The sequence below is a fragment of the Opisthocomus hoazin genome, chromosome W (assembly GCF_030867145.1).
Source record: "Opisthocomus hoazin isolate bOpiHoa1 chromosome W, bOpiHoa1.hap1, whole genome shotgun sequence".
Classification (NCBI taxonomy): Eukaryota; Metazoa; Chordata; class Aves; order Opisthocomiformes; family Opisthocomidae; genus Opisthocomus; species Opisthocomus hoazin.
In genome coordinates, this window is record NC_134453.1 from 20,249,619 (window position 1) to 20,494,866 (window position 245,248).

A 245,248-nucleotide genomic window follows, 5' to 3' on the forward strand; every position below is an offset into this window, starting at 1 on the left:
GCCTTCTCTTCTCCAGGCTGAACAAACCCAGCTCCCTCAGCCTTTCCTCATAGGAGAGATGCTCCAGTCTGCTCATCCTCGTAGCCCTCCGCTGGACTCTCTCCAGTAGCTCCTCATCTTTCTTGAACTGTGGAGCCCAAGTTCCCAGGGATGAAAAAACCCCAGAATATACATCCCTACTGAAATGAGACATGATACCAGAAAAACTTCCAGAAAGCTCATTTTTTCACTCAAATTTCACCCTTCAAAACACAGCTCATCCTGCATTCCCACCCCTGCGAAGGAGAGAGGAGGAGTGGAAGGTATTTAGCAGATTTTAGCATCTATATTCTGCAAGTGGCAGATGCAAAGGAAGGGATTCATTTCCCCTGACATTCACTGCCTAAGAATCAATTGGTTGATAGTCATCTTGGCTTCTTTTTTAACACAGATTAAAATAGCTGCTATTTGCAAGTCTCCCTTTCTCTCTCCCCAGAGGTTGTAGAAAGCACTCGAGTAGCGAATTTAAAGAGGGGGCTGAAATTAAATCAGGGGTATCCCATCGTCGGCACAACTCCTGAATGCGTGGCCCAAATCCAAAGCATGCCGGAGTCCCCGGAAAAATCCCAGCACTCCGACAAGCACCTCCAAAGTTCAAATGCATTATGGTTAAATCCAGAATAAGGTCCTCCTGACAGCAGCACCCTGCGTGACCCCGCGCTTTCACCTGGGTGCCCGAAGCCAAGTGCGTCCCACCAGCATCACCCCAAAGGGATGCTGCGGTAGCGTAGGAGCGCGCAGGGTGCTCCAGGGAGCAGGCGACCAGCAGCACAAGCCCCCAAAAGAGCTTTCCCAGATGAGCCAGCATGACAAGGAGACATTCAGAGATCTATGGGGGGCTGCAGGGGTAATGCCCGGGAAGGAGAAGCCCTGGAAAGGAGGAGCCCCATTTTTATTGCTGAAGCCTTGCACTTCAAAACCCAATAAGCAAGGGTTTTGCCCTTTATCACTCACATGTTTAGCATCCAGCTGTCAAGGGAAGGTGTGTGGGGAGCAGAGCGCAAGCAGGGAGGAGAAGCAGCTCATCTGTTTTTGGGTTTTTTTTTTGGGGGGTTTTTTTTTTTTTTTAAATAAACCCACAGCAGATGCTGGTTTTCCATGCACACTGCCAGCTCCACGCAAGCTTTTTTTATTTTCTTTTTCCTCTCCATGTTCCATTGAAAAACAAAGCTTAGAGGCAAAACGCTGGAGCTGATAAAACATGGCGAGAGGCCGGGCTGGCTGCTGGTGAGTGCTGCTATTTATCCGACTAAGCAGCATCCGACATTCAGGCTTGGTGGGTCCCAAGTTTCCCTGGAGTGAGATATGGGCTGACCACATTGCAGCCAATCTCGCTCGGAGAGCTGCGGACCGTGCCGGAGGGAGGCGAGGTGGGCGCACATCCCGCATGGCAGAGCACGCTGCCGGAGTGCCTGACCTGAGCTGCACCAGACATGCGGCACCACTGCCCGCTCCTCCTGCGCCTTCTGGGGACGGCAGCCAGCTGCAAATCCCTCTCTATTTTTACACTTCTCAGTGGCTTGTACTTGGTTTTGCTTTTCTTCACCCACTTACAAGAGTTTTTGTGTTTCCTGTTGCCACGTGGTTGATCTTCTGCTGTAATCGGAGGGAAGCGGAAGCCATTTTACAAGACCGACGTTGAATTTCCCAACCCCAGGTTGAGCTTGGTGCAATACAACCAGCAGCGCAAAGGGAAATCCTTCCTGCAAGCCAGTGTCCCAGCAGAAAACTGGTTAAGCTGAAGTCACACCAGAAGCAATGCACTCTCAGCAAGCCTGCTGCAAGGAGCCTGAGCTGAACCCACGACTCAGGCACGCCTTCCCTGGCTAGAGCAAATCCCAGCTAGACCCCAATACCGTGGTTGAGTCTTCTGAGCGGTATAACCCACAAAAAGTTCCGCTCTGGGTTGGGTGTGTCACTGCCCAAGCACGGCGAGCCAGCAGGAAGGAGCTGGCTGCAGCGTGTTTTCCTTTGATGCCTAAAGCATTAAGCACGATTTAGTAGAGAAACTTCGTGGCACTAGGAAGATCTATAAAATGCTTTAAGTTTTATATTTCTCTGTCTTTGGTACAGCCACATGTTGCCTCCTCCTCCCCGTGCCAAGACTGTGCCTTAGCTACAAGCAAGGACTAGCATAAATAACAAGAATATTAAACTAAATGCCATCATAAGATTTGTTAGAAGCACTACCTGTTCCCAATTTGAGTCCTAAAATTCTTGAAAAAATTCAAAACGGATTTGCACAATACAGTTTTTCAAGGAGTAAAAATCCTTTATCACCGTATTTCGCACCAAACCCCTCGTGACCATTACTTGCAACATTGCCACGCGGTCTCCCAGCTCCTAACAGCTCCAAACCCGCCTGTCACCCTCGCTTCCACTTTGTGAGACCGCTGATGAGCAGAAAGGAAATTTGCAGAACTGGTTGTGTAACCAACTCATGCAAACTAAGCTGAGCACAAACACATCTCCTGAATGACAACAAACTTCTAAGAACCCTGAAGTCCCCACAGGCATCCACTCCTCCAAAAAGCTGACCCCAATCCCATCGAAACGAGGGGGGAAAAAAACCCCCATTAGCTCCAGATGGCAAGCGCTGCTGAACACTGCAAAGCAACAGCTCATAAACTGTATTTTCCAGGTATCCCCATCCCCTGCCTTGAGGTGGTGGATGGCCTCATCCCAGGCTGATTCTCTGCGTGGAACCCGGCTGTCCCCAAGCAGAGCCCTGCTGCTCGCTGCTGGCTGACACCAGCGAGACCTCGGGCAAAGCTCAGCCCGACACCGAGCCACCTTGCTGGAGGAAGAGATGCTGGAGCCCTCCGAAGCGGGGTCTCAGGCAATCGTATCTGCCTGTGATCAGCCATGTGATGTGACTGCAGGGACACACAGGTTTCAAGGGTGCTGCACATTATCACAGCCCAGTCGTGCAAGATTAGGACACGTTCCTGGGCACAAAGGACACCTGAGATACTCACCTCCCCTGTAAATACCAGTTAGGCCATTTCAGAGTGCTAATGAGGACAAATGATGGCTACGAGCAGTCTAGACCACATGAAGAGCCCTGTCAGAGCAGCTACAGAGGTAATTCAGGGCACCTTGAGGGATAAACCTGAGATCTCACCTCTTCCAGCTCATCCCAAAGAGCCTCTGCTGCCTGTGGAAACACTACAGCACATCCTGACCTCCCCTTGCTGCTCCGCTTGGCCGAAGGCGACAGCCCCAGAGCAGTCCGTCCACTGAGCATCCCACCACCATCCACCCTGCAGAAGATCTCACGTCAGCTGACAGGTAAAGGAGCTGTAGGTGGTGACGGAGCAGGTACAACCAGCGACCACTGCCTGCCAAGAGCTTGCTGCTGACCGAGGCCAAAGACCAAGCCCAAATACGGTCCAAGACAAACAACGGGAGAAGCCACTTCTCCAAGGAAGAGTTTGTCCAGGTCATGCTGTTGAAACCTCAAACACCGTCTCAACAGGCACCTCTGCCTTCTGCAGGGTGCGTACTCACGGGTTCCAAGCACATCTAGAAAATGGAATAAAGAGGTCAAACCCAGGAAAGCAGTGGTGCCTCACACCACAGACCAATCCTGACTCCTGTTTGCTCTGACTGTCTTTAGCATTCACACACGGCTGAGAGGGGACTCCCACAGACCCAGCTCTGGGGACAAACAGCCGCGTAATTCTGCATCTCACAAGAGAGAAGTAAGCCTTTCTCTCCCTGTTCCTCAGGAAAGGTACAAGCTTTAGTACTCGTGGTTTTTTGGCTGTCCCACAGCAAGACGAGCAGGTTTACCCCTAGCCCAGGGAGACAGTGGGCTGGCAGGGCTTGCATCCCCAGGCACACCACAAGCTGTGCAGCCATCACCTCCGGCATCTCCCTAGAGGGCAGGGAAGAAGACAGGCTGCTGTTTGAAATGTCCTTTAAAATAATATGTAGTTTTCCTTATTCCAGCCACAATTTAGTGGTTACTCCTACTGTGTAACCTTAGGGTCGAGACTGGATGAGTCCCACCATGGTTAGCAAGTACATTCCTACACATGCATAATTGTGCTGCCATCATCCAGCTAGACCCAAAACGGGAGGAGAGCCCTCTCCTTCACTCCTTGGCACAAGGAGAGCTTGGAGAACGCTACCAAGAAGCCTGCAAAAGCCAGCAATGCCTCAGCTGACGGACTGCACAGCCATCAAACCATCAATCAGCAGCATACACACACATGCAACAAGCAGCTCTGTAAAACACACTATAAAACTTATTAAAAACGGAGTCGCCATCAGTAGAACATTGTTTTCCCTGGGAGGATCCTCCCTTTACTTTTCAATCACAAACACTCATGACTAGAAAGGGGCAGGGGAAGCTCCAGTTGCAAGTTCTCTAGCAGTTTAACAAACACCTCAATAAACTTCAGCATATTTATGGTGGTTGCTGACCTAAAGGATTTTATTTATACCAAATACATGCTGACAGCTACTTCAAAACATGCCAGACCGACCCCTGCACTGGCCTCAACAGGGCTCACAAACCATGAATTTACACAAGAAATAAAACTTCTCCTAGGACAAACCAACTGTACAAATGCATTTGTTCAGCAGCTGCTGAGAAGGCTCATTTCTTAATCAGATTTTCTGAGCGTGGCACACACAGGTACAACCTTACCTTACCTCACCTGGGATTCAGGCTGCATGCTCACCACGCTATGCAAAGAAGCACAGTAAGGCTCCAGCGCCAGGTCAGGATGAATCACCCAGTTGCACAAACCAGTTAAGAACCTACACATGCTCTTAAATCCACATTGCAACAGCCACATCCCCCATTTTTGGGAGCTGAGGATCCTGAGGATTAAATACCTACTGCAGTGGCCGGGAACCCTTTATCAGAGCAGATCAGGAGCTGCTTCAGCTGGCCATGCTGTGTGAGACTGATGTGAGCACCAGGTGTTGGATCAGGAGCTCCTCACCTGCAACCTGTTATTGGCCAACGCCAACAGCAGACCTCAGGTGCTCGGGCCCATGCTGGGAAACAGCCATCTGGCAACGCTGGTGCCAGGATAAGCCTAAGGGTTGGAACGGAAAACAAGATCAGAGCCGTGAATTTGAAAGTCGGGTTTTGACTGATTATTTAAAATATGCTGGATTCTGACATCCATTTTAGGCAGTGTGCTACAGCGTCTATCCTGGCACTATCAGTGGGATAAAACAGTTTAACGAGCCACCTCGCACAGGGAGCCATTTCAGAACTTAAACGGACTTTACTTCACAGAAAAATAATTTTCTACCATTCAACTTTTGGACAAGAGTTGACCTCCTGAATTCCATCCAAGGCTTGACCCAAGGCCCAAAGGCTGCAACCTACCGACTTCAGCTCAACCTTTGCACGAGGGAATACGTGGAGGAAAACAGTGGGTAGAAGAGGGAGCGAGGATGGTGGGAGCTTGGGAACGCAGCCTTCGGGAGCCTGTGCTGCGCTCGGCAGTTCCACATCTTGCTTCCAAACATCCCTTGTACATATTTCTTATCCAGTATGTTCTTGAGATCCATGGATGGGAGACAGGAAAGAATTATAGGAGCCCGCCTGCAACACCAAACTGAACTGGAGAATCTCCCAACACACAAAAATCCCTTGCTTCTACTGGCAGCCCTTGAGCAGCAGGCTGAGAGGGGAGAGTAATTTCACCACGCTTGTAGCGATCTCCTGGAGAGGCCCACGCCAGCAGCGGCACAGCTAGCTATCGCTCTAGCTGCCTCCCAGAAGGTGTACCACCTAATTGCACCAGCGTCTAAGCAACAAGGGCAGAGCAGGGAAGTCAAAGAGGAAAGAAAGGAAAAAGAGAACATCCTTACATGGCAAGAGCTCCAAGCTACTTCTCTGTCACATGGGCACTGACGGCAGTCACGGACACCCCCCCCCTTCCTTCCCAGGAGAGTCACAGAGAAATCCTTCCTGCCTCAGAAGCCAGTGATTGAGGCTGGAATGACATGGGTGGTAGGGACATACTGCAAATTCTTTGGGTTTGACTGGCTCTAAAACGATTCTCAGGGCATCTATTTTTAGGCCCTCAACTGCATTTTTCCATGGCGCTCAATCACCCTGCCTCCCACCCCAGTACTGGGCAGAGCAAAAAAAGGCAGCCACTGTTGGCGAAAGACAGAGACCAACCCTCCAGCACGGGAAACACAAACATACTTAAGCAAGGAGCAGACCTGCTTTGAAGTAAAAGAGTCATAGGTCCTCCACCGAGATATCCGGAAGCCTTTTCAAGAGAGCATCAGCTCACGCAACACAAAGCAACGTGAAGTTCTTGAGAACCTGACTCCTGACGGCTTTAGTGCATGGTTACCACGTTACTGTGACCTTAGGAAAAGGTTCCTAGAGGAACTCGCGCCCTGTGTGCTGGTAAGGGAGAAGGTACCAGATAGGGCTGTGAAGCACAAGGACGGCTGTTCATTCTGCAGTCACATCAACCTGCGTTCACTGATCTTCTAAAGTCACGCCGAGCTATAAGTAGGCAAGCAATCATACTGGATTCAACGGGACTAACGGCACACTGAGACTAGGCTTACGCTTGGGTACATGGCTGATGACAGCTCTCCCTTGGAGCAAAAAGCCTAACGCACACAACTCTGCACAGAGCAGCAGGGCTTGGGAGTCCCAATCTCCAGGACGTAACGCAATAGGTACACTAGAGAGAAGACATCCCCGGCCCCTGCAGCACCTGCACCTCACCTTTTTCTTATAAATAGGAGTAAAGAGTAAATACTGGTGTTTGTGTAGGGTAGTTTTGTTCTGTGTTCAACACCTGCCACTGAGTTCTTGGTTCATAGCCATGCTTGCCCTCTCCTCCAACTTCAATCTGCTCCACACTCTACTTCATACTCAGCCTGCTCCACGCTCTGCTTCCTCATTACCTTCCCCTGAATCTCCAGTATTTGAAGACTGACACTTGCACTGTTGCAGTAACAGTCAAATCCTGAGTTCTGCTTTTTGTTCGCCACAGCCTTACATGCTTTTCTCCAAATTAGTCAAGTTGCTACCATTTCACCAACTGCAGATTCGCTGAACCTCGCAGTTTTATTCTTAGTCTTAAAATACGACTTAGATGTTTCTGGAGTCTGGCGAGTACAGTTTTTCTTAAAAAGAGCAAAACTTTAGTTTTGTGTAGGTGAGAAACTACAGCCTTGTGAGCATGAGAAAAAAACTCCTGAAAATGAGTTAACAGACAATTCGATGCTCAGACGTCGACTAACTACAATTTCTCAGCACTCTGCCATCTCTTAAGTCCTCCTTCCTGTGTTTAAATTAGGTTGTCTTCTGCTTCACACTCTTCCTAGATTTTGCAAATCCCTTTTCAAGACCTGAACAATCTCTATTTATAACTAACCACAGCAGAGGGGAAAAACATTGTAGTGCAAAATATTCTTACAAGCAAAACAAAAAGCCCAATGATTTTATCATGTGTCTCTTCTACTAGAGCTAAATGTTTATAAAGAGGGATTAAGATACTTTTTTTTCCTCCCTGGCAACAGCTGTAATACATACACTGCTACAGAAAATATGCGAAATAAAAGACTTTCAGTCAACACTGAAGAAACATGTTTGGATACAGTGCTGCGAGGAACTTGCTGAAGAATCTAACCGCGTAAAAATTCTGAGCTCCAGCTCGCTGCCAATGTTCAGATCTCTCAAAGTAAAACTGAGAGTTTTCCTGAGGTGAGTTTTCCTTTGGGATGTAGTCAGATCAGGTACCACGACCTCTCCCTGGACTGGCACGTTAGCTGTCCTGAGCTTGTTGCCTTAAGCTTCTGTGCAGCAGCTCGCTGTCTCGCTGATTTTTCAAAGAGATTCAAGCTGCGGTTTCACAATCATTAACGCCACATTTGGGCAGTTCCTGATGTCTCAGAAAACAGATTCAGCCCAGGCAGGGTGTGAACATACAGCCCTGCTTCTGCTGAATCAGAGTAAGGGCATGACCACCAGTGGGAAAACAATAGCGGCTCTGGCTTAATACCTGCCAGGATGGATTTACCATGCTGACAGTTTCAAATAGCTGTGGATTAGCAGCCTGAGTTCACACCTGACCTGCCCTGCAATTCCTATGGCTACAGAATTTTCACTTGGCATCAGTAGCCCTACAGCTGGATTTGTTATCAAACAGCAGCTTTAAATCAGTTAAAAAAATGTTCCCTTTTTATCTTAACTCACCTTCCATGAGAAATACTTCTCCATTGCAAAACTAAAACCAACAATACCACGTGTGTAATTCAGACTTAACTCGTGATCCGATCTACCTCTTCATTTCAATTTAATTGTCCATATCAATGTACCTAAGCCAGCAAAGACATCACTAGCAGCAGTTCCTCGTAGCTGTTTTCAAAAGAGGGAACCTGCACCCCGTCACTAACCCCTTAGCCTGTGAACTCTCCGGAGGATTAATTTCCCCTCTGATCCCCCTGCACATCCCTGCGCAGCTGATCCAGCCCGACAACACAGACTCTGCTAGGTGGAGGCGAGACAGAGCCCTGCCCAGCTTAACGGCATCGCACCAGATGGAAAACGTCCGGATTTACAAATTGAGGAAAAGCTTATTGGAAATACTCTCACAAGAGGTGAGGCTTGCCTGAAATCATGCACTTCCGCAGCTTCAAGATTTAATTTTTTTTTTTTTATAGAATGCTACACAACGTCCCACCTTAACTACTGGAGCTCCCCCAGAAGTGTAACAGAACTGCTTCTAGATAATGCAGAAAGGAGTGCAACGGGTCAGTCCATCTCCACCAGGTCTCTGCACCTTCTTGCTCTCTCTCACATACACTTGCTCAGGGTTAAAGCTTAACAGCTTTTTTTCTGCACAAATGAGCCATATAATCTATTCTATGCTTCATCTTCTGCCAGATACAGTACTCCAGCCATCACCTTGTCGAACAAGTTGTCTCAAATTGCAGTTGGAACCCGCTCTGTAGAACAACAAATGCTTTCTAACTCACTTCAATGAAGCGGTGCCACAGACTCCGGGCCGTACAGCAACAAAGATGCGTTGGTATCACGGCACCTGCCTGTTTAAAGCCCACAAAAGGAGAAAGAGGACCTGAAATTTCGGGTGATTCAGTTTCAAGGTTAACCTGCGCTACTATGCGGAGGGCAAACGCCTCTGTAACGCAGCGAGATCTGCAGGGCGTTTAAAACGCACCACCCCGTGGTAGGAAGCCAAATCTGCTCTGATGAGTAAATACCACACAGCCTTCCATCAGCAGTGAATACTTTCCACTAGTGCTTTCTTTCCTCGCACATTACAAGAAGGACAAAATCAACGTTTTCATTATACTGTATAGTAAGACTACTCACACAAACCCAAAGAATGCACCTGAGCCTAAAAAGAAAAAACACATATGCACTTGGTACAATCAATGCATGTAATTATCTCTCTAAAATCTAACACATTTCTTCCGTATCTTCTGCTCCTTCCAGGACACCGTTAAATTGCCCTAATCCCGACTGCTCTCAGCAGAGATGCCTTCATTTCCCAAAGGCAGAAACACAGTTCTACCATTGTTCTATCTGGGAAACTGGAGAACGTACTTCAGAACGAGGTATAAAGATCAGATATTACTGCTGTTATTCTGTAATAAATGACTGGACTTGCTCGTAAAGACAGGCTCAGACCAAATCCTCAAGGCTAGGCACCCCTATATGTTGTGGGAGATTGGCTCAGGAATTAAACGCCAGTGCTGTGCTCACCTTCAATAATAACACGGTAAGAAAAATATTCTGCCAATATTCTGCCAATATTCTGATGCACAGCAAGCTGTGTTTGTGCATGACTTGGCACAGGACCTGGTTTTGTACTTCGGGGAATACCCCACTCGAGGCTTAAAAGTTAATCAGGAACTACAGAAGAGGAATGCAAAATATTCCCCCCAAACCCAAAGCATCTTTCAGAAGAAGGATTTCTCACTGGATACAAAGCCGCTGACAACTCGCTGGAGGACTCGCAGTCTACACAGAGCAATTGCCAATGGTCTCAACCCTTCAACGGTTTAGTTGACACCACAGACCCCTTTTGGCAGCAATCTAACAAAGCAGCCACATTCCAAACAGGCAGCAGAGAGCAGAAGCACATGCTTAGACAATCCACACAGAACTCCCCCTAACTGGAACACCTAGGTTGGTTTTAAACCTCAGGAAGGAATCGCATTCTCCCTAACCAAACTCAACTTGTCAACCTTTAGAGGGAGTGTTTACACCACCAGGCACCGCAAACCTGAGCCTGCAAACAGGCAAAAAAAAAAAAAATTCAATTTCCTCCCAAAAGCAGGGCATTTTCCCTCACTGCGCTTGAAAGCAGATGCTGAACCTTCAGACCTGGAAGTTGTGGAAGAAGTTGCCTCTGTTAGAAGTGCAATACATTATGTCCCAGTAACTTCATGGGAAAGGATTTCATTGTTTCACTTTAGCATGATGAAGCCCCTCATCAGAGGCTCCTGGAGGAAATGAACAGGATAAAAACGGAATGATACGGGAATAAACAGCTGGCTTACAGAGCAAAGAAAGGTTACTAGCAGGATGTACAATCACCTGTGCTGATAGCACATTCGTAAGTCATCTGGAAAATGAAGTGGACATCATGATGCATTTTGCAGAAAACACACAATTATTCAGGATGACCAAATTCAACTCTCACAGCTAGAATTACACGTGGATCTCAAAAAACTGAGCGATAAAAGGGGGAAATTAAACATTATGCACAAAATAAAGTGCATGAAGGGGATTATTCGTTACTGTACCTACACAGCAATGAGCTCCGAGAGAACTGTTACTACACAGGGACGAGATCTTGGAAAAACTGCGGCCAGTTCTCTGAAAATAAGAGTTCAATGATTATTCACAGTCAGGAAGAGGAAATTAGTTATTGGTTATTAGGGAAGGAACTAAGGATAGAAAATATCCTGCTTTATAAAATCCACGTGGCAACTGTTATCTTGAACAGTGAAACCCCAGTAACCCCACCTTGCTAAGATACAGTAGAAAGAGGAAAACAGGTACTGTGTTAGAGGAACCTCTGGTTTGCTGCCTTACGGCAGCTGGGTTTTTTTAAATCCATATAAACGGCACTAAATATTTCTACAGTCATTACAGACACTGCATCCATAAAAACTCCAGGAGCGGTGATCAGCATACTTCAACTGTTATCTACCAGTTGTAACAACACTTGCCTTGACCTGAATTTCTTGCTAGGCTAGGCAGTCAGGCTCTGAAGACCCTCCCATCTTTCACAACCATCACAGCTCATGCAAGTGGAGTAGCAAGAAGAAGTTGTAGATAAGCAGTATTTTGACAGTGGACAGAGGATGAGAAAGCATTAAGGCAGAAGTAGAGGATGAGAAAGCGTAAAGGCAGAAGTCTCTGCTACTATTTTACTCTGTGTAGCACCGTACAGGCTATGGAGAAGCACGCGCTGTCTCTGACATGGGATCTGTCCAACTAACTGCGAGTATCTAACGTAGACATCTACATCAGAGCAAGCTGCAAGCTGCTGTTGACGGTACAGCGAGCCTAGAGGACTTCAATGAGCACAGTCAACGGAGATCTCGTTTCATCCAAACACAACCTACGTTATGTCAAATGATTCATAACTTGAACTCCGCTGCCTGTGAGAGGCAAGACAACCTGCTCAGATGGGCACTTCTCAAATTAGCTAAGAGCAGCCCCGTGTTAAGTGACCCAAGTTGACGATACTATCAAGAGGAACTTCAGAAATGGGTTGCTGTGTGCACACAGTTACCATGTGGCAACGCAGTTAAATCCAACGACCCCCCTTCTTGGCAGGCCGGCAGATTTGCTAGAGTTCTCTGGAAACTACCTAGTAAACACCAGTTAGTTCTCGGCCAGGAAAAACAGCCTCTCCAAAAACAAACACTGACTTACCAAAAGTAACAGTTCTCACAGGGATTGACTTTTAAAATAAACAAACAAACAGAGGACCACCAAGCCCTTCTTTTTCCCCTTTTATTTATTGTTCTTTTGGGAGGCACAATGGAAATTTCAGCTTTCGCTCATTTTCTTTTCCCTTGCAAAACAGCAGGGTACAGGTTATAGCCATCAATCTACAATCAGTGCATACTTCAGCAGGCCTCCAATTAAATTTTCACATTTCCTGATGATAAAAGATGCCAGACAGCAGCAGTAGCTGAAATCACAGTAGTTTAAGCAATACTTGCTTAAAAAGCTGCACTGACTGCTATTTTAAGGCAGGTTTGGTGAATGTTTGACAGGCAATTTCCTCAGGAAATTAAAAGAATTTTGCCTTCAGAAATACATTAACTTTTATTAAAAAGAGGCTTTTACTTCATCAGTGTGAAATTATAATGATGTTACATTTCCTTTAGTTAGAAAAGACACTAGTGAATCTCCTTGTTCAGAATTCAGACTTCTCAGCTATTCCTTTACCTTGGAGGAATGGCACAACATGAAGGCAGGCAGTGACGCATTACTGTCAGAAAAGGCAGAGGTTTCTCAGGAAATCAGCAATTCGGGCAACGCTGCAGTCTCCAGAATCTCTCAGGCTGTGTTCTCAATGATAAGAGCAATACCTTGGCCGCCGCCAATGCAAGCTGAGCCAACCGCATATTTCCCACCACGACGCCTGTACAGAAAAAGTAACAGTGAAAATTATTTACATTTATAAAACCGTAGTAGCTGTTGTCCTGATTTTACAAAAGGAAACTAGCTATCAGCAAGGTACTACTAAAGATGACATTTTAGTATGTCTATGTTCTTCTTTTTCTAGAAAAATACAATGAAGCCCAAACTGATGGTGAAATATTTCTGTAGAAAAACAAGGAGTTGCAGGTCTGAGTCTTTTACCACCAAAAAGATGGTACGTTATATTGTTCTTTGGAATACAAAACGGCAAGGAATGACATTACGGGATACTTGTGGTTTCAATACATAATAAAAATGTCATAAGTAAAATATAATTTTACTGCCAAGGCAGTTTTTAAAAGCTAAGTTTTCTACAGCACACTCCAAGAAACAGTCTTGTGCAAGGTGCAAATTAATTGAGGCTTTATGGTTGACCACTAATACAGTGTTGCAAGTACAAGCAAAAAGATACAGTGATCTTTGCCCTGAAGGGAAAAAAAAAAAAGGAAAATTCAGATTACAATGGTGCTAAGCATATTAAGCAAGCCAAACGAGTCAAAATTTGTGACAATGCACTAAAGGTGAAAGAAGGTGATGAGCAAGCCTTTTAAAATGCACCCTGTTAAGCACAGACTTTGCTCAAAGGCCATTTCAATAAAGGAAGCCTTCCCACTGACTGCTCAGGGCTTGGATCAGATCCACCAGCAACTACCAGCTACGTACATACCTTAATTCATGAACCAGATGAGCTGTGATTCGTGCTCCTGAAGCACCCAAAGGATGACCTACAGCAATGGCACCTCCGTTGACATTGGATTTTTCTGGGTCAAGGCCCAGAACTTTTTCGACAGCCAGATACTGAGGTGCAAACGCCTCGTTCACCTAAAACATCCGAGAAACAACACAACTGTTCGTGTCTGACTCGCCACGCAAGCTTCCCGCAGCGTGCGTGCACGCAAGATTAAATGAGGCGCGTTTTTCTCCAGGTCATTTTGATTGAGAAAAATAGTAAACATTGTATTCATAAAAGCGTACTCAGACAACACACAAACTGTCAGGCCAACCCAAAGTAAACTCAAATCTTTTTGGCAGATGTGATACAAAACAAGTATGTAGTATATTTTATTAAAAAAAAAAAAGTTGTGGTATATTCTGACACGATGTGTTCATGAAAAGCGTATTGCTCTGACAAAAACCAGCCTTGTTCACAAACGGAGAAGTGTGACTAACTTAAAACAGTCCAGCAACAGAGTAAAACCCCACACCACACGAAGGTATTTTTTTCCATGGAATGCTATCATGCCATTTTCAGTTTCCACGTGCCTGAGATTTTTGTAATGACTGTGCACCTGTGTGGCAGAAACTAGATGGACAGAGGTAAGGCAGGACAAGTGAGCTCCAGACATGCAGAAACACCCACCTTGTGATGACGGGCTACATGTACAAGTGGAATGTTTCTACTAAAAAGAACAGGAGTGACCTCACTGTTCATGTTAAGACTCATTACCTCTACCAAATCCATGTCCTTCAGGGTCAGTCCTGCTTTCTTCAGAACCTCGGTGATTGCAGGTACAGGACCTATTTGGAAATTGTATGCACAGTTAGTTAAATAAAACATAAATAAATAAATGCTTATAAACATATTATACATAGGATGGCTTCATAAAGCCTCATCAGATTCCCTCCCATGAGCCTCTGTGCAGCCAGTGAATTCTGGTGATATGAGAACTCCTAAATCTCAAAACTATTTGGCAGCCCTCTCAACACACTGCCAGGGAAAAGTTAGGAGCGTCACAAATGCTGCACAGCTATGCTGGTAAACACACGCATAGCTTTCAAGTCAGGAGAACTCCCAGTCCCCAGCCAAATAAAACAACTTCACAACAGTTTTGAGGCATTCTCTTCCTGGTACTCTTGGTTCAGCTTATTCTTTCCTCAAGACTTGCAGACTCCAGGTATACAAAAAAGAAAAAGGCAGGCTGTACTAGAATTTGCTGGTTATGTGTTTAGCTACGGTCTTGTTGTTTTGATGTTCTTAACATAATGTTTTGGTTTCGGCTGCCGCCGGCAACAAAAGCGCCACGCGGCTGCCCCTCCCCCCACCGGGGTGCAGAGGAGAATGGAAAGAAACAGACAGAAACTGGTGGGTCGGGATAAGGGCAGTTTAACAGAACAGCAAACAGAGGGAACAGCAACAACAACGATACAGATAAGGAGAAAACACAACACAAACTCGCACAACAGACCCGCTCTCCCAGACAGGACCGGCGCCGCGCGCTCCTGAGCCATGAGTGAGTCCCCGCCGTGCCGCCCCCCCCCCCCCACCGGAACCCAGCATGATGGCACATGGTACGGAATACCCTGCTCTGTTTGGCCAGGTGGGGTCAGCCAACCCGGCTGTGCCCCTTCCTGGAGTCCGGTGAAAATTAACCCTGTCCTGCCCAAACCCAGGACATGATCCACCCCTTATTCCATATCATCTACGTCATGTCCAGGTCCCCCATTGTCCAGTTGATCACCACCACTTCTCCTGTCTCCAGATATCATTCCCTTAGTCTATGGATCATCACTCTAGAGTGTCTGTTGAGTTCATTTAATCCATGACTTCAGGCTCCATCTGTTGTAATGGTCTTCCGTGGCAGGAGAGGTGATGTGTGGTGGTGGGCGGTCACTTGCTGCATCTGGAGCTCACAGTCTGCAGGAGATGTTGATCTCGATGAAGTTGCTGGATGCCAGTTGTTGAAAACCAGGTCCAGTTCCATCATCACTGTGCTCTGCTAGGGTTCATCAAAAAAGTCCATCCTTCTTTAATCTGGACGATTCTTACTATGCTAATACTGGTACAAAATATAACAATTATAACAGTGATAACAGACAGTGACAGGGTGATTTAACAATTAACTTTATACAAATTATTTATGGACTATTCTCCCCCAAAATCAAATCCCCATGAGGTACACATCGGACTTCCCCATCCTTCCACATTACCCACCAGGTACACCCAGGTCCTTGAGCAAAAGCAATCCCGTGGACGGGCTTGCCTTTGCCCGAGGCAGGACTAACCCAGACTGTCTTCCCTAACATGTTCCGCATGTGCACTACGGGGACTTTATCCCCTTCTACGGGGCGCTGAGGTTTTGACTGGGCAGGACCAGCCCGGTTGGTGGATCCTCTGGTGTTCACCAACCAGGTGGCCTTTGCTAAATGAGTATCCCAGTTTTTGAAAGTCCCACCCCCCCATTGCTCTCAAAGTGGTTTTTAGCAGCCCATTGTACCGCTCGATCTTTCCCGAGGCTGGTGCATGGTAGGGGATGTGATACACCCACTCCATACCGTGTTCTTTGGCCCAGGTGTCTATGAGGCTGTTACGAAAGTGAGTCCCGTTGTCCGACTCAATTCTTTCGGGGGTGCCATGTCGCCACAGGACTTGTTTTTCAAGGCCCAGGATGGTATTCCAGGCGGTGGCATGGGGCACAGGGTAGGTTTCCAGCCATCCGGTGGTGGCCTCCACCATTGCGAGCACATAGCGCTTGCCTTGGCGAGTTTGTGGCAGTGTGATGTAGTCAATCTGCCAAGCCTCCCCATATTTATATTTTAGCCATCGTCCTCCACACCACTGAGGCTTTACCCGCTTGGCTTGCTTGATTGCAGTGCATGTTTCACATTCATGGATAACCTGTGCGATGGTGTCCATGGTGAAGTCCACCCCTCGGTCACGAGCCCATCTGTACGTTGTGTCTCTTCCTTGGTGGCCTGAGGTGTCATGGGCCCACCGAGCTATAAAGAGTTCACCCTTATGTTGCCAGTCCAGATCCACCTGAGCCACTTCAATCTCAGCAGCCTGATCCACCTGCTGGTTGTTTTGATGTTCCTCAGTGGCCCGACTCTTAGGGACGTGGGCGTTCATGTGATGCACTTTTACAACCAACTGCTCCAGACGGGCAGCAATATCTTGCCACAATGGGGCAGCCCAGATAGGTTTCCCTCTGCGCTGCCAGTTGTTCTTCTTCCATTGCTGCAGCCACCCCCACAAGGCATTGGCCACCATCCAGGAGTCGGTGTAAAGATAGAGCACTGGCCACTTCTCTCGACTGGCAACATCTAAAGCCAGCTGGATGGCTTTCACCTCTGCAAACTGGCTCGACTCACCTTCTCCCTCGGCAGTTTCCGCGACTTGTTGTGTAGGGCTCCATACAGCAGCCTTCCACCTCCGCTGCTTCCCCACAATGCGACAGGACCCATCCGTGACCAGGGCATACTGCTTCTTATCTTCTGGCAGCTGGTTATACAGTGGGGCCTCTTCAGCATGTGTCACCTCCTCCTCTGGCGATGCTCCAAAGTCTTTCCCTTCTGGCCAGTCCATGATTACCTCCAGAATTCCTGGGCGACAGGGGTTTCCCATTCGGGCGCACTGGGTGATCAGTGTGACCCACTTACTCCACATAGCATTGGTGGCATGATGCGTAGAGGGGACCCTCTCTTTGAACATCCAGCCCAGGACCGGCAATCCTGGTGCTAGGAGGAGCTGTGCTTCAGTGCCGACCACTTCTGAAGCAGCTCAAACGCCTTCATATGCTGCCAGAATCTCTTTTTCAGTGGGAGTATAGCGGGCCTCGGATCCTTTGTATCCCCGGCTCCAGAACCCCAGGGGTCGACCTCGAGTCTCCCCTGGTGCTTTCTGCCACAGACTCCAGGTTGGGCCATTCTCCCCGGCTGCGGTGTAGAGCACGTTTTTAACATCTTGCCCTGACCGGACTGGACCAAGGGCTACGGCATGAACTATCTCCCGTTTAATCTGTTCAAATGCCTGTCGTTGCTCAGGGCCCCATTCAAAATCATTCTTCTTCTGGGTCACGTGGTACAGAGGACTTACAATCTGGCTGTAATTTGGGATGTGCATCCTCCAAAAACCCACAACACCCAGGAAGGCCTGTGCTTCCTTTTTGCTGGTTGGTGGAGACATAGCTGCTATTTTGTTGATGACATCCATTGGGATTTGACGGCGCCCATCCTGCCATTTTATCCCCAAAAACTGGATCTCTTGCGCAGGTCCCTTGACTTTACTTCGCTTAATGGCAAAACCGGCTTTCAGGAGGATCTGAACTATTTTCTCCCCTTTCTCAAAAACTTCCTCCGCGGTGTCACCCCATACAATGATGTCATCAATGTACTGCAGGTGTTCTGGAGCTTCACCCTTTTCCAGTGCAGTCTGGATTAGTCCATGGCAAATGGTGGGACTGTGTTTCCACCCCTGGGGCAGTCGATTCCAGGTGTACTGGGTGCCCCTCCAGGTGAAAGCAAACTGTGGCCTGCACTCTGCTGCCAAAGGGATGGAGAAGAATGCATTAGCGATGTCAATTGTAGCGTACCACTTGGCTGCCTTTGACTCCAGCTGATAGTGAAGTTCTAACATGTCTGGCACGGCAGCACTCAGCGGTGGTGTGACTTCATTCAGGCCACGGTAGTCTATTGTCAGTCTCCACTCTCCAGTAGATTTTCTCACTGGCCATATGGGACTATTAAAGGGTGAGCGAGTTTTGCTGATCACTCCTTGACCCTCCAGCTGGCGGATCAGCTGATGAATGGGGAGAAGTGAGTCTCGGTTGGTACGATACTGTCGCCGGTGCACCGTTGTGGTCGCGATTGGCACCTGTTGTTCTTCAACCCTTAGCAACCCCACAACGGAAGGATCCTCCGAGAGACCAGGCAAAATGGACATCTGTTTAATTTCTTCCCTCTCCACAGCAGCTATGCCAAAAGCCCACCGATACCCCCTTGGGTCCTTGAAATACCCTCTCCTAAGACAGTCTATCCCAAGGATGCACGGAGCCTCAGGGCCAGTTACAATGGGGTGCTTCTGCCACTCCTGCCCAGTGAGGCTCACTTCAGCCTCCAATACACTCAGCTCTTGGGACCCCCCTGTCACTCCCGAAATGCAAATGGACTCTGACCCTTGGAAATCTGATGGCATTAAGGTACACTGTGCACCAGTGTCCACTAGAGCTTTATACTCTTGTGGATCTGACGTGCCAGGCCACCGAATCCACACCGTCCAATAGACACGGTTGTCCCTTTCCTCCACCTGGCTGGACGCAGGGCCCCTCTAATCCTGGTCAGAGAATTTGCTGCTCACTTGCTGTAAGAATGACTTGGAGGTCCCCTCCAGAGGATTGGAATCAAGATCAAACTGCCTACCTGGTCTGGAGAGCTGACTGCTGGAAACTGGAGTGGCATTTTTCCTAACAGAATCCCCTTTGGTGATTGTTTTACCTCGCAACTCACGCACTCGTGCCTCTAGACTTGAGGTGGGTTTTCCATCCCACTTCCTCATGTCCTCTCCGTGGTCACGCAGGTAGAACCACAGGGTGTCCCGTGGTGTGTAGCCTCTGTATTCTCTCTCCTGAGCAGAGAAACGCTTGCCCCTAATAGCTGAGACACTGGCCCATACAGGTGGGGAGTAGGATATATTCTCTTTCATTTGCTGCACCTCCCGGGCCAGTTTCTCCACAGCTGAGACACGGGAGGAAGAGAGACTTTCCTCATATTGGCGGAGTCTGACAGCCACCTCATCCTCTGTTGGTGCCTCCTTACCTTTCCAGTCTACTATTGCCAGTGAGTTGGCATATGAGGATGGTGCGCTGCACACAAACTTCCTCCACATGGATTGTGAGCACTGGAGTTCATCTGGATCTGTGGGTACCTGCTCATCGTCTGTGTCACAGTAAACCAGCTCCCGCACAGCTAATTCCCTCAAGTACTGAATACCCCTTTCCATATTGGTCCACTTGCCAGGGTAGCATACAAAATCGTCACTGAAGGGGTACCTCTCCCTCACGCCTGACAGAAGTCTCCTCCAGAGGCTGAGGACTTGTTCCTTTTTCTCAATGGCCTTGTCAATGCCCCCATCCCTGGCCAGGGATCCCAGCTGCTTGGCTTCCTTGCCCTCTAATTCCAAGCTGCTGGCCCCATTATCCCAGCACCGCAGCAGCCAGGTGACAATGTGCTTGCCTGGGTGGTGATAACTGTAAATGTAACAAATGTAACATGTAGGGGATGTTATCACTTCAGGTGGTCAGAAACAAGTCTTGGTTCTTTGTGAATATTGGGACGGTTGCAAGACAAGGGACTCCTGAATAATCCCTTTAGGCGCCTGGGCCTTGGGAGAACAGGTATGCAAACTACAGAGATAAGGAGGCTGCAGGATCATCTGAAGACCCCTGCGGAGAGACGCCAAACAAACATGTGCGACGGACATTACCATATATTAATGAATTCTCGGAAGAGCCATTACTATGATAAACATTTCTTGGAAATGTAATTAATATGTATGTTAACATAGCATAAATACCTAGTAACTGTGTCTCTTCGGTGCACACGTTTGGAGGAGAGATCCCCCGTGTGCCCGGCGCCGCAATAAAGAATACCTGCTTAATAGTCTGCCGACTATTGAGTCTTCAATTCTGGCTTTTCACGGCATCATTTCTGGCACCCCAGATGGGACCCGCTCTGCTTGGCTGCAGGACCCGCTGAGAACAGGACTCCCTAGGGTACCCCCGGGATTTCCCGGAGGGACTCCTCGCCTCACTCGGATCACTGCGGGAGCAGACAAGGACCATCTAAACAAGTAAAGGTATTCTTTTTTTTTCCCTTTCTTTCTCTGTTTTGATATGTGAGACCGGTCATTTGGAGAGTTCTCATAAGTCGTAGGAGACGTCCTACGCTGAGCGCTGTACACCAGGCTACTAGTGCCTGAGGGTGTATGTCTTGGTATGTTGGTGCAAACACGGGTTGTGCTTTGCACTTCTGTAATAACGTGCTTTTGGTATTGGTACGTTGGTGCAAGCACGGGTTGTGCTTTGCACTTCTGTAATAACGTGCTTTTGGTATTGGTGTATTGGTGCGTTGGTGCAGGCACGGGTTGTGCTTTGCACTTCTGTAATAACGTGCTTTTGGTATTGGTGCGTTGGTGCAGGCACGGGTTGTGCTTTGCACTTCTGTAATAACGTGCTTTTGGTATTGGTACACTTAAGAAACCCGCTTAAGTTGTACTTCTGGTGATACGGATTTGTTGGTATTGAACTCGGATATCGGATATCTCGGATACTGGCTTGTTAACATACCCATCAGGCATCGTAAAACCAAAAAAAAACCAAAAAAACCCACAAACCGAAAAAAAAAAACCACCTTGCACGGTGAACCTCTTTTCTTGTGACCAGAATATTAATTGTGACATTTTTGGAACGTGGTCAGAGCGGGACAGAAGGGGACGACAGATTAAAATTGTTAAGATAAAGACTAACAGAAGTACAGAATCAACAAAGTAAAATGGGGGACAGCAAAGCAGTGGTATTTTAAAGAAAAGCCCCTTAGGATGTATTCTAGCACATTGGAAAGCTTGTGTGACTGTGTATGAAGCCTCTGTGTGAAAGACAAATAAGTCAAAAAAAAAAAAAAAGGAAAAAAAAAAAAGAAAAACCACCACGTATGTTTGGTATGTTCTGCTGATTTCCGGTTTTTGACTTGGGACTGTTGTATTTGAACTCTGATTCATCGGGGCCGTGGTTTATGATTTCTTAAGTATCAGTGCAGGGTCTTCCCGTGGGGGGGGGATTTTGAGAGTCTCTCCCAGGATCTAGACGGCAACATTGGGAAAAGTAGGGGGAGACTCCTCACTTGACAACATCTTAATAATGTATGGGGTTTGGTTTGCTTAAAGAAAATCGGCATGATTTAGGAATTGAGTTGGGAATTTGGGGATTGGTTTTAAAATACAAGTTGGTATATATTGTGGGGTTACAAGTTCTCTAGTTATTTGGCATTGATCAATCATTTAGGGACTCTGGTTTTGGGGTATGTATTAAATATACTGTATATATTGTTTTGAAAGAGCTCTATGTATATAAACATGTTAACTGAAGTGGTTTGCCTGTATATATTGTTGTACTTAGGTGATACAGTTTGTAAACAGAAGGATTTTAAAAGATCGCTTCTAGGTTGTGTGTGTGTGTGTGTGTGTGTGTGTGTGTGTGTGTGTTTTGTGTTAACCGATTGGTGGACAAGTTGAGAAGTTATTTTATTGTAACATGAGCTTCGGAGGGAGGTGATGCCCTCACAAACAATTAATTGAATTATGATATGTTGTTAGAATTGATGCGGTTTTGTGGACAATTAAAAGTATTGGAGACGAAAAGTTTAATGCGGTATTGAAAAGAAAAAAGAAAAAGAAAAAAAAAGGAAACACCCTCTGGATTTTACAAAGGCTTGTGTAAAATGATTAGAACAGAAAGGTATCAAGTTACAAGCTGCTTTGCTAGCTGCTGCTCTAAATGAATTAAAAAAAAGCAAAGTTCTTAGAAGTTAAGCAACAGAAAAACGAAATGAAAAAGAGGGGAAACAAGGTAACTTTTTACATTATGGACTACTAGTGGAGTGTGAATCAGAATACAATACTCCTGTGTTACCAGTAAAAAAAAACCAAAAACAGGTGGAACTTACTGGGTAGTACAGGATTTAAGAGAAGTGAATAAGATTGTTAGGGGCATACACCCTGTGGTAGCAAGTATGGTTTACAGTATTGGATTTAAATGATGCATTCTTCTGTCTGCCTTTAGCCAAATAAAGTCTGAATTTATTTGCATTTGAGTGGGAAAATCCTACCACGGGTAAAAAAAAAAACCCCAGCTTGCCTGGACAGTGTTACCCCAAGGTTTTAAGCATAGCCCAACGATCTTTGGAAATCAACTAGCACGAGAACTTGAAGCATGGAACCCGCCCTCCAGAGATGGAACCCTTTTACAGCATGTAGATGACATTAATAGCAACTGAAACAAAACCTGACTGTATACAGTGGACTATCAGTTTGTTAAACTTTTTGGGACTAAATGGGTATCAAGTCTCTCAACAGAAAACTCAGATGGTGCGGCAACGGGTAACCTACCTTGGATGCGAGCTGTCTGGACAAAGAGAACTAGGAACAGAACAGAATGAAGCCATCTTCAGGACTCCTCTCCGTCAGACGGTAAAAGGGCTCAGGACCTTTCTGGGACTGACAGGTTGGTGCCGGTTATGGATTTATAATTACGGAATAATAGTGAGACCCTTATGTGAACTTTTGAAAAACAACCCCACCCGATTGATCTGGTCCAAAGAAGCTCAAAACGCATTTCAGACACTTAAGAAAAATCTAATGAAGGCCCCGGCTCTGGGCCTGCCTGATGTTACCAAACCCTTCTGGCTGTTTTCTTATGAGAGACAAGGCATAGCTATGGGGATTCTAGCTCAACAGCTGGGACCCTAGAAAAGAGCTGTGGCCTATTTTGCTAAACAGCTGGATGGAGTAAGCAAAGGATGGCCAGGATGTCTGCAAGCTGTGGCGGCGGTGGTCTTGACTATTCAGGAAGCCTGAAAATTCACCTTGGACCAAAAGATCACAGTACTGATCTCACACAGAATATCAGCTGTACTGCAACAAAAAGGGAACTACTGGCTTTCCCCATCCCAATTTCCACAATACCAGGCCATTCTAATTGAATCAGAGAATATTAATATTGTAGAAACTAATATTACGAACCCAGCTTCTTTTCTCAGTGGATCAATCTCTGAACCATTGGTACATGTTTGCTTAGAAACCATAGAGACTGTGTACTCCAGCAGACCAGATCTGAAAGAGGAACCCCTGGAAGATGCCCAGGACTCCTGGTTCACGGATGGAAGCAGCATTGTCGGACAAGGTATTCGAAAGGCCAGGTATGCGGTGACAACAACAGATGAAGTAGTTGAGTCTCAATCACTACCTGCTGGAACATCAGCTCAAAAGGCTGAAACTATTGCCCTAACTAGGGCTCTGGAGTTAACAAAAGGAAAAAGATAAATATATGGACAGATTCCAAATATGCCTTTGGAGTTGTCCACGCTCGTGGGACAATTTGGAAGGAGCGAGGACTACTAACTGCGCAAGGGAAGCACATTATATATGCTGAGGAAATCCTTCGACTATTAGAAGCTGTTCAACTACCAGCAAAAGTTGCCATCATGCACTGCCGAGGACACCTGAAGGGTAACACTGACCAGGAAAGAGGTAACAGGTTGGCTGACTATGAAGCTAAACAGGCAGCAGAGAGAATGCAAGAGATTTTAGCCTTAATTCCAGATAATAGAAATAGAAACCTGAGTGACCAAGAAAATGTTGAGTATTCTAAAGCTGATGAAGAATTAATAGAGGAATTAGGGGGCCAAGTTCCATCCCAGGGTGGGCCTACTTAAGTGATGGCAGAATTATAATCCCTGCTAAACAGATATGGGGGGTGGTTAAAGAAGAACACAATAGGACACATTGGGGAGCGGACTCCCTGTATAAATTTTTAAATCAGAAATTAATAGGGAACAATTTGTATACTACAGTCTGACAAGTAACCCAACAATGTGAAACATGTTTAAAAATAACCCCAATACAGGTAACCGGGTACAGTTAGGAAGTATTGGGAAGGGAAGTGTACCGGGAGAACACTGGCAAATTAATTTCTCTGAACTTCCAAGAAAAGGAGGGTACAGGTACTTATTAGTACTTATGGATACCTTTTCAGGTTGGCCAGAAGCATTCCCTTGTAGAACAAATAAAGCAAGGGAAGTAACTAAGGTATTATTAAATGAAATAATACCTCGATTTGGGGTACCGACAATTATCTCCTCAGATAGGGGGACGCATTTTTGTGCAGAAGTAGTGCAACAGGTCAGCAAACTATTAGGAATCAATTGGCAGTTACATACGCCCTCAGACCACAAGCCAGTGGGCAAGCAGAAAAGATGAACCACATGATAAAACAACAGATAGCAAAAATATGCCAAGAAGCGAATCTATATTGGTACCAAGCATTGCCTATTGCGCTACTTCGGATACATGTAAAGCCTAGGGCCACAGAAAATTTGAGCCCTTTTGAGCTAGTATATGGGAGACCATATCAGGCTAAATATCAGGGGGAAGATTTGAACCAGTTGGGAAATCAGTATCTACAGAATTATGTTATATCCTTAGGAAAACAATTAGAAAGGATTAGTAAAAATGTTTTGGGTACCAGGGCTAAAGGGTTAGATCACTCGATCCATCCATTTAGCCCTGGAGATTGGGTTTATGTTAAGAATTTTTCAGGTGATCCACTGAGAGAGAAGTGGAATGGACCTTACCAGGTATTGCTGACTACCTTCACTGCAATCAAGATTAGAGAACAACCGGCCTGGATCCATTATTCCCGAGTGAAGAAGGCTCCTAAACCAGGATGGATGGTCGAAAAGGCTGGCAGTTTGAAACTATGATTGCGGCGGTAACTTTGTTAAACCTAGGCTTTTTAGGATACTGCGATCATGACAACTCGAACTACATGACTGGACCAAGATGTGACCTACAGATATTAGATAACAACACCCAGATATTGGTCAGCAGTAATAGCTGCCTATGGAAAGCAAGATCCAACACTTGTTCGTGCTGACCCCCTTCCATACACACAAAAATTGTACTTGCAGAGATGGGTGGAATGATTATTTGATCAACAAAACTACAGTAGAAGTAGGAACTTGGGATTTGAAAGGGACAGGCGTGATATATATGGATTTTTGTAGCAGAACCCAATTAGAAACCTATAGCCCCTTGAACAGGGATTATTTTAGGAATGTACCAATTGGCTGGGTAAACTGCAAAACATTTTACGGAGCTAATCTCACAGCCACTGACGGGTCCTGTAAATATACCCGACGGGTATTGGTGGCTATGTGGTGATGGCATTAGCTGAAAGCAGCTCCCTGCAGGTTGGAAGGGAATGTGTACCATAGGTCATCTAGTCAGCCAGGACCGAATATATAATCAGTCCCAAATACCTAAAGGCATATTAAGAACATCATGGAGACGAGCCAAACGGGAAGACAACCCACTTGTAAGTAGGGGAACAAAATTTAACCTCTTGGCTCCCCAATTTAGAGTGGTTGAAACAATTGTTCATGGGAATGATCACACTGGTCGTTTTAGGAATACTTGTTTGCATGTCTCTCAAATGTCTCCTTTGGTGTTGTCAGGATTCAGTTGAGACACACAGTGATTGGAAAAAGGAATAAGATTAGGCACCAAATAGAATTATTTGAAAATAATACCTACAAAACAGAATAGTGAGGATTCATAGCTTTCTAGCTACAAATCCTCAAAAGAAAAGGAGGGATTGATAACTGTAAATGTAACAAATGTAACATGTAGGGGATGTTATCACTTCAGGTGGTCAGAAACAAGTCTTGGTTCTTTGTGAATATTGGGACGGTTGCAAGACAAGGGACTCCTGAATAATCCCTTTAGGCGCCTGGGCCTTGGGAGAACAGGTATGCAAACTACAGAGATAAGGAGGCTGCAGGATAATCTGAAGACCCCTGCGGAGAGACGCCAAACAAACATGTGCGACGGACATTACCATATATTAATGAATACTCGGAAAAGCCATTACTATGATAAACATTTCTTGGAAATGTAATTAATATGTATGTTAACATAGCATAAATACCTAGTAACTGTGTCTCTTCGGTGCACACGTTTGGAGGAGAGATCCCCCGTGTGCCCGGCGCCGCAATAAAGAATACCTGCTTAATAGTCTGCCGACTATTGAGTCTTCAATTCGGGCTTTTCACGGCATCAGTGGCGGCTGAAATCTTTCCGCATGTCTCGCAGCTCGCCCAGGGACAGGGACCGGGGGATGATCTCTGTCTCTATCTCCCGCGATGACCCTGGCTCATCGTCATCCCTCCCGGAGCGATCTGCTCTCTTTGCGTCTTTCTTGAGTTTTACGGGGGCGACTGCTACTGGCACAGGTTGGTCATTGGGCTCAGCCGCGATGCCTGCAGCTGGAGCTGGGGCTGGAGCAGCTGCCGTGCCCACCGGGGAAACCGAGGCAGACCCTGCCGCTGTGGCAGCGGCGGTGCCGGTCGGGGGGGCTGTGACTGCCTGCTGGGCTGGAGGGGCTGCAGGGCCGGCTGGGGGGGCAGCGCCAGTTGCAGTGCCTGCCGCTTCGCTTCCCCCCCCTTCCCCTTTAGGGCTCTGAACATTGTTGAACAAGGCAGCTCGGTAGGCGTGGGCCAGACCCCAGCACGTTGCAGTGATTTGTGTCTCTCTGGAGTTCCCAGGGTGGCAGCACACTTTTTGCAGATATTTTACTAGTTTTTCCGGATTCTGTACTTGCTCAGGGGTCAGTTTAAAACACACCGGGGTGCCCACTGCCCTAGGTACTTGCCCATGCTGTCCCACACACCCAGCCACTCACAGCTATCCGGCCCCGGGGCAGGTCTCTGCACGATGTTCTTAACTGCTTGCTTAACCCTAAACAAAACCTGAAACCCATTCAGGAGGCAGAACAATAGGAGAGTGCTGGTCTGAGCATCCCAAGGGTACTTGAAATTCTCAAAAGCCGTTAGGACCAGCCTGAAGGAAGGAGGGGGGGCGAAAGAGTGGGGGAAGGTATCCCCTTCGGTTTTCCCCACAGATTGGGTTTGATTATTAATAAATTCTAAGACATAGGATCCGAGGTATGGAAATGACTGCAGTGCCGCATACAAATACAAGCCTAATTTCATGCACAGTGATGTTACCATGTCATAAGTCGATATCGTACAGTAGAGCAGAATCATCATCCTGATCCTTTTCCCCGTGATGATGAACAGCACCCCAGGGAACAAGTACAGCAAGTACAGATTCAAAAACCACAACCATCTGATCAAAGTAAGAAACATTTTTACCGGCGACTGTTTAACACAGAAAAAAATGCGTGTAACAAAATTTAACAAAATGTAAGAAAGCAGTTTTAACGCCCGCTGCTCAGCCCTGCCGTTATCCCCGCCCCATGCCTGGGCGCCAATTTAATGTTTTGGTTTCGGCTGCCGCCGGCAACAAAAGCGCCACGCGGTCGCCCCTCCCCCCACCAGGGTGCGGAGGAGAATGGAAAGAAAACAGGCAGAAACCGGTGGGTCGGGATAAGGGCAGTTTAACAGAACAGCAAACAGAGGGAAACAGGAACAACAACGATACAGAGAAGGAGAAAATACGACCCAAACTCGCAGAACAGACCCTCTCTCCCGGACAGGACTGGCGCTGTGCGCTCCCGAGCCACGAGTAAGTTCCCGCCGTGCCGCCCCCCCCCACCCAGAACCCCGCGTGACGTCACATGGTATGGAATACCGGGCTCTGTTTGGCCAGGTGGGGTCAGCCCCCACCCCCCAGCTGTGCCCCTTCCTGGAGTCCGGTGAAAATTAACCCTGTCCTGGCCAAACCCAGGACACATAATTTATCTGAAAATCTTCTAGTCAAAAAAAATAACCATAAAATGTTCCCTTGGACCCAGGTCCCAGCCAACTTCAGGCAGTAAGATTTTTTTCTGAGAATATTACAGAGTTTTGCAATAAAACTGTTCTCTGGAAGAAAGATGACCTCTACGACGTAGTATAACCCAATAGTGGAGATTAATCTCAAAGCACAGGTACCTAAGGAAAGAGACACTCAAAGAGAATTGGAAAGGGCTAATTAGATATATGCTTGTAGGACAAAGACAGTGAGATGTTAGATGGCAGCTGATCATTAGACAAAAAAAACCCCATCAAACCAATCCTAGAATGTTAACAATCCTAAATGCTGTCTCACTACCAAAAAACGGTGTTGAAAAGTCCTAGCTCAAAGAATAAAACCCAAAAATAAGTAAGTGACCGAAAAGACTGAAAAACTAAAAGAAGAAAGGGCCCAGTTCAAAGCTCAGTGGACTATTAGAAAGCCTCAGGTGGCTTAATACGAGAGTCTAAATGCATCTGATTACGGATGATTTTAGTATGCCCATTACGCCTGAGAGTCATGAGAGGGTCTCCTGTGGACAACACAAAGACCATCAATGACAGCCAAGTAGACTATTTTTTCCTCTTTCTGTTGTTTTGTGTTTTTTTTTTAAATAATGAATTCTCTTACTAGACATTGTGAGGCAGGACTCCCTGTCACCATCAGTATGTGAAAGGGCAGTTGCTCAGTCTGAGCTCCTGTTCTCTGATCTATTGCCGTCCTGTCGATGAATCTCATCTGGTCTTTTGGAGTTGCTGGGGACAAGCTGTGGTGTTAAGGAGTGAGGATACTAACTGTTTCTCCATATGATTTATGAAGTTTTTAAACAAGCTAAAAGAGTTGCCTGACCTAGACAGAATGGGCTAGTTTCGAAAGCACAATGACAGCATGAAGTCTAGCGAAAGAAACCCTCCCTCTACATTTGGTTCGAAGGCCGTGTTAGTCAGATAGCCTGATCAAGAAAACAAATCTGACAATGCTTCATTTGCATTTCTACTGACACATGGAACCAGTCAACAATGACTTCTCTGAACAGAGCAGCGGAAAGGAAAAGTGTTGTTGGGATACAATGCTGTCTCCAAACTGAACAAAAGGGAAAAATCCTGGGGTGTCTGGATCGGCTTCGAGGGTTGTTTGCGTTAACAGCTACTTGATCTGGAAGCATAAAACACAGACCAACAAAAAAAAGAGAAGCAGTTGGTTTGCCAAAAATAATACCTGGACAGGTGTGTATCCTGGAATCCAACCTCAGCTTGAGCAACTGAGTAACTGCTGAAAGGGCTACACACAGCCCACACTCCTTCAGCAAGACGTGAGGAAGACAACTCATAGTTACACATTTAACATTAGGATTCAAAGCTTACAGGAAACTAAAGTGAATTTCAGGAGGAAATTGGTTTTAAAAAAATGGAGAGAGTGCCTATTTTCTTGACTTACTAATAGAGAGAGTAAAAAAGGAGAAAAAAAAAAAGGTGGTTGGGGGACCAGAGTTCAGTGCTAACACCATAGGTCAGGCACCGCACATACCCTTTCGGACCAGCTGAGGAGTAACTCAGTCCCTCCACGTCAGAGGGATGGACCAGTGGAATGGACAAATCTCTCTGCAGTAAGCCACACAAACAACTTCAGAGCTTCCACACTCCTGCAGCCTCCCTTTCTTTCCTTCAGAATGCTCAACACGAGTATTTTAATGCTGCTTGATGCTGTAAAATAAGGTGCTTCATTGCAACTTACCTATGCCCATTATGGAAGGGTCACAGCCGGCTGAGTGATAGGCTACTATTCTTGCCAGAGGAGTAAGACCGTATTTTTTCAGTGCTGATTCACTGGCAATAACGACTGCACCACCTCCATCGCACACCCCCTTGCAATAAGAGAGAAAAGCCTTCTTAGCGGAGAAAATACAAACAGACAAAAAACCCCCACACATACCATGTTAAACCCCCCATATTCAACTAAATAAGCCCCTCAAAAAAAGCTTGCGTCCATAACACTATTCTTAACATCTAACAGGTAATTGTATTAGTGTTTATTCAAAACAACAAACCACAATCTTTCACTGTTCTGTGGACTGTGAAAGAAAGTTAAATATAGAGGTTTAACTAATTTCAATGTTTTAGAAAAGTAAAATACATTTTTGCCACTTTAAGTCTCCCTTACACTGGAAATATCATTCTGTAGACTTGCAAGGACACTATTAATATTGGATAACGTATGTACTATTAATTATAAAAGATACTTTACAGACACCTCTACTTACTGTGGCTATGATCTATTTTAGGCAGGAATTCAGATTACATGATCACACTGGTCCTTCCGGCCCAAAGAACATTAATTAATTGATTAAGATAATGACTACAAGAGGAACAGTCTGTAATGACATGCTGCTAAGCGCCCAGCCTGCTCTGGGTAAGAGCAAAATGTCGTTTGCACTACAGAGGATACTAATCGTGGCACAAAGATGAGCAGCAGCAGCACACCCACTGATACAACGCACGATTTGTAAAGCAAATGTTCAGTAATCATTGCCCCCCAAAGAAAGTAGAATGGCTGATTATACATCGCCAGTGCAGGTACCAACTGCTTAATTCAAGGCTGATGAGGAAGTGTCAATGCCTCACTAAAAGGACAGTGACAATCCACAGAACCAGGTTTTAAGAGAGAGGAGCAGACTGAAGGACCCGCTGCCATCTTGGGGCTGGAACAGTCAGCCACGGGTATTCAATTGCAGAATTAGAAATCATTTTCATCAGGAGACACCGCTGACAGCCAAAGGCGGCTCAGTGAGACATAAATACAGCCACAATAAATTTGGAGAACCTTAAGAGGCGACCCTTTCACAACCTGATGCTGTGACATACTCACTGAAGCATTCCCAGCAGTCACCGTTCCATCCTTTTTAAAGACAGGCGGGAGTTTTGCCAGTTGTTCCAGAGTGGTCTGGGGTTTTGGGTGCTCGTCCTTTTGCATGCTTTCCTTCCCCTTTTTCGTCTTCACTTCAATTGGTGCCATCTCAGCACTGAAGTAACCAGCCTCATGAGCTGCAACCACAAAACGGAAAATAAAAGGACTCCGATAAAAAGATCCAGATGATTGCGCAGCACGACCAGCAATCCTTTTTTCATGCGCACACAACCTTTGCTCTATTTTAACCAAGAGTTCAGGGACATTACTGTTTATGCTTTATTTTGCTTAAATAGGCTGGTTGGTGTTTTATTGTTTGTTTGGTTTTTCAGAAACTGGGCAAAAACTCTACAAATACATTCTTAAACTTCTCCAAGGAAAGTCTCAAATATTAAAGTGCTATTTCAGCCTTAAATAACTGATTTTTTTTTTTTTTTTAAACCACTAGGTTTATTTTTTGGTACACATCCCCCTGTATTGTTGCTTTATTCTACAGCTCGGTCACTTATCAGAGGGCCAAGAAGCTGTAAATCTCACACGGAGAGGAATGTGGAAAAAAATCCGGAGCAACATTTTCTCTGTTGATAACCAGCATCAGCTACTGTACATCAATTAAAATCCTGTCCAAGCTGCTCCTCCACAGGATCTCACAGTCAAGTCATGATCTTAGAACAGGATTCAGCTGCCTAAACAACCTGAGACCATTCAAGGCATTGTAGGTATCTAAAATACCCATAAGAGCATCCAGCCACATCACCTAAGACAACATTAGACACCAATATACAGGCAACTAAACGCTACCTTTTGGGCGCCCAATGTTGATGTGAACACACAGATTTAAAACCAAAACAACTGCTACCTCCCAAAACTGAACCAAGACTCCCACCCATTTCAAATCATTCCCCAAACGCAGCTCTAAGGGATTAAAAACTAAGGCACTGAAATTGCCGCATCTGATGCTGCTTAGCTAGCTCTGAATTTTCTCAGCAAATTCTACACAATCTTTTTCTTTCCTGATTCACCACAGGACCCTCTCTTTAGTGTGGAATCAGATGAACTGGTCATAACAAGCAGCGATAAAAACAGCAAGGCCAAATCCTAGAAAACAAGAAAGAAGCAAAAGCCTCCTCAAGGGCACAGTTTCTAGCAGAGGCTCCAGGAATGGCAGGAGTTAGCTAACAAGATCAGCAGGGAAGTTAACGCACGACTGAGAAAAGTTACAAAAAGCACTGCTACACCCATTGAAAAAAATACAAAATCTTCCTTCAAGCGCAGCAGCTGTTAAAAAGCACCGGAATCTAAAAGCAGATCTTTGCTTCTTATGTTCACCGTTGGGTTGCAATGGATGTTGAAGTCCCAGGGCAACCACTAGCCATTCTATTGGTTTTTGGGCTACGTTCCTGTTTACGCTATCGATCAGTTCCACAGTAACCCCATGCCTCCGACTTCTGGCTTTGGCCACACAAACCACCCAGAAAACAGTCTAAACACAGGTCCTGAACAAAAATCCCCTCTTCAGATTCCATCTGCTCTAACTGTTCAAGGGTTGTAGCAGAGCATATGATTTACAAAAGAAAGAAAAAAAGGGTTTAGATCAATTATAGCACATGCTGGCATGCAAGAAGGACGTGGATCGCTGTGGGAGAGGACTGTTCCGCAGGGAAGCGGAAAGCAAGGAGTCAGGCACGCCCGGGACAATGCTGCTCTGCTGCAGGGAAGCCAAGGGCAAGGCATCGCACCAAAGGCGCACCGACAAGCTACGTTCACGCACACAAATCCTACTCAGGCAGGAGGTGACACGTGACAGGCCAACGGCATTTGCTGCCTGAACAGCCACCGAATGTCTGCCAGGAAGAGACGCAGCAAGCCGGTGGAAAGGGGCTCGGGACTCAACCTGCTGACAGGCACACCACTTGGCTCAGTGCATCCAAAGCCAAACCCCCTAGAGCGGGCTACTTCTATCACAGGGCAAAACAAAAAGCACGAATTACAGTATCTGCAAATAGATAAATTATACCAAGATGCACAAGCTACACAAAACTTAAAAACTTGTATCGATGCTAAAAACTAACTAGATTTGTAACTAGTATCACATAAACACTTCCATTCCTAAATTCACTAACCAGCTTTGCATCTCTGTTGTGTTTTGAAGGCGTATCGGTCACAGTCTTCTCGCGTGATGTTGTATTTTGCAGCCAGATTCTCCGCCGTAATTGCCATAGGTATTTTAACATGCGTATCCATTAGACCTTCCCACAATGTATCTTCCAACTGCACGGAACATGATGAAAAGAAAATCACAAAGCACAGCAATATTAACATTTCTTATTGACAGCTTCTACTTATTCAGCAGCCTCTTGGAAAGTAATGTCTCCATAAAATTAACTCAGGTTACTTACAGATACTTTCTTTAATTTAAAATAGAACAAACACACTGTAAAACAGTACGCAAGTTCTTGTGTGTTATTTTAGATAACTGCATAGTGTTCCAGTGTGGTTCTTTCCACTCACGTGTGGCCCTGAGACGTTTGGAAAAGCCTGTGATTCTTCGCATTTCAACGTATTTCACTGCTGCATGAATCATTTATTCGAGATATATGAGAAAACGCACAGAATCACAGAATCACAGAATGTTAGGGGTTGGAAGGCACCTCTGTGGGTCATCTAGTCCAACCCTCCTGCCGAAGCAGGGTCACCTACAGCAGGCTGCACAGGACCTTGTCCAGGCGGGTCTTGAATATCTCCAGAGAAGGAGACTCCATAACCTCCCTGGGCAGCCTGTTCCAGTGCTCCGTCACCCTCAGAGGGAAGAAGTTCTTCCTCATGTTCAGCTGGAACTTCCTCTGCTTCGGTTTGTGCCCGTTGCCCCTTGTCCTGTCACTGGGCACCACTGAGAAGAGCTTGGCCCCATCCTCCTGACACCCACCCTTCAGATATTTGTAAGTATATATGAGGTCCCCTCGCAGCCTTCTCTTCTTCAGGCTGAACAAGCCCAGCTCCCTCAGCCTTTCCTCGTAGGAGAGATGCTCCAGTCCCCTCACCATCCTCGTAGCCCTCCGCTGGACTCTCTCCAGTAGCTCCTCATCTTTCTTGAACTGGGGAGCCCAGAACTGGACAGAGTACTCCAGATGAGGCCTCACCAGGGCAGTGTAGAGGGGAAGGAGAACCTCCCTCGTCCTGCTGGCCACACTCTTCTTAATGCACCCCAGGATCCCATTGGCTTTCTTGGCAGCCAGGGCACACTGCTGGCTCATGGTTAACCTGTCGTCCACCAGGACACCCAGGTCCCTCTCCACAGAGCTGCTCTCCAGCAGGTCCACCCCAAGCCTGTACTGATGCATGGGGTTGTTCCTCCCCAGGTGCAGGACCATGCATTTGCCTTTGTTGAACCTCATCAGGTTCCTCTCTGCCCAACTTTCCAGCCTGTCCAGGTCACGCTGAATGGCAGCACAGCCTTCCGGTGTGTCTACCACACCTCCCAGTAAGGTGTCATCAGCAAACTTGCTGAGGGTACATTCTAACTCTTCATCCAGGTCATTGATGAAGAAGTTAAACAAGACTGGGCCCAGTACTGACCCCTGGGGGACACCACTAGTTACAGGCCTCCAACTAGACTCAGCGCCGCTGATGACAGCCCTCTGAGTTCTGCCATTCAGCCAGTTCTCTATCCACTTCACCGACCACTCATCCAGCCCACACTTCCTGAGCTTCCCTAGGAGGATATCATGGGAGACTGTGTCGAAAGCCTTGCTGAAGTCGAGGTAGACAACATCCACGGCTCTCCCCTCATCTACCCAGCCAGTCATGTCATCGTAGAAAGCTATTAGATTGGTTAGGCATGATTTCCCCTTGGTGAATCCATGCTGACTACTCCCGATAACCTTCTTTTCTTCCACTTGCTTGATGATTCCTCCCAGTAGCTCCTTGAAGAGGGCAAAGTCAGCCCTCCTGAGGTCCAGGGTTTTGATCCTGCTTATCGCCCTGCTTCCTCCACGCAGGATCCTGAACTCAACCATTTCATGGTCACTGCAGCCGAGTCTACCTCCGACCTTCACATCCTCCACCAGTCCCTCCTTGTTTGTTAATACAAGGTCCAGCAACGCGCCTTTCCTTGTTGGGTCCTCCACCACTTGCATCAGGAAGTTATCATCGATGCTCTGTAGGAACCTCCTGGATTGCGCCTGCCTAGCTGTATGGTCTTCCCAGCTGATGTCAGGGTGGTTGAAGTCCCCCATGAGAACCAGGGCCTGTGATTGTGAGGCTGCTTGCAGCTGCCAGTAGAAGGCCTCATCAACCTCCTCCTCCTGGTCAGGTGGCCTGTAGTACACACCCACCGTAATGTCACCCTTGTGAGCCTGTCCCTTAATTCTAACCCACAAGCTTTCAACTTGTTCCTCATTTGCCCCCAGGCCAAGCTCAATGCATTCCAGTTGCTCCCTCACATACAGAGCAACTCCCCCACCTCTCCTTGTTGGCCTGTCTTTCCTAAAGAGTCTGTAGCCATCCATGACAGCATGCCAGTCATGCGAGCTGTACCACCATGTTTCTGTGATGGCGACCAAGTCATAGCCGTCCTGCTGTATAATGGCTTCCAGCTCCTCCTGTTTATTGCCCATGCTACGTGCATTGGTGTAGACACACTTGAGCTGGGCTGTCAATCTCACCCCTGACCCTGGCACGCCAAGCCTGGGCTCATCCCTAGTGAGCTGGGCAATGCCCCCTTCCCCCTTCGAACCTAGTTTAAAGCCCTCTCAATGAGCCCTGCCAGCTCGTGGCCAAGAATCCTTTTTCCCCTTTGAGATAGCTGAGTTCCACCTGTCGCCAGCAGGCCCGGTGCTGTGTACACCTCCCCATGATCAAAGAAGCCAAAATTTAACCGATGGCACCAGTCCCTGAGCCACCTGTTAACCAGGTGAGTTTTCCTGCCCCTTTCAGTGCTGTTCCCTGCCACTGATGGGATGGAGGAAAACACCACCTGCACCCCGATCCCTCAACCAGTCGCCCCAGTGCCCTGAAGTCCCTTTTGATGGCCTTGGGACTTCTCTCTGCTATCTCATCCCCGCCAACCTGCATTACCAAGAGGGGGTAGTAATCAGAAGGCTGCACCAGACCAGGGAGTTTCTTAGCAGCATCCCTAACCTGGGCCCCAGGGAGGCAGCAGACTTCCCTGTGGGATGGGTCCGGTTGGCAGATCGGGCCCTCTGTTCCCCTCAGAAGGGAATCACCTATGACAATGACCCTCCTTTTTTTCTTAGCTGAGGCAGTCGTAATTCTTGGGGCTGTCTGACTTGTCCTGGGCAACCCCCTGGATGGAGCTTCACCTACACCCACATCCTCTGTGGCCGGGCCGTCACATTCCAGAACCCCGTATCTGTTGGTTAAGGGCAACTGGGCAGGTGAGGGAGGCCGGGGGGAGATTCGCTTGCCGCCCCGAGCAGGGACCCGTTTCCATTCCCCCCCATCTCTTAGGCCCCCTCTTTCTGCTCGGTGGCAAGAGGGTAGGGGGTTCTCTGCTTTCTGTGGAGCCGCCTCCTGCTGCCTCTGCCTCAGGGAGGGCAGGGTGCTGCTCCACCAGTCGATCTCCCTCTCACACCCCCGGATTCTCCTCAACCTCTCCACTTCCTCCTTCAGCTCTGCCACCAGGCTGAGCAGATCATTCACCTGCTCGCACCGAACACAGCCGTTGTCTCTGCTGTCCGCCGGTACGAGCGCCAGGCTCAGGCACTCCCTGCAGCCAGAGACCTGGACACTTGTGTTCTTGCGTGGGGCCTCCGTCTGGGTCCCCACACTCCTTCGAGCAACAGCTTTACCACGGGTGGTAACCATGGCTAGAATATCTCCTGGAAGAGCAATGCCCACTACTTGAGTTGCCAGGAGGGGCGGCTGTACCCTGCCAGTCGCCTTCCCCGCTCGCCCTGCCTGCGCCAACTGCCGCGCAAACTGCTGCGCCGCTCCCGGGCTGCTGCGCCGCCTCTGTTTGCCGGCTCTGGTCGCTCGCGCTCCCTGGGGGCTGCTCTTATCCGTGAGGGGGTTTGGCTGCTGTCACACTCGACTCCGCCCCCGCTGAGTCAGAGCTGCCGCTCGTTGGCACTTCCCGCTTTCCCACTTGGGGGGGGGGGGCTGGGGTCTCCTCTCTCTCTCTCGGCACTTTTTGCCGCCTCACCGCTGCGGTTTTGCCACTGGAGAAAGGGTCCCTCGGCGCGAGCGTCTGACTTCCTGGTTACCAAGAAGGAAAGGTGAGGAACTGTGAAAAGGCACAGCAGACTACTGACTCCCTGGCTCGCTCTCTACTGTCAGGTAAAATCCCCTTCCTTGAGTCAAAGGTTTCTGTGGCTAAAACATCTCGGGTGAGAAAATACCCAAGTCTAGCTTCACTTAACCTGATAAAGGCAAGCCCAGTCAGTCCAGATGGGTTTTGCCATCTCTCTGTCACCAGTAAAGTTCTGCAAGATAAATCACTTCTTCACCAGCAAGTGTATAATTCAATTCTCTTCACGATAAGAACCCAGCAGCACCTATGGAGACTCAGCGTTATCAGCAACGTCGGGAAGGTGTTCTCTGCAGGAACTGAGGCTGAGTCACACTGCCACGTGAGACTCACAGAACAGAGTCGAGCATACTTCATACTCACCATCGTCATCGTGGAAAAACAGCGTAGAAAAAAACCCAAAGCGCTGAAACACTGAAATATCCTAATTTAGCATTTTGATGGCGATTATGACCCACTGAATAAATGGCAATTATCAGAGCAGAACTGGGTCCTGCTGCAAATTTCCCACAATATTCCCTAAGGATATGTCTTCAGAAGATAATGTAAAAATAATTTCTCTGTCAATGGATTTAAGTTCAATTTATTATTTTTAAAATTGAGAGATGCTTACAGCTTGGAGGTACACATGTTCTTTACCAGTCTCTCCACCCACTGCTAGCCTTACTAGCTTTGCCTAAACTGCGTATGCCTTCATTTCACAGCCTCTGACATCAGAAAATTTTTTATTTTATATACCGTACTTTGATGGGATGTAGCAAGTGAACTAAGTTTTGTGTCTAAGAGTTTTCTGAGATGTTTAACATGGAATAGAAGTTCAAAGAAGGTTTTGGAAAAGTTAGAAAACTGGCATGCTTAACAAAACTGCCTGAACCTACTGTTTTGGTAATGTCTGAATACTGGATAAATGCTTTGAACAACTAAATCTGGATCTAATCTCTAATTATTTCATTTGCAAGGGTATAGTGTCAACAGGCCCAATACTTCACGTTGTTCTGTAAACATGACTTTATTTGCAGAAAATTAAAAAAAAAAAGGTAAAAAAAGTACTAGACCTTGAGTTCTGCTCCTAATCTGGTTCCAAATCGAATGTTTCGAACTGCATAAGGAGCCTGGCTCATACTTTCACCTCCACCACACAGAACAACTTCTGAGTCATTCAGGCAAATTTCCTGTGGACAGAAAAACAAAACAGATCTGGGATTTAGCTTGCTGCTTTTGTAAGACAATAACAACCGGTTTAGAAAAAGACCTCGTCACCTACAAAGCCACACAGAGAGAATGAATTCAAGCTCAGCCACGTGTGTTGCTGAGTTTCAGCATCCATGCAGGGACAGGAATGACTCTCACACATTGATGCAGTGCACAGTCGATTCGCTTTATTGCTCCGCTTGCGTGGTTATATACATTTTTCATATCTGTACATGCGATCACGCTTATTCGGATAGGCTACAGACATAAATCACGCGCTGTTCACGCACCCCATATTCCCTTATGATTGGTAACTATGCACTAACGCCAATAGCAACAGACCGCCTCTACGTCCTTGAACACATCTTGTTTTTGCTGACCAACACCATGTGCACTATCAGAGCTTTCTCAATGGCTATTCTTAGCTGCCCTTTCCAGCAGCCTGTCCAGCTATGCTAACTGTTTTGCTTAAGCGGCCTAGTCATGCTAACTCTCAAGCTACATCGACCCCAACAGTGTGTATCTATGAAGGGTCTACCGTTCTATTAAGATTGGAGTCTGTCTCTTTCATTACGTGTTCCTTCTTCCCCCTTTTAGCAAGGAATGATTGTATCAATGAGGGAGGAAGAGAACAGGGGTGCACACATACGACAGGACTGACGAACAAAGCCAGTAAGCATCTCCATGCTCATGTGGTTAGGTTCAAAGACGGTTTTCTTTTTTTTGAGCTCCTACTCTTCTCACAAGGAACACAAATTAAACCTCACAGCCTGAAACTGGACCTTACAATTCATAAAAAAATGGGACATCATTTTAGAAAACCTTATCCACGTAAGCTGCCAAAAGAGACCCCCAGAATGCACCAATTCATCACTGGCAAAGCGCACAGAACCTGAAAGCCCTAATTCCCAAACACACCATCGGACCACTCAGAAATTCTGCTTCCTCAAAATGATTCACTCAGTTGGACAGTTAAGGTTATTTGTGTAGTGGAATGGAAGCAGATGAAATTACCTTGACATGCATTTAAGATGGCTAGTTAATAATTAGCATGACTAATTTGCAGTGATATATGCTTCCTACAGTTACCAAGAGCTTTGTGCACATTTAAGCAGCTCAGAACAGAATCTGCAGCTTTGTCGTGTGCCAGAGAAATACAGAAGCATCAACTGCATTGATGGAATGACATCTTTGGAAAAGACCTCACAGCTATACTTTTGACATAAGTGGCCAATTCTCCAATAGATTTTTCCAGTGTAGACTAACATATGTGGCCTTTGCAGAAAGCACTAAAAAAAACCCCACCCCAACAGTCAGATGGATATTATTGTAAACGTATAACCTCAACTCTACATTGTCTTCCACATTTCTTCCTCTAGAGGATCAGACTGAAATAATTCTCTAGCCAATGGGAACTTAAAAAAACAAACACAAACAACAAAAAACAACCATGTGGTCGCTCAAATATTTATAAAATACCCTTTAATTTTGTAAAGTCTAGACCACTGTTAGTGGTAGACAGTTGGTCCGTATGAACAAATGAAATAAAAATCACTGTACCACTGCACCATCTTACTCAGCGGTTTTGTCCAACTGCTCAAAGTGAAGTTGATTTTCTTCTATTTTAAAAGAAGTGACGCTATCAATGATCTAACCCCTGAGAGGGTTTTCATCTTTGAACAAAAACACACTTAAAAAGCGCAGGTGGCTGCTTACACAGCTAGCCAGGTGAGAATATAAACACTGATCAAAACAAGACGAAAACCTCCTGTGGTGGTTCTGATGCCCAGTAACTCCGATTCATACAAACAGGATCACAGCATGCAACTACTGCATAGCTGAGCTCTATTTCACTGGCTAACACTTGTTGCCTTCCTTAGATTAAACTCAGAATAGCTACAACGATGATTTTTAAAACCAACCACAAGATATGGCACTGTGCCGGCCGAACTCCTGCACAAAACCATGCGGGACGATAGGAAGTCTCTACCAGCAGTAGCTAAAAATCCATGTTTATAGAATCATAGCATGGTTTGGGTTGGAAGGGACCTTCAAGATCATCTGGTTCTAACCCCCCTGCCATCAGCAGGGACATCTTCCACCAGACCAGGGTGCTCAGAGCTCCATCCAACCTGGCCTTGAACACTGCCAGGGAGGGGGCAGCCACAGCTTCTCTGGGCAACCTGGGCCAGGGCCTCACCACCCTCATGGGGAAGAATTGCTTCCTAATATCTAATCTAAATCTGCCCTCTTTTAGTTTAGAGCCCTTCCCCCTTGTCCTATCACTACACACCCTTGTGAGAAGCCCCTCTCCATCCTTCCTGTAGGCCCCTTCAGGCACTGGCAGCTGCTCTAAGGTCTCCCTGGAGCCTTCTCTTCTCCAGGCTGAACAGCCCCAGCTCCCTCAGCCTGTCCTCGTAGGAGAGGTGCTCCAGCCCTCTGATCATCTTCGTGGCCCTCCTCTGGACCCGCTCCAACACATCCATGTCCTCCTTCTGTTGGGGGCTCCAGAGCTGGACGCAGGACTCCAGGTGGGGTCTCACGAGAGCGGAGTAAAGGGGCAGAATCCCCTCTCTCGACCTGCTGGCCACGCTGCTCTGGATGCAGCCCAGGACATGGTTGGCTTTCTGGGCTGCAAGCGCACATTGCCGGCTCATGTTGAGCTTCTCATCCACCAGTACACCCAAGTCCTTCTCCTCAGGGCTGCTCTCAAGCCACTCTCCGCCCAGCCTGTACTTGTGTTTGGGATTGCCCCGACCCAGGTGCAGGACCTTGCACTTGGCCTTGTTGAACTTCATGTGGTTCACACAGGCCCACCTCTGCAGCCTGTCAAGGTCCCTCTGAATGGCATCCCTTCCCTCCAGCGTGTCAACCACACCATCCCAAAGCCTCACCCCAAACACAAAGCACACGTTTCTACACCCGTCTCTTCTCTCATGTTAACAGTTTGATAAAGGTTACAACTAATACAGAAAAAAAAGAACCTTGTACCTGACATCCAGTGGCAATGGACTGGAAACCAGAGCCACAAAGTCTGTTGACCGTGAGGGCTGGAACCGGGACAGGAACTCCCACGCGTAAACCAACATGTCTCGCAATAAATATCGCATCTGCAGAGGTCTGCAAGCAGAACAAAGAGGAGGCTTTATCACACTCTAATTTCCTTGGAAGGTAAAAGCCTTGATGAAAAGTCTGAATGGTGTAATTGCATCACTTATAGGAGATCGCCTATGTTCAACAGAAATCCTGCTAGTCATGATCTGCACTTTGATTCACTTCAAAAAGACACCATGCCATAGCATCAAAAAGGGCCAATGTCTTAACATGCACTTTAAAGAAACTGTGTCGTAAAAGCTAGACATCAGGCCAAAAATGGGACTACAGATGTTAAGACTGAAGTCAGCAACTTCATAGTCTTCTCTTTTCCCTTATTCCTCATTTTCAAAGCACCATAGACACACCAGACTGGCGTAAGACCAGATCCTGACTGGCAAGCAGCAGTTATTTCAAGGTAAATTAAAACTGCTCAGACTAACAGGGAAAGGCCCCCAAAAAACAGTGCGGAAAATGCGGAGGTGCCATTGCTGCTTTATACCCATTTTGTGAAATCTCAGAACTGTGACGTTCTGACGGGACACTGGCCTGTTCTAACAACGAAACCTCATTCCTCCAAAGCTTTTCAAAGATGGTTCCTATTCAAAAAGCATAGTACTGCACACAGAGCGGTGTGCTTCAGAACCCACTCCTTGAATGAACCAGGCGCCAATATGAGATGAAACAAAAAAGATTAGGCTTCTGCATTTCGACTACTGAGTCAGCAGATGATGGCAAGCACAGGTACGGAACAAAGAATTCTAACAGCACTGCCATACGTTTGTAACGGATCTTTCCCAAATAGAGAGAACACTTCTGCTCTTGGGGACCATGCCCTAAGCTAACGTGTATTATAAAGACATAGTTCTGTGCACAGTGCTGCTTGCCAACGCAAGTTCAGGGGAAAAAAAAAATTTAATCGAGCCACTTCTGCTGAAGAAGGGGAGTTTAAAATGGTCATACATTCATAGTTATTTAAAATTTATCAAATAACACTTACGAGGAATCCAGGACAAAATAAAGAAAAACTATTGGGATGGGGAAGTATGATGCAAGGGAAAATAAATGTAATTTCAATGTGAAAAGCCCTTTTTCTTTTTTATTAAGAGAATGCTATTTTTGATGTGAAAGCATTACAAGAGCTTTGGATGCAGCAATTTTTTTTTTTCCCCTAGGCCACAAACAGTTCTTACAAAACCCAAAAAGCTGAATAAAAGAAACTGTGATCGTAGCTGTAGTAGACAGAATAATCAAATGTTACTCTTTTGGCTGAAAATCCTTAGGGAATACTGCATGTTTGTCCACTTTTCATGAAAATTCTCAGGTATTTGTTTCTTTGGCACCCTTAAAACACTCAGTGCAAGGTAAGAGTGCCTACCTTTAATAACAGTGAAGTCAGAATGCAAACCAAAACCAAACTAGAAATGCTCTTTGCTGTCTTGCCTAAAACAAAGACCCTCATCTAGAAACGTGCATAACTGCAATTTTGCCATGCTGGAATCCTGCATACAGTAGCATCTACATCACAAGCTCTTCAGAAAAAATATGATTGTCCCAATGCCTCTGCCAGTCAAGGTATGGAACCTTCCAGCTCCAAGTAAACCCATATTCACTCAAAAAAATTCTATCGAAAACTCAAGGGAAATGGACTCCATCCAGTTACAGTCCCCAGAAAGGGATTTATCCAATCCAGTGAAAACTCACTGATCATCGAGAGGCAGCTCAAGTCATTAAAATAGGAAAAAAACACCAGGGATTAGCAACTAATCATTTAATGAATCCACATTTTTCAGGAGATCAGCTTGTCCTAGTTTAAACTACCTTTGGTACCAAAAAGAAAAGCTAAGCCTTGCTCCCAGTAACATCACAAATCGTGCAGGGTACGTCCCTTAAACACGAACAGGAAACACTACACTACAAAGGCTACTCACCCCTTTATTTTATATATATTATATATTTACTTATTATATTATATATATTATATATATTGTGTATATTTTATATATATTAATAATTATTATTATTATTATAGATATACCCAAGCATTATTCTTGGCTGCAAAGCAGAGGTAACTAACTATAGGACCAAAGGAGATGACCGAAATCCTCCATGACCAGCAACTTTTCCGTCCCACCAACCTGCATGACATTGCCGACGACGACACTGTCGACGATCTCTGGAGAGACCTTGCCGGCAGCCAACGCAGCTCGAGCAGCGTGTTCTGTCAGATCGATGGCCGAGAAGTCCTTCAGCAAACCTCCGTAGGTCCCGAAAGGGGTTCGCTTCGCTGCAACAATGAATACACCTGCAATGGAAGCAAGAATTATCCGGATGTGCAGAGTCTAAGGGAAAATCACTGAGTCGGCCCCAAGTGGGTGACATCCTAAATTCCCAAGAGACTTTGTAAATAAAGATAGACAACGTGAAGCCACGCAGTGCAAGAGAAACAAAGTACAGCAATGCTTTAGACCGGGAAGATATGCAGAATTAACGGTCAGAAAGAAAAGCTGGGGAGATTGCAGAAATACCTCTTTTCCACAAAGAGGTTTGAAAAAAAACAACCAGGTAGTTTGGACGCCAGGCAGACAACGGAGGCTGCCCACACCACATCAGACACCAGTGCCAGGGTACCAAAAGCATGAAAGCAACACCCATGAAATGAAATTTCATAGCAGACCTCTGGGAAACTGTCAGATGAGGACCAGTTCTTTCAAAAAACAGAGAGAGGGCACTCCCTCATCCTAGCAAAATCAGCAGATTTTTGGCTTCTACTCTGAAATGGTTTTCACAAAGAATTAAAAAAAAAGAAAAAGCAAAACAAAAAACATTTTAGTATGCATTTGAACTCTGATCCTTTTCACTTCAGAGGAAAAACATCCCCTAATCAAAAACTTCTTGGTACTTCCAGAATTCTACAGGTCATCTAAACTGCACTAGCATCAGTCTTCCAGTTTCTGAGAAGAAAATTCAATTTTTCAACAGACAGGAGTGCGTGTGCCAACGTACATGCGTACCAACGCCTTGGCCAGCAGCAGTCTACACACGTTTCGGCTTGGGCGAAGCTGCCTCGGAACCGAACCGACCGTCTGCTGCCGGCTTGGCACAGCGGCTCTCCGCTTCGGCGTGCAGAAGCAAGCAGGAGGCAGCCCGTGAACTTTCCCCCAGTTGAACACCAGAGCTCTCACTCCTTACCTACAGCTGCACGAGGCACCCACAGCTATTTTAAGTAATGCTGGAAGGATATATACACTAGCAGGCTGTGCTGCCATTCAGCAAGACCTGGACAGGCTGGAAAGTTGGGCAGAGAGGAACCTGATGAGGTTCAACAAGGGCAAGTGCAGGGTCCTGCACCTGGGGAGGAACAACCCCATGCAGCAGTACAGGCTTGGGGTGGACCTGCTGGAGAGCAGCTCTGTGGAGAGGGACCTGGGTGTGCTGGTGGACGACAGGTTAACCATGAGCCAGCAGTGTGCCCTGGCTGCCAAGAAGGCCAATGGGATCCTGGGGTGCATCAAGAAGAGTGTGGCCAGCAGGACGAGGGAGGTTCTCCTTCCCCTCTACACTGCCCTGGTGAGGCCCCATCTGGAGTACTCTGTCCAGTTCTGGGCTCCCCAGTTCAAGAAAGATGAAAAGCTGCTGGAGAGAGTCCAGCGGAGGGCTACGAGGATGGTGAGGGGACTGGAGCATCTCTCCTATGAGGAGAGGCTGAGGGAGCTGGGCTTGTTCAGCCTGGAGAAGAGAAGGCTGAGAGGGGACCTAATAAATGCTTATAAATATCTGAAGGGTGGGTGTCAGAAGGACGGGGCCAGACTTTTCAGTGGTGCCCAGCAACAGGACAAGGGGCAATGGGCACAAACCGAAGCAGAGGAAGTTCCAGCTGAACATGAGGAAGAACTTCTTCCCTCTGAGGGTGACGGAGCACTGGAACAGGCTGCCCAGGGAGGTTGTGGATTCTCCTTCCATGGAGATATTCAAGACCCGCCTGGACATGGTCCTGTGCAGCCTGCTGTAGGTGACCCTGCTTCGGCAGGGGGGTTGGACTAGATGACCCACAGAGGTCCCTGCCAATCTCGACCATTCTGTGTGATTCTGTGATACAGATAGAAGAAAGGCTAAAGAAAATGCTTGTTCATTAAGCTGCTCACGAACGCTGTTTTCGGGCCCTCTGTCAGAGGCTGTGCGATCCATCCTGTCTGGCTGGGTTGTCAGAGGGAGGGTGCTCCTCTGTCTCTCACATGTTTGGATCCCAGACTACGCGACATACAGAAAAGGACTTTCCAAACCGGTGAAGGTCGAGCTTCCTCCGCTGAGCAGGACCTGAACCCAATGTTGGGATCTGAAACAGGCAATGAGTATACTCAGATCATCATCTGGGAAATACCCTGAAGCAGATCAAGCAGGAATCGCAGCTGCAAGGACAGAGATGAAAGCTAAAACCAATATGGCTTTCCAAGCCATGAAGATGGCAAAACAGAGTAACACCCTCACAGCCTGATGCTGCCCATGGGCTTCCCTCTGGGGTACCCAGAAGACCGTAAAAAGAAGTCTTTGCCAAGCACACTACTGCCACTCCCTGAAAATGGAGCGTTGACATGGTAACTACTCAAAAACTGCGAGAAGCAGAATTTATTTCCTCAAAAGGAATAAATAGCTGCTAACCATGACACATCCAAACAGCCCTGTCCCCAGGCTCGGAACTGGGCCCTTGCACACACACAGTGTATATGCTACATACATCATCGTTTTTCACTCCTCACTTGATCATCATTCCATCCATAGCAGCAAGTAATTCAATTTAATCCGAAACAACTCTTCATCCATTTTTTACTCTGGCTGTACATATTTTTTACAAAAAAAGTTGAAAATTATTAACAGACACAAGGTGTGAACCCCTGTAAGTATTTTTTAACAAAAGTGAGGATGCTTTCACTGATTTCTGTTCATGGAAAATGGGTGTGTTCAACACAGGCACTGCAGAATCAGTCCCTGGACTCTCTAAATATTCAGGTGACAGATTGAAATTTACACCAGTAGGTTTCATTTAACTATCCAAAATGCACTGTATTAACAATAATTCATTGAATGTCAAGTTTGAGTCTTCATTAAATGGCAACAATGCTTGTACAAAAAAAGACCAAGCTAAAAGAACTTCTTCTCCTCCCTTTTGGCCAGGTTGTTGGTTACCCACATTATTTGCTGAATCACATACACCGGGTTGCCTTCCAAACAAACTGTTCGGGGGCAAGGACAGAACTTTGCCCTGAAACCTTCCTTTCACAACACCACCATCTCCCTCTGTTTCACCGGGGCTGCTCGCTGCTGCCCACTGCTTCCCAGCAGCGCCGCGGGGCCAAAGTGTAAACCAGAGCAGATCATGCAACCGAGGCAGCTGAAGATTAACCCAGCAGAAAACAAGGGGCTGATTCTCATTTGGATCAGTTCCGGGCCCGAGTTCAGCTTCGGGCTGCTCCCTAAAACAGCAATTCCAGACTAAGAGCGAAGGCTGGACTGAACCAGTAAGGGAAGCAGCAGCAGCAGCACAACCCGTGTTGAGTTACACCAAATTAAACTGACCATGGAGCCATTCCCCTAAGGGTGGATTACTCCAGAGCCTGCCTAATTTTGCTTGATTGGAGAGATGCCTACAAACCCTACTCCCTCCACAAAACTTCCAGAGGGGCAACAAGGGGCAGGTGAAGTCCTGAGAGAAAAAGGACTCTGTGGCCTCTGTCAGCTCTTCCCAAGGCCCCATTAATGTTCTGCATTACCATGACAAGACTTCCAGAGTCTCCGCAGTTTTCCAAGGTGTAACCACTGGATGAGAGCAGAACACTATCAAACGCAAACGGATATAGAGAATTCTGGGGCTAGAAAGGCAAGATCATTCTGAATCCTCATCAAACACTCAATTCAAGACATCTTTTAATCCGGTTTTGCCAACTGCCTGCTGTCAGATGGGGATTTGCTACTGTAGATCCGAAATAGATTCTCCAAGCCTCCAACATTTCTCAAATGCGCTTGGTATGAAAACAGTTCTTCGTCAGATCCCATCGTGAAGGCCTAAAAACAATCATTAACCTCAAAATAAAACAATCCAGGAGCAAGAACGGTGTATGAAAAACACTGTGGGGCAAGAGATGAGAGAAGATCCCGACACAGGCACAGAAAACATCCAACAAGCACGGGAAAAACTGCTCTCTGCATTATCCGGTTCAACGGAGCGATATCGAATTACTGCGATGCTGACTGGACCGGCTTCCAGTGCTGAAACCGCCGACCACGACTTACATGCACGTTACTATTTAGGTATACTCTGCCAGGTAGCAGAAGCACTGTCAAAGAGGCAGAAAGCCCCATTTCCATTTCGTTTTTAAAGAAGACTTGGTGCTAAAGGGTGTCTTTATCTTGTTTTTAAGAGGCACAAGCTTCAAACCATGCGGAGGATGAAGCAGTTCCTTACGCCAAAAGACTTTTAGGAACCGTTGGCGCCTGCAAACAGAGGTTACCCTGCACTGTCACTGCCAACACAGGCCGGGGCTGGATGCGGGAAAAGCAGCTTTCGGCCATGGCCGCCTCACGCCTTGTTTCTACTCACCGCACTTAGACCTGGCCCGTTACTGGATGCGCATATGCACCCTCTGCTATGGGTTTGCTCCTACCACAACTGCTGCAGAAAGCCAAAGGCGTAGATACTCTCTAGATACTCTGTGCCCCACACGGAGAGGCCTTCTCAGGGGCCTCCGTGCGGCGCCCGTCAAAAGGTCATGCCCGTTCCCAGCCGTTCCTCGCTCAGACGCGGACACGGCGGGGAGGAAAATGTCCGCGTGTCGTTCCCCCCGCGGGGCCGGCGGCTCTGTTATGGATTTTCCTGAGGGACAAGGCGAGGGTTGCGGGCCCCTCCAACAGGGCCGCCCGCCGCGGTCAGGCCCGCTCCCACCGCCGCTCGCCTGCGCCTCAGACCCGCGGCCCGGCCTCCCCGCCCGCCCTCTCGGCGCCAGCCCGGGGTCCCGCTCCCCCTCAGGGCAAACCGGAAAGCCAGGGCCCCGCCGTCCCCCGCCCCAGGGCTGACAGGAGCCTCACCCCGCAGCAGCGCCATTGCCGCGCCGCTCCGCGCCGCTCCGCCGCACATTCGCCACGCCGGGGGCGGAGTCGGGGAGGAAGGCGCAGGCGGCTCTTTTTAATCTCTTTTAAAATTTAACCTTTTTCTTTCGCTTTGATTTCATTTAAAATTTCCCCCTCCTTACCCCGAGCTTGGCAAGGGTGGCGCCGGGCTTTGGCGAATCGGCGGCAGGGGGGAACGGCGGGCGGGCGTTGCCCCGGCAACAGCGGGCGCGGCGCGGGCGGGCCCCGAGCGGCGGCGGGGAAAGGGCCGCTCCGCCCCAACGGGGCCGCGCTCCGTAAGGAGCCGTCGCCCCGCACGTCGGGTTCCGCGGGACGGCTGAGGGAGCTGGTAACGGGGAAGGCGCCTCAGAGCCCCGGGCGGCGGGCAGGGTCGGGCTCGGGGGCAGCTCCGCTCCCTCCCGGGGCGAAGCCGCCTCCCCTGGGGTGGTAATGGGGGTTCGCGGGCCCAGCCCTGCCCCGATCTCCAAGCTGCAGCCTTTTGGGCTGGGATGGAGCAGAGCAGGACTTGGCCCCTGGTCTTCTCTCCATTCCCTACGGCCTACGGGCTCCGCGTGGGGCGGCCGCAAAAACCCCGCTCGCGAAGGGCTGGTGGGTGAAAAACGCATGCTGAGGTACCACATCCGCGCGTAAACCCTTCCCTGGGGTTGGTGTGGGGAATTGGCATTTAGTTCGATTTTTTTGCTACAGTTTTAGCTTTATTTTGTTACATAGCTTTGCCACCATGTTAAGGCAAGGGTTAAGATGTCCCTGCTGACGGCAAGGGGGTTGGAACCAGATGATCTTTAAGGTCCCTTCCAACCCAAACCATTCTATGATTCTAAGGGTTAACCACTGCCTTAGGGCTTGCTGACAGGGACTTCTGGGAGCTCAAACGTAAATCACAAAGACTGCTGCAAGACAGATGTAGGGAAACAGGGACGGAGCAGAACTGATAACCAGAAATTTATTGTCTATAGGAAGCATCCCTCCAGCTGAAACCGGTTCTGCGGTTTGGGACTCAGCCACAGCACAGAAATTTTGAGCCAAAGGTAAAAAGCACACAGCGAGGAAGACTACGAGCCTTCGCGAGGAGGACAACGAGCCTTCATCCAGAAGACCCTCACAGATGACACTGCATAGGCACTAAAGAGGGGCAGAGTATGATAATGAATCCTTAGAAATAATTGTGATAATCCTGTAATAGACTAGAAGATGATTCGTGTCGAGTGCACATATTGTGCAACTGTGGAAACTAGCATAATGTGAAATAACAAAACTACATAAGGCATGGAACAATAGACAGGATATCTGTGGGTTTGAGATTGGGCTAATATAGAAGTCCAGTGCAGTTTGAGACTGGGCTAACTATATCGCTTATGCAAGATGAGCGGGCAGCGGCAGGGAGGCTGCGGCAGCGCACCAAAAAAGGACATTTAGAGGACACCGAGGAAGAAGAGACTCTTCATCCCGAAGACCACCAGAGGAACTATAAAGACCACCAACATCATAAGACGCATGCGTCAATAAATGATGCCATGTAAGCACAGAGAATCAAAAGAAGGAGGAGACTTTGCGGAAACGAACAGCTTGGAGAGAATATAAAGACTGCCGGTGCCATTAGAAGGTGTGCGTGTTGGTGGAGCAGCGACTCCCCGCGCACCCAGCGGTGTTTGCTTGCTTTTTATTGCCTTAAATATTAATAAAGAAAAAGATAATGAAAATGGCACATTGTCATTTATAACAATTTGGTGACCCCGATGTGATCTCCTTGGATCATCCGGGTGCTGCCTGAATTAGAGGGGCGCCCCACGATTTCGTGGCTCTGGTTGGGGTGGCTCCGGAGACCAATGAGATTAGAAAAAATAAGAAGCAAGCAAAGAATTGAGCTCCCCGAGATCTGCAGAAAAATACACCTGTAATTCTAGTGCACGAAGACCCGGATGAGAACATCGGACTGTAAGTATCGTTCGGTTGGGTGGGAGAAAGACTGTGTGTGTGAGTGAGATGCAACTTAGTTGCGGAGCGAGTGCGGAGTCCTTCTAGCTGCGGTTCCAATCTCCTGCGAGAGACTTGGCCAGCAAAGGGACGAAGTGGCTGTGGGGGGGGAAATTTTTGGGACCCCATCCTCAGGAGCACCAGTCAGGATGGGTCAAGGGAAAAGTAAAAATCCTGGCCCAAAGGACCCACGGAGAGGTCCTAGGACCCACGGAGAGATCATGGAAATGAAAGGAAGGGGAGCGACTTAACCCCAGGACATTCCCCTAGGGTTAATGATTAGTAGTTAATGATTAAATATTGGGATATATGGGAGTCTAGAAAAGGGAAAAGTAAGGAGAAAATGATTCAATACTGTATGGACAGGCTCCTCTAAGCCTGCGTTATTATTTCCAATAAAAGCGAAGGGGAAGGAGAAAAACTGGGAACCTTTAGATCATTTGCCACTGCCCTACGGACAGGACCAGAATCCTGCTCCCCTACCTCCCCTGCAGAACCCTTCAACTCCTACCTCACCCCCACCCCCATCACCCCCGTCGAGAGTACCTGCTTTCTAGGGCTCCGGAGTTAAGTTTTGGAGAGCGAATTGTTTTGCTGCTTCCTGGTGAGGGAGTTTGGGTGCCCAGGTAGGACCCTGCTCTTGAACATCAATAGTCCGAGGGATCGCAGGACCTCCAGCCAGCACCGAGGGATTCTCGGGGAAAACCTCTGATCCCTGAACCAAGAGGTTCTGAGCAAAGACCATCAATAAGGAAAAGGCATTCTTCTAGTTTTATTTCTTGTTGCTTGCCTGTTAGTTCTAGTGAAGCTTCACAGCATTGGGCTATATCCCTGGGGAGAAGGGACTGATAGAGGGGATTGTAAGAAATGTGAAACTATAACAAAAAGCCTTAATATTTTCTAGTTTTTAGTAGTCTTTAGTACTGTAACTTGTATTTCTGCATGCATAGTGATCTAACGATGTAACTGTTACACTAATCCCTGTTTTCTCATTAAGGAATGTAGTGGAAGGACATGGGCGCAAGCTATCACTTAGTCGTTAGACAAAATAATTAAGTGAAACAAAAGTGGTCTTGGTTCTCAGCAAATAATTGGGATAATTGTGGGATAAAAGAGACTCCTAAATAATTCTACTCCAGACAGCTCGGCCTTGGGAGGGCAAACGCGCCAAGCTACAGAGATAAGGAGGCACCAAGAGAGCAACAAGACCAGAGCAAAACACCCTGAAGGACATGATATACATGATCCTGGAACTGAGTTTGCGCAGAAACAAATGTCAATCAGTGAACAGCGTGATGAAGAGGATGGGCCTTCATCTTGGGACCCCCGAAGACCACCCAAAGATGCTAACAGACATGCGTGAAAGATATTTACATATGCTAATTAGTTCCTAGAAATATAATGAATATTTACATGTGTGATTGTATTTAACCTGAAGCAACAGGGTGTCTGGTGTGCACGTTTGGAGGAGAAATCCTCCGTGTGCCCGGCGTCGCAATAAAGAATACCTGCTTAACAGTATACATTGTACTGTTAGGTTTTTCCTACCGGATCTTCGAATCAGGACAGTACCCTTCCTAAAACAGAATTGAAAAGAGAGTACTCTTCCTGAAACCGAGGCTCGGGAATTTGTCTGTTAATTGTTGAATATTATTGTAAGCCCTTGTCTGTTCATAAGTCTTTGTAATAGTTGGATTTATGTTGAAAACTTGGTGTGCCTGTGTGTGTGGCTGAAAAATCTCCAGACATATTCAGGAGTGGATCAATTTGTAGTCAGATCTTGGGGAGACATCAGAAAGAAATCAGAGAAAATAGAAGATTGGTAAGATCAAAGATTACAGGAACTGTTACGGGAGGCTCAAAAGGTTTATGTCAGGAGAGATGAGGAGAAACGAAAAGCTAAAGCCAAAATATTTGTGGCAACTGTTCGGGAAACCCAGAAAAGGGAAACAGAGCCCTTGATAAAACTATTAATAGGTCCCCGGAAAGAAGTAGTAATATTTTTAGTTGAAACAGGCACTGAAAAATCAACCATTAGGAGTATACCAAAAGGAATCAAGAAGGGGAACAAAACTGCGTTGGTCGTTGGGGCCAAGGGAGAACCCTTTAGAGTTCCTATCTGTTATGGTTTGGCTGCGGCCGGCAACAAAAGCGCCACCCGACCGCCCCTCCCCCCGCCGGGGTGCAGAGGAGAATGGAAAGAAACAGGCAGAAACTGGTGGGTCGGGATAAGGGCAGTTTAACAGAACAGCAAACAGAGGGAAACAGGAACAACAACGATACAGACAAGGAGAAAACACAACACAAACTGCACAACCCACAAAGCCTCTCTCCCGGACCGCCGCCGCTGAGCCCTCCCGAGCCACGAGTGAGTTCCCCCCGCCCAGCTCCCTCCCAACCGGAACCCCGCATGACGGCACATGGTATGGAATACCGGGCTCTGTTTGGCCAGGTGGGGTCAGCCTGCCCGGCTGTGCCCCTTCCTGGATTCCGGTGAAAATTAACCCTGTCCTGGCCGAACCCAGGACAGTGACTATTACAAGCATTTTCCTATAAACAAAGGCGTAGTTTACAGATTTGTTCAAAAAGGAAAAATATTTCATAAGCAGTAGTATTTCATCTATAGCGTTCACTCCTTTATATCATCCAGCTTCTTTGAGAGCAGTTATACCTTCTGCTTGGCAAGGTAAGGAGACTTCACAATCCCCCAAAGACCCCCAAACAAACAAACAAAAAATAGACATCACACTGGAGCAGCACGGGTTTTTTTTAGAATTTTTCTTCTAATTTCAACTTAATTTGAAAGTTTCTGTCCACTAGCATTTACATTTTTAAATAAATGGTATATTCATTGGGGAATATGTTCTCTGGATTCTTTTACTTTCATCTACATTGCTAGAACTTCATTTTGGGGGGGGAAAAGAAATCAATTTATGACTGTAATATATGTGGATCAATCAAGTTGGAAGAAAGGCTTGCGCAGCTTGGTTCATTTAATGTTGTAAAATCGAGAGAAACGACTTGTTTCTTGTGCATCTTTGTCACACGTATCTCGCAAGACTTCAGGGAGCGCTGTGATTTTGGGGTTTCAAAGTTGCAGTATCAGGAACGGCGGCCACTATGGATGCGCAAACATCGCGAGACGCCCACATTTTGTTAGCATTTCACTCAATGAAGTCCTTGAAGCTACAGCGGAAGAAGCTGCACAAGCAAAAAAAATGTTTACGGTGCATAAATTCAGCCTTGAGGTCTACAGTTTTTTCTCCAGGCAACTACAACAGCTTTAGCAGCTGAAAGATAAGCAACCTCACCTATAAAGTGCCAATAAAAGAAGAAAACCAATAAAGTGAAGCGAGGTGTTGCTGGAAATGAAGCGTGTGCATCGCTCAGGATGCTTTTCGTAGGTCAGACTGGCTTTTGAAGCGGTGGTTGCGTGGTGGCGGTGGTTTGTGTGATTTGGTTTTGGGGGGGGGGTGTTCTTTTTTCTTATTATTTTTTATTATTTTTCTTATTTGTTTTGTTTCAATTCCCAATAGTGCTTTTCTGAGATACTATACATGCAAAACTCAGTATGGGTCAATATTGTTTCTATCCTAGGAACTTCAAAGTGGTTTTGCAGAGCTGCTCAGAGTCAGAATTTAAAAGCAGACTTAAAAATCCACAGACAACTTTTTTTTTAATGACAGAACAATAAAAGTATTTCCACATTTTAACACTTGTTTCGGAGAAACGGCGGTTGAGAAGTCAGTTACCTTAGTAACAGCTACAGGCACACAGTGGGAAAATGCTCAACTTAATAATCAATATTTAAAAATAAAGACAGAACTGGACAACAGCCAGCTTTCTCAAAGCCGTGCTTTGTGTTAGATTTGCTCTTTAAATAAAGAAGCGCCAATCTGAGGAAAGGCAGGCATGCTTGAACATAGCAATTGAACAAAATTAACATTTAAAAACAAAATTTTAAAACTGCTAACAGAAAAAATAACATATATTAAAGATATTTCATACAGAGTCCTCTTCCAGATGGATGTTAATGGATAAATCACATTATCACGGCTCAAGACATCAAATCCCAGGTCCCATCTATACGTACCAGGAGTTTTTAAGGAAGCCTCTTTGTTGTACATATAAATTATGATCCTGAAAATGCCAGCGAAAGACCATTATCCCCATTTTGTAATTTTGATCAGCAACAAAATCGTTGCAGAAGAGGGTTCTGCAGCAACCTGTCATTTAGTCTAAACGCTAAGCATTAGTTCAACCAATTTGTTGGGAGTTGTACTCTGAATAATTTACATCAGAGAGAGGTAGAGACCCAAAGAGCCCGAGAGGAAACCACTGGCCTAAGATCAGTTCTGAGAAACAGCTCTATGTTGAAACCGCCTTACAGAAAGACCAAATTCTGCTTTCAGTTATTTTTTCATTTTTAAACCGCGATGACTACTGTAGCGTGGGAAAAAGGAATAAAGATACAATTAAAAAAAATTAAATTCAGAGCACTGCAAAAACTTCATTTGCAAAACGTGAGAAGAGGCAGGTACAAATAAATAAAAATATTGTAGATGTGACAGAAGAGTGTGGGCTTGCTGGGCACGGGCAGCAAAACGGTGGTGTTCTCCTTGTGGTACATGAAGGGGAGATGAAGGCACTACTGACTAAAAGCAGTAGATGCAAGTGCTCAAGGACTGTCGTTTGGAGGTAGTGCTGGTACCATACAAGCAACCAATTTTCTTCTGGAATTAGCTGGGTGATGGATAGGGGAAAAGCTAAACTCCCTAGGGAAGGGCCATAAGCCTGTCCTTCCCTGGCACCAGCTGCACTAAACCACCGCCCATCTGAGACCAGGTATTCACCCACCAGCACAGACCAATGTAATTCTTCACAGCACTCCACTTTTTCTTTAAAAATGTGCTTTTTGGATAGTAATATACATATACAGTACATACAGGCCTATTACAGTTTGTATATACATAGATTATATACACGATGTTCAAATCAAAACACACTCCTTATCTGAAAAGGTGACTCCAGCATGGTGGGATGTAGTGTTTCTTTGAGAGATCTCACGTTCTATTTTAATCCTCTGAGCAGACAGTTTACCTGGGCATAATGTTGCTGTTCGCATCGGATTTACACCAACTCAAAGCAGTCGGCTGCAGCGAGGTTTTTTTCCCCCGAAAGCTCTAAATCATCGTGGAACTGCTGAGACTTCAGGAACCGCAAACGCAGGTGAGTGAAGGTCTGCTCAGACAAGACCGTTATGGAAGCTGAGAGGGCAAAAGGCTCACGGTGCCGGGGTAAGCGGGGCTTTCACCGCTGCCAACCGCCCTCGCTGCGTTTTGGCATGCAGAGCTGCAGCAGAAGCATCGCCCCTCGGAACAGTCTGCGGACCGATCACTGTCAGGATCATTACGCAGCATCGGGACCCCACCTTTTCCCTCTTCTCAGCAAGGAGAAACGTGTCATGGTAAGCACTGAGAAAAATCAGCGACTGCTTTTGTGCGCAGCTGGCCCCTTTCCACGCCTGCCTGCTGAGGTCAGAGGGTTGGTTTGTTTTAATTTATGAGTTCAGTAAGAAAAAAAAATAGCAGAATTTGAATTGATTGCAATTATTCATTTCAGGTTGTTGTAGACAAAGAGTTTGTGTTCACTCTTCAAAGAAATGGCTTATGTTACTAACACACTATCTGACATTTTTGTGTGTTTTCATTGCTTATCCATTCCCTTCTGTTTTAAAACTTTTTTTTTTTTTAAAGTATTCTTCATTTATCAAAGCCCTGTATTTGCACAACTGGTAAAATTGCGGAGGGCTATTGAACTGGGTAGAATTCTTCCACGGACTGCTATGGCTAGGACTACCCCACCAAACATAAGTAGGACTGGGGACCCAAATATTAAACTGGGCTGCCTAAGCGTGTCCTACCTATGCATGAGATCCCAACACAGGCCACGTAAGAGGTCCAAGAATCTCAATAGCCACTGGATACAAGTTTTTGACTTCTAAAAGCGTAGGGAAAGCCAACAGCAGGGATCAGGATGACGCTCGCCGACACTAGAAGCAGGAGGCCTAAGGCAATCCCTTGTCTCGAGATTATTTCCCTAGGACAAAACCTTTGCAAGTCACTAATGTAAATTCAATAATGGAAGAAAACCTGAACTGCCAATTAATCTGAATTCCCATACAGCAGATGCACTGGATGTAGTCAGGAGGAGCAACAGCATTTCTCATAGACTCTGTGACAAATTCCACGCCAGCCGAAACGAGCAGCGTCCAAGCCCTTTACCTCACCCGTCGTGATAAATACCTACCCGCACCTTCTGCAGTTCCCTTTCTCAACTCACCGTCGTGACGCAAGAGGCAGAATTGCATGTCCTGTTATTAATACATACAAACCCACCTGGCTATTACACAAATCACATGTCTTCAAGGCAGCATAAGTGTCTCAGATTTTGGTTTTAACTGTCCTTTCTTCATAGACACCTATGAAGATCAAAGTAAGCTGTCATCCAGTCACAATTCTGTTTTCGTTAGTGGCTTTTGGAGATGATTATGGGCTTTGAGCTCTGTCAACATAAAATCAAGCAGTAAAAAGTGAATCTACGTTTCAAGTATCCTTATTCTGAGCTGCAAATTACCAAAACATCACATTCAGATCAGTTGCTTTTTTACTGTACAGTTTGGCATCCATCTATTACGCTGCATTGGCTCTTCCATAAACCTGTTTGGTCCGTGTTTAAAGAGCTCCTTAAATTGCTTTCATGATTTTTCTTTCTTCACTAGAGGTCTCTGGGTAGGAGAGGTGGGCTTAATCATACTTTCTTCAGACTTTATTGAGAAATTCCAAGTTGAGAGAAGCAGGGATGTGAATCGAGTCCATGGTTATGGAGGATGGGTTGAACGGAAACAAAACTGGGAACATGTGCTTGAAGTCTAACAGCAGCTGCGGAGGGTCATTTCGCTCTTGCAAGTGCGTCTGTGAGGTGTGGGAGAACAAATTTAGTATCAGTTAAGGCCTTTTCTTTGCATTTGTCACGCTTAACATCAAAGATTTGAGAACGTACACAATTTTAGAGATATTGCAAAACCCAGAACTATTTCGTTCTCTATCGCACCAGCCTTCCTCTGAGCAAATATTTACAGGAGCTTCTACACAGACTATAGGAAGCAGCGCTCCGGAAGAACCTGGCTACGTTTTCTACATGACCACAAGGCAAGACAAGACTTGGAAACAACATGACCCCCTTGCACAGCAAAAGCAGCACTGCGTGATACCAGCAGAGCGCTTTTCATTCAGCCGCTCAGTGACAGAGACATACTCTAAGAGTAGTTAAGCACATTTCCATTTCCTGCCTCCTTGCGAGCATTAAAAGATGTTTGGCTTTCATTTATTTATGTTTCCTTTAGCTGCCAATTTCTGCCTTGTATCTCAGAAGTAACTCCATTTCATCGATCCTTCGCTGACTCCTACAGCCTCTGAGTCGCGGTGCTACTAAAGAGCGCTGCATTAGCCGAGCTGGGAACCGAGGTGCTTATTACTCTGTGTAATTAACAGCCTGGTTATCCCTGCAGCTGTATGTTGCAAGGAAGCGTGTGCACATACAGAGCACTAAATTCAGGGCAACGTGCAGCAGCACGCCTATTACAAAATGCCCGAGTTAGTGCTGACGACATCTGTATTAAATCGTTACTATCCCCTCCACTTCACAGCCCTTTCCTTTACCTGTATGTCTCTGATGAAAGAAACTGTCACACGTTCTTCAAACTCATTCACAGGAGTGTACAGATTAAGTATCTTTACAATCTGTTGAAAACAAAATAGGATGACAGACAGTCATGAGAAGCCAAACTCTGCCAGAATGCAAAGCACCACTAACGTTCTGTCCTGATGTGGCCATAACAAGTCTCCCATGACACCACTGAGCAGCTGAAGTACCTCAAGTATCATCCCGGTGTTCCTTTGCCTGGTAAGCATCTATGGACCTCTCCAAGTCACTTCTTACGGCAATGTTTGTAAATTGGGAGTAGAACTGAACAGTTATACAGGGACTTCAGCCGCTTAGCACATGGTGACATGGGAAGATTCAGAATAGGTGGCCATCTCCCAGTACTTCTGATGTCACCTCCACAACGCTTCTCCTGATGCTCCCTCACTCCTGCTTCTCCCCTGGCACCCCTCAGCTTCTCTCAAGAACCCATGTTCAAGATGGGGAGATGAAGACACAGGAGACAGGATCTCCAAGAACCACCGGAGATCAGCTCATACCTCTCCCTTCTCCCTTCCTACTACATTATCAAATAAAGGCCAGGCAATCCAGCAGCAAGGAACGTGAGTTTGTATCCTTCTGGAGGTGAGTCACAAAGTTTAAGGTTGGATCTAGCCAGTCTAAGTGGGCAATTCTCAACCTCCTGCCCCAAACATAAGTCGTTACCGGGCATCCTGCAGACCTAGCCAGGTTAGACCCTGACAAAAGACAACAGGTGGGTTTAAAATCCCCAAGTGTCTGATTTATTCCATGAACTCCTCAGGGCTGGGTTTCATCTTTGAACATTTCTGCTGGAGCTCGAGCCCTGTCAGCAGCACTGTAAGAGAGGAGCTGCCGCGACGACCACTTCTGACAAGGGTCAACACCAAACATCAGTCCTGAAAAGGACAAGTTGTCCCCACGGTTGGAATGGCACGCCAAGCCTGGGCAGTAATAATATATAAATGTATATATATTACCCTCTGGTGTAAATCTGTGCCCTGCTGCCTACCTGCTGGGTCGTGAGCGACGTGCACAAGGAGCAGATGGCCTCGGCATCTTCCGAGGTTTTCTTTTTCAGCTGCAGAAGCTGTGCTGCCTGAATCAAGGGCTCCAAAATTTGGGCCGCTCCGCTCTGCTGCAGATTCTTCCCATGCAGCCACTCCTCCAGCTGGCTTATGTTAAACCTGGGTAAGAGATCAAGACAAGATGTGAGCCAAAAGCCAAGATATGATGTAGCATCTCTGAAATCCTCTGTGAGACTCAAGGTATGTTGCAGTGCTGGTATACGTGGCTTTTTTGATGCATATTTCTGATACACATGGCAAGAAACAACCAGAGCAAAGCTTAATACTCCATGACTCAAAGCAAAATGTATACTCTGTATACCTCAGAAATAGATGAGCCATTTGATAGCTGAACAGCACTAGGGATGTGCTTTTCTACAGCATTCAGCTATGTTCAGGTTTCAAAAGTCAATTACAATTAAGCTTTTGACAAGCTTTTAAATGCTAACAAAATCCCGTAAGGTACCCAAGCACCTTTGAAAAGATCCACACAAAAAAATGCCTTTGCCTGGGCCCACTCCCAGGCTCAAGGGGAACGTGCAAAGGATCCAGCACGGGAAGAGGAGAGGGTAGCCAAAGGAAGGTTTAAATCATCCACACCAAGAAGTAAGTTGATAGAATTACACCAGGGCTGACAAATATTTGTGACCCCTTTCTGGCAGGTTTGCAGTAGCTGTCCTTTCATACTTCAATCCTTATTACAACAAGGATCTCCACGACAGCGATGGGGCACCCAGGCCCCTGCTCCCAGCCTGGCAGACGCCCGTGCTGCCGCTTGCCTGCAGCCCACGAGAGGCCAGAGGCACCGCACACAGCAACAGGGGTTTGCTTTGGAGATCCGTTCGCAGAATCGGAGCCCTCGACACCGCAACACTTGTTGTGTTAAAACCAGCGGACGCAGCAGCGGGAGGGAACCACGGAGACTTCTCCATCCCAACAGGCGATCCATTCTCCATCACCTTGTATAGTCTTTGGGCTGTGCAGCCTTCCCACTCAGGTGTGGTGAGGCAAGGCTGGGAGAAGCCCATCTCAGAGACAATTACTGTAACATGCACTTAATTCACAAGCGGCACAGCAAACTGCATTGCACAGGCATTACACAATGGGGGCTAGCTTTAACTGACGCCGCACCAGTCTCCTGCTGAATCCAGTTGCTCCCCTTAATTACACCATTGCATTTTATTTTCCTATTTTCCACCACCTTATAAAATTAAGAAAACTTCCTTAAAGCAGGTGGAACCCTGTCCCAAGCCCGAGTCCCACCTTAGCTGCATGCCCGTGCTCCAGGAGCAGACATCCTTCCTCAGCAGGAGGTTGTTGAGGGCAACCGCGTTGATCATGTAGAAGAGCTGCTTGAAGACCTGCTGGACGATCTCTGGGTCCAGGCCCTGGTCACACATGATGCTGTGGAACGTGTTCAGCTGGCGAATGATCGCGTCCAAGCCGTAGGAGCTGTCACCGTCTGCCATGCTGGAGGAGCGATTCCTGTAGCCCATAGGTTTGACACCAGAAAGCCCCTGGATACTTTCATTTTCCAACACCGCAGACACTGAAAAGGGGGGGGGAGGGGAGAGCTAAAAAAGCCTGCATCCACCTATTAGTCACTGGAGGTAAGAAACATTCCTTCATGGGCAGTCATAAACATGCAACAATGTCAAAGTAGAGGCAACACGATGGATGACGGGCAGTCTGGAAGGAGGACAGATCCATGAATTTTTAGTTTACTGCGATAATATTAAGTAGCTGACGCATACAGAATATCTGTCAGATAACACTTTTTCCACTTGGAGAAATCACTCAACGTGCTGCAGAACTGGGAACATCTCTCTTTGTGCTGTAATCAATTCTCCCTCTACACCCACCTGTCCTGGTTTAGCCAGGACAGGGTTAATTTTCACTGGAATCCAGGAAGGGGCACGGGGGGGGGGCGGGGGGGGGGGGGGGGGGGGCTGACCCCACCTGGCCAAACAGAGGAGGGTATTCCATACCATGTGCCGTCATGCTGGGTTGCGGTGGGGGGGAGCGGAGCGGGGGGAACTCACTCACGGCTTGGGAGCGCACGCGGCAGTCCGGTCCGGGAGAGCGGCACTCTGGGTCGTGCGGTTTGTGTTGTGCTTTTCTCCTCACCTGTACTGTTGTTGCTGCTGTTCCCTTTGTTTGCTGTTCTGTTAAACTGCCCTTATCCCGACCCACCAGTTTCTGCCTGTTTCTTTCCATTCTCCTCCGCACCCCGGCGGGGGGAGGGGTGGCTGCGTGGTGCTTTTGTTGCTGGCAACAGCCAAACCATAACATTAAATGTGGCACCCAAGCGTGGGGTGGGGATAACGGCAAGGCTGAGCAGCGTGTGTTAAAACAATTTCCCTAGATTTTGTTAAATTTTGTTATACGCATTTATTGTGTTAGTTAAATAGTCGCTAGTAAAAAATGTTTCTGACTTTGATCAGATGGCTGTGGTTTTTGAATCCTTATTTGCTGTATGTGTTCACTGCTGTGCTGTTCATTATCACGGGGAAAAGGATCAGGATGATGATTTTGCTCTACTGTACGATATCGACTTATGACATGATAACATCACTGTGCATGAAATTAGGCTTGTATTTGCATGCGGCACTGCAGTCATTTCCATACCTCGGATCCTATCTCTTAGAGTTTGTTAATAATTGAACCCAATCTGTGGGGAAAACCAGAGGGGATACCTTCCCCCACTCTTTCGCTCCCCCTCCTTCCTTCAGGCTGGTCCTAACTGCTTTTGAGAATTTCAAGTACCCGTGGGATGCTTAGGCCAACGGGTTTCTATTGTTCTGCCTCCTGAATGGGTTTTGGGTCTTGTTTAGGGTTAAGCAAGCAGTTAAGAACATCGTGCAGAGACCTGTCCCGGGGCCGGATAGCTGTGAGTGGCTGGGTGTGTGGGACAGCATGGGCAAGTACCTAGGGCAGTGGGCACCCCCGATGTTTTATAAACTGACCCCTAAACAAGTGCAGAATCCGGAAAAACTAGTAAAATATCTGCAAAAAGTGTGCTGCCACCCTGGGAACTCCAGAGAGACACAAATCACTGCAACGTGCTGGGGTCTGGCCCACGCCTACCGAGCTGCCCTGTTCAACCTGATTCAGTGCCCTAAAGGGGAAAGGGGGGGAAACGAAGTGGCAGGCACTGCGACTGGCGCTGCCCCCCCACCCGGCCCTGCAGCCCCTCCAGCCCAGCAGGCAGTCACAGCCCCCCCAACCGGCACCACCGCTGCCGCTGCCGCTGGCGTTGTCCCAGCTCCCCCGGTGGGCACGGCAGTTGCTGCAGCTCCAGCTCCAGCCCCAACTCCAGCTGCAGGCATCGCGGCTGAGCCCAATAACCAACCTGTGCCAGTAGCAGTTGCCCCTGTAAAACTAAAGAAAGACGCAAAGAGAGCAGATTGCTCTGGGAGGGATGACGATGAGCCAGGGTCATCGCGGGAGATAGAGACAGAGATCATCCCCCGGTCCCTGTCCCTGGGCGAGCTGCGAGACATGCGGAAAGATTTCAGCCGCCACCTAGGCGAACACATTGTCACCTGGCTGCTGCGGTGCTGGGATAACGGGGCCAGCAGCTTGGAATTAGAGGGCAAGGAAGCCAAGCAGCTGGGATCCCTGGCCAGGGATGGGGGCATTGACAAGGCCATTGGGAAAAAGGAACAAGTCCTCAGCCTCTGGAGGAGACTTCTGTCAGGCATGAGGGAGAGGTACCCCTTCAGTGAGGATTTTGTATGCTACCCTGGCAAGTGGACCAATATGGAAAGGGGTATTCAGTACTTGAGGGAATTAGCTGTGCGGGAGCTGGTTTACTGTGACACAGACGATGAGCAGTTACCCATAGATCCAGATGAACTCCAGTGCACACCATCTATGTGGAGGAAGTTAGTGCAGAGCGCACCATCCTCATACGCCAACTCACTGGCAGTTGTAAACTGGAGAGGTGAAGAGGCACCAACAGTGGATGAGGTGGCTGTCAGACTCTGGCAATATGAGGAAAGCCTCTCTTCCTCCCTTGTCTCAGCCATGGAGAAATTGTCCAAGAAGGTCCAGCGACTCGAAGAGAGCATGTCCTACTCCCCACCTGTACGGGCCATCATCTCAGCTATTAGGGGCAGGCGTTCCTCTGGTCAGGAGAGAGAATACAGAGGCTACACACCACGGGGCACCCTGTGGTTCTACCTGCGTGACCACGGAGAGGACATGAGGAAGTGGGATGGAAAACCCACCTCAAGTCTAGAGGCACGAGTGCGTGAGTTGCGAGGTAAAACAATCACCACAGGGGATTCTGTTAGGAAAAATGCCGCTCCAGTTTCCAGCAGTCAGCTCTCCAGACCAGGTAGGCAGTTTGATCTTGATTCCGATCCTCTGGAGGGGACCTCCAAGTCATTTTTACAGCAGGTGAGCAGCAAATTCTCTGACCAGGATTAGAGGGGCCCTGCCTCCAGCCAGGTGGAGGAAAGGGACAACCATGTTTATTGGACGGTGTGGATTCGGTGGCCTGGCACGTCAGATCCACAAGAGTAGAAAGCTCTAGTGCACACTGGTGCACAGTGTACCTTAATGCCATCAGATTTCAAAGGGTCAGAGTCCATTTGCATTTCTGGAGTGACAGGGGGGTCCCAAGAGCTCAGTGTACTGGAGGCTGAAGTGAGCCTCACTGGGCAGGAGTGGCAGAAGCACCCCATTGTAACTGGCCCCGAGGCTCCGTGCATCCTTGGGATAGACTATCTTAGGAGAGGGTATTTCAAGGACCCAAAGGGGTATCGGTGGGCTTTTGGCATAGCTGCTGTGGAAAGGGAAGAAATTAAACAGATGTCCATTTTGCCTGGTCTCTCGGAGGATCCTTCTGTTGTGGGGTTGCTGAGGGTTGAAGAACAACAGGTGCCAATCGCGACCACAACGGTGCACCGGCGACTGTATCATACCAACCGAGACTCCCTTCTCCCCATTCATCAGCTGATCCGCCAGCTGGAGGGTCAAGGAGTGATCAGCAAAACTCGCTCACCCTTTAATAGTCCCATATGGCCAGTGAGAAAATCTACTGGAGAGTGGAGACTGACAACAGACTACCGTGGCCTGAATGAAGTCACACCACCACTGAGTGCTGCCGTGCCAGACATGTTAGAACTTCACCATCAGCTGGAGTCAAAGGCAGCCAAGTGGTACGCTACAATTGACATCGCTAATGCATTCTTCTCCATCCCTTTGGCAGCAGAGTGCAGGCCACAGTTTGCTTTCACCTGGAGGGGCACCCAGTACACCTGGAATCGACTGCCCCAGGGGTGGAAACACAGTCCCACCATTTGCCATGGACTAATCCAGACTGCACTGGAAAAGGGTGAAGCTCCAGAACATCTGCAGTACATCGACGACATCATTGTATGGGGTGACACAGTGGAGGAAGCTTTTGAGAAAGGGGAGAAAATAGTTCAGACCCTCCTGAAAGCCGGTTTTGCCATTAAGCGAAGTAAAGTCAAGGGACCTGCGCAAGAGATCCAGTTTTTGGGGATAAAATGGCAGGATGGGCGCCGTCAAATCCCAATGGATGTCATCAACAAAATAGCAGCTATGTCTCCACCAACCAGCAAAAAGGAAGCACAGGCCTTCCTGGGTGTTGTGGGTTTTTGGAGGATGCACATCCCAAATTACAGCCAGATTGTAAGTCCTCTGTACCACGTGACCCGGAAGAAGAATGATTTTGAATGGGGCCCTGAGCAACGACAGGCATTTGAACAGATTAAACGGGAGACAGTTCATGCCGTAGCCCTTGGTCCAGTCCGGTCAGGGCAAGATGTTAAAAACGTGCTCTACACCGCAGCCGGGGAGAATGGCCCAACCTGGAGTCTCTGGCAGAAGGCACCAGGGGAGACTCGAGGTCGACCCCTGGGGTTCTGGAGCCGGGGATACAAAGGATCCGAGGCCCGCTATACTCCCACTGAAAAAGAGATTCTGGCAGCATATGAAGGCGTTGGAGCTGCTTCGGAAGTGTTTGGCACTGAAGCACAGCTCCTCCTGGCACCACGATTGCCGGACCTGGGCTGGATGTTCAAAGAGAGGGTCCCCTCTATGCATCATGCCACCGATGCTACGTGGAGTAACTGGGTCACACTGATCACCCAGCGGGCCCGAATGGGAAACCCCAGTCGCCTAGGAATTCTGGAGGTAATCATGGACTGGCCAGAAGGCAAAGATTTTGGAGCATCGCCAGAGGAGGAGGTGACACATGCTGAAGAGGCCCCACTGTATAACCAGCTGCCAGAAGATAAGAAGCAGTATGCCCTGGTCACGGATGGGTCCTGTCGCATTGTGGGGAAGCAGCGGAGGTGGAAGGCTGCTGTATGGAGCCCTACACGACAAGTCGCGGAAACTGCCGAGGGAGAAGGTGAGTCCAGCCAGTTTGCAGAGGTGAAAGCCATCCAGCTGGCTTTAGACATTGCCAGTCGAGAGAAGTGGCCAGTGTTCTATCTTTACACCGAATCCTGGATGGTGGCCAATGCCTTGTGGGGGTGGCTGCAGCAATGGAAGAAGAACAACTGGCAGCGCAGAGGCAAACCTATCTGGGCTGCCCCATTGTGGCAAGATATTGCTGCCCGTATGGAGCAGTTGGTTGTAAAAGTCCATCACATGGACGCCCACGTCCCTAAGAGTCGGGCCACTGAGGAACATCAAAACAACCAGCAGGTGGATCAGGCTGCCAAGATTGAAGTGGCTCAGGTGGATCTGGACTGGCAACATAAGGGTGAACTCTTTATAGCTGGGTGGGCCCATGACACCTCGGGCCACCAAGGAAGACACGCGACATACAGATGGGCTCGTGACCGAGGGGTGGACTTGACCATGGACACCATCGCACAGGTTATCCATGAATGTGAAACATGCACTGCAATCAAGCAAACCAAGCGGGTAAAGCCTCAGTGGTATGGAGGACGATGGCTAAAATATAAATATGGGGAGGCTTGGCAGATTGACTACATCACACTGCCACAAACCCGCCAAGGCAAGCGCTATGTGCTCACAATGGTGGAGGCCACCACCGGATGGCTGGAAACCTACCCTGTGCCCCATGCCACCGCCCGGAATACCATCCTGGGCCTGGATAAACAAGTCCTGTGGCGACATGGCACTCCCGAAAAAATTGAGTCGGACAACGGGACTCACTTTCGTAACAGCCTCATAGACACCTGGGCCAAAGAACACGGTATGGAGTGGGTGTATCACATCCCCTACCATGCACCAGCCTCGGGAAAGATCGAGCGGTACAATGGGCTGCTAAAAACCACTTTGAGAGCAATGGGGGGTGGGACTTTCAAAAACTGGGATACTCATTTAGCAAAGGCCACCTGGTTGGTGAACACCAGAGGATCCACCAACCGGGCTGGTCCTGCCCAGTCAAAACCTCAGCGCCCCGTAGAAGGGGATAAAGTCCCCATAGTGCACATGCGGAACATGTTAGGGAAGACAGTCTGGGTTAGTCCTGCCTCGGGCAAAGGCAAGCCCGTCCGCGGGATTGCTTTTGCTCAAGGACCTGGGTGTACCTGGTGGGTAATGTGGAAGGATGGGGAAGTCCAATGTGTACCTCATGGGGATTTGTTTTTGGGTGAGAATAGTCCATAAATAAATTGTATAAAGTTAATTGTTAAATAACCCTGTCACTGTCTGTTATCACTGTTATAATTGTTATATTTTGTACCAGTAGTAGCATAGTAAGAATCGTCCAGATTAAAGAAGGATGGACTTTTTGATGAAAACCTAGCAGAGCACAGCGATGATGGAACTGGACCTGGTTTTCAACAACTGGCATCGAGCAACTTCATCGAGATCAACATCTCCTGCAGACTGTGAGCTCCGGATGCAGCAAGTGACCGCCCATCACCACACATCACCTCTCCTGCCACAGAAGACCATTACGACAGATGGAGCCCGAAGTCATGGATTAAATGAACTCAACGGACCCTTTAGAGTGATGATCCATAGACTAAGGGAATGATATCTGGAGACAGGAGAAGTGGTGGTGATCAACTGGACAATGGGGATCCTGGACATGACGTAGATGGTATGGAATAAGGGGTGGATCATGTCCTGGGTTTGGCCAGGACAGGGTTAATTTTCACCGGACTCCAGGAAGGGGAACAGCCGGGTTGGCTGACCCCACCTGGCCAAACAGAGCAGGGTATTCCATACCATGTGCCGTCATGCTGGGTTCCGGTGGCGGGGGGGAGCGGCACGGCGGGGACTCACTCGCGGTTCGGGAGCGCGGGTGCCGGTCCGGTCCAGGAGAGCGGCTCTGTGGGTTGTGCGGTTTGTGTTGTGTTTTCTCCTTATCTGTATCGTTGTTGTTACTGTTCCCTCTGTTTGCTGTTCTGTTAAACTGCCCTTATCCCGACCCACCAGTTTCTGCGTGTTTCTTTCCATTCTCCTCTGCACCCCGGCGGGGGGAGGGGCGACCGCGTGGCGCTTTTGTTGCCGTCTGCAGCCAAACCATAACACCACCACAGTGCCTTAAATTCTGCAGTTGAAGTGATTAATTGGCACAAAGGATTGGGAGAAATGAAGACAGATTGAAAGTAATGAAATTCTTACAGCCTGACTAATGGCTAGAGGAACGGGACAACTTTCTGCGAGGAGCAGGAGGTACATGCAGCGATAGTAGGAGGTGATGCCGGTCGGATACAGCCAGAATTTGTGCAACAACATTTGGAGGGCAAAGGGAAAGAGTCCTGGATACAGAAAAGTCCAGGCTGTGAGCTCAAGGAAAATACCAGCAGCTAGAAAATATAAAGCACTGAGAAGAGCCCCTTAATTAGCTGAGCAAGGAGGAGGACAGATTTAGCTGAGGAGGTAACTCTTCTTATACCAACTCACCCTTGCAAAACAAGGTCTGTATTCGTCTCTTCTTTCTCTTCCCAATTCCCTCCTTTCTCATAATGCGCATTTCCACCCATAAAAAGCTTAATCATGAACCTGAGCTGGAGGGGAATGTTGTTCCTATGGACCCACCGGCACCACCTCTGTCACTACCTCCCCAGCGGAAAGGAAGGAGGTACCTTCTATCATGGCGGGGGGGAACCTGATCCCTATTAGTTTCTGTCATGAGGGAAACGAAAAACTCCTCCAGGTCTGCCTCCCTAACTCCAGGTCACTGCTAACATAAGGACCTGCTCCAAAGCAAGGCTTTTTTTGTAACCTATGCCTCTCTGCCGACCGCAGGCTTTTCCTTGGGGGAGAAGTCACGCTAGTACTGTACAAAGGTCTGGAAAACACTCAAGAGTAGATAGTTACAGAATAAAGAAAAAAAACTTTCCTAAAAGCTAACGTTCTGTGACCGTACCGATCATGGGTTGGAGTTCGCCCTCTGCTGTCTTAATAAGCTGCTGGTAGATCTGGATGGAGAGGTGGCTCAGCACCTGGCGGTACTCGGTCAGGTCAAAGTTCTTCAGGCAGTGCTCGTTCTGCTTGGGCGTGTTTTGTGTCATGAAACCCTGAACAGGAGGAGATTAAAACACCTGGTTTCATTATTCCACCTATTTTCAGTCCATTAAACCCACTGTTTTTAAAAAAACAACACTTTAGAGTACAATATAGATATATATGTTAAAGTACATTTTAACTCTATTATAGAAAAGATCAAGGCTCGTAAGTCTTTGATTTACTCAGCCCTTTGTTCATAAATTCTTACTAGAGGGCTGCTTTTTGAAGAAAAGCATCATTAATAAGTTTTTCATTTTAGCTTTTGAAAGGAGCAACATTTATATTAATTGCAATATTTATATATATGAGCACTAGAAAATGACATTTCAGTCCCTAAGAAACTTATTTCAGTTATTTGTTTATCCCTGCGAGTCGCAATTATTTACAGGAAATCAAACATTTTGACATTAAAAGATTAGAAAATGAAAAAAAAAATACAATAACCACACGCTACATTTTTTACAACATTTTAAACTGCTCTGAAGTTGAGAAATTTCTCCAAGTAACTGAATTTATCCCCTGCCTTTTGCTGAAGCAGCAGCAGATCTCTGATCCTTCGAATGGATGCTGTAGCCCTGAATTCTGGGCTCAGACATTAACGCCAGTTTTGCTGGCAGAAACATCTGTGATCTAACTTAATTTTGTAATTAACACAGACGCTTTAATCGCCTGTTCATATGGTCTTCTCAATTTGGTGGCAAAATGAGAACCATGTGACTTTTCTTACTGTTTGCTGACTAGCAAAATGCAAAAATACAACGTACAATTTGAGGTGGCTTCAGAATTTCTCATTTTTCCTAATGAAAAAGCATCGGGCTTTATGCACTGCAAGCTTGCATGGAGTTCAGGATTCTCTTTTAAACCTGTTTTCTTAAAAACAGGTTAGATGACAAACTAAAGATAACAGGATTTCAGAAACTGCTCAGAATGATTTTTTCCCCCTCTGTTTTTACGCACGCTTCTCAGCTGAATTTGCAAACAGCTGGTTCAATTAACACAGTAAATCAAGGCAAAGAAGGTGAAATTTCAGTTTTGGTTTGTTTGTTTGTTTTTTTGTTTTTTTTTTTAATCCTGGTGGTTTTCTGGGGAGGATTTTCTTTAAATGTAATGTTGTTATCCAGACAGAAGAGGGCAAACAGGAGCGTAACTACAAGTATTATCTAAATTATTTTCCTTTTTAATATAAACCCTGTAAGTCTAGCACTGAGGTTTTACACACCAGTCATTACCTTCTGAATGCCCTGAACAGTTAATTTGCTTCCACGAAAACTTTTTTATTTATTCTTAAAGCTTGAGTGCTCAATATGTCTCACACAAATCAAGACTAAATGAGAAAGGGCATAATTCTGAAAGTTTTAATACCTAGCACATATGGCCATAAGGATGGCAGCGTGTAATCTACTGAGAGGACTGATGATCTGATTTCATTGGAAGGGACCAGCTATAGTAAAACTTATTTCAACTTCTGAAATATAACTCAGGTGGCAAGAAATGAGAGGATTTCCTTCCCAAATCTTACGTTATGATTATGCATTTTTGCTCTCTCAAAGTATGGTTATTTTGAACTAGTGGAACAGAACAGGAAAAAAAAAATCACTAGAAATATTCAGAAAAAAATTGCAAGATTTGGAACAGCTCTCCCTTGCCTAAAAACCTTGGTTAAGGCAAAACTGTGGGACCTACTAAAACCAGGGGAAGAGGAACAGCCTCCAAAACTGGAAACCCCCTGCTCAGGAAAATCAGAGTGCATGGTTGCCTACGAAATTCAAAATATTCTGTTGCATGTTGTGTTGTAAGGGTCCTGGTTTCAGCTCTCAAATGTCTTGTCTGGGTGCAGCGCCCCATGAAACTCTGGTCTAGTTCAGACTGGATATAAGGAAGAAATTGTCTATGCTGAGGGTGGTGAAACCCTGGCCCAGGTTGCCCAGAGAGGTGGTCGATGCCCCATCCCTGGGAACATTCCAGGCCAGGTTGGACGGGGCTCTGAGCAACCTGCTCTGGTTGAAGATGTCCCTACTCACGGCAGGGGGGTTGGACTAGATGGCCTTCAAAGGTCCCTTCCAACCCAAACCATTCCACGATTCTATGATTCTAGGAGCTGCCTCGTGTTATATCCAAATAAACAAAGGAGGAGAGTCCGAGATGACCCCACATCGTAGCCAGAGGGAAGCCACCAGACCCAGGAGACCTGAAGACCCTTCCCGGAGGAATGCCAGGATACTCGAGATCAACGACGAGTTTCTTACCGCGTCTCCGCTGTACTGCTTCAAACAGTGCAGGAGGCGACACGTATTCGCCAGCCAGAATGACGTCATCTGAAAATCATCATTGTGTTTCTGGAGGAGCAGAATTAGAACATGTGAGACCCCCCTGCTTCGGTGAGGGATGCTGGCATAGCAAGACAAAGTGATTTTGAGTTTCCCCACGTAGATCAGGAAGCTCTCTCTCTGCACATGGACAGTATTAGCCATTTGTTCCCTGCAAACATTCTTTTTTTAATCTGTAAATGCAAACAATTGTATTGTTAAGACCATAATTCTCCTTGTTCTTCTGAAAAAAGGAAGCTGTAAGAGTGAGTGGGTTTGAAAATCACTATGAGAGCTGAGTATCACGCACTTTGACATGGTTATAGCCATCTAACCCCATCTCAACACCAAGACAAGAAAACGGACACCTACCTTCAGCACTTTCTTAATGCCGTTGATGGTGGAGGTGAGCAAGGAGTGCACTTTCTGGTCATCGTTGATGTAATCCGCGTGTCTGATGCACATGTAGAGGATGTAGGCGGGAAGGCAGGGAACAGTAGCAGACACTGCCTGGGGCTTGAGATCTATATGGATTGTTTTGGTGTTCTTTATTAAAAATCCTCTTAAAATTCACCAACTGCCAGGTGAAGCAGGGAACACCACAGCTGGAAATGTACCCAGGAAAACCCCTCTCTCCCCCCAGCCTTGAGGAAGATGAGATTTTAGCTCCCCAACTTGCATTCCTCTTGGCAGTGCAGACACAGAACCAGAGGTCCGGCTGCCAGACAGACGGACCTGCTGGAGCCGGCCAAAGCAGAACAGTCATGGCCCCAGGGCTCAGGAGGGCAGCACAGTCTGCACTGAACTTTGTGACACTGCGACATTACTCTTTAGGGATGCACAGGTGGCACTAGATCTTCATTACCACACAAAAACCTACCCAAGCAACACACAAATAACCTTAGAAAAGCTCCCTGAAGCTTTCAGGAATACTTCCCACAGTCTATAAAACCCCCCTCTGAACTCAGGAGTCAGTTAAATCACTCTGTCCCTCAAGACACCGAATCCTAATGGTAGCTGGGGGAATTTGCAGCCTCTAAAGGAAGAGCCTGTCTGATTAGGGGAACTTCAAAGACCACAGCAATGGGCTAGCACCCGCTCTTTGAACACTTGTTAGATCCTCACTGGACTCTGCTGGGGTTAGAGAGTGATGGTAAATACTAACGCTTAGCCAGGGAAGCAGGACTTGCTCTAACAGCGTTGAACGAGGGGATGCTGGAAGCAATTCTGATCAGACCTTCCAGTGTAAAAGAGCTCACATGTTTACTACCCGTTATCTGTTCTTATCTCATAAACCAAACTACCTTTGTTCTATCGCCGCACAAAACCCCCGGGGTTTATCCCTTGCTATTCCCCCTCCCCATCTATTACCACAGTGTATCAAGCTCTTCAGGTTACTGCCTGCTCTAAAACCAGCAGCCTCCTTTTTGCATTTTCCATTTTCCTCCATCCCTAAGGATTATATCCACACTGGTGTATCTGCTTAGTGCTGTGCTGCTTTACCTATGAGAACTGATGTCACCATAAACGTACTGCCCCAGGAGGGATCAATTTGAGAAGATCTATTTGCCTATCTCAAGATCTCCCAGGCAAGAGGAGGAGCCAGGCAGAAACAGCGTAAATTCCTCACCTGTAATGAGGTTTCGGATGAGGAGGGGCTCATCTTCTTTATAATATTCCAACATGCCCTGAAAATCTTTCTCCTTCCTCTGGACAGCAACCTGCAAGTTACGCTTGTGCCACCTCCTCTCCGCTGGTACCACGGTTTGGGATGCTGGGAAGAGAAAAGAGCATGAAGGGTGGTACCTGGAGATCGAGAACTAGTCGTGTCCTCCACTGGCCTTAGAGCAGATATCAGGTCCAAAAGTTATATATCAAGCTTCCAATAATGTCATCACCTGTGACAGACTTATAAAAATATAAAGAACCAGGTGCTGAATTACCACTCAGCAGTAGTTCTGACCCTGAATGAAAGAAAGAGTGCAAAATTTGAACCTACAGAGGAAAAGATGAAGTCATTTTTTATTTTCCAATGTACCACAGGCTAGAAGGCAGTAACCCTACGGGAATCTTTTTACCGTATTATTTTCACAAAGGGGGGGGGGGGGGGGGGGGGGAGAAAGACAGGCAATGAAAAAATAACTAAGTATCACATCTTCTGGCTGGCTGTAAAGCTGAAGAACCGCGCTGGCACACCATTGAGAGCTGTGCTTCCATACAAGTTTAATAAAAAAGGAGAGACCAGCCTGCAAGTGCTGCAGGAAAGAGCAGCCTGCTACATGCAGATGACATCGACAGAGACCAGCTGCGCTAGCCATGGAAACCCTCCAGTTATTCAGCTTAATTTCACTTCATGCCTAGTTTTCAAAAATAAGCTCATGAGAAGAAGGTTATGTGATTAATCACGGCATCTCCAGAGAATGGGAAGCTGCTTCTATACAACACAGATGTCCCACTTGAGGTGTTTTCTGATCAAGCAGAATATGCACAAATAAAAATTTTAAGCCTAAAGTGCTTTTAATCCCCCCCCCAAAATTTCCAGATCAGAGCACCTGCCTGCTAGCCACTGGTGTCCTCTCCGTATCTCTGCTTGGGTCAGAGAATTGACAGCAAGGAAAGCAAAAAGGTTTCTAAAACACCCTCCGGACCCTGGTACACCACACATCAGACCGACACCTCCAGAAAGCACTCGCCCTCCAGCCCTTCGTGGACACTCTTCCAAGTTTACCAAGTTTAACCATATTAACAATCTAAAGCTACAGCAGAGCAGTTGCACTTGCTCAAAGGCTCCTAAGCACGACCCTGGAACTTCATGTGGACTTTTGTCTCCCTGCGGTCACGCCAACGATGAGCTCAGCACTAGTTCAGCGTGCCAGAACGAGCAAAGTCTTACTTTAATAGAAAGAAACAGAGAAAAACCTGCAGCTCTCCAAGGCTGGCCAAAGAAGCAAAACCAGCGTGCTGCTCCCCCACCCCGACTGTCTACCAACAGCCAAGTCACCTTCAAAATCTTGGACCTTCTTCATGTAAATCTTCAGCTGCTTCTTCAACTTCTTTTCATTCTTTTCCAACTTCTCTAGTAATTCTTTGAAATCCTGAAAAACAGACGATGCATTGGGTTGAAAATAAAAATAAACCCAAGAACTACTCATTTGGGATGAGTCTGAGGCTGGAGTTGCTGAGCAGCCTGGTCTATGCACCACTACTGCACGGTGTGAGCATCTTGGTAGAAGAGGAGCTGTGTTACTTCCACCCAAAGCATTTTTACTCCTGGCTGCTAATCATATTTAAATAGTTCCAACACTATTTAGATACTAGAGTTGATGGGCAAGGCAAGCAGCCCTCACCTGAACTGCAGAGGAGCCAATGCTCACTCCAGACCTTGCACTTAGATAGAGGAGGCGAGAAAAGGAAAATTTATGATCAGTCAGGATAACTTTTCAGAGTGATAACTGCCCCCCCCCGATAAATGCAAGTAAAAAGAAAGGACTGTGTTGTCATTGTGCATAATCAAAGAGGATGGGGGTCCTCAGCAACTTCAGAAATTTCGTTTGGCAGGCATTGCCACAAAGCAGGCAGGCTTAAAAAAAAAAAAGAAATAAAAAAATAAAGTACTTAATGAAGTCAACAAGGTCCATACAGCCACTGAACAACAGCTCAAGGCCAAGCACCAACGCTCCCAAAGGCGCCAGTGGGAGATGCTGAAGAATGCTGCAGAGAGTTTATGAGGGGTGGAAGAGACCCCAGTGCCTTCCCCTCCCCTTCGCCTTTCCCATCTCCTTTCTCTCAATTTCTTTTTTTCCCCCTCTTCCTTAGGCTGTGCTTTCACTACAGCCTCTTACCAGATTTTCATTGGTGAGACGTGTAATTTCTTGCTGAAGTCCAAACTCCACCTGGGCCTCCGGAGACAGCTGCAGGGTCTGCAGGAAAGCCTGCTGCTGTTCCTCCATCTCCTCTTTCATCACATCCACCTGGTTCTTCAGAGCTTCTACCTCTTCCTCATGCTCTCTTCTCTGATCCTGGAGCTGTGTTTCCAGCAACCTGAGAAAAGAACCACGTCGATCAACCTGTGATTTCGGCATCGCGGCAGTAACCTGCAGAAAACTATGCACAAGGCAATTTTCTGTCCTCTCGAGCAGTTCCTGCTTTCACCGTTGCTGCCAACTTCACCAGGAGTCTTCAGCAGGGGAAAAAAAGACTTGTTTCCTTGTACTCCATCCCATACAAATACTAATGCCATGACACACAGCTGACAGAAGTCACCAACACCAGCCCTTCTCCCAGTTTTAGGTGGATACTCAACTTTTTCTCTAATAATGTGTCCTGCCACCCTCTCCTATCCGCCTTTCCCTACACCAGGTCTCCCTCCAGCCCTGCCCTGAGCACAAGGACAACCCCAGGAGGGGAAATGCCGAACTAAAGGGCAAGACATCTATTTAGTGCATTATCCAGCCATTTGCTAAACCAGACCGCCTTCTGAATCCAGTGGAAGAATGATTTATCACCGAGATGATAACTGTCTGCACCCATGCTGATGGGGATGCTGGCAAACCTGGAAGTGACACAGTAATTGATTTTTTTAAGGGTATCCCCTACACTGCTAAACGCAAATCTCCTCAGTAGTCCACCAGCTCTTTTAAGACGACCAAAATAAATGACTTGTCAAGGGAGGGGATTCTGCCCCTTTACTCCGCTCTCATGAGACCCCACCTGGAGTCCTGCGTCCAGCTCTGGAGCCCCCAGCACAAGAAGGACATGGATGTGTTGGAGCGGGTCCAGAGGAGGGCCACGAAGATGATCCTAGGGCTGGAGTACCTCTCCTACGAGGACAGGCTGAGGGAGCTGGGGCTGTTCAGCCTGGAGAAGAGAAGGCTCCGGGGTGACCTTAGAGCAGCCTGCCAGTGCCTGAAGGGGACCTACAGGAAGGTTGGAGAGGGACTTTTCACAAGGGTGTGTAGTGATAGGACAAGGGGGAACGGCTCTAAACTAAAAGAGGGCAGATTTAGATTAGAGATTAGGAAGCAATTCTTCCCCATGAGGGTGGTGAGGCACTGGCCCAGGTTGCCCAGAGAAGCTGTGGCTGCCCCCTCCCTGGCAGTGTTCAAGGCCAGGTTGGATGGAGCTCTGAGCACCCTGGTCTGGTGGAAGATGTCCCTGGTCATGGCAGGGGGGTTGGAACCAGATGATCTTGAAGGTCCCTTCCAACCCAAACCATGCTATGATTCTATGACTCCAGAAGGGATGAGGACTCTGAGCAAGGGGCATCGAGACAGAAACTGCAAAGTATTAGTCCCAGACTACACAGGGCGATGGTGGCAAAGAGGAGGAAGGACCCAGGGGGACAGCCAAACCCGTGTCCTCGCTGTAGCTCCTGGACATGGTCTCCTGGGCAGAGCTACGGACAGCCACACACACGGCTCAGGGGCTTCGGCTCCTCTGGTATCGGATTCAAATGGCAATCCTCAAAGGTGAGGAAGGCTCCAGTGTCAGTAGCTCAGCATTTACCCAGGACACGCACAGACACAGAGCTGTGCCGGTGGGGAAAAGCTACAACTCGTTTGGGTCCACTGGGAAATTCATGGAGTTTCACGCCTGTGAACTGTTTCTCTGCAGGAACAATTAAGCATGGGGTGGGTTTTTTGGTTGTTTCATTATTTTTTTTTTTAAAGGATTGTATAAAAGAACACATGCTTTCTATGGAAGATTTCTGGATGAAAAGTATTAATCTTTCTCCAGTTTGGTTTTTTTTGTTGTTGTTTTTAGAAGATCTAAACAACCCAATCTCTGCTCCCATTTTCCAGCAAAAGATAGAAGAGGATATTTTCCAGCTACAGAGACATGGGCAATAATGCACCCAGCCTCATAATCATGTTGTCAGGAGTTATGTTCTTAATAGGCTTGGAAAATACAGGCCCACCATGAAATAAGCATTAAGTACTTAACTTTCATTTTTATTTCTTTGTGTGGGTTCGGATTAACCGTGAGCCACCCTCAGAAAAAGACACTCCTCCTACAAACTTGGGTTCCTACATTGCTTTGAAAACCAAAGCAATCCTCCCTGGTGTTTCTCCTGTTATTGTCTGGTTTTACTCTGATCCCTCTAGATGTGACCGCTTCAGACTACTTTATACAAAAGTTTATTCTAACTTTTCCTCTGTACAGTGTCCTTAATTGGCTCATTTCAGATCTTCTATAAAAATTATATATATTGGAGCCTCATAACCACCCTGCAGGAGAGCACAGACTGATTAACACTTCATTATCAGCTCTTCCAAGTACCAGGTTGAATGAGGAGAAGAATCCTGGAGTCCTTCTGCCTTGCTTTAATTTCCATCTGTGTTTCTAAACAATCATTAGCTTGGAGATGAGAGATCACTACAGAATCACCGGCATCCCCAGGAGATATGGAAGTGGCAGGCAGTGTCCCGTGTGTCCCTGCTGGGATATCTGCCCACCAGAGCAGGACATGAGGAGAGCTGCAGAAGGATGGCACTGGGTCCACCACGTACCTTCCTCCTTATATAGGCAACGCATGGATGGGAGCGCACAACTCCCGGGGAGCATGCAAAGCAGACAGCATGGCAATACAAGCAACAGGGACTCCACTTCTGACGTGCCAAGGAGGGGAGAAAACACTCTGGGGAGGTTCTGTATCTCAGCACCTTTTGGGAAAAAACATCTAAAACGCTTTTTTACGGCTTCCTGGAGATTGCAGCTTCCCAACGCCTTTATCGCATAATTTCTCATTAACGTAACATAATTCTCACTGAATCACAGCTCAGGCATTAGTGACAACAGCCAACATCAGCAATGCCCAATTACAATCACAACTACTCCTCTGAAAATTAGAGGAGGGCCTCAGTTCCTCCAGTTGGATATCCCACCTCCAGCTGCTCCCATGGAGGACAACAGGTCCTACAGAGGACAGCAGGACAACAGCAGAGGAAGAGAAAGAAATAAAAGGGCAAGCGAAAAAGGGAGAGAGGAGAGGAAGGGTGGGGAAGAAAGAAAGTGTTTGACCTGGCAACTTGCTTTAAGCCTTGATAAGCCAAGCCGAGCTCTCCATCTTCATTGAGATACCCCCAGTTCTCAGTCTTGCTAGAAATAAAGGACAGAAAAAGGAAACAGGAGGACAGAGAAAGACAAAAGGTCAATTGCAATAGAAGGGGAAAAGGTGAAGACCTCTTATTAATTTTTCTTCTTTTTAAAGCACACTTTCATGACATTGTATTTCCTTTTCCACCATGGTAAATGAGAACCATGCCCTGGTCATGCCCTGTACGACACCCTTGGCTGGTGGAGTTTCTCCTCCCTCCCCAGCCGTGAAACATGTCGCCGTTCCTCCCCGACCCACCACAGCCGACATGGCAACCTAAAATTGTCCAGGTCAGGAGGGACCACCGGAGATCACCCAGCCCAACCTCCCGGCAGGTTATCATCATTCCTGAGATGTAAAGCCCAGCTCCTAGAGGTCAGAGCCTGAGTTGTTGTTTCTGTTTTCTATCTGATTGCAAGGAAAAGCTGGCAAGCCCACATCACGCCAGCTAGCTGAAATCCTCCTCAAAACCCTATGCTTAAAAACCAGGGAAGAGAAACAAGGACCAAGAGGGATAAATGAGGGACCCTAAGTCAGCACGAGGGATAAGGAAGAGGTGCCTGAACACAGATAGGGTAAAATGAAAAGCAGAGTGATTCTTAGCAGCTCCCAACAGGCTTCCTCGCTTCCCACCTCAAAAAATAAACTATTTTTGAGCTGGAACAGCCCACACGCCCTTCCAACCCACAGTGCAAACATAACCCAACCCCATATTTTATTGCATACTGAAAGCTTGGAACAGCTCACTCCTCTTCCAGACCTTCCGCCCTCCGGCACATCTCACTAATAAGACATTTTAAAGACAAGTTTCTTCATTTCCTCCCTTCTGCAACAACTTCTACTGGTCTAAAATAAATTCTCCTCCTTCTACTTCAGTCGAGGGTCTCCTCAATCATCGATTCAAACACATCAGCCTTTCCTCAGAGCAATCTTGGGTCCAAACACCCCTTGGATTCCAATCTCCTCCGTACCCATCCAGGCAGAAAAATGCCCAGAAAAGTCTCATCTCATTTTAATACTAAGAGTTGCCTTTTAACAGGTAGGGTTTGGGGTTATTTTTTAAGTTATAAAAGGCAGGAAACTAATTTATCTTCTTTAATGAGGTGTTGAACACATTACAAATGAGTGATGGGAGCTGGTCAACTTGACCAGAAACACTTGCTGCAGTGAGATTTTACTTTGCTTCGACATGAGTTTGAAAACAACTTTTCTTTTTGGAATTAACAATAAAAAATAAACAAACAAAAAAAATCACTTAATATATCATTAAGCTTTTGGACAAAAAAAACCCAGAGCCAATATATGCCTTCTATTTTGAGAAGAGGTGTAGCAGATGCCATTCCCTGGCAAGGAAAGCTCTGCATATTTAAGTGGAAAAGTACATTTTTTTAATAACAAATTTTCACAGGAGGAAAGCAGTGAGAGCTGTGGCGGTGCAGCACTACCACGCAAGGACTCGAGGGGTGGCTCACCGCTGCAGACAGCTGGTACGTCCCTTCCATCCTGGGTCGTATGAGCATGGCAGTTCTCCAAACTGGCAAACATTTCAGGCATTAACACTTGGAAAATTCATCCGTTAAAGCCAGATGTACGAATTCAGATTAAAATCTTATTTTTACCCGTACATAGCAGGTTTCCAAAAGGGTCTGTAGGCTGGCAGATACAGGGAGCAGGTTTGTTGGTCTGATTTGGGTCAATTTGTTAGTAAGGTATTCTTTTGGTTCAGATAATCTTAACAGGATGTGCATTTAGGCACTGAAAACAAAACACAAAACACAGCCCAGGAAGGATCCTCGCTATTTACTACACGTCAGTAACCTGGGAAATCTCACAGGATGAACAGCAGTTTGGAGAGATACACCTTCCTGTATAATCTCCTTTAAAAAATAGCTTTCCTTCCTTTTTTAATCATATACATTGTGGTAAATGAGGAAAGCAGCTCAAGGGCGTGCCATTACACTAAGATAAAACTGTCCTGGGAAACAAGTGTTCAGTCCGCGGTCACCAGCACAGCACTGACTCGGAAATCATTGAGACCCCCTTCCCCCAGAAGTTCATCTTGATCAATACATTAAAAGTCATCAGGGGTCCTTTTTCACTAATTAGATTAATTTCCTAAAATGCTGGGTAAATCCTTCTCTTGCGTAAGGCTGAAAGGAGATGATTCACAGCACCTGACTTCTCCTTTATCCTTTTCCTGGAGGTACGGGTCTGGGGCAGCAGCTGGCGACCTGCGTTTGGCAAACTGCCTTCGGGAAAGGGAGAGAAATCCCTACCCAAATGCCTCCCTTCCCCTCCTCCGAGCATCTTAAAGGAGATGCACGTATACCAAACCCCAGAGATGTTAATTTTAGCATCTTTAGATAATTATCACATCTTAATATGGAAGGGGCATTTCAAACACAGATATGACTTATTTTTTAATTAAATGGCAGACTAATGCACACCACAGATTAGATATACAACAGAGTGGTAAACATCGATAAGAAGAGATGCACTGGAGAGTAGCAAGGAGAGATATGAACCATTCCCTTGTGATGAACCCTTCTCCTTCCCCTCTACTCTGCCCTGGTGAGGCCCCATCTGGAGTACTGTGTCCAGTTCTGGGCTCCCCACTTCAAGAAAGATGAGGAGCTACTGGAGAGAGTCCAGCGGAGGGCTACGAGGATGGTGAGGGGACTGGAACATCTCTCCTACGAGGAGAGGCTGAGGGAGCTGGGCTTGTTCAGCCTGGAGAAGAGAAGGCTGAGAGGGGACCTTAGAAATGCCTACAAATATCTGAAGGGTGGGTGTCAGGAGGATGGGGCCAAGCTCTTTTCAGTGGTGCCCAGCGACAGGACAAGGGGCAACGGGCACAAACTGAAGCAGAGGAAGTTCCATCTGAACACGAGGAAGAACTTCTTCCCTCTGAGGGTGACGGAGCCCTGGAACAGGCTGCCCAGGGAGGTTGTGGAGTCTCCTTCTCTGGAGATATTCCAGACTCGCCTGGACAAGGTCCTGTGCAGCCTGCTCTGGGTGACCCTGCTTCAGCAGGAGGGTTGGACTGGGTGACCCACAGAGGTCCCTTCCAACCCCGAACATTCTGTGATGGCCTCTTCCACTCGCAAAAGCATCCTCCACGGGAAGCCAGCATCAGCCCTTCACTTCTCACTTGCAGCTGGCAGGTGGGATTTACCCAGCAGAAATAAAAAAGCGCCATGTACTCTACAGAAATTACTTGGAAGCTATCACAGCAGTTAATTTTGAAGGCTAAGCCTGACCTGCTTTGAGCTGCCAGGTTACTATCTCTAACATCACCACCTGGTCTTTTGTTAGCTCTGCATTTCCATCAAGATCAAACAAGCTTGAAAGAAAGATCCCAAGAACTGAATCAGGGAACAAAGAGCCTGCTTAACTTTACAGTTGGCTATTGAAGCAGAAAATTAGCTGGAAACTAACTTGAAGCTTTTCCCTTTAACAGTTGAAAGTCAGGAGGGGGAAAAAATAAAAGGAAAAAGGCTGAATTGGCTGCATTTATAAGGGGCTGCTCCTAATTTAAACTTCCCCTTGACATGGCATCAAAGGGCTTTCCCTTGAGAATGGCGTGGAGAAAGAGAACCACTACGTAGGTAGGGTTAGCGGCACCTGGCAGTTTTTCCTGTTTTAATTCTGCTGTATTCAAAAATCCTGGATTATACAGACATAGAATGAATAAAAGGTCTATCTCCCGCCAAAATAAAGCCATGCTCCATCCCCAGTATAAACAGCTAAGACATGACGACTTCAAGCTAGGAGTGACCCATGGGTGGACCATGACTTTACCGCATCGGTCAGACTGGACCGATGGAAAAGCATCCGCCTCGGTTATTTCAGCCAACAGTAGGCTATTTACAGCCAACAGAATGAGAGGTGTCAGGGGAAAGGGAAACAGGAGTGCTCCCTGCAGCGCAGGTGGGAAAAAAAAGTGGCTCTTGCTTCTTAATCCCCCTTCAGAATTACAATCCCAGCAGAAAAACTTTCCATTAAAATATTTCTTGATGAAGATTAGAAAGAGAAAGCAGTTTTCTTTCTCATGCTGACACACTTGGGTATGGAGCTGAGTAAGTACGAATGCAAATTTGTGGTGGGGGGAGGGACTGTTAATTTATATCCACAAATATAATAATCCATGCTCCTTGAGCATTTGTTCTCATCTGTTTTATTACCAGACTCCAGCCTACCATCTCTAAACCAACCCAATATACAAACAAATGCACAGGCAACGATATAACAGGGAAGCTGGTGGCGATTAATGAGCCACTGGCTAAATCACCGCAGAAATTGAGGGTGACAGTACACATTGCTACTGCTACTGTATTACAAGAGCCAAGCTCCAGCCCAGCTTCATACGAGGGGCAGACAGGAGAGGTAATAGGAAGCTGAGCCTGGAGACTGCACATTTCCCCTCCCAAATCTCAAGAGGCCAAAAAACCACCAAGGCCCCATCACACAAACTTCTTCAATTGCAGCTCACCTGGGCAACTGCAAGGAAAGCGATTTGCACTCGTGGAAAATGAGATCATTGCAGCATTTCGGATGATTTCTGTGTTCGATTCAAACCTCCCTGTGGAAGTTGTTAAGTCTGGAAACCAGAACAGCTGCAGAAGGACCAGAGTCTCCCAGCAGGTTGGGAGAAAGCAGACAACACGCGCTCCAGGATGGCTAAATATTGATTACTACTCTCCTTATTTTGACTCCAACTCCTTCACCAACAGCTGGACGAAAACTAACCATCCCTACACATGCACACCGGAAAATGCAGGTTAGGGAGCAATCCCATACTAGTGCCCAGGAGAAAGTTGGAAGGAACTAAGAGAAAATCCACAGAATTCATTAAGTGACAAAACCCCACACCTTGCAGTAGGAAGCACACGCAGCTCCACTGATTTATTGACAAAAAGGTGATGTTTAAATCAATCTCATCACCTCTACACTGCAGGAGGGGCAGAAATTTCAGCAGCAAGTTCACTTCAGGAAAGCAAATATTCAATGGCAACAAACTGAAACAAAAAAAACCCCAAACAACAAACACTGGTCCTGATCCAGCCAGACATGATGCTGAGGTGAGAAACCAGCATCACCAGAGTCCCAGACCCCAAAAATCCCCACTCCTCCAGGTCCCCGGGCTGAAGTGAAAGCTGGCAGCACTAGTGTGGGCAGAGTCTTAGCCCAGTCCTCGGGGTTTTAAGCTAAGTTTAAACACAATGCACGTGGAACCCAGTCCTTCCAGCAAGCCCTTCTCTGTGCTTACACACTAGGAGATCTCCGCAGGTTCTCCTAGGGCTTTCCCAAGAAATAAAATAGATGCAAAGTCAGAAAACCCAGCCCGTACTATGGCAGGAATTTGGGGGACGTGCAGCACAGTCATGATGAACAAAGTTGACAGCTCAGCGATATATACATTGAATTTTTGCACATCAGTTCGCGCATATGGATTTCCCATTGCACCTTCTTGGCCACCTGGTTCCAAAAGCATTAAGCCACTCTTCACAATTTTTCATATTGCATTCAAAGACAGCGTGTCTTTGCTCATATTCATACTGGTACAAATAAAATACTTAACTAAGCCTTTCCCAGCTCCGACTGCTAACAACCTTCTGCAACCACTTTACAAAGTGGCAATGTATACTGTGTTACTAAAAGCCATTAATCCACAATGGTTGGGTCTTCTGACTACCTTGCTGAAGGCAAATTATTTAGGAAAAAAAGCCTCAAATGTCTCTATTTGTCAAGAGAAAAGGAGTTGAGCATTCAATTTCCCCGCAATAAAATAAATATTTATTTTACAGACCATCTTGCTGTTCAATCCATGCAATTTTGTCTTCTTGCAAGATACTACTTTTTATTTGATGTCCTCCTGGATAGCTGCAAGGACTGATTTAATGCCTCACAATATAAGCCCATTGTTACTATAAGGACAGACACATGTCCACAATATTAACCCTTGCTAACCTGTAACCAAACTAATGTTCCCGACTCTGTTCAGATGCAAGCAAAGCAATAATGTGGGTGTTGCCAGAGAATGCAGCATGTGTTCGTTAGCTCAGTTCACCATCACGGGCTTTTGCCTCTGGGAAAACGAGAGGAGAATCTTCCCAGCATAGCATGAGGACTTACTTGAAATAACTAACTCAAATGTATCCCAAATCCTGGTCTTGCTACTGTTTATGTACTGCAAGCAAAGTCAAACCCCAGATTTGCTCACTTACATGTTGGCTCTTCTACATGCCCAGTACTCCACTCCCTTAGGGACACACTACTCCAATGATGAGGGCTCCTCAACCGTTACAAGACCTGCATCTTTGGTCCCATCTTTATAGCCCATCCTTGACCCAAGGTCCAAAACACAATCCAGAAGCTGGTAACTCTCCAAAATGTTTCATTAATTTTGGTCTGGATCTATCCCTCATGCTTTGGTCAGCCCTTCCCGCTGCTGGAAAATTTTGGGTCACACTTACCGGTTCGTCTCGCACATCCCCTGGTAGGCTTCAACCGCGTCCTCCTGATCAATGTGCTTGTCACTGTTCGGCCAGGTGGCACTGGTGGTGATGCTTTCCTAAATTCAACATGGAAAACACAGCAGCATGACATCCCACACATCTCCTCCTGTCTTTCAAAGTTCCTGATACCGAACAACTCCCAACCAACCCTAAGAGAGCTTCCTCGGGCATCCATCAGACAAGAGAGTTTCTATGAATTCATACACATGCAAACAAAGAGCACGAGAGATTCGGAGATGGAAGGAGGATGCAGTGAACCTGGGGGTTTGTGTGGTCTAAACTAAAAAACATACCAAAATCTCGAGGAATAATAAGGTAGTGAATTAAAAAGCCCAAGTGAGAGTGTACAGAAAATGTAGTCTTCCATCAGAACAGGCTCTAAACAAAAAGCCCTCAAACCACTGTGATGGGACAGGCTCACTTCTTGACTGCACAAACACACTACAGCTGCACCAGCATCATGAGCAGAATCTGGTCCAGAAGCACATTTTTTCCATCCCATTTCCTTACAGAATAAGCCAGTTGCCACAAAACACCACCTGGAACGTCTCAGACCACCACGCCTCAGCGTAGGGCTGGAGAAGTTGTTCCTTGGTGTGGTCAAGCAGTACAGACCACCACGGGACATACAGTCATGGGCTGTCTGAAATAACGTCATGGACTGTTTCTTATCCATACGCAGAACATCCTACAACCCTCCCCTCCCCGAGTCATCTCGACACCCACAGCCTACCAAAACCAAAATGGTAGGCAGTGAATTTTCAGCAACAGAACGGGAAAAGGAAAAGAAAGTCCATCACCCTTTCAATTACCATTTTTTTGCCCGTCTCTTTTTGCTGGGCTGCCTTCATAATCTGCATCCTCAAGATGAGCACCTCTTCCTTCCACACTTCCAACTCTTCATTGGCCGACTTCAGCTGATTCAGTAAGAGGTTGTAACTGTCCTGAATATCGTTGGACGAGTTGCTCTGGGTTGCTCGGTCTGCGATAGCCTTCCTCAGCTCATTAAGTTCATTTTTCAGCTTCTTGTTCTCCAACTCCAGCTCTTGCCTCTGAAAAATACCAAGCCATTAACCAGTTAGATAAACTGTCCTGCAGTGCCTCGTCCTTTTCTGAGACGCCGCTAAGGTAACATGATCACCAACAATCACAGCCGACTGAACGATCAATTCATGCCAGGATCAGGGTTTTGCTGCCAGTCCAGCCATGTGTGGTTCAGAAAAGATTTTCGCTGTCATCCGCAGCCTGCTGCTATTTAATAACAACACTACAGGGTGACACAGGGGAGATTTTTTTTTTATTTGTTGACACTATTTTTAAAAAAAGCACAAAAGCAATCTGTTAGAGAAGCCAAACACATTTGTTTCTTCTCCACCCCTTTTCCTTCTCAATTGAGAAATTGCCACAAACCCCACAATGTTTAACTCATCTTTAATATTCACTAAATAAGGTGGAAGACACCAACTTACACGACTGTTCATCATAGCAGGCATCCTGTTAGGTGAGCTATGGCTATGGGTCACAGCTGGGGATTCGAACCTGACCCCCCGGGTCCTGCTCATGGCCCAATCCCAACAATCGACCTTCTCTTTGCACCAGATCTGTGTGGTGGCACCCAGCACCGCTCCCTCTTGTCCCCAGGCCTCTTGGACAATGCCAAAACCCAATAGAATTCATATCCAACATGGCAAAAACCGAGACACCTGCCAGCGAGCTGCAAAGTCTGGTGTCCAACTGATCTAGGGTCAGCACTTTCCCAGGGACTGACCCCCAGCCATGTGGATTCTCTAATGTCTACAATAGCACAAGCTCTTTCCTCGCTGAGATCCAGATGTTTCCTTCTCCTCACTGCCTTTTCACCCTTTCCACAGGTTTCTTGCATGATCCCTCTTAGCTGTGGGATATCCACTTCCTTATCAGCTTTGGCTAGGTGAGCTAATACATCCAAAAATGGCTGGGGAGGATGGGGGCAATTTATACAATTTATACAGTGTGTAGCTAACACAGCTGTGTGTCCTGGGTCTGGCCAGGACAGGGTTAATTTTCACCGGACTCCAGGAAGGGGCACAGCCGGGGAGTGGGGGCTGACCCCACCTGGCCAAACAGAGCCCGGTATTCCATACCATGTGCCGTCACGTGGGGTTCCGGTGGGGGGGAGCTGGGCAGGGGGAACTCTCTCGTGGCTCGGGAGCACGCGTGCGCTGGTCCGGTTTGGGAGAGCGGCTCTCTGGGTTGTGCAGTTTGTGTTGTGTTGTCTCCTTCTCTGTATCGTTGTTGTTCCTGTTCCCTTTGTTTGCTGTTCTGTTAAACTGCCCTTATCCCGACCCACCGGTTTCTGCCTGTTTCTTTCCATTCTCCTCCGCACCAGCTGATCTGGCATCTGGACACACTCCTAGCTCAACACACACCATCAGTAATGGAGCATATTCAGGTACTTTATACCATCTTACATTAAAAAAAAAAGATAATAAAAAAGATAAATGCATTTGATCCTGCAATTCCTCCGCATCCACATTAACCACAGCTCAGCAGAGGGAGCGTATGAGACGCTGGCTTTTCTATAACTGTTTTTTAAAATAAGAGTTTGAAAAAGCGTGTGCACCATGGAAAATGGATACCAAACTCTTTTCTTGGTGGCTTTCATGAAGTGATGTTAAAATCTCTATAGACACAGGCGAGATGCCTGTTGTCCCCTGCCTGTACACACTTTTTCCACCAGCATCAGCGATGGCAGAACAGAAGCTAAAATAAAATGCTTTGAATGTGGAAAGGGAAATTTCTACTTGTGCTGTGAGAAATGCTCGTTCTTCTGCATAGTCCGATAGCCCTGATTTATCTGACAAGTTACACAGCCAGAACATCCTGAACTTGAACTCGCACTTGTCCCAGCAGGTATGGGATTATGGAGATGTGAAAGGGGTACCCAAGCCCCAACAGCGATGGAAACAGCCTCACTCTTCAAGGGAGGGGTTCACAGAACACTGCCGGGTCAAGTACGAGGCGGTGTAAATCAGAGGTTAGCACTGCCATGCCAGGAATTTGTCCTCTCTTCTATTTCTGGTATTCGATAGGAAAAGAAAATAAAATCCTCTAGAAGGTCATTTGGTGATGAGTTTCCAAGTCTCAGGGATGAAACAAACATCCCAGCTATGCGAAGAGTGAGAAACTGAATTATGCATTTTGCTCCTGCTATGAACACAGAGTCGGGGCAAGGACTTCTCGGTGCTTTCACTCCCACTTTCCCAGCCTGAACGAACAAGCCAGAAAATACATTTTTCACTAGGGAACTTTTTGTTCTACAGGTGTAACTCAAGGACACATCTCCCACCAGGAGAATAAGTGAGGAGTTTCACATCCCTCCAGCCCTGCATCGTGGCTAACCAAACACCCGGCTGGGCATATTTTGGGACAGCATCTACTGAAAACTCTATTTATCTGTTAAAAAGGACACATAATTTATGTCTGCTGTAAACATACCAGTGTTAGCCCAAGTTTCTCACATTCCTTGGCGGCACTACAAAATGAAACAACCAACACTTACCCAAATGAGCTTCTCTAAGCAAGGACTGTGCCTTCCCTCCATCAAAATCTGCACCAAGCACAAGCTCCCCTGTGCTGTGACAGTACAGGACAAAAATATCTTGAATAGGACCCAAAAGTGAACAGAAGGCAGGGAAGACTCAGGTCACGAAGTACTGAGCGAGACCCAGAAACGTCCTTAACTCCCAATAAAACCTGCTCTTCAGCAATAACCATATTTACCCAAACTGATATCTGTAAGTATCATTTTAAAATGCATATAGTAATAAATACATTTACATTCGCACTGTTTATTGTATTTAAACATATACACCCAAACCAAACACTTGGTTGTCCATGACCTTATCCAAGCACTTCCTCCCCCATCCAGCGCAAGACTCCTGCACCACGATGAGCTGCTCAGCCACATCAGTAACAGCCTTCACACCTCACCTAGGTCAAAACTCAGGCCAGGGAAACAGACTGGTTTCTGAAAAGACACTGCAGCCACCTTTCTAAAACCTTTCCTAACTAAGGAGTCTCAGTTTCCAAAAGATAGTCCATCAGTCGCGCATCAAAGCCAAGATCCCTTCCTCCTCTGTCAGGTGGTATCTCAAGAGCATCCATAGGAAGAGTTTGCTACGTGTAAGCTTTTAGACACCTCAGCCTAGTTCTCCAAGATAAAGACTATTTAAGGTGGCAAAAAGGAAAAATAAATCTAATTATGCAAGACTCTTGAAGGAGCCAGCGAGAGTATAAATATTGGAGATACAAATATTCAAGAGAAATAGAGAGAAGACAGGAAGAGCTTTGTTATAGTCACAGCAGCAGCTGTCATGGGGAAAGGAGGGAAAAGCAGCACTCCAAGTCAGCAGCAAGTCACTCATTGCAGACGGAGACTTCAGGCAGCGTCCCACATTGAGAAGTGCCAGTATCCAAAATATCACGTGCTACAGCTGGTCTGTGAAGGTCTGCACCTCGTTAAAGCAAGCTCTTAGACCTGGTTTTGCCTTGTTGCAACCCTCCACTCATTTTCCTGCAACTCCAGTGAGAACCTTGTGCTGGAGGATCCTTAAAGAGAAACTCTTGCAGTGCAACACCACTAAAAACTAACCCTGAGATTTGTTTCCTTGCAAGTTCCTCTTCTACCTGCTTTAGGCTAAAGAACCCTGTTTTGTTGTAACACGTGCTACCTATGCCTATGAATTGGTATTAATGGAGAGTTATTAAGGTTTGTTAGACACGTAGGACCACGTATGTTAGCATGTTAAGAATGCAGAAAGTAGGAAAACTCATAATTAGTATTTCCCTTCTGAACTTCCTGGGTTAAAACCTGAAGAAAACACAATTTGTGAACTCACACAAAAGTCAGAACTTGAGGAGCCATTTAAGCAGGCGGCGGTTCTCATCTGCTGGGTTTTCCCCTTCCAAACTGCAACTTCACTTTGCTTTACAAGGCCAAGAAACTTAGTTTCCATAGCCATGTTTAATCAATTGAAGACACTTGGGCAATGATTTTAAAGCTCTACCACTCCTCTTCTCCAACGGGCTGCACAGAGATAGCAATAAAACTCTGCAGGGCTTCCCTCAGTCACAAACAGCTTGTCTAGCATGCGCAACAACAATATCAGGCTTAGAGACTAAAAATTGGCTGGACCTAGTGCCAGAAAAAGCTACTGCTAGAGGTATGCTCTTGGTGAGGGTTGAACATACATCCTTTCCATCTCTAATTTCTGCTTTTTTGCATCCTTCTGAGGAGATGATGCAGACAGCAAAAATAGGCATTACTACTGTCAGATGGTTTAGAATGAAGTTACCCTGGGTAATACCCGTTCCTCTGGATTTCTCAGTTGTACTGCAATATTTGTTAAGGTGACAGAGAGAGAAGGAGCATCTGTAACGTAGGTCAGCACTACCAAAAAAATAAAACAAACCAACAAACTCTCCTCCTTACAAAGCCTATCCCAGAAACTGGCTTTCCAAGGATGAGCAGGACATAAGAATTGGCCTAACAGTCAAGACTAGAAGTATTTGGGTACAGTTAAAGCAGGAGGATGCAACCCACACAAGCTGCCACAGGAAACTAGCAGGTTTTGGTCACTCTGTATGTTGTAGGGAGAAAACGATGGAGGCAGAACCGAAAGGATTTAGAGCCTAGGAATGAGATGAATTGCAGAGTAGGGCAATAACTGGGAAAACGCAGGATAACTATGGTCAGCCAGCACTGCTGCTGGGAGATGAAGGCTATTACTGCAATCCGCGCAGCAGATTTATTCAGTTTTCACCTGAGTAGTACCTCAGGAAGGCAAGGAAAGCAGACAGGTAGCAGAGTTGGAGCCTGGAACAAGCAACATGGTGGGCTTCAGCCACAAGACTTCACACCTACCGCAGAACAAATGCCGAAACGTGCGGCATCACGTCAAAGGAAACCCAAGAAAGTCCCAGTGGCAATATGTGGGAAAAAGCACCCTTCACCGTAAGTGGGCTTGTCACTGCCGTGTGTGACTTAAACAGGTAGACCAGAGCAGAACAGATGTTGCCTGGGAGAGAAACACCTGTGAGCCCACCCCAGGCCAAGCAGCTGATGGAGAGCTATGGCTTCCAAACTGCTATTTCTAACTTCCAGAACTGATTACAGGAGATTTGGGGTTATCACCACGTTCAGAGAATGTGTTTGGGCTGTTGTAGCCATGCAATATGTTACAGCACTAAGTAGGAGCTTCTCACTCACCTTCAGACTGTTGTATGCAAAATCTTCATGGTCCGAAGTCACTTCAGTCTTCGTTTCAATCACCTGCGTGGATTAGAGAGATAAATTAATGTTTAAAAGCAGCCAGAGGAACTGGCACATGACAGCTAGGCATGCCTCCATCAACAGCCAGCCCTGCTGCATCGCTGCCAGCCAACTCAACCATAATAATATTATTAATTGTCATTAAACAGAGTTCCAGCAACATGTAGTGGGGCAGAGGCCGCTTCAGGAGAAAATAGTTTAATCTCTCATTAATATCTTGACTACTGTGGCTCACTGCAGCTTTCAAACAATGGCATTACAGGCACAATCTTCAACATAGCGGTTAGGAAGCAGGTTTTTAATCTGCCTCTGGCATAAGGATGAACAGTTAGGGAAGTTTCCTATTTCATGTGTTTCCTGCAAACTGCTAGAGGTGATCGGTAAGAACATCTGGTGAGGCAAGTAAGTAATTAGGGTTGATGATTTTGTTGAGTCTCTTCTTGCATTTCTCAACAGACACATAGATCACACACCGGAGAGAAATAAACCAAATAATTCCCAAAGCAACAACAGCCCCAGAAATTTCAATTATGAAACCAAGAGTGATGGCAATTGCTCAGCATTTTCTATAAGAGCATCTTTACTGCTTCACACCACCGCAGACAGCACTGCTGGTTCGTGGCATGCATCGTCTCCCCCACTCCGGCCCCTCAACAAGCACCACAACCCCGGTTACGGATGGCAGGGTAAAATGTATCCAGGAGATCTGCTATGAAAAGCCTCCCCATGCCAAACATCAGCTCACGGGAGCCTAAAGAGAGTTGTATTTTCAGATTACAGTGCAAGTCAGGACCGACTCCTGTCTCTTAAGTTACCCCTGGGCTATCAGTAATCTCGCTCTTACTATTTAAAATAACTTCCAACTGCAGGCAGATATTTTTTCACAAGAAGGAAAAGAACACATCAAAGGAATATCCCCAGCCTGCAATACAGAGAAAAGGAAGAATGCCTTCTGCTAGCAGCTATCTTGCTATTTCTGATTTATTATACCATTTTTAATGCTATATTCATATAACAAAAAAATAAAAAAACCCCACACACAGATTATAACGATGCCAAACTGAGGACACAAGCCTGGTATGTCTGCGAAGTACGCCACGCGCTGCTGGATGGGGGGAAGCCAGGCCTGCAAAGAAACACTTGGATAACCCAAATTGATTGAAAGCTTTGTTGGAGACATGGGGTACCAGGGCCTTTCTCCTCACGGCTCCCGAGCACAGACACGCCTCTAGGCTGGACCCAGCCAAAAAGTGGTACCCGTGTCCGTAAGGCTGCGGCATCACGTCCATCTGCAACCTTCCAAATACTCACGCTCCCCTTCCTCGTTCTGACCTCAGCTGACAAAACTCAGGCCGCGCTTCAAATTTCTCAAAAGAGAAGGAAATGGGATCAGCGCAGGCAGAATAAAACGTGCCAAAATTGACTCTACATTTCACTTTCAAGATACTCAAGATGCTGTCCTAAATCCGTTATAACCACTTTATATATATATAAAAAAAAAAAATCAGTTCTGTCCAATTGTCTTTAGCTGCCAAAAAAGTTTCTCTCCGTTTCCCAGCTGGCTTTGCTGCCTCTTAACTTGAACTTGCCACTTTCAAACCTCAGTTCCGACATCACGTGTCCTTGGGCAATCAAGGAAAGCCAGTTACCAGCATGAAATACTGGTATCAATGGAAAGCCATCACTTACCTGGGATTTCTTGCTCTCTTGCTCCTTTTTCTCCAGCTGGGTTTGCAGCTTCTTTCTCTCCTGCTCGAGCTCCCTCACTCGCTTCTGTAGCTTTAGGAAGAGGGTCATGTCCATGGCAGCTTTCTCCATCCCGACCTCCTGGAGAAGAACAGGGGAGTGGAAAAAACCAGAAGACCTCAGTCAAGTTTAATAACGGTGCACAGTGCCAGGTAAGCCCTGAGGGTACATCAGCTCTGACCCCAGCTGGTAACAGGAGCATCCCAGGAAAGACACATGCTTTCAAAGACCAACCCCCCATTTTAAGCACCTTTTTTTAATGTCAACAAACAGTTGACTCGCTTCAATAAATCATGGAATGTTTAACAGCCCAACAGATAGGCGGGCTGCCTGGGGCCACAGCTAAGAATATTAAAATGCCCTCCACAGTCCCTTCTAGCTGAGTATTTATTAGCTGCTTTTTAATTGGCTTTACCCGGAATGTTTTATATTAGAGAATTGCCAACAGTGATAATTTTGGCTTCAGCAAATGCTCTCAGAGCAGTTTAGAAATATTAAAACAACATAACACAGCATCCAGCAAAGGGAAGCAAGGGCTTCTGCAGGCTTCGTACACGGGACACAAAATATGGTCCTGCCAGTGGGGTGGCAGATCCTAGGAATATCTGTCCTCCATGCAGGCTCTCGAGTCATGAAAGGGGAGTTTAAAAAGCAGCCTATTCTAGCAAACCTAAGCAAAACACATTTGCCTTTTCCATGCAATTCTTGATCGCCAGGGAATAATTGATGCTGCTCTTCTCTGCATTAGGAGACAGCTGATTGCAGGGGCTGTGCTCGCCAGCGAAGCAATCGTGAAGATGCACTGGAATGAAAATTCTCAGGGCAAGGGGGTAAAGAACTCTGGTATGTTTGGGGCATCCTCCTCCCCTCGAGCCTGCCCACTTGACTGTACCTCCACTTGCTGTACAACATCCTCGGTGTCTCCTGTCTCGGAGGTTGATATGGATGGGTAATTGGAATCAGACTCCAAACTGCTCTGGTTGGACGGGTTTCTTCTGTGCCCCGGTGCTTGCTGCCGAGGAGAGGTGTAGATCCATAAAGCATTCAGTGCTTAAGGAAGGATTCCTTGCAAAGCATTGTTTCTTAGAGCAAATATTTGTCTCTATATCAAGGTTACCTTTACAAAAGGACTGTCACCTTATAGTGAGTTCTATTTTCTAGTTCTTATGCCCTACCATAACATTCACATTAACACAAAGGAATAGTTTAAAATGTGAAGCGATACCAAAGCTGAGCTGAAAAATTCTGCATGAATTAAAGGCTCTTCATGATACCAGACCTAGTAAGTGCAAACATGCAAGTTTGAGCTCAAGATTGTGCTGTCCACATCACCCTTCGGGGCTCCCTTTAAACACTCAACCTTCCACCTAATCCAGCAGCACTCTCTTATCTAATTTTCAACAGTTCTTCTAACACTTTCACAAAGCTGAACCCAAAAACTTTTGAAATTCTGAAGTCATGTTGTTGAGTTGGGTTTTTTTTGTGTTATTTGTTTGAACCCAGCACCTACACACGAACATCACCAAAACAAAAAGCAAAACAAGAAGCATGAACCAGCTTTTTCCGAGATTGACAGATATCTCTATGCAGTTACCAGAGCAGCGTGAAAGATCAGGCTCCGTTCAAGGCACACATATGGTTCGGCTCCAGTGTGGAAGTTCAGTCATAGAAACACCACACTAACGTCAGTTCTATTAAGTGTTTCAAGAATGAGCGAGCCATGTTATCCAGGTACCTCCATCAGGTCCAGGACACAACAGAACAGGGCTAATTTCAGTTTCATTACCTTTATAATAGTAATTTCATCCCGCAAGTTGTCGTATCTCTGCTCCAGCCTCGAATACTCTTTTACCAGGTTCTGATAACGAGACCTCTCTTCTTCCAGTTCTTTCTTCATCTGGGTATTTTCCTCAACTGTGTTTCGTGCAAATTCATCTTTAAAATAAGACAAAAAAAGAGAAAAGAATATATGATCATCCTCTCTGAAATGAACTCCTTGTAAATATGTCCAATAACGATGACTCCCTAACAAAATGCTCTCTGCCAAGAACCTTTAGAACACACATAAGCGTTCTCTAACATTTAGAGACTATTATAGCCTAGGTCTGTCTCCTCGCCATTTGGAACACCTTGACTTTTTCTGCTCGGAGAGCACAGTCCTCTGCCATTTGAGTTGAAGAAAAATCCCCAGCACCTCCAAACCATCAGATCTATTCCGCTTAACTCAGCTGTGCCAGCACCAGCTCCCATGGGCCAGCCATAAACCCACTTAAGAAAAGAGCAGCGCAGTATGGAAATTCATTTTTTAAGAAGTGGTACTCACTGCATTTAAAGACTTCTCTGCCTGCTTCCCACCACCAGATTTGGCACAAGAGCAAATCAACAGCAGCATCCCTTTCTCATGTCATCATCAACCATTTACGGTGGTAAGACTGTAGGGGTTGAAAGTATTTTATATCCAAATAAATTCATTTATTTGTTAAAAACTCCCTTTTGAAAGCAAATCTGGTCCCTCCCCTTTTTGAGAAACTGGGCAAATAGAGTCCATGTGTTCTTTTAAATGGGTGAGCACCAAACAAACCCCCTCCACTTGTTTTTCCCGAGCATCCATGCTCCGAAAGCATCCCGTAAAAGACGAAGAAATATTTACAGCAAGTTGCTTTTTAACGTGTTATTTTCATTCCTTTATTTTGCATCAGGCTGAGAGCAAGGGGTACTTCACGAGTACCACGGAACAGTGATAGCTACATCAACAGAACAATGCATGATGCTCTTTGTAAACCCTGCAACAAAATCAAAGCTGAAAAGGATGCTAAAAAATAAAAAAGCTCAATACATGCATGAGAGTTTCCTTTGTGGTTTGGGATTTTCCCAGACTGCTTTCCTCTAAGTCTCTGCTTTAAAAAACACTCACAGACTCCTGTCACATTGGAGAAATTCTTGGTCACAGCTCAGTATCCTTAACGGTGCTGTTGCTTGGATCCTTTACTCATCGATCGTGGGACGTTGTTATTCTCCACCCTCCACCCCCAGCAGCATCGCTGCCTCCCACATCACCCGGAATAAACGCTGCAATGCAACTGAACCGAAAAGCCCTTTTGGGTACTTTATTCCATATTTCACCAATTAAACCAGCCTCTGCCTTGCCATCCACCAGCAGGACAGCACAAACAGAACTACCCGCACAACAAAACCATGACAAAACCCGCCGGGAAAGGGGGCCGGGAAGATTAGCTCTTTTTCAAGGTAGGGGCTAATAGCAAAATACATCAGAAAAACAAATTTCAGGGGAGAACAGCTCCTCATTTAGTGGAGGCAATGCTATAAGCATTTTTTCTTACCTTCAGATTGACACAGGATCCTGCTGTTGAGCTCCTCTTTTTCCTGCTTCAGGAGAGCATTTTCTTCTTCCAAGTCAGATATGCGCTAGGAAACAAGGGAAAGAATTACTGCTTGCTGCAGGTCGGAGCCTCGGCAGAGAGATTACATTTCACCTGGCCTGAGACAGAGAGCTTTGTTCGGGCTTCCTTTGCTGTTTAAAAGATCTGTCCCCTTGTGCTTTGCCAGTTACCCTTTGTATGTCACGGCTTGAAGCGTAGGAGAACTGCACTGCAACAAGAGATGAACTTTTCTCTTCCCGAGCGCATTTCTCCCTTAATTAACGTTTGCAGCAGAATCTTACAAAATACTGAGCAGCCGGACTTGGTGACCGTGATCTGCAGGAGTAAAACTCCTACAAGCCATCAGGTCATCAAATCAGAGGTTTATTTCCACATCTCAGTGGGCTTCATTGCTACCTTCAAGTCAAAGCACTGACTGATGCTGGGGGGGGAAATAAATCTGTTTCAAGCAACGTAGTACTTAAGTAGTTAAGAGGTGATACCCGTAAATGTAAAATTTCCACTTACTAGAGTGTGTCTAATTAAACTCAAGTAGATCCTTGCTGTTTTGAGAAGACAGGAAAGCTCTAAAATAAAGAGGCTCCTCAATAACACTACTTAGACAAACTTGACTTGCTGTTTTGGGGGGGACAGGAAAGCTCTAAGATAGAAAGACTCCTAAGTAATGTTATTTAGACAGCTCGGCCTTGGGAGGGCAGATGCACCAAGCTACAGAGATAAAGAGGCACCAAGAGGGCAACGAGACCAGAGCAAAACAACCTGGAAGGACATGGTATACATGATCCTAGAACTGAGTTTGCACAGAAACAAAGGTCAACCAGCAGACACTGTGACGAGGAGTATAAGCCTTCATCTTGAGACCCCCAAAGACCACCCAAGGACGCTAACAGACATGCGTGAAAGACATTAACATATGCTAATTAGTTTTTGGAAAAGTCATGAATATGCTAAGCATTTATCTGAAATACAATAAATATTTATATTGTGATTGTATTTACCCTGAAATGACAGGGTGTTTGGTGCTCAACGTTTGGAGGAGAGATCCCCTGTGCGCCCGGCGCCGCAATAAAGAATCCCTGCTTCATAGTCTGCCGACTACTGAGTCTTCAATTCCAGCTTTTCACGGCACCAGAGGGACACAGTGAGCCTGAGTGCTAACACTAAATAGCTCAGGCTTTTTTAACTTCATGTGTATTGTACCCATTTGTGTAATATGATTAGTCACTTAAATGCTTCACACACTACTGCAGAACCTCTAGTACAGAGATGCATAGTGTGTACCGGGGCCTTTGGTAATGGCATATCTAGCAGTTAATGAAAACAGAAACTAAATCCTGCAAAACAGGTTTGTTTTTATTTAAACTACTACTTTATTAAAATGGAGGCACAGCCACTTGGCACAACAATAAGGCTGGACTGACGCCAACAGCAACCTATCCTGCAATTTTCTTCATCCTCAGGAATTCTGATGCGTTCAACAGCATTATCTCAAAACACACACACACAAAAAAAATCACATTATCAAGTGAAATATGCCGCTACGGTTAAGCAGGATGACTCTGCTGCTGTCAGGTAGGAGAACAAACTGACACATCATACCAGTGTAATGTCATTCCCCATGCCTGCTCCATCGCATCCTCTAGCCACACTTCGAAACCAGCCACACACAGCAGAAGGATCTCAAGATGCCAACGATAAACAGCACTGTAAACACCATAATAGACATTTTCAGTGCCAGAGAATAACAACTTTGCTGTCACCATGAGATTAAATTTATAGGCAGCCCAGCTGGCATGCATTCCTAGCACAGACTTCAGCCTTCCACACAAGCACCTTCAACTCAAGGTATTTTATCCAACGCTGCATATGCCGATACATACTAATGGCGAGGGTAAAAGCACAACAAATATTTTACTGTAAGTCACAACTGAAGCAGTCACAGCCCATGCACAGAAACTGAAAGATCCCACCACCCCATCCATTTCCTCCATCTGTCTGCATGAGACTACAACCTCCTGCTTCTCTGTATATATAGTGGGAAAGTTGGACACTGAGAATACAACTAGAAAGAAAACACAATTTAAGGTATGCAGAGCTACTGGGCTTTTAAATGCCCTGAACTGAGCCATGATTTTAATATTCTGTACCAAAATCAACTCCATTCCTTCATTTGCACATCAAATAAACATTATAACAGACGTGCAGCCATTAGGCCAGCACTAGTGTCTTCAAGTTAGGAAAAACTCTTAAAAAACTGGAGAAGAGCTACAAGAGTGATAGAAGGGAAGGAGAACCTGCGCTGCAATCCAACAGCGAGGAACTCGACTCGTTTATCCCATCAGGGAAAAGACTCAAGGCAATGGGATTATTTTACTAGTGCTCTTTAACGGGTGCTGATAATGAACTCCTCTGCCCAGAGGATAAAGTTCTGATGGTTGGAAAAAAAAACTAGAATAAAAATTGGAGTATTTTCAACTGTGCTGGGGGGATATTTTAGAACGGAAAGACTCAGTAGAATCCGCAACAGTTATTCCCAGGTTTAAAAATCTCTAATCCAGATAGGATATAGATATTTTTCAGATGTGATTTTAAGTGACTGAGCTTGTTTGTTACATTCCTGTTTCCATACGAAATAGAAACAAACTGGAATTCAACATCTGTGTTTACAGAAACCCAGCGGGAATGAAAACAGCCCATGAAACACAGGTAGAGGCAAGCGGAGCAGGTTATGCAACGGCCAAGCAGCACAACCTCCATCTCTGGTACCTACACTGGTACTTCTTGCATCCCTTGCTCATCTCTCTTCAGGAAACACCTTTGAAGGTGCTTCAACTATAACAGCATCTGCTTTGAAGGATCTCTGGGGAAGACGTTCAGTAGGAAGCACTCACGATGGCTTCAGCCCTTATTTAAGTGTCACGCTGGAACCAACTGCTTATGATCTCTTGCTCCAATCCTCCCCTAATCTTACAAGGAGAAGATGATGGCATTTAGGATTTGCCAAGCTTTGAAGGAGTTGGCCAAGCTTTGAATCATCATAGCTCATCAATTGAGATTAGGTGCTACCGAAAGCCCTGGGAAGAGCTGTTGGTACTCACCCAGATCTGATGTTTTAAATTATCGCAAAATGGAATAAGAAAGGCTATTCTAAAATTAAGAAGTCAGATAGAAAAGCTATAAGGAGGAGATTAAAAGATGTTTTTTCAGTAACAAAATCATAACTAAGATGGATTTGCAGAAGCTGCAGCACCAGCTCAAGTTGATAAAGTTAAAGCTGTCACCTCATTCTCGCTCTGAAGCATCTGATGACTTTGGGTATCATTTCCAGAGCGAGCGCATCCCACCACAACCACAGTGCGGTCTTGCTAGTGAAGGTGGAAAGTGTTTCTTGCGCCTGAGTTCAGTCTCACAACACTCCCCATGCTGTTGGTTGTTATCAGAACTACTCAAATATCTCTATTAGATTTTTTTCTTGTAAAGTGATTTTTGGTTAACTGAGCATTTCCAGGAAGGAAACTGGTCTTCTCCATCTTCCCTCTGACAAGGAACCACAGGGAGCAACTGAAAGCTAATGTCAGAAAAGGGAGCCTGCACTGCTTAGTAGAAAATATTTATAATTAACCCATTTATTGTCATAGTAAAGTACATGGCATTTGCTCTGCTGCAGGCACTTCTATGACAAGGGAAAGCTTTTGCTTTGTTTTCATGCTTTTTGAAAGCATTTCTTTGGTCATTAAATCACCCTTTCTTCCAAGCGCTCGAAGGGGATTTGCAATCAAGAACAAAGAAAAGCAAGTTTTCCCCAGCTGCATCACCTTCGAAATAAAGCATCTTTTCAGCCTCTAAAAGCTTGTGCTGCAGCCAGCTACTGAACTGAGCCCTGTGCCAAAAAAACATCTTCTAATTTGGTGCTGGAGAAAATTGCTGACTCCATACGTCCCTGTGCAGGTGCAATACATGTGCAACGAGTAACTGCTTTTCCGACTCTTGGTGCCGCTGAGAGCCAACACGCATACGGACTGAGCACCCTTTTGAGAAGCACACCCCAAAACCACATTGCAGCTGTGCTAGGTGCTCAGATTAAGCTATCTTGACCATACAGTCCCCACAGCTTCTTGCCTGAACCCACCATCCCAGGGCTTACCCACAAGGGGCTGTTGGCAGGGGCAGGTGCTGCTGGGTGAAGCACCCTAGAAAAGCCTCGTCTGGGCACTATTCCACCATAAAATGCCCAGCTAACCCCAGACTTTTTTTTTTTTTAAATCTTCAAAAGAAACCCTTCTTCAGGTTGTCACACAAAAAGCACTATTCTAGAGTAACAGCTGCAAACCAGCTTTTTCTATGCAAGTATTGAGTAGAAAAGCCCTAAGTTTTTTTTCCAATCTCAGGATCAAAGAAACCGCCTTCAGTTGTTGGAACAGAAGAAGAAAGATCACAGATTTAACCTGAGCAGCCACAAGCATTTGCAGCAGGAAGCTGAACCCATACCTTAGTGCCTTAGCTTATGAGAAGGGGTGTGAAGGTTATTCAGAATGAACCTGACCAGTAAAGAAATTCAGGGTAAAAGGTTAATTTTCACTATTTGCAAAAACCCTCTACACTCTGAAGTCTCTTTTTGCCACTAGAAAGCTTTCTTGAACGATGGCGGCAGCGTTGGGCCACCTTCACCTCAAGAGATCCAGCAAGCTTAGGAGTACGTATGAAGTGGGGGGGGGGGGGGGGGGGAGTTAAGTCCACATCACAGCTCCAAACCCTAAAAAAGGGTTGTTACAATCAGCCTAGCTGGTGTTGGGGCAGTGCCTCTGCTTGGAAGGGATGAGCTGGTCCCCACGCAGGTCGTACTCTGCACGTAGCTACACCACCAGCCACTATGACCAGCTGCAATGGCCACGGACCACGTGGCAGATGGGCTGAGGAAGGACGTCTTCCTAATATTTACAGCATCTAAGACAGTCTTCTCCAGTATTCTTGCATTAGACACCACAAGGAATCATTGTATATACATGAAGCTCTGGCATAACCACGGTTATTCAGTGCCTTTATTTCAGATGGGTCTGGGTTTGGGGAGTTTCTTCGTGGTTGGCAGCACAAAAGGCACCAAGACTGGGCATCCCCACAACATCCTTCTCTCTAAATTGAAGAGCCATGGATTTGATGGGTGGACTGTTTGGTGGATAAGGAATTGGTTGGATGGTCGCAGCCACAGGGTAGTGGCCAACGGCTCAATGTCCGGATGGAGACCAGTGACGAGTGGAGTCCCTCAGGGGTCCATACTGGGACCAGTGCTGTTCAATATATTTATCAATGACATGGACAGCGACATCGAGTGTACCCTCAACAAGTTTGCAGATGACACCAAGCCGAGTGGTATGGTTGAGACACCAGAAGGACGGGATGCCATCCAGAGGGACCTGGACAAGCTGGAGAGGTGGGCCTGTGTGAACCTCATGAGGTTCAACAAGGCCAAGTGCAAGGTCCTACACCTGGGTCGGGGTAATCCCCGCTATCAATACAGGCTGGGGGATGAAAGGATCGAGAGCAGCCCTGCTGGGAGGGACTTGGGGGTACTGATAGACGAAAGGCTGGACATGAGCCGGCAATGTGCGCTGGCAGCCCAGAGGGCCAACCGTATCCTGGGCTGCATCAAGAGAAGCGTGGCCAGCAGGTCGAGAGAGGTGATTCTGCCCCTCTACTCTGCTCTGGTGAGACCTCACCTGGAGTACTGCGTTCAGCTCTGGAGCCCTCAGCACAAGAAGGACATGGAACTGTTGGAGCAGGTCCAAAGGAGGGCTACAAAAATGATCCGAGGGCTGGAGCACCTCTCCTATGAGGACAGGCTGAGAGAGTTGGGCTTGTTCAGCCTGGAGAAGAGAAGGCTGCGGGGAGACCTGATTGCAGCCTTTCAGTACTTAAAGGGAGCCTATAGGAAAGATGGGGACAATCTTTTTAGTAGAGACAGCAGTGACAGGACGAGGGGTAATGGTTTTAAACTAAAACAGGGTAGGTTTAGGCTGGATATAAGGAAGAAATTCTTTACAATGAGGGTGGTGAAACACTGGAACGGGTTGCCCAGAGAGGTAGTGGAGGCCCCATCCCTGGAAACATTCAAGACCAGGTTGGACAGGGCTCTGAGCAACCTGATCTAGTTAGCGGTGTCCCTGCTCGCTGCGGGGGGGTTGGACTAGATGACCTCTAGGGGTCCCTTCCAACCCAAAACTTTCTATGATTCTATGATCCTCCTGACATGAGGCAGTCTGTGCTCCTGCAGGGATGTCTGCCTGCCCTTGCTGCCCCATGACATGGTTAAAAAGCAAATTCTAGGGGCATTCAGTGACAAAAAGACAAAAAAAAAAAACACTAAAGAATAGAAATTAAGTCTTTCCCCTTCAGATTTGTGAAGGGCAAGCTTTAACCAGCATGACCACCTACGCAACACGAGACGTGACAAATACATGTACCTTTCTCAGTAGGTCTTTCTCCTTAACGTAGCTGTCTTCCACCACCTTCCTCTCACCATGAGCTTTTTCAAGCTCCAGCCGGAGGCGCTCTGTCTCTTCTTGCAAGCTGACAAGCTGGTTGCCGTCACCCTGGTGGCTCTGCTGATATTGCACCAGCTCCTTCTTCAGTTTTTCCACCTCGGAGGAGTGGGCAGATGTGAACCTAGAGAGCTGCTCGTTCAGAAGTTTGTACTCCTTGTTCTGCAGCCAACATCCCAAAAAGAAGAAAACAAGACCATAAGCAAGATCAATGCATGCACTGATGCCCTACAAAAGCGACCGTCAAAAATCCTTGAGCATGGTGGGTAACAAACTTCCGATAACGAACATTTCTGTAAGTATGCTAATAAAGCTCACAAAGCTAAAAATTCCAGAACTGTGACAAAAGCTCAAGAATATTTTGGTAACCATTATAAAAGCATTTGTTAAATTGATATTACACTTGAAGCAAGGGCAAATAACGCTTGACAGCACCGGCAACCAGACCGAAAACCCGACACTTATTACAGCTTCCAAACAATGTCGTTTAATGCAACTGGTTTGCAATTTTTTTTTGGTCTGTATTATGGGGTTTGCAGCTTATCCTTTTATTCCTGACTCCTATGCTCGCAGGAACCTGGGGCGACAATGCACTGTAGTGTAATTGCAGCCTTGAGCACAAAGAGCTCCCTAAACCCCAGCCTTAAGGCACAGTCTCTTTATTTGCTCAGATTTTCTCTTTTAAAGCACTTAGCAATGATTTTCTCCCAAGCCTTGAGACCTGAAAAATCAGCAGCTTTGATTTTTGTGGTTCAAATCAAAGTCAATGGCAACTACATGGTGACTAATAAAACATCATCATTATTAGCCAGCCCCAGAAACAACGAGTTTACAACAGACCAAGAAATTCAGTGAAGAGCCAACTAAGTAGCTTTGCTAACGGCAGGTAGATAACCACGAGAGCAAAGGAACCATTTTGAAATTTAAAATGTAGTCTGCTTTTTAAAGTTTCCTTTTTGAAAGCTTTCAATACAGCTTTAAAGATCTCGGCTCATATCACTCACTGGACAACAAATCCAAAAGGCTTTCCTTTCCCAAATGGGACTTTGGTGGATATTTCACTTGAGCATCAGAAATACCAGTTTTGGTCTTTCCTGTGCTTGCTGGAAAATATTTGGCAAGAGACTGTTGTCCAGACCAGATGAGCGTCCTGGTAATCTGCAACTTAGTCCTTTGCTGTTTCTCAGAGCTTTAGTCACCAAACAGAATCACACCAGCTTGTGAGAAACTGCTCCTTCCATCCAGAAGCTTTTAGTTCATATGGAAGCTAAGAAAAACTTGATGTGAAGAAGCCAGAAGACAAAAGTCTTAAGAGACACAAACGCATCATTTAAAAAAGTCAATGGACTAGGGAAGTCCTGATATACAATTTTTGACTGGTCAAGATAAGCAGCAAAGGTGCAAAGTCACAGATCCCGAGATGCAACTTCTTCCTCCAAGATGTTCACCAGAGTCAAGTAAGCGAGAAAAAAAAAAAAAAAAATCAACATAAAAAAGGTATGGTCTATCTCTGCAAGAGTTACAGTCTCCTGCTAGCTCCCATATAACGGAGTTTTCAAAGAACTTTACAGCCTGGAAAAGAAAAGAACCACCCAGGAAAGTAGAGAATTTTACCTTCTAGGTCTAACACAGGTTTTTCCAGACCAGGCAGACCCCTGTGCAGATGCATGGTGAGTTGGCAGATACTGAAATTCCCACCCACCCTTAGGATCAGTCTCTATTAGATCTCCAAAACGGCTCGTAGGATCGTTTCTTCTACCATCGTTATGATCACAAGTAAATGAGGGTCATGAACATCTTTTCCTTTGCTCCCTTGTAATGAATTACCAATGAACACCAAAATCCAGCGTTCATGTGGTATTAAGGAATTAACACTTCTGCAATGACCAAAGCAATTTACACAAGAGATCCATTTGGAGAGAAAAGCTTTGCAGAGAACGGCAATAATCACTCCGGTTCAGCAATCCCTGCTGCTTCCCCCAGTCTCTGATTGCTCTCCGACACACAACGTTTCACGGCTTTGTCTCCCAAGGTTTATGCATATCATTTTACACACCAGCCAACTGAGATTTCAGTCCAGACCTAAGATAAATGCACAGGAATGCTTTTTCTTGTTGTTAGCTACCAGAGACATGAGAGAGCATTTACTGTCTCATACCAAAATTTCTCCTTCCCCTCTACTCTGCCTTCTCCTTCCCCTCCACTCTGCCCTGGTGAGGCCCCATCTGCAGTACTGCGTCCAGTTCTGGGCTCCACACTTCAAGAAAGATAAGGAGCTGCTGGAGAGAGTCCAGCGGAGGGCTACGAGGATGATGAGGGGCCTGGAGCATCTCTCCTGCGAAGAAAGGCTGAGGGAGCTGGGCTTGTTCAGCCTGGAGAAGAGAAGGCTGCGAGGGGACCTTATAAATGCTTATAAATATCTGCAGGGTGGGTGTCAAGAGGATGGGGCCAGACTCTTTTCAGTGGTGCCCAGCAACAGGACAAGGGGCAACGGGCACAAACTGAAGCAGAGGAAGTTCCGTCTGAACATGAGGAAGAACTTCTTCCCTCTGAGGGTGACGGAGCCCTGGCACAGGCTGCCCAGGGAGGTTGTGGAGTCTCCTTCTCTGGAGATATTCCAGACCCGCCTGGACAAGGTCCTGTGCAGCCTGCTCTGGGTGACCCTGCTTCGGCAGGGGGGTTGGGCTGGGTGACCCACAGAGGTCCCTTCCAACCCCGAACATTCTGTGATTCTGTGAAATGGCCGGTCCCTACTACAATTGGAGATGGCTCAACAGACCTCGTTAAACTTGAACTTGTTTTATTTTAAATCATTATCCAGCCCAGCAGAGCTGGGACACTCCTGGTTTCAACCGAAGCTCCAGAAACCAACTCAGAATTTATTTTGCTACCGATGGCAGATTTAACAACTTCATCACTACCATTACTGAAAGTCGTTTTCTTCACAATAAATGCTCACAGAGACCCTGCCGCTTGCAGAGGGAGTGCAGGGAGCTCAGAGTCGAAATATTGGCTGCATGAACACATAACACTAAATCAAGTAACAGCTTTAAAAGTGTCTCAGGCAGCTATAGCATACACATTTTAAAAAACTTCACTGAAAAGAACCAAAAAAAAAAAGGAAGTGGTCCAATGTGGATAAAAAAAGTGGTCCAGTGCTGATACTTCGCAGCAAAACAGATTTAAGCCTTTCTTGTGTGTGCAAAAAATCCCTCACCTGATTTAGAAACAGAGTTAAAAAGACCCAGTTACAGATGCTGGAGCGTGCAAGCCAAGGCTGCCATACAATAATAGGTTTCAGTGTTTATAAAGAAAGATCTTCTCTTCCTCAGGGGCACATGGAGTATTGCATCTCTATTCATGCATGAGCTAAAGTACCAGAAACAGGAATATTTTCTTCCACGGGTAGTCAGAAAAACCACACAACTGCAGCTCTCCAGGTTATCTGCAAATCTGTTTTTCTTAAAAAGTTACTTGGCATTTTAAAAGGTCATGTTTATTGATTCTCAAAGGCTGAAACCAAGATACCTCAGGGAAAATATGATGCAACAAACTCACTGCTGACAGGAAAAAAATCCAATGCACTGAAAAGAAAGTCCACTGGAACAGTGCTCATTAGCACATCCAAAGCATCCCAGGGAAACCTGTCAGTCCTGAAGTGATGGCTAAAATTAGCTCACCGGACAGACTACCACGAGTAATACAGAGCAGCAACTCTTCCCTGCCAAAGTTACACAGAAAGCATCAAAGCAACTCCTTCAAAACGGGCTGCGCAGAGACCGAGGGAGATCAAGACGAAGCTCCAGCCCATTATTTCTGCCTGCTTAGAAGCTCTCCGTGTCTCCTTCCCTAAAGCAGACCTTTCTGCCGCTTTCATAAGCTGCGACAGGAAAGCCAACATTAACCAAAGATTTTTTTGTTTATCATTCCACCCTCACACTTTTCCCAGCAGTAAATGGCAAGGGATTAAAAACAAAAAAAAATTAATACAGCTGCTCCATCGCCAAGTCCAGCGGCTCAGCAGACCTAATGCAGATATTCACAATCATTGCACAAGTCCAGCCCAAATATGTGGGCCTGAAACAACTTGTCCTAATTAATTCCACCAAATACCCTCCAGATGAAGGGTCGCAGCAAACAGGTTTCTGATATACTGATTATATATAACCTTCTGCCTACGGTTTTCTGTTCCTAAGCTACAGTTTGCATGCAAAATCAAAGTATGCAAGCTGGCTTTTTAAAATTAAACACACCGGTATAAAAGTCAGAGTCCACTGCGGTGCACACTTTGCAGCCAATTCATACAGCAACGAAAGCGGCTGGCAGTAATGCAAATCTCCGGGAGTCTTGACTCTGCAGTATCTGAGCCAACGCAGAGTCATAGAATCATAGCATGGTTTGGGTTGGTAGGGACCTGAAAGATCATCTGGTTCCAACCCCCCTGCCATCAGCAGGGACATCTTCCACCAGACCAGGGTGCTCAGAGCTCCATCCAACCTGGCCTTGAACACTGCCAGGGAGGGGGCAGCCACAGCTTCTCTGGGCAACCTGGGCCAGTGCCTCACCACCCTCATGGGGAAGAATTGCTTCCTAATATCTAATCTAAATCTGCCCTCTTTTAGTTTAGAGCCGTTCCCCCTTGCCCTATCACTACACACCCTTGAGAAAAGCCCCTCTCCATCCTTCCTGTCGGTCCCTCCAGGCACTGGCAGCTGCTCTAAGGCCACCCCGGAGCCTTCTCTTCTCCAGGATGATCAGCCCCAGCTCCCTCAGCCTGTCCTTGTAGGAGAGGTGCTCCAGCCCTAGGATCATCTTCGTGGCCCTCCTCTGGACCTGCTCCAACACATCCATGTCCTTCTTCTGTTGGGGGCTCCAGAGCTGGACGCAGGACTCCAGGTGGGGTCTCATGAGAGCGGAGTAAAGGGGCAGAATCCCCTCCCTTGACCTGCTGGCCACGCTGCTCTGGATGCAGCCCAGGATACGGAGTCATTTCCCATCACTTTCATCACAAGACCTCTCATGTCATAGAGTGATGGGAGAGACTTAAGGCTGCGAGGAGACGGTGTGTGATGTATCACAGAATGGTACGGGTTGGAAGGGACCTCTGTGGGTCATCTAGTCCAACCCCCCTGCCGAAGCAGAGTCACCCAGAGCAGGCTGCACAGGACCTTGTCCAGGCGGGTCTTGAATATCTCCAGAGAAGGAGAATCCACAACCTCCCTGGGCAGCCTGTTCCAGGGCTCCGTCACCCTCAGAGGGAAGAAGTTCTTCCTCATGTTCAGCTGGAACTTCCTCTGCTTCAGTTTGTGCCCGTTGCCCCTTGTCCTGTTGCTGGGCACCACTGAAAAGAGCTTGGCCCCATCCTCCTGACACCCACCCTTCAGATATTTATAAGCATTTATAAGGTCCCCTCGCAGCCTTCTCTTCTCCAGGCTGAACAAGCCCAGCTCCCTCAGCCTCTCCTCGTAGGAGAGATGTTCCAGTCCCCTCACCATCCTTGTAGCCCTTCGCTGGACTCTCTCCAGCAGCTCCTCATCTTTCTTGAAGTGGGGAGCCCAGAACTGGACACAGTACTCCAGATGGGGCCTCACCAGGGCAGTGTAGAGGGGAAGGAGAACCTCCCTCGACCTGCTGGCCACACTCCTCCTAATGCACCCCAGGATCCCATTGGCTTTCTTGGCAACCAGGGCACACTGCTGGCTCATGGTCAACCTGTCGTCCACCAGGACACCCAAGTCCCTCTCCACAGAGCTGCTCTCCAGCAGGTCCGCCCCAAGCCTGTACTGCTGCATGGGGTTGTTCCTCCCCAGGTGCAGGACCCTGCATTTGCCCTTGTTGAACCTCATCAGGTTCCTCTCTGCCCAACTCTCCAGCCTGTCCAGGTCACGCTGAATGGCAGCACAGCCTTCTGGTGTGTCTACCACACCTCCCAGTTTGGTGTCATCAGCAAACTTGCTGAGGGTACATTCTAACTCTTCATCCAGGTCGTTGATGAAGAAGTTAAACAAGACTGGGCCCAGTACTGACCCCTGGGGGACACCACTAGTTACCGGCCTCCAACTAGACTCAGCGCCGCTGATGACAACCCTCTGAGTTCTGCCATTCAGCCAGTTCTCAATCCACCTCACCGACCACTCATCCAGCCCACACTTCCTGAGCTGACACATCCCAAACATAATGATAAACTGCAATTACTGATAACTGGTACTAGGAAAAAGTAGGTATCCTGACTCACAGAGAACATTTCCCCTGCCTGTAAAAGGGCATTTTAAGGATATGGGTGGATGTGAATTTCTCCACTAATATTAGCGGGCACACTGGGCTCTACTCTAGTACTCTATCAAGAGTAACTTACTCATGTTAGTGTAGGTGAGAACACCCTCCTCCTAAGCGTGTAATCCAACTATTATTCTGTAGCTCATTAACGATATGTGGCATTTGATGAAGACCTCTCTGTGATCAAGCAGTCACAGTAAGACCATCTAGACATCTCCACAGGCTTCCATCACTTCCATCGTGCCATCTGACACCTCATCATGGCTCTTACTTCTGAACAGTTGTTACATCCAGTAACACAACTGTGCTCAAACTACTCTGCAAAGTGAGTATTTACCCAATTACCTTTTACCTTCCAGGTAACATGACTCACAAGATACATGGTTCAGTACAACACACCGTGGCAGACGCTCCGTATCCTCAGTCGTTGCAAAGCAGAAAGCATAATGGAACAACCCAGCCCAAAGCCTGTTCGACACATAGATCTCACGCGGATCTGGCTTGGGTTTTCAAGCAACAGCTTTCAAAATTGCCATCTTATCTTCCTCTCCGCATCCTTCTGGGCAGTTCTCACAACAATTACAATACAGCTTTTGCAGCTTACTGAGCAAGCTCTTCAGACAGCAAGGTGGAGACCCAAGATCCAAGTACATCTGCACTTCGATGGTGGTGTCCCACCCTTACAACTGTCTGGCCAGCAGCAGCAGAAGGCTGACACCACCATGACATCCTTCCCAGACATCACAGTAAGATAAAATCCTTCCCAGGAAGGACAACAGAGGAGAGGTAGAGCAGAAGCAGGACCACACTTGTCCCAGCACAGCTCGGGACGTACCTGCTCATCGATTTTCCTTTGAAGTTGGACCACCTTGTTCTCCATGCCAATGTTGAGCTTCTTCAGGTGCTGTGCTGAGCGGGCCTCAATCTTCAGCGCCTTCAGCTCCTGCCTGGCTTTCATGCATCGGTAGTAGCACTGCAGGGTGATGGTGGCACCCCTGACCTGGCGGAACCGAGTGCGGGCCAGCCAGCCGCGGGCGTACTTCTGGAGGATGGTGGCTTTGTGCTCCGCAAGGACCTACAAAACACGGGCAGAAATGGGACAATGAAGGGAGAAGTGACCTGTAGCAGTGGCCCTGGTTTGGCTGCAACACAGCACTCGACACTTCCCAATCTGCCTTGAAAAGGGCCTCTCCTCCAAGCAGGAGTGTCCTGATGGAGGCTGTTATTCTGCATCCTCTTTCATAGATGGGAAGGGGTACTTCAATCCACCCTCCTGGGTGGTTTCTCCAGTCACTGCGCTCAACTGATGCAGGCAGGACACATCCTGTCCTCTGTTAGCAACCACGCTGCTCTCTAAAAAGAGTCAAGACCTGCTTGGTCAGTGAAATGACAGCATTATAGAATCATTAAGGTTGGAAAAGACCTCTAAGATCATGAAGTCCAACCATCAACCCAACACTACCATGCCTGCTAAACCATGTCCCCAAGTGCCACATCTACATGGTTTTTGAACACCTCCAGGGATGGGGACTCCATCACTTCCCCGGGCAGCCTGGTCCAATGCCTGACCGCTCTTTCAGTAGAGAAATTTTTCCTGAGAGGATATGATCCTGGCTGGTGAGCAGGGGACTCAATGGGGACAGCAGACATCTCGGCTTAAGTGAGACTTCATGGACCACCTCGGAATAGTACTCAGATCCACAGCTAGCAGAATAAATAGCCATTAACAGACACACCAGCACTTAGTGTCCTGGTTTCAGCTGGGAAACTCACTGTCCCTTCAGCATCAGATATTTTTTTTTTTCCTGATAATTTATACTGCAGATAAATACTGCCCTGGTGGAATTTCTTATCATACAGATAACCTTCAAACAAAACCCTGGAGTCCTTTCACTACAGTCTGCAGCCAGTTCTCTTGCACGATTCAATTTCTAGAAACTTGTATCTGGTTCTGTGAAACTTCTGGCACTTCTGCATTGGATTTTTCCCCCCAAACTTTCAGCAATCTTTTCAGTAGGTGGCAATTCATTTCCTTTCTCTAAAACTGAAGGCTGACGCATTAGAGATACAACCAGCACGTTGTTAATAACTTACTTTTGTTGATCTATGCTGCAGTATTACGAGGAAAGAAATACCAGGAGAATTTGAAGATTACAAGACACTTTGCTGTTATTAATCTGGGATAAGTTTTATCAGAAACGGTACTACATCAGCTTCTCTTACAAATCTTTTGTTGCACCCTAAGGCTTTCTCAGCATTTGCAAATTCTAATTCAGAATAAAGTGGTTGTGTGAACTTAGGATGCAGTAGGAGTTACTCTGAAATGAGCTTTGTATGTCTCCAGACTTTGAATTCTCACAGACAGAGATGGCTGGGGTGCCCAAAGAGCAAGAAGAAACCCCACTGCATTGCCTTGGGGACCTATTCCAGCCTTACAGCGAAGTCTTGGTGGGCACTGGGCATGCCCTGACCCCATGGAGCATCACCTGCAGCTCTGCATCTGTTGCTGAGCATGAACTCACACCTATATCCAACACCTATATCCAGGTGCTCCAGAGATTAAGGATGTTCAGATTTCAGAGGCCTGACCTTCAGCCACTTCTACACCCTCTTAAGATTTTTGGGTTGTCTCGAATCACAGAGAATTTAAATGCTGGACCAGCTGCCTCCCCTGCAGAGGCTTTCGATTGAAAAAACAGATGCTGAAAAAGCAGCAGCAGCACAACACCAGCATCCAGCTGCTCTGTTTCAGAGGACATCCCTCATCTCGCTGGTCCAGGTAACCTCCATCATCTCCAGGAGCAGGCTCTACCCTCCTGGCTCATTATGTCTCTGACTTGTTTGAGTACTCCCGTGACCACAATCAGGCATAAATGTAGGCATGACTACCAAAGTAGGGCTGGATCTGAGGAGCGGACAGAAGATTCCCCAAAGCTGTTCTCAGTTTCCTGACAAACGATTTCTCACTGTATCACTTGCTGTCCTCAAACCTTTACTTCCTTGCTTTCAGTTCCTGGTTTGACACAAAGCTAATGGAGAGAACTAATTAAAGAGGGATCTATACCAATAAACGACCTGATGCCTTCCACGACAGATCCAACTGATCTTCCTCCCATGCTGGAAACAGCATCTGCAGCACGGCTCAGACACAAATTCGGTTTGCCAGGGAGGTTTCTGCAGAGCATGGGTTAGATCAAGTGACATTTCCAGATTTCCACAATACCTTCCGGCATCCGAATGACTAAATTCATTTAGCTGCTCTGCTGAGGTGCTGCTGCCAAAATCATTTTTGCTTGCACAGCTTTAAATGGCAACACTTGCCATCACCGTGTGCTCTCCAGAAACACTAGAGGCAGTCAGCCACAAGAAATACATTGTCATGCTATGCCAGCGGAGATCAATATAAAGGCTCTTCCTACTCTTTTCTAATGCAAAGACACTCTGTGGAATCATACCTTGCGATAAATCCTCCTGACAAACATGCCCCGAGCAAAAGCCTGAATGGTGACGGTTGTGTTGCGGACCCTCTGGAAAGCTCGGAGGATCCGCAGCATTCGGTACTGCTTCTGCAAGATGATTGCAGCTTTCGTCCTCCTCAGGTGCTCCGCAAGTCTGCAAAGTACAGGGGAAAGGTTAGCAGTAAAACTAAACCCCACTTCGTTCTGTCCTAATAAGTTTTAAACTTGACAGAGAGAAAAACCTTTTGTCCAAAAGCAGCCTGATGGTATTCAAGAAAGACCATGCCAGCAGTAGGGCTAAGAAAAGAGCAGCTGGTGGCATGTGTCCATTAGAACAATGGGAACACCTATGCAATCAGACAGCGTCCATGGCACCCAGGAGCACTGGAACCAGAAATCAACACACCTCATTATTCCTAAACAGCATTAAAACCAAGTATTTTCCAGATTTTCCCTTGATTTGAACTCTGCCTTGCGTACTTGAGCCAACCATCATCCAGGTTGGCTCCATCACTTCCCTAACTATAAAAAGCAAACGTCGCACAGGTTATCTACCAACTCCATGAAAACAGCAGCAAATTGATTTGACATTTAAACCCATGTGCGCTGATTTGGCAACATTCATGAGCAGAGCTCCAAGCAATTCACAGAGAGCAAATAATGAGGGATGTGGTCAACCCCATGCCATGTTACTCCCATTCTCCAACTGAATTCACATTCAATTTGCTGGTACACAGGTTAATAAATGCCCATAAAACCTCCATTTAATTTGATAATTAGCTTGTTTTGCTGAATTTATGATTCATTTATTGCTCTCAGCCTGAAGTATTATATAGTTGATCCATTTCTTTATTTTGTGAAAAGCATATCAAAACTAAAAAAGCCACATCAGATTGGCTTATATATTCTCTTTGTCAAGGCCAACAGTTTCTCATTAGGACCCACTGAACCAGAGTTTATTGAAGAGGACAAGGGATGGTCCGTTTCTAAAAAGAGGAGAAAGCAGTCATTCAGATGACATCCATCCCTATGAAACCAGCGTAAAGAGGCGAACCGAAAAATCACGGTGAAGCAACACTGCAGCTGGTGGTTTTTCTGCTGCTTCCAGCCTCTCTTTTAGCTCATACCCCGTCACTTCGACATCACCAGGGATTCCTCCTCCCCTCCGTAGAGGGATGGTTGGCTGATACCAAGTCAAATATAGAGTCCAAGTCTGTAAATGTGCATGAAGGACCCACCAGAGAGGCTCAAGTTAATCACCAACTCCCTCTTTTTCTTAACTTTCCTCTGTTTGCTTGAGACTTGTTTGCCTTGTCTTCAAGTGAGCTGTAAGACTGCCCAGAGGGACCTGCAGCCATGAGCCTAGAGGAGGACACAGACCTCTGAGGACAAGAAAAATTTGCGCTCAGGTTTAAATAAAAGTCACCAAACTGCCCAGCTTTGCTTATGTGAGACCGTCTCATCCCTGGATTCTCCATGATGCCAATCCCTTTCACAAGTGCAAATACCACCACAAATTCAGTTAGCATCTCTGATGTTCTTCCAAAATACAGTATAATTCAGAGGAAATCCTTGGAAGGAACATGGAGGTTCTTCACCTTCTGCTGCTCCAATAATTGATAGAAATCAACACTCCACTAGCAATCAGTAGAGAAGTGACTGTGCAGGAGCCTTGTAGAAGACAGGCAGCATCTCACGTTGCCCAACTGCAAGCAGAGTTAATCAGGCTGCAGATTAGCTAGCAGCACTTCTGATGGGCAGATGCTAACACAGAGCCAGGGAGAACATTGCTGCTCAAAACCAAGCGACACAGCTTCTCTAAGCAGAAAACAAGAAGGGAACCAAAGTTAAAAGGACCCAAACCTACTCCTTGTTCCTACCTGCGAAGTGCCTGAAGCCAGTTTGGCTAGATGCAGGAGAACGGCAGTGTTTGACATGAATAAGGGGCACAAAATGCAAGGTGACCTGTGGGTTGGGATGTTATAACATCGCTTTACTGCTCCCTCACACCCACCCCACCTCTGCTGCCAGCAGCCTGCTCTTCAGTGAAGCACTATCTGCAGAAGCCCCAGCAAGCCACAGACACGAGGAAGCTTGAGGTTCCTGCACACAGAGAGTTAAACATTGAGCTCTGTTACTCTGTACTGTAAATAGCCCCATTGTTAGCAATTTGGAGAGACTCTTCTCATTACAAAGGATACAGTAATTTAATTCTGAGTACTCCCCTTGGAGTCCAAGGAGGCACAAACTTGGTCTCTGCAGAAGAAGAGTACATCTCAACTAGCAAAGCGCTCACCAGCTGATCCAAACGCCCTTTGCCAGAGGTAGTCCCAGAAGAACATCAGCTCTGTGAAACACTTCCACCTAAATATCTCAGAGTACTTCAGTCATCTGATTATAACCTACCTGCCTATGCTATAACCCTGCCCAGCACCTCGAAATTAAATTAATATAGATACAAAATCAGTTTGAGGCAAAGATTTTTCATCTCTTGCCCCCAAATAAAGCTGGAGAGAGGGGTCAGGAATAAGTTCTGACTTCAGCGCAGAAACATTCACCACAGTGGTACCTATGTGCCCAACGTAGGTCTTGTGTTCCCAGGGCTGAAAGGCAACACCCCATGCAGAGCATTTTTGATGTTTCCCCTATGAAACCCCCAAGTTTAAGGTCTCCAAGATGGAACAGATTGAAAATACAAGTGCCCCAAAGTGGTTTTCCGCTCGACCTCCCAGCTAACCCTTCCTCAGAGTGCTTCCTAGGACCCACCTCCGCGCCAGGTGTCCACGCGTGTAGCGCTGGATGACAATGGCAGCTTGTCTCAGCCTTTGGTACTCGACCCTCCGCAGCCAGCCCCGCACAGTCTTCTGAATCATGATTGTGGCAGCTCTGAACTTATCTGCTCGCAGTTTCTCCAGATATGCCACCTGGCCTGCACGGAAAAAGATCTTGGTACGTCCAAACTGGAACTTGTCTGGATCCTTTTCAAAAGCATAAAGGAAACTAAATTTAATTAAGGCAAACATTTTTTTTTTCAGTCTATGTTGCTCAGTAGATACAATTTTTAAAAAAACCCACTCTGAATCAAATTTATTAGCTCAGCTCACATCTCTAACTGGGTGATAAAGGTATTATTAGACTCCAAACTACTTGAGCTTCTACATACCCACTGAGGAATACAGCACTAGGATTCAGTCTTAAGTTCCATATATTTATATAAATTCTGAATATTTTTTGGTTGGTTGGGGTTTTTTGGTTGTTTTTGGTTTTTAGTTGGTTTTTGGTGGTTTTATTGTGGGTTTTTTTCCTTTTTTTTTTTTTTTCTTCAAGTAAAATAGAGCAATGCAATCCTAGAGGACTTCAGGAAAAGAATTCTGTCTCAAAAAGATTAAGGCTTACACCTGCCAAGTCATACATGTGTTGCAAATGGCTCTGAAGCGACGACAAACACTTGGTGCATAAGGAAAATGGCTTTTGCGCAGAGGAACCCAACTGAGTAAATCCCTCAAAATCCCACGAGGAAAACAAAGATCAAAAATTAAAACCTGGCTAAGATGCTGTGCGCTTTCCGGGCTGCTCAACAGCAAGACGACGGGAAGAAACTTTTGCATATAAGAGGGGAAAGTCGCAATCTATAGGGACTTGCTACAATTTTGTGGCCATTGAAATGTCTCCCACACATCAAGATAGGGCAAATCATTGCATTTTTCTCTGATTCATTTCTGCAAAGAGACATTTAACAATGGGGTGACAGAACCGACTGACTAAGGTTCACGATGTTGTACACAGTATCCAAAGCTGGACCTCTAAAATGTGCTCCAGCTACGGCTAGCCAAAATATGCAGGAGGGGTCGGAGGGGTGAGTTTTCTGGAGATGGCCAGCTGTTCATGTAAAATCAGTGATAAGAAACTCTGGACTTCACCAGCACCGAAATGGTATGTTCAGCTTGACTGCAATCAAGAAATCCCAGGTCACATTTGCCCTTGCTACCTCCCTGCAAGGCTATCTCACTTTGGAAAGCCCCAGGCTGCCTAGGCTGAATAAGCACCTGCACGAGCAGCAGTTGAAGTAGAAGCAAGGAGCATAACTCTGATCAAACCAAAGTCACGAGCTCTCGTGCTGTAAAAATCACTGCCAAAAACTCAGTCCCAGCTCACCTTAATGAGGTCTTCCAATAGGGTCTGACAAATCTGCTTCTTGTCGTTCTTAGAGAGGTCTCTCTTTTTCATAAGAACACGGTATCTATTGAAAAAGTCATGGTAGGACCATCTGAAAGCAAAGCATACACAGGATTAGGCGGCACGCTGGGCATTATTTCCTTAAAGTAAAGCATCTGGAGTCATAGACGAGTCAAAATATGAAACTCATACCTTGGCATCTCTCACCACTACCCTCCGCATGAATCAAAGCCCCCTGGAAGGAGATAGGCCACCCCAAATCTGCTCCCCAGCCTCAGCCCTCCCCTGCCACCGAATGACCTCATCAGGACACTTCGAGCCTGGAACAGAAAGACCAGGGATCACCTTGTTTTCACTCCTCCTGCTGTGCTTCCCAAGCGGCTGCATTTTACCAGCCAAATGCAACAATGCTGTTCCCTTCAGAAATTACATGCTAATTTTGAAGAGATCGTGGATCTCCTGATGCAGTCAAAAATTTTGATAAGATGGTAGAGCATGAATCACATAGAAACTCCTCCTTATTTTGCTTTTCAAGCTCTGTTGAATATGAATTTGAATTAATTAATTAATCCCTCCATGTTGAGGTCTGTAGCCGAGACCCTTAAAAAACCCACAAAATCTGTGGGCTCTGAAAAGAGAAAGCAGCCACTTGGAAGATGCTTCCTTGTCACCAGCAGTGAAGTTTCCAAACGCACAACCCCCATTGAAGGAATTGGAGTACTGTGTCTTACTGCTAGGAAAGACCACCTCTTGCCACCGCTGTTGGATGCAGAGCCTGCAGACTGGATCCTGAAATTGGTTCAACATCTGCCAAGTTTCAGCCTTCTCCAAATGAACACAGTGAGTTATTAGACCTCTTAAAACCTGAGTTTTTAATTAAAACACTAGGCGTTTCCAGCAATGTTGAGTACAGCCATCGTTATTTCAAAAAATACACATAATGGATGTCAAAGGAAGATGGGAGAGAGCTGCAGAGGTTTTGATTTCTGCCCTCACTCAACAAAACCATCTGCGAGTCTGATCCTCATGCACATGGATGCTCTGGCAGCCAAGATGAGAATATGAAGAGCAGCCATACAGAAACATCTCCTCCTCTGCCCGGCAGCCCCACGCATGCCTTTATTTTTGTGTTATTGCACCCAATTCTTCCTATTTTTCCACTTCCAAAGATTCAGAGAAGGGGCTGGAAAGGCCAACTAAATCGCAAAGGGCCAGAGCGATGCTTGTGATGGGTCTTTATACTTGGCTGGTTGGGGCTTGGGCGAGACATCACACCACTCGGGCACCTCCCATGTTCAAGGACTGCAGTCTCTGTGAAATACTTCGGCTCTAATGAAACTTCTTGAAGGCTGGAAGCTGTGATATTTGTTAAGATAAGCATGCCAGAAACATAGTATATATTTCAAAACACATGACCAACAGTTTCGCATCAGTCCAGACAAATGCAGCAGGGGAGGAATGCCAGTTTGATTAAAAGCAATACTCTAATTAAAAAAGCACAGTAGAAGAAAATGTTTACAATGAGAATGAAAGGAGAAAAATGAAAAAAAGAAAAGAGACTGCTAAGGACTGGAAAGTGCCACACAACTCCTTCATGGCCACACTGCACCCAGGACACCAAAGAATATGGGAATGGCACAAACTAGAGAGAATCCTCAGCACTGCACCCGAAGCAAAATGTAGGATGGAGGGCTCCTGGAGACAGAAGCAAGAAGGAAACTGTGATCAGAGGATTTCCTGTGCTCCGATTGCTCAGAGTAGCTCCGGAGTATCCAGGTTTAGTGAATATTTCATCCTTATCTACCTTGGCCTAGTAGGGCCAAGGCTGCCCTCCTCAAATGACTAAAAGTACTGGATTATCTCTAAAAAAAATAAAATAAAATACCTGCTACAGGGAGCTCTCTCTGGGGTGAGGTACAGCAAAACTGAACAGCAGGATTATGCAAGACTACGGGCTTGTGTCATGTAGGGTTTAAGCTTAAACTTGCTTTCTCTTTGCTTTCCAGAAGCCTTCATTTCATAATTCCATTCCCTGTTTTGTACCTGCACCTTAATCCTTCTGCTTTGTGCAAATAAAACCTGTTCTCATTTTAAGCACATCGGAGGCTTTACGTGGCTCCAAATCAAACGCGATAGAAGAGGCCGAGCAGGCAGTGCCCCAGGCACGCAACCAAGTGTGCGATGCTGGGGACCTCCTCCCTGGCTCAGGCATTGCTCAGGCCAGGGAGAGCTTGGTGGAGGGAAAAGAGAAGGAGGGAATATTCCCATTAACCTGCCAGAGTCCCTTTAGGGGCTGATATTATTAACTGCTAGTATTTGGAGGAAAAAATCATCATCTGCAGGTGCCACCCGGGCTCCGTCAGCAAAGAGCAGATGACGAAGAGGTGACACGCGTAACCATGGGCACAGGTCCAAGTTGTGCAGAAAGCAGCAAAATCCATCATCTTCTCGCACTGAGACAGAGATCCCGCAGATCAAGAGTCAGATACCCGCAGAAATTACTTAAAAATAGTCCATAAATCACCGCAGAAAGGAGCTTTCTTCAGAGCCTGTTGCTCTCATTTTATGTGGTTGTAAAAACCAAGTTTTCTACTTGTTTCCACCTCCAGTCCAGCTTTACCATAAATAGCTTAATTCACTTCTTGGGATTAAGTCTCATATGAGGCATTAGAAGTGGCAGGGAATACGCTCGCTGATTGCTGCTGGGGTGTTTCGCTGGGCTGATGGCATCTGTAGCCCTCTACCCACATCTCCTGGAGGTTCACAGCCAAACGCAGCACCCCCACAGCACACGACCAGCTCACCCTCACTGCAGTGAGGTCGCTCCCGCCACCCTCGCTGGTTTAACAGGAGGTGACTGCCCTGGGATCACAATTCCTTGTACTGTTGCCCACAGAATACGAAAACAAAAGCTCTGCCGCACTGGGGCTCAGCTGGTCCATCAGGAGCTCCATCAGAATATTTGCAGTCCCAGTTTAGGAGCAAAAGCAAGCTGCAGGGGTTCATAGGTGCTGCAACAGGATTCCCCCAAGAGAAAGGAACAATTCAAGCACTCGGATTTAATGTAACATGCCCGGTTAAACCACTTCAGGTCCAAAGCAGTATGAAATTACCTTACAACTACATGCTTTGAGAGAAACAACATGATCCCTTGTGAGAAGTCCCTCTCCATCCTTCCTGTCGGCCCCTCCAGGCACTGGCAGCTGCTCTAAGGCCACCCCGGAGCCTTCTCTTCTCCAGGCTGAACAGCCCCAGCTCCCTCAGCCTGTCCTCGTAGGAGAGGTGCTCCAGCCCTCTGATCATCTTCGTGGCCCTCCTCTGGACCCGCTCCAACACATCCATGTCCTCCTTCTGTTGGGGGCTCCAGAGCTGGACGCAGGACTCCAGGTGGGGTCTCACGAGAGCGGAGTAAAGGGGCAGAATCCCCTCTCTCGCCCTGCTGGCCACGCTGCTCTGGATGCAGCCCAGGACACGGTTGGCTTTCTGGGCTGCCAGTGCACATTGCTGGCTCATGTTGAGCTTCTCGCCCACCAGTACCCCCAAGTCCTTCTCCTCAGGGCTGCTCTCAAGCCACTCTCTGCCCAGCCTGTACTTGTGTTTGGGATTGCCTTGACCCACGTGCAGGACCTTGCACTTGGCCTTGTTGAACAGCTCTAAATTAAAAGAGGGCAGATTTAGATTAGATATGAGGAAGAAATTCTTCCCCATGAGGGTGGTGAGGCCCTGGCCCAGGTTGCCCAGAGAAGCTGTGGCTGCCCCCTCCCTGGCAGTGTTCAAGGCCAGGTTGGGTAGAGCTCTGAGCACCCTGGTCTGGTGGAAGATGTCCCTGCTGATGGCAGGGGGGTTGGAACCAGATGATCTTTAAGGTCCTTTCCAACCCAAACCATTCTATGATTCTATTCTATGACTATGATACCCCAATCCTACAAGGGAGAAATGCTGAAGCTCAGTGCTTTGGTGCACACGCTTTTTTTTTTTTTTCTTCTTTCTTCTCATTCTTCTGCACACGTGTCTTTCTTTTTTAGGTTTAACATCTGCATCTTCAGCAGAAAAGAGAAGACTTACTTCCCTCCTGCCAGACCGCAAAGCGATTCCCAGCATGAGATGGAAGATGTGCCACCTTACCCCACAGCTTAGAAGGTCAGGAGAGATTATGGGAAGGTTCAACTTGTTTACAAGGTATGAAATTAAAAGCGGACCTTGGGGTTTTGGGGATGCTGCCACACAATGCACAGCACGGGCACGCCTCATTGATAGGAGCTGGAAACCACCAAGGACTGCTAAATAAATACAATTCCTTATTGTAAGATCCAGATAGGTGGTGTAGGCAAAGAGCTGAAACCAGGAGGATTTTTGTACCAGCACAACTAAGAAGGATGAATGTTGGGGTTGATGTAGCTTGAGAGTTAGCATGACTAGGCCGCTTAAGCAAAACAGTTAGCATAACCGAAGAGGCTGCTGGAAAGGGCAGTTAAGAATAACAATTCAGAAAGTTCTGATAGCGCACATGGTGTGGGTTCGCAAAAACAAGATGTGTTCAAGGACGTGGAGGCAGTCTGTTGCTATTGGCGTTAGTGCATAGTTACCAATCATAAGGGAATGTGGGGCGTGTGAACAGCGTGTGATTTATGTCTGTAGCCTATCCGATGTAAGCGTAATCGTGTGTACAGATATGGTAAATGCATATAACTGCACAAGCGGGAGAATAAAGTATTCCAGCTGTGTATCTTAGCAATGCGTGTGAGAGTCGTTCCCGTCCTTTCACGGATGCTGAGACCCGGCAGATGAAGAAGGAGGCAGAAGTATTTAACAGATATTACTCAAACTTTCCCAAGGAAAAAAACCCCCAAACTATTATCTCAGGGCTGAGATCAAGCCCCACCAACCTCGAACATCAAAATTTCACTTTGAAGTCAGTACAGGTCACTAAAGGGAAAAGGCAATAAAAGGAATCGAAGGGCACAGGAAAATAACTTATGCTGATCAAAAAAACCTCCTCGGGCTTGAGCAGCAAGGAGGATGCTCGAGGACTTGGCCAGTAGCAGGAGACTTGGTCAACCCAGCAATTTCTTGGTCACCTACAGGAATTAGACAGAGGGAATAAGCCATAACACATGCCACAGCTTAAGCTTTGTATCTGTGGTTTAAAAAACAAGATTTGGATGCTTTACACAAAACTACAACCAACCGCAAAGCAAAGGGGCTGTTCCTACCCAAAATCACGAGGCGATGAATCCAAGAGCCAGCTGGATTTATCACAACCTCGCAATTAAAGGGAGGGCTCATGTGAGAAACCGGGGGTGAAATTCTGACTCTTGAGCAAGCCTCTGAAAAGCATCTCTCCAAGCAGTCAGCAACCGCCCAAAATATCTCCAACCTATTGTTTCAGAGCGATTACAGCAATATTATTTCAGCGGCAGTGAATGAAGAGCTGAAAAGGAGGAGTATAAGAAGAGCTTGGATCTTTTATGACTTAACCGTAAAACGGTTTATTTCGGTGGCCTAAAATTACTGAATACAAAATCTTTCCATTAATGGTAAATAAATTCACCCCCCCCATCACCCAACACCACCACAGTGACCGTGCGCTGAGTACACCCGGCTTCGTGTGAGAAATCCTGCCAGCCCCATGCGGTACCGGCCCCTGAGGGGATCAAATATCTTAAGATGTAAGGAGCTGGACTGTATCGATCTTTCTATAGGAGCCAAAGTCTGTTTGGGGGCACGCAGGTTGTATATTTGAGCCAAGATTGGACATGAAATTAATTGAGAAACTGCAGTTCAGGGAAAAAATTTCTTTTGCCCTGTTTACTGCAGCAGAAGAGATTTGCCTTTCAATTAGCTCCAAAACATGCAGGCTAGCATGGCTTGAAATTACCTGGAATATCCTCAAAAAGCAGAATGAGGGGAAAAAACCCTCTGTTTACGTAGTACACCTTTGTTGGGAGTAGGGGGAGTGGGCAAACAGAACTGCTGGTAGCCAAAGTCATTTATAGATTTGGTTTCCCTGAAATGACAGCAAGACAGCTAAAGGCACATTATAAAAAAAAAAAAAAGATATTTTCCATCCAAGTATGCCCACGATACATTTCAATTATGAATGTTTAATGTTTATAGAGTTTAGCAGCTGTGATTTTATACTGAATTGATACAAAGACGCTGCATCTGACAGTCAGCTCCAGCGACCAGAGGCAGCAGCCAAATGCCAAAAATACTTAAAATTTCATACATAACTACCATAAGAGTATTTTAGAGAGACTGCAATGACAACGTTATTCAGAGCGATGGCACAGTAAGAGACCACGGTTGTTGTACCTCTGACTGGAATCCATGAAAACCAGCAAGAAGAAAATTGTAGAGTTTTGACAAAATACAATTTAAAAACTTGTTTCAAAGAGTATTTTGTTATTGAGATCTGCACCAATTAATTCTCTACAGACTAATCTTTATGTAGCCAGTTTCTATAAAGACGACGAATGGTTTTATGTGGAGTCCTGGCTGGACGAGAGGGGACATAGTTTGGTGCGTTGAGCAACCCAGGTTCCGATCCGGAGGTGAGCCTTGGGAGCGGCGAACACGGAACCCTGTTGGGAAGGTAGAGCGACAAGCTTGGGACACTGGAGCAGGGGGAACGTCGCCGTTTCCTGCCGCGCTGTCACTTCCTGCCACGCTGTCGTTTCCTGCCACAGCGCTGCTTCCGCATCGAGCTGCAGCTCTGCACCAATCACAGCGAGTTGCAGTAGTTTTGCCTATATATGGTTAGGGGTCTAACCAATCAGATGCTGTAATTGCTTTGCTATATAAACCTTGTTTTGCTGACTAATAAAGGTTGAACGATCAATACTCATATTGGGGTGACATCGTTACAACGGATCCGTAACCCACGACAACATTTTTATAGTACAGAGATATCTTCCACGCTTCACCCATGGAAGCTGATGACAGATTTACTATCTACCCATCTAAGACAGTCCATTCATCACAGTCATTTATCTACATACTAACAAACGCATTTCTTAACTGCTGCGCAACGTTTCAAACCAAATGATACATTTTCAATTTACTTGAAATAGCTGCAGAGTGCAGCGTGCCATGGAAATGATAAAATAAAACCAAGCACACCCAAAGCAGGGAGCACAAGGCTTGGAATATATCATGTCTTGCATAGGCTTAAGAACACTAAAAACTATATTAAAACTTCTTTTTTTTTCTTAAAGGAACCAGGTATAGAAATTATCGAAGCCTTAAAGCATTCAGTTCCTCAACCTACAAAGTAACCGTGATGGAGCAGCATGAAATAACAGCAGAAGGTGGATTCACCCACAAACCTCTGACCCAAAGCCACATCACTCACAGAAGTTACTCTTGCAACAGTATGCTGGAAAATACTCAGATTTAAATACTATAGGATGAAAAAAAACCAACATTCTCCTGTTTCTGTATAAAACAGACAAAGAGAGAAAAAACATTTTGAAAATCCCCTCTTGCTCCAAAGGTAAATTGCTTACACCCAAGTGAAACAAAACTCAAAGATTAAGTACTCTATTATTCTTTTAAGTGGTTTAAATTTATAGCCTTCAGACAGGGTTTAACCCTACAGTGTCAACTCTCCTTTTTACATGATCCTTAATCAACCATTACAAACCAAATTCTCTCAAAATATAAAGAAATACAATGATGCTGTGATGAAAACTGAGACTGACCTCATGCACGTAAGAACTCAGAAGGAATTAAAACTTCTATCACATTTCCCACAAAATAAGATCACGTGGAAGCAGCTTTTGCCAAGCTGGCTTCTAAAGCCAATTCAAATACACAGATTATTCACAATCTTTCAGCGATGTTGCCCAATTCCTGGGTCTGGCTTTTCAAGATTAGAATTTTCTAACCAAGGAGGGTGAAGAATTACCAAAAACCCAAAGCGAGTCTCCTATTTCATGCAGACTTGTTGCTGTATACAAATATCTTCTAGAAACACTAAAATAAACAAAAACCTGTCCTCGAAGCAAGCATCCCAAATGCTGAACTAGAGAAGGTCATTCTGAAAGGCTGAAATAGCTATTTGGACCCGTTTTCCCCCCCCGGAGGAAGAACAAGAGCTGATAAGCTGCAGTGATGGAAGAGCTTTGTATTCTTAGTGTCCTGGGAAAAAAGACCTCATAGCCAGAAGCACGCAAGCAGAGCTGAAAGCATCGCTTTTGAGGTTTTTCAGGATGGAAGGGTCTTCGTACCAGTCTATTATTTGCCATAAATAGATCTTGGCTGGTCTCCAGGTGCTGCCATAGTATCTGCCCTCTGTTCCCCCTCCCCATTTACTAGTTATACATCGATTTTAGTGCTGTAGGGTCTCAATTGCAGAATTAAGTGAGCAGAGATGGAAAAATGGTACAAGTTTTTAGGAAGATTATGAATGGCGAGGAACAGGGTATCCCTGCAGCTATGCTAAGACCAGTAGCAAAACCCATGGACAACCTACAAGTCAGAGCTCCCGAAACCTCCCCCAAGACCCAGCCGCAGAGTCAGGAACACAACTACTTGCTTAGTGAGCATAAAACTGCCTTTTTGTGGCCTTTTCCATATGAAACCATGGCTGTTTCACTGCTGCAGGTCTTTCACTGCAAGAGGACAGACAGGGGGATTTGGCCCTGGAGCTACTTTAACCAAAAAGATAATGAAAGACCCAGCCCGTGGGCTAGTTTTTAATTTTCCCCTGTGGTTTAGCAATCCTGTAATTTAGGATCAACTTTTTATTAGTTACTTCCACAAAGGCCTTGAAGGCTTCAGAGATGGGAGCCAAAGGTGGTGCTGGGTCTTCTAACAGGCCCAGACCCCCAGCAGGAGGACCTCAATCTCCACCCACCTCTCTGCCACCCTCCCACGTTGGCAGAGGAGAGAAAGAAATTGCTTTCCATGCACCTTTGTTTTCTTTTTTTCCCTTTTTTCCTACTTAAGGAGTTGAGCTCAGCCAGCCAGGGAGACCCCCATCACCAGTTTTTCCCTGTCCATGGAGGTTAAACATGGGTGAGGTGCAGCAAAGCCACCTCATGCCAACGCCCAGAACTCACCATCAGTTGTCAGAGGCTCTTTGCAGCTTTGCAGAAGATTAGAGTAACTGGTGAGGCAGCATGCTCCTCCCCAAAAACCGAGACAGGGAGTTTCGCATGGCGTTCAGCATCACGCTTAGCCGACTCTTCAATGAGTGTATTTATAACCCCTTTGTTCCATACAAAAAGGCTGATGGCTATGCTGACATTAACACAAAGCTGCTCAGCACTAAAACACAATTGACGCATTTTTAGAATTATTTGCCCTTATCCTCTTCAGGGCTTATTTATAGTTTATGTTTTCTGATTTATTAGGGCCTAAAAACATCTTCTGAATTTTTTTTAGTGCAATCAGCAAGAGCCACACCACTCATAACCTTTCCTTTTTAAGATGCACGAGTTCAAAGCCCAGTATGCTTTGCATGGGCAGCGTGAAAGTCCGCAGCAATAATTTACAACCCTTATTTTCCTTCTCTGCAAGTCTAATAAAAAATCTTTTGGCTGAAATTACTATTGCAGCAGGTGTCTGAAGCCAGGAGAAAAAAAAAAAAAAAAAAAAGGAGAGCAAAGTGTACAGTGCAAGGAGCTTTGGTATGGGGAGCTTCAGGCAAGAAGTCCTCTAGAGCAACGCTTGCTTCCAGGCAAGCCGGATGCAGAGGACAGAGCCGTTATTTTGTCCACCTCCGTATGGGATCAAAGCTGGATTCATTGATCTGCCATGCACCAGCACTTTCAGAGACTTCATGACATCAAATTATTTCTCAAGACCAAACTGAAAGGACCAGCTGAAATGCTTGGACACAACACAAGGCACTCTCCGATAGCCTCGCTTTGCAGCTCATCGCTTGATAACGAATCTCAGATTTAAGGAAAGCAGGAGCCAATGGGAATTTTCAAAAATTAAAAAAAAAATCATAATAAAAAGGGTAAAATCTATCCTGGATGTAAACCAACCTAAATAAATCCTGTTTGTCCTGAAAACACTGGTGTTTTCTTCTCCCTCCCTCGCCCCAGCTAATGAACACGCTCAGTAACACACACCAGCAGCACAACGCCATGGCCAATTCCCAGCACAGTACCTGGACGGGAAGCCAGCTGCACTGATGCGGATGGTCTCCAGCACTCCGCAAGCTCTCAGCTGCTGCACCGCTCTCTTCGGATCAAATCTGCAATTATATTTAGGATAAATATTAACATGGCGAGAAGGAACCCACATCATCAGTTTAAAGCATCCAGGAGAAGATTTATGGTGGCATCCTTTGCAATCTCTCTAATTTTCCTTTGCAGTATCTCTAATTTTGAACCTGCTGATACACACAGCGCATGTTAGGGAACTCAGTCCTTTACACCCATCAGTACACAATGCTGCAAGAAAAATGTAGTATTGCCTGGAACAGCTTGATAGGGCCTTTTGGGGACAGGAATTAGCTTCTGATTTGTGGGAAAAAGCTCTGCTCCCACCATTAGTATAGGGGCTGAAGAAACCCATACATCCAGATAGCTTTTCTCCATAGCCATTCCCTTGCAAACCTCAGGATAACCACAAATAAGCACAAATCCCACGCCTTGCTTCGGGGAACAGGCTGCACAGAAGTCACAGATCTTCTCTCCCTGTCACAAGACATTGTGCTTTTCAAGGGCAACAGACCTCGCCAGGGCCCTGCTACCAATGCCAAGCGCTACTCTGGGGACAAGACGACCATCTGTTGCAATTAGTACCCACAGCCATAACCTACGCAGCTATGTAAAGCAACACAATTACAATGAAGGGAGGAACAGGCTACCTCATCACAAGCTGCCAGTATTATTCGTGCTGCTAGAAGGGCAACAACCTATTTCCAGAAAGAAATCCAACTCAACAGTAAAATAAATCTGATCTATTAAATTCCATAGCAAAACTGAGTAATTAATAGGTCCTATGGGTTTACAGGCCGCTAAGTTTACCAAGAACAGTGGTGCTCATGTTCCAAACAGAGTTTTGGTAGGTGTCACACGGAAATTCAAGGTATTTCTGCTCTCGGCTGTCTGCCCTCCTCTTTTTAGCTGGCATTACCCCTTACCACTGGCATCTCACTTCCATCAGCAATTTGTGCCAAAAAACTTCATATCAACTTTCAGATGAATACTCAGGCTTTGCTCTCTCCGGTTCCTGGCATGAACCCACTTTCACCTCTGCACAGAGTGAGTCCAGGCACCAGCATCCCCCATGGCTTCTCCCTCCTTCCACCTCGACACCGAATGCACAAAGACTTCCCAGATCTCCAGCTCAAGACACTGGGCCCTGGAAGAGGTCGCTGGATCAAGCTCGGACTCAGCAGATGCAGATGTCCATAGATGTAGATGTCCATAGCTGTGTTCGGTTTCCAGAACAAGGGTGAAGAACAAAAGCTTCTTGGGTACCTGCTCGTCCCTTCCTGAAAGCCCCAAGTATTTATGATCAAGAGTGCATGAATAATTCTGCTTGGCCTCAGCTGCGCAAAAACAGCATAAGAAATATTCCCCTGCTACTCCGTGCATTTTTAAATTCCCTGGACCTGTCAAGTCTACGGCACGTTATTCACTACAACACCACAAACACGATACAGGGTGGAAAATCAGTCTTGGCTGTCACTCGCTTCAAGGAAGAATCCACAAGGGTACAATTTCCATAACAATAAATAATAAACAGGACCGGTAGATGGACGGGGAAGCTTCAACCCTGGAAGATCCCAAGGCAATCTACATTGTACACGAGGGGAACTTTCTGCCACATGTCCGAGTCCTGCTCGGTGGGGGTGAAATACAGTAACCAGAAATGCAGCCATTTATCTGCATGGAAAGCCAGGACCCTCTCTAGCAACAACTCCAGCTATAGGCTGAGGCTGAAATAAAGAGCTTAAAAGTGGAACAATACATATTATTACAAACTCCTTTTTCTTGCTGTGGCAAGCAGAACCACCCAACAGGTTTGCCTTTGGACTGGAAACCCAAGTAAGAGATCACAAACCCTGCCTGAAACAGAATCCAGAAGTAAAACTGTCAAAGGTACAAGATGAAGACAGGCTTTCCCCTCACACCTCTCTCTTTGAAGTCTTCTCCACGAGGGATCAACCTCAGACGCAGTCATATGGAGCAAATATCACTGCATGGTGCCAACGCTTCCTCTAGGCTAGAAGTCCAATACCCCTCACCTTCCTAAGAAAAAACCTTACATTTGCACTGAGGTGTAAAGTAGGAATGGGAGTAACATGGGGTGCAAGAGACAGAATCACACAGAATCACAGAATGGTCGGGGTTGGAAGGGACCTCTGTGGGTCATCTAGTCCAACCCCCCCGCCGAAGCAGGGTCACCTACAGCAGGCTGCACAGGACCTTGTCCAGGCGGGTCTTGAATATCTCCAGAGAAGGAGACTCCACCACCTCCCTGGGCAGCCTGTTCCAGGGCTCCGTCACCCTCAGAGGGAAGAAGTTCTTCCTCATGTTCAGACGGAACTTCCTCTGCTTCAGTTTGTGCCCGTTACCCCTTGTCCTGTCGCTGGGCACCACTGAAAAGAGTCTGGCCCCATCCTCCTGACACCCACCCTGCAGATATTCATAAGCATTTATAAGGTCCCCTCTCAGCCTTCTCTTCTCCATGCTAAACAAGCCCAGCTCCCTCAGCCTCTCCTCGTAGGAGAGATGTTCCAGTCCCCTCACCATCCTTGTAGCCCTCCGCTGGACTCTCTCCAGTAGCTCTTCATCTTTCTTGAACTGGGGAGCCCAGAACTGGACACAGTACTCCAGATGAGGCCTCACTAGGGCAGTGCAAAGAGGAAGGAGAACCTCCCTCGTCCTGCTGGCCACACTCTTCTTGATGCACCCCAGGATCCCATTGGCTTTCTTGGCAGCCAGGGCACACTGCTGGCTCATGGTTAACCTGTCGTCCACCAGGACACCCAGGTCCCTCTCCACAGAGCTGCTCTCCAGCAGGTCTGCCCCAAGCCTGTACTGGTGCATGGGGTTGTTCCTCCCCAGGTGCAGGACCCTGCATTTGCCCTTGTTGAACCTCATCAGGTTCCTCTCTGCCCAACTCTCCAGCCTGTCCAGGTCACGCTGAATGGCAGCACAGCCTTCTGGTGTATCTACCACACCTCCCAGTTTGGTGTCATCAGCAAACTTGCTGAGGGTACATTCTAACTCTTCATCCAGGTCGTTGATGAAGAAGTTAAAGAAGACTGGGCCCAGTACTGACCCCTGGGGGACACCACTAGTCACCAGCCTCCAACTAGACTCAGCGCCGCTGATGACAACCCTCTGAGTTCTGCCATTCAGCCAGTTCTCAATCCACTTCACCGACCACTCATCCAGCCCACACTTCCTGAGCTTCCCTAGGAGGATATCATGGGAGACTGTGTCGAAAGCCTTGCTGAAGTCGAGGTAGACAACATCCATGGCTCTCCTCTCATCTACCCAGCCAGTCATGTCATCGTAGAAAGCTATCAGATTGGTCAGGCATGATTTCCCCTTGGTGGATCCATGCTGACTACTCCTGATAACCTTTTTTTCCTTCACTTGCTTGTTGATGACCTGAGTCCAACCTCCTATGCTCTCTAGTCCAACCTCCTATGTTCAAAAGCCGAGGCAGACCCATAGAGGGCTGAAAACTTCCAAAGATGGAGGCTGCACAGCCTCTCTGGGCAGCCAGCTCCACTGACAGACTGTCCTTATGGAGAAAAAAAAAAAAGTTTCTTTTTCTCCAGTCTGAACCTGTTTCTTCGATTTGTGGCCCCTGACTCCTGTCCACCTTTGCAAGATGTTGTCAGAGCCGACTCTGCTCTCCGAAGCAGCACCATGCTCACCAGGAGCACTCAGACAGCATTGGATCTGCTGGAGGGCAATGCCTCCCTGCTTACGGGTCACTGTTCTAACCCTGCTTTCTTAAATGTCACCACCCGCAGTTCAATACCAGGGCCTCTAGAAGACATCACAAGAAGGTCTATGAGGTCCCTGCACGCTAACGACCAAGCTTTTTTGGAGTTACAGGGATCCAAATCAGGTACAAACACATTATCTAAGAGGTCAAACAAGGCTAACAGCTCTTCGCTTGCAACATTCACAGCCTGCGTACCCCTCTGAACCACAGAGGAAGATCAAGACTGGCTTTTTCCTTCAGCTGTTCACTCATCTGGAAACCCGCCTGAAGTTGATACAAGTCATGTCTTTACTTTTTCCATGTTTATTTTGGAAGTGCCAAGACATTTTTATTCATTTTACAAGCGCACTAATCTCCACTTTCTCATTTCTTTCCCTGCTACTTTTCACTGTTTAGTACTATAACTATTTAAATCAAAGCATTTATAAGATGAAATCGCACAAAGACCCTATTATTGCAAAGCAAGGATGCCAAGTGTTAGCAGAGCATGTCTATGAATTACTAGGACCTGCATTAGTCTTCATTTCAGGGGCACAAAAACCACATAAAGAAACCAAAGAGAATCGACTACAGGGAGCCTTCCAGTTACAGCAACAGCATCGCAAGAGGGGCGATGTCTTTAGCACGAGGAAAAGTCCAAAGCACACTCTTTGGCTGTAATGCTGAACACATATGTTTATCCAAAAGCCCACTTACTTAAAGGGGAGCTTCTCGTCATTCGGCTTGATGCAACGCACGTAGTGCGGGGTGGTGGTGTTCAGAGTCTCCATGAGCAAATGCAGCGAGTTGCGGAACTGAAAGACACAATCACTCATTTTGAGGAGGGGTGAAGGTGCTGTACCGTGTTACCCAAGCTGACAGGCGCTGCAAGAAGCCACCTGCAGTGCCAGCCTCTGGATGTCACACAGCATGAACCTCCCCATCAGCCCAGCACACACAGGGGCAATTCAGAGAAGACACCAGTGGGTTGAGGTACAAGAGCAAAAAGCGTTTGCTCAGGACTTAACTCAGTTGGGTGTTGAAAAATCTCCAAGGGTTGAGACAGCGCAAGCTCTCTGGGCCCCTGTTGCACTGCTTGACTGCCCACACACGGAAGAAACCTGCTCTTTTTCTCAAGTTATATCAATTTATGAACACCATAGTACAATGGCATACATTTCAGTGAATCCCAGAGTGGTCTCCACCCTCCCTAGACCACATCTCAGCTCCTTCCACTCAAGACCACTCGAGTCTGCTCTTCCAGAGACACTGCTAGAAGGTGTCCAAAATGCAACAGCCAAACACTTCCCATCGTCACCACAGGCAAGGGGAAGGTCTCCTCACTTACCCCATCCCAACAGCCCTTTATTTATCTCTGCTTCAAACTGCAGAAATGAGATGTTAACTAAAAAAGTATTAGGATTTACCTGCCCTGTTCCTCTGCTGTTGACCGACACGCTCATATCATATGTTACCTGTCGCCCCACTGTTTTCTTGTGCTCCTTATTGGCAGCTTTGATTGCTAGTCTGGCAGAACGGACGCTGATTTTGGATGTTCCCTTTCCCACAGAAGTGGTGGGCGCAGCATCCTTCTCATCTCGGAATAAGTCTGCTACCATTTGATACTGAAACGAAAGACAATGCCTGAGCACCTCTGGCCTCTTTGCTGAATGAACCCACGCAAGTCGCATTACTCTGGTCATTTTTTACCCATCTGTCCTGGGTTTGGCCAGGACAGGGTTAATTTTCACCAGAATCCAGGAAGGGACACAGCCAGGCGGGCTGACCCCACCTGGCCAAACAGAGCAGGGTATTCCATACCATGTGCCGCCATGCTGGGTTCTGGTGGGGAGGGAGCGGGGCGGTAGGAACTCACTTGCGGCTCGGGAGTGGGGGCGCCGGTCCGGTTTGGGAGAGCGGCTCTGTGGGTTGTGCGGTTTGTGTTGTGTTTTCTCCTTCTCTGTATCGTTGTTGTTACTGTTCCTTTTGTTTGCTGTTCTGTTAAACTGCCCTTATCCCGACCCACCAGTTTCTGCCTGTTTCTTTCCATTCTCCTCCGCACCCTGGCAGGGGGAGGGGCGGCTGCATGACGCTTTTGTAGCCGGCTGCAGCCAAACCATACAATAAATTGGCGCCCAAGCATGGGGCGGGGATAAGGGCAGGGCTGAGCAGTGTGTATTGAAACAGATTTCTTAGATTTTATTAAATTTTGTTATACTCATTTACTGTGTTAGTTAAACAGTCGCCGGTAAAAAAGGTTTCTGTCTTTGATCAGGTGGCTGTGGTTTTTGAATCCTTATTTGCTGTATGTGTTCACTGCTGTGCTGTTCATCATCGCTGGGAAAAGGATCAGGATCATGATTTTACTCTACTGTACGATATCGACTTATGACATGATAACATCACTGTGCATGAAATTAGGCTTGTATTTGCATGCGGCACTGCGGTCATTTCCGTATCTCGGATCCTATGTCTTAGAATTTGTTAATAATCAAACCCAGTCTGTGGGGAAAACCAGAGGGGCTACCTTCCCCCACTCTTTCACCCCCCCTCCTTCCTTCAGGCTGGTCCTAACTGCTTTTGAGAATTTCGAGTACCCGTGGGATGCTCAGGCCAGCACTCTCCTTTTGTTCTGCCTCCTGAATGGGTTCTGGGTCTTGTTTAGGGTTAAACAAGTAGTTAAGAACATCCTGCAGAGACCTGCCCCAGGGCTGGATAGCTGTGAGTGGGTGGGTGTGTGGGACAGCATGGGCAGATGTCTAGAGCAGTGGGCACCTGCGGTGTGTTTTAAACTCACCCCGAACAAGTGCAGAATCCAGACAAACTAGTAAAATATCTGCAAAAAGTGTGCTGCCACCCTGGGAACTCCAGAGAGACACAAATCACAGCAATGTGCTGGGGTCTGGCCCACGCCTACCGAGCCCTGTTCAACCTGATTCAGTGCCCTAAAGGGGAAGGGGGGGGAAACAAAGCAGCAGGCACTGGGACTGGCGCTGCCCCCCCACCCAGCCCTGCAGCCCCTCCAGCCCAGCAGGCAGTCACAGCCCCCCCAACCGGCACCACAGCTGCAGGGTCTGCCTCGGTTTCCCCAGTGGGCACAGCAGCTGCTCCAGCCCCAGCTCCAGCTGCAGGCATCGCGGCTGAGCCCAATGACCAACCTGTGCCGGTAGCAGTCGCCCCTGTAAAACTAAAGACAGACGCAAAGAGAGCAGATTGCTCTGGGAGGGATGACAACGAGCCAGGGTCATCGCGGGAGATAGAGACAGAGATCATTCCCCGGTCCCTGTCCCTGGGCGAGCTGCGAGACATGCAGAAAGATTTCAGCCGCCACCCAGGCGAGCACATTGTCACCTGGCTGCTGCGGTGCTGGGATAACGGGGCCAGCAGCTTGGAGTTAGAGGGCAAGGAAGCCAAGCACCTGGGATCCCTGGCCAGGGATGGGGGCATTGACAAGGCCATTGAGAAAAAGGAACAAGTCCTCAGCCTCTGGAGGAGACTTCTGTCAGGCATGAGGGAGAGGTACCCCTTCAGTGAGAATTTTGTGTGCTATCCTTGGCAAGTGGACCAATATGGAAAGGGGTATTCAGTACTTGAGGGAATTAGCTGTGCGGGAGCTGGTTTACTATGACACAGACGATGAGCAGGTACCCACAGACCCAGACGAAGTCCCATGCACAGCATCTATGTGGAGGAAGTTAGTGCAGAGCGCACCATCCTCATATGCCAACTCACTGGCAGTTGTAAACTGGAAAGGTAAAGAGGCACCAACAGAGGATGAGGTGGCTGTCAGACTCCGGCAATATGAGGAAACCCTCTCTTCCTCCCTTGTCTCAGTCATGGAGATACTGGTCAAGCAACTCAAAGAGAGCATGTCCTACTCCCCACCTGTACGGGCCAGTGTCTCAGCTATTAGGGGCAAGCGTTTCTCTGCTCAGGAGAGAGAATACAGAGGCTACACACCACGGGGCACCCTGTGGTTCTACCTGCGTGACCACGGAGAGGACATGAGGAAGGGGGATGGAAAACCTACCTCAAGTCTAGAGGCACGAGTGCGTGAGTTGCGAGGTAAAACAATCACAAAAGGGGATTCTGTTAGGAAAAATGCCGCTCCAGTTTCCAGCAGCCAGCTCTCCAGATCAGGTAGACAGTTTGATCTTGATTCCGATCCTCTGGAGGGGACCTCCAAGTCATTCTTACAGCAAGTGAGCAGCAAATTCTCTGACGAGGATTAGAGGGGCCCTGCCTCCTGCCAGGTGGAGGAAAGGGACAACCATGTTTATTGGACCGTGTGGATTCAGTGGCCTGGCATGTCAGACCCACAAGAGTAGAAAGCTCTAGTGGACACTGGTGCACAGTGTACTTTAATGCCATCAGATTTCAAAGGGTCAGAGTCCATTTGCATTTCTGGAGTGACAGGGGGGTCCCAAGAGCTGAGTGTACTGGAGGCTGAAGTGAGCCTCACTGGGCAGGAGTGGCAGAAGCACCCCATTGTAACTGGCCCCGAGGCTCCGTGCATCCTTGGGATAGACTATCTTAGGAGAGGGTATTTCAAGCACCCAAGGGAGTATCGGTGGGCTTTTGGCATAGCTGCTGTGGAGACGGAAGAAATTAAACAGCTGTCCATTTTGCCTGGTCTCTCGGAGGATCCTTCTGTTGTGGGGTTGCTGAGGGTTGAAGAACAACAGGTGCCAATCGCAACCACAACGGTGCACCGGCGACAGTATCGTACCAACCGAGACTCCCTTCTCCCCATTCATCAGCTGATCCACCAGCTGGAGGGTCAAGGAGTGATCAGCAAAACTCACTCACCCTTTAATAGTCCCATATGGCCAGTGAGAAAATCTACTGGAGACTGGAGACTGACAACAGACTACCGTGGCCTGAATGAAGTCACACCACCGAGTGCTGCTGTGCCAGACATGCTAGAACTTCACTATCAGCTGGAGTCAAAGGCAGCCAAGTGGTACGCTACAATTGACATCGCTAATGCATTCTTCTCCATCCCTTTGGCAGCAGAGTGCAGGCCACAGTTTGCTTTCACCTGGAGGGGCACCCAGTACACCTGGAATCGACTGCCCCAGGGGTGGAAACACAGTCCCACCATTTGCCATGGACTAATCCAGACTGCACTGGAAAAGGGTGAAGCTCCAGAACATCTGCAGTACATCGACGACATCATTGTATGGGGTGACACAGTGGAGGAAGTTTTTGAGAAAGGGGAGAAAATAGTTCAGATCCTCCTGAAAGCCGGTTTCCCCATTAAGCGAAGTAAAGTCAAGGGACCTGCGCAAGAGATCCAGTTTTTGGGGATAAAATGGCAGGATGGGCGCCGTCAAATCCCAATGGATGTCATCAACAAAATAGCAGCTATGTCTCCACCAACCAGCAAAAAGGAAGCACAGGCCTTCCTGGGTGTTGTGGGTTTTTGGAGGATGCACATCCCAAATTACAGCCAGATTGTAAGTCCTCTGTACCACGTGACCCGGAAGAAGAATGATTTTGAATGGGGCCCTGAGCAACGACAGGCATTTGAACAGATTAAACGGGAGATAGTTCATGCCGTAGCCCTTGGTCCAGTCCGGTCAGGGCAAGATGTTAAAAACGTGCTCTACACCGCAGCCGGGGAGAATGGCCCAACCTGGAGTCTCTGGCAGAAGGCACCAGGGGAGACTCGAGGTTGACCCCTGGGGTTCTGGAGCCGGGGATACAAAGGATCCGAGGCCCGCTATACTCCCACTGAAAAAGAGATTCTGGCAGCATATGAAGGCGTTCGAGCTGCTTCAGAAGTGGTCGGCACTGAAGCACAGCTCCTCCTGGCACCACGATTGCCGGTCCTGGGCTGGATGTTCAAAGAGAGGGTCCCCTCTACGCATCATGCCACCGATGCTACGTGGAGTAAGTGGGTCGCGCTGATCACCCAGTGGGCCCGAATGGGAAACCCCAGTCGCCCAGGAATTCTGGAGGTAATCATGGACTGGCCAGAAGGCAAAGATTTTGAAGCATCGCCAGAGGAGGAGGTGACACATGCTGAAGAGGCCCCACTGTATAACCAGCTGCCAGAAGATAAGAAGCAGTATGCCCTGGTCACGGATGGGTCCTGTCGCATTGTGGGGAAGCAGCGGAGGTGGAAGGCTGCTGTATGGAGCCCTACACGACAAGTCGCGGAAACTGCCGAGGGAGAAGGTGAGTCCAGCCAGTTTGCAGAGGTGAAAGCCATCCAGCTGGCTTTAGACATTGCCAGTCGAGAGAAGTGGCCAGTGCTCTATCTTTACACCGACTCCTGGATGGTGGCCAATGCCTTGTGGGGGTGGCTGCAGCAATGGAAGAAGAACAACTGGCAGCGCAGAGGCAAACCCATCTGGGCTGCCCCATTGTGGCAAGATATTGCTGCCCGGCTAGAGCAGTTGGTTGTAAAAGTCCATCACATGGACGCCTACGTTGCTATGAGTCAGGCCACTGAAGAACATCAAAACAACCAGCAGGTGGATCAGGCTGCCAAGATTGAAGTGGCTCAGGTGGATCTGGACTGGCAACATAAGGGTGAACTCTTTATAGCTGGGTGGGCCCATGACACCTTGGGCCACCAAGGAAGAGACACAACATACAGATGGGCTCGTGACCGAGGGGTGGACTTGACCATGGACACCATCGCACAGGTTATCCATGAATGTGAAACATGCGCTGCAATGAAGCAAGCCAAGCGGGTAAAGCCTCAGTGGTGTGGAGGACGATGGCTAAAATATAAATATGGGGAGGCTTGGCAGATTGACTACATCACATTGCCACAAACCCGCCAAGGCAAGCGCTATGTGCTCACAATGGTGGAGGCCACCACCGGATGGCTGGAAACCTACCCTGTGCCCCATGCCACCGCCCGGAATACCATCCTGGGCCTGGATAAACAAGTCCTGTGGCGACATGGCACTCCCAAAAGAATTGAGTCAGACAACGGGACTCACTTTTGTAACAGCCACATAGTCACCTAGGCCAAAGAACACGGTATGGAGTGGGTGTATCACATCCCCTACCATGCACCAGCCTCGGGAAAGATCGAGCGGTACAATGGGCTGCTAAAAACCACTTTGAGAGCAATGGGGGGTGGGACTTTCAAAAACTGGGATACTCATTTAGCAAAGGCCACCTGGTTGGTGAACACCAGAGGATCCACCAACCGGGCTGGTCCTGCCCAGTCAAAACCTCAGCGCCCTGTAGAAGGGGATAAAGTCCCTGTAGTGCACATGCGGAACATGTTAGGGAAGACAGTCTGGGTTAGTCCTGCCTCGGGCAAAGGCAAGCCCGTCCGCGGGATTGCTTTTGCTCAAGGACCTGGGTGTACCTGGTGGGTAATGCGGAAGGATGGGGAAGTCCGATGTGTACCTCATGGGGATTTGATTTTGGGGGAGAATAGTCCATAAATAATTTGTATAAAGTTAATTGTTAAATCACCCTGTCACTGTCTGTTATCACTGTTATAATAGTTATATATTGTACCAGTAGTATCATAGTAAGAATCGTCCAGATTAAAGAAGGATGGACTTTGATTAAAACCTAGCAGAGCACAGCGATGATGGAACTGGACCTGGTTTTCAACAACTGGCACCCAGCAACTTCGAGATCGACATTTCTAACCTGCAGATTGTGGGCACGGGCCACACCAGATACATCAGCCATGAGCTCCAGATGCAGCAAGGGACCGCCCATCACCACACATCACCTCTCCTGCCACGGAAGACCATTACGACAGATGGAGCCCAAAGTCATGGATTAAATGAACTCAATGGACCCTTTAGAGTGATGATCCATAGACTAAGGGAATGATATCTGGAGACAGGAGAAGTGGTGGTGATCAACTGGACAATGGGGGACCTGGGCATGACGTAGATGGTATGGAATAAGGGGTGGATCATGTCCTGGGTTCGGCCAGGACAGGGTTAATTTTCACCAGACTCCAGGAAGGGGCACAGCCGGGGGGGTGGGGGCTGACCCCACCTGGCCAAACAGAGCAGGGTATTCCATACCATGTGCTGTCATGCTGGGTTCTGGTTGGGAGGGAGCTGGGCAGGGGGAACTCTCTCGCGGCTCAGGAGCGCACACACATTGGTCCAGTCCGGGAGAGCGGCTGTCTGGGTTGTGTGGTTTATGTTGGGTTTTCTCCTTCTCTGTATCATTGTTGCTCCTGTTCCCTTTGTTTGCTGTTCTGTTAAACTGCCCTTATCCCGACCCACCAGTTTCTGCCTGTTTCTTTCTATTCTCCTCCGCACCCCGGCGGGGGGAGTGGCGGCCGCGTGGCGCTTTTGTTGCCGGCTGCAGCCAAACCATAATACCATCTTAAACCAGGAAGGGAAAAAACAGGCAATAAAAAGAAACCGATGTGTGTTGCCTACATCAACCACGTCAGCAGGACCATTGGCCGTTCTGTTTTGTAGTTCATCAAACCTTGAAATGTGCACATTAAATCACACAAGCAAAAAAAAAAGAGGATGGCTAGCTGCAAGGCTGCAGCACTGATGTGTCGTCCAAGGTATAAAACCTCCCAAACGTGAAGTGACTTGTGTTCCCAGGCTTTGTTTCAAGGTACTCTTCTAGTCCTGACAGCAGCAAAGATGCTACTGGCACAGCGCATGCCCCAGGAACGAGGTCTCCACCCAAGGACAGGCAGCAGCTCACTCCCACCATGGCCCCAGAGGCACCCCTGCTTTTCCGAACAATTAAGAGACACCAGCATTTCCTCACTAATTACCTGCACTTCAGCATGAATGAGCGAGGAGACAGCAGAGCTGCCATTCTGCAGCCCTGAAAGCACCACATTTAGCTCCTCAAATCCCTGAAATGTGGAGTTACTGGTAAGCCAGCAATAACATCTCTGCTTCATAAATGGGAGAACAGGTGAGCTAGCAAATGCAGCTAATGCCTTTTTTTTTTTTTTTTAAGGGGCAGGATCTTCAAATCTGCTTTAGGCTGGGGAACTTGAATGCTAAGGAAGTCACAATAAGTCTGGTCTGTTTAGCAGGGCTGTTAAATTTTCATGTCTCTACTCTAGCTGTGCACCCACACAGCTTCCCACTACAGCGGCACTTCCATTCAAACAGTAAATTCAACTGAAGAAAAACCACTGTCACCAGATGGCATTTCACTTACCACCAAGCTGAGCCAGGCTCCAGCCCGGTGACACTGCCGAAACCCAGGAGATGCTGCCCCACCAGCACACCTCCAGCAACGCCTGCCCTCAAGCATCCGTGGGAGAGGGCACCAGCATCACGCTCCCCTTGTCCGCGGCACACCGAGCCCCACACCTCCATGCGATAACACCAACACAAGGCAGCCGTGCTCTGCACAGGGCTCTTCCCTCCATCCCAGGCTCCTCCGAAAGCTGAGCTTTGTTGCATTCCCATTAACATCCTGAGAAGAGCGCAGGGATTTACGGGTTGATAGACGTTAACGGATAGCCCCGTGGCGTAACGGGCTGCCTGGCACTCTGCCACCCCCCTGGGCTGAGACAGATATTTCCAGTCCCGGTCCTGCAGGCTGTTCGCTCAGCTTGCTAGCACAGAAGCCTAAATAACACCATGGAAAGGAAACTGTTTGCATTACGCTAGCAAATGGCTCACGGGCTCCAGGACAGTGCCTGCTAAGGATCTGCTTCATACTCACACAGCTTTTCTTTTTATCTCACTCAACTCCTACCAGAATAAAGGCTCACACCTTCTTTGCCTGACCCTCTACCCTAAAAAAAGGGCATCCTGACAGCTGTTGTGCTCTGCTGACATGAGGCTTGGGTGCTTTGACTCCTGCAAATGCAGGATGTTTGGGTGGCATGTGCTCGACGCTGGAAGACATCCAGCACAGGCTCTGCTTCACCACCTCGTGCTTGACAATGCAGTGAAACCCCCAGCTGCAATTTCAGGTTTCAAAATATCTTCTCAACGCATAGCTGAGAATGCCATCGACCCCTCTGTCCGCTTGCTATTCATTACAGGAGTGCTTGCTCCTGCACAAATGCTGAACAAGAACCTCAGAGGTGAACTTTCAGCTTGCTTAAAGCAAAACTGGGTGTAACTGGGACCATCTGTAGCAGCCCATGGATGCTGGGGGCTGAGCGAGAAGGACAGATCCCTCCTTCCCAACTGGCAGAGTCAAAACCACTGGTGTATAATTCATAATTAGGGGACTGGAATATAATATCCTAACAGCATGCCCATGTGCTTTTAATTAGTATTCAGATCTGTTCCCTTAACTCAAAGAACATCAACTCACAACTGTTTTAGCTGACCAGTGCTAACAAAACTAATTGGCTGCTTTAAAAAAAGTCTCTTTCACCATCTTGTTGACAGCAATAACTGCATTCTAATTAGCAGATGGCAATTCTGCCTTGGTGGGAGCACTTCATCAGCAATGCACTTGCTGACAGAGAGGTGTTTAAGTCCTTGCTGTGCTAAACTGACAGCGTTCCCCCTCGCCCTGTGTATCGCCTTAGTGGGAATACAAAGAGGAATGCAGTGAATACTGTAACACAGTGCTGATCCCGAGTACAGGACAAAGTCCTCACAGCACAGCCTTCTGCAGCAAAAATTTAAGTTTTAGTCAGATTAGCACAATTGAGCAACAGACTTGGCACCGCCACTGCTGCTGCTCTTGGTCCAGAGAAACCAGGTTGCTTTTTACAGCAAAAGAAAAAAATTTTCATTTGTTCATACCCATAGAGGGCACATGGCAGGTGAGAGGCAAAAAAAAGAAAAAAAATAATCAGGATAACTCAATCTGCCAGCCAACGGGATTAGCGAACGCATGAGAAGATCAGCACTTGGAGGCTTTGCAGGAGGAGGATGAGAATGGTCCCGCTGAGGGAAGCGCTGCTCTTCCTCCCGGGTCAGCACGACATCGTCACAGCCTGACAACAGCCACCGCTCCCATGGCACTACAGAAACAGCTCAAAGGCAGAAGTTGATCAAACTATCACCCAAAGATTCTCAGAGCCAACCGCACCTGCAAGTGTTTTAAGCTGGATCACAAACACAGATGTTGGGGTCACCTGGAGAGCCACCACTGTGAATTCACAAGGTCCTGATGCCTGATCCCAAGGAGCATTAGCTTAGTTTGCAGGCCAGGTAAGCCCAGATCTTTGGTCCTGAGGCATACACATTAATGGCTTCAGAAACTCCATGGTTTAGGCCAGGCAAACCAGTTGCAACGACCAGGGTTTGTTTCTTTGCTATTAAACCGAAGCCCAGCCTGTTCTGATATTCTATTACGATCCCTATATAGGAAAGGGAGAAGAGAACGCAATGCTGTTAATAAACCTATTTCAGCACTTTTTAATTTCTTTTTTTAAGGAATGAGTTGCAGGTGGCACCATCCCCACCGCTCTCCAACACACCAGCCCAGTGAGTTACAGCTCTCCTCTGCACCTACGGGAAGAAGTCAGTCAGAGCTCCCCATCAGACACCACCAGTTCTGCAGCACTACCTCCAACAGCAGCTTCAGCACGGGCTAAATAATTCATCACACTGCATCAATTATTCCTGCAGGTTACCTGGCATTTCTAATAAGCTCTAAACATGCCCTGGTTTTACCCTGGGAAAGCTGTGAGCTTCCTAAACACAGAGATCTTGATTTAGGCATTATTAAAGCCCAGCTTCACAGTTATTAGACTCGCAACTACCTCCATAAATGAGAATATCACACATCTCACCATCTTCGTATGGATGCCTTGCTGAGACGCAGGGCAAGCCACTGACAACGCTCAATTAATTTCCCATTCTAATTTCTTACTTTGCCAGGAACCAAGTCCTGCTTAAAATACTCCTAAAAATAATACTACTTCCTCCCTCTCTCCTCATCATGTTCCTTATTTAGGGTGGCATTTGGAAGGTCACATCCAGCCATAAACCCAATGGAGGGTAGCACAAAGAGGAGAAATCTGGATACGCAACACATCTCCTTGCAACATGCAGTGGGTAATCAAAATTTGCAATGCAAAAAAAAAAATAATGCATGTTAACAAGCTGGCCTGTTCTGGGGGAGGCTTTGAAATGGTTTGAAGAACAGCAGATATACTCCTTTGCTACACCACACACGAGGTCTGCTGGAAACAAAGGTGTCCCAGAGTCATACAGTCTGGATTTTGGCTGCTGGATGGCCTGTTGGACTTTGCAAGGCTGGATTTTCCTGCTACCTGCTTAATAAGAGAGCTGCCCCTGGAAGGGTTAAGGAAAAGTCTCAACTCATTAATTGACAATGAAAGACTCGGGGTTGCAGGGGCCATTTTTGCTTTGGTTTTAAACAACAAGAACTTGAAATGACCTAAAAGTCTGCATCATTGACACTTTTAACCCATTGCACCGGAGTGCAGATGGATGCTCATGGAGAAGAGCCAGTATAAAATCAGCTCAGTTCACACACACAAGTGTGAAGTCTCCACCTTGAAGCCCACTCACCAAGCACTCGTTTACTGCAGGCACGACCCATGCCGAAGCCTGCAGAGCCCCACAGCTACTGCTTTTCTGCTTCCAACAGCCCTACGAGTTCACAGCCCTCGGGACTAACAGAGACTTTAAACCCCAGGTGCCAAAAAGCTCTTTACCAGGAGACTTGGTATTCAAAATGAGTTGACACATCTCTGTTGGCACTGATGCAATAAGGTGCTGACAAATTGGTTTTGCAATACTCAGGAGAGGAAAGGTACATGGCACATATCCTGTAATACAGGAGCAAAAGGAAGCTTGATCATCAACATGGGTTAATTTTTCAATGTTACATATTGGCAGCAGTGTAAAATAGCTCTACAGCAGCTGAAATAGCTCAGAGTTCGTGTTAGATCTCCAGCATTGTATACTAACCCTATTTTTTGCATACTAGTTATTAAAGTCATTATAAGTCGCAGGGCCAAGTACGATGGCTACAGCTAAGGGGAACAGCCATTTTCATACAGAAGGGTGGTAGGGTCAGCAACACTACCCACAGCACTTGAACCACAGCACTTTTAATCCCAGGATCACCTATAGCTCCACGTGCTTTTGAGAACACCTGCGGTGCCAGGTGATGGGTGGGGAGCTCCAAGCAAGAGTTAGGCAGGATTCACACTGCCCCATAACTGGCTGTTCCCGATTTTGGCACTCGATGACAAAAAAAAAAAAAAAAAAAAAGGATCAACAGGTCCAAGAAGGATTTTTCTGATGCACCTCAACAGGACACCGACACCAGGGTGGAGGAGAACACAAGACCATGCACATCCACACCTGGGTGCAACCATAGCCCCCAGCAGCCTTGTCCCTCCTCTCCCTACTTATTCCCTCCTCCACACCCCATTTATTTCCTTTTTTTGCTGCTGTTCATGTAGCTGCCTCCAACCCCTTTCACATACATGACCTGCTGCAGCATGGCACAGCACAGTAACACAAGCACGAAGCTCACACTCCCCAACTCGCTGCTTTTACCTTGCTGGCTTTCAGGATGTTGATCTGTTCCTCGTACACGGTGTCCCTGTTCTTCTCCAGAAATCCCTCGCTCTGGTATTCCACCTAGCAAGAGACAAAGGAAGAAGCCCAGAAGGTAAAGCCTAACCACACAGGGACAAGGTGCTGTGTCCCACCACACTCCAACTGTTGGAGCTCACCTGAAAAACCTGAGAGGGAGAAAGAGGGGGACCAACTGGAATTTGAAGGCCACTTTTTTATCAAAGAAAGCTAATCTGAATGAAAGCAATATCCTTAACACAAACACAAATTGTTTTGTAATCATTAAGCTGCTCTGCGTGGGACCCAGCCGCACTTCCATGGAAACCAGGGGTAAAAATGCAAGGATCATCAGTCCCTCTACACACTCTTTTGTTCACTCCTGAAATCCTTGTAAGCTAATCAATAAACCTCGAAAGATCTCCTGACCATGTCTTCTGTAGGTCTCTTGTGTTGTAGGTCTCTTGCTGCAGAGGGTTGAGGCACAAAGGAAGACTTTTGAGAGGAGAGATGAAAATCTCATTTTATCTTTTGCATCTGAAGATGGCTGAAAAAAATGACCACAAAAGGGAAAGCTTGCAAAAGAATATAATTTGTGAGGGATACACGTGCATGGTGGTGTGGGGGTGATGGTTGGACTTGATCTTAGAGGTCTTTTCCAACCTTAATGATTCTGTGATAATCACAAGCCTAAGGAAAGGCAAGTATCAACCTTTGCCATGAAAAAGGCCCCTTGCATCCAGGGCAAAGCCGGTCAGGAGAAGCGCCTGTGCAGGATCGCAGCACCCGTGTGTCATCCGGCTCCTTGGAGACGTCCCCAGGTCAGCCCTACATTTTCCTTTCTAACAAGGGTTTCAACGAAGCTTGAGCCTGTGGAGGAGACCCTACAGCACATCAGACACTAGGACTTAAGAGGCCCACAGTTGGCATCTTCTCCCTCAGAATAAGACCAGCCCAGGGTCACCTCCCACACGCTCCTCCCCACCGTGACTCACTGACACTCGCAGCTCCTGCCTCCTCAAAAATAAGTTCCTTTTCCAATATAGTTTCAGTCAAGCTGCCTTTATAGAAATTCATTTTGCCACAGCTTTGAGAAAGAGGATTTTTCTCTACTCTAGGAAGCACGGCTATTTAAAGCTTAGCGTGACAGTTCAGAGGCTGAAGTCCTCCAAGCTGATCTAGATCGGAGTGCCCAGCCGAGATTACTGCCAACCAGGGATCCCTATCACCAAAAAGTGGCTCCCTGGTGCTATAAACTAATTTTCCTTCCAGCGGCTCTTCTTTCCCTCCATTAATTTCCCATTTCTGCATTCAAGTCCCAGCGCACGCAACGGGCGCCCGGTTACCTTATCGGCAAAGTGCAGGACGACGAAGGAGGTGTTGGACATGCGGGGCTTCTGAAAGTGCTGGCTGCCGGTGTGGCGGTCGTACAGCTTCTGCGCCCAGTTCTGGTCGGTGCCTTTGGGAACCTAGATGGCGAGAAAACAGACCAAAAAGTCATGGTCAGGCATGCAAGGAGGTGCAGGGAACCTTCAGAGGAACCCTCCTTGTGGGCTTCTTGTAGTCGACGTGGGCTACAGGAATATTTGAGAAAAAAGTCCACCCGTCAGTTCTAGAAGCACGTGTTATTTTATTTGCATGCATATTTTTGATAAACACACTAAAATTTTCCTTCCAGTGAAAAACACCTGAATTCTGGTTCTACTCCAACAGCCAGAACAGGTCTTGCAGGAAAAAAAATTAATTCAAGAATTATTTTTGCACTTAAATTACATTAATTGCTCAGGCACCAACATTACTTTTTTAATGCAGGTTTTGGTGACCAAATAGTTTCACAAATTGCCACCTCAGACAACAAGCAAGAGGTTCTGGGTTTTTTTAAATTTTAAAAAATCATGATAATAAAATAATAATTTTAAAATATTAAAATAATAATAAAATGATAATTCTTAAGAAACATCTGCCTCTCAGCAGGCTTGGAGTGGTGTCACTTGGATCCCAAACACAGGACGGATTAACCCCAACTGCACGCAGGGTTGGCACTTCAGACCCACACACCCATCCTACTGCAGCCAAATGATACCCGTGTCCCTCTCCCACACATCCAACCCCCCGTGCCATCAATCTCCTGGACGCAAACCCCTCCTTCTGCATCCTATTTACACTGAAATCAGGGCGCAAGCCTTACGTGGGCCTGCCCTTGAAAGGATTCAGCCTTGGCACACCAAGATATCAGGGGCTGCCCAAGATACTGCTTTGGTAGGCTGGGGCAGAAAACAGAAATCCTTAATAACTGCAATGACTAAAAAAAAAAAAACCACCTCACAGCGCTGCCTGTGCAGCAAGGGAATGGGAGAGTTTTCATAAATCAGCAACTACAAAGAGGGCTTGGGTTTACCTTCCTAACCAGCACCTGTAGTTTTTACTGATATAATGCCAAAATCAGGAGGAAAAAAAAAATTTATTATTTTGTAAGCCCATACAGCTGTATAGCAGCATATGACAAAATATTGTAACTTCTGATAGTCTCATGATTACAATTTCCATAAAGACTCATTTTTTTAGGGTGTTAGGTCTCTCTCTGCTAACCACCTAAAACCCCTCAAAGCTTCCCAAAAGAGGTGTAAATAGCTGTTATTTTGTACTTTTCCAGCAAAACAAAGCAAAATTCTTGAAAACCAAAGGAAAACAAGGGGTGAAATTGTTATACTTCAGGGCTGAGGACCATGGCTGATGGAGTTTGTCCGGCAAGGATGGGAAAGGCATGGGCTGGTGGACCCTCCATCACTGCCAACAGGACAGCAATGGTTGCACATACACACACGTACACACTTTTTAACAAAAAATGGCCGACTGGATTATTTAAGTTCGAAAAAGAAAAGAGAAGAAAAATGTTAGGTGATATTTAAAAATCGATGCCTAGAAATGACAGAACAATTGTGCAGTGTCAAGGAAAGCTCTGGATCATCCACCAGGTCTTTGCATAGACCTTTCTAGGAAAAACGACAGAGCAAACAGCAGCAGCAAACCATAAGAAGGAAAACTTGAGGCAGATGAGGAATGTTTCTTTACGCTGCCCTGATTTCCAAAGCTTTGATTTTGTGACAGCAAGCTAAAAGACAGCAGAAGAGTTCCGGACAGAGGGACGAGCAGCTCCTGCCCACCCCTGTTAGCTGGAAGAAGCAGCTGAATTCAGCGCAGCAGCCACTCATGCAAGCTGTGTTATCCCAGGAATATTTTATATTTTCCAGTTGTAAGCACAGCCATGTATGGATACACACAGAAAAAATATGGTTTATATATAAATATTAAGAGGCATTTGTAGACATATGTAATCTATGCAAGATAGACATGCATGTTTAAACTATGGAGTTACATAAATGCAGATGGGTTTCTTTTCATCAATTATATTTCATATTTATATGTAAAAAACACCCTCTCTGGAGCAATCATTAGGGGTCTCCTGCTCAGGACCGAGCTGCAGGTGCAGAGCAGAAGCATCACAGCCACCTGAGCCACCCGATGCTGCAGGGAGCAGACGTCTCCTGCACCAGCTCTCTTTTAGACCATCCACTTTGCTGAAAACACCTGCTTATCTCAGAGCTGAACCTCAAAGGCATTGCTCCAGCCTCCCAGAAAGAGGGTTTCGCCATACCCGCGCCGCTCCCTGCTCACCGTTGTGCAGCCCAGGTATTTTTAGTTGCCTAAGAAGCACCTGAAAGGGACCAAGTCCCAGAGATAAAAAACTAACAGGGCCATTATCTGTACTGTTATAACAGCTTTTGGTATTGGCTTGAAAGTTTGGAGCCACTGAGAAAGTTATTTAGAGTCTATCTCATCAGTGCAAGACTTTTTTAGGGGATGGGGAAGAGGGAAACCGACTGGCTTGCAAGTATTCTATGGAAATCTCTAAACAGGAGAAACCTCAGACCAGTAATTTCACAAGGTCACTGCTTCTGCTCATCTGTCCTCATCATCCCTCTGCCTACTCTCCATAAAATCAGTCAGGCAGCATAATCCTGGCCAGCATCACTTCCCATCTCCTCCATACCCTGTCCTCTGAGCTGCCAGGAGCTACTGCAGCTGAAACCAAACCCGACCCAGGGTCAGCACCCAGGCTCGAGTCCAGAGGTTTTTTATCTGAAGCGTCCCAGGGTCAAGAACCCACCATGACCACCAGACAGTTGAGTAGATGTTTAGGACTAAAGAGTGAGATTCCCTCCACTATCACCTCCAACAGAACGACAATTAACTGGACAAAAGCAACAAAGGTCCATTCAAATCTAGTGATCTAAAAGTCAACCTTCTGAAAACAAACTCAACCTTCCGAAAACACAGCAGCACCTATTTAAATTTTTATTTCTTTTCTCCTCATCACTCCTGAAAAGAGCCTGGGCTTCCTCCGTGCCCCAGAGACACGTTCCACTGCAAGCTATCTGCCTGACTTTAAAGTCATAGAAGCTGACAGGATGACGTAGGTGAGGTTATTCTGCCATCAGCTTAGGTGGCCCGTCCAAAGGCAAACCCAAAGGTTCAACCTCCATTTATCTGCTCATGGAGCAGAAATCCCCCCGGACAGGACCATGCGGCACAGGAAGGCGACGTGCTGATTTCTGATGTTCAAAAAACTAACAAGTCCAGACAAGGAAAACGCATTTGTGCAGACACCCAAGTTCACAGAAATGCACAGAGACAAGTGGGATTGAAAACGGGTCTGCTAGAAGCAGACTTCAGTGTTTCTAGCACTTGATAGGAGGAATCAGGAAAGGTTAAATTTAAGAGCATCTTTTGAACAGTGTTAGAAAATGCATTCGGCACACTGACAGCGTAACACGATGGCAACGTGCCATAAAACACAAAACAGAGCCACAACAGAGTTTGAGACCATGAGGGAGCTCGTGGGTTTGGTTGGACACGTTCCCCTTCGGCAGCCTCAGGGTCACGATGCTCCTCAGCGGAAAGAATTTCACTAAGATCCATAATAAATCTTGGACAACACCACCGTGATCGACACATCAACCCTTCCAACCAGCCCGTTCTCGATCAAATCCTTTTAGATGCATTTCATGTTAATGGAAATTTTTTTGTTCATTAATTTTTCCATTCCCACTCCCACAGAACAGGCAAAAGCAAGAAAGCAGCCAGGCAGCAGGACACCTCACAGAGAAACCTGGACATCCACAGCAACTTCTGACTATACTCACAAGCGGCACTTGGGAAGCGTATGGAAGACACATGGCACTCCCACAGAGCAAGCAGTTTCAGCCTGAAAAGTAGGAGATCTCATCCAGCTTTGACAGAGACTTGACTGCATTTCTTTGAGAGTTTTCAATTTTCTCTGAGGATAATTTAAGTCTCTTGAAAAATCAGCCCCAACCGGCGGCTCCTCTCTAGAACACTGAAGTTGCACTTCACACGTCCCCTCCAACGCCTTCCTAGGAAGCCTGCTGTCCACTCCACCAAAGTCATTCCTTCCACAGTAAGGCCAACCATACCCTAAAGCCATCCCAGACATCCAAGCAATCTTCCATGCGCCCTCCCAACTTCCCATGACCAAATTTTCTGAAGACAGCCTCCCTCCGCAATGCCAATCTCTTCCGATGGGCGCTACATTGGTCTCCTTGCTCTCCTCAAGGGCTTTGCTCTTATCCCAAACTATTTCCCACCACAACCCTTGGTCCCATGGTGACTCCATCCACACTTCACAGCTCATGGACAGAGACGTTCTCCTGGATGCCCTTCTCCCCTTTCCCTCCTCTTCAGGCTCATCAGTTTGTCCTACAGCGCTTCCATGTTGTGCCTCTCATGGTGGCCTTGGTTTCTGGCCAAGGCCATTTCTGCACATGGCACATGAACTCTTGCTGTTCCCTCTGGCATCTTTTTAAGCCACAGCAAAACCAAGATGTCCTAAAAGCTCCAGATCTGGGCAGGTGACACTGCAGTGCAGGGAACAGGGAAGAGGCACTTTCAGGACTCCAAGGTCACTTAGCAGAAGGCATAAAGTCACAGTCCCAAGGAGCTTACAAGGCTTCCTGGGCAGACCAGGTATGTAACTGGAGGTTGCACAAAATGACCTCCAGAAGCCCCCTCCAACCTTACAAATTCTACAACAGCTTCCAACTCTTAAGACCTCAAAGCTGTTTAAAAATCCCCAAACCTAGGGGGTTTAATCACTTGCCTTCATGAGACAGGTTTAGTCCTTAAAACCCCAGTCTCAATCTGAGAGCCCTCTCTTTCATTACGGATTCTCAAATCAACCCTATCTGGTCCTGTTCTTCTCTAAACGATGACAAGACTCTCATTACATATCAAAGGTCTATGACCTTTGTTAGCTGAACTGCTGCAGCATGTACCAACCACCTCCTCCTCAACCTCACACTAAATTTTTTTTAAAAAAATCCATACTGTGAAGCGAGAACGCTAGCGACAAACCCTCCGCATTTGCAGTAAAGTTTCATTGTGTTGCCAGGACCCCCTCGATGCCATTTCAAGTCCCAGAGTATATTTATCTGCCATTGTACGTGCTAACGAGATGACTTGCAATTACCCTATTGTGGTCTTGCGCCCGGCTCTCCCCAAGAGGTGAAACGCTGCTGCTGGTGATGCAGGGGTGAAGGTTTCCATATGTAAACCGGTGCTTTCAGTTGACAGGCTTCGCTAACATTTTCATAAAGCTGGAAAACGCTTGCAGGTTATTATCCCTTGGCAAGGGATGCAAAAAATAACAAGAAGGGCTTCTACAGGCATGTCAGCCGGAAAAAGATGGTCAAAGAAAGCGTACCCCTGCTCATGAGCGAGACCGGCAAACTGGTAACAGCAGATGAGGAGAAAGCTGATGTACTCCACAACTTTTTTGCCTCAGTCTTCACTGGCAACCTCTCTCCTCACCCCTCCCGAGTCGATGGATGGCATGAAGGAGACCAGGAGGGTAAAATCCCTCCAGCTGTAAGTGAAGACCAGGTTCGGGACCTCCTGAGGAACCTAAATGCACAGAAGTCCATGGGACCTGATGAGATGCATCCCAGAGTCCTGAGGGAACTGGCTGATGTAGTTGCCAAGCCACTCTCCATGATATTTGAAAAGTCATGGCAGTCAGGGGAAGTCCCCAGTGACTGGAAAAAGGGAAACATTGTGCCCCTTTTCAAGAAGGGTAGAAAGGAAGAGCCTGGGAACTACCGACCTGTCAGCCTCACCTCTGTGCCTGGGAAGATCAAGGAACAGATCCTCCTAGAAGATATGCCAAGGCACATGGAGGCCAGGGAGGTGATTTGAGACAGTCAGCATGGCTTCACCAAGGGCAAGTCCTGCCTCACCAACCTAGTGGCTTTCTATGATGGTGTAACAACAAGAGTGGACAAGGGAAAACCAATGGACGTCATCTATCTGGATTTTTGTAAAGCCTCTGACACGGTCCCCCTCAACATCCTTCTCTCTAAATTGGAGAGCCATGGATTTGATGGGTGGACTGTTTGGTGGATAAGGAATTGGTTGGATGGTCGCAGCCACAGGGTAGTGGCCAACGGCTCAATGTCCGGATGGAGACCAGTGACGAGTGGAGTCCCTCAGGGGTCCATACTGGGACCGGTGCTGTTCAATATATTTATCAATGACATGGACAGCGACATCGAGTGTACCCTCAACAAGTTTGCAGATGACACCAAGCTGAGTGGTATGGTTGAGACACCAGAAGGATGGGATGCCATCCAGAGGGACCTGGAGAGGTGGGCCTGTGTGAACCTCATGAGGTTCAACAAGGCCAAGTGCAAGGTCCTACACCTGGGTCGGGGTAATCCCCGCTATCAATACAGGCTGGGGGATGAAAGGATCGAGAGCAGCCCTGCTGAGAGGGACTTGGGGGTACTGATAGACGAAAGGCTGGACATGAGCCGACAATGTGCGCTGGCAGCCCAGAGGGCCAACCATGTCCTGGGCTGCATCAAGAGAAGCGTGGCCAGCAGGTCGAGAGAGGTGATTCTGCCCCTCTACTCTGCTCTGGTGAGACCTCACCTGGAGTACTGCGTTCAGCTCTGGAGCCCTCAGCACAAGAAGGACATGGAACTGTTGGAGCAGGTCCAAAGGAGGGCTACAAAAATGATCCGAGGGCTGGAGCACCTCTCCTATGAGGACAGGCTGAGAGAGCTGGGCTTGTTCAGCCTGGAGAAGAGAAGGCTGCGGGGAGACCTGATTGCAGCCTTTCAGTACTTAAAGGGAGCCTATAGGAAAGATGGAGACAATCTTTTTAGTAGAGACAGCAGTGACAGGACGAGGGGTAATGGTTTTAAACTAAAACAGGGTAGGTTTAGGCTGGATATAAGGAAGAAATTCTTTACAATGAGGGTGGTGAAACACTGGAACGGGTTGCCCAGAGAGGTAGTGGAGGCCCCATCCCTGGAAACATTCAAGACCAGGTTGGACAGGGCTCTGAGCAACCTGATCTAGTTGGCGGTATCCCTGCTTGCTGCGGGGGGGGTGGACTAGATGACCTCTAGGGGTCCCTTCCGACACAAAACTTTCTATGATTCTATGATGATTATAAAAGAGCCGATTACAGGGCCCATAATAAGGGCCTGTGACTAATGACAGCATTCCCCACTGACAGGTAAATACCCAGACAAGTGGCATTTGATGTGGAAGGGAACCGATCTTGTGTTTCAGTTTTTCAGTCAAAAAAAGCACGGATAGATATAGTAGTACCACGCAGATCTACCACAAAATTGCCAGTATAACTGCTGCTGCACAGGAGTCGCTCGGTCTAATGCAATGCCACCAGCAGCAACCAGTACCAGGTGCTTCAGCGAGGAGCAAAGGGTGTTATCAGCCAATATGGGATGAGGGAAACTTCCCTCGTGGTCCTCCCAACACCCAGGAGCTGGTTCCAGCCTCAAGAATTTAACAGGCTTAACACAGCGCAGAGACTAAATGAAATGGTGCTGAATATCAAGCAAATAATCTGACCTCCTGCTGAGCCAGCACTGGCTAAGATGCTATTTTAAGGGCATCAAATTAAGTTTAATTTGTTCTCATTTTTAAGGAGTCTTCCTGAGACTGAATATGAAAAGGGCAAAGCCCCAAGTCCAGCTCACCGCAAAGAGATAGCTGGAGGGTCTGTACCCCCAACAAGGGCTGAGCTTGTGGGACGTGCAGGTTGGGACAGCCCCCTCGCACGGAGGAGAGCAGCCACTTGACAGGTCACCTCCCTCCCGGACAAGGACAGGTCTTACATCTCCTGAAATCCCAGCAGGGACACTAGCCTAAATAACCGATCCAAAACCTTTTCTCTCTGATGCAACGTGACACTCCCGCCCTTGGCTGCTGCATCTGTCCCATACCGATGGATCCCACAGAGCCAACAAGCATTCATCATGTCCTTCTCATCACCTTGGCCCCTTCCTTCCACCTTCCCTGCTTCAGCTCTCCCACCGCCCCTTGCCTCACCCTTCCCTGCCCTCATTCAAAAACCCTCAAAGTCCTTCCACAATCAGCAAGACACTTCCTGGCACAGAACAGATCCAAGTCTCAACAGAAACTCCTCCCAAAGACAACTTGTTGACCACACCACAGCGGAACCAGTCTGAGGCTCCACAAGGCAGGAAGGTAGCCACCATCCCCTTCCAATAGGCTGTTCTCAGCTTTAAAAAGCCTTATTTCATGGTTGAATCTGTTAAACTCTTAGCCATGGCATGCTAGGGTGGTTTTCTGTCAAAGGGTCCAAAAAACCCTCCCGCTGACTATCACTTACAACCACTCACGTGCAGCACTCGAGTTTCTTTATCCTCAGTATCACGGTGTTTTACAGCCCTGATCTGGTAACACTCTCTCCAGTATTTCCTCCTCATGACTGCTGTACGGACACCAGAACTGGAAGAGATACCAGCTGCTCTGCCCAGTGTAGGAGCCCTTCTCATCACAGCATCACACTGAGCTCTCCTACTGAGATGACCACACCTAAAGACTCTGGACTTTCCACCTATTCTTCACACCAAAGACCACCAAAACAGGCATCATGGCTTCACAGAAAAATCTCCCATCTTACATTTCTTATTCCTAGATGTATTTGATAACTCATGACTGAACAAGGATTCCAGACTTTCTTACGGATTCTTATGAAGGGTTGCTGTTCTGGCATTTCTACTCAACTTCTGAGGAAGATTTAATTTAGGCTGTTATGAGAGACAGATGATAAAAGATAGCAGACTACTCTCCCAACATTACAAGCTTGGTTTAAAAAACCAAACCAGACCGACCAACCAACCACAAACCCAAAGCTCAGAAAAGCTGAAAGAAAACACAATTCCAAACACCAACAGAAGAATGCTGGAGGAATGGCTAAACAAGAAGCCTGCACAAATGAAGATGCTTCTACAGGTCATCCCTGGCTCTATCTCAAAGGCGAAGGGCCAGGCAATTTCAGTCTTCCGCAAAAGTTGTGTGAAATACAGGCCTGCCTGAAGTCAGCCAGAGGTTGGCACCAACTTCAGCAAACCCTCTTTATGTGGCTGATATCCCTTGACACTGCAAGGTTAACCAAACAGGAAACCCTCCCAGACATTTTTTTTTTTTTTTTTATAAACCATGTGCCACTGAAGCACAAATTCCAGCATCTGAAGTCTGTACACTAAATGCAACTGACTTCACCCCAAATAGCTATCGCAAGAGGACTCAGGATTCCCTCAGGACAAAATAAAGCTTGAGACAGGGGGGAACTCCAGCTCCTGGATGACACTGAAGGAAAAGTCACAAGCAATGACTATCCCTTCGTGCAGCCAGGTCAGAAACATGAGCTCTGGCAATACACAGTGAGAGCAGGCACCCAAGTTGGTTGCAAACATCTGCCAAGGAGGTTCTGAATGGTCCTAAAGCAAAGCAAATGCCAACAGCCCACCCTAGCCACGAGCACCCCAGCAATCCATGTGAAAACAGATGTTTACCCTCTTGCAAGCTACCACGGGTTAAAGCCCATTCTTTAACCTTTTATAAACATAAAAATGCCAGCAAAAAGTCAGAAGGTCCTCTACCTTGCACTCTTCATCCAGTAGGTCCAAGATACCAAGTTTCGCCTCTATGAGGTCTATGCAGGGCTGGTTATCATAGAAGTCTATGAGAGTCCAAGGGATTCCCTCCTTTATGTACTCTTCTTGTTCCAGCTTAAACACGTGCTGAGAGTAGAAAAGCAAGAGAGTTACCGACCATGACCCCAGCCAGTACAGCACCAGCCCCTTCCTCGTTCACCCACTCCTCCCCACTGGAGTATTCCCTCGGCACATACAGAAGCCATAGCAGCTTCAGGTGCCCTCACATATAGCTTTGTACAGGCTGTGCCATTTACACAATCCAGCTCCTGGCAAGGGAAATACGAGCATTATGTTAGGAAACCACGGAGCAGGAGGGGAAAAAAAGGCCTTAAATCACTTTCACTAGAACATGACTGAAGCTGTCACTACATCTAGGTGGGAGCCATATGTTGAAATGTCAATGACATGCGTATCTCTTGGGCTGAGGGAAAAATCCCTCTTCTCCTCTAGTGCTCTGCTGATTGAACTAGTGACCCGCAGCAGGTTCACGAGCTAGAAGCCCAGCCAGGGCTGAGCGCGTGTGCCCCCAGCTGTCAGCAGAGCTTCACCCATCGTCCTAGAAAGGATAGCAGCAGCCACATCTAACCCATGTTGGAACATTTCCATTGTAAATTCTTACTTTTTTTTTAAAAAAAAAAAAAAAAAATAAAAAATCTTTGCATGGCTGAGATCTCAGACCTCTGCCCAAGCCCAAGCCGATAAATTGTCTCTGGCTATTTCTGAGATACTCTAAGCACATTAAAAAATGGTTTTTCAAATGCCCTTTTTTCTTCAAAGATAGCTTTTTAAAACCTCTTCAAACATGTCATCTCAGAGTTTGAATTTATAAGCTTCAGAAGTGATAGTTGGACATACTAGGAAAGATATGAATACAATCCATAATTTATTTTTCATTTTTAGCAGCAGTGATCTGATGCACTAGATACACCACAAATGCCCATGTCCATGCATATGATACTGTTTCAAAGCACCAAGCTACTCTGCAGTACGTAGCTGCTCTAATTTAACAAAGTTTTTTCCTCATATTCTGAAACTAATAGCAAATTTTTCCCTGCTTACAACAAAAGCAGAAGACGACCCCTTTGTGTTTTCATTTCCAGTGCAGGTAAGCACCTGTCTCTCAAAACAGAAGAATCCCAGGTTTTTGAGAGGCATGTTCAAGTGAAAAATGAGGTGTGTGTCCAATCTTGCTATTTAATACAGAGGTTTAAGCCACACTTCACGGGCAGATCTCCACCCATGCTCTGTCGCACATCAGAAAACAGGACTTGGCACTAGACCATCCAGGCTGAGCTCAGTTTAAGACTGAAACTACGCAAAAGAAAACTGGTAAACTATCTACATGAACAGACCTTTGCATAAACCATTTGCAAGCCTGCTTCCAGCACCAAGCTTATCAAGCAATATTTTCAACTTGATATGAATATTTAGTGCAATTGCAATGCACAACCACTGCCTGGGAGAGATGGCATCCCACAGACTACATCCACACTGGCCACACCATCCAGCCAGGCTGCAGGTAGGTGCCATTAAGCAGAAGCCAGACATACAATAATCCAGCCTTGATACATTCTCTGCTAAGTTCTATGGAACATTTCCAAGCTGACCTTACCGAGTTGAACTGCTGCTGGAGCTTTTCATTGGCATAGTTGATACAAAACTGTTCAAAGCTATTCACTTCAAAAGTTTCAAACCTGCAAAGCAATGAATAAATCATCATAATAGCAATGAATAAATCAGTGCGTCGTCTCAAAATCTACTTTTCTCTGCAACGGTGTCATCTGCGTGATGGGGAACACCAGTTATTGAACCGTCTCTTTGCATTCCTCTTATCCCAGATCTACACTTTATTCCTCATTCCCTGAAATGTCTATCTTTCCTTGCCACAACTCCAGGGATTCAAGACGTCTCTTCTGCTACGCACGAATGAGATACTCGGTACGACTGTAGCTTCCTGCCCATCAGCCAGTAGTGCTGTCTGAGACCAGAAATGTAACAGCCTCTCGGGGAAAAATATTATGAAATATTAAGCTCAAATATATTCATTGCAAAGGTGATAAACCGTAGGTGCTGTCTTAAAAGACCCAACATGCTATTTTTAATGTCATTCAATAGAGCAGAAAAAGGCGGCATTAAATTCATAATTATAGCCTCTATATCGTATCCCTGATAGCAACAAATTAGACACACGTGAGCAAGTGACTTCTGGAAAGCAGAGGGAGAAATGGTGCTTTCAGCTCCAATTCCAACACTTTCCTCAGAGGGAGTTTGGTGTTGGTCTCAGTGATCCCCCTTGCTCACCAGGGCTTCAAAAGCTCTCCTGGTCAAAACACTGTCCCATCCCTCCACAGGCCACCAGCCAACTCCAAACCAAGCTCAAAACTAGCTTCCTAGTCACAATTAGAAGAGAAAAAAAAAAAAATGCTGTTTTAATAATCCAAAGCTCAGGCAAGGAGCAGAGAGCCAGCAAACCCCCCAGGGCGGTCGAGGTTGAAGCATGCGATACCCAGGGACAAGCACAGGGAGCCAGGCTTGCTCTTAAAAAAAAAAAAAAAAAAAAAAAAAAAAGGACATTTTTCAGCTACCACAGGGAATTATTTACACTTCTATTTTTAAGGCATAGTTGGAATGGGGAGGCAAAGAAGTCTTTGACACATGACTACGGATTAAACTAAGGAAAGAAGTGGTAAGGCTCCCTGTGCTTAACAAATAAGCTGTAATGATAAATGCGCAGCAAAATAATTGCTTGGGTAATAGGTGCTGTAGGAGCTGGCAGAACAGTCTTAAAGCACTACATAAATGAAGCCATTTTTGCCCCAAAAATCAGCAATTCTAGTACTTTCTGAGAACTACCTGGCTGTTATCCATGTGATGCAGTTACTCCCCAGGTATTGCCAGGGGGTAATGCCCTCACCATACAAAATGCCTGAGCCCTCAGGGAAAGGCAATGCAAAAATGCAAAAGAAAGAGGGAATGGGAGAAAAGAGCTGCTTTTGTGCTTTTATCAGCCCCACAGCCCTCAAGGAAACCCGTGACCACTCGCTCTCCGTCTGCCCCGGGGCCGGAATTGACCCTGGAGCCGATCAGCCCATGCTGAGCAGAAGATGCTCAATCCCTCCCTGTCCCAGAAACTGAGCTTTGCAATCTTTAATGCACCAAAATCTGGTGCCTGGGACCAAAAAATGTTTTTATTAAACATGTGGCCAGAGCCTCAGTAATGAACAGGTCCTTGAAGAGCTCCTGATGGGCTTGATCTCGGTTGCATAGCTGTCGCACCAAGCAGATCAGCACCGCCAGCTCTTGCAACTAAAGGGACATGACTTCCCCAGGACTCCTTGGAAATGCCAACTCCTGCAGGTTCATGATCAGAGCAATGAGGCAAGAAAGGATTTAATTAATACAGAGATGGAGAGGCACCAGAAACACAGCAAGAACAGGGGTACAAGAGGAAAAGATAGTGGAATGGAAACTTCTTCCGCTTCAGAGACAGGAGAGGTGATTCCCGAATCCTCCCAGTGAGCACCGTCTGGGGGCAGAGCAGCTGGACATCATCAACTCCAAGGGAGATTTCATGAAGTTGCTAATTAAGGGGACCCTGCCAGCATGATTTATTAATTGATAGAGCAGTTTGGTCACCAGTTCCACGCATGCCCTCGCCAGGAGGTCCTACCTGCACAAAGTGACTGCGCCAAGACAACATCCTTTGGAATGTTTTTTCCAAAACATCGGAAAAACCAAACCAATGGTCATGCGGTTTCTGTTCATTTTAGTGCAAAAAGTAAACATATTCACCACTCCAACCCATCGCTGTTGCTCCTGGGAAGGCACATCCCAGCTTGGGGACAGCTCTCGTGAGCAGATGTCGGGGGGCCAAGTGCTGCATTTTGGCTTTTCTCCTGTTCCCTACTCTGCTGTGCGACTGGTATCTCCTAAATACGCTGCAGCACTGGGGTTTATACTAAAATATTTAAAGTTCATAAATAAGTCCATCATACAGCTGGCCGCCTGGGTGCTCACACTTCCCTTCACATGGCAAACAGAGGAAAAACAAGCTGTCCCCACCAAGTCCCTGAACATCCGCATAAATCCAGTCTCTGGATGGATTGCGGTACTGCTACTAAAGCAAATTATGCACTTTCAATAAATACATAAAGGCTTTTAATGCACCCTCTCACCCCAATACTAACAGAGAGTTCAGGACGCAGGGTCGAGCATTAGATGAGTAGGAGACAAACCCCACAGCCCCTGCACCCTCGGTGTGGACTGTGTCCCTAGAAAACCCACCCACGGGGACAGTCCTCGTCCAGGAGTGTCGGGACAGAGGTGTTCTCAAGATGTCAGGGATGTGGAGTGGAGGCTACTTGCAGGCTCCCCGCCTTTCCATCTTAATCCCTCTCCCCAAGGAAAAACAACAGATATCTGGGAGAAAAAAAAAAAAATCCAATATTTGGCAGAACACATTAAAGCTTCCAAACAACCAGAGTTTGGGGAACCAAACCACTTTCAAGGACTGCACAGTCAGGCTGTCAGCACCCGAAGTCCCTGCATTACTCAGCACTTAGGCATCAAACCCTTCCAAAAGGGTTTGATGGTCTCTTTAGAAGACCAGACTCACACACAAGTGTTACGACCCGGAGCACGGACTCCCTCCCCCTGCAAAGCTGCCTCTTTTGATAGGACCTGCAGCTCCTCGTGGAAAAAAAAAAAAACCAACCTTGCTGTGCTCTGCGGTGACACCAGTGCTGTGAAAACATCAGCTGGCCCACACGCCGCACAGCAGACCTGCAGCTCAGGGAGTTGCTTCTTCCACACTAACAGGTTTTCAAGCCCAGCTTAATCTTTCATGAGAGTTATCCTCAAGTCTCCTTTTATTCAAATTTCTGAAAGACAGCGTCAGGTTTTCTAACTCGGACATACAATTTTCTGCATTGACCCACTATCGGCCACACAGCTTCATCTCAAAGTTTTATTTATCCCATCCCAGCTTGCAGCAATCCCTATTTGTAGGGACACTGATGGGAAACAGCTTTTCCATCTCTCACAGCCTTCAAACCAAACTGTGCCCATCCCATCTGCTTATTTAAAAGCTTCCAGGTCCTGCACTACCGAGGAGAGCCCAGACACTCGCAAACCTCTGAGAGCAACCTCACCATCTCCAACCACCCCACTAAAATCCCAGACCAAGGAAGACTGTATTCTTCTCAGACCTGATACAAGTGCTCCTGTAAACCTTGCCGTATGGCATCAGTCGCTGGAGATGAGCAGGCAGTGGGCTACGCCAACGCTCCAGCACTGACTTCTGGCATCCTTTCTGCTGCTGTGGTGGTTACGCGGATGTTCAAATCAACATCCCAAACACCAGAAGCTGTAGAAACCCCATGGGAGGTTTTATACACAAGATCCAATTCCAGTCACTGTGTAGGTATTACAGCCATAAAAGCTTTCTGCAGCTGACCCAAGACAGCTTTGGCAGGGTTTCATTCTGAACTTCAGAGGTTGACCTAGACCTGACAGACCTTATGAGGAGTCTGCCATTACACGAGGTTTGGGATTCAGCAGGCACAACGACTGCACTGGGTCAGCGACCAGTTCCTGGAGCGACTACAACTCTTAGCCTGAAGTTGCAGTCTGCAAGCCCTGCCCTCGGTTACACCAGGGCTTTTTGCACCTTATCCCCTCACCGCAGGTTCCCAAAGTCCTCCAAAAGCTCTCGCTGCACAAGGGCCCTACAGCAGCGGTTTCACAGCTGAAGAAGCTCTGGGGTTTCCTCAAACCCCACAGCTACCCCAAGCAGAGCCAAGCACAGGCTTTGGTCTCCACATCTGCGCCTTTACTCCTAGCTCATCTTTAAGCTTGATGCTTTAAATAGCATGGGCAACAGAAATCACAAATGGGAACAGCATGTGAGGTAAATCCCAAAAGCCAGCGCTCAAGCGGATCTCCATCCGCTGTTTTGGAGTCAGGGCTGCAAAACCTAAGGGATGACCGAGACTGCAAACCACTTAACACGACTGCGCTTTTTGCAACCCTTTCTTTTATTCCCATCACCTGCCACAAAGCCAAGGTCAAGCATGCATTGCCAGAAGGGCAAGACAAATAAGAAAGGACTAATTAAACAGCCTTAAAAGCAGAAAGCATGCCTACCCATAGATATCGAGCACACCGATGAAGGAGCACTGCTTGACCGTGGTGTGCAGGGCCTTGTTGATGTGCTGCACGATCCAGTTGAAGAGCTGGGCGTAGATGTGCTTGGCCAGGGCGTTCCTGGCATTCACTACTTGCTGCACGGACATGTTCTTCACATAGGTCTCAGCTGTGGTGACGAGCTTGTGATGGCAAAGCCAGTGCTGCATCTGGCTGTGCTCCACGCCCAGCAAGCTGCAGAAGTTGTTCAAGTGCTTGTCCTCCCTCTGGAGGTAATGAGAGGCAAAGTCAGCAGATTGGCGACGCTCCGAAACTGAAATTTTAACACTGGGTTCCCAGATCAGTGCAAGAAACTAGCAGCATTTCATGCCTATATGGGGAAATACTACTTTTCTCTGTGGTCGATAGGAAACAGAAAAGGGATGAGCACTCATCCAGTTGCACTAGTCATCATGAAGGTGGATGGAACGGCTCACACGGAGCTCAATGGCAGAACAACTCATGGCTTTCCTCTGCTCTGGCTATCCTTAAGGCCTTGAGCTTCATAAAGTGCAGGTTTCCACGGTAAACTTTCCGCTTCACTCCTTGAGCCGCAACTACATGCTCCCTCAGAGCTACCTTGATTAAGCCTCAAGTTAAAGCTTCGGGTAGGCCGTTACACCATGCCTTTTGCGAACTAACACCATTTTGAACAACAAAGTTGCAAAATGCACATCAACAGAAGGGGCTGTGTTTTGCGTAATCAATAAAATGAAACGTGAGCTTTATCTGCTCTAGTACATTGTGTTTCTTCCCCCGCAAACTAAGACAAGGCAGTTCTAAGTCTCTACTATGCTCAGACAGCATTTGCTTTTTGGACAATGAGAAATCAATTTCCCTTTCCTCAGTGTAATAACACATATCTAAAAGTAGTAAATTGTTTCTAGATAGATATATGCTTGTATAGAAGCTGGATGGGTTTGGGGACGGAGAGAAAAATGCATTTTGAGAAACCTCGAGGACGCTTTTTTGCTCCAATACCTTTTTAACCATAGATTCAGAATCATAACAGGATTGATTTAAAACCATGTAATTCCATCTCAAGGTAATTAAACAACATGAATTCCATTACAGAACTCAACGCTGTTGGAGCGGACCACTTTTACATATCCGTGTTGCCAAATATCAAGCAAATTACCCCCAGCATCCAACTAATTGCACACCACATTATCTCAAGGGTACCACTAAAGTGTGTGCAGAACCCATCTTAATATTTTAATGAGGACCAAACAACCCAGTCTGGGATGCAATGATAACTGACAGGACAGCATTTTCTATATAATCACTGTTTTCCCCCACCCCCCGAACAAACTCAGAAACATGAAAGCCACCACTAAGGCATCTTTAGTCTTTTTTTATTCTTGCTAATTAACTGTGCAGTGCTGCTTTGAATACTGGATGGCCACTTTATAAGCAGCAGGCTCATGGCTTTGCCTGCAGTGTCACACCTTCTGCTGGTGGAAGTCACCATGCCCCCAATACTCATCCCATCAAGTCTTTCAAGAAAGAAGAGTTAAAGATGGGTTGGGACTTAGGGTGGTAAGTGACCTTTGGATCATCTCGCTTGTGGGCTGGCTAGAGAGGAGAAATAATGCACTACCTTCCAGGAAAAAGAAAGCAACCAGGAAATTATGATATGTTTTCAAAGAAAGCAAAGCAAACCAGGAGGAAAAAGGCCTTCTACCAAAGGAGACTGCTGTGAAGCTTAACAGATCCAACGTGGCCCGATTTATGAGCATACAAACCTCCCCACGCACCCCGCTCTTGCTAGTGACCTACCGATATGCTACAGGCATCGCCGTCTCGTTCCGCTTGGATTTCCAAGTTCCCTAGGTGCAGAATGGCAGCAATTATCCTAAAAATGGTCATCTGATGAAACTCCTTCACTCCTGCGGGAACAACTGATAGCTGATTAGTCACAACAGAAAATAAACTGCAATTTTCAGTTTATCTGAAAAGGCTTGCAGTGTTTGATTTCCTTCCGAGGCTGCTGGTTTTTGGAATTATCAGGCCTCTCCCAATAAACTCATCATCAACTCTCAGTAAAGTCATTGCTCAAAAATGACAGCGGAGACCACGAGAGGAGCTCCTCCTGGTATTTCTTAACCCCTAACGACTGCATCAAAGCAAATTTATCACAGATGGGTTTAATACTACTGTGAGTGCACAGGAAATCAAGGATGCTACTCCATAATGATCAAACAGGTTCAGAGCTATGGGGACTCTGCGGCTGTTACAGAACAAGGAGTTCCTTCTCTGCGATCGTAGTCCAACAGTGAGATCTCACTGACAAATGAAGCACAGAAATTACAACTTCTTGCCGGCATCCCACAAACAGAAGAGAAAATTAAAGCCGTGCACACAATGCACGATGCCTCCAGACTACAGCAAGTCACCAGGGAGGTGATGTGAAGCTCTTCCTTACAGTCCCCAGTGTCTCAACAGGAGCTACGTGTTGTGGGGTTTCACCGGGAGTGTAAGATGTCCTTGCTTTACGCATTTTTCTGGCAGGCTTTAGCAGGCATTCTCAGCAGGAGCTTTGCCCAGCAGCAGCCTGTGCACAGCTTTCTTGCCAGTTCTTGCATTTTTACATCCCAACTGGGTTTTCTGTGACCCTTTTGTGTTCAGTGCTGGTGTCCTAACTATTAACCCAAGGTCTGAGACATCACCTGCTGGTTTTTGAATTATCAAGGGCTTCCCTTTCTCTCTCGGGATTTTTCTGTTATCAGCACAGTGAGAAATGTTTCAAGGTTACTAAAAGGAGCAATGCTCTGCTGGTACTTGGCACTCTTAATTGGCTTTAAGCCTGGCTGGGGTGGGGATTTGCAGGTAAATCTGACTTCTTGTTACACATAAAAAGGCAAGACTAGAAAGTGTAGTAGCAATTTCACCAGGCCCTAAACAGAAGCAGAGCGAGCTGGGAAATACTGAAGGAAAAAGAGGAAAAGCAGAGCCAGCATGTGCAGAGCCAAAAAACATCACAAAATTGGCAGCGGAGGAAGATGCTCACACAGTGCTTCATAGGGAGCAGCAAGGAGACACGGGGTCTGCTTGGAGAGGCAGAGAAGTGGACCAGAGAGGACTACACATGGCAAGGGGATGGGGAGAGAGTTGCCTGGGGGTTACAGACCCGTGGGCAAGTCTGGAGCAACGAGCAGAGGCATTTTTTTGAGTAATTAACAGTTAAAAGCCACAAGCCAGAAAAGAGAAGGGTAAAGACAAGACCCCCCTGTCACCTCAAAGGAACAGAGAATAAGCCCGCCTAAAATACAAAGAGGACAAACTCGGGGGGAAGGTTTGCAGATATAACACTTGAAATGAGTGCCCATGCTCGCTGCCGGCACAGCGCAGTGGCTGCGATACAGCTGCTCGGGGGGATTTCACAGCTGGCTGCAAACATCATGAGCTCCTCTCCCAACAGATGAAACGCAATGGAGAGGCACTGAAACCCACTGCGATTTAAAGATTTGGCTTCAGGTAAATATTAATAAACTCTGGGAAAGTTTTTCCCTGAAAAAATTGTTTTTCCTTTCAAACACATAAACACACAGAATGGTTGGGATTGGCAGGGACCTCTGTGGGTCACCCAGTCCAACCCCCCTGCCAAAGCAGGGTCACTCAGAGCAGGCTGCACAGGACTGCATCCAGGTGGGTCTTGAATATCTCCAGAGAAGGAGACTCCACAACCTCCCTGGGCAGCCTGTGCCAGGGCTCCGTCACCCTCAGAGGGAAGAAGTTCTTCCTCATGTTCAGCCGGAACTTCCTGTGCCTCAGTTTGTGCCCATTGCCCCTTGTCCTGTCACTGGGCACCACTGACAAGAGTCTGGCCCCGTCCTCCTGACACCCACCCTGCAGATATTTAGAGGCATTTCTAAGGTCCCCTCGCAGCCTTCTCTTCTCCAGGCTGAACAAGCCCAGCTCCCTCAGCCTCTCCTCATAGGGGAGATGTTCCAGTACCCTCCTCATCCTCGTAGCCCTCCGCTGGACTCTCTCCAGTAGCTCCTCATCTTTCTTGAACTGGGGAGCCCAGAACTGGACAGAGTACTCCAGATGGGGCCTCACTAGGGCAGAGTACAGGGAGAGGAGAACCTCCCTTGACCTACTGGCCACACTCTTCTTGATGCACCCCAGGATCCCATTGGCCTTCTTGGCAACCAGGGCACACTGCTGGCTCATGGTCAACTTGTCGTCTGCCACGACACCCAGATCCCTCTCCACAGAGCTGCTCTGCAGCAGGTCCGCCCCAAGCCTGCACTGGTGCAAGTCGCTGCTGCAGGCAGGCTACGGCAGTGCAGCATGCACGGGTGGTTGTTGCAGCAGCAGATTTTGCAGTTGGCCATGTGGACGTGGACTCTGCACAGCAAGGATGTACTCAGCTCATTATTCCCAGCAATCAGCTACTCGGTAGAATACTGTGATGGTCCAAGAAGTGACATCACCCTCAACCCAAATACAGATTGAACCGCAGAGTAATAGCTCTTTTCCTGCTTGTAAACAGGCTTAAAAAATAGTGAGACAAAGCTGCAGCACAGCTTTGACTCCAGAATGGATTTATTTAGGTTTCTCTTAAATTCAGTGTCTTCCCCCCCTTTCACTGCCGCTTCGCAGTTAGCTGCAAGAAACACTGCTACAACTCATACTTAAGAACAAGATAAAGCCAACTAGGTCAATAGGAACATGAATTTATACCTCTCACTGTTACAGGAGAGCCATATAATTCAGGCAAAAAACTGAAAACCTTGGCAAGAGACTTTTGCTGGGAAGGCTCCAAGCCGAGCAACCCCTTACCGAGCAGGCTAAAGGCATGTCTGGTTTTCTCAAAGTCAACAGCATCATCCACGCCATCGATGGACGTATCACCTCCCCAAGAAGCGTAAAAAAAGTCTTCGGCACACGCTAGGAGAAAAGAAAGAGCAGAAATACATCAGCAAGCAGCGCTCGCCCGCCGCAGCCGCTCCCCAGAGCGTGCGCTGGGATGGTCCCTGTCCCTGACCCATCCCCGAAGGGCACCTGTCTCCTTTGAGCCACAGTTTACTTCGAAAGCGATGAAGTATAATCTTGGTTAGTGACTGCAACGACTTCTTGCAGTGATGAAACCCCTTCCCCATGCAAAGGGCAGAGCTGTGGTGTATATTTGGGATTCAAATAACTGCTCTATTGCGTATAACTTTAAATACTGAGGTTACTCCTTTCCATTTTTTTTATTCTGTTTTACATACCCAATTCAGACATTTTAACATCTTTCCCACATAAAGCCTTAAACCCAGGGAGCAAAGGGACTGGAGAAACACTCACAGTGCCTGCATTCCACCATTTAAGCATCCATGCGTTAGCAAAGTTATATCGGAACGACACAAAGCTAAATCCGATGGGGACCGAGAGGCATTTCAAATGCTGATAGAAGAAGAGATCACAACATTTATATTCACTTTAAGAAGCTTCCCATGCAACTGCCCTTCCTTAAAACAAGGGCTTATTTGAGGCTGAAACCATAAAAAGACACATGCCCAAGGCTGCCAGGTTTGGCCCGGTGGAGACTGGGAGAGTGCAGGAGGTGGACAGCCTCCACTTCCCACCCAGAACTGGCTCACAGCACCAGCTCCAACCTATTTCAAACCAGGTAGGAGGGACTCGCCAAGAAATGCTCAGAAAGATTGTTAACACTCACAAGCATATTTCCCAATTATCATGAAAAAATAAGGAGGAAAACAGCCTACTGTGCGTTCTGCATCTGCCTGCTGGTAATCTTTAAAATCACTGCAATCTGCACTTTTTTTGACTCACATTGCCACCAGAAGGTCCCCAGCCCTCCCACAGGCTTTTGCATTAGCTATACTTTCAGGCTGTAAGAAAAACATTTAATTCTTTTTGGCATACAAAGCCCTGGGACCCGGAGGTTTCAATAACTCTGCTCGTTGCCGGAGCATCAGGAACAAGGGGCAGAAAATGTTGACTGGGGTCAGGGAGTCGATGGCTGTCCCAGCCCCCACAGCACAGCAGGAGCTCACCCAGCCCCGTGATAGAGTACATTGCGTTAGCAGCTTGATGTTACTGCATGTCACCCTGCAAGACGCATCCAGAGCTGACAAGCGGTCGATGGAGGCTGATATCCCAGTCACAATTTTAACCATCCACATCGGAATCTGTTTCTGCCTGAAGTCATCTCTGCTATAACTGACTCCAATATTTGTATTTCAATACATGTGCAATAACCACAGAAACCATTTGATTCACTGCAAACAAATAAAACTTCTTCCTGCTTCACACCACTGCCCAAGTATCATAAAGTCAGATACCACACTGAAAGGCAGTGTGCTGCACACTAACTCCTGCATTTTAAGTCATATATTTACTTTCTAGTTTAAAATCAAGCCTTTAGGATCGCTCTTACTGAAGAGCCAACACTTTACTGGTCTGCTTTGCTGGGCTCAAGTAAGTTTAGAGACTCTTTGTTTTCCAGTATTTTTCAATATTAAAAAGAGTAACAACAACTCTTTGCATGTGCAAGACCCAGAGTAGAAACAACAGCTCCTACTTTTGATATGGAAAAATATACCTCCTACTCTGTCTAATAAAAGGTGGATTTTTACATTAAGATACTCCTTGTTTTGTATAAGCCTTGGGAACAAGAGGTTGACAGGTAGGTAAGGTACAGCCTACATGAGGAAATAAATTTGGAGGCTGACTAGCCATCTCAAAATACAGGCTAGTAAATCTGATGCAAAGTTGGCAACAAAAAAAATCCCTTGAAAGAAAGAAAAATAAGTGAATTGTGCACACCTGCACTCACAGAAGACTGTCCCCCACCAGTAATTCAACAAGTCGGGGCAGAGCCTGGTTGGACTTGATGATCTTGGAGGTCTTTTCCAACCTTAAGGATTCTATGATTCTATGGTTCACCGCAACAAAAGCAACTCGCTGTGCCCACATCCCCATCTTGGGATGAGAGGCAATGGCCTCAAGTTGCATCAGGGGAGGTTTAGGCTAGATATTAGGAAAAATTTTTTACTGCAAGAGGGGTCAGACATTAGAACAGGCTACCCAGGGCAGTGGTGGAGTCCCCATCCCTGGAGGCATTCAACAACCATGTAGATATGGCACTTGGGGACATGGTTTAGCAGGCATGGTGATGTTGTGGTGACAGTTGGACTTGATGCTCTTAGAGGTCTTTTCCAACCTTAATGATTCTGTGATCCCCCAGAAGCCATCCCCGTGCATGAGCGGTGCCGCAGCCGCCAGCTAGCAAAACATTTTGGGGAGGTATTTTTAAGCTATTGCAAGGTGACAGGTGCAGGAAACACCAGAGGCACACCTTGAATTTTGGAGAAAATCACTTCTTTTCCTGTTCCATTTCACACGAATGCAGAGGCTGCATGGACACCCGCGCATCCTGGGATACAGCAAATGCCCAAGCACCACGGAAAAGCGCAGCTGGAGACTGACAAGCACCAACAACATAAAATTTTAATTAGAAATCAGCCAAGAAGGCTTCTTTGTGGGCTAACAGCCCTAGCACCCACCGCCTCCTGTGCGACCAGCTGTTGCCACTGCACATTCTCCCTCGAGACACTGAAGTCGAGAGACAGAGTCACAAAAGCGTGAAGATGCCCTGGATGATGCACCAGGAGAGCAGGTGATGTGCGGAATTGACAATTAGTTCGATTTTGCTATAGCTTTAGTTTAATTTTGTTATATAATTTTGCATCTATGTTAGAGTTAAACGCTGTTATTCAGTTTAGTTCTGCTCTTTGTAATCTTGCTAACAAGGACTGTTGTGGCTCAAATGTAGCTAACAAGGGCTGCTTGCGAGACAGACGAAGGGAAACAAGGACTGATAACCAGAACTTTGTTGTCTGTAAGAAGCAAGTCTCTAGCTGAAACTGGTTCTGTGGTGGGGGACTCAGCCAACACAGACAACTCAGGAATTTTTGAGCCAAAGGTGAAAGCACACAGCGAGGAAGACTACGAGCCTCCATCCAGAAGACCCCCACAGACGACCACCAGACGACACTGCGCAAGTGCTAAAGGGGGGTGGAGTATGAGAATGAATTCCTAGAAATAATTACAATAGTCCAGCCTACTTAGATAAGCTTTGTAATAAATAGGTGCATGCTTTGTGACTCAGTGTGCAAGTTAGGAGGAGCGATCCCCCTTGCACAGAATCACAGAATGGTCGGGGTTGCAAGAGACCTCTGTGGGTCATCTAGTCCAACCCCCCTGCCAAAGCAGGGTCACCTACAGCAGGCTGCACAGGACCTTGTCCAGGTGGGTCTTGAATATCTCCAGAGAAGGAGACTCCACAACCTCCCTGGGCAGCCTGTTCCAGGGCTCCGTCACCCTCAGAGGGAAGAAGTTCTTCCTCATGTTCAGCTGGAACTTCCTCTGCTTCAGTTTGTGCCCATTGCCCCTTGTCCCATCACTGGGCACCACTGAAAAGAGCTTGGCCCCACCCTCCTGACACCCACCCTTCAGATATTTGTAAGTATATATTAGGTCCCCTCGCAGCCTTCTCTTCTTCAGGCTGAACAAGCCCAACTCCCTCAGCCTCTCCTCATAGGGGAGATGCTCCACTCCCCTCACCATCCTTGTAGCCCTCCGCTGGACTCTCTCCAGTAGCTCCTCATCATTCTTCAACTGGGGAGCCCAGAACTGGACACAGTACTCTACATGAGGCCTCACCAGGGCAGTGTAGAGTGGAAGGAGAACCTCCCTCGTCCTGCTGGCCACACTCTTCTTAACGCACCCCAGGATCCCATTGGCCTTCTTGGACACCAGGGCACACTGCTGGCTCATGGTTAACCTGTCGTCCAGCAGGACACCCAGGTCCCTCTCCGCAGAGCTGCTCTCCAGCAGGTCCACCCCAAGCCTGTACTGATGCATGGGGTTGTTCCTCCCCAGGTGCAGGACCCTGCATTTGCCTTTGTTGAACCTCATCAGGTTCCTCTCTGACCAACCTTCCAGCCTGTCCAGGTCATGCTGAATGGCAGCACAGCCTTCTGGTGTGTCAGCCACTCCTCCCAGTTTGGTGTCATCAGCAAACTTGCTGAGGGTACATTCTAACTCTTCATCCAGGTCGTTGATGAAGAAGTTAAACAAGGCTGGGCCCAGTACTGACCCCTGAGGGACACCACTAGTTACAGGCCTCCAACTAGACTCAGCGCCACTGATGACAACCCTCCGAGTTCTGCCATTCAGCCAGTTCTCAATCCACCTCACCGACCACTCATCCAGCCCACATTTCCTCAGCTTCCCTAGGAGGATATTATGGGAGACTGTGTCAAAAGCCTTGCTGAAGTCGTGGTAGACAACATCCACGGCTCTCCCTTCATCTACCCAGCCAGTCATGTCATCGTAGAAAGCTATCAGATTGGTCAGGCATGATTTCCCCTTGGTGAATCCATGCTGACTACTCCTGAGAACCTTCTTTTCTTCCACTTGCTTGATGATGGCCTCCAGGATAAGCTGCTCCATCACCTTTCCCGGGATGGAGGTGAGGCTGACCGGCCTGTAGTTCCCTGGGTCCTCCTTCTTGCCCTTTTGGAAGATTGGAGTGACATTGGCCTTTCTCCAGTCCTCGGGCACCTCTCCTGTCCTCCAGGACCTCTCAAAGATGATGGAGAGTGGCTCAGCAATGACATCCGCCAGCTCCCTCAGCACTCGTGGGTGCATTCCATCGGGGCCCATGGATTTGTGGACGTCCAGATCGCTTAAGCGATCCCTCACACAGTCCTCCTCGACCAAGGGAAAGTCATCCTCTCTGTAGGCTTCTTCTCTTACCTCCGGGGCCTGGGATTCCTGAGGGCCAGTCTTAGCACTGAAGACTGAAGCAAAGAAGGCATTCAGTAGCTCTGCCTTCTCTGCATCCTCCGTCACCAGGACACCCGCCTCATTCAGCAGCGGCCCCACGTTGTCCCTAGCCTTCCTTTTGCTGCTCATGTAGTTGAAGAAGCCCTTCTTGTTGTTTTTGACATCCCTTGCCAGCTTCAATTCCAGGTGGGCCTTGGCCTTCCTCGTCGCATCCCTGCACACTCTGACCACATTCCTGTACTCTTCCCAAGTGGCCTGCCCCTCTTTCCACATTCCATGGACCTTTGTCTTCCACCTGGTCTCCGCTAGAAGCTCCTTGTTTAACCATGCAGGTCTCCTGCCTCCTTTGCTCGATTTCTTTCTCAGGGGGATGCATTGCTCCTGAGCATGGAAGAAGTGACGTTTAAAGAGCGACCAGCACTCATGGACCCCCCTGCCTTCGAGAGCCCTGGCCCACGGGATTCCTCCCAGTAGCTCCTTGAAGAGGGCAAAGTCAGCCCTCCTGAGGTCCAGGGTTTTGATCCTGCTTATCGCCCTGCTTCCTCCACGCAGGATCCTGAACTCCACCATTTCATGGTCACTGCAGCCAAGTCTACCTCCAACCTTCACATCCTCCACCAGTCCCTCCTTGTTTGTTAACACAAGGTCCAGCAACGCGCCTTTCCTTGTTGGGTCCTCCACCACTTGCATCAGAAAGTTATCATCGATGCTCTGTAGGAACCTCCTGGATTGCGCCTGCCTAGCTGTATGGTCTTCCCAGCTGATGTCAGGGTGGTTGAAGTCCCCCATGAGAACCAGGGCCTGTGACTGTGAGGCTGCTTGCAGCTGCCTGTAGAAGGCCTCATCAACCTCCTCCTCCTGGTCAGGTGGCCTGTAGTACACACCCACCGTAATGTCACCCTTGTGAGCCTGTCCCTTAATTCTAACCCACAAGCTTTCAACTTGTTCCTCATTTGCCCCCAGGCCAAGCTCAATGCATTCCAGTTGCTCCCTCACATATAGAGCAACTCCACCACCTCTCCTTGTTGGCCTGTCTTTCCTAAAGAGGCTGTAGCCATCCATGACAGCATTCCAGTCATGCAAGCTGTACCACCATGTTTCTGTGATGGCGACCAAGTCATAGCCGTCCTGCTGTATAATGGCTTCCAGCTCCTCCTGTTTATTGCCCATGCTACGTGCATTGGTGTAGACACACTTGAGCTGGGCTGTCAGTCTCACCCCTGACCCTGGCACGCCAAGCCTGGGCTCATCCCTAGTGAGCTGGGCAATGTCCCCTTCCCCCTTCAAACCTAGTTTAAAGCCCTCTCAATGAGCCCTGCCAGCTCGTGGCCAAGAATCCTTTTTCCCCTTTGGATAGCTGAGTTCCACCTGTCGCCAGCAGGCCCGGTGCTGTGTACACCTCCCCATGATCAAAGAAGCCAAAATTTGACTGATGGCACCAGTCCCTGAGCCACCTGTTAACCAGGTGAGTTTTCCTGCCCCTTTCAGTGCTGTTCCCTGCCACTGATGGGATGGAGGAAAACACCACCTGCGCCCCTGATCCCTCAACCAGTCTCCCCAGTGCCCTGAAGTCCCTTTTGATGGCCTTGGGACTTCTCTCTGCTATCTCATCCATGTCAACCTGCATTACCAAGAGGGGGTAGTAATCAGAAGGCCGCACCAGACCAGGGAGTTTCTTTGCAACATCCCTAACCCGGGCCCCAGGGAGGCAGCAGACTTCCCTGTGGGATGGGTCCAGTCGGCAGATCGGGCCCTCTGTTCCCCTCAGAAGGGAATCACCTATGACAATGACCCTCCTTTTTTTCTTAGCTGAGGCAGTTGTAATACGTGGGGCTGTCTGACTTGTCCTGGGCAACCCCCTGGATGGAGCTTCACCTTCACCCACATCCTCTGTGGCTGGCGCTGCAATAAACATACCTGCTTTATAACTCTCTGAGTTGTCAAGTTTGATTCCGCACATCACAGGGAGCTCTCAGCCTTCAGTATTACCAGTCACCACAAGTATAGATGACACTTTTAGAGAGCTGTGTTAACAAAGACTGAGATTTCCTCTGATCCACACGTTCCCAAGAAGAGGAAGTTGGTTTCACGGCCAGAGCTCTCTCGTATCAACTTGTCTCCCAGACTGGATTGAAATAATTTATTTCTGCAATTTAAGATGCCAGTGGACAACATCATTACTCAGGGTATCTTTGCTAAAATGAAGCATCTAACCCAATGGCAGAAACTCTTGAAGGGGTGTGGTCTGAGGTCTTGTGAGCATGCAACAGGACCAAAGACAGGCTCTCTGACGGTAGCTGGGAAGCCGCTGTCAGAAGAACATAATTTTGGGACCCTTAGAGACCAAAAGGAGCCCCAGGGTCCACCAGAAGCACTGACCTACAGAGTCAGGTTTCACACTACAGCTGGTGCAGAGTGAACCATGCAAAGCCTCCACCTCCCACCCAGGTGTCCTGGGACAGACATTAAAGGTTACACCTAGACAGTCTCAGACATGCTCCTATGCCTTAAACTCATGAATGCGGTTGTCTGGTTTGGTGTCACTGGGCAGAGTATGGACTACAGTTTGACAATGCACCGAGGCTTACTGGTGACAACAGGGCAAGAACTGGATGTAGAAGACCGCTACAAACTGGTTTTGTCTTGACATCGCTATTGCCATCTCTTGCTGGCCTCTGGAAGGAAGCCGCCACAACAACCTGCAGGAAAGCGCTTGCGCACAGAGTAGCCCGTGGACAGGCAAAAACGGACTTGTCTAAGCGGGCAGCACGCATGGCAGGAACTGCACGTATGCAGACATGCTCTGCGCATGCGCAAATGCCCCTATAAAAGGGCAGCACATGCTCCTCGCCGCCCTCTTGCTCGCCTCCTGGCTGCTGGGCTCTACTCTCGCTGGGGCTCCACGCCTGCACAGCGCCTGAGCCAACCGGACATCGCTGGACATTGTCGAATCCGTGGTGGTGGTAACTGATCCTCTCCCCCCGCACTTCTTTTCCTCGCCCGCTGGGGTTTTTCTGACTTTACCCTTTTTTTTTTTTTTCTTCCCCTGTCTCGTCTTCCCCCCCCCGCTGCCGTCCCCGCCAGACCTCCGATTCCCGGTTCACCGAAAATAAAGTTTACAAGGTTGCACAGCATATGACTGTGTTTGCGTCTTAATCTCATCTCCTGGGATCGCATCGAAAGCTCCCCAATATCGGATTGGGACACTGGAGTGGTTCTATTTCAGCACCAACACGTGGTAAGCGTAACCAACATGCCTACGGTGACCCAAAAAGTCGTTAACACAAGCCCAAAACTACCCAGAAACCAAAAGCCTCCCTCTCTCAACCTACCACTTCTCCATAGCCACGACAGAAAGCTCTGCAAGACTCTGAAGCGGCACGATGCTCTGTGCTGGGATCACAACCTGCCTTGCTCACCATTTTAAATGCTTACTATGAACCCATACTCACACTTCATTCCAAACGTAGATCTTCATGCAAGTTTCCTACAATATTAACCCACAATCTCCCTGCACCAGCTGGCATCTACCATGGCATGTGGTTCACTGTGGTTCTGCAGGCAGTTTCTACAAAATACACAGGCTTCTTCCACCATGGCTAACTTCCAGCAACAGCTCTTACCCACCAGCCGCGCTTGCAGAAGCCCAACAGCACCAACCAGGGCAACTGGTGCACTGACCATGCACTCCATGCAGCAAGCCGCTGCACAGCAGAGGTGACAAGGGCTGGCGTCTCATCCAAGGTACCACATCCCTGGAGCTGGTGTGAGCAAACCTGTGCACCACTGGGGAGAAGCATCCCTTGGAGATCATCTCCCTTTACCTCCTCCCACTGATCAGGCACACACAACCTCATCGATGACCTGTATTTCTAACCTCAGAATGTTTTCCTGTTGCCATCACACCCAGGCAGCCACCACTGGCAAGCAGGGAGATAGAAGTACGTACTTAATCCAAGGTCTTTGAACTCTGGAAGACTCGCTGAGGCACAAAGCTGATAGAAGATGTGGTAGTTACGCTCATTCTCTGCCTACAGGGGAAAACATTGAGTTAACAGAAGCAAGAAGAGGTTACAGCAGTGCTCCCACTCTCGGCCCGGCACCCACTGGGCCTGGGGCCACCCTGAGCCCACCCCTCCCCTGCTTCCCACCATCAAGACCTCCTCAGTGCCACCAAGAGGACAGGGACCTTGTGCCACCTTGGAAAAAGGAGGTGCCAAGCCCTGCCCAAAGCACATTGCCCATCCTGCAAAGGAAATAAATAACTTCACATTACCTTCCACACCTTATCCCTAAGCAAAGTTAGCTAACAAACACTGCATTGCAAACCAATAGCAATATCAAGAGGTGGCCTACACTTGTGGTTTCCCAAGGTCGTTTGGTTTTAGGATTTTTGTAGTTGCAGGTTTTTTTTGTGTAACGACGAAAGTTTTGCAGGTACTTCTGAGCTAGATCTCCAGCACAAACAAAGCAAGCTTGTCCTGAGCCCCGCATAAGAAACCCACTGGATGTGCCACAGCAGAGACAGCAGCCTCCTCAACCCTTCTCCCACCTCTCCTCCAATGTTCAAAAATACACTACTGTTGCCTGCAGTTTGCTCTTCCTGGCTTTTTACGGGGTGCAGTAAAAATCTCAGCAGGCTTTCCATCCCTGCCCAGCAGCCAGGGCAGGAGTAGCAGTCCCTCTGTGGGGCTCCAGCCTCGGGCAGACAGAGGGAACAACCAGAGGCCAACAAGTCTCCCAGGTACGTACTCCTCCAGAACAAGGTCACCACGTTGGGACCATCAAGAACAACTGCAATAGACTGAGCCCGAAAGACACATCTGGAAGCTGTGTCCACCAGGAAAGCTACTTTTAAAGCCATTTTTTTAAACCCAAAGAGAAGATCCAGACTATTAAATTCCTGGAGTACAGTACTCAAGAGGAAGAAAAGGAGGAGGAAAGCACAGCTCCTCACCTGGAATACAACTCGTGATTTTTCCAACAGATACGTCCTCATGTTGGCACCAATGATATGATATCTTTTATCAAAGCCGATCTGAACGTATTTCCCAAAGCGGCTGCTATTGTCATTCCTTGTTGTTTTAGCATTTCCAATTGCCTGCATAGAACAAAATTAAACACTCATTTTTAAGATTTTTTTTTTTTTAATTTTAAATTTGCAATCAGTGTCACAAACAGTCATGGGAGAATTTGAGGAAAACCCCTTCCCAGATCTAGAAGGCAAGGCAACTATGTGACTTTGGGGACAACTCTTCACTGAAAATGTGGTGTCTCCAGAACTTTTATGGAAGAAAAATGCATTAACAGCAATGAGTATTTGTAGAGTAATTACAGCATCTACATCCCAACAGCCAGAGCACTCCTGTTTTCTCTTACAGGATGTCCCCACCTTTGTTTACAAACAGTCAATGTTGGCAGCTTTCCTGGAGGGGACATGGGCAATGACGCCCCATGAGAGGGAGGGAACCATCTCCAGATGTTTGGACTTCAGTCCATGGATTTGTTGACAAGGCCAGAGCCCCTCCGTGCCTCTCCATCACTCCCAGGCAGATAATATTGCCACATGCAGTGGCAGAAGGGAGAGGAGAGAATCCAGCCCACGCGCAAACATCAGGGGTGCAGCACTGCAAACAGGGGAATGCATCCAGCCGCCAAAGGAGCAACTCGTGGTGATGCAAGAAGGCCAGAGAACGACAATATTCCCCTTCATGGCTACACCAGCCTTACTTTCTGCTACTATTTCCCCATCCCGAGATGAGCACACGTCCCAGACCATACGTAAAAGCAGCAGGGCAGAGGCAGAGCACACAAGCCTGACTGCCTGTGCCTCTCCATTTCTGCAGAGCCCAACATCCATCCCACAGAAAATACGGAGTTCAAATGGCTACAACAAACACTACCACTAGATATTGCGCACACTGAATTGAGCATCCAGAACTACCATCACCACCTTATCTCATGTGCTCCAAATCCTTGTCTATAAAGCAGAAATATCTGCCCCATCTCCCAGCAGGGACATACATCCCATACAAACTCTGTGCACCTCATTGCTAAGGGCTATTTCAGCACACACACATCCCTCTATTCCATCTTCACGCTTTAACTTTTTTTTTTTTGCAAACCAGGGAGTTTTTTTATGGTTTTTGTGTGGGCAACATCCTCAGCTCTTTCCAATCATGACAGACAGGTTCCCTGGCCCCAGCACTTAGAACTTATATCCAGAACTGAACGCAGGCAAGAAAATTGGAGCAATGAAATCATGGCATCATATAGAAGACCAGCATGCACTATGAATTTTAATTCATTTGCTTTCAAGCGTCCCCAGGTACTGCAGCTACATTTCATGGAGGCACAGGAGATGGGTGAGGAAAGGAGTTAAACAGCATGAAGCTTGTGCTTCAACAGGTCGCCACGCATCCTCTGTCCACATTTTGTTACTGCTCATCTGCACCATCCCTTGTTTCACCTATCCAGCTTGCGCTCCACATCAGGCAGCACGATGCTAGACCATGCGTGCTACCTCTTGGGCTGGGGTGGGCTTGGTTTTCACCCTGGATCAGCCACCACCTCCGTGTCTCTTAGACCATTTGGCCATGAGGCACTGCAGCAGGAAGCCTCCCTGCAGGTTAAGCTAAGACTAAGGTTAAGAGAAAGACAGATCAAGCGCAGGACAACGCTACGCTCCACTACGGCAGCACTGCTAGCTCCTGCCTTTAAAAGCAAGCCACACAAGTCTGAAGTGCTTAACCGACTTTGGAAAAGTCCAAATCTTGTCTTCAGGCTGATTAGGATATTTTGCAAACGAAGGCACTCAGACTCCAAAATCTGTTTGGAAAATGGAATTGAGACACTCAGGCAGTTATTTTCTCCACCTGGTCACAGTGCAACAAAATAAAGTCACTTCCACCCTTTCTTTTATAAACATAAAACGAATTTTTTTCCTTCAGAGCAGGGATTTCCCTGTAATGGGACTTTTTATTCCCCTATATGATTGATACCAATGGAAAAATAAAAAATAAAACTGTATTGAAAAATCTCATATAGATTAATCCCTTTCTTTTCTATTTCATGTTTGTACAATTAAATAAGATCAGGAGGTACCATGCGGTGGCAAAAGCAGGAGAAAGATGAAGATGATAAAACACTAATGGTGCCAGCAGCACCACTAGGGCCCTCCGCTCTGGAGCCCTGTCAAAGCCCAGCTCCTGGAGGTGTGCTGGGGACGCACAGGCTCAGCTTCAAGACCACCAAATAGAGGAGCAATAGGGGTGGGCTAAACAGAGACTATCAGTGTGTATTTGCATTTTTTCAGTCCAGCTCGGGGCTGCTGCGAGGCTGCAAATCATGTCTGGCTCACAAGCCCCTACAGCTCTCACTGGTTTTGTGACTTCTGCAGAGACCCAGTGATCACTGCAAGCAGGAAAAAGGAAGTTACGCAGCTTTTACCTCCATAATTGGGCTCGATGCGAGGACTTTGGCTTCGATGTTGGTCTCGCTGGAAGAGCCACCGACAGTTGCGAAGAAGCGCATGGCGTATTTGGCAGAGACCGTCTTCCCAGCACCCGACTCCCCGCTCACAATGATGGACTGGTTCTTCTCATCCCTGTTGCGGCAGAGAAGAAGAGTTTTTGCAAGTTCATCTATTTTCTTGTTAATAGTTTGTTCACGTTGTGTAATGATCTTCCATCTTCACATGCCTCCGTCTCTCTTGCTTTGTTACCACCCACATTACGAACGCTGCATTTATTCTGGACTCTACCAAAGTAATGGTGATGAGTAATATGCATTTGGGATACATTTCAGCTAAAACATAAAGGATGCTCTGAACATCTCCAAGGGCTTGCAGAGACAGTGGGAGATGAACCCCTGCTGCTTTCTTCACCCGTAGAGCACGTAACGCAAGCATTGGGAAGCCTGTTCCTCATAACGCCGCAATACCTAACCTCTGCTGCTTGGCATTTGTCTAGAGAGCTATTAACAGGCATTAGCTGAATATCAGCTTCTAATATTATATATTTAATTTTTCCCCTTTAACGCCTTCACTCCAGCATTTGAGATTTTGCTCAACAAAACACATGCAGTTAGTCGTGAAACTTGCTTAGGTAGCCTATTGCTGAGCTATTAAAACACAGATACCCGGAAAGGTTCCTCTACACTCAAAATACATTAAAAATACTGAAATTGTTAAATCAATCACCCTAAAATTAGGAAATAGCAGAAGTCACTTGATTCCTTAATGCAATTATACAAAGATCAGTATTTTCAAACCTATCCCAACATCCAGTTAAAGCTTTGACAACAGTAACGCAAAGCACGTCTCTGACATCAGACTTGCACCATCTACTTGTCCCCAAACCCTGCCAAATCATATGTCGCCACTCCGAAGTGCAGAGGTACTTCTGTGACCAAGGGGGTCAAAAAAAAAAAAAGAGGATAAACACTTTAAAAGCAATCCCTGGTAGACATTACCAAGTGAAGTTTGTTCAGCTCCTGAAGCTTTACAAAACTAAGTAGTTTTTAAGAAGGACTTGCCCATCACCAGAAGGCTCTGGCAGCCTCACCCTCTCCAAGCACACACCAAATTTGCTTACAAAAGGATACAGGTGTACCAGCACCAGGATAACAAAATTCAAGCAAATAAACACTGGACTTTTTTTATCTGCACGTACGGAAGTGCTTTGCAGGAGTAGGAAGGATGATTCCAGCACTGAGGGGCGGATGCAAACCCCTCTCCAGGCGCGATGGGAGCAGGCCCTGCTGCCCCGTGCCTGGGCTGGTGTTGGGTCACAGGAGCAGCTCTGACGCCAGCAGAACTAGCACAGAGCACTAGATACCCACAGGGCACGGGACTCTGCATGGGGAAGTCAAGGGTGCATCACTTCACCCAGCTTTTGAGCCTTGCACAGAGCACAAGACTCATCTAAATCCCTATTTCTGCTTGCCAAATTAATCATTCACACACACAAAAACTTGCACAAGTCACCGCAGCTATATTAAAACAGCCAGTCCTTCACACCACGGGTGCATAACATGGTAGCCACTAGATACGTCCCAGTAATTAATCTGTTTAATGTGCTTGAGCTGCAAGGCAGAGGAAGGGCCAAGGCAATAAAAGGGGCTTGTCCAGACTCTTTTCAGTAGTGCCCAGTGACAGGACAAGGGGCAATGGGCACAAACTGAAGCAGAGGAAGTTCCGTCTGAACATGAGGAAGAACTTCTTCCCTCTGAGGGTGACGGAGCCCTGGAACAGGCTGCCCAGGGAGGTTGTGGAGTCTCCTTCTCTGGAGATATTCAAGACCCGCCTGGACAAGGTCCTGTGCAGCCTGCTCTGGGTGACCCTGCTTCGGCAGGGGGGTTGGGCTGGATGACCCACAGAGGTCCCTTCCAACCCCGACCATTCTGTGATTCTGTCTTCAGGATAAGATCTGCCAGCACTAGGATCTGCTCCCTGGGGCACTGTCTGCACATGGCAAACCCATCACAACTGCCAGTTGGCCACAGACTTGGGGGAGGAGAGAGTTTTCACTGCAGGATTTGATACAAGCTCCCAAAATATCAGAGCTATTGGGGTAAGCTGTAAGTATGCAATGGAGTGTATTTTTAAATGAGATCAAATTAAGCTTCCCAGAGACTGTCTTTCATGAATCACAGCTGAATGCAGGCACACAAAATCCTATATATGAGCGCAACAATAAATTTACACCTTGCAGTTCTCTTGACATCAGGAAACACCATAAAAATGCATTTCAATTTAAGATACTCAGTTCACATTTATACCAGTAAGAGATAAGAACAGAGGCTAAAACGATTGCCATATAGCACCCTTAAACTCTCAATAAAAACACAAACGTGCTGCAACACCACACCGTTACTTTCCTCCACTGTCAAGCATGGACCTCTTAATCCTTTCCGGACTCAAGATAAATGGTTTGGAAAAAAAACTCAGCCAAGTCAAACACGTAACATTTTGGTGCAAACCACAACATTCTGACACTTCAGCAGCAGAAGACTGGCAAGCTAATTTCCAGCCAGGTTTGTGATTTGATCCCTGAAAAATATAAAGTACATCTTCATCCACCCCCGGCCAGCTCCACCACCCTGCTGGGCACCCACCAGGAAGGCAACAGGAACCTCCAACCACTCCAGTTACCAAGCAGCTAATGCAGAAACAATGGCCATGAACTGAGAACAACCTCAGCCAGGCAGCTGAAAACCCAGAGCTGGTGTTGCTGGTGACTCTTCCCAGGCAGGACAGCCTGGACATCTCACCCAGGACTTGCTAAGTCACAGCTGAGTGCCCTCCGCACGTCTCAGCAAAGCCACCAAGGCACTCCAGCAGGCAGCCAGCTGGCAGGATCCAGGCACAGGGCTGCCAACACACCGGTCTTGCACCATTAGGCTTCCATGAGTGTGCGATAAAGCAATTTCTGTAGCACAAGCCACCAGACACATGAATCCCATGGAGAAAAACCAACGCCAGCTTCCAAGTGAGAAAGAAGACTAAGCACCAAAACCAGAAATATGCTGGATGAACCCATAGCAGCGGTTCCCGGGATAGGCGATTGCAGTGATATATCGTGGTTTATCTCTGGTTAAAAGCAGGTGAGAAGTTTCACTGCTGCATCAGTCATGGACAACTGCTTGTCAAGTTCCAGCAGTGAATGTCCCATGTTGGCCATCAGCAGGATGCAACACATAAAAGTCATGTCAGCTACAAGGGAAGGGGCAAACAGAGGCTTTGGCACAGGCTGCAGGCATGGATGAACAGACTATCCTTCATAGGAGGTGAGGGAGAAGCAGAAGAAAGAGGCAACAGCCAAGATCTCTGCCAGCGAGCTCTGACCCTACAAAAGGAGCTCTGCAAATGCAAAGGTGGCTTGGCTTAGAGCTGCACCAGTATAAAAATTACTTGAGAATCATTGCTTCTTCCCCTTCTCAGTGTGACAGCTACCGCCCAAGCAGCACATTTCAGGAAACATTTCCCCTCCCTGTTTACTTCTATAAGCCAGAAGATGAAAGCTACACGAGACTGGCAGAGACTTTTCAGTTGAATGAAGCCAATGAAGCTCAAAAGAGAGGAATTATGTGTTACTTGGCATAAGCTGCTGGCTTCCAAGCAAGACAGCAAGGCCACTCAAGCTCCTGTGTTTGCAGTAACCCGTCTCTGCTGCTGCTGTTTCTTTTAGGGGAAAATGCACGGTCAGACATTTCTTTTCCGCCTTCAGGAATAAAAGCTCCAGAGACTTTCCCTGCTTTAGCGTACAAGTTAACCAGCTGCTGGTGCCATCAGGGAAAGACAGATGAACTCCACAGAGCAGCTGGCAGCAAACAGGCTGCTCAATGAGCAGAAGTGGTTAAAACTAGGCAGGACTTGTTTGTATTCAGCATGGAATAAAAAAATACTGAAATGTTTGGCCATTGTGCAGGTGCGGTATGCAACACAGATGTGTGAAATAGAGTCAATTTTGGCAGCATCAGCACAGAAGAAAATGATTATGGAAATAAAGCCTGGATATAATCAAGTGTTACAGGTGAATACCAGCTCTGCTACAGCACGGCAGTGCTGTCACATCTCCTCCTGGGGCTTACGTGGCTCCTGCGCACCTCGGGGCTACCACCGTGGCTTGTTACGCTGCTACGAAGTGCATTGGTGCTCTTCTCCCTGCTGCAAACAGCTCACGCGATGCACACACACAGGTGCACAACACGCCCATGCTCGTCCAGCAATGCAAGGCGTGCAATGGGGAATAGGCTTCAACGATGGCCAGAAATGCTGTCCCCAGCACGTGCCACTGCCACAGCTCCAAACTAGGTGTGAGGCACTTAAAAGATGCTACTGCCCAACCTTCTCCCCCAAAGGTCTGCAGCAGTTTTGTTCCTTGGCTTAGCACAGCTTTCCAGGATGACCCACAGCCTGGAAAACTACCACCATGATCTCAGCTACTCCTCCCTCCATCAGAGGCACTTACACAACCACCAAGGTGCAGAAGTCCAAGCAGAACAAAGTCCAGGATTATTCCTTCAATGCGAGGGGCAACCGCACCTCCAAATTCGAGGGCTGCAAGCTTTGGTGGTATCTGACACAGCCCATGGACTGCCATCTGTGCGCAGTCTGAATGTTTTGCTTCACTGCTATTTCAACGCATCCTCTTCAAGCAGTAATACCTGTTCATAAGCTGCTATGCAGGTGAGTAACATCTTTATTACAGACATTTGTCATGCTGTGAGCAACACACATCGAGACTCTCAGTCTTGGCCACACACACAGCAAGAGATGGGCAAGGCATCCAGCCTGGCAAAATGAATACGGCAGTCACTGGAGTCTTCACAACACATGAAAAATATCACAGAATGGTTTGGGTGAGAACAGACAGGACTCTTGAAGGCTGTCTGGTCCAACTCCCCTGCCGTGAGCAGGGACAGCTTCACCCAGATCAGGTTGGTGTGAGCCCCGCCCAACCTGGCCTGGGACATTCCCAGGGATGGGGCATCGATCACCTCTCTGGGCAACCTGGGCCAGGGTTTCACCACCCTCAGCGTAAAATATACTTCTTCCTTAGATCTAGTCTGAAAGTCTAGTAGACATTAATGCTTTTTTTTTTTTTATTAAGGGAACATCTAAAGGTGCTGCCCAAGGCAAAAAAAAGGTCAGTTGTCTATGCAAAGAAAAGGCACTTCAAACAGATACCTGCGCTGATTAGGACTAGCTGCTAATTGCCAGCCTTTGCATCAAGAAAATGGATTTCCCCACATGTTTAAGCGGTCCGTCCTTCACTCGTGGCAATGCAGAGAATACCGCTACCCTCGGAGGTGCCTCCAAGCAGCCCGGGAAAGGTGTGTGAGAACACCAAAGCTTCAGGCCTACCCAGCTGGACACAGGCCCGTACCAAGAGCTGCATCCATTTTGGTTGCATCTGAGCAATCAGAGCCAAGGCACTGGTCAGCATTTCCACATGCAGTCCTCAGCCTAGGAACATCATTAGTCATTGTAACATGTTATTTCCCATCAATTGACCTGGTTAAGTCAGGGCTGAATATCCCTGGCAACTCCTCACTGCAGGAAAAGGGATGGTCAAGCCATGGCAATAGCAAAGGGGTTGAACCCAAGCACAGCGATGGTTCCCATCACCAGTTCCCACCACCTCTCTGTGAAGAAGAGATAGAAGACATCTCGGCACATATGCATATATCCAAGATCCTCAGCCTTCAGCAACACTGCTTGAAAGCAAGAGCATTTGAAGACAAACAGACCTCAAATATTCTCCAGACCTAAATCACAGTAAGAACTCTTCCAACATCAGCTTTATTTAAAGCAGCGAATCTAAAGCCTTGAGAAGAGAACTAGAACTTACAGGACTTGTTTTTATGAGCATCTCTTCAGAAAACTACCACCAGCAGCTCAAGCAAACCGCTGCACTACTTCATCTTGACCTCAGCAGTGAGAGCAAAACCAGTTGCACTAAAAAATACAGATCCTCTGAGAGGGAAAAAATATCCAAAGTGAATGAGGGCAGAGCCAGTCCCCGTGAATAATCATCAGGGGTCACTCCAGCTCTAACCGCGGATCTGCCGTTAATTCTCTGCATCGTGGAACGAGTCAATGAGTCTCTGCGCATTTCCACCATGGAAATTATATTTAACCTACTTCTTTCTTTCAGGATGCTCAGAAGATTAGTGTTCATAAAGCAATTTGAAGATTAAAAATGCTTTAAGTACTGTAGTTTGAATTTACTCTGACCACAATGAGAACACGCATCCATAAATCCCCGATGCACAACAGGCTCTAATACGCTTTCGTATTGACAGTACTGTGCAGGCTAAAAATGAGCTTAGCTATTGCATTGTTAGCAGCATATAAAAATGCAATAATTTAATTAGCATTAGATTGCATCCCCCCTAATGCTAACAGCAGCAATCAAAAACTGAGACAGTTTAACTCTGCCTTCAAGTGAACAGACAGAACTTGCACACCATGAAAATAAAACTGAGTGTTGCAGCGTTCTAATGCTGAGAAAAGCTGCCTCCAAAACAGCCTCTAAAGCCAGGAATCGTTCCCATTTCCATGGGATAACTGGAACTTGGAGCAACGTCGCTGCTGAGAGCGGCAGTAGCTTGTTTTACTCATTGGCTTTAATTTGGGTTCTTAGAATACCACGCCTGGCATCATCAGTCAATACAAACATGAAAACACAACTTGGGGGTAGTCAGACCTCTCCCTCAGAGAAACCCAAGATGACATTATTTAGCATCCTGCTGAACAAGAGTGTTTAAAGACATGCTTTCTGTTCGCATTATCGAATGTCTGCTGCAAATGCACGTTTTACACTGCAGCTGCTGAAGCCAGCAACAACATAAGGATGGCTTTCCAAGTACTATATATTCCTCTGGGTCTTTCTTTTAATTTTACACTGCATATTTCCTAAATAGCATGGATTACCCTATACAATTTTTTTTATTATTTTTTCTGGGGGTAGATAACTCTTTATACAATAGCTTATTACTGATAGGGGAGAAGAATGAATTTTTTCCACCAACAACCTACACCCACACAGGCCACACCACAGCTCCAAAATACACTTTTTGGCCAGAACAGTCCCAGAGCTGCTGTAGCCCTTCCCCACCCCGGTACCATTGCAACTGTAAAGATAACATTACAGAATCACAGAATGGTTGGGGTTGGAAGGGACCTCTGTGGGTCATCTAGTCCAACCCTCCTTCCAAAGCAGGGTCACCTACAGCAGGCTGCACAGGACCTTGTCCAGGCGGGGCTTGAATATCTCCGGAGAAGGAGACTCCACAACCTCCCTGGGCAGCCTGTTCCAGTGCTCCGTCACCCTCAGAGGGAAGAAGTTCTTCCTCATGTTCAGACGGAACTTCCTCTGCTTCACTTTGTGCCCATTGCCCCTTGTCCTGTCGCTGGGCACTACTGAAAAGAGCTTGGCCCCATCCTCCTGACACCCATCCTTCAGATATTTGTAAGCATTTCTAAGGTCCCCTCTCAGCCTTCTCTTCTTCAGGCTGAACAAGCCCAGCTCCCTCAGCCTCTCCTTGTAGGGGAGATGTTCCAGTCCCCTGACCATCCTTGTAGCCCTCTGCTGGACTCTCTCCAGTAGCTCCTCATCTTTCTTGAACTGGGGAGCCCAGAACTGAATGCAACCAACTAGAGAAACAAATCAGCAATATCCCTATTAAGCAATACTGCTGCCTGGCGTAACATCAGTCAGCTGTTGTGGGTGTCCCCAGGGGATGTTAGATCATGCACAGCCCATCCAGGGTCTTATTCAAGACAACACATTGGGGACGATGTAGAATCATGGAATAGTTTGTGTTGGAAGGCACCTTTGAAGGCCAACTAGTCCAACCACCCTGCCATGAGCAGGGACATCTTCACCCAGATCAGGTTGCTCAGAGCCCCATCCAGCCTGGCCTGGAATGTTTCCAGGGACGGGGCATCGACCACCTCTCTGGGCAACCTGGACCAGGGTTTCACCACCCTCAGCATAAACAATTTCTTCCTTATATCCAGTCTGAATCTCCCCTCTTTTAGTGTAAAGCCATCACCCCTTGTCCCATTGCTAGAGGCCCTGCTAAAAAGCCCGTCCCCATCTTTCTTCTAAGCCCCCTTCAGGCACTGGCAGCTGCTCTAAGGTCTCCCCAGAGCCTTCTCTTCCCCAGGCTGAACAGCCCCAGCTCTCCCAGCAGAGGGGTTCCAGCCCTCAAATCATTGCTGGGGCCTCCTCTGGCCCTGCTCCAACAGCTCCAGGTCTGTCCTGTGCTGAGGAATGCATCCCCTGGGCTCCGTCCTGCACAGATTTGGTCATACAGACCTGGGTTTTAGCAAAGAAGCAAGAGAGAAAATATGGACTTGAATCTCAGTTGCTGGGAAAAAGCCTGAAAGTACCAGTTTGGCCCTGAATGAGAACGGATGAGCATACAGCACAATGCTCAAAGCACAGGTAACATGCAAATTAACCTTATCATCTGCAGTGGTCACCAGCAGCACAAAGCGTTACCCTCCCTCCATACGACACTATTTAACACGCATATCAATCAGACATTTCTAACGCTAAGATCAAATAACACGGTGCAATTAAGATGTCTTTGCAGAGGTCAGAGCGCTTTTACGCAATGCTCCAGCAAACCAGTTACTCCTCCCGGGAGAGTGGTGGGAGTCCCACTGATCCCAGCTCATTAAGGTACTTGATTCCCAGACTGCTTTGCACAGCCAGCTGGAAATGCACCTTCAATCGCAACGAAAATCCTGCGTAACCAAAGCTTCTGCAAAATGCTGAGCTGGCTTCAGTCTTTCTCCCAATTCCTGAGGGCAGGAAGAATGGATAACTTTCCCCCAAGATTTATGCTTCGCATACCTCATTGGAGAATACCTCAACTCCTTGGCCACACTAAAACGAGGTCAGCCATCCTTTTGTGCGCTGTTTCTAATGAAAGCAGAACATACACCCAGCCAATTTTGTCAGCTCTATGGAACCCTGATGCTCTTTTCTGCACTGGGACCGCACCACAGAGCATCCCTGGCTCCAACCCAAAGCCACCTGCAAGCAGCAGCTGGCCCCTGCAGAGCACTGCAGCCTTGCAGATGGAGGAGGCTTCCTACAGCATCCTCCCTCATGAACCTCATCAAGTTCAACAAGGCCAAGTGCAAGGTCCTGCACATGGGTCGGGGCAATCCCAAGCACAAATCCAGGCTGGGGGATGAAGGGATGGAGAGCAGCCCTGAGGAGAAGGACTTGGGGGTGCTGGTTGATAAGAAGGTCAACATGACCCGCCAATGTGCGCTGGCAGCCCAGAAGGCCAACCATGCCCTGGGCTGCATCCTCAGCAGCGTGGGCAGCAGGGTGAGGGAGGGGGTTCTGCCCCTCTGCTCCGCTCTGCTGAGACCCCCCGGGGAGTCCTGCGTCCAGCTCTGGAGCCCTCAGCACAGGACAGACCTGGAGCTGTTGGAGCGGGGCCAGAGGAGGCCCCAGCCATGATCCGAGGGCTGGAACCCCTCTGCTGGGAGAGCTGGGGCTGTTCAGCCTGGGGAAGAGAAGGCTCTGGGGAGACCTTAGAGCAGCTGCCAGTGTCTGGAGGGGCCTGCGAGAGAGCTGGAGAGGGACTTTTTACAAGGGTCTGTAGGGACAGGAGAAGGGGTAATGGTGTTAGACTGAAAGAGGGAAGGTTTAGACTGGATATAAGAAAGAAATTCCTCACTTTACCCCAGCAGTTCACCTCTGCAGGTACCAGGTGGACAAGTCAGTTGTTCTTCCACCCCATGGCAGCCCCAGAAAGAAGATCCTTCATCACCTCGACCGTCATCAGCCACCAATGCTTGTAAAACTCCTCCACTACCATCTAATTAATCACAGTTGATATATATTTGGAAAATTCCAGAAAGAGATTTTCAGAAATCAATGAAACCATTGACTTTAGAGTGTGCACTCTGGGTTCTCCATCCCAAGGTCTCTAGAACTTCATGGAGGATGTGCAGCAGCAAACAGTGGCTGGGAGACAGGCAAGGGCAATTGCAAGTCTTTGTGCTCAGATGTAATTATGATGCTCGTAAACACTGTTTTGAATGTTTAATGATATTTGGTATTACAGCTTTCACACCTTAGAGCTCAAACAGTTCTCCTGCATCACAGCAGCGATTACGTGCCTGATGTAGCCTATTACAACTCCTTCCAAGTCCGTGATATTTCACACACACAATTATCACTCTTCATCAGGCACTGACCTTTCCATACCTTGTGCTGTCCCATTATGAGTATTTATGATTTTTCTCTAAGGAATGTCTCATTCATGTTTAAAGCTGCTAGCAAATAGCATCCCAAATTGCCAAAAAGAAGAAAAAGAAACTAAAAAAAGGATCATTTAGCTGGCCACTTACCTTCTCTGTCTTCTGCCATAGCAGGGCAAGTAAGACTGGAAAGCGTCTCCTCCAGTCCTTGGGAAACATTAGCTGGAGTCTCTCCCGTTCTTTTTTCCTTTATAGCACCTCTAGAGAGGTTGCTTCCAGCCGCTTTTGCAAACCCTGAGGTTTAACACCAGCAGGAAACCTCTTCCAAACCTCCTCCCCATCCCATCGTTAACTCTAAACAGAAGAGATCCCCCTTGGTTTCTCCCCTTCCTAAATTGAAAGCTATTGAGTGTTGTTCCCTTCTGACCCCTTATTTTAGACCACAGCTTTAGTTTTGAGATGGTACCTGCTGCAAAGCCCTGCTGAGCAGCAGCACAGATTGGCCCCACAGCTCGCTGCAACCCCCCCTGACCCAGCCTTGTGCACCAGGGGACATAAACCCTTCCCTGCCTTTAATATAACACAGCCTTCAGCCTTATTTATCATGCCAGTCTGATTCCTTTTGCATCTCTGTCAGGGGTTAATCTCTCTTCACTCCTACCCACTCTCTCATTGTATGGTTTTAAATCCTCTTGTAAAGCTTGAAACTTGAAGTGTTATCAAAGGACATCCCCCACCGTGCCCATACCCATCCCAGCCTCTATTAGGTTATGGGCAGGGTCGATGCCGCAATTTCTGTTCTTTTCCAGCTCCAGCATTGCACCCAACAACAGAAAAGAGAGCGCCCATGGCCACACACAGCCCCAGCAGCACCTGTATCTCTGCAAGACACACATCATCCATGTTGCCTGTTGGTGTAGGCAAACAGTGGTTTTTACACTTTGACCTATGCTTTTGACAGTGCAACACAAGAATTCGGTGCGCCAACTTGCAACAAAAGTGGAAAGCTGCTACTGAATAGATTTCCCCGTCCGCAGTCCAGGTGTTTGGGTATTTAGTGCCAGAAACAGCATCACCAGCAGCAGGGCTGAAGAGGGAAGACACACTATTGCCACATAACTTATAATTTAGGAATCACACAGTAGATGCCGACCCTGGTTTGAATCGCAGACACTAGGGGTTATCTGGCATCGACCAAGCCACACGAGACCGTGCAGATACACAGAAGCTGAACTCATCCACGAAATCACTCCTGCATTTCTTATTTCTCCTGCAAGAACTGCCAACACCACTGCTAGGAGGCCCTCACACTGGGGAAGATGAAACTCCAGTCTAACCAACAACTTACCAGAACACTCGTTTTCCCACCGATGTTGCAAGGGTCAGTTAAGGTCTGCAGAGCCCTCTCGTGCTCTTGCCAGGAGAACATTAAAACATTCTGCCTTTCCAATTTAGCAGAACTATACATGGATCCAATCAATATATTTCTGTCTGACCACATGCAATAGCTTTGCACACATTGTGCATCTCAAAATATCAGCCCGATGGACACACAACTAAATAAAAAGCACAGCACACACTATCACCCAGTCTACAGGCTTAGGAGGCTTTTGCACGTCCTGTGTTACCCGAGATTTTTTCACTGTACAATTTGAACATTGCACTTCTGTGTTTATTAGCTGACATGGACTGCTACCTCATCATGCTAACGAAGAGGTCCCCATATGCGACAATGCTGCTATCGTGGCAAGATCCAGATGCGCTAACTGGAAAGCACACAGAATATACAGCAATATACAGGGGTTTATGATGCTTTCGCCATTTATGATTTCAGCAAAGATCACCTTCACTACCCGCTCCCCGTTTTTGAAAGACATTTGGCAACCTTTGTAGGGCCTGTTCTCCTGCCCCATCGCCCACAGCAATGCTATTCACACCACATACCTCTATCACCTAGTACTGTTCAATTTTGCATTTTATTAAGTATAATACATGGTGGTTTTTTTTTTTTTTAAAAAGAGGCATTAAGGAAACCTTACTTGGACTAGCAAGTCCTGGCCTGTGCCCAGAGCGAACCCAATCCAGTACAAACAGAAGAGATAGGGACCAAAGACAGAAAAGCCACATATATTCACAACTTTAGCACACTGCAGTGATTTTCCTAACAGACTCAGCTCAGCACCTGAACATAACACGGTGACCAAACTGTCAAGCCGAGGTGGCGAAGGATAGCCAGGGAGAAGACAAGTGGGACTGCAGACATGAAGGGGAACATCTGACCTTTAACTAAAGCCCCCGAATGCTGGGAATGGGAATCTGGCATTGCACTGTCACCGTGCAAACTTTGGTCACCTCCATGGAGCTGGCAACAACTGATGGGACATGTTCATCGAGAGGAACACAGGTCAGGACGAGAAGTAAGAAACAGTCCCTGCCCACGCGTAGAAAGCTGCTGGTCAGGCTGACCTCAGCAGAAATAAAGTTTCAAGGGGAATTTTTGCCAGACTCCTGTCCAGAATGATGACGCACAAGGAAATCAGAGCCACCGCCAGGATTCGGGCACACAAGGGATCTTTTGTTGCTCTACAAGCAAAGCAAGAAACGATCAGCCAGGGCACTGGTGGCTGGGCTGCCTCTCTGGGCAATCCTGGATGTTCCTCCAAAGCTTTTAGCCTGCTTTCAGGAGTGCAAACACCTTCTGCAGCACTCAAGGGTGTAAAAGGCACCAATACCCAACACACCTCACCAGGTAGCATCAGGAGGATGGAGACCAAGACCAGAAGAGGACAGGGTCACGTCACCCTGCAGACCATATGTGTCCCAAAGCACAAATTGTTTCAAACCCCACAGCCATTAGCAATCACTAAATGATCCATCCTTCCACCACCTCGACACTTGTCTCCACTGCCTCTGGTAGCAGCACTTGGAGCAAATTAACTCCATGCTGTGTATTTTGCCTAAAACAATATTGTTTCAATGAACTGAGCACACTTAGTCTCACGCTGGGTATGTGGGGAGTTTCTAAAGAGCTGGTCACTGGAAAAAAATTAGAGGCTGTCACATAAGAATTTTAACCACTTGCCTTTTTTTAAGCTGTTTTACATGCAAGCGCTGCAAAGCAACACACTGCAAAGCATCCTCTTCGGGAAAAGCTTTCATTTAAAAGGGAGTTATAACACGTGCCCTCATGATAAGTGTTTAGATACTTTGCGAACTATTTTGTCCCCAAAAAAGGCATCTATACACCCTCTGCAGCCCCTTGCCCAGCCCACCTGCTTTCTTCCTTTCACTATTTTTTTCCTTTTAAATTGACATTTCTTGATGACAGGGCAACACCAGACACAGGATCCAGCAGAGCTTTGCAGCCACCTGTGGAGATGCCTCCAGTCCCATCTCATGGACGTTACCAGCTCAAGGCAGGCACGAAAGCACAGGACAACTTCACTAATACTTCTACACCAGCAAATGTCTTTAAATTCTGCCCCAGTACCCTGTCTCTACACAGCAATGGTATACAAGAAGCCCAGAGCATTAAAAATCTAATTGCCTCCAACTTTTCTCATTTATCAGAGAACCTTAGATTTTGTGTCCTTTTTCCTGGCCATCCACTCAATCCCCCTCAGTCGTCTCCACTGTGTCATCCCTGTGTGCTCTGGTCCATTAATAAAGCTAAAATATGCATTAATATGTATTTATTGCATATATTACCTAAAATATAAAAAAGCATAATATATGTATTATAGATGTGTGTATATTTATTATATTTTTATCTATATATATTTATGTGACCTTGCCTTCTGCACTGGAGAAGAGCTATTCAAGGTGACTTGACATTTCCAGATTACATCCTTGCTCTGTTTGTCCTGCAAAAATATGATGCACCTTGCACCCTTCCTTATCCAGGTCTTCATGAAACAGATGAAGGGCTTGCCCTCGGAGGGACGCCACAACTTGAAACCCCGCAACAAGGGAGAAGCTGGCACCACCAGCCTGCTCACACACTCGCTCCAAGTCCGCACTGTTTGCCTGTGGCCCCAAAAAAAGTCTCAAGCACCATTTCAGCAATGCTTGATTTGAAGCGTTTATTACCCCAGTGCAGTGTCTGATCTCAAAGAAGCAGTTTACTGAGTGTCAGCTAACCAAATTTTGCTCTGCCAAACTGCTGGACTATTATCCCATGGACATATATAAAAGCATGAAAAAATGAAGCCACTCAGTACAAAACTTGGAGACGACACACCACAAAACACCAGACAAGCTCATGCAGAACTGACTGCTCAGTGGCTCCAGCGAGTTATATACTCAGCGTTGTTTTGCTCAGTGATGCTGCGAGTAGCATCAATTGTTTCCAAGCAATTTTCCATGGAGAAAGCTTGTTTTACCTATTTGATTTTCTTACTTACATTGAAGACTCTCTCATTGAAAGAAAGCCAAAGAAATTCAAACAAAATGCACATCTGCATTATTATTCTCACTTTTCTATGATGTGATTTGCATTTAGTTTGGTTTGAGAATGAACAATTCCATTTTTAAAAAAATACGTAAGCTTACATATGCGCGTACTTATACAGATAAAGAAAGAAACCCAGAAGGCTAGCTAGAGACCGGTTTCCTGCTGTCAGTCACATTGCAAATTTGACCTCCTGAGATTGCAGGTTTGAGTTTTATTCCCGGTCTACAGGATGCACCAGACATACCGTAACTGTTTAAAAGCTAAGACACTGCAAAACAAGCAATGGTTTTGCACCCATTTTACTTCAACATGCTCACAGACCTCCATCCTGATGGCTGAGCTGCCCAAGTACCAGCATCCCACCACGCTCACACGCACCCCCCCATTGCCTAAAGCAGAGCTTCAGACTGGAGGCATCTCGCCAAGTCTGTAATTCAGTTTTAAAAAGGCAAAAAATAAGCCCTGTACAATGCACTACATCTATCACCCAAGTGACACACCATCCACACGCCCTGCTCAAACAGCTCCACCACTCTCCCCGCAGCGCTGCGTAAGGAAAAGCCTGGATCAAACCACAGATAACACAATGTCCATGCAGTAGCTTTTAGATTTAAAACAGTGTGATACATTTTAAGGCACATTTCAAATAACCAGGCAGAACCCTATAATCCATGTTCCAATCTCCTCTTGGCCCCATTCAAACTCCTCTTTTGTACCCAAGCCTGCAATCACCATAATACCAGCCTGAGACAGAAAGCACCAGCGCAGTGCTGAACAGCCAGCATCTCGTTTCAGAGCTTTGAAGGTGGTTATTTCCATGTCCCCTTGCAAACACAGCACTCCCAACCACCCAGAGCCAGCAGTAAGCAGTTGTAGGCAGCTCTCAAAAGTAGATTTAGTCTGATAAGGAGAGCAGAGTCGAGTATCTCTGGCTAAAGCTGTCGGTTAGCCCACTGCCTGCGGAATACGCAGGGATGTGGGAAACCACCAAGTCTTGCCTAGCAGACTTCAGCAAAGCACCAAGCAGTTGCCTTTTACTTCAGACACGTGCCCAGGAAAATCCATGCATCCCATCCACATTGTAGAAGATGCGAGGGTTTGCTGACCAAAGAACCATGCAGCTTAGCCTGAATTCACACAACAAGGATAAAGTCCTAAGCCTCCCTCCCTCTCTGGAGAGCTTCTCAAACTTCTAAATTCTTCCCAAAGCGTTTTTGTGCAAAGTACAAGCACTTGCAAGAGGTCTGAATTGCAGGCTGGAGTCAGTTTGGGTACACTCCATCTGATCTCTGCCCACGGCAGTGCTCCTCCAGATGCATTTCAGGATTGAACGCTGGCTCATATTTGATTAGAAACACATCCTAACTCGCCACTTACAGCCAAGACACAGCAGAAAACAGGATGAAACCCTTGGTAAACAGTTCAGTGACTACTCTTGCTATTAAAAGCCAGGGCTGTATAAAAATACACCACTAATCCACAAGCAAACCTAAACACACTGCGCAAGTCCAGACAACTACAGTAACACAGTCCCTGGTGCAACAACTTTCCATTTCCTCTCAGATTTTCTTTTAGATCATGGCTTATCCTGTAAGAATGAAACCCTGCATCTGTCCTCAGTAACACAACAAACAGAAATAAATAAAACAAAACTCACACCACACCTGTGCTGAAGAGCTGCATTGAAGGACCCATAAACATCTCCAAATATCTGCCCGTCACCTCCTAACTCAAAATCACTGTGTCTCCATAAAGACACCTAATGTTAGCTCCTAGGCTTAGCCTGATTATCTCACCAAGTTATCTGAAATGCGGTTTCCTCCAAGCTATTAAACATGACATTTGCAGAGTGCTTTGAATTTCTTCCAGGAAACTCATCCAAGCAGCAACAGAAGAAGGATCTGCATCTGAACCACGGCCCCACCAAACCCAGGAGCTCCTGAGGACCACAGAGATCCCCATCAGCCCAGCCTGCCCGACAGCCTCGCCAGCTGATATTAAAGGGATCAAGTTGGTAAATAGAATTAATTAGAAATATCTGACCTCAAAGAGATTTCAGCATGAAGTGGTTGTACACCGTGCAAGGGAGGCTGCCGCAGGAACCAAAACTTGCATCTCGCACAAGAGGGACAGAGCTACAACATGTGTGGGTGAAGACAGCCACCAAGATGGGGAGATACCACACCAACTCGGGGATATAAAGGTATGACAGAAGATCCCATATTCTCAGGAGAGAGGAAAACCTGGAAGTTTCACGTTTCTCCCCGCAGCTTCAACCACGTGCTTGCAATATTTAATTGTATATTCGCCCATTTTTGATCTGACAGTTCGATCCGACCCCGTTGACTGAGCGCTCACTCACCTGGCCATCTGCTTATAGGCTTCCTCCGCCACCGCAAAGATGTGCGGATCCATATCCCCCATGTTTTGGCCGTTGTACGCATAGATGACATCTTGTTCGTAGATTGGCAGCTGCTCATATGGATTGATGGCAACAAGGACTATACCTTAGAACAGATAAATAGACAAATATGTAACAAACCAAGGACAGAGTTAATACTTCAGGCTTTTCAGGGCTTGGGTTAGTTGTTTCAATCCATTTATTTAAATATGATGCTTGGAGAAGGAAAATAAAAAAAGTATAAGAAGGGAATGAAGAAGGACTCCTACTTCTTATCTCAGCATCTCCTTCAGAGTGCTATGCTTTGATAGCAAGGCTATAAGCTCTAGTACAGCTACAGAGGAGGCATCTGAAACTGGTGAGAAGAGCAAATATATAATCATCTTCATTGTGTGAAGCCAGACTTTGCAGAAGGAGTGAGCAGAAGGGCTAAACAGTGCCTGAGCCATCACTTCAGAAAAGCAATTCCAATGCAACCAAAGCTCTGCTAGACCCAAACAAATATCCCGGATTTTCACCCAACTTAAATTCTGAGTAAAAGCTCATAACAAAGAATGTACTCAAATCAAAATGAAATGCCTAAGTCACAGGAAAGGAATGCCAGAGCCTGCATTAAAGCTTTACAGTCTCTTTCCTCTCCAGCTCCTGGAAAGCTGTTGCCTGCTTGGAGGAGGCACTGAGCCCAGGAATTAATGAGAGGCAAAGCCACATGTGGTGCTACCTGTGTGCTCGAGGGAGCCGGTCCGCACCCCGCAAAACTGAAGCACTGGCAAGTTCCACCTCCAAAGTACCTTCAGGTTTTGCAGGTTTAAATTGTTATCGTAAGGAGCTCCGGAGAGCACGTGGCTGGTGGGAGTGGGTGCTGCGCTCCCAGCCTGGCCGATTCCAGGCTCGGGCACGCTCGAAGTACAGCAAAGCCCAGGAACTCTCAGCCTGCAGCAAACACCGGGATACGGGACTTAACCCGCAACGAAAGGCAAAGGTCAGCTAAGTCAGGCTACCTGCCTCCACGGGACATTAACCCAACTGCTTAGGGTCACGCATCTCCTCCCGTTAGTCACCAAAACACGTCTGCAGCCACGACGCGCACCAAGCCGAAGGGCAGTAGTTGCCTCAGCACTCACTGCCAGCTAAGCGCTTTCCTCCCCTCCTAAACCGCTTTAACCAGAGCACAAGGTACATTGCACCCACGCAGAGCTTTGCAGCTGGACCTAAAATCGCTAAGCCCAAACAGCCAAGCCTAAACCCACGCATCTTCACCAGCGCGATGCTGTGCTCAACATTATCATCAACCTTCATGAGGCACTGCACTAACGAAACCTCATGGATTTTTGGATGAAAGCAGGCTTGCAGCTACAAAAGGCAGCAAGTTATGCCAGCAGTCTAACATTACACATCATGAAATGTTTAAGGGAAAGTCACCACTATCACCAGCCACTGAGGCCACGTATTTCAAGGGCGCTGCTTTCAAGAGTCATTTCCTCCTACCAAGCATTTCCTCGGCAAAAGCTGCAATGCTTAATCAGAGCCTTAACCCTGCCATGCAAATAGTCCCACGCATCGTGCTGAAATCTTGCAACTCATCACTTACAGAATAGTTAGCCTGCACCACTGTCAGCAAGGTTATCTTGAGTGTCAGCAATAGGGTTCAATAGTCAATATTCTCCAATGTAACTGAATAAAAAGGACTGAATTACCGCCTTTTGCCCTTTTTTTTTTTACCTTGTAGTTTGTTCTCATCCATTCCCAGGTAACTGCTGTCTTGAATGGTTTTGGCAGGCCGCCTTCCGCAGGAATGACAAACCCAAGTTCACACCTCCCCTCCTTCTGCTTTCAATTTAAGAGTTTGATGACCCCCAGAGTCATCAGAAAAAGGGAAGAAATAACAATGCAGCAAGGTTTTTTTGCAGTCTTTCAGGAGGAAAACCCACTATGGACATTTCTAGCTTGAATCACATCTTTCTGGCACACTGTTCTCCAGTGGTTTGCTAGGTCCTTTTTTGCCTCCCCCCACACACTGCCAAGCACACACGAGGTTGGTCTCAAACTCATCTGACAAGACATTCCCACCGAGCTACATACGTGGGCCACGAGCTTGGGAAGTTCACAGTGTCCCAACCCTCAAAAACCACCCCTGGTTTTACAACTGAAAGCTTGTTGGCACACACTCACATCTCCTACCCACCCCAAATTCACAGCCCTTTGACCTTCCTCATGCAACAGCCTCTGGCTTGTGATCTCAAGAGGTTTCTGTATAGACATGCTCTAACCCACTGCTTTCCAGGAGCTTGAGCATGTAGCCTGGATACTCACCACAGTAGGTGTAGATGTGGTTGGACTCAAGGAATCTGACTTTGAGGTTGTGGAGGACCGCGGGCTCATGCAGGTAGCTCAGAGCTGTCAGGTCATTCTCTCCCACCAGGATATCTGGATTGCGCAGGAAAGGCAGCTCGTTTCCTTGGAGGTCAACAGGATATTCGTAGAGCTGAAGAGACATGCATGAGGAACGTGAGAACACAAAAACAGCTTCTTTAACATCTTTCACTTATCCAAGCATAACTCCATCCTGATACTACAAAATACTTACACATCCTGCTCTAAGTTAAATGAAAGCCCCTTTATGCTAAATGCTATAGGGACCTGGATGACACACTACCAGGTGACGGGTCATCCCCTTGGTAACTGGCTTGGAGCTGGCCAACAGATGGTCCTGGTGGACACTAGTGGTCCACAAGTACCAAAGTCAGCCTCGTTTCAAAATACACCATATTCTTCCCATCAGAGTGATGTCTCAACTCATTTTTAATTCAAGTTCCTCTACACTCAAAACCTTACACCCCTTCAAGCACAACAGGACACAATCCCTGCTGCTTCAGTATCTGGAGAGCCAGGTTATGCTGTCAAAGCTTACGGCTGCCCATACACTATTTTTCATTCATCCCCAAATGAACAGTGGAGCCACCAACTACAGAAAAAAGTGTATTTTTTTTTTTTCACTTTACAGTGGAGTAAGAGAAATTGCCTGTGATGTTGCTTCCCATGGGGTGTTTCAGGAAGAACCCCGATGCTCAGCTCCCAGCAGAAGGGAGGAATCCCAGTTTGCAAGCAAAATGGTGCCGCTACCATTGCATTGGCACCAGATCGCCAACAGCACAAGAAGAGCCAACCCAGTGCACAAGGACAGGCTCACACAGCACGTCTGACCACCTCAGGCTTGTTTTATACTCCAGTTCTAAGTTGCCAATGCCAATTTTCAAGAGTTTGCACTCAGTCTCACATCTTAATGGCAAACACACCAGGGATCCCTTGTAATATTTAAAAAAATCAGCTCTTCATTCAGAAGGAGTACTCTTGCACACAGAGCACAGCCGGAAACCGCAAAACCCATGAAGTCACTTAAAGCACAAGGACAAAAGCGAAGCACTAAAGAGCTGGGTAATACATGTTGGCTGTCAGGAACAAAAGGCTCTCAACAGCTTCGAATCCCCTGAAGACATGTATGCTCAGTATCTCCGTCCGATGCACACGTGCGCTGTGCCCCTTCGCTAAAGCTTTTTAGCCCAAAGTGATTTGGCAGGGCTTCATACAGAAGATTAAAGAGGGGTCTCTGGGAAGACCCAGAGTAAGTGGCAGTCTCTTGCACAACCCCAAAATCAGATGTTTCTGTGTTTCACCGTGACAGCAACACACTTAAGCTACCATCTACAACACCTAGTAATCCTTTAATCTCATTGTACTGTAATGTTGCTGACCCTAAACTCAGCTGTACAAAAAGGTCCTTACAGGACTTCATAGTCACTTTGGTTTCTAGTGAAGTCTCCAGATTACAGAATCGCAGAATGGTCGGGGTTGGAAGGGACCTCTGTGGGTCATCTCGTCCAACCCTCCTTCCAAAGCAGGGTCACCTACAGTAGGCTGTAGAGGACCTTGTCCAGGTGGGTCTTGAATATCTCCAGAGAAGGAGACTCCACAACCTCCCTGGGCAGCCTGTTGCACGGCTCCGTCACCCTCAGAGGGAAGAAGTTCTTCCTCATGTTCAGACGGAACTTCCTCTGCTTCGGTTTGTGCCCATTGCCCCTTGTCCTGTCACTGGGCACCACTGAAAAGAGCTTGGCCCCATCCTCCTGATGCCCACCCTTCAGATATTTGTAAGTATATATTAGGTCCCCTCTCAGCCGCCTCTTCTTCAGGCTGAACAAGCCCAGCTCCCTCAGCCTCTCCTTGTAGGAGAGATGTTCCAGTCCCCTGACCATCATCCTCGTAGCCCTCCGCTGGACTCTCTCCAGTAGCTCTTCATCTTTCTTGAACTGGGGAGCCCAGAACTGGACACAGTACTCCAGATGGGGCCTCACCAGGGCAGTGTAGAGGGGAAGGAGAACCTCCCTCGACCTGCTGGCCACACTCCTCCTAATGCACCCCAGGATCCCATTGGCCTTCTTGGCAGCCAGGGCACACTGCTGGCTCATGGTTAACCTGTTGTCCACCAGGACACCCAGGTCCCTCTCCACAGAGCTGCTCTCCAGTAGGTCCACCCCAAGCCTGTACTGCTGCATGGGGTTGTTTTTCCCCAGGTGCAGGACCCTGCATTTGCCTTTGTTGAACCTCATCAGGTTCCTCTCTGACCAACTTTCCAGCCTGTCCAGGTCTCCCTGAACGGCAGCACAGCCTTCTGGTGTATCTACCACACCTCCCAGTTTGGTGTCATCAGCAAACTTGCTGAGGGTACACTCTAACTCTTCATCCAGGTCGTTGATGAAGAAGTTAAACAAGGCTGGGCCCAGTACTGACCCCTGAGGGACACCACTAGTTACAGGCCTCCAACTAGACTCAGCGCCGCTGATGACAACCCTCTGAGTTCTGCCATTCAGCCAGTTCTCAATCCACTTCACTTGAACATTGCTGCTTGGTTTCTCCAAGGTTTCTATCTTCTTGCCTCAGGAGCAAGAGATAAAGCACACAAGAAGCCTGCAACGAAGATTATCCCTGGGACAAGCCACTGCGTGGAATGACTGGAATGGTGGAAACATACCTGTCGTGAGCATCATGCGCTCAAACAATGATTGATATGGCTTGGAACAGGGACTGAGAGACACAGGATAGTGAATTCAGGAGGTCCAGCCACAGGGCTACTGGGCAGGGAGACCACCAAGAAGCAACAGGCAGTAACTCATGGTCCTACAAGCCTGGTGCTTCCAAGGCACAGAAAGGTGCCATCCACGCATCTCCTCATCCAGATTTATCACCATGGGGGGGGGGGGAACAACCAAAAAAAAACCAAAACCCACACCCCCCCCACACACACACCCCACACACATCCCCCCCCACACACCCCCCCCCCCCCAATAGGACCATCACCCAACCTTTACCCTCCTCAGAAAGCTGCACTATGCTGGAAGAGCAAATTGGGGAGGACAACAAGCACAGCCAGGGTTGACTGGGAAGCACCAACACCACCATGCGCTGGGTGCAGATTTCAACGTGAATGACTCTTTGCAAACCTGGCACATTCACATGCTGCAAACAGCTCACGCCTGCGCTGCTCTGAAAGAGGATTTGTTCTGATGAACAGCGTAATCAAGCATGTCTCATTCCTGCTGCCTGGATGAAGAGTTAGAATGTACCCTCAGCAAGTTTGCTGACGACACCAAACTGGAAGGTGTGGTAGATACACCAGAAGGCTGTGCTGCCATTCAGCGTGACCTGGATAGGCTGGAGAGCTGGGCAGAGAGGAACCTGATGAGGTTCAACAAGGGCAAGTGCAGGGTCCTGCAGCTGGGGAGGAACAACCTCATGCACCAGTACAGGCTTGGGGTGGACCCGCTGGAGAGCAGCTCTGCGGAGAGGGACCTGGGTGTCCTGGTGGACGACAGGTTAACTATGAGCCAGCAGTGTGCCCTGGCTGCCAAGAAGGCCAATGGGATCCTGGGGTGCATCAAGAAGAGTGTGGCCAGCAGGACAAGGGAGGTTCTCCTTCCCCTCTACACTACCCTGGTGAGGCCTCATCTGGAGTACTGTGTCCAGTTCTGGGCTCCCCAGTTCAAGAAGGATGAAGAGCTACTGGAGAGAGTCCAGCGGAGGGCTACAAGGATGGTGAGGGGACTGGAGCATCTCCACTACGAGGAGAGGTTGAGGGAACTGGGCTTGTTCAGCCTGAAGAAGAGAAGGCTGCGAGGGGACCTTATAAATGCCTACAAATATCTGAAGGGTGTGTGTCAGGAGGATGGGGCCAAGCTCTTTTCAGTGGTGCCCAGTGACAGGACAAGGGGTAATGGGCACAAACTGAGGCACAGGAAGTTCCGTCTGAACATGAGGAGGAACTTCTTCTCTCTGAGGGTGACGGAGCACTGGAACAGGCTGCCCAGGGAGGTTGTGGAGTCTCCTTCTCTGGAGATATTCAAGACCCACCTGGACAAGGTCCTGTGCAGCCTGCTGTAGGTGACCCTGCTTCGGCGGGGGGGTTGGACTAGATGACCCACAGAGGTCCCTTCCAACCCCTACTATTCTGTGATTCTGTGATTCTGTGATTCTGCTCTCCACCTTCCCATTAAGTAATGTGGTGAAAATATTCCCCGCAGTATGGAAATGGTCAGCTGGCAGGGGACATGAATTACTCACCCTCCTTGGAGCATTTTCAATTTGGAGAAAGCGGCCTCTATTAACTTTTCTAAGCAACAGAGCAGATTGCTCTAGATAATTAAGAAAACCTTATCCGCTCAGTGAAGAAAGCTGGTTTAAGGGGAATTCTTAATGAAAAATATACTTATTCCTCCTGCTACACCAGGCACCACGCATGGGAAAGGCACCTCGTGGTGGGCATGTAGCACAGCTGCTCCCTTCCCATAAACCACCCAGATTTTGCAGCTGCTGCAAATGCCACGGTTAACTTCATCCACAATCCCCTGCTGTCATCCCATGTTCCACCCCATGCGATTTTTGTGCGGGACAAAGCAGCTGCTCTTCCCAGCCTCTGTCCTGCTTTGGGAATGATTTATCACTGGCTGCACACCAGGCTGTTCGTGCATTTGAAAGCAGCAATTGCTAAAAAACAACCACATTTAAATGAGTTTCTTATTTTTGTCTTAGAGCTTTTTTATTTTTTTAAAAAAATGGAGAAAAAGGGGGTTTACATAAGAGTACTTCAAGAGAAAAACTAAGGCACAGAGAAAGCTGTTGCACAGCAGTCACTCCTGTGCTCTACATGATTTTTCCGTCAGTAACTAAGTTTGAGTAGATGCCACCAGCCACCCTCTTTCCAACTTGTTCAGCAGCAAAAAGCATAAACTGATATTTCTAACATACCGCCGCTATAAATAAAAAAATATCATTCTGATATCACAGACTATTACAATTTTGCCAGGGGATTAAGAGAGATGAGAGAGATCAAGGGCTTTTCTTGCAACCTACTTTAACACAAGTATCTGGGGAGGGAGCGTGCAGGGAAAAGCTGGAAGTGCTAAGGTCATAAAACACATTTTAAAATACTTCCTAAAAAGTATGAGATGGCTCAGGCTTCTTCACGCATTAATTTAAAGCTTTAAATTACTGAAAAGAATAACGACATTCAAAAGCTTACAGTTTCATCTTCAAGTTTGAGATGGAGGCTTTTATCTCCCTCTTTGTAATCCTTGATAATTTCTGCTGATCTCCAAACTTCATCAGGGTCAGGAATCCAAACCCTAGTGTACTGGGGGGGGGGGGGGGGGGGGGAAGAAAAAGTTTAAACACAAGGAAACCTCAGGAAATTAAATCATAAATAAATTCACCGTGGATACAATCCCACACTCATTGTAAAGTCAGTGCAGCTAAAGCATTTATTTCAGTCCGAAAAAAAATTCTAATTTTAGGTTTGGGGGTAAATTATAGACCAGAAGTCTGATTTTCAATCAGGCTTCTCCTGGACGAGGTGTACACCAGCATGTTATCAATCTAATGAAGCAGGGTACAGACTCAAAGTAAATGTGAAATTTAATGTCCCTAGAAAAAAAAAAGCCTTCTAGAAGTTTTTATGAAATAACATGATTCCGCCCCCCCCAGCAAACCATACACCAAAGCATATTTCTTTTGCACAAAGCAACGATAGGTTGCTCCCCACAGCACAAGCCCTAACCCAAACCCACCGCCATGGTGTTAAGCAGGCAACAGAAGACACCAAAGTCAACTTTGCTGGTTGGAGACAAACCTCTAAAGAGCCTTCAAGGCTGCAGAAAAACACTTAGCTGCAACTTTTAACCTCTTCAGCATCTCCAAAGTTCAGGCCATCCTTCTGCCTCCGAGAGGAGATCCCGAAGGTGGACCCGCACAGCCCAGCCAAAGCATCCACTAAAGGACAAAATCCAAGAGCGAGCAGCACCGCTCACACATAACAACATTATGGCTTTACTCGGAGCCACACCGCCTCCTGCTAATAAGATTTAACTTGCTTTTATGATGCAGAGATAAATGCTCTGCCCAGGCTGCACAAAAGCATGCCCCCATGCCAAGCAAGTAACCGTTGTTGCACTGAGACCTCCAGTACTTGTTCTCAGGAGTTGGGACATTGCAGACCCAGAAGTAATGCTACAATCTCCCCGCACGGGTTTCCATCTCCCTCTACACCCACCTTTCGATTTGCCAGGGCAGGTACCAGTCTCCCTGCTCACAGGGCTGCCAGGGCAAAGTCCCAAGAACAAGGAACCCAAAATTGCTCCATCTCTGCTGGGAGTCACCTCGAGCCAGGCTTTTGTTGCTGGACACAGACCCATAAAGCCAGCCTGATGCTGGACTCAGCCAGCCAACACAGAGCCAACAGGAACCCTTCAATGATTGCTTATTTATTGGCATTTTGAGGGGCACGTCTTCCCCCAACTCTTCATGCTGAGTGAAATAAGAGCTATACAAACTTATTCTTACACAAAACACAAGGTGTTGGAGGAAACCAGAGCAAATCCAAGCCACACCAGCACTATAGCACCCAAGATGGCTTTGTCCCTTCAGGCAAAAACCATGGCGATGCTTGTATACGCTTTGATGAATGAAATCTGGGTCCACCTCCAGCAGCAGTAAGCAGTCACATCAGTCCCTCTCGGCAATTCATCACCAACTGTGGCCAGGAGCCACCCAACACCCAGGCGAGATGCAAGGGTCTGCACCGCCTAGCCATAGGTGGAAGGTAGCAGCTCTCAGCATCCATAACCCAGGGGTGGACTCACAACCCGGTGGCAGAAGCCTTTACATCCCATCAGCCACTCTGACCACAAAACCACAGAATTTTAACAATAAAACTGATTTTCCAAGACTCTGTGTATATACACACACATGCAAGGCATCATGCAGTACCGAAGGCAGTAAGACACAGGTGTTTGCAAGGTCTCGGGAGCCCTGGGGGCAACTTGTTTCCTGGCTGGAAGATCCCAAATCTGATCGCTGCTCCAGTACAAGCACTCCCCGCACCAAGCACTTCCCATCCTGCTAAATAGTTGTGGGCTGTTACAACAGGCTGCTATGAATGCATTTCCCCAAGTACCTCTAATGCTGTCCTCTCGTGCGTGTATGCACAAACACGTCCAAAAAGGAGACCAGCACTTTTTTTGCTGTGCATTTTTACCATCTTCCCCTCCTTGCTGTGCTCCAGGAGAGATGCAAACCCTCCGGGCAGGCCGCTACACGAACCCGCATCCAACCCTTCCCTTCCACCCATAAATCCCAAGTATGTCAAACCATACAGCACTGAAATGAAAACACTTTGTCATTCTTCGATCTTTACAAGGTGAGCTTTAATTGAAACCTGCCGAGGCTTAGAGGTAGCCCATGGTGGGGGCAGGCTGGAGCACCACGCTCACATCATCTGCCTTCCCTGCAACTTGCTCCCTCCAAAGCAGCTTCACACGCCCTACATTTGTCAGTTAAATCCATACAGATGAGAGCCAGCAGGTCATCAAAACCATGCCCCCAGGCAGGTACCCACCTGGGCAGGGGGAGAACATCTCTGCAAACCTCTACTTCCACCATCTCACCTCTAGTGTAATTATTCCGCTTCATATAACATGTCCTGGCTTTGTTAGCTTTAACAACCTCTTGATCTTCTAGAGGAGCTTGTTATGAAGGGAAAGCGCAGGCAGGTCTATCTCAAAGCACAGGGACCAGAGGATTAACTTGACTTCAGGCTCAGGAGACACAACCCTGGGCAGATCACTTAACCTCCTGACACTCCAGTGTCACCAGCCGGGAGGGCAGAGAGAAAAGCGTTTCTTTAGTCCTTGAGGATGCCTTTGAATTATGTATTAGTATTAACCAGAAATAGCTCAAACATGCCCAGCCTCTCAAGATGATAAAAAAAAAACCTGTTTTGTTTTGGGGGTTTTTCTGGGTTTTTTTTTCAGGTTTGTTTTTGTTGGTTTGTTGGGGTGTTTTTTTTTTTGAACCAGATCCCCAATAAAACCAAAGCGATTCAGTGCTCTCAGCCTCTTACACTATTTCACCCAGACTAAGCAGAAGCTTAATAAACTCAATCCCCACCTCCTGATTTGATTTAGATTTTAGCAGGCTGCTGCTGCGGATGCAGATTAAAACCAAGGTTCAATTAGAAGAGGCTGGTTTTTGTTTTGCTGTTTGAAAGCCCTCGGTGCTAGCCAAAGGCACTCCCAGCAAACTCCAGGCAACGTGCTCAATGGATGCTCCAGCACAGCGGCAAGGGATGCTGGTCTGCACAGAGTTACACCAACAGCATGGACATAGCTAATTTTTAAGCATTTTTTTCCTTAATTTAATGCAAGCTTATACTATCTCAGTTTAGTCTGGGCTGTTTGGTGGTTGAAACAGTCTTCGGGCAAGCTGGAAGTCAGCAAATCCACCTTTATTATTATTGGTTTTTAATCCCCTTGGTTATTTCAGGAATGACAATACTCACAGCCAACACCAGAAAGTTTTCATTGCTCCTGGATCGAGGGCACTTTTCCAGGGGCATCCTTCCAATAGGACTGTAGGCAGAGGGAAGGCACAGCAGAAAACCCCCAATACTGGCAATACAACGGCACCGACCGCTAGCAATTAGGAATTCAGTAACGAAGATTAAGATACAGTATCTCACAACCAAGGTTCCTCCACACGTGCCAAGAAAAACTCATGAAAAGACTTTAGCAGAAACCAGAGACAGTGATGTGCACCTTTGAAAAATCAAAGGTGAACACACAGATGGCAACTAAGAACGAGGTGGACATTGGGACAAATACCAGTATATTATATTTTGTAAGGCAAACACACTTCTGCTTTTCCCCCTCTTTGCAATGGGCTTATTGCTAACCTCATTCTATGCTGTTCAAAGAAATAACGTGGTCTAGTATTACTGGATGCTCTTGGAGAGGACAAAAACACATGTAAAAGAGGAAACAGCATGAGCTTCAGTCCTGGCTTCCCCAAGAATATTTACATTTATACATACAGCAGGTGAATGGTTAAGCAGCTTACTGTGAAACAGTCCATTAACTACCCTTCAGCTCTCACAAGCCATCTATTACCAAAATTAAAGTTTTCCCAAAACTTTGCTTTTCCCAAGTAAAAAAAAAAAAAGTAAAACACTAACTCTACCTTAAATTAAAACAGGTCATACCAGACAGCACAATTCGGGGTTTGGATGTCATTTTTTCTTTTCCCTCATTATTTTCTTTTAAAACCACTATTAAAGATAACTCCACAGAGATAATTTAAAGAGGCTTTTCCAGCAAAAAGCAGAAGACTCTCCTTGCAGCCATTGTGCATGGATGCTAACAGCAACCCCTCCCAGCTCTGTACTAAAGCAAATGAACTTCTCTTCATTAATTTGCAGTGGATTGAACTGGGGTCACCACTGTATTTTTGCCCACTCCCTGGCATTATGCCTACCACAGCAGGATCTCATGTCCTGGTGATTAACAGGTGGTTATTTACAGAGTTATTTAGCTGTGCTAAATGTGCTGGTGCAAACCACTGTGCGCATCGGTGCTGGGAAGAGCCACTCGATGGGTGCTGCCAGCAGGAGGGCATGGAAAGGCACCAGCTCCAGGGCTCTCCTGGGTGCCTGAAGCCTTAAAAATCCCTTCTGCCCCACTTGGCAGTGACTCAGGAGAAAAATCCGCTTCGCCCGTGATGCAGCAAGACACAGGCAAGGTGCTTCAGCAGCCAGGCAAAAAACCTCCCTGTTAAGGGACTTGTGGATCATTAATTTTTTTATTATTATTTACAACCTGAACATCAGGGCAGATGGCAAACTGTAATCCTCCCTTTCCCATCCTCCGAATGAGATTTTTCATCCCAGGAGAGATTTCTCCTCTGCCTAATAGACAAGCAAAGCCCATATTTAGGTCAGAGCTTCCCAAGCTGTGCCATTACTCCGGGACCCACTGACCCCTGCATCCCACCCCAGGCTGGCTTCTCCAGTTGCTACTGGGTACACCAGTGGCTGGGAAACCCTCACAAGGGTCAGGAGGGGATGGGAGAGGGTCTTGCTGCTCGGAACAGAGCGAGCAGGGATGCTCCGGTGTCACACACCCCTCCACTGCCCAATTGCTGCAGGGCCAGTACCTGATGTCAGGATACCATGCACGAGCCCAGTGTCCCCAGCACAGCCAGAGAGCATCCACCCACAGCAAGGACCTCTAATAGGAAGACACCCACTCCTTCCACACCGTAAAAACCCAAAAAGGCTAAAAGGAGAGGCTGCGACTGGCAAATCAACATTTCAACACACAGCAAGGGACACACACGACCCTGACATGATGTTCAGAGGGTAGGCCAAAAAAAAAAATAAATACTGTTTTACTTGTTAAAAAAAAACACAAAAAAACATTACTTTGAGCTACACAATGCAAATGTTAAATTGCTTGAGTGTTAAATGCAAAGGGAAAAACAGTGGCACACTGCAGAAGCATCTTTAATTACTCCACATGAGAATGAGCAATTTATGCTTTTCCCAGAGCTGATAAAAGCACACAAACCCAAACAGCTGGGGCCAAAGCAGATGAGCATAATCTACACCTTGCCTCATACTCCCCATCCTCCTCATGCTATCAGCACAGAGACAGACCTAGGGAAAGCATACAAATGCACACCTGGACCATGTCCTTGCCAAGGCAGGGCTTCCTAAATATCAGGGAGCATATCCACTCATCCCAGAGCACTGCAGGAGTCGCTGGATTTGAGTTAGCAAAGCATGTTCTTTGCTGATGCCTCCTAGGTACAGGGATATTTTCCTCCTCCTCGAAGAGCTGTCATGCAGATGGATGGCTCCACGTCTCCCACCAACACTAAATCTGTTCTGTCTCTCTTTGCTGAATGTTATTGCCCTGCCCAAATTAACTCAGATGATCATTTGCATAAAGTGTCACAGCAGCTGAGCAGTACTCAGCTACTCAGACAAGCAGCATCTGCAGCATTTATCCATGGGCTCATTAGCAGCATTTCTAATGAAGGTGGGTTTAAAAGGCTTTGGTTCATCATCACACCAGCCTCATCTCACCAACAGCAGAGGTAAAACTGGCACTGAGCAGAGTGGGGCTGCAGGTGAGCCCCAACACCAAGCACACTCCCAGTACTTCTATCCTGAAGGCTTTGCTTTAATTAAAATATGAATTCCAGGACTAATCAATAGTCTCACACATACCTAACAGCCAACTCATGTCTTCCCATCCTCTCCCCTACCATTTCTTCCACAGCATCTCAGCATCGCTCGTTACTGCAGGCTTAATTAAGACTGACAGGTTCAGCACCAAGGTCTCAGGCACATACACAGCCCTACTCTCACTGCAGCAATGGGCTGAAATCCAAAATCCCTCTTGCAATAAGTCATTAGATGCTGTAGAACCAGGGGCAGAGCCCCAGATGCTTTGGGACAGCACAAACCAACCATTCTGCCTTAGTTTTTGGGGAAAAGCAGTCCCTCCTGGGCTGGGGAGTGATCCCCTCATAGGCTGTGAGACCAGGATTTACTCTGGGCAGTGCAACAACCCTTGTATTTTCACTTTGCTCCTCTACTCTTAAAGAAACAAGAAAACCAAACCTCTCTGCCAGGGTCAAGACCTCACCCACAGGGAACGTGCCTTATCACCTACATCACCACTGATGAACCACCACACCTGTTTAATTGGAGCTGGCAGCACTCAGGGTCTCACTGCCCATCCCCTCCCACAGCAGTACCTTCCCAGCCTCGCGTCAGGCTGAGCACAGGAGCCCTTTGCCTTGGGTTGTCAGAGAGCCACACCAAGAGATGCCAGGCGCCCGCCTGCTGGGTGGGACACCTTTCTCCAGGTCCTGTCCCATCAAGCACCCAAAGTGGGGGATCACCATCCCAATCAGCTAGAGCAAGCGCCGAATTTCTCTTCCATCAGGCCTGGCTCAGTTCTACAAGATGCTCAAAAGCCTACAAGCTCTACAAGATGCTCACCATCGCCATCCAGTCTCTGCCACACTGCCAGAAAGAGGGATTCAGCCCCAATTCACCGCAGAGTCCCTGGGGAAGCATGCCAACCCTGGTGCCAAAACCAACCCAGGTAATCACGTACTTGACTTGCAGCTCCTCCTGGAAGAGCTGCAGCACCAGGACAGCAGCAGTTTGGAGCAAGGGGGCTTGACGCCCCCTTCCCAGGCATCTCCCCTGCATCCAGCACCCATGGGATGATGCTCACAGCCACACTCCAGCACCCCCCACCGGACCCAGCTCCTCTGGTGCTCGTTACCTCTTCAAGTCATTGATTAAAGAATTGCCACATTGCACAGGATCAAGGAAAAAAAAAAAATCCTTGATCCAGTGTCTAAGGGGAACGAGGATGAGACCCACAGTCCTAACTCAGCCATGCAGCCAGTTTTTTTTATTCCAGTAAGGGCTACTGGGGTTTTTACAGACTTGTTTTCTCACTTTTAATTAAAAACCTCAGGCAGGAGTCAAGTGTCTCAACAGCATGACTTTTACCAGACAGCCTGTCATACTGCAGAAGTTAAACCATTCTAGGCTACTTTCTGTAAATCCCTGTTGATTGGCATTAATTACCTTTCTCTCACCTAATTGTCAATTAATCAAAACCTTGAGCAGTGCTGGGGTGTAATCTTGTCTTCACAGTCCCATTCCGCACCTGAACTCCCCTTAAGCACCTTGACGAACACAGGCTGGATCCAAAAAATGCTCAGTATACACTATATACATTTGATTATTAATAAAGTAGTTAAAAAATGGTCTTTGGTTTTCAATTAAGTAGTTAAAAATGGCCTTTCACACCAGGTTTTCACAGTCTATCTATAACAGTCTCATGATGCTTTAGGGAAACTCATAAGAATGTTCACTCCCCACTGCAGTGACCACCCCTCCAACAAATTATTTTATATCAAAACAACCCTGGAAGGAGCCAGGCTTAGCAGCACAGGGCAGGGCAGTCCTGCTCACCAGACACCAGGAATTTCAGCTAGAAAAGTTAAAAACAGCAGCTGCTACTAGGCTGTAATTGCAGTAACACATGTGGCATCCACAGTGTCACCAACATCTTCCACAATTCAGGGTACGCACCACCTCGCTCAGCCGATCTCCCCACCGGGTACTCCCATGCCCAAACAGCACCACCACAATCTACCTTTAATTACAGCACAACCTCGCCACCAGACTGGATTTTCAACCTTATTAGAAAGAAGTAATTGGATTAATCAACCTGTACAGTTATCCCTCATCTCTCCAGAACTCATGCGTTAAAAACCCTCTTGGAGCATCACTTCACACACGCTTAATTCAACGGGGTTTTGACCCATATTTGTATTTAAGGGGCATTTCTTCAGCCCTTTCTAACCAGAGGTGTGTGCTGGAAAGGCCCTTGGGCCACCTCTGCATCTTTTTCAGTGCTAAGCAACTGAGGGAAAACAAATTGATCACCGAGGATTTAAGTAAGCAACATTTTACCGGTTATAAGTAAAAAATTCCAGCAATAAGGTTTGTTAGGAAGGAGACACTGGGAGAATGGCACCAGTGGTCAAGAGGCAAAGCTGGCATAAATAAGCTTAATTAAAATACTTGAAGTGGTGAACAGATATTCATACACCTCCATTTACTTAGCAATGGTGGGGCAGAGAAAGGGTCTTCCTGCAGGGAAGGACTGCTCTTGCATTTTCATTGCAATAATTTCCAGGTCTTTTGGAACGTGATTTATACCCAGCTTCACTTTTCCCAGGACATCCATATGCCAGACTTCAGATGCGCACTTGTACGATGAGTTACCCTATATTAACATATATACTTTGCCTCTTCTCCCCAGTGAGACAAAGACAATAAGCAAGATTTCACAATCACTATGCTGAAATCAGTTCAAAACACATCTGAGGAAACTCACACTGAGGATGGCTTCCTTTCTAATATATAAAGAGGGCGGTACAGCACAGGTAGGCAGGCAGCTATGTTTTCCTCCTTATTTCCTTATAACTTCAGCTGACCAGCTAAAATACTGAGATTTTGGCTTCGCTAATCCTCCAGCATTGATATCCTGCAGCCTCTTATTTATATCACACAGCAGCTCCCTGGAAAACCATCCCCTAAATCCCACATACAATTTCCTCTAATAAATGTAGGGGAGGCAAAACCTTAAATAAAGAAGGATGGAGGACAACACCATCCCCATCAACTCCTGAATTTTGAATCGCAGGAGATTTGGGAGGTGATGCCAATAGCAAACGAGTGTTGTGTTCTGCAGGAAGGGCTCAATGAAGGAGACCAAAACACAGAGGACTGTCCAAGTGGAAAAAGGGTTGCAAAAAGGGCAACTCCACCCACCTGAAATAAAAATAATACAAAACCAAAATCAAAACCCACACCAGCAAACGCATCTTTTCTAGCCTTCACCTTCTGGTTTAAATTTCTCTGCTGACTTGGCAACGTCCCCTGTGTGTTAGGCAAATCCAAGGTTATCTCTTCCCCTCAGAAGGGTGGATGACCCAGCAGCACACAAACACACACTCCCACACAGATCAAACACGACTCTCAGGAAACAGTGAAGTGTTTGCATAGCAAAACACCACAAAGAAAAGGAGAAAAAAATAAATTTTAAGAGAAAGTGCTATCGCAGCCACTGGGTGCTGCTTCTTCCCTCCCCATCCCCGCAACAAAGCTGCTCTGTTGCATGTCTCCTGCAACGATGCGCAGGACAACATCCATATTCCAACAGGAGATGTATTTGCTCATTTCAGCATCCCTCCCTGTGTTATAAGAGCATTTCTTTATTCCTCCCAAGCAGTCACACACTACCTCTGGGCACAGGCAGCAGGAGTGGAGTTTCACTGCAGGCACAGCTCAGCTCTGGCTCTTCCCACCTTCACCAGCAGCATCGCATCATCCCAGGGACAGCTATAGGATTTCCATCCTGCTACACACCCCCCAGCTCAGGCCCAAGGGGTTTTGCTCCAAAACCAGGAAACCCAGTTCTCATCTGCAGGATGCACTTCCCTTCGGGAAGGACAGACATTTATGGTCACACTTCGGCCGATGCCACTTGCCTTGAAGCCACCCAGTCACACCAGCGCAGCTTAAGGACTACAACCTGTTTCAAGCAAAACTAGTTAAACCCACTGACCACCAGAAGTGAGGATAAAAAAGGATTATTAATTGGAAAAGCAGCAAAACAAATGAAAATATACCCCAAAGTTATAATGGTTTAACAGTGCATGAAGACAGCTCCTGAGAGATAGAGTGGCTCGCTCGAGTTGCGGCAAAATCATAACTCAAATCCGTCTCTACCAAACATCGTATTGCAACTTTTTTCTCTCCTCTACAGAAGGAGATGCTTTGCCAGGTAGATGAATAAAACAAAAGGAAAAAAATTAAACTGAAAAATCATTATGTTATCCCAGTTTATTTTGCTGTGAAAGCGAAGCTTTTGCAAGCTGTGCTGCCAGTTTCCAGCTCATAAAGCATAAGTCCAAAAGTTTCTGCCTTTTCTGACAAAATATTCAGTCCCAAGACCCAAGCTGCTGCAAACCCCAGGGGCCAGTAGCTGGATGGGGACACCTGGACTAGTGCGGCCACCTTTGGCCACCACCATGGGCAAACCAGCATGCGTGATGCCCCAGATAACCCACAGCATCACTCACATTATGGCTTTGTCCTGTGGGACCTCCAAAGAGGGAATTAGCCCTTGTGCACATCCAGGCATGCAGCAGTGATTTAGGACCCTGCTCAGAAGGGGATGGGATCTACCAAAAGCAGAGAGATGCTGAAACAACGCATGTCCCTTCATAGCTGCTTGTTCTTCCAGCCATCCGCCCTTCCATCTCCCCCTTGGGCTGGAAGGTCTTTTCCCCTGCCCCACACTATATAGAAATTGCACTCTGCTGCAAACTTGCAAAAAAATATTTTTAGGTGCTTTAAAACAAAAATCCGTATTTGGATCACCATGTCTGGCCATCATTCATGGCCCGCAAAGCCCGTATCAACATGTCGGTGCTGGGGAATGCCCAACCGCACATTTGGGAAGTCAGGCAGTCGTGTGGGGCAAGGTGTGCTCCTCCTCACTGCCATGGCCTCCGAAACACTCTCCAGCCTTCTCAGACCTCACGTGCAGATCACCAGAGACTTGTCTGCCTAAGAGCTGGCATGCGACCAGTCCAAATATGTATTTTCTTGACCATTTCCAATGTCTTTAGCATTCCCACCTCAACAATAGCTGCTTCATAAGACTCATTTCAAATTCCACTGCAATTAGTCTTTGAAATCCTACTGCCTTTTGCAGCATGGTGTGTCTACATTTGAGCACAGTTAAAAGCCTTCACTCACGCCATAGTTATTTAACATGGAACTTCTGATAAACTCAGGGAAGTCCTTAAGTAGAAATTCTGAGAAAAAGGGCTTTTTTATTTTTTATGTGTATATATAATTTATAAAATGAAGCCACAAGACTAGGAATTCAAATTTGGAGTGTATTTTTCATCAGCTTACCAGGTCAGAAGAGCCATAATTCAAGCTTTCAGCTTTTCAGACCACCTTAGGAAGGCAGGCAGAGTTCGGGGACAATCACCAGGGATGGCGGCCTCGCTGAGGCAGCACCAGGAACCCAACCACACAACTACCCAAAGCTCAGCTAACAGGTGAAAGCGGGTTTCCATCGCATCCCAAACTTCTTCCCTCGAGTCAAACTCCCTCTCTCCCCTAAAGCCACCAAGGTGTCACCAATTGCCATTTCCCCAGAAGTTTCAGAATATCAGATGCAAGTCTCAAGTTGCCATAATTACTGGAATGCAATTTGCTAAAATAAAGCATAGTAACCTCAGGTACGGGATGTTTAAGGTATAAAATAACCTTACACCAATGACTTGATAAATACAATAGTCACCAAGATTCAATCTTGATCAAAAAAAATCATATCCTCACCACTTTTCCTCCATATCCTGGGTGATGAGCAGTGCAGAGGTGTTCTCCAAACTTTAGACCATGCCCACCCCCAGCCATGCAGACTGCCCAACACCAGCCAGTCTCTGCCACCATTTCAGCTCTCCTGCCCGTGGCACCTCTCGCCCTGCTGCTCCCCGATAAGCTAGCTCTCCCAGCAAGGACGGCCATGAGCTCTTACCAGAGCGCTATTAAAGCTACTGCCAAAGCACAGCCTCCCTATTCCCAGCTACAGCGGAGATCAGACCCACTTTCAACAAACAAATGACATTCAGAAATACTTTAGAAAGAACAGAGACTTGAGTGAGAGGGGAGCAGGTCCTATCGGAGCATCAGCAAGATGGATTCAGCAGCAGAAATGCAAATATTTGATTTCCCTCCTCTGCCCTGTCCTCCCTGTAATGTATTTGCATCTGGAAGCAACCCCGGTTTGCAAAGGTGAGGGATGTCTCCAGCATTAACCGCACCATGCTAGAAAGGCGCATGCCAAGCAACCCTGCACAGCAAAACTAGCCCAGTGCCCAAAGGACCTGCTGGCCACCTCCCGTGGCTTTTCCTTGATGCTTTCAGCCATTCCCCTATGGAGTTGGTGCACAAGCCCCCCTATTTCCACGCTCCCTCTGTCATCAGCATTTCCAGCCATGGGAATGCAGACCTGAGCTCCAGGCTAATGCATTTTGGAGAAGCCACCTCAATCAAAGCACGATGCTGTCCAAGCCTTTGCAAGGTCTGCAAAGATAGCACCGACAGCCACAGCAATGCAGGAGCAGGGGACAATGTGGCTGTCACACTGATAGGCACAGCACGACCACGAAACAAGCTCCTTTCAGCTGCCAGCATTGATGTCCCGGTGAGAAACCCCAAGGGACCAGTTTTCACAACAGCTCTTTCCATAGGAAAGCAGTTTAACCTGTTTAAAGGGTATTTAAGCCTGTTCTTGGACGAGGTTTCCTCTCCGTCGGCTACCAGCAAAGCACTATCAAAAGGCTGGGCTTTGCTTTAAAGGAAACCAGCAAACCTCAGCATCCCCACTGCCTGCTTCCAGCCAGAAACATCAGCTGGGAAAGCTCATGAGCTGGGATTTCCCTGTTCCCCCGACACTTCTGAACTCCCTCCAGGATTTCAAAAAGATGTCAAAAACAACAAGAAGGGCTTCTTCAACTACATGAGCAGCAAAAGGAAGGCTAGGGACAACATGGGGCCGCTGCTGAATGAGGCGGGTGTCCTGGTGACGGAGGATGCGGAGAAGGCAGAGCTACTGAATGCCTTCTTTGCTTCAGTCTTCAGTGCTAAGACTGGCCCTCAGGAATCCCAGGCCTCGGAGGTAAGAGAAGAAGCCTACAGAGAGGATGACTTTCCCTTGGTCGAGGAGGACTGTGTGAGGGATCGCTTAAGCAATCTGGATGTCCACAAATCCATGGGCCCCGATGGAATGCACCCACGAGTGCTGAGGGAGCTGGCGGATGTCATTGCTGAGCCACTCTCCATCATCTTTGAGAGGTCCTGGAGGACAGGAGAGGTGCCCGAGGACTGGAGAAAGGCCAATGTCACTCCAATCTTCAAAAAGGGCAAGAAGGAGGACCCAGGGAACTACAGGCCGGTCAGCCTCACCTCCATCCCGGGAAAGGTGATGGAGCAGCTTATCCTGGAGGCCATCATCAAGCAAGTGGAAGAAAAGAAGGTTATCAGGAGTAGTCAGCATGGATTCACCAAGGGGAAATCATGCCTGACCAATCTGATAGCTTTCTACGATGACATGACTGGCTGGGTGGACGAAGGGAGAGCCGTGGATGTTGACTGCCTCGACTTCAGCAAGGCTTTCGACACAGTCTCCCATAATATCCTCCTAGGGAAGCTCAGGAAGTATGGGCTGGATGAGTGGTCGGTGAAGTGGATAGAGAACTGGCTGAATGGCAGAACTCGGAGGGTTGTCATCAGCGGCGCTGAGTCTAGTTGGAGGCTGGTAACTAGTGGTGTCCCCCAGGGGTCAGTACTGGGCCCAGTCTTGTTTAACTTCTTCATCAACGACCTGGATGAAGAGTTAGAATGTACCCTCAGCAAGTTTGCTGACGACACCTTACTGGGAGGTGTGGCTGATAAAGCAGAAGGCTGTGCTGCCATTCAGCATGACCTGGACAGGCTGGAAAGTTGAGCAGAGAGGAACCTGATGAGGCTCAACAAAGGCAAATGCAGGGTCCTGCACCTGGGGAGGAACAACCCCATGCATCAGTACAGGCTTGGGGTGGACCTGCTGGAGAGCAGCTCTGCGGAGAGGGACCTGGGTGTCCTGGTGGACGACAGGTTAACCATGAGCCAGCAGTGTGCCCTGGCTGCCAAGAAGGCCAATGGGATCCTGGGGTGCATTAGGAGGAGTGTGGCCAGCAGAAGGGAGGTTCTCCTTCCCCTCTATACTGCCCTGGTGAGGCCCCATCTGGAGTACTGTGTCCAGTTCTGGGCTCCCCAGTTCAAGAAAGATGAGGAGCTACTGGAGAGAGTCCAGCGGAGGGCTACGAGGATGATGAGCGGACTGGAGCATCTCCACTACGAGGAGAGGCTGAGGGAGCTGGGCTTGTTCAGCCTGGAGAAGAGAAGGCTGCGAGGGGACCTAATAAATGCTTACAAATATCTGAAGGATGGGTGTCAGGAGGACGGGGCCAAGCTCTTTTCAGTGGTGCCCAGTGACAGGACAAGGGGCAATGGGCACAAACTGAGGCACAGGAAGTTCCAGCTGAACATGAGGAAGAACTTCTTCCCTCTGAGGGTGACGGAGCACTGGAACAGGCTGCCCAGGGAGGTTGTGGAGTCTCCTTCTCTGGAGATATTCAAGACCCACCTGGACAAGGTCCTGTGCAGCCTGCTGTAGGTGACCCTGCTTTGGCAGGGGGGTTGGACTAGATGACCCACAGAGGTCCCTTCCAACCCCTACCATTCTGTGATTCTGTGATTTGCATGCCCGGGAGAAAGCCCACATCTCGTTTTGCACAGACACTGGGAAAAACAAGTCACAAATCTCCCCCCAGCACAAGATATAAAAGGCTGGGGGCTGCTCCAGCAGCTTGACAGACTGCTGCAGTTAAATGTTATTATCAGTCCTAATGTGCGCTTTATCACTACAGTAAATTTATCCCCAGCGTCATACGCTCAATCTGCAGAAACCAAATGTAAGACATCCCCAGCAACTGTTTCAGTCCCCCAAAGCGGGAAGTTTTGTGAACACGTGGAATGGATGTGCAACAGAAGTAGAGAGGTCAGCAACCATTAATCCTATACAGGGATGCTCAGGGCTCTAATTCGGGAGGCTCACAGCATCCTCAGGGACAGGAAAAGTCCTCTGTGAGGCTCACATTGGGAAAGGGGATACTGCTCCAGCATGTCCTCACCCCCAGCAGCATCTGGTTATTGAAGGGACACTCGAAACCTGAAGAGACTCATCAAGATTTCACATGTCACTTCAGCCCCACAAATATTCAAGGCTGGCTGAAGGCCACTGCAACATTTTCATGCCTGCCTTGGCTGCCCACACTCCGTGCAATCAAGAAAATGTTTATGGGGTGAAGGAGGTCCCACCCCCTCCCTCGCTGCAGGTTTATTACTGGAGCACAAGACCCACACATGATTCTCTGGTGGCTCCAGCTTTTCTTAAGCTCTGCCTGGAAATTAAGGATGAAAAAAGCTAAGCCTCCATTTTTAACTGGCCTGCTTCCATAAAACAACTTTGAATCATAGAATGCTTTGGGTTGGAAGGGACCTTTAGAGGTCATCTAGCCCAACTCCCTCTGCAGTGAGCAGGGACATCTTCACCCAGATCAGGCTGCTCAAAGCCCACTCCAGCCTGACCTCAAACATCCTTCATACAATCCAACTCAACCATCTAACATGAATCACTTAGATGGGTGCTGTGACTCCCAAAAGACTCCTCCAATCATGGGCACTGGACAACCACATTAACGCAGCAGCCAAATTTTAAAGCAGACCTAAATTATGCACAAAACCTGTAAGAGACAAGGGTCAGTGCTGTTTATGGGGTTAAAGCAGGTCAGGCAGATGCAGCCAGGGCCTCTCCCATCTCTTGGGGTGTTTCAAAAGCTATTCGGCTTTCAAATTGTGAGTCATGCTTCAGATCTGCATTCATCCCTAGCACATCCAGCTGCTGGACTGGCTCCTTCAGGCCTTGGCCACTGCATTTTGCTCTGCCCTGACTTGCTAAATTACATACATTTTCTGTGAGCAGGAGTAGCAGAGCCAAGTCCTTCCAAAACAGCCTCTTCCTTCCCAGACAAATTAACTATATTGAAGTTTAGCCTGACTGCAGGACAGGTTCGTCCAAATTCCAGATATATTTTAGCCCTTCTCAATTTTCCAGCTGCTTCCCAGGCATGTGAGAGCAAGCAGACAGGCATCAGCATCACTGGTGCTTACAGGAGCAGCAAGACCACCTTCCTGCCCAACTGGGTACCATCACTCCTGAGTCACCCAAAGATCACACAAGCTCTCAGCATCACACATGGGCTTAACATCCACTGTTAATGCTTCAGAAATTCCACTTCAGTATTTCATGGGACACAACGATAATTTAGAGTTCAGAGCTCTCGCCAATACCCCAGTGACCAATTCACCAAGCACCCAGAGGTATGTGCAGAGGAAATTCATTTATCTAGACAAGCGCCAGGGCTGCGTACCTTCCAGCAATCGCTGTAAGAGCATGTAAGAACAGTGTTTACCAACAGAGATGCATCCAAAAAAACTGTCAGTCTACTGACTTCAGAGTTTAAAGGCAGAAGAAGCAAGACTTTAACCTGGGGAAGGCGCTAACCTGCTTGGTGAAGATGCTTGAAGCTTATTATGATAACGCGGCTCTTAACACAATCTGGGGAATTACTTAGAAAACAAGAGGACTTTGTTTACCAGTATGTGGCTGCAGGCAAAAAAACAGAATTAAAAACCACCTACAGCTAAATGATCAGTCAAAAGGCTGTTTTCAAAAACAAAAATGTTTAAAAACTTGGGAGTCCCTTCCAGAAACCAGCAGCAGGCCCAGCACACCCTTAGGGTAGAGTTTCTCCCCCAGACACTGTCCATGCAGCACACCGCATCTTCCTGTTTTCAAGCGGGCTCTGACATTGCTCCATCATGTTGGACATTCACACCAGCACAGCAAATCGCAAGATACTGCCAGAGTTTAGCTACAATACAAAATTAAGACAGAAGCGTTGCTGCTATAACCTGGAAGAATTACAAAGCTATTTTTAATAAGTGGTTATAACAAGTTTCAAGCAGACTAAGCTGTTTTTGCTCAGCTCATATGGCTGCTAGGATAAAACCTCACACAAAGGAACAGTCACAACAAGTTGCTTGACAGAACACGCAGTGCTGAAAATTATGTAGTCACCAGTTAAAGAATGCTCTCTTTTGTTGTCTTTGAAGAAAAAGTTTATATACTACAAATTAAATCATCAGGTTTGACTTTCTCACAGCTTCACAGCATCATAGTGCTACACCTCTGCTACTTCTGTTGCTGTTTTGGCCAGGAGTCCTCAATAACACAGGAACAGGGATGAACCACAAATATGGTTTGCGGTACAAAGAAAACACAGAAACCTGGCTTTACAGATTAATATTCTTCCATCTTTATGTACTTAAGATGTGCTTCATCAGGTGGACACCTTCTTGAGCTGGAACACTCAAGGCAGTCTCCCTCACCAGGTTCCCCACCCCACCCTGGTCACCAACAGCTGGACCAGAGCCACATTGCGCTGGAGTACAGCTCCCAACACCCACCATCGCAACACCCATCAGCTACCCCTGCACCTGAGGCAGCATTCCAAAGGCACCGGGCATCCACAGATAACACAGACTTGCTGAAAACCAGCTAGTGTCAGCATTTGCTTTTCCTAAAGAAAACAGAAAAAGAAAGCAAACCCATCCTGAACCTGGGAAAGGGTCAGAACAATAAGATTTTAAAATTATTCGTAATTATTAATTATTTCTACCCTATGAATGTTTCTCCCTCTCCCACCACGCAGCGCAACCTCTACTGCCTGAAAAGCGTTTATCTGGAAGTGGGTCATGTCTCCTGGCATTACTAAATCTTCCCAAATTTCCCCTGATTAGTCAAACACGATATCCTCTCTGACATCTGAGTGACTGAGGTAGAGTCTAATGCCATTTTTCCCTGAATGAGCCACAAAGGGGGTTTTAAGCCAAGAGATGGCATGCCAGATAAAATAGTCCCCAACAGATTGTCCCCAAAATATTACCGAGGAAAATGAAATTGTTTTGTTGGAAGGTTTTTCCTTTAGAAACATCCAGCCTTTAGTACTGAATGCAGAGAGACAAGAAGCTGCCTTTGGAGTTGCTAAAAGGATGACACCTCACTAACTCATGAACTGCATGGTCCGATAGTTAAAAATATTTCTGCACACCAAGGTCCTGGGGACTTTTTATCAGCCACAACATCCAGTCTGCTCTTCACACAGGGACACCAAAAAACATCATGCTGGAGACTAGTGACAGCCTAAATGCAGGTAATACCTTGCAAAAGAGCAGATATTAAAGCAGAGTCACCTGAGACTAAAATGGAAATGGAGGAAAAAACCTGTAAATCTGCTACTCAAAAAAGAAAATACCTTTTAAAATTGGGATGTAACAGGAAGTAATTGCTCAAGCACAATTTATATCCAAAGTGTTCAAAAATATCATCCTTTGGAGCAAAAAGATGCCAGGACCCCGGGAGGATGCTCAACCAAGATGAGGGCTGCCCCAGGGAGAGGAGCTGGGGCTGAGCTCCCTCCTCACAGGAAAAGAGTGGGAGCTCCTAAGTGCTTCTCAGGTTGGTGATTAGTTGAGATCAGGGCAATGTTTAACAAGCAACAGCAGGGTTTGCATTCTGCTAATCTACTTCACATGACCTGCCAGTGCTGAAACTTCGTACCAGAGCAAAGACTGCCAGGAGACAGCACCTTTTTCAGTCAAAAAATAAAAAAAATTAAAAATAATATAAAAAAAACAATGAAGTCTTTTTGGCATTTGGCATTTTTGGCATTGCCAAATAGAATATTCTATTTCTTAGAAGAGAACATAAAATAGATTATTTTTTTTTTTCCCCTGAAAATGGATTTCTTCACCACACTGTTCTTTGGACAAAAAGAAGGGCCCCGGGGAAGCTGTATTTGGGTGAGATCAGCGGTTTTTCTGCCTGACACTGGACTTTGGGATGCAAACGCCGGTGCAGCAGCACTCGAGAAGAAGCCTGCTCGCAGCTTGCTCTTTGGGGACTGCGAGAAGCAGCACAGCCTGAAACAGCCTCAGCCATTCCATCTTCTCCAGCACGGAGTGTCAGGTACTGAAAGGCAAATTCAAGCAAGCTTTGCTCCTAAAGATGATTTAAACCCACCCTGGGGGTTGAGTAAAGGGCTATTTCAGGTTCCTCAAAGCTGGGCAGCACTGCTCATGTCAATCCAGCATCGTGGGGATGGTCCACATGTTCCAATACCAGCAAGGGATTTCCCTAAATAAGCAGGTGTGAGCACAGCCATCACTCACTGAGACACCTGCATGGAGGGCAAAGCATGGAGGGATGAAGATTAGCTCCAACAGCCTCGACTCCAGGTTTATTTTGGCACAGCGAGAGCATGTGAGGCTTCAGAGCAGCTCCCGGCAAGCAGGCGAGGGGCCGGGTGGTAGAAAGCGCCCCCCGGGGCAGCAGCGCTGTGAGGCTGGAATCCACCAGTTGTACCCAAAGCACCAGCCCTTTCACCTCGAGCATCGATATGTTCCAGAGTTCAGATAATTTCTTTTTTTCCTCTTCCTCTCCATTCTCCACGGCAGGGCAGATGAAGCATAAGCATTCATCTCATCGCTCTGCACAGGGAGGAACGAGTTACACCATGCTGGGGCAGGATCCAAACAAAACCAAAGGCTTCAGAAAGGAAAAGCAAAAAACACAAGCAGAAGGAAAGCAGAGCAAGAGATTTCAAACCTGGTATTTCCAGGGCCTACAGAAGCGAGCCATGACCTTCGTATCTCTCTGGCCAGCATCTTTACAATGCCCAGGGCCATAAAACACGTGCTGCGGGAGAGCCAAGGGCAGGTCCAGCTCACCCAGGGACATCAGCACCCGGAAATCCGTCCAGCCACAAGCGTGTCCCCAGCTGCACTTCAGCACGTCACAGCCAGACGGGAGAGGAAAAGCAAACTGCATCTCTGCAACACCAGAGCCTGGGGGAAGAAAACCCCAATATCGGGAGCCACACAGACATGGCTTCCAGCAGAGCTTTTCAGCGGTGTTACAGGTCTAGCTTTAGCCAAAATGGGCCTTGTTGTTACCATTAATCACAAAACATTAGTGCAGGTGTTCAGGGTCAATCCCAGCCAAGAAGTTATTTCTTACAAGGCCAGGCAGAGATGGGAAAGGAAGGGAACAGCACAGTGTTACACAAGACACCAACCAAGCGCTGGATGAGTGGCACTTGGGTCTTTCACTTCTTTCAGTACTTTATTTCTTACCACTGAACGTGGTGGTGAAAGCAGGCATCATCCAAGGAAGAAATAGGCACTCCACAATGTAGGAAAGGCAAGAGTCACAGCAGTATTCTCACATCTACCTCCCACCAAGGTCTGTGTGGGTCTGGAGCAGGACCTTCTCCTCTTGCACCTCCACCTTGTCTCCAAAACAGGTCACATGGTCCTACCACAAGATGTGGGATGGATCCAAGACCACAGTAGTCCAGTACTGCCACGTGAAAGACACCTTCAGCTCCCCATCCCCACCCCACCAGAAGATTAAGGGTCCTTGACTGAGACCAATCCCATCTCCAAAGCAGTTGGTGGGTACCGCTCCACCACCCCAGCTGGACATCACATTTGCTGCCCAAAAAACAGCAATACCCACAGCACCCATGTTATCAGAGCTCAAAGTAATTAAGCAGCATAAATCCACAAAGGAGTTACTCAGCTCAATTACCTTGAAAATTATAGCTTCCATCATCTCGGTATCTCTGCATTCACTTGCTGCCTTGAGATATGCTTACGCCAACTTTCTGCTCTTTTGGGGTGTAGCACCAAGGACCAGCTTCACAGCAGGCATGGGAATTGAGCTTCTTTAATTTTTGTTTTTTAAAAAAACAGTTTTCCACACTCATTTGCTAAGACTCACGTCGGCAGCCCCAGCTGCCTGCTCACATCCAGCCTGGTCAAGGATATGGCAGCTGGAGGTTTGCCCGAGTCACACAATCAGCCCCATGGGGCTTTCAGAAGAAACTGGACATTCCCATCACTGTCCCCCACGATTTTTAAAAGGCCATCTTTAAATATATCACAGGTCTTTTTTTCTTTGAAGAGTAGTGACTCACCAGGACACACCCCCAAGATGTAACATGTCATTTTACTATGTAGCAGCTGTGATTCATCCACAACATCCTGCTCCCAACAGCCCTGTAAACAGTGGTTAGCACATCCTACCAGCACCTCACACCTCAGTGGGACTATCGTAAGGGAGCTTGGGCAATGACTCATGGGAAGGGCGAAGGCATGGATTAGGGAAGGGCGAAGGCATGGATTAGCTGGCTTTAAGCACTGGCTCCACATCTCTATGGAGCCACCAAGTGAAACATATCCCTTCATGGAGCCCACCAGCCCCACAGGGCTGCCTGGGGTTCAGCAGGATGGAAAGGGGTCATGAACTGAAAGGGTTGGTCAACCTCAAGCATGGGAGAAGACATGTTCCCAAGGAAGAACTAATCTGGAAGCACGGGGCAAACACAAACTCAGGAAAATCCAAAAGGCAAGATGAACAGGTGGACACAGCACACACATCCTGTTGAGGAGCCAAGCCACATTAGCACCAAACACCTGGAGCACATCAACACCAAGCACCCAAGCAACACAAAACCACCCCACTGGTAGCACCACCAATGCCTATATGGGAACATGGAATGAAGGAGGTGGCAATGGCCATGCATTTAGGAGGACACAGCCAGGATACCCTACAGCCTGCCCCGCGCCATAAATAAGAGTTGGGGAGTGCAGCAAGACATGTTCCACAGTATCACTGGTGATCTGCTGTTGTTACCAGAGCAGGGTCTGAATGTCCTAACAGCACTGCCAGCTTCATACGGAGAAGCACAGGGGACTAAAAGCCAGCATTAAAAATAACTGCTCGTGAAGGAGAAAATAAATAATTAAAAAAAAATCAACTGGGATTTGGTTAAAAGTGGTGAACGATGGCAGCACAGTGGGTCAGGAGCAACACTGCTGGAGGAGCTGCACCACCATCCTACTACCCTGCACCAAGCCGCAGGTTCCGGGCCATGCCCTGTAATTAAGGGCTTATATTCCTTAGAGTAAGTGTTTATAGGCACATGTTGCTTTAGTTCCCATAGTCCTTTAGCCCAGCCTTTGACACATTTAACCCATTCCCATGACTCACAGGTTTCAGTCAGCTGGAGAAGACTGAGCATGGACAAAGGGATGCCAAAAGCTGAAGAAAAGGTCACCTTTCCAGGCTGCAGGCTCTTCCCTGTAGGGTTGATCTTCTCCAAACCCTCCAGATACCGCAGGAAAGGCAAAGAGCAGAACTACAAAGTCCTTCACAGCCTCACTAGTAAAACTTAGGAGTTTACCATGACCATCATGTTCAAGAGCATTCAAACGAATAAGGCCACGTGAAACCCATCACCCACCAGCCCCTGGTCCTCCCCAGCCCTGCCACCATCTCTGAACAGTTCTTTTCTCATTTCTACAGGACCAGGCTAAGGCAAAACCCAATCCAACTCCACAAGATGTGTCTTGCAGTGAGCCAGATGCATATTAGGGCAATCACTTTACACAACCAACTCAAGACACAGAAAGCTCACGGCAAATTTTTTTTCAGTTTTGCTAAATAGCAAATTCCTCGCTAAAATGTTTTGCAAACATTTCAGGCATCTGCCAAAGCTTGGGGCCTTGCTGCAATAAAAGCAGTCATTTTCCCAACCTGAATTGTAGTTTGTGCTGATACTCATTTAATCACCATGAAATGCCTGTTTGCAGAATGGGTCAAAGTGCAGACAATAACACCTCAAAAAAACCCCTTGACTCAGGGCTTCACCTACACTACCTGCTATTTATTACACCGCCGACTAACTCGGAAGGTCCAAAGTCTACCCTTCACACTAAAGTTAGACTACCCCCATGGCTTCCCAGACAACTATCCCAGCAAGGGTACACTACTCCTTTTTTTTGCCAGAGCTACAAACTAATTAGTGTGTAAAGTAACAGTCCAATATGCCTAGAGCTGCATTGCACTGTAGCAAACTGAGATCCGCTTCAAACATATATATATACACACACAAACAAACTTACATAGCCTTCTTTCTGGGTCATCAGCAGGGATGTTCACATTCAAGGTCACTATTTTCTACACCTGGTTATCAGCAGCAGAGAAGAATAATGAAGCAAAAATCCTCCATTGCAAATACATCCCTCAACAGCAGCCAGGCTGCCTGTGACAAACACCCTTGGTTAAACTCCTTCCTCGGGGCAAAAAAGGGTAGGACAGACTCATCCCATCCCACAAGAACCAGCACCAGCCATGCGCTGTCTCGGGCTCCAGACCCGCTGCTGTCCCCAGGTTTCCATCCTTCACCCTGGAGTTAACCCAGCAAACCACTGCAACTCAGGCATGTGTGCGTTGGGATTTCCCCCCCACAGCTTCACAGCCTTAAAACACTACCAGGGCAGGAACTCTCAAAAATAAATTTTAAAAGAGGCAAGCTGATTAATCCCAACCAGCAAGAGGGCATAAAGCAGGAATCAAGCTAATTAAGCCCTGCCAGAGTCATTCCCGGGGCCATGTCCCAGCACCTGCACCAAGCTCCATATTCGTCAGCTCCATGGCTCTCACCTAACCCCAGCACAGATGCTGTTAAATGCACAACTGATAAACAATTGCATAAACAGAAATGAAAACACGGTTATTTTGGCAGTGCAAACCCTACAGCAGGACATGCATCCACACAGTGCCAGGACAGCACAGGGCAAGCTCCTGCCATCTCCTGCCCATCAAGGGAGGGAAAAGCCCACCAAGCCACCAGCACCCAGCTCTCACCTCCCTCACACCTAGCAAGGCCATATAACCAGTGAACTGAACAGTATTTAAATCCCCAAGAAGTTTGTCTCTGCTTTTATCTCCTCTGTGCGGCCCCAGGGAAGCCAAGGAGGTCCCCAAGCTGCTGCGGGGCTGCTGTGCCCTCAGCACAGACCCCAGCTAGAGACACCTGGCTGGAGCAACCATATTTTACATTTCAATTTTTTTCTCTCCACAACTGCAGCTAATAATGAGGCAGGATCAGGAGAAGCCTGGGATGCCAAGGGATCCAGCTCCTTCAGCAAGACATCCCCATCTTTAAACAAAAATCCCAGCATGGCCTCTGAGATGCCCCTGCCCTTTTTGGCATAACCCAGACATGCTCTCAGAACCTAAAATAAAGGAGGAAAAAGAACCCCCCAAAACCTTCAAGTATAATCTGCTTTTCCTAACAGCAGCTGCAAATGGCAGAGGCAGGAATTCAGGAGCTCTGCAGCAGAGGTCCCACAAATGTCCCAGGACCAAACCCCAAACTTCCCCTGTCCCCCGCACTTATTCCCAGAAATTTTCACTACACAACACACAGAAAATATTCTCTCTCCTTCCCAGATGCTCCTTAACTCCAAACCAGCACACAGGCACCCACTGAGGATGAATCCTCCCCTAGCCCTGAAGGCTAAATCATTTTCAGAAAGGTTTTATGCCAGCAGGTTTATGCCAATTCATTGACTCCATCAGTGTGGGATCACACTGGCAATATTTATTCGCTTCTGAAAAGTTTCTCCCCAGGGTCAGAAACAACCAATTCATTCCAGCTACTTTATTTAATACAACTTCAAGTGAAAACCAGAGTTTTCTATACCCAACACTAGCCATCAGAATAGGGTTTTTAATGCATTAAGTTCTACCCTCCATTAAAAAATACTTGGCAAATAACAGTCACTTGGCACAATAGGAAAAAAAAAAGATAAATAAATATCCTGGTTTCTCACTCACACAGAGCTTGTAAACCTTCTGCAGAACGCATCTCAGGCTGCACAACATCCCAGGAGCAGAAAGGCACAGCTTATTCCCTGGCCTGGCAGAAGCACTATTTTGCATTAGGTGCAGAGGCTATGCCTAAATTAACAATTAACACACCTTAAGAAGTACCTTTAAGAGAGCAGAACATTCAGGAGCCAAAGCAATTACATTTGTTTTAGTATTATGAAGAGCTTCACCTTATTATAACAAAGGCTCGCCATGCAAACAAGCCTAATCTCCAGTTTAACGCCGCAAATCCAACCGTCACTGGAGATGGCATCTTCCAGCCATGAGATCCTCTCTCCACCCTGCCCAGAGGAGCAGAGCATCCCTGTTATCTCATTACAGTGAAATGCTGGCATCTGCACCAGCTTATGAGGATTGGACCACAGTTACCTTGACTGCATCAGCAACAGGTATCTTTGGAGGGCTCTGGCTGGAGAGGAAGGAGAGAGCATTGCATAGAGGGAGCTGCTTTTGCCTCCTGCTTCAGCTAAATAGGGTTGGAGCAACTCCCCTGCCCAGCTGCAACCAGTTTGGCTGGGCACATCCCAGCAAGGACCCCAGGGACGTGGCAGGAGCAGGACCAGCCTCAGGCAGCCTTAGAAAGACATTTGCACAGGGTAACCAGGCAACACACAGGTTAGGCAAAACCCCACCGGTTCTCCACCTAGAACAGATTTTTGCAAGCGGGAGTCCTCATTGCCACTACGTCCCCTACTCCTCTCGCATGCGCTGGTCCCAGGGGCTCCAGGACCAGGCCTGCACCTTTTACCATACAGCTCCTCTTCTGCTGGGACACAAGTCACTAAATCCCTGTTTGCTTCTGCAACAAAATAAAATCCACGGCCCGACAGTCCCAAAGTCCTGCACTGGGAGCAAGGAGAGCATTATCATGGTCTCCCCGTAACTATTTACCCAAGTAGAGTCTTAGGTGCTTGAAGGCTGATGCAGTTTTTGAGCTGCTCACATGCTCATAATTAGGCACAGCTGCTAATTATCTTGTTTGATTGGGGCTATTAAGCACCAGTCCTCCCTGCTCTTAAACAGGCACAGATGAGGCATCGCACAGAGAGGGCTTCCACCAGCAACTCACAGCTGCTGGTGTTTCCAGTTCCTCTCCAGTTTAAGTGCCCCTGAGTCTAACACAGCAAATTCACCAGCATGGCTTAACAAGGATGAACTTAAGCACCAAGAAAACACTACATGTCCCACCAGGTCCCAGGAGACCCTCTGCAAGCATCAAGTGGAAGTTAAGGACTCTCCACACAACACACAGCAGCTCCCATCACAGTCCAGTAGGAAGGAGAGGTGGGAGGATCCGAGAGGTCACACTCAGCTGCTCTGAAGCAGCTCCCCAGCAGTTTCTTTCATCCTGGTTCAAGCAGAAGAAGGAAGGACTCTAAGGGAGGTACCATTGTGGCTGCACTAACGCAACACCACACATTGGATTGATAGGCTTTTAGCATGACAGCTGTATTGATTCCAGCGAGCCGGATCATCCGCCTTCCCTCCCTCTGCACCTTCATCCCCACCCTGAGGACAAGGTGATCCAGGAGGCCCCACCACTGTGCTTAGAGAGTCATCTCAGGAACCGTAATACCCCACTGAAGCTCTCCCCACTCTTCCCCTCTCCTTTCCTCTGTTCACCCCCACGCCCGGTTACTCTGCAAGGGTTGTCTCCTCCCCACCATGCTCGGAGGCCTCTACCATGTACAAGCTACAAGCACCCAGCAGAGCCACGGGGCCAAACACCCGCATCCGCATAGAGGTGATGTCCAAGCGAGCACCGGGACCTTCCCCAGTGCTTCCCAAGAGCAGGCTGGAGAGCAACGCATCTGCTTTGTCTTGGGGACCTCCATCAGCAGCTCACACCCCCCGGCTCAGCATCTTAAGGTTCTTGGGTTTGTTGTGCTGTCCAAAGCCTTCTTTGCTTTTTTTTTTTTTCTCTTATATACTCAAAGTCACAGGAAACATTTTCCTGCTGCTCCAAAGCCCAGAGGCCCCACACAGAAGACAACACAGACAGCCCTAAATTTCACCGCAACGCCAACACTCAGCCCTACGGATGACCCCTATGTGTTCAAGGCACCATCCGTGGCCCTACCACCTACCACACCAGCTGTGTCCCCAAAATGTCCCCACGAGACATACAGACACCAGCAGAAGGGCCACCGCTGAAACACCAGCTCTCATCAAGAGTCTTTTGTTGTTATTAAAAATAAATTAAAAATTAGTGACATTCACAGATTGTCACCAAATCTCCACCACTTCCCAGGTGCCTACACAGAAACAGGATCGCAAGCCATGCCCCAGCAGGCATCTTACACTCCTTCAGCAGATGAGCAGGAGTACAAACCTAACCAAGTTAGCATAAAAACACAACACAGGTTAATTACCTGATCACCAAGTTAAGAACCAATTAACCTGGTTGTTACAACCAGCCCATAGATAGGGATAACTCAGACTCCCTCCTCCGCAGGGATGCTTGCCATCGCATCCATGCGCTCATCCGATGAGATGCTGCGGTAGGCATGTCGGAGCAGTTTAGCCATGGCTTTACTTGTGCTTCCCCTTCAGATTTTCCAAGGGAAAAAGGTTTTCCGAACCTCAGGCTTTGCTTTTGAAGCGCTCCCGAGAAGGACGGAGGGCAGCCCACTCACGGACAGCCCTGCTCAATCCAGCGGAGCTTCTTAAATTCCCACAGGTTCAAAGGAGGGGCCGTCAGAGTCATACTTCATCCTGCAGCCATCCGGTATCGACAGCCAAAAAAAAATAAGTGGCACTCTCCAGTATTACATAAAAGCTGTCCACAAAATGAGTTACAGAAGCAGAAATCTGCAGCAAAAATAAGCTCAGGAGACAAAAAGTGGCTCTTTGCAAGGGCTGATGCCAATCTGGCAGCATCTCCACACTGACCATGGTCATGGGAAGAATCTGAAACACTAAAACGCTCATTATTACAATAGATGATACTGGCACTTTGTAATCTTCCAGCAAAAAACGTTCCAAAGTCAAGCACTTCTCTTGATGAGACCCTGCCTAGCGTTATTGATGGCTTTCACTAAGCATATTCCCTGGATCCGCAGCACTGCCGGGTACCCTGGGGAAGACGGGGAGCGCAGGGAGAGGGCTCTCTCCCCTTCCGTCATTGCTCTGTGTCGGAGCGATTGCCTGCTGCGTGCCAGGAGCTCTTTCATCAGGCAAAGATCTCTCCAGACACCAACTTCTTGCTGGGAAAGGGACAGAAAGCGCGGGGAGCATCCCCAGCCCACTTCGGCCAAAGAGCGGGAACACCCTGGCACCCTGCCCGTGTATCCCACAGCCACAAAACAGTAAATCAAAAAGAAAAAAAGAAGAAAACCAAAGCGGTGCCTTGTCTAGATCTCAAGCTGGGCTTAGAAATCAGCAACCTGAGGTTGCCGTTCCAGCAAACAAGCAGGTTTTTGGAGCGAAACTGGGTCTCTCCCCGGGGAGGGACGCCGAGGCCACCGGCCATGTCACCTTCCCCGGCTGCCATGAGGAAGCGGGCGCTGAAGGACGGGACCCGGCCGAACGAGGGGGAAACTGCAAACCGGGCACCCTGGTCAGTCACTGCGAGGGCGGGTTCTTCCTCTCCCCCCACCTCGGCGCTTTAGGAACATGAGGGGAAAAAAAAATTCTCCTGTGAGGACTTGGGGAAGCCAAGCGCGTCCCGCCGCTGAGGTGACGGACCCCGCGACGGACGAGGCCACCGACCCACGGGTGAAGTTCGCCTTTCCCCTCAGAAAACCCCTCAGGTAAAGCGACACCCCCCCCCCCCCCCCCCCGCCGCCCCTCACACGCCCCCCGTCCCGCTCACCTTAGTGTAGAGCTGCGCGGCGGACATAGCCGGGACGGGCGGCGCTAGGCGCGGGGCAAGGGGCCAGCAGGCAGCGAGCGGCAGCGGCGGCGCCACCGGACCGACCGACCGACCTTTACACCCTCCGCCGCCGGCTGGGGCACAGGGAAGGGAAGGGAAGGGAGTGGGGCGGAGGGGAAGGAGAAGGAGGAGGCACTGCCGCTCCGCCTCCGCCGCGCCCCGCTCAGGTATGGGGCGGGGCGGCCGCGCTCGGCTCCGCTCGGCTGAGTTCGGCCTCAGTTCAGCTCCGCTCGGCTGGGTTCGGCCTCGGTTCGGGCTCGGCTCCGCTCGGCTCCGCTCGGCCTCGGTTCGGCTCGGGCTCGGCTCGGCTCGGGTTCGGCTCCGCTCGGCTGGGTTCGGCCTCGGTTCGGGTGGGTTCGGGCTCGGCTCGGCTCTGTTCGGCTCCTCTCACCGCCAGCAAGCAGCACTTCACCGCCTGCGTTGGCTCTTATTATTATTATTTTTTTAAAAAAGCCCTTTTTTATACATATTTTTCCTTCCCCTCCCGGTCCCGGCCGCTTCCCCGGGGGTCCCCAGAGCCCACCCGGCTCCTGCCTCCATCTCCGGCCAGGGGGGCTGAAGCACACCGTGTTGGGCTGGAACACCCCATGCTGGGTTTGGGTTTTTCTCTTTTTTTTCCCTTTTTATTCCTCTGTTCTTCTTCCTTTCCCCCGGCAGAAGAGCAGCTGAGCCCCCAGCAGGTGCCCGCCGTCGGTCTGAGGCCCTGCCATCCCCCAGGGATCCCCCAGATGCGGGGGTGTGAGCGATGAATGGCTTTATTGGGGCGTCCTTTGCCGCCCAGGAGAAGCAGCGCTGCCCGCACGATCCCGCTGGAAACCCCGCTGGAAATCCATTCAAGGAATGCACCAGGAACAGGTTCTGCTCCGTCTCGTGGGTTTGGGTTCCCACCAGCAGCACGGCGGGCACCGCTTCCCTACCTCTCCATCCTACGCCGCTGCCAGGAGTCATTTCTTGGGCAGAAACGGTCAAAAATTGGCCCCAACGTGTCAGTCCGTGGCCAAGCAGCCTCCCTCCATCCCGTTGGAGCACCGCGTGCTCCAATTTATGCTCATAAGGCGCTTTTTGAGCCTGAGAAAGATGAGGCAAATGCAAAATATTCCTAATTAATCACTACTGCTAGTCATTATCGCTCAAAGTATTTTGCATATTAACTAAGCAGGCAGAAAACATGCTTATTCTTTGCCACAGTTGTTTAGTCTGTAAGCAGGGATCGCTCCTCCTGTGATTTCGGGCTCATGGGGCACCCACAGCCTGTCTTTAAAGTGATGCTGGTGGCATCTCCCCGTCTGCTCCTCGTTCTTTGGGGGGTGAAACTTCCCCCCCCTCCCCCCAGCTTTGGCATCTTCTCCTTTCACCCCCCCTGAGCCCGGCATGGAGCAGCGCTGGCTCGGTGGGAGGACACCCAGCGTCGTGGCTATCTCTCTGCTCCAGCTCCCATGTCCTCGGTGAATCCAAATAAATTGCAGGTGGCTCTGGGGGAAGTTTGGGAAGGAGCAAAGAAGGGGAGAAAAACCTGCACCATGCCTAGAAATCACCCTGAGTAATGCATTTGACAGTGTTATCTCTGCAAAGCCTCCAAGATAGCTTTGTCAGGCAAACAAAACTTGCTCCTCTCCTTTGATTAAATCAAATGAAATCAAAGTGTAAACACCACTGCGATCGGGAGTAAAGGTTTCCCTGAAGCCTGGGTAGCAGTGATAGTCCAGAGGCAAAGCACAGCTGTTCCCATGAAATACCAGCTGCTGCCGCGTGTGATTTTCCATCAAATTTATTGTAATCTAAAACTTTAATTAAAGATAGAAACTAAGAACGCCAAAATACATACGAAATCCCTGCAGTGTGCCCTAAGTGCTGAGCTGCTGGAAATTACCTCCTTCGGGAGACAGAAGCTTCTTTCCGTTTGGGAATCAAAACTTGGGTTGATCTTAATATTTAATGAGCACTGGCTCTTAAATAGCGTTTTATGGTGCCACCTTTTGCATTCACATCAAAGGCACTCAGAGGTGAAAAGCAACCAAATACCAGGTTTTTTCCCTCGAAGCAGAGCCGGTGGCTTCCTTGCAAGTGCGGGACGGGCGTTGGAGACGTATGCGCTCCCCCAGATGCTCACAGGTCCCAGCCCTGTCCCTGGGTCGCAACAACACATGGAGACCCCAGGGACAGAGGGACGGACGGACGGATGCTGGAGGGCTCAGTGATGTGGGCAGGGTGCCCAGCCCGTGCTGTCGTTAGCTGCTCTGCAGCAGGCACCCCATCATTCCACGTCAGCTTTCGGGTTTTATTTAGATAGAGGAGCGAAGGCAGGTTTGCCATTAAATTCAGAGGGACAGGAGAAACCCCCTGACCCCCGAACTACAGCTACAGCACTGGGTTTTGACTCAGGAGCAGTACACTGACACCAGTAACCCCATCCTGAAATCTTCCGCGGAAATCCTTCGCAGCAGGATCCACCACTGAGAGCTGAGCCAACCTTAGTCCTCAAAATTAAGGGGCAATATCTGCATGGTTTAAAGTAGTTTAAACTCCCTCTGTGTGTATTGAGGTTTGCAGGGAAAGGTTTGTGCTTTCACTAGTTGTCTCTTGGACGGGGCATGGTGGCAGGTAATGCAAAGCTACGGAGCATCAATTCTGACAGCTCCAAATGCCATCAGGACAGAGCTGACCGTCACTAAATACAGCCCCAGGCCTTGAATTTCTGCCTGCAGCGTCGTCCCAAAGACCTCGAAGCTGGACTTCCCTTGTCCTGGGCCAGGCAGAAGTCACCACGCGCTACGGCTGGGCACGATCCTCGGGTCTGGCTGGGGCTGCGGTGTCGCTGGGCACGGCTGCACCGGTCGTTTCTGCAGCAAGTGTTCCTACCTGTGTTAAAGTCGTGAATAATTAATCAAAGTGTTAAAGTGATGAGTAATTAACAAAGAAGGATTTTCCTGCAAACAAGACAGATTCTGTCCGAGGCTGGCTGTAGCTTTGCAGCGAGCCTCCAGCCCCGAAAATGCTCCCACAGCCCCGGGCAGCGGGGACCAAGCCAGTACTGTGCCGCAGGGCACCAGGAACCACTTCCCAGCTCAATGCCTTCTGCATGCCCAAAAGCATCATCGTGGAGAGCCCTGGGGTCAGTGTGAAAGCCCTTCCGAGCAGACGGGTGGGTGCAGAAAAGTCATAAAGCCTTGGCAAGTGCCGGGGGTTCAAACCTGGGAGTAGGTCTGGGATGATGCGGTCGGGGACTGTTGGCGTGGGTTACGGATCCGTTGTAACGATGTCACCCCAATATGAGTATTGATCATTCAACCTTTATTAGTCAGCAAAACAAGGTTTATATAGCAAAGCAATTACAGCATCTGATTGGTTAGACTCCTAACCATATATGGGCAAAACTACTGCAACTCGCTGTGATTGGTGCAAGGCTACGCCTCTCGATGCGGAAGCAGCGCTGTGGCAGGAAACGACAGCGTGGCAGGAAGTGACAGTGCGGGAAGTGACAGCGCGGCAGGAAACGGCGACGTGACGGTCCCCCTGCTCCAGTGTCCCAAGCTTGTCGCTCTACCTTCCCAACAGGGTTCCGTGTCCGCCGCTCCCAAGGCTCACCTCCGGATCGGAACCTGGGTTGCTCAACGGCACCAAGCTATGTCCCCTCTCTCTCGTCCAGCCAGGACTCCACAATTCCCCCTTCTTGTTTTTGAGCAAGCCAGGTATGCTTCGTCATCTTGGAGAGAGACCTTTTAAGACAGCTAAAGCAAATACATATTATAATTCCAACAGCAAGTAACACGATACATATGCGCAAAATTTCTACAATTAAACTGTTAAGCCAAGCGGGCAGATTACCAAAGAGCGAGGTGAGCAATCCATCAAAAAATCCCTGGTTTTGTTGTATTTGATTGGAGTGCTGTTCGAGCCATTGTAATTGCTTGTGGATGGACTTACTATGATCGGACAAGTTCATACAGCACATGCCTTCAAAATCCTCACAACCATGTCCCTGGGCCAGCAGTAAAAAATCAATTGCGGCTCTATTTTGCAATACTGCATGTCGTAGACTACTCTGATCTTCTAGCAGGGATTGTAAGACTTTTGTGGTAACACTGGCTTGCTTCTCTGCCCAGCATGCCAATTTCCCTAGCTGGTTTAGCGCTGCGCCAGCGGCGGCACCGGGCACCAATAATGCCATAAATACTCGCTCGGTGGTACTTGGGAGAGTGATTCGATCATCACAGTTAGGAGGAAGACCTGTAACACCTCGTTTGGGACGAGTTGTTACCTTCTTCCACCACTGTCGATCCGGAGCTAGCAATGTCAGCTGACCTAAGTAACACGGGCCGCCATAGATGTTACGAGGAATTCCTTGCCATGCCCTGTCGCCACAGATTAAAAACACGTCAGGAGGCAAGGCTTTAGGTGTAGCATTATTCCACAAGGGAATACCACCTTCCATCCCGTAGGCGCCCAGACTTTGGGGGCTTCTTTTGTTCGTATCATTGGTACCACAGAAGGTGACAGCTCTAGAGTGGCCCTGATAGTTATAATGAGAAGCAATTGGAGTGACGTTGGTCCACTTTGACCGGTTGAAGAAATGGAGATGGTTGGGCCTAGCAATAGCAGGCCCTGCAAATACAAAACAAGTTTGAGTCCAGTTTTTGGTCATATTACCAATCCTCATCGATCCTAGCAAGTTCAACTCTTGAGGATCCCAGGGCAATGTGCGATTCAGACCTTGTATGAGTTTGGCACTGCAACTACTCACCTGAATCTCCTTTGTACATCTGTCTGCACTATAATTAGCAAAATGAGTAACATTGTAGCTAGGTACCCCTATTAGACAGGTGCGAAAAGGTTCTGTTGCGGAAGCAAGAGACAAACAAAATGCTGATTGGCCCATTTTGTTCGCCCAGGTAGCCCATAGATTTTGTCGGGGCTCAATGCGGTAAAGGGTTTCTTCGCCTACTATAATCTGACAACATTTAAAGAGCGCGGCTAACAGGGTAACCGTTCGTTTTCCTGCCATTCCCTTCAAAGCTGATGTAAGCATCGCACTCTCGTCTTTCCCCCTCCGCTTTGGGGACGGTCCAAACAGCAGGCACTAAATTACTTTGGCTATACTAAAAAAAAACTACTTACCCATACGGTTTTAACTCTCTGGTTTGCTAACCTTACCCACTTCAAGCGGCTACAGAGATAAGCATCGCTTCCTTCTGTCTTGAACCTTGCAACAATTAAAACGCGAGCTACGCTGCGCCCTATTAAAGGCACTGATCACACCGATGCTTCGCAAGCGATATTCGACGCTGCCGCTATTGTTGGCAAGTGTAACAACTACGTAAAACCCGAGGCTTACAGATCTTACAAAACATCACAGGTGGTATCGGTGACAAGTACCTCCTGGTAACCACTCCTATACTCTTTCCTCTATTCAGGTTATTTCTACTTGATTGCTCTGGTCGTGAGAGTCTGCTTGTTGCTCCTTGGCTAACTGGTCTTGCTGATTCAAAGCAGGCTTCACGGCTCGGCTAGGCACCCAGACTGGACCGCGATCTGTGGAAACACACATATACCCTCGACCGTTAAATATCACTGGTACGGGTCCAGCCCACTCTCCAGTAGTTGGGTCTCTATAGATCACTTGAAACAGCGGTAAAGTCGTTGCACTATTGAATTTTAAGTTCTGGTGATGCACCACAACAGGCGGTGCCTCCTGATCACCCATAACGCACAAATAGTTTAAAGTAAAAAGAACTCGATGCAACCTTGATTGCGCTTCTGTTTCAACTCCTCGCTGTTTATCTAAGTAGTCTTTCAGCACACGATGAGTGTGCTCTATGAGGCCTTGCCCTGTCGGAGAATGCGCAATTCCCGAGGTGTGCTTAATTCCCCACATCAACAAAAATGATCTCAGCTTTTGACTGACATAGGCAGGTCCATTATCGGTCTTAATTTCTTCAGGGACCCCCAGTACTGAGAAACATGAAAGCAGATGCTTACAAACATGTTGCGCTTTCTCCCCAGGTAAAGCAGAGGCCCATATCATTTTTGAAAAGGTGTCTATTGTGACATGCACGTACTTCAACTGCCCAAATTCGGAGAAGTGCGTGACATCCATCTGCCACAGCGCAAGTGCCTGCAGCCCTTTTGGATTGACCCCTTGGCCTATACCTGGTCATTGGTTTCCACACTTAGGACAGGCCCGTACAATATAACGAGCCTCATTCTCTGTCAGTCCAAATTGCCTTCGCAGACCTCTTGCATTTTGGCGAAAATTCTCATGACTCTGTCTGGCCTGCTGAAACTTGTCTACTGGAGGCATAGGGCATGCGGGACTGACTAAGTTGTCAGCAATTTGATTGCCGTGCCCTAGTCCCAGATCCCGTTGGTGGCTACGCACATGAATGACACAACAAGGTACGGCCCGTTGAGACAGTACGGTCCGCAACTGGATAAACAGCTTGCCTAATCTAGGGTTGACTGCCTCCCTAAGCAAGGCACCTGGTATTTGAGGCACTATCCTGGCTACATAAAGGGAGTCAGTTACAACATTTAAAGGCTCATTTAGCCAATTAGTTAAAGCCCAGACCATGGCAGTCAGCTCTAAAATTTGCAGCGAATCTCCATCCTGTCCTTGTATCATATGATGACACCACTGGCCCCCTTCTTGCCAAACACAAACTGCCTTACGCAGCCTCCTGCCTGCATCTGTATATACTGTGATTCCTTTGGCCAGCGGCTTCTCCTGAACTCTGGACTTCTCAAGCCATAGATTTCGCTTCAAGAACTGCCACAATCTCCCTTTCGGCTGTCGGGAATGTATCCTCCCACCATAGCCTAACAGAGCTTCCTGTATGGGTAGAACATGCCTCAACCACCATTCCAAATCTGCTGCTTTGACCGGTATACTGATGTCCTGCGGCTCTTCCCCTGATATTTCCACTATCCTCGTCCTACCTTTTCTGATTAGCTCTCCCACAGCTTCTGATCTTGTCTGTGTACTAGTCTTCGGCTGCACACTTAAAAACACCCATTCTAGTATGTAAAATGGATCATCGCCCCTAATAGGCTTGTCAGTGGCAAAATCAGGACTATTCAACGATGCTGTACAGGAATGAGTCTCCCCCTTCTTGTTTTGCCACTGACAAACAAGGGCATATGGTGACTCTGCAGGGTTACAAATAAGCAAGGAGACAGGTAGGGTTAGCAATCGCCTAGCAGTCCAAGCTGTTTGAAGCTTCTGTACGATGTGTTGCAAAGCTGCTTGTTGCGTCTGTGATAGGGTGACTGCTGTGCTGGGATGCGAGCCACGTAGTAGTAATGTCAATGGTGCAATGTCAGCATTGGAAAGACCAGCACAGTTGCGCACCCACTGGATATCTCCAAGCAAGGTCTGTACATCAGTCAGTGTGCGCAAATTTGTTGCTAGCTCCACCTTTTGTGGTTGCATCTTAGCGTCAGAGATGCACCACCCCAAATACTTCCATGGTGCAGATCGCTGAACCTTTTCTGGGGCAATAACAAGGCCCTTGCTGGCTAAAACAGTACTCAGCTGCGTCAAGGAATTGTCATTGAACGTTTCGTGTTGACAGCAGAGGATGTCATCCATATAATGATAAATGATTGTATTCGGCCATTGCTCCCTGAGTGGAGCTAAGGCCCAAGCCACATAAAGTTGACACAGCGTGGGTGAGTTTCTCATGCCTTGCGGCAAGACGACCCACTCATATCGCTCTGAAGGTGCTGCTTTGTTGGTTACCGATATCAAAAAGGCGAACCGCTGAGTGTCTCGCAGATGTAAAGGTATAGTGAAAAAACAGTCTTTTAGGTCAACAATGATCACGTGCCAAGCCGATGGAAGCATAGCAGGTGATGACATTCCAGATTGTACAGCTCCCATGGGTTGCATCTGCTCATTAATCTTACGAAGGTTGTGTAAGAGGCGCCATTTGCCGCTCTTTTTCGGAATGACGAAAATGGGGGTATTCCATGGGCTGACTGAAGGCTTGATGTGGCCTGCAGCGAGTTGCTCTGCTACCAATTGCCTTGTTATTTGCAGTCGCTCTTCTGTCATGGGCCACTGGTCAACCCACACGGGTTCGTTGGAAAGCCAGGTTAGCGGTGGGTTGGGCGACTGCTCGCCAGTGCCCATAACTAAAAAGGGGTAGTAGTTAGTACAACTCCAATTTGACTCAAAACGTCGTGGCCAATTAGGGCTGCAAGAGTTTCGGGCAACTGCATGACATAGACCTTTAAACTGACCTCCTGCCCTTCAGGAAAGGTTATTTGCACAGGGTATTGGCTCATCATGGGAGTGGAGTGCCCCCCCACACCTGCGATAGCCGTTGTGGGAACACTTAGTGGCCACTCCTCCGGCCAAACACCCGTACTTACGATTGTGATGTGAGCTCCGGTGTCTAGCATGGCATAGATTTGTACTGATGCGTTTTTCTGACTCAACACAATGCGCATATTAGGCCGGTGGTCCATCTTCGTAGTGAAACAAACTGCAGGGTCTGTGGAATCAAGACTTCGGCTTTCACGGGAAGTCTGTGCTAAAGAATGGTCGATTGAGCTGCCTATCACTAGGATCTGCGCTATCTTACTGCCTTTTGGAACAAACAAAGGAGGACAAAGAGTATGGACCATAATATGAATCTGGTCCGCATAGTTTGCATCAATAACCTTAGGAACAATTAGCAGTCCCTTGACGCCGGCAGAAGAACGTCCCACTAAAAATCCTTTCATTCTGCCGTTTGAATTAATCCTTGGCCCGACCGCATTGCTAGGGATCTCATGTACGGTCGTGTCGTTAAGGACAACGTCTATTGTGGTTGCCAAGTCGATTCCCAAGCTGCCTCTGGTTGCAGCTTGAGGCTGTTGTGAAAAACTCTTGCTTTGCTCGGAGGATTGATTTGTTTCCACACGCGGCCTCTGTCCGCGCTCCTCCTCTCGTTTCCCGAACATACTTTTGTGGCATGGGTATCCTTTTGACATTTCTCACACCAGACGGCGCCACGGCAGCAACGTCTGACGTGCCCCTTTTCCCCACACCAATAGCAAATATGGCAGACTGACGATTGCACCTGCAGAGGACTGTTTTGTTGCACTACAGCTGCAAGTGGCTGGACATCTTCCCTGACCATGCCTTGCACGGCAGCAGCGACCGTCGCCTGTTGCTTTTGTTCTCCAGCCCTCTCGACCCTGGACAGCATGTCTTCAACTCCTGCCCCTCTCGGCAGACCTGCCAGAAGCTGTTTTGCAGTCTTATTGGCGTTGTCAAAGGCTAGCACACGAAACATTTGCTGCTTGCTTTCGTCATTTAAATCTGGATGATTCATTAACGCACTATACAGCCGGTCGATGAAGTTGCTGTAAGTTTCAGTGGCTCCTTGCACTACAGTTCCAAAAGATGGAGCGGACGAACCAGGCAGTGCAAAGAAAGCTTCCAGGGCAAGACGTGCTGACAATTGAAGCACATGACAGAATCACAGAATCACAGAATAGTAGGGGTTGGAAGGGACCTCTGTGGGTCATCTAGTCCAACCCCCCTGCCAAAGCAGGGTCACCTACAGCAGGCTGCACAGGACCTTGTCCAGGTGGGTCTTGAATATCTCTAGAGAAGGAGAATCCACAACCTCCCTGGGCAGCCTGTTCCAGTGCTCCGTCACCCTCAGAGGGAAGAAGTTCTTCCTCATGTTCAGATGGAACTTCCTGTGCTTCAGTTTGTGCCCATTGCCCCTTGTCCTGTCACTGGGCACTACTGAAAAGAGCTTGGCCCCATCCTCCTGACACCCACCCTTCAGATATTTATAAGCATTTCTAAGGTCCCCTCGCAGCCTTCTCTTCTCCAGGCTGAACAAGCCCAGCTCCCTCAGCCTCTCCTCGTAGGGGAGATGTTCCAGTCCTTTCATCATCCTTGTAGCCCTCCGCTGGACTCTCTACAGTAGCTCTTCATCTTTCTTGAACTGGGGAGCCCAGAACTGGACACAGTACTCCAGATGAGGCCTCACCAGGGCAGTATAGAGGGGAAGGAGAACCTCACTCGTCCTGCTGGCCACACTCTTCTTGATGCACCCCAGGATCCCATTGGCCTTCTTGGCAGCCAGGGCACACTGCTGGCTCATGGTTAACCTGTCATCCACCAGGACACCCAGGTCCCTCTCCGCAGACCTGCTCTCCAGCAGGTCCACCCCAAGCCTGTACTGCTGCATGGGGTTGTTCCTCCTCAGGTGCAGGACCCTGCATTTGCCTTTGTTGAACCTCATCAGGTTCCTCTCTGACCAACTTTCCAGCCTGTCCAGGTCACGCTGAATGGCAGCACAGCCTTCTGCTTTATCAGCCACTCCTCCCAGTTTGGTGTCATCAGCAAACTTGCTGAGGGTACATTCTAACTCTTCATCCAGGTCGTTGATGAAGAAGTTAAACAAGACTGGGCCCAGTACTGACCCCTGGGGGACACCACTTGTCACCAGCCTCCAACTAGACTCAGCGCCACTGATGACAACCCTCTGAGTTCTGCCATTCAGCCAGTTCTCAATCCACTTCACCGACCACTCATCCAGCCCACACTTCCTGAGCTTCCCTAGGAGGATATTATGGGAGACTGTGTCGAAAGCCTTGCTGAAGTCGAGGTAGACAACATCCACGGCTCTCCCTTCGTCTACCCAGCCAGTCATGTCATCGTAGAAAGCTATCAGATTGGTCAAGCATGATTTCCCCTTGGTGAATCCATGCTGACTACTCCTGATAACCTTCTTTTCCTCCACTTGCTTGATGATGGCCTCCAGGATAAGCTGCTCCATCACCTTTCCCGGGATGGAGGTGAGGCTGACCGGCCTGTAGTTCCCTGGGTCCTCCTTCTTGCCCTTTTGGAAGATTGGAGTGACATTGGCCTTTCTCCAGTCCTCGGGCACCTCTCCTGTCCTCCAGGACCTCTCAAAGATGATGGAGAGTGGCTCAGCAATGACATCCGCCAGCTCCCTCAGCACTCGTGGGTGCATTCCATCAGGGCCCATGGATTTGTGGACGTCCAGATCGCTTAAGCGATCCCTCACACAGTCCTCCTCGACCAAGGGAAAGTCATCCTCTCTGTAGGCTTCTTCTCTTACCTCCGGGGCCTGGGATTCCTGAGGGCCAGTCTTAGCACTGAAGACTGAAGCAAAGAAGGCATTCAGTAGCTCTGCCTTCTCCACATCCTCCGTCACCAGGACACCCGCCTCATTCAGCACGGCCCCACATTGTCCCTAGCCTTCCTTTTGCTGCTGATGTAGTTGAAGAAGCCCTTCTTGTTGTTTTTGACATCCCTTGCCAGCTTCAATTCCAGGTGGGCCTTGGCCTTCCTCGCTGCATCCCTGCACGCTCTGACCACATTCCTGTACTCTTCCCAAGTGGCCTGTCCCTCTTTCCACATTCCATGGACCTTTCTCTTCCACCTGATCTCTGCTAGAAGCTCCTTGTTTAACCATGCAGGTCTCCTGCCTCCTTTGCTTGATTTCTTTCTCAGGGGGATGCATTGCTCCTGAGCATGGAGGAAGTGTTGTTTAAAGAGCGACCAGCACTCATGGACCCCCCTGCCTTCGAGAGCCCTGGCCCACGGGATTCCTCCCAGTAGCTCCTTGAAGAGGGCAAAGTCAGCCCTCCTGAGGTCCAAGGTTTTGATCCTGCTTATCGCCCTGCTTCCTCCACGCAGGATCCTGAACTCGACCATTTCATGGTCACTGCAGCCGAGTCTACCTCCGACCTTCACATCCTCCACCAGTCCCTCCTTGTTTGTTAACACAAGGTCCAGCAGCGTGCCTTTCCTTGTTGGTTCCTCCACCACTTGCATCAGAAAGTTATCATCGATGCTCCGTAGGAACCTCCTGGATTGCCCCTGCCTAGCTGTATGGTCTTCCCAGCTGATGTCAGGGTGCACATGGGCGGGGAAGGTCAATTGCCGTTCCAGGCTAGCATAAACTCCGTGTCCGGTAAGTATGTCCACTGTTACTCCATGATAAGGGTCTTGCTGGTCCCGATGTTGCATCGCCTCATCCATAGCCCGTTGTGTCCACACTGCTCCCCACAACAAGAACTGAGTAGGGGTGAGTAAGAATCGCATTAAACTTCGACAGTCATATGGACACATCAGGTCAGCAGAGTAAATCCAGGTAACAATTTGTCGAGTGGCCTCAGACTTCACCCCATATTGTGTTATGGTGCTACGGGCCTGTTGCAAAATCTTCCAGTCATGTGGTTCCCATTTGCTTTGTCCATTAACCTGTACCACAGGACAGGCTAAGGCTTGAGTACCTCCCATAGATGTGGCAACGTCCCACTGTCCATCTAGGATGGCATCTCTTATAACACCGCTCCAGCGGGTAGGTGTGATGGGTGCCGGAGGCCCAGCTAAACATCTCGGAGAGGAAGCCTCATTTTCCTGGTGGGGGGGATTGGTAACGATTGACATATGCTGGAACTGCAAGCTCATGTCTTGAAGACTCTGCAAAACTGACTGCAAAAGATTGCATGCTTTTTTTCCTTGCAATTCGTTCTGGCCGCCATCAGAGGGTGTTGGGAGTGGAGAGGCCTCGCTGGAAGATGGCAAGGGTGGATAGAGAGAAGGGGCCGATGTTGCAGGCCGCGCCCCAGGAGGGGCCAATGTTGTAAGCCGCGCCCCTTCTCCCTCCCCCTCTGGGGGTGGTACTAGCCGCTCCTCCCCTCTTCCGGAAGGAAGCTGCTCCTCCCCTCTTCCGGAAGACAGTCGCACTTCCGCGCCCGACTCCTCCCCGTTCCCCGAGGGCGGTTGTACTACCGCGTCTGGCTCGCATTTCGAGTTGATCTCTCCAGCGGCAACTTCCGGTGGGCCATCCCCCTCTGCGCCCAGACCGGAACCGCGCTCCGCACTCGCCCAAATCTCGGCAATTGTGTTACAAGTGATCCCAGTCATCCCTCTCACGGCAGGTAGCCCGAAAACCTGTGATAAAGTCCCAGGGTTAGGCGCGTGATCTTTCCCGGGCTCCAGAGCTAGCATCTGAGCTGCAGCACACGCCACCTCTCGTTCAGCTTTCATGGCTTTTAAGGTCTGTAATACTGTTCGCCAGAGCTCCTTTTCTTCCTTTTCCTCCCCGGTTATTGTCCTTTCCCACATCGTCTCTCCTAACTCTTGCCATTCCGAGACGGAAAACAGTAGCGGGGTATCCGCAAAGTGACCCCATCGTTGCCCCAGTTTAATCAACTTCAT

At 47.6% G+C, this 245,248-nt stretch overlaps 2 protein-coding genes and 1 long non-coding RNA gene across 6 annotated transcripts; 1 reads left to right on the plus strand and 2 right to left on the minus strand.

Moving 5' to 3' along the window:
* Positions 1–12,026: 12,026 nt before the first annotated feature.
* On the minus strand, positions 12,027–48,648 carry LOC142365536 (3-ketoacyl-CoA thiolase, mitochondrial-like). Of its 2 annotated transcripts, none has more exons than XM_075446365.1 (10): positions 48,556–48,648; positions 43,614–43,780; positions 41,374–41,502; positions 38,247–38,363; positions 33,047–33,194; positions 30,885–31,060; positions 29,754–29,883; positions 14,184–14,254; positions 13,404–13,558; positions 12,027–12,677 (listed from the first exon to the last, which is right to left on the minus strand). In XM_075446365.1, the coding sequence occupies exons 1-10, from the start codon at positions 48,602–48,604 to the stop codon at positions 12,593–12,595; spliced, it is 1,227 nt and encodes a 408-aa protein (XP_075302480.1). In that variant the 5' UTR covers positions 48,605–48,648; the 3' UTR covers positions 12,027–12,592. The 2 variants fall into 2 exon arrangements, with proteins under 2 accessions (XP_075302480.1, XP_075302479.1); XM_075446364.1 differs by lacking the exon at positions 48,556–48,648 and adding an exon at positions 45,333–45,480.
* A 154-nt stretch (positions 48,649–48,802) lies between these two features.
* LOC142365684 (uncharacterized) lies at positions 48,803–53,423 on the plus strand. Of its 2 annotated transcripts, none has more exons than XR_012766551.1 (3): positions 48,803–49,208; positions 49,554–50,532; positions 51,711–53,423. It is a non-coding gene; the product is annotated as an uncharacterized LOC142365684 (long non-coding RNA). The 2 variants fall into 2 exon arrangements; XR_012766552.1 differs by having other exon boundaries at positions 48,803–48,925.
* A 778-nt stretch (positions 53,424–54,201) lies between these two features.
* On the minus strand, positions 54,202–232,120 carry LOC104335612 (unconventional myosin-Vb). Of its 2 annotated transcripts, XM_075446517.1 has the most exons (40): positions 231,991–232,120; positions 203,276–203,386; positions 198,016–198,187; positions 195,664–195,808; positions 178,558–178,714; positions 176,066–176,209; positions 175,058–175,139; positions 166,090–166,197; positions 163,081–163,190; positions 161,263–161,528; positions 156,731–156,812; positions 155,062–155,202; positions 145,393–145,515; positions 144,029–144,112; positions 132,071–132,220; positions 131,313–131,410; positions 126,805–126,891; positions 116,661–116,772; positions 115,272–115,483; positions 112,503–112,659; positions 109,883–110,122; positions 102,694–102,933; positions 96,176–96,260; positions 94,621–94,769; positions 93,727–93,846; positions 92,778–92,915; positions 91,026–91,088; positions 85,588–85,827; positions 84,734–84,831; positions 78,182–78,259; positions 75,004–75,202; positions 74,163–74,256; positions 72,792–72,935; positions 71,534–71,685; positions 71,102–71,191; positions 68,716–68,866; positions 60,645–60,930; positions 59,327–59,501; positions 58,293–58,373; positions 54,202–57,545 (listed from the first exon to the last, which is right to left on the minus strand). In XM_075446517.1, the coding sequence occupies exons 1-40, from the start codon at positions 232,015–232,017 to the stop codon at positions 57,393–57,395; spliced, it is 5,544 nt and encodes a 1,847-aa protein (XP_075302632.1). In that variant the 5' UTR covers positions 232,018–232,120; the 3' UTR covers positions 54,202–57,392. The 2 variants fall into 2 exon arrangements, with proteins under 2 accessions (XP_075302632.1, XP_075302633.1); XM_075446518.1 differs by lacking the exon at positions 78,182–78,259.
* Positions 232,121–245,248: the final 13,128 nt, after the last annotated feature.

Coding starts and splice junctions, on each gene's coding strand:
- LOC142365536 (XM_075446364.1), bottom strand. CDS start 45,465: ATGTCCAGGCGGGTCTTGAATATCTCCATGGAAGGAGAATCCACAACC. Junction 38,364..41,373: donor CCATTGCCACTGGATGTCAG/GTACAAGGTTCT, acceptor TTCTGTCCACAG/GAAATTTGCCTGAATGACTC. Junction 33,195..38,246: donor GATTAGGAGCAGAACTCAAG/GTCTAGTACTTT, acceptor TGTTCCGTGCAG/TTGGAAGATACATTGTGGGA.
- LOC104335612 (XM_075446517.1), bottom strand. CDS start 232,017: ATGTCCGCCGCGCAGCTCTACACTAAG. Junction 145,516..155,061: donor TACTGGATGAAGAGTGCAAG/GTAGAGGACCTT, acceptor CTCGCCATCTAG/GTTCCCAAAGGCACCGACCA. Junction 144,113..145,392: donor TCCTGCACTTTGCCGATAAG/GTAACCGGGCGC, acceptor GTCTCTTGCTAG/GTGGAATACCAGAGCGAGGG.